Genomic DNA, 207,278 nt, shown 5'->3' on the forward strand with positions numbered 1-207,278 from the left:
AATGAAGGAAACACATTGAAAGCACTCCCTATACTACAAAACATTTCTCGGTGTTAATTATTTCGTGGGTCACACAGCTCTTGGCTACTAGGGAAGTTGGAACTAGGGCATGGTCTTCCAAGCCCAGAGGGTCCCGTGTAGCTCCTGAAGCCAGAGGTCCTTCACATCCTCTGTAAAGCCACATCCCCTTTCAGAGCTGAGGTTGCAAATGACACTGGCAAGTCTCACCCCCAAGTTGCTGGAGAGAAGCTGCTTCCACTGGAAGAAAAAGATGGAGAATAGAATCGACAGTGTTCCTTGTTGTCATTGTTGTTATGAACAGTCTTCATTGTTATTTTATTGTTTTTTCCACGGAGTGATTTTGGCTGCTTAGAGTTGTACCCACTTGGTGATCAAGACTGGGACGCTGTCTTGCTAAAGTTGGAGAAGACAGCTATGATTCTGTCCGAACGATTTCCTAGTGGTGTGACCTTGAGTAACCCAACCTCTCTGGGCTTTCCTTCCTTTATTTGCAGGAGGGACGGGTTATTGGACAAGCCTCATAGCTCACACTCTGCTGAAGAAACAAAGGTCTCATGCATAGGGGGCGCACAGCAAGTCTGGAGTCAGGAGGGTGACAGCGGCTGCTGTTTGCAGAGCCTCTGCCCCATGCGTGGCACCGTGCCTGTCCACGTCTCAGCAGGCTCATGAACGTGTTTGTATCAGCGTTTTACAGGGAGGTTGAGTGACTTTGCCCAGGTCTCCTAAAGTGTGGCTGCTCTCCACCTGTTGAGTGTGACCCCGGCTTTTTGGGTTTGGTCTGGCAACTTAAGAGTTCAAAAATGACAGTTTCCACAAAACCTAAGCAGAATGCAGCAGCATGCTGGTATTCCGTAGCTGATCTCATTGGGATGGCTTAAATTCTCCCTGGCTTCGCAACAGCATAATTTTGCTGTCTGGTCACCTGAGATACCCTTTGAGTCCCCGCTCTTCCTTGGGAGGCCAGGAAAGCAAAGCAGGTGTGTACCGTGCATCTAAGGAGGTTTTGATCTAACCATCAAGGTAAAACATGACTCAGGTAACTTCTAAGGAAGGTCAGGAAACTAGAGATGAAGGACTGGTCTAAAGAGATGGCCTGAAGAGAGAGAGAAGTCATTTCTGGCTGAGGGGATCGGAAATGACTTTGTCCAGAAGGGTGAGTCCCAGCTGAAATTCGGAGGAGGACAGGCAGTGGTGGGGGTGGGGCGGAACATGCATTTAGAAAACCCAGGCCTGTGGTTCTCTGTGTGTGTGTGTGTTGGGGGTGGGGTGGGTGTGGATCCGAAGGCTTAGACCAAATGCCCGCACTCCCATGGGCCAGATTCTGTCTCACGTCCCTCCGCGTCCTCCCTGTTCCTGTGCCACAGAAACATTTCCGGTTCCTTCCAACATGCCCCGCCCTTTTCCATGTGCCTGTGCATTCACACATTTTCCTTAGAAAGGTAGAAAGTCTACCCTTTTTTAAAAAAAACATTTTATCTATTTATTTGACAGAGAGAAATCCCAAGTAGGCAGAAAGGCAGGCAGAGAGAGAGAGAGAGAGAGAAAGAAAGGAAAGCAGGCTCTCAGAGAGCCCCATGCAGGACTCGATCCTAGGACCCTGGGATCACGACCTGAGCCAAAGGCAGCGGCTTAACCCACTGAGCCACCCAGGCGCCCCAAAAGTCTACCCTTCTACCTGGCTGAAATTCTCTTCGGCCTTCTTAGGTCCCCTCCCCGGGGAAGCCAGGCCCTCCCCCACCTCACCCACAGGGCCGCCTCTCCCAACTGCACTTGTCGCTCGGTGATGTCATTGTGTCCTCAGGGAGCCTAGTCAGCCTTCTGAATCATCAAGGGAGCTTTTGAAAAGCACAGATTTCGGGGTAGGAGGTCCTGATTCAGCAGGTCTAAGGGTGACGGGCCTGGTGGGGGAAGCCGCCCACGTCCTTAAGGATGAAGCTAGGACTTGGCTTCTGTTTTTTGTGGTTTTTTTTTCAATTGAACTATAGTTGACATACAGTGTTAAAATAGTTTCAAGTGGACAACGTGGCCATTCCACTAGTTTGTCCGTTATTCAGGCCCGACCACAGCAAGTGGGGTCACTGTCTGTCACCATACAGCGTGTCACAGTGTTACTGACTGTATTCCCTATGCTGTACTTTGCACACTCATGCCTTTTTTTTTTTTTTTTTTTAATATTTGTATTTATTTGACAGAGACACAGCAAGAGAGGGAACAGAAGCAGGGGGAGTGGGAAAGAAAGAAGCAGGCTTCCTGCCAAGCAGGGAGCCCGATGTGGGGCTTGATCCCAGGACCCCAGGATCAGGACCTGAGCTCAAGGCAGACACTTAATGCCTGAGCCCCCAGGTGCCCGGACTTACTTATTTTATAACTGCTAGTGTATACCTCTTAATCCCCTTCACCTGAGTCTTCCTGGGCCTCACCCACATTGGCTTATGACACATAGTAGACGTTTGCTAAGTGACATACATACGTAACAAAGTATCGAGTATAATACCCATCAGGTAAACTAGTCTGAAACAAATTTAAAAATTAGACCAGTTTTGCCTGTTTTTTTTTTTGTTGTTGTTGTTTTGAAGATTTTATTTATTTATTTGACAGACAGAGATCATACATAGGCAGAGAGAGAGGAGGAAGCAGGCTCCCTGCTGAGCAGAGAGCTCGATGTGGGGCTCGATCCCAGGACCCTGAGATCATGACCTGAGCCGAAGGCAAAGGCTTATCCCCAAATAGTAGGATTTGGGGAGTGTGTGTGTGTATATTGATATTATCTGGTGATATCTCCAGAGGTTAGACATTCTAAGTGCTAGTAATGTGAAACAAGTATGATCGTTAAAAGATCATTGTCATTTGATCCACAGGTACCTCAGGGTTGGTCCTCATGGGCCCCTGGCACCAGCCCTGTACACGGCCTCATAAACTGGTACACTGAGTCATCTCTGCTGTTTGTGGTCGAGTAGCACGTAGAGACAGACAGATGGACTCCAGCTTGATTTCAGTGGGAGGTGTCATTTTCATTGCCCCTCCACGTGGTGTAGGGGTGATCCAGACAGAGCCTGTTGGTGGCCCCAAATCAGGGATTCTTGGCCAGGGGGGCGATTTTGCCCTATGGAGGTGTTTGGCAGTGCCTGGAGACCTCTTTGTCCCAAGCTGGGGGCTGCTGCTGGCGTCTGGTGGGTAGAGACGGATGCTGTCAGCTTTCTGCCATGCCCAGGACGGCCACCACAGCACAGAATGAATGGTCCGGAGTGGCCATTGTGCCAGGGTTGGGGAGGCCAGCTCTGGATCATGAGGTCGGACAGAGATGCTGATTATTTCTTCACTGTGAGGCCCTGAGCCTTGTCCATTTTGCTGCCTCTCCCCTGAGTCCATGACCCTTAATCTCTAGCACCCGTACGATTGTCCCCGGCACGTGGTCATTGCTCAGGGATGATTCGTGGGACATCATTGATGGCAGCCCTCCCCTTTGGTGGGTGCTTTGCTACTGCAGACCGTGCTGTCTTGAACCCCCAAGACCTATTTGCTTTGTACCTGTTTTGTACCTATGCTTTGTACCTGTCTTCTTGATGGCATCCTAGAAGTGGATGGAGTTGCTACATCAAAAAAGCATGTGCATTAAAAAATATTATTTTAAGGTTTATTTATTCATTTTATTATTTTTTATTTTTTTTAAGATTTTATTTATTTATTTGACAGACAGAGATCACAAGTAGGCAGAGAGGCAGGCAGAGAGGAAGGGAAGCAGGCTCCCTCCCAAGCAGAGAGCCGGATGCGGGGCTTGTTCCCAGGACCCTGGAATCATGACCTGAGCCAAAGGCAGAGGCTTTAACCCACTGAGCCACCCAGGCGCCCCTATGTATTCATTTTAGAGAAAGGGAGCACACAAGTGGGAAGAGGGGCAGAGGGAAAGGGAGGGAGACTGAAACAGACTCTCTGCTGAGCGTGGAACCCAGTGTGGGGCTCAATCCCACAACCCTGCGATCACAACCAGCGCTGAAATCAAGTGTCAGATGCTCAACCAACAGAGCCACCTAGGCGCCCCCTAAGATTTTGTTAGATGTTAAGAAGTTGTTGAAGGTAAGCACCCCACTCCTAGGTATGTGTCCTGGAGAAACTCACACGTATGCACACACATCTATGAAGGTTCTGAGCACAGCACAAGAGCACAAGGTTGGAGACACTTGTCCATCAGCAGGAGAGCTACACACCTCAATGTGGGTGAATTTCATCCGCCGGATCAGGGAGTAAAAAACCTGAAAAAGCCCCACCAATTTGCAGGAGAGGATACTCACTTATATGAAGTTTAAAACATGTCAAAACTGAACTGCATACTTTTATTATATATAATAAAAAATGCATGAGAGGGGTACCTGGGTGGCTCAGTCAGTTGAGTCTGACTCTTGGTTTCAGCTCAGGTCATGATCTCGAGGTCCTGGGACCGAGCTCCGTGCTCAGCCGGGAGCCTGCCTGAGATTTTTCCCTCTGCCCCTCCCCGCTGCGCATGCTCATTCTCTCCCTCTCTTTCTCAAATAGATAAATCTTTAAAAAAAAATCCATGAGAACGATCAGTAAACTTTCAGGCTAGGGTGAAAAAGGAAGAGACCACGCAGATTAGGAGAAAGCAGAGAACTTTCCCGGTAAGGGTGATGCCCCATGCCTTGAGGCAGGTAGGAACCTGTGTTTCATTGCTTTTTATGGCTTTTTTTTGTTTCTAGAATTTCATTAACTTTTCAAGAAAGTGAGCCTATGTATTGAATTGAGTTCAGTTTAGAGTACTAGGAATTCCAAGTCAACACCAATGTGATAAAACCATAAAAAAGGATATTTCTTATTGGGTCATGAAGTCAATTTAGTGGATTATGATTAGTATTTTTTCAAAAATGATATGGAATAGATACTATCAGAAGGCATTTATGTACAAATGGTAAATAGTTTTGTGAATTTTAATTTATGTTTGCGTATGTTTCCGTGTGCACATGTGTAAAGCTTATCACTGGCCTGTCCAGAAAGCTTGAGAAAAACCATGGTAAACAGTATGGGTACATTAAAAAGATTTTATAACAATATAACAATATAAATATAAATATAAAAATTTATAATTTTTAGAAACAATTTCAATAATACATTTAAGATGAGAGCAGATTTGTAGAAATGTTGATAAGCATAATGCTTTTTTCTCCTTCTGTATTCAAGCAACTGGAAGCCATTTGTGTCAAGGTCACATCTGCAGAAATGAAAGATCAGGAAAGGCCAGTGCCCCCACTGGCCACCATCCAGCCCAAGCCAGCCCTGAGCCAGCTGCCCGCCAGGACTTCCAGGGTGCTGGGGCCCCGGCCGCAGCCCCTCCTGAGCACCGGGCCCCGGCCGCGCTTCCTGAGCAGCTCACTTCCCGTTCAGCTGTTGGCGCAGGGGCCTCTGCCGGCCCTCCAGCCCCTGGCTGCCAATGGACGGGGTGCCACACCGGCCCCTTCGCCGGCCCCTGACACACCGGCGCTCGCGTCTGTGTCACCCAGCCCAGCGAATTTCTTTCTTTCCGGCTTGCACACAAAACACACCGAGAAACTCAAAAAGTCCTTAAAAGTGAAAACACGTTCTGGGCGGATATCTCGACCTCCCAAGTATAAAGCTAAAGATTATAAATTCATAAAAACGGAGGATTTGGCCGACGGGCACCCGTCCGATTCTGACGACTATTCCGAACTGAGTGTGGAAGACGACGACGAGCAGAGGGAAAAGCAGGTGCTCTTCGACTTGTCCGGCTGCTCCCTGAGGCCCAAGACTTTCAAGTGTCAGACGTGTGAGAAGTCCTACATCGGAAAGGGGGGCCTGGCCCGGCATCTTAAACTGAACCCAAGCCACGGCCGGTTGGAGCCTGAGGTGTTGATGTCTGAAAAAGCCAATGGGAGCGTGACTCGAGGCAGGACCGCTGGCCTGATGTCACCGGAGCTGTCCACACCAGCCCTTCGAAGCGAGGAAGGGGCCCAGTCGCCAGGGGCTGGCCCGCAGGTGATGTCTGTCTGCTGACAGTGGCCTTCCTGCCAATCCTGAAGTTTACCTCTGTGGTATCTGATGGGGTTTCGGGGGAAGGCTCAGGTAGAACCAAGATCCCCAGAGCAGGGCATCTGACAGTCCCCTGCCCTTGTCCCCACTGCCACCAACAAGCCAAGAGATGGGTGTCCTGTGTGTGGCATGTGGCGCAGAGTTTGCTGAGCGTGTTCCATGGGAACAGAGCGGCTAGTTCCTTAGATCTGGGGGTAGAACTAATCGCAGAGCCCTCTGGGCTGATGCTGACACAAAAGCAGGCCTTGGGAAGGGTCTGAGTTGGGGGGCAACAGCCCACAGGGGCGCTTCCTGGAGGGTCAGCAGGAACATGCTGCTTTCGCAGGTGTCCCTTCGGACACTCACGGTCAGACAAGGCAGACAGCAGTCACCCTGAGTGTGTGTCACCACGTCCCAATTTACTGACAGCTGTTTCACATTCCTAAATGTGTGGTGTGTGTTCCTCTGCCGTGTGCAAGAGGTCACCCTCCCCCCCCCCCCGTTGCTAGAACCTTCCTTCTTCCTTTCTGTTTGACTGGCAGTGGCTGTCGTTTCTGGCTGTGCTTGCGGCTGGGTGATTGTATTTGGAGATCCTGAAATGTTCGAGAAACCAGCATTGGTGGTTGCTCAGTGGGAGTTTGTGATTTTAGTGACTTGATGTTGAAAGAGAGTGCCTGTCTGCACTGGGCGCCTCAGTCCCTGCTGTGGGACAGGGTCCCTGAGGGAGGGGTGAGGCTGGCAGGGGCTCTGGCTTACAGATCAGCTCCTTGGGGCTGGAGCAGGTGTTGTGTGGGCCCAGCACATCCTTCCTGGGTTCTAGCGCTGGAACCACGGGACGACCCTGTGCTAGGATTCAAAAGTACTACCTCCCCCGTCGCATTCGCTTCAGTCACAGTACTCTTGGTTGCACGTCCCCTTTGGGCAGGAGTGTTTTCAATCTTCCAGGACCCTGCCAGGTGGGAATTAGACTTACAGGCTCTGCACTCAGCAGGGAGTCTGCTTGTCTCTCTCTCTCTGCTCCTTCCCCTGCCTGCACTCTCTCTCTCTCTCCAATAAATACATAAAAGTCTTTTTAAAAAGATAATGAAATCCTACACCACAGCAGAAGGAACCTGTAGTTGCTTGACTTCCTGAATACAGGCACTTGGCCCTGGATGGGGCGGCTGTCCAGATCGCCTGTGAGGAGTGCCTGGGGCTGCTGGAGTGGGGAGGGATGTGCAGGCCTGTGTCTGTCCTGTCCTCTCCCCGGAGCAGACTCTGGCAACTAAAAGCACAGACAGACCTGGCATCCATCCCGGAGTGCCACTGTGATGAAGATTTAGAGGGAAAATTCTTTAAGAGTTAAGAGGACACACTTGATGCTAGCTGCCACGTGAAGTGTGTTCCTTGTATTGATTTATCATCCCATCAGTCCTGGGAGGGATTACTCCTGTTTTCAGAGGGGGGTGGGCACGGAGTGAGGAAGTAGCTAGACAGTGTCAGGCCCGGGGACTCTTCAAAAGCCACGAACACAGTAGCTTCATGGCTCTTGGGGCCTGGGGACAGGGAAGAATGAATGATGCCAGTGGGTACAGGGGTCCTTGTGGAGCAGAGGCTGGGGGAGACGTACATGTTTTGGTGACGCCTACACGTCCTTCTCAGTGTACAAAAGGCTGAACTATATATTTTTAAGGTATGAAATTTATGGTGTTTGAAAAATATCCAATAAGAGGTGACTTTTTTTTTTTTTTAAGATTTTGTTTATTTATTTATTAGACAGAGATCACAAGCAGGCAGAGAGGCAGGCAGAGAGAGAGGAGGAAGCAGGCTCTCCGCCGAGCAGAGAGCCCGACGCGGGGCTCGATCCCAGGACTCTGGGATCATGACCTGAGCCGAAGGCAGAGGCTTTAACTTACCAAGCCACCCAGGCGCCCCAAGAGGTGACTTTTTAAAGTCATAGGTAGGGGTGCCTGAGTGGCTAAGTTGGTTGAAACTCTGCCTTTGGCTCAGGTCATGATTCCCGGGGTCCTGGGATCGAGCCCCGCATCGGGTTCTCTGCTCAGTGGGGAGCTTGCTCCACCCCCCGCCTGCTTCTCTGCCTACTTGTGACCTCCGTCTGTCAAATAAATAAATTTTTTTAAAAATTAAAAAAAAATAAAGTCATGGGTAATTATGAATGACCAAATTTCAGTTTAATTTGTAAGATGACAGTGCTGTCACAGAAGTTACTTATTTCATTTTGGGGAACACCCAGGGTTATGGTTTGTCAGCTCACTCAAACTCACTGGGTGTCTTAAAGGGGGACTTTGTGGGGAAAGTTTAAGATGCGTTGATTATAGTTAACGCATCTTGATGATGCAAAGAAGATCTAATTCAGCAAGCTCCTTGCTTTTGACTTGACTTTTTTTTGCCCTAAGGTCATCATTATGGTGTATAAAACTTTATTTTGTTTTTGTTTTGGGTGCACAATGCTATCTAGAATAGCCAGTCTCTAGAAGTTGAAGAGGCCTTGGTGTCTGAACCAGAAAACGGAAGTTACTCAGCCCTTTTGGGATCCGAGAGACACCTAGACCCCAGAAGTGACTTGTCCGTGGCCCTGACGGAGGCCAGCACAGCCGTCGTCGGGCGAAGCAGAGCAGCTCACCTAGCCAGGGGTGCCCGTGCAGCAGGGGTACAGAGCGCTTCAAGAACCCGAGCTGGGCTCAAGGAGGTGCGTGGCTCCAAGACCCTATTCTTGAAACCCGTGTCTTTGGCCTAGTGTATGACAATTCACTATTAGGGTTCTGAATTAGAAGTGAAATACCCAGATCAACTAATCAGTCACCTGAAACGTAGTTGGATGGAGGTGCATGAGCTCAGGGACAGTATTACCTGAAGCGACTCTGAGCTTCCCCGTCTGAAATGACCAGAGGGCTTTGGGGATAGCAAGAGCTGCTCGCCTTTGCAAGTTTTGGAATGATCATAACCTTTTCATAACGTTTTCATAGAAGCATTTAGAAAACAACAGAAATGGTTTCTGTTTTACTGCGAAGAGTTTTAAGGCATAAATATGTTTCAGGTTCTCAACCCTGGACTCTCTATCCCAGTCCCTTGAGAGTAGACTTAGTGAATGTAATGGGGTTGATTTAGAAAAGTGAAACCCTAAACGGAGCCAGATCGCCTTTGGCTAGGATGTGTTTAGCTGCCGGTAATGGCCAGGTGAGTATCTTAAGGAAAAGAAGGGACACACAGCTGATCTTCAGGTTTTAAAAATATCTGTTGATAGATGAATTTAAACATGTGAATTACCTGAATTTAAATTGAAAAAAGGAAAGAAGTGAAGGGTAGCAGGCAGCGCAAGGTGGCGGGTTAGTGAGACGCGGGGTCAGGGTGCCCGTCGGAACCGGGGCCTCCACACTCACCCACAAGGGGAAGCGAGAGGCTTTCAGAGAGGAAGCGGGTTTCTTAGAAATCATCATGAGCTTGCATGCTTTAGCGGGAAACCTAAGCCCTGGTGAATTTGCTTTTCTCTCATTGGGCTGGTGAATTAATCCTGGGCGACTAATACTTGGGAGTAGGAGGTAAGGTAGTCCTTGACATCCAAATTCCCATCTGCTGAGCGCCCCGTGCGGTCCAGCGCAGCCGCCCGGCCCTTGCCGGCCCCTGGTTTCCCTCCTTCACTCTCTGCTTAACAGATGAGGAAGCCGACGGGTTCGCGAGCTCCCGAGCCCCTTCACGGCTCCGGTCTCTGCGATTGCTCCCTTCTCTCCCACGCCACTGTTCCCCTGGGTGCCCTCGGCCCCCTGCGGACACCCACGTCCTGCCGCTTCGCCCCGTTCACGTCTCCTGAGCCCCGATTTCAGACGGCGCCGCCGGGGCGTCTGTCCACCGCTTCACCTTCCACTTCCCACCCCCACCTTGTCCAGGGTCGGCCTGGGCTCCAGCTGGGAACCCGGACTCATTCCCGACTCCCCTTCCCCCTTCCCTGGCTCCTCCCCTATCTTGAGGACCTTGCCCTTCCCGCCTCCCCCCTCCCCGCCACCCCTGCGTTCAGCTGGGTCCTCCTCTTCCCCCGTGGCCTGTCCCTTGGTGGTGGTCTCCAGACCGCAGGCTGCCCGGGACTTGCTTGCTCTGGAGTGTCCCGGGAGAGTAGGGAGCACCCTTCCTGACGCAGGGCCTGGCACTCACTGTGCCTGGGGAGTCACGGGGTGTCGGACGTGCACCGCAGAGGGGGTCATAGCCTTGTTTGGGGGCAAACAAGTGAGATCCTCAGCACACGGAACACTTACGGTTAAGAGTTGCTTCATCGCTGAGATTTGGGGAAACTTTACATCTCTTCTGTTCTTTGTTGCACCGGCTTGTCGGCCACTGGGACATTCAGAGCTGTCAAATGCTTCCTTCCGGTAGTTTCTGCACCAGTGTGACCGGGACGCGCTGGTACAGTTGGCGCTGCCTCAGCTGGCCCAGGCCGTGAGCGTGTACGAGTTTCTGCTGATGAAGGTGAGTCGCTCGGCAATTCCAAACGATGAAGGGTGATTTGAAGTTCTTTAGAAAGACATCCGTCACATTTATTTTAGAAAAAGCCAGACCATTTGGAATCCTTTCCGTTCCCCAGGACAGGGCCGGAGCAACTGCCCGCTGCTGCCCGCTGCCCCCCCCCCCACTTCTGGCAGACACCTGCCTGGGGCCGTGCCTCCCCTGCCTGTTTTAACTTGGTGTGCGAGGCCAGAAACCGGTGGCGGCAAACTGTGTCCAGCCCAGGGCCCTTGTCCCCTTTCTCCCTTGCCCTCACCCGCCTGGTCCATGAGGCTCTCCTCCCTGGGGATCCTGTTCTGACAATGCAGGAGGCCCAGCAGAGCTGCCTGAGGACTGAGGACCTGGTGCTCCTCCCGCCTGTCCCCAGGACCTTTCTAGTCCCTTGGTGATCCCTGGCCATGCCTCCTCTGGAGCTCTGGCCCACCGTCCTCTGGGGCCATCACCCAGGCGGTGGTTTGCTCTCTGGCCTGTCCTGGAGTCCCCACTGAGCACAGTGCTGGGCACACAGGGACTGTCACTGGGAAGTGGAGGAGAAGACAGGCCAGTGACAGCCTGAGGAGCTTGTCTCCTTCCCTCCTTGAAGCAGCTTTCTGTTCTGGCCGTTTTGTCGCCTCTGGTTTAAACCTTTCTTATCATCTTTATCTTCACCAAGGTTGAAACAGGTCATCTAGCAAAACCTTTGTTCCCAGCTGTGTATAAGGAATTTGAAGAGTTGCATAAAATGGTTAAGAAGATGTGTCAAGACTACCTCAGTGGTGCTGGTCTGTGTTCCCGGGAGCCTCTGGAAATAAGCAACAGTAAGGTAACAGGCTCACAGAGGAGGAAGTTTTGCTTTTACATTTGCCAAAAGAGGGATATCCATTTGAAGAAAAGAATGGTTTTGTTTTTAGTTATTATTTCAAGTAATCTCGACACCCACCATGGGGCTCGAACTCACGACCTTGAGATCAGACATCGCACATTCCACCGACAGAGCCGGCCAGGCGCCCCAGAGGAGCATGTTTTCAGTAGGGACAGAACCAACTTCTTTTCAGCTCTCTCCCATCATGTAACATTTCTTAACTATAAAAGCAAATGGCGCTTGTCTGAGGAAACTCAGGAATGCGGAGAAGCTGACGGCAACTGGACAGCCCCATTGTCTTCCCTCCCACTGCTGATGTCGGGGACAGTGTGGTCGGTAGGCGTGTGGCTTCCATTCACCGTGGGCTGGGGAGGTGACCGGGTCACAGACACGGACTGTGGTGGCTCTGACAGAAGCCTCCTTTCTCTGTCCTTGTCGTCATGCAGCGCAGCCTCTGGCTCTGTTGGGTTCTGGATAAAAATACGTTTAGAACGGCTGTGGTTTTACTTGTTTTGGATGAAACCTTTGCTGGGCACCACATGCCCTGTGTGGTCTGGTCATTTGGGGGTCCCCGCCGGGCGGGCCCCCTCGCCCCCACCTTGAGGCGGAGCGCTGAGCAATGCCGTGGCTGTTTACTCAGGAACTTGCGCACACAGCTGTAGCCGGCACGCGGGGTCCCAGCCCACCGGGCTCGGCCGCTCGCCGCGGACAAAATCCACAGGCAGAGAGGCAAGTGGTGGGCACACAAGAAAGGACTTCGTGTCAGTGAGTGACACCAGGATGACCACGAAATAGTGTCTCAGAGTCTCCCAAGCCCTAAAGATCCTCCCAGGTCTGTCTAAGGAGAATGTGGGCCGAAGAGGGTGGCGCGTGCAGGGGGCAGCGAAGGTCTGGTGTCGCTGTCGTGGGCCGGTCAGGAGGGGTCTTCCTGGCTCCGGCCGTCCTTGTCGCTTGAGGGGGTAGTTTCGGTTCCCCTCACGGGATGCTTTGTCCTCAGGGTCTTGTGCTTGAGCCAAGAGGCAGCTGGAAAGAAGAAGCCGACTAGCAAGTTTGAGGTCCAGGGGAGCAGCCGCTGTCCTCGTTCACAGCCATAAGGAATACTTGGGCCGTGTTGCCCTGAGCTCTGTTGGCGGGTCCATTGGCCTGGTGACGGGTCCCCACCCGCTCCTGGCGTTAGTGTCCCAGAGAGTATGTTAGTTCCAGAGCGAGCGGTCTTGAAGCGTGCTGAACACGGCCCATGGTTTTTTTGGGTTTTGGTTTGGGGGCTGTTTTGGTTATTAGTTTTATACAAATTCAATATTTAACATTACCTAATAATTTTTTTTATTTTGTCTTCTTGAACTACTTATTATAGAAATATAATGCTTTTTTTAAATTTTTTTAAAAGATTTATTTATTTGAGGAGGGAGGGAGAAGCAGATTCCCCACTGAGCAAGGAGTCCAACTTGGGGCTCAGTCCCAGGACCCCGAGATCATGACCTGAACTGAAGGCAGACGCTTCACCGACTGAGCCATCCAGGCGCCCGTAATGGGTTTTTTCTAAGTCTCATACAGATGCCTTGGTGGGCAGGAATCACATATGTGGGCTTTTTTAGTTTTTGTTTTTAAACATTTTAGAATGTTTAGGGTAGGGGATGGGGAAGGGGGAAAGGAGAGAGAATCCCAAGCAGACTCTGTGCAGCCCAGCTCGGGGCTCGATCCCGTGACCCAGAGATCATGACCTGAGCCAAAATCAAGCATTGGACGCTCAGCTCACTGCACCACCCAGGTGCCCCTCAACTTACATGCTTCTTAAACTATGAGCTCAACAGGTGTGTCATCCTGCCACAGGGCGGACTGGACATGCGCTGCTGTGCATGCCCCTGGGGACCCAGCTTTGCAGGCAGCTCAGGCTGAGCCACAGCCTCCTGGGAGCACAGACAGTGGCAGGTTGGGACACAGGCTGGTTGGGAGGCACTGAACTTGAGGGGCAGTTTTCTCCCCAGACTCTGATCTGCTGTCGCTCCTTCCCTGCCCCTGCCCCTCCTGCTCCGCGGTGTTCCCGTCCTGCGTCCGTGCATCAGTGACAGTTGTCACTTGTCTCCTTTATCGGATCTTCACAGACTCCCCCGGGCAGCTGCAGTCCCCCTGACAGGATCAGGAAGGTCCCCTTGGCTGGGAGCAGGGAAGCCGGGGCCCAGCTCGGCCCCCAGGGCCCCCACACCCTCATCCTTGGCACTGCCTGGAAGAGGAGGCCTTGTTCTGGAATGGGTAGGAAGGTAGCCATGAGCATTCGGAACAGGAGAGGAGTCAGGGGCGAGAACTCATGTCTGACTGACGCTGAAGAGAGCAGAGTGAATTTTTTAAAAAATTTCTCAGTGTCTGCTTCTGCGCTGGGCGAGCACAGAACCTTCCAGTGCTGGTAAGGACCCACCTTCTCCCCAGCTGTTCCGTCGAACCCCACATGCACCTTTGTGTCCATCAGTGTTTAGGGGCTCGCCGCCTGGTGGGGCCTCCCCGGCCCACTCGGTCCTGTACCTCGGGTTGACGTGTGTCCTTCCGCCTCAGGTGGCCGAGTCTTTGGGACTCACTGAGTTCCTGAGGAAACAGGAGGCACACGTGCAGTGCGGGGAGCCGGGCCTGGCCGAAGCGGAGGACGGCCACCAGCAGAAGCGGGGACACGAGGTGGGCACGCATGGCGGGGGCGCTGGGTGACCCGCCGAGCCCCCTGTGCTTTGACTTCCGCCGCTGGCGCTAGGCTCCAGAAAGGAGAAGCGCGAGCTTGCTTGCTTCTTCCTCATCTGAGCTGGTTGCCTCTCCCCTTCCCAGACTGCAGAGGAGGGACTGGCCTGGGCGAAGAGGACCAGAAGAGAAGCCCCAGCCCCGGCCCCAGCCAGCCCAGAGCCTCCTGCCGACCGCGGAGGCCCGCAGAAGCCTCCCGCCTGCGCCCCGGCCTCCAGCGAGGGTAAAGCGTTCGTGGCCCTGGGTTCTGACCTAAGAGAGCCTGGTTTCTCAAGTTTTGTCCCAGCCTGCCCGTGTTCTGTCATCCCCTCGGGTTCCCCGTGGGTCTTGAGGTCTGGGAGGCTTCCTCGGATCTCTTACCTAAATGAAGAGTCCCAAGTGCTGGTGAGCAGATCGCTCTCGGAGGGTCGCGGGGACACAGCTTGCGTGTGGCTTGGCTCTCTGAGGCTGGGCTCCAAGGGCAGTTGGGATTTAACGTGGGAAACAAGACCCACTCTGGTTTTCATCCTGCTCCAGCCAACCTGTCAACTAGACATTGGACACACGGCCCCGAGAGTAACTGTGCCATTTTCCAAGTCGCCTGATACCCTGCTTGATGCTAAGGTCTCCAGCGCCAAGAGGCATCCTCCGTTTTAGAACTCCCTACTGAATTCTGCGGAAGGGGAGGGCAGATGGGTTCTGGGGGAGCAGGGACACCCCTGGCCCCTGTTTGGTACCCGGCCCCCCTCACCTAACGAATCCATGTCGCCTCTTGCAGCCTCCTCCATACTTGGAAGCTACCAGTACCGAGGGCAAGGAGAGTCTAGGTTTCTATTTGTTTTGCCAGAAAATTCGTTTGGATTAGCCTGTTTGGGACAGAGAGTGCAGTGAACAGGCCGTGCCACAGTACACGTATGCTTACCTGTTTTTCTGAACTGTTTAGGTTGTGCCCCTCACGTAAGTGGAAGCGGCTCTTACGACTCAGCAGAAAGCCACACGACGCTGGTTTCCAAGAGTGACAGAAGCGTGTTGCCTGCAGACCAGCAGCTCAAAGCCCTTGCTGACTTAGAGGCCAACAGTGGGTCCACAGCTCCTGTTCTCTCGTATCAGCACGTCGGCGGGCCGAGTCTTTGTCCTCCGTTAGAAGAGCCCAGGACTCAGACGCAGGGACAGGTGGCAGCATTCTCTGAGGAGAATGTTCCGGAACACTGTCTAGCCTGGAAGGTGGGGGACAGCCTCAGGCCCCGGGCTCTCTGCAGCACCTTGACGTCCACTGGAGGAGCAGACTCCCTGCCGCCTTCTGGGTCTGGAAGCCTCGAGATGCAGGACTCCCCCCAAAGAGGCCAGCGGTCCAGCCCTAGCCACGTCCTGCTTATGGAAGACACAGGCCCTCCACCGGCGAAGGTTCTGTCTGTGGACACGGTGCCGGCTGACTGTGCCCACAGGACTGTGCGGGAGTGGGGGCTGGGCCAGGCGGGGTCACCGTCCTCTGACGGGGGTCAGGGAAGTCAGGCAGGGGATTCACACCCCTTCCCCTGTGGGCCCGAGGCCTGTGCTGAGCAGGGAGGACTGGAGAGTATTATTGCTGTGGGTGAAGCTGTGGCTTTTGAAATTACCCACGGGTGCCATGAGTTGTTGTCTCAGGGACAAGAACCGCTATTTATTCAGAGCTCCGATGGGCTGATCTTGTCCCATCCGGGTTCCCTAGTGTCTGGGGAGGAGGACCTCGTCCTGGTGGCTGGTGCGGATGGGCCTGCCCTGCACACGGGCCCCCGGGAAGGGGCCCCCCCAGAAGGCACAGAGGCAGAAGCCACACAGTGAAGTCGGACCGCGGTCCGGACGTGTGGGTATTTTAGCTGGAGAAGGTCTACTTGAAGTAATGTATATTTTTCTATGGTGAATACGGATGCAAATGAAAGTCTTATTTATAAAGATAATGTCTTTCTACTTGACTGTCTCCCTTCTTCTTCTGCGTCTACCGGCCTGGGTTCCTCTGAGGAGCGAGTCCCTGGAGGCTTCTGACGACTGCCACTGGTAAAGCCACCGCCTCCTTCCTCGCCAGCCCTGCTCCCCCCAGAATGGTGTCCCCTTCCCTCCTGGGCGATCTGCTGCTTTTCTACCATGTCTGGGTTTAGGAACTACATAACCAAGGGGCCATTCTGGGCAGCACTGGGAGGGGAAAGAAAGTCATTTCTGCTCGCGTGTCATGGGTGCAGGAAGCGGGACCCGTGGTGTCCGCAGCGAGGTGCTGCCAAGCTCAGCCCCGGTCCTCGCGTGTCTCCCCTGCTGCCACCTGGCCACGGCTCTTTGTTGACCGTCCCCCTGGGCTTTGTCATGGGGAAGGAAGGACAGGGAAGGCCCTCTGTCCCTCTTCAAGACAGCACAGGCGTCCTCTGCCCGCACTTGCAGGGGCAGTGCTGGGATCACAGCTGCACCCCCTCATGCCGCGCTCCTTCTGGGGCCTGCTGTGGAGGCGCAGGCTCTAGTCTCGGGCATTTTCCTGTCCTCTCGCTTGGTCTCAAAGCTGGATCCACAGAACAGAAGGGCGGTGTCCTAGGACCTAGTGGCTATAGCAGAGAGCTAGCCGCGGTGCCCCACGAGTGTCAGGCTCCCAGGAGGAGGCGGTGGTACCCGCTGTGGACTCAGGGACACTTCTCAGGAGCCTAGAGTGAGTCGCGTCCTGGGATCCTGGAGTGAGGACAGAGCCTCCCGACTGGGGATCGTTCACGACCCTCATCAGGCGAGTCATGCAACAAACCAAGTCAGGTCTGGACCCCCACTCCGGGGTCTGGACCCAGGCCCTGTCAAATACAAGTTTGTTTTCTATTTACAGGACATTCCCAAACCCCCCAATACAGCTTAATGTCACCACGGTGGGTGTGCTGTTACAAACAGATGGTGGAGTAAAATCTCCTTGTCCCACGAAGCAGGAGGCGCTGGCTGTGCGCCCGTGAATGTGACCTGTGCCCGTGGAGGGACAGCAGCTGCCTGGACTGACGGAGATGCCTCTGTGCTGGACACCTGTGCTGTACCGGCCAGGGCAGCATTTACAGGGTCCCTAGACAGATTTATAACATAGCTTCTACCCTGCAGTGCTGCGCGAGCAGACACACCTTATTCCATACGTGGCAAATGAAGAAAACTTCCTTTTTTTTAAATAAAGATTTTATTTATTTATTTGACAGACAGAGATCACAAGTAGGCAGAGAGGCAGGCAGAGAGAGAGGAGGAAGCAGGCTCCCCGCTGAGCAGAGAGCCCGATGCGGGGCTCGATCCCAGGACCCTGAGATCATGACCTGAGCCAAAGGCAGAGGCTTGTATATATACAATATATATAGGCATGTATATATACATGAGGCATGTATATATACAATATATACAATGTATATATATATATACAATAAATATTGTATATATATACACAATATACTCAATGTATATATACAATGCAGAGGCATGTATATATACTATATATATATATATGTATATATATATGTATATATTTTTTTAAAGGTTCTGTTTCTCTACTTGTCACAGGGAGAGAGAGCACAAGCAGGGGCAGAGGCAGAGGCAGAAGCAGGCTTCCTGCTGAGCAGGGAGCCCGATGAGGGACTCAATCCCGGGACCCTGGGATCATGACCTGAGCTGAAAGCAAACTCTTAACCGACAGCCACCCGGGTGCCCCATACATAGTTCTTATAATTTGAGATACTCAAATTAGGGGCAGGAGTGAAGAGGCATCAGGTCACAGACCCGGGGACACATACCACCCAAGCGACTCCCACGGGGTGACTGGTGTGGACTCCAGTTTCCAGCATTTGTCATCTGTCCTGGCACCAGGTCCCTGTTCAACTACTGTCATTCCTAAGTGCAATGAAAGAAAGCCCTCTATTTGTGTGTTCTCCGGAAAGCGCTGGGCCCTGCAGCTGCCCCGCCAGGCTCATCTACCTTGGCCTCCCCAGGGGTCACGGGAGTGGGGAGAGCTGAACCGGAAGAGAGCCTGCGGGGAGCCGGTCTTTAATGTCCTCTGAGGCCTACATGTTAAAGAGTAATGTCTGTTTCCAGCTAGAGGATAATAACTATGTCTTGTGAAATGCCCAAAGCTACCAGAAGTGCTGCCAAGCACAGCCGGCCCGACTTCAGCCCTCCACCCCTAGGCCAAGGTGAGCACTTTCTCCTTTTGGTGATTTACCTCCATGTGTCCAAGTTATGTCTCTCTCAAAGCTGTCTTGACTTATTCGTGTTCGATGGCTTCGTGGGACACGGGACATGGCTCGCACACCTCCCCGCTCCACCTGCGGGTGTCTCTGTATCACAGGGGGCATTAGGTCAGGATTTAATGCTCACGTGAACTATAAATACGGCTCATTGCTGAGTCTGCTGGTGTGCTTGGATGACTCTGACTTCCAGAAGCTTTCATTTTTCCTAGAGAGAACTGCCTTTTTTCATTTGCTTCATATCTTGCTTGCTTTTCTGCCATTTGTTGTTGTTTAAATTCTATTTATTTATTCATGAGAGACAGACAGAGAGAGGGGGGTCAGTGGGACGTGGGACTCAATCCCAGGACCTCAGGATCATGACCCAAGCCGAAGGCAGATCCCCAACCGACTGAGCCACCCAGAGCCCCTATGCCCTTTGTTTTTAAGCATAATTATATGTGCATATAGTTTAACGGGCCAGTTCTCTGAGACTTATGTTTTAAAAGAGAGCAGCCCCTCCCCTTCCTCATCTCTTGATCTCCTCTTCATATGGCACCAGGATCTCCACCGATGTGTCAGCTAACGCTTTCATCACACCACGTAACTATTACGTCATTTCCTCCAACCTCTTCGCATGGTAGCCACCTCCAGCTCTGGTAGCTGTGTCTTTGGCAGTTCAGCCCGCATCACTGTGTAACAGGCTAAAACTGTCACTTCGTGATTGCCTGGCTCCCGGAGGCCGAATGCACCCATGCTATCCCCGCCACCATCACCGCCACCCACGCGCACACTTGCCAGCCTTCCCCTTGGCAGGGGATCCGCTGGCTGCTTCTACAGAGGTAGTGGGGGTAAGCGACTTGAAGGAGCTGGCATTTTATTTCTCCCTCATCTTCGTCCGTTCAAGTGGCTCTAAGGGAGTCACAGACTGAGACTCCCAGAATCAGCAGGGGCTCGCTGCTCAGTCACGGAGGCTGGAGATACGAGGGCACCGGCATGGCTGGGGGAGGGCTGTGTCCCAGCCGGCGCCTTCTCGCCGTGTCTTCACACACTGGAGGGGCCCCGGGGAACCCTCTGGAGCCTCTTTCATAAGAGCGTGGATCCCACGCATGGGGCTACCCCACCCTGTTGTTAACCATCTCTGCTGGGGGTTACGATTTTGACATAGGAGTCCGGCGGGGACATGTGGAGACGATAGCACCTCCAAGTGAACACGTGAAGGCACTCTGGAACTTGAGTGGCTTTGCTGCAGAGGTGGCCCAGGCCCAGGGCCCAGGGGGCTTCCTCACTCCTTGGAGGGATGAGGGGGTTCATCACCTTCATGTCTGCTCCATCCCCCAAGATGTGAGGGGCAGAAGGGGCACACACGACTTGAGAACCAAATGCACGTCTCAGTCATGTGGCCACAGCTGGTGACAAAGAAGGTTCTGGAACCTATTAAGCTGGTAGCCGTGTGCTAGCTAAAACCCAGATGAAGCAAAAAATATGGAAGGACTACATGGTCTCTGCCGAACCCCATCTCCCAGGACGGTTAGAACATTTGTGGGTCGGTCTGGAGAGGTGGGAGTAACAGCTGTGGAACCTCGCCAGCTTCAAACAATGGAGGTATGTGTCTCCTTGTGCAGCGTGTCCCTCATAGGCCGGGGGACAGCACTGCCTCAGCACAGCTGGGTCAGGAACCCAGCGGGGCAGCCACATCTCAAACTCTGCCAATGGCCAACTCAGACAGAGGAAACCAAAGGGAGGGCTGCCCTCCCGTGGCCAGAACCTGCCCTGTGGTCACCCCCAATGGCAAGGGAACCAGAAGGACCAGCTCTCGTGGGTCACAAAGGCAGGACTCCAGGAATACTTGGTGACCAACGCAGACGGCTGACCCACTGTCAGGTCACGTTATTTAGGATGAGAAAGTGTGGTATGTTGTGACCACTTCGATGCTTTCATATAAGCCTTTGGGTTTCCTGGAAGCTGGTTTTTTTCTTTTTTTCCTTTTAATGAAATGTACTTACCATGAACTGCCCCCAGAACCCTTCCTCAGGCCTGTTTCTGTGGACTTGCCCTTTGCAGGCTCCTTGGCTGTCTACTTTGGCAAGATACCTGGAGGCACAGAACCATGTCAACAGCCTCCATGGTTTAAATTTTTTTTTTTAGACTTTTAAAAATTTATTTGACAGACAGAGATCACAAGTAGGCAGAGAGGCAGGCAGAGAGAGAGAGAGGAAGGGAAGCAGGCTCCCCACTGAGCAGAGAGCCCGATGTGGGGCTTGATCCCAGAACCCTGGGATCATGACCTGAGCGGAAGGCAGAACATGGTTTAGAAGCCTGTCAGCTCTCTGGAGACTTCACTGTTGTGTAGTGAGTGCAGAACTCAGCAAATTCAACCACCAGAGGGGTTTTCCTTTAATTTGATGCCTCTTCCATTTCGTGAGGCATCTCTGGACCAATGCCACTGGATAATTTGTCCCTTAGCTCTTCCGTGTCTGCTTGTCCTTTGCAATGTCAACCCTTTTCATGGCCTCCCCTGGACCACTTGGGGGTCTGAGGATAAAGTGTCAAGAACCCATGGAATGTTCTAGAAAGGCCTGCTCACAGTATCAAGTCCTTCACTGCCTTTTTTTTTTTTTTTAAGTAAGCTGAACTCCCAGCATGGGGCCTGAACTCACAACCCCAAGATCAAGAGTCGCACACTCCACAGACTGAGCCAGCCAGGTGGCCTGAAGAGCATTTATTTTTTTAAGTATGCCCGAAGCATAAAACTGCCAATGGATCTGGGGGCCCAGTCCTGCCCACCCGCCTCTGGGGCTCCTGACAACAGCCTGCCGGGCAGGGCAGCCTGGAGCAGAGCACCCTTCCCACTGCATGCTAACCGCGGCTTCCTGGCTGTGAGATGTGTGAGGGCAGCCTTTACAGTAGTGAGCCATCAGCGAGTGCCCCAGGGGCAGAGGAAGGAGACGCTAGGAAGTACTGCCTTTCAGTACTTTCTGACGTATCACTTTGCACAGCGAGGGAGGCTCACTTTCTCCCAAACGAAATCCCTGTCGTGTAGGGTCTTTACTGGAGCATTTGCTTCTTTGCCTGTTGCTGGGACACTGCAGCCTCCATGAGAGGAGGGCCACATCCTGGGTCACGTACCCCATCCGTGCTGTAGCACCAAGTTCCTCACGGTTCTGCGGGAAGCCAATGGTAGACTCGAGCCCCCAGGGTTGGGCTGCGGATGTTGTCAGACCCTAGCGCTTGTGCCTGGAAGAATCCCGTGGCCTGCCTCATCCTGTCTGCAAACACAGGCGACTGCTGGAGGTAGTTTTCACGAGCCGGTCTCTCTCACTCAGTTAGCTCTATGTACTCATCAGCTGTAATTACAAAACCTACGTTTATTTGTAGAGAAATTTAATAACGGATAGATACAAAGTAAAAAATACTGGGGGCGCCTGGGTGGCTCAGTGGGTTAAGCCGCTGCCTTCGCCTCAGGTCATGATCTCAGGGTTCTGGGATCGAGCCCCGCATCGGGCTCTCTGCTCAGCGGGGAGCCTGCTTCCTCCTCTCCCTCTGCCTGCCTCTCTGTCTGCTTGTGATCTCTCTCTGTCAAATAAGTAAATAAAATATTTAAAAAAAAAAAAAAAATACTGAACCAGGGGTTTTCTATATAAATACGGCTAATTGACAAAAATGAGGTGACACAGTCATCCTGGTAGGGAACTCCTTTATTTCACGTGAGGTCCCCTTGGGTGACAGGTTCACAACAGGCGTGGCCAACATGGCAGGGAGCACGGCTCCCAGCAGTCTAGTGTTGGGACAGGCCACGGGGAGCCACTAAAGTGATCCAGTCCGGAAGACACTAAGGCCGGAGGGCGGCCGCGTCACAGCACTGGGTCTTACGTGAAAGACCGTCCATCACGGGAGCCACAGAAGCATCCAGCGGTCCAGAGCCTGGGGGCTCAGGCCTGGCTATGCCGGGACGTCACAGGGCCCGGTGCCCTGTTTCCAGCAGCATGCTTTCCAGAAGCATCGTGCTGTTGGTCTCCACATAGGGCTGGTGCAGCCACATTGACAGGTAGCTCAGGGTGAGGTCGTGGTCTGCGGCGTGTGCAAGCTCTTCCGTGATCATGCGCTTCAGGAGAAGCTCCTTCTGGTACATGTCGCACAGCTTGCGGGAGACCTCGTCTGAAACCAATGTCTCTCTTTAGAGGCAACAAAGTCACAGAACTGTTCCTGCCTGGGGGTGGGTCCCACTCTGGAAAGCTTGTTGAGAACTAGACTCGGCGACAGTGCAGGGGTGAAGGAGGACCGGGCGGGTCCGGGTCACTCGGGCTCGTACCCATCAGTAGGGTCACTCGGGCTCGTACCCATCAGTAGGGTCACTCGGGCTCGTACCCATCAGTAGGGTCACTCGGGCTCGTACCCATCAGTAGGGTCACTCGGGCTCGTACCCATCAGTAGGGTCACTCGGGCTCGTACCCATCAGTAGGGTCACTCGGGCTCGTACCCATCAGTAGGGTCACCCGGGCTCGTACCCTTCAGTAGGGTCTCGGGCTCATACCCATCAGTAGGGTCACTCGGGCTCGTACCCATCAGTAGGGTCACCCGGGCTCGTACCCTTCAGTAGGGTCTCGGGCTCATACCCATCAGTAGGGTCACTCGGGCTTGTACCCATCAGTAGGGTTAGTGGCATGATAAGGGCCATGAAGTTAATGAGTAAGTCTAGCCTCTGCTCAACTCTTGGGTCCCGCGATGATTATAAACAGTAGGTTCACCTCAGACAGACAGTATTCCAATAACACATTACATCAAATGGTTTTACCCTTTTCTTCCTTACTTAAAAGTAAGGTCTCAGGGTGCCTGGGTGGCTCAGTGGGTTAAAGCCTCTGCCTTCAGCTCGGGTCATGATCTCAGGGTCCTGGGGTAGAGCCCTACGTCAGGCTCTCTGCTCAGCAAGGAGCCTGCTTCCTCCTCTCTCTATGCCTGCCTCTCTGCCTGTTTGTGATCTCTGTCTGTCAAATAAATAAATAAAATCTTAAAAAAAAAAAAGCGAGGTCTCAAATTGGCAACAAATAATGAGGCCCTTCTTTTGAACTAACAAAGCTAATGGTAACTCTGAGGGGCGCCGAGGTGGCTCAGTCAGCTGAACATCCAACTCTTGATTTTGGCTCAGGTCACAATCTCAGGGTCATGGGATCAAGCCCCATGTCAGGCTCTGGACTCAGCAGGGAGTCTGCTTCTCTCTCTCTCCCTCAGCCCCTTCCTCTGCTTTCATGTGCACACTCACTTTCTCTCTAAAATAAATAAATCTTAAAAAAAAAAAAAAAAAGTAATCCTGATCTTGTAGAACTTAAGAAATGAATTCCATGTTCCAGAACATTCTATGTTCTTCTTTTGGGGGTTCAACTGACCTCAGTTTATCTTTTTTTTTTTTTCCTTCAGTGCTGGGCTTGAATTCATGATCCTGAGATCAAGACCTGAGCTGAAATCAAGAGTTGGAGGCTTAAGTGATTGAACCACCCAGGTGCCCCAAAACCTATCTTTCTAAAAAAGAAAAAAAAAAAAATTTGTCTCCGCAGAGGCAGTAGAATTTGTTCTACCCTTTTTTTTTTTTTAAGGTTATGTACTTGCTTTTTTAAGTAATCTCTGTGCCCAACATGGGGCTTGAACTCATGACCCCAAGATCGAAAGTCATAGGCTCTGTGGACTGAGCCAGCTGGGTGCCTTGACCACTTGGTTTTAAAGGGCTAATAAGGGGGCGCCTGGGTGGCTCAGTAGGGTAAGCCTCTGCCTTTGGCTCAGGTCATGGTCCCAGGGTCCCAGGGTCCCAGGGTCCCAGGGTCCTGGGATCGGGCCCCGCATTGGGCTCTCTGCTCAGCAGGGAGCCTGCTTTCCTCCCCCTGTTCTCTGCTTGCATCTCTGCCTACTTATGATCCCTGTCTGTCAAATAAATAAAATCCTTTTAAAAAAATAATAAAGGGCTAAATGTGTCTCTAAAACGCTTCATGTGTCTCTAATTACATTTAATATTCTTTGCTGATTATTAGAGGCAAGAAGAAAGGCCCATTTTAAGATGCCCCCAATCTCCTTTCCTTCCAATGGATCCTCTCGAATTGAACTTCAGACTCTGTTAGGTTCTTCAAGTACCACGTCTCAAGAACACAAATGCTCTCATAATTTCTACTCCTGAGAATCAGTAAAAAGAGAACTACTTACAGAAATGGGCTGTGGGCCATGTGTGAAATAGGGGGGGGCGGGGCCTCCCATCCCGGTAATGGTAGTTCTCTAGCTCACAAACCCCCTTGGTGGTCGAGGACAGCTTTTCCATTTTCATCTGTATTTTGGCCTGAAAAGATATTAATTGGGAATATGAGAACCTTATTTGAAATCTACTGCAGTCTCAGATTCAGTAACTGTGAGCTTTCGAAGCTCAGAGGCAGAAGTCCGTTGAGACCCAAAGTCCAATAACTCAACACTGTTCACTCCACGCGCTGCACATTTCCAGGCAGCTGGAGGCAGATGGTGGCTACGATTTCTTTAACTCGGATTGCTTCAGAAAAAAGCCCTGGCTTTCCGGGCTGGAGAAAGAAAGCTTGCGGAGTCCCACTTCCCTAAGATTTCTGAAGGCGCTAATGTTTTAGCCCCAAGACGTGGAGGAATCAAAAGGCAGGCTCTGCCTTGATGGGGTGACAGGGGGAAGGGTGTTAGATGAGTTCATTTCTGACTTTTATGAACTGCCTCTGAGTTTACTGAAACCTCAACGCCTGGTTTCCTTATCTGTAAAACGGTGGTCAGGAAAGGCAGCCCCACACCCTTGACACAGGAAGTGAGGAAAGCGGACACTGACGCGCCTCGGGGTGGGGTGGCCTTTGCAGGAAGCCCGGCCACCGCAGGGGACATGGACACCATCCCTGCTGCACAGACAAGCCAGCACAGTCCGCTCTGACAAACTGCCTACACGGCAGCGAGAAGGACGAGGTACTTGTGAAGAACCCGTTGGCGCTATGGAAGGATTTGTTACGTACAGGGACCATGTAACTAAGACTTCAGATGTCAGCAGCACAGACCCACTAAAACCACATTTCTGACCCCTGTGTATACTTCACCCCATGTGCACAGGCGTGAATGCACAGAGATCTAGAAATTGTCAAAATCTGAATTCCTTACACTTGGCCCTTTGGCCACTCTCCAATTACGCCGGATGTGGTGTGCACTAAGTTCAGCTAACATTGATTTTTTTTTTTTATTTTTTAAATTTTTCTGACATGGACTGTCAGCTCAAGCTGTAGGCCCCAGGAGAACACAGAGTCTTCCTGGGGAGGGACATGCGCTTGGTCCTGTACCCTCAGGCAATGCCTGGGCCTTCACAGCAAAAGACCCAGGAGTAAGGCTGAGGGAGCCGCTAACATTGAATTTTTTTTTTTTAAGATTTTATTTATTTATTTGACAGAGAGAGATCACAAGTAGGCAGAGAGGCAGACAGAGAGAGGGGGAAGCAGGCTCCCCACTGAGCAGAGAGCCCGATGCGGGACTCGATCCCAGGACCCTGAGATCATGACCTGAGCTGAAGGCAGCGGCTTAACCACTGAGCCACCCAGGCGCCCGCTAACATTGATTTTTTTTTTTTTTTAAAGATTTTGTTTATTTATTTATTTGACAGACAGAGATCACAAGTAGGCAGAGAGGCGGGCAGAGAGAGAGGAGGAAGCAAGCTCTCTGCCAAGCAGAGAGCCCGATGTGGGGCTCGATCCCAGGACTCCGGGATCATGACCTGAGCCGAAGGCAGAGGCTTTAACCCACTGAGCCACCCAGGCGCCCCGCTAACATTGATTTTTAAGGCACTATGCTCCTTTCCCAATCTTTTTAGGTTTGATCTTTCATGTGGCCCCACCCCAAAAGAGAGGACTCAGCATTTCTGCATTATAGCTGACACAATTCTCAGGGCTGCTGAGCTAGGGAAGGTCAAAGCCAGCACCCCTGCACCATGCTTCCTGACCCACGTCTCTTGGCCAACCCACGTTCTCTGCATCCTGCCACCTAATTCAAAGAAAAGCTTGTAAATAATCGGGAGAGCAAGGAAAATCCTGGAGCCTGACCCTGGCCGGCAGTGCCGTGCAGAGCTTGGTCATCAACAGAGAAAAAGACCACACGAGGTGGGCAGCCCTGAGCCGGCAAGGCACACACGGAGGTGCCCACTCCCAGGGCAACCTCAGAACACCTCCTCCCACAGAACAAACTGTAAAACGTTTGTCCACGTTAGGGAAATGGTGCCTCAAAGCCCCCTGCCACAGTCAAATTCATTAAAGACACTTAAAGCCAAGTCTGGAAAATCATTCTCTCCAAAAGCTAGAGAACAAGACAAATAATATGAAAAGCCTTATTCCATTAACTTCTGGTTTTGAACACAGAATGAGAACTTCTTTCCAAACCACTTCAAAATAGAATAAATTCCCTAGAGCAGAGCATTCCAGGGCCTGACAGCTGGCACCCAGACCTGGGTTTCTAAAACCATCCTCCAATCAGAGAAACGAGGGCTCCTTGGGGAAATGGCTGATCAGAGGCAGGGAATACACCAGATGCGCCTAGAATGTCTTGAAACGCTAGGAAGTAAGGAAGTGTTCAAAAAAACCCAAACCAAAAACTCACAATGATGGAAGCATGTTAAGAGGAACAGGAGCCAATGGAACTCCTACGGGCCAAAGCAGGGACAGTCTGAGGACAAAATAAAGCAGTATTCTCTGACAGCCCAAGGTGGAGAACAAGTAACCACAAGTCCCCACTGCTAGAAATAAATGGTCCAGTAACTCACAGGCAGTGGGGGAGAGACACGATTTACGTACATGTTCTGCCCTCGAGGAGGAGGGGCAGAACTTCCCACTCCCCCAGTGTGGGCTGTGTGGACAGTGCGAAAGGAGCTCCTTTTACAGAGAAACCTGACAGTCACGCGGTCAAGGTCAACACCCAGAGTGATGGGTGTGGTCACACTCCCTGTCCTCGATGGGATGATGAGACTTCGTCTCCGTCTCCGCAGTCTCCCTCGAAAAACCCATGACCCTGGCCAAATCATGAGAAGGTCATCAGACAGACCCCAAGTGAGGGGCAGCTGCGAAATGCCTGACCTATTGTCCTCAAAACTGTCACTGCTAGAAAAAACAAGCGAAGTCCATGAGACTGGGGTGGCCACAAGGAGCCGGAGCCGACGTGGTGACTACATTCACTGTGGCGTCCGGGGTGCAGAGAGGGCAGTAGGGAAAAAGGAAAGAAATATGACTCGACTGCAGCTTCAGTACTGCCTCATGAATTACGACGGACGTGGCGTTCCAATTTGTGATTCATAGGATGGGCACGTCTGAAAAGAGCTGCAGGCTGGGGGTAATTTACGTAAACTCTCTGTCCTAAAAAAATCAGGTGTCCCCAAAAAACATAGAGAATAAATCCACGGAAGCAGGACACCGTGGCCTGGGAGACTGTAGAGACCAGGGTATCTGCCTCTTCCCAAAGCCACCAGGCCTTAGCATCAGCAACCCCGCAGCACGCAGTACAGCCTGTCTTCCCACTGGGCTACTAGCCTCGGGCCTGTGTGCGTCTCCCTCCTGCTCCAGAGGTCCCTTTGAAAGAAAGAAAACTTCCCTTCTTAGGATAAAGGGAGTCAGCCCCAGGCTCAAAGACTTCGGCAGGGAAGCAATACCCAGGTAACAGTGTGTATAATGTGATTTTACACTTGATCTTAGCCAAAAGACCGAGAGGTGATTATATAATGTGATTTTCAACTGTATTATAGAAAAACGTTAGTGAACAGGATGGGATTAATATGAATTGTGAAGCAGGCCCAAGAGTGAGGCGTGCGTGTGCTGGTGCGGTTCCGCCCAGGAGCAAGCATCGTCCAGCCCTCTGGGCACACATTTCCCACCTTGGGCCACACCAGCTCCGCGGGAGCCCCTTCCAGCTCCGGACAGGACTTGCCACATTGTTCCCTGGTGGGAGCCAAAGCTTCTGCCAGTACCAGGTTCTCCTTTGTCCCCTGAGAGGCCTCAGAAAACCAGTGGACCCTTTTCGGTTCTTGGATAGCCTTTTGGCTGTGATGGCAGCTGTTTTGTCTGCTGATTCCCCCTTTCCTGGGCTACAACTCCAATCCCTCCAATAGCTTCTCCCTGATAATGCCTGCCCCCCTGAGACCCCGCTCCAAACACGCACCATGCTGTCTCTGTCTGCACTGATGGCTGGGCCCATCATTTTGTTGGCTGTCAGGGACACAGCCCGGCCTTTATCTGAAGGTCCTGGGAACTCGGCTGACCACAAGCAGGTGGCCACCTACAACCCAGCGGCTACTTTCCCCTGGCCTGCCTCACCCTGGGCCTGTGCTGCAGGTCAGAGGGACCAAGGGCACGTGCCCCGCCTTTCCTCTGCTGCTGCTCAGTTCACCGAGCCTGCTGGCTGGGTTTTTCGGACCTTGACTCTCCCCACTAACGTCTTACCACGCTGTCCCTCCTCAATGCAGGTCAGTGGGGCAGAGAACAGAGTCCCAGGGCAACAGCCCAGCACTGGAGGGTGAGTGAGCCTAGGACAGACAGACAAAGCCAATCCCTCCTGGCGTGCCTGAAATGAAAGGCACCCCCGCTCTTCCCCATCGGCCGCCCCTTTGAAACTTCTTCCTGCGGGGCCTACGTCTAAGTGACAGATGAGAGCGTGTGCTCGAACCAGAGCCAAGTGGCTCTTGAAAACAAAATCCTTTCAGATTTTTTTACATTTTGTAAAAGTCACATCAGTATGTGTTGAAAATGTTTCTCGTTCCAACACAGCTTTGAGCTTCTGTGACAGGCTGTCTCCTGGAAGGGGACGAGGGATGGAGAGGCTCTGGCGGGAGGCAGTGAGCGGTCGGGGCCGGAGGGCAGCTGACTGAGCAGCACATGTGCTCGGCTTCTGGGCTCTTCACATTATTTTAAGACTGGAACTCAGCTACCTGGTTTCTTTTAGGAACAATACATGCACCTGCTTTTTGTTCAAACAAAAGTATGTATTTTTTTTAAAGATGTTATTTATTTGACAGAGATTACAAGCAGGTAGAGAGGCAGGCAGAGAGAGAGAGAGGAGGAAGCAGGCTCCCCGCTGAGCAGAGAGCCTGATGCGGGGCTCGATCCCAGGACCCTGGGATCATGACCTGAGCTGAAGGCAGAGGCTTTAACCCACTGAGCCACCCAGGCGCCCCCAAAAGTATGTATTTTTAAAAGATCTATTTATTAGAGAGAAAGGGAGAGGCAGAGAGAGAAGGGGAGAGCGTGCATGGGGAGAGGGGGAGAGAGAGAGAGAGAGCGCGCACGAGAATCTCAAGCAGACCCGGCACTGAGTGAGAAGCGTGACATGGGGCTCCATCCCACGACCCTCAGATCACGACTTGAGCCGAAACCAAGAATCGGAGGCTTAACCCAGTGTGCCACCCAGGCGGCCCAAACACAAATACTTGCCATGATCAAACGGGTTCATTTGGGAAAAAGAAAACAAAACAAGTGGGCAGTTTTCCCCAACTTAGAACTTTGTCCCTTTCAATCGCGTATTTGGCCTGTGTCCGCTCCCCACTGGCCAGGAGCTCCATGTCCGGACCTCACTCGCCAGGGACACAAACAAAGACAGTGGACCTCACGTAGCCCACACTCTTAATTCTCTTGCCTTCCTGAGTGGGGGCCTAGACACGGAGTCGATGACGCCTGTCTCATTACCTGCTCAGACAGCCTGCGGAGGGCAAGTGCTTGTCATCCCAGCACAAGCCCGGGGCGAGGGAAGGCAGAACAGGAGGATGACAGAAACCTGATCATCTACTTGGAGAAAACTGTTTGCTATTTAGCCCCATAAGAATCTTAAATATCCCAAAGACACTACTGATTTCGATCATAAAAGGCCAAATTACCAAAATGTCCTCAAACATTTATTTTCTCATTTTAGTGTTCCTGAAACTATAATGCATCTTACAGTTGATGTGTCTAAAAGGGTAGTGTTGGGGCGCCTGGCGGCTCAGTTGGTTAAGTGTCTGACTTTTGATCTCAACTCAGATCTTGATCTCGGGGTTGTGAGTTCAGGCCCCACATTGGACTCCATGCTCAGTGTGGAGCCTACTTTAAAAAAAAAGAAAAAAGGTAGTCTTTCTTTCCTAAAAAGTCTTCTATTTATTTATTTTTAAAGATTTTATTTATTTATTTGACACAGAGAGAGCACAAGCAGGGAGAGCAGCAGGCAGAGGGAGACGCGGAAACAGACGACCCGCCGAGTAGGGAGAATGTCTCGAGACTCGATCCCAGAACCCTGGGATCATGACCTGAGCCAAAGGCAGACACTCAACTGACTGAGCCACCCAGGTGCGCCTCCTGAAAAACTCCTTTAAACCGACAGCTTTGGAACAGTTGGAATCCTAAATCTGAACAAGTAGTATCTTTAAGAAATACAATCACACTCCACATAATTACATTCCACATATTCTGTTTCACAGGCAAGAAGTCATGTCAAAGATCAGAAACATTTCCATCAAAGATTAAAAGATAAAGATTCTTCCATGTTCAGGGGTAAGTTCTAGTTACCCAAGTTCGAGTCTGTGCCCAGCGAGGAGATGCGGAGTTAAGTCTATGTTTGGTGGCAGGTGCGGTGGGTACTGGTAATGGAACCCGTCATTAGTTCGTTACACACTGAGAACATCTCTCGTGGGCCAGACCAGGGCCCAGACCGAAGCCAGCCCACACACTACTTTAGTATGGCCCAAGAGCTCAGAATGGGTTTTATATTCTGAAATGCTTCAGAGAACCGTGTAAAAAGAATATTCTACAACACATCAAAATTACATGATATTAAAATTTCAGTGTCCATGAATAAAGTTTTATTGGAACACAGCCACACGGACAGAAACCTGAACTACGCCCATTTGGACATCCTATGACAGGAACCAAAACTACCCCCTCAAGCAACAACAACTGCCCAGAGCCAGCAAGACCCCGTGCGACCCTGCCCCCCAACCCGGCAATCACGATCAACGTTTTACCGCCCACCTGCACGTACCCACCAACCTTTGTCCCACATCTCCTTACATAAACCTGCAAGTCTTTCCAGCACTTTCCAGAGGGTCATTGAGACGCTAGTCTGCTGCCCTCCCAGTGTCGGCCTCACCGAAGCAAAGTCCTTTCTTGTGCCCCCACCACTCGCTTCTCTGCCTGTGAGTTTTGTCAGTGGGGAGTGGCCGAGCCTGGTCTATTTGGGACCCTGGAGGCTGGTGCTCACGCGCCCCTGCGCGCCAGCTAGGCCGTCATTCACTTCTGTACCACCTGTGGGCGCTACATGGGGAGCCCAGTGATGATGAGACATGGTAGGGCCCACAAATCCCGAAATATTTACCATGTGGAGCCTTCAGAAGTGGGTGAGATGGGCGCCTGGGTGGCCCAGTGGGTTAAAGCCGCTGCCTTCAGCTCAGGTCATGGTCTCAGGGTCCTGGGATCGAGTCCCACATCGGGCTCTCTGCTCAGCGGGGAGCCTGCTTCCTCCTCTCTCTCTCTCTCTCTGCCTGCCTCTCCATCTACTTGTGATCTCTCTCTGTCAAATAAATAAATAAAATCTTTAAAAAAAGAAAAAAAAAGAAGTGGGTGAGATGGACCCAGACAGCACATGGGGCGGAAAGAACAAAGGTCTAGGACAGCGTCCTGGGGGGCACTGAGATTTAGGAGGCAAGTGCAGGAGGCTGAGGACAGTGTCTGGGGGACAGCGTCTCCCACCATGTGCACACCTGCCGAGCGCCGAGAAAGTCCCAAGTCCACCTCCCCCACCCCCCCACCGAGGTGCCAGGGGCTCTGGATCTCACCAAAGCCTCCAAGGTGGTCTGCAGCTCCTCACACAGCGCCTCGAGCTCCTTGCTATATTCTGGAAGCGTCTTTTCCGCAGAAGCTGGGCTGCTGCCCTGTAACTCTGTCTTATCTTCACTCCTGGACAGAAGGGAAAAGAGTGGAAACTAAGCACACCCTGAAAGGCACCTCGCTTCCTTACGGCAGAGCCCAGAAACTGCGATCTCCACGTAAGGGTGTCAGGCGCCTATTTGGCCCAGGTGTACTTCATGTGGATGCGATACAGGATTCCTTATTACTTATTATTCATTATCATTCCTTATTACTTCTGAGCCCAAGGAAGACGCCCAGCCGCTCTGCGCTGGAGGGAGTCGGCTGAAGGCCGTCCCGTGGTGCCTTTGGCCTAGGGCTCCGTGCTCGGTGTACGAACAGGAACGCGACGTGCCCATTTCCCTGAGTTCACCGTCTGGGGACTGTTTGGTAAACCGAAGGCTGCGGCCTGTGGGGCATGAAATTAACCTAGTGGGGTCACAACACTTAGGAAAACGAAGCACGAACAGAACAGTCTCAGCTCCGCGTGCAGGAGGGCGAGTGAGCAAGGGCCGGCCGCGTGAGACCTGCGGCGGGAACTGGCCAGAGCCCGGGGCCAGTAGTCCCCTTACAGACAAGGACATAGGAACGCGGACCTATAACTTTGAGATAAGAAATGACACGTGCAGGACGTGCAAAGAATAACGAGGCCGACCCCCACCGGAACTGGCCGCCGCCGACAGTTTCCTCAGGACTCCTTCGTCTCTTTATGTTTTTATTTTCAATTTTATTTTATTTTTTCAGTGTTCCGAGATTCACTGTTTATGTACCACACCCAGTGCTCCATGAAGTACATACATTTTGGCGGGTGGCGGGGGGGGGGGGCGGCTGGGTGGCTTAGTGGGTTGAGTGTCTGTCTTTGACTCAGGTCACTGTCCTGGGGTCCTGGGATTGAGCCCTGCGTAGGGCTCTCTGCTCAGCAGGGAGTCTGCTTCTCCCTCTCCCTCTGTCCCTCCCCCTGCTCAATCTCTCTCTCTCAAATAAACAAATAACTAAAACATCTAAAAAATAAGAAATTATGGGGCGCCTGGGTGGCTCAGTTGCTAAGCGTCTGCCCTCGCTCAGGTCATGATCCGGGGGTCCTGCGATCAAGCCCCGAGTTCGGTTTCCTCCTCAGCAGGAAGCCTGCTTCTCCCTCTCCCACTCCCCCTGCTTGTGTTCCGTCTCCGGCTGCCTCTCTGTGTCAAATAAACAAATAAAAAATCATACTTTAAAAAAGACCACTTGGTCTTAAGTGAAGAATGATTTAATAAAAACACACACAGAAGGAAAGAAATTGCTAAGGAAGAGAACACTCCTAGCCCCCTCTGCTCTCCGTCCCCCCGACTGCCGACACCCGCCCACCAAAGGCAGGGAGTGAGTTTCTCCACGCCAGGGGCCCTCACAGCCCGCAGACATTCTCGCAGTGTCCGCGCAGAAACTCCCTACGGGAGACGGTCCGATCCCACACGCCAGGGCTCGGCCCCGCGACACTGGCCCCGCTCAACTCCAGACACCAACGGCAACTCCAAGGTGTTAGCTGTGTTTCTGACTATAATGCGCCGTGCGTAAGAGGTTCCCCCAAGCCGCCCCCTTGGATCTGAAGGATTTGCTGGAGCGGCTCACAGAACTCCGGAAAATGGTTTCCTTACTGGATCGCTGCTTGGTGACAAAGGATATTAAGGGACACGAAAGAACAGCCCGATGAAGAGGAACACTTAGGATTGTCCGGGAGGGTCCTGAGCACAGGGGTTTGGTCCCTGTGGAGTCTGGGGGCCACCCTTCCAGCAGGGAGAGGTATTAACTATTTCCCAGAGCAAAAGCTCTCCCGACCCCATCTTTTTGGGGTCTTACGGAGGCTTTGTTAGGTAGGCACAATTGACTAAATCACTGGCCCCTGGGGACTCCTCTCCCCTCCCTGGGAGGTGGGGTGAAGGGGAGGGGCTGAAAATTCTCGCTCTCTAATCCCCTGCTCGTTCCTCGGGGCTGGCCGGAAGTCACCTCCCTAGCCTGAACTCAGGACACTCCTTTCACCTGGGTCATTCTGGGGACAAAAGACCAGATATTACAGAGGATGCTCCTAGTGCCCTTATCCATGGGGAAGTCGGAGGGGTTTTCGGACCTGTATGCCAGGAACCGGGAGGGAGACCAAAGAGAAGGAGCGCCCGTACTGTCCATCACAACGTCACAGAAACGAAGTACAAGGTCGTGAAGTCCAACCCTGCTGACCTCCCACCCAGCACCCACCCGTTGGGAAGGGGCCGAGTTTCTCGACCGGGCCCGTCCTTCCAATCCATTTCTATAATTTTATATACAGACATAACCGCAAACAGTAGGTAGCACCATTCTGTTTAAAATGGACATGCACAGTTGACGGGTGCGCACACCACTTGCTCCTCTTCTCAACGTGAGGTCATCCGCTCATGCTGACGCGGACTGCCATTCCCGCCCTCAGAGACCCCCGGCAGACTCTGCCCGATCAGTAAGGGCGCGGAGCTTAGAGCACGAGGACCTCCACACACACTCACCGCACCCGGGTCTTCAGGTTGGCAATGCTGTTTGCAGTAGCAAAGCCCGCGTCGTTGAGGGTTTCCCATTTCAGGATTAAATTATGCCAATCAGCTGCATTGTCCTTAATTTTTCTTGCGCTGACAGATAAGACAGGTTTTCTGGGTGTTGCACTTCCAGGAGTGTTTGCTGACAGGGAGTAAGAGAAACACAATGATTACAAATTTGTGAAATAAAAAAAAGGAACCTCATTTCGGAGGGAGGCAGGGAGCCGTGAAAGGGCGGCTCTCACACACACGTGACTTGCTGTGGCCTGCACAGCCCGCAGAAAGGAGGGGGAGAGGAGTTATCACGACAAGGGAGGCCACTCTTCACGTAGGAATTTCATTTCCTGCTTTGAAGGAAAAGAAGGCGCCTTCCCCCACCCCAGCTCCAGCAAGGGCTCACCCACCAACCACCCCTTGTAGCCGATGAGAAACCACTGCAAACCTCGAACTCTTGTTCTCCACGGAACTTGGGTTCAACCCTCCCCCACTTCCCCCTAAAACCTAATTAAAGCTGACCTTCCCCTGTCTCCTCCGACTCGCCTACGATTCGTCACAGGGAATTGTCCTGAACTGCAATTTCTTTGCAATTCCTGAATCAACTCTTTTTTTTTTTTTTTTCCACTTAGAGATGTTCTTTGCTCTGTTTAAAGTTTCTATTACTTGGCAGTTAGAGTGGGATCCGAAGGAGAAGACCCCACGGGACCAGGCGTCTGCATGGAGGCCTCGTACTCACCCCTTTGGAGAAGGGGTGTTTCAGATTCCGCGCCCGACTTTATTCAGGATCTGTTTGAAGCACTCACTTTCGCACCCCAGATTTTGAGTAATGGGATTTTGATTCTCCACACTCTCTACGGGGGGTCCTCTTTTTGGGACCCCATCAGGTTTTAGGTTTAAAAGCTATGGTCTTAGGGCCCCTGGATGGCGCAGTTGTTAAGCGTCTGCCTTCAGCTCAGGTCATGATCCCAGCGTCCTGGGCTCGAGCCCCACATGGGGCTCCCTGCTCAGCAGGAAGCCTGCTCCTCCCTCTCTTGCTCCCCCTGCTTGTGTTCCCTCTCTCGATGTGTCTCTCTCTGTCAAATAAATAAATAAAATCTTTAAAAAAAAAAGATACAGTCCCTCCTTGTCTGCTTTACTATTATTTATGTACTCGTTGATTTGCATTTGAGTATATTAGCACAGTGCTGTACTGGTTTCGTGTGTTCCACCTAGTGATTCAGCACCTCCATACCGACCTAGGACTCAGCACAAGTGTGCTCCCTAATCCCCATCACCTGTTCCCCCATCTCCCCAGCCCCTCCCCCTCCCTCCGGTACCCATCAATGTGTTCTCTGTTGTTACAAGTCTTTTTTGTTCCTTTTTTCTGTTTGCTTTGTTTCTTAAATTCCACACATGCACGAAGTCACATTGTATTTATTTTTCTCTGGTGGACTTATAAAGAAAGGACACAACTCAACACCAAAAAAACAATAATCCAATTTAAAAATGGACAGAGGACACGAATACACACTTTTCCAAAGAAGACGTACGGACGGCCGACAGACACATGAAGAGATGCTCAGCATCACCCAGCATCAGGGAACTGCAAATCAGAATGGACGTGGGAAACGGAGGCAAAAGAAACGTTATTAAATTTCCTTACTACTTACAGCCCATGGGTAAGTGCTTAAAACAGGCCGAGTGACATTCCTCTAGGAAACCAGCTGCCTTGAAGCTAATCCCTTGCTAAAGGCATAAGACAGTCTTCCCCTGACTCCCCTCTCCCCCAGGATCCTGTAAGTCTTAAATAAAAATTCCTTTAGAAATTTCCTTTTTCTCTAACCCCGAGATAGATGTTGGTAATCACCCCTCCAAGCATATGGCCCACTGTTATACATCTGAAGGGTCTCATGGATAAGGTGACCTTTTCCCAACAACAGCTATCCCCCTCAAGGTCCTGGAAACCTTGCTTCCAAAATTCCTTAAAGACTTACACTGTCCCTGACCTCTGCTCAACTTGAGAGTATATAATGGGCCATTCCTCATGACCCCAGTGCGGCTCTTTCTGCCCATAGGTCCTGTCCCTGTGCTTTAATAAAACCACCTTTTTGGACCAAGAATGCTCCAAAGACCAAGATGTCTCAAGAATTCTTTCTTGGCCATTGGCTTCGAACCCTAACATCTTTCCTACATCCAAACCCACGATGAGATATCACCTCACACCTGTCAGGATGGCTGTCATGGAAACGACAAGAGGGGCACTGAGTTGGCTCTGTCAGTTAGGTGTCTGCCTTGGCTCAGGTCACCATCCTGGGGTCCGGGGATTGAATCCCACATCAGGCTCTCCGCCCAGCAGGAGTCTGCTTCTCCCTCTACCTCTGCCCCTCCCCTTGCTCATGCTTGCTCTCTTTTTCTCTCAAATAAATAAAAATTTTAAAAAAGAAAAGACAAGAAACAGCAGGTGTTGATGAGGATGTGGAGAAAAAGGAGCCCTCGTGAAGTGCTGGTGGGAAAGCATTTTGACTAAATGTACCAACTTCCCCAAAGATGAGTTCAAACTTCAACGGCCACTATGGGGAACGCTCGACCTCACCCCCCCAACTTTTCTCAGAACCTAATTAGAAAGCTCTGACTCTACAATTAAACAGACTGCATGGGATGCCGATTTAATGGGTACCTGGAGGCTTCTAACAGAATTTCAGGACTCTCAAGTCGCCTCTTCACAAAATACGATTCCAAATTAACCAAACAACAAACAATTAAAGGAAGACAAAAGTCATCTGAGGTCCCTTGCTCCCCGCCTGTCCTCTTGGTCTCAGGGCACACAGCTCACCTTCGCAGGCTCACGGCCACCCTCCCCGTCCCCCTGCACGGCCGCTCCTCTATGCCCTTGCACTTCCTCATTCCTCTGTCTGGACATCCTTCCGTCCCTCTCCCAAACCTATGAAAACCTGCCCCATTAAATTCAGACCCTCTGAGGGTCCACATGCGAACCCCCCGATTTCTCGTGTGACCTGGACTGCAGGCGAATTAGGAGCTACAGTCAAAGACTTCCCCAAAGTGAGATTTGGGACGCTCCGAGTTGCTGACGGTCCCCACAGATCCTCCCAGACTGGCTGAGACGGCGACACATCAGCTGGGTTTCTCAGATTCAGATCCGCGATTCCACAGGCCTGCTGTCCGGGACCCGTCCCATCACTCGATGAGCTCGCCACGCTGGTAATCCTGGGGAGGGAGGATGTCCCTTCCGACCTCGGTCAGTACTTCTACATGACTAAGTTCTTCTTTTCAGCTTATCTCTTAACTCCGTAACTCTGGAAAAGAGCCAGCTGGCAGAGCAGCCCGTGAGGGGAACCGAGACTACCCCCTCAAGCGAGAAGGATGGCCGGAGCCAGGAAGACCCCTCCTGACCGGCCCACGACAGCGACACCAGACCTTCGCTGCCCCCTGCACGCGCCACCCATCTTTGTCCCACATTCTCCTTAGACAGACCTGAGAGGATCTTCAGGGCTTGGGAGACTCTGAGACACTAGTCCAGGGTCCTCCCGGTGTCACTCACTGACATGAAGTCCTTTCTTGTGTGCCACCACTCGCCTCTCTGCCTGTGGATTTTGTCCGCGGTCAGTGGCCGAGCCCGATGTGTTGAGGTGCCGGGGCCAGCTGCTCCACGGAGGGATCTGTAGAACCACAGATGGGGTCCTACCCACACTTTGCTATATGATTGAGCTCCTGCAGGCACTAAATGCTTTTAGCAGCAATTCCTAGGGCTTTCCCAATCCCTGCCAAACACACTTGCTTCAGGCTTGTACTCAAAAACCCAATGAACCCACGCACGATGATCATAGTTGTCTCCGAGTTACTGTGGGGATTTTTTTGTTTTTTTGTTTAAAGAGAAAATCTTGGGCAGGCTCCACGCTCAGCATGAACCTGATGCAGGGCTTGATCTCATGACTCTGAGATCATGACCAGAGCCAAAATCAAGAGTTGGATGCTCAACCAAATAAGCCACCCACGTGTCCCTCCAAATGGTTTTTAAAGAAAATTCTGATCTTCCTTTAAACACCAATTCGACTTGGGTAGCCTGAACTCTGTGTTCATTACTGGGCAGGTCTTTCAGTTCATTACTGGGGTGACCTTCTAGTTAGGAGGACCAGGATGAAGGACGCCTGGGCAGCTCAGTGGGGTAAGCCTCTGCCTTCGGCTCAGGTCATGATCTCGGGGTCCTGGGATGAAGCCCCACAGTGGCTCCTTGATCAGCAGGGAGCCTGCTTCTCCCCTTCTCTCTACCCCTCCTCCTGATGGTCCTCACGCGTGCATTCTCTCTCTCTCTCTCTCATGCTCACTCTCCCTCTCTCTCCCTCAAATAAATAAATAAAATCTTAAAAAAAAAAAAAGAAAGCTTAATAAATTCCCCTGTCCTTGGCCATCCCAGTGATCAACTGCCTTTTTATACATGAATAGGAAGGGAATTCCTTGGGGTTACTCACCCCAAACACAAGGATCCCCATCGACCCCACAGGGCATTACGGCCAACAGCATGCCACGTGGCACCAGTCACCTTGCCTCAGAGCCATTCCTGCCAACACCCTTTTGGCTAAGAGCAGCCAGGAGACAGTCCCGGGACCCCCGCAGCCATCCCCATGCCCTACACAGTAGAGGCCCCCCTCTCTGCCACCACCCCCCAGCCAGTCGTCCCCCTCCTGTGAAATCCTCTCCTAAACCACTCCTCCCAGAACTCCTCGCTGCGGTCACCTCCCTGCTCGTGCCTGACTGACGCATCACCTCCTGACTCCCTCCCGTGACGACTGACGTCCTTTGGAGGACACTGACTTCTCATGGTTCCCTGATGGTTTTCATCTGAGAGGCAGATATGGCGAATGTTGTGCTGGATATGCACTTGCAAACGCCTCTGAAGGAACTGAGTGACACCATTACCTTTGGCCACTTCACTGCAACAAGCCGAGCCGTACACCCTCCCATGGCGGGCGTGCTTGCCAAGGGCACAGCTGCCCACATTTACGCTGACAGCAAATATGCTTTAGGAGTGGCTCACAATTTTGTAATGTCATGGAAACAGGCTGGCTTCCTATTTTTAGCAGGGAGAAAATTTTAAGTGGGTCTTACGTCCAGAATATATTAGGTGCTATATTCCTCACAGCTGCTCTGGCCATCATCATCATCATCATCATCATCATCATCAGAGAAAGGGCATGAAGGGGCCCGCATTGGGTTCCATGCTGGATGTGGAGCCTGCTTGAGATTCTCTCCTCCCTCCCCTGCTGCTTGTGTGCACGCGCACATTCTCTCTCTAAAAAAGACGAAGGAGGAGGAGGAAGAGGAAGAAGAAGAAGAAAAAGAAAGAGGGGGCGGAATTAGAGTTTCTGGCATGACAGGACTCCTGCAGGGCTCAATCTCACAACCCTGAGATCACGACCAGAGCCAAAACCAAGAGGTGGATGCCCAACCGACTGAGCCACCCAGATGCCCCTCGCCCTCTCTTGAAAGACAGTGCCCTAATCACATTTCCCAATCCCCCACAAAAGGAGGAAAGCTTTCTGACTATTGCACCTGTCACCAGAAGCTCTGACCTGTTCACAATGTCAGACACCTATAACCTATATCCAATTTCTTTGTAGTCCCCAAATGCCATGGTAGATGACACCTGCAAGCCAACAGATGTCACCCACTGCTACTCTGACCGGCACTCTCGCACTTGTTTCAGCCTTTCCCCAGTCATGACTGTACTAACTCAGTTAAATCCCTGCATTTTTGCCATCGGTCAATCCCACATTCTTTTCCTTACGTAAGTGTGATCTCTCTCCCTGCACCCAAGGGAAATACAAATACGTTTATGCCTCTTTGCAAAGTTCCTATAAAAGACCCCTTCATGAAGGGATAGCCTCTCGCGGAATATCATCTCAACTCTTCTGATCCCTGGCTTGAAAAGGCTAATCAGGAAATTCCAGCTAATAAATCACACTCTAGACCTTAGCTGGGGTCCCCGCACACCACATGGTTTCATTTTTGTTTATAGGAACAGCATTTCCCAAGTCATATGAATGCTTAGTTGGCAACTTGGAAGTCAATGTTTATTGTTTATTGTTAACTTTCATAACAAACCAGAGGCCTCCGCTGCCCTGCCTCATTAGGCTCCATGGCGCTCTTAACCAGGAACTTCTGGGGGCATATATCACTCCTGGTGTGGCTCTGTAGAGAGGCTTTTCCCTTTGGGTCAGAGTAGTGCCAATGAACACATGATCCGAAATCTCTCTCTACATTAGGAGAGGTAGCTGATTCCACAGCCAAAGCAAGAGTAGCCCAACGGTGATCATGGGACTTGTTGGCCGAAGGAGTTTGGGACGAGGTGCCCAGGTGGCTCAGTCGGTTAAGCCTCTGCCTTTGGCTCAGGTCATGATCCCAGGATCCTGGGATTGAGCTCTGCATCAGGCTCCCTCAGTCTGCTTCTCCCTCTATCTCTGCCCACCCTCCTGCTCTGCTCTCTCTCTCAAATAAATAAATAAAATCGAAAAAAAAATTTTTTTTTAAAGGGGACGCCTGCGTGGTTCAGTGTGTTAAGCCTCTGCCTTGGGCTCAGGTCATGGTGTCAGGGTCCTGGGATCGAGCCCCGCATCAGGCTCTCTGCTTAGTGGGGAGCCTGCTTCCCCCTCTCTCTCTGCCTGCTGCTCTGCCCTACTTGTGATCTCTCTCTCTCTCTGTCAAATAAATAAATAAAATCTTTAAAAAATAAATAAAAATAAAGGCATTTTGGACAATCTACTTGCTGAATAAGGAGGCATTTGTGCAGAAATACCACCAGCTATATCTAGGCAAACACCTCTGGAGAAACAGAAACCCACTTATACAAGATCAGGGAACAAGAGCACTGATTACAACGAATTACCCCAATGACCCCCGGTCTTCTGATCTATTTAGCTGGTTACCTTCAGGTTTGAGCTCCTGGTTTAGAACTATCAAGCTGGATTTGTTATATTATTTTTAATTCTGCCCTTTTTAAAAAAGATCTTATTTATTTACTTATTTACTTATTTGACACAGAGAGAGAGAGCTCAGAGGGGAAGGGGAGTGGCAGAGGGAGAGGGAGAAGCAGACTCCCGTGCTGAGCAGGGAGCCTGATGTGGGACTTGATTCCAAGACCTCAGGATCATGACCTAAGCCGAAGGCAGATGCTTAACTCACTGAGGCACCCAGGTGCCCCAAGGTAGAGATTTTAGATGGGAAGGACTGAGGTCTCCCTCCTACCCTTTTTTGTCACTCACATGTGGCCTCAATGGCTTCCAGTCATTATGCACTTTCCCTCTGACACAGGATGGGACAACCAGGAAAGTGGACAAAACCACTAAATGCAGGCAGGAAAGCTGACTCTTGATAAAGTCATTTTTTTTTTTTAAGCAAATTGCTCAAAAGAGGGAAATGTGAAAATACAGGAAACCTCATTTAAAATGGAGTCCGAAGCCCCGGAGAGGCACGTGTTCACGCACACACTACTTGCTGTAGCCTCCACAACCAGCAGGAGGAAGGCAGGCAAGAATGACTTCAACAAGTGAGGACATACTTCACAAAGGAATTTTATCTCCTGCGTTTAAGAAAAGGAAGGAAGAGCCCCCGCCACTCGCCCCGGCAATAAATGTACTAACCACCATCTCTCACTGTCTCACTGCAGCCAGTGCAGAAACCACACTGCAGAAACCACGACAACCTTGAACTCTTGTTCTTCTCGAATACATTTTTATTTATGATAACTCTCCAGTTTCCCCCTAAAAACTGAAGGAAAGCTGACCTTCCCTTTGTCTCTTCCAACTTGCCAGAACTCATCATAGCTTGCCTGTCCCATATTTGCTGTTTAAAGTCAGCAAATTTATGGTGTTAGTTGCAGAACACACAGACACACACACACATATATGTGTTATATATGTCCTCACATATAACATATATGTGTTATATATGTGTGTGTGTGTTCTGCAACTAAGTATATATATGTGTATATATATATATGTATATATATATACATATACGTATATGTATATATATATACGTATATGTATATATACATATACGTATATGTATATATATGTATTTTTCCCCCTCCTATTAGAAAGAGCCAGATAGGGGCACCTGGGTGGCTCAGTGGGTTAAAGCCTCTGCCTTCGGCTCAGGTCATGATCCCAGGGTCCTGGGATCAAGCCCCACATCGGGCTCTCTGCTCAGCAGGGAGCCTGCTTTCTCCTTTCTCTCTGCCTGTCTCTCTGCCTACTTGTGATCTCTGTCTGTCAAATAAATAAATAAAATATTTAAAAAAAAAAAAAAAAAGAAAAAAGAAAGAGCCAGATAGAAGAGATGTACAGAGCAGGGTTTGTGGAAAGGGGTATGGAGTCTCTGAGCACACCACTCTCCTCAGATCTCCATGTGTTCACCAACCTGGCACTCCCCAAATCCCATCTTTGTGGGCTTTTACAGAGGCTTCATTGCACAGGCATGGTTGATTAAATCTTCGGGCATTGCTCATTGATTCAATCTGAACCCCTCTCCCCTGGGGCCATGGGGGAAGTAGGTGGGACTGAAAGATCCAACCCTTTATTGATTGATTGATTGATTTTTAAAGATTTTATTTATTTATTCGACAAAAAGAGAGAGACAGTGAGAGATGGAATACAAGCAGGGGGAGTGGGAGAAGGAGAAGCAGGTTTCCTGCCAAGCAGGGAGCCCAACTCGGGCTCAATCACAGGACCCTGGGATCATAACCCGAGCCAAAGGCAGACGCTTAATGACTGAGCCACCCAGGCGCCCCAGTTCCAACCCTTTAATCATGTGACTGGGGGGTGCGTATGTGTGTGTTTGCGCATGGGAACCAGCGCCCATCCAAAGGCTTCCCAAAAATTACTTCATCAGTATAACAAAAGACAACTTGCTCATTCTCACACGAAGGAAATACCAAGGGTTTTACCTCTCTGCCAAAAACAGGACAAAGACCAAATATTTACTTGTTAGTATAAACCGCAATCACACCTGTTATGGAAGTCCTGCCAACCAGGCAGGACTTCTCCAGCTTCTCACGGCTTGCTCTCTATGCCTTAGGGCTAGCCCTGTGCAAGCTCTGACTTTGACCTAGAGTGTACCTGCTGGCCGTGTATGACCCACTCACTTGGCTAACTCCTAGAGTCCTTTAAGGCTCTGCTTATTTAAACATCCCTTCAGTCTTTATATGACTCATCAACAACATGCCAGACACAGGGGATGAAGAGACTGACTGAGGTGTACCAGGGCCGTTTTCATGGAACTTTGCAAAGAGAAGGTGGATAATGGACAACCAGATAACCATGATTGATTCAGATTGTGGTAAGTGCTACACAGAAAAGAAAAAGGGGTCTTGTATTACAGTGAACCCCTGAAGTGATGTCATTTAGGCTAGAACCTGAATGATGAGAGGTCAGCAGTAGGTCCTAATGTGAGAATGAGCACTGTGAGTCTGAAAAATTAAGCAAGACCAGCGTGTTTATGACGAGGGATAGAAAGCAGAAAAATGTATAACTTTAGCCTGGAAGGCTGACCTTTAGCCTACATAGTTCCAACAAAGATCAGATATGTGCTGGTTGCTTCACTCTTTTTTTTCCCCTAAGATTTTATTTTTTCATTTGCGTGAGAGAGGGAAAGAAAAGCACAAGCAGAGGGAGGGGCACAGGGTGAGGGACAAGCAGTCTCCCTGCTGAGCAGGGAGCCACACAAGTGTCCGGTGCAGGAACCTGGGATCATGACCTGTGCCAAAGGCAGCAGCTTATACTGAGCCACCCAGGTGCCCCAGTTGCTGCATTCTTAAAAGGTCTCATGACTGCTTATAAATCTCACCAACAGTTAATATTGAACTGAATGATAAGCACCAGAGAAATCTTGCTAAAGTAGTTTTATCAGTAAAAATTCAAAGAAAAATTTATAATACTCCCAGCATGTCCCCTCCCTCTTGACCACTAAGCAAAAATGCGGCCTTTCTGCCCATGGATCCTGCCCCATGCTACCTAAATAAACTTGCTAAGTTGCACCATGCAACATCCCAATAATTCTTTCTTGACGTTTGTACTGGATGATCCCACATCATCTAGAATAGAATGGTGGTGGGAGGGGGGATGGTGGAGGGGACAGTCAAGCAACTGGAACCTTAAAGACCAAGACAAAGAGTTTAGATTTATTTCAAGTCAGTGGAAAGGAAGCAATAAGCTCTGAGTAGGAAAGTGACATGATCTGATTTAGGTTTTCAGAAATCACTCCTTCCACAAGGACATCTTCCTGGACCTCCCAGGTTGGGTTAGGACTCATTGCCCTGGATATCTGAAACAACCTCTTGGGCTATCACTGACACTCACCAGCGTGGTATATTTGCTGGTGTAATGTTTATATTCCCCGCTGACCGTAAGCCCACCTGGGCACTGACTATGTCTTGCTCCCTCTCCTAACCTCAGCACACAATAAGTGGTGAATAAAATGTGTTAAATGGAGAAATAGTCCTTATCACCTGCCCTATAAATTCTAAGGGGGTGAAGACCCCGTCCGATTCATCATCTGTCTGCTCCATTCCCCGCACGTACTTAGGAACCCAAAACACAGTTCTGAGTTCAAGAAACTGGGGCCAGTCGGGAAAGATACCAGTAATGGGAGTCACAGAACAGAGCAGAGTGAGGTTAGCGGCCCTTCCGAGCCGCGGCTCCCAATCCGTTCACATCGCACACGGGATCCCTGCGGGGCTCTATCGCGCTGACCCACGTAAAGCACTTGGGACTCTACTTGGTGCTCGCTGCGACAGCTCTGCGGCGGGTAATGCGGAGGGGCATTCAGGGGAAGGTTTGGGAGGAGCTGGGCATGCAAGGCTTGGCACGCAGTGTCCTCCGCTAATGCTGGCTGACAGTGACAGTCACGCTCTGAGCGCCGGGATGGGCAGACCCGCCTGTCCATACCAGTAGCTTCTACACGAGAAAGGAACCGAGGCTCAGCCAGACTGACTGGCTCCCGGGCGGACCGCCGAGCCTGCGCGAGGCCGGCGGATGGGCTGGGCCAAGGCAGGGACCCCCGCACACTCCCTCAGGCCTCGGCCCCCGGCCCCCGGCCCACGTCGCAGGCCCAGCGGGGACGCGCACACCCTCCCGGTCCCCCGGACCCGGCCCGTTGCACGCACCTGCCATGCGTCCGCAGATATCCCGGGCAGGAGCCCGGAGCCCCGCCCACGGCCGCCGGAAGCGCGCTGACGTCCTTCCGGCGCGCGCCGCTGGCTCGCCGCCGCTTGTGGCTCGGCTGCTCCAGCCTCCGGCCGTCGCTGCGCGCAGCCGGCCCCGTTGCCCGGGGAACGGGCTCCCGGCAGCCCCCGCGGCCCGGAGTCCGTCCCCGCCTCCTCCGGCCGGGCCGGGCCAGCGAGTCCTGAGGGGCCGCCGCGGGAGGTGAGTCCGGCGTCGCCGCTGTTGGCCCCGCTGCCCCCGCCGGCCAGCGCGCGCCCCCTCCTCCGTCTCCCCGCCGCCGCTCACGCCTCCCCCAGGCCGCGCTTCCCTGGCCTCGGCGCCTCAGGGTCGCACGGCCCGTCTCGCCCCCGTTCCCAGCCCCCGCGTCGCCCGCGCCGGGTGGCCGAGCCCGAGTGCCATAGCACTGGAGGCGCCCGGCAAAAGCCCGCGGTCCGCGGTGGTCCACGCGTCGTCCGCCCCGCCGGCCCGCCGGCACCATCCCCGGCCCTCGCTCCTCCCACTCGGCGCCTTCGCTCGCGTCGGCCGCACCCTGGTCCCTCATCCCTCCGCCGTCGTCCCCCGAGCCCCGTCCCCTGCCCGCCGGCCCGCGGCTCCCACCGCCGGCGTCTCATGGCTGACTTTGCGTTCAGTCCCCCGACCCGGCCGGTCCGGTCCCTCCGCCGCGCACCGCCGCGGCCGGCACACACCTTGGCACGTACCCAGTAGGTGCTCAGGAGGTGGTCGTTAAATGGGTAAACGGAGGACGCCTGGTCAGTGCTCCGTTGGGGCGTGGGAGGCCGAATAGGTGCGGAGGCTTCATGAATGGGGTACCCTGGAGTCAGACCCGCGTTCGGGTCACAGCACTTGCCCCTTCCTAGCTGTGCGCTCGGGGCGAGTGGTACCGCCTCGCTGCGCTGCTGTTTCCTCGTCGGTCGAAGGAGATGGTAACGGTTTCTGCCCCTGGGTTGGTGGGAGGAGCAAGTGGGTCAGTGCCTGTAAGTGCTGAGGGGCACAGCGCCTGGCACCTGACACACTTGAGTAAGGCGCGGCCCCGCTGCAGTTCCCCCCAGGCCCTACTAACACTTCTCTTCCCCGCTCTTTGTTCTCCCTCACTTTCTTGCCGAGACTCAGGAATCTTACTCTGTTCTGTCCCTTCTGTTCCGTCTGTTGGCAGAATGTGGGGGTCCCAGCCTGGGCCCGCGCACCCAGCATGAGCAGAATCTGGGAGCGAAGCCCCTCTATCTTGTGTGGTCACCATTGTCTCCTGGTCTCCTAAGCTTTTTGCACTCTTCCACACCCAGCAGAGTGCACCTTGATAAGCTTCTGACCTTGTGGGTTTTTGATAGCCCGGCTTACATCCCATGTTTGTTCACTCACCAGGTATTGTTTGGGGTCCGTTGTATGTCAGCAACGTTCGGGGTTCTAGGGATGCTGGAGTCCCAGTCCCTGCCCGCAGGGAGTTTTCTAACCTGAGAACCAGCCTGTGCAGGTATAGGGGTTGCTTTACCTCCGTCTTCAGGACTGGCTTTGAGACTGTGGTGGGGAAGATGGGATAAGGTAGTCTTCCTGAAGGGGTGGCCCGTAAGTAGCCTTCTTAGGTTTAAGTTACTTTGTAGCCATCTTGTCTTTTCCAATAGAATATGGGCCTCTACTGGACTTGTTTTCCAGTCCTCTCCTAGAAGGGTAACCCTTCTGAGTCTGAGGAAGTCCATTTTATATTGGCTTCTGTATGGTGTGGACCGGAGGGCTACTGGAACTGGGGGAAAGGAAGGACACGGCGTCAGACGAGCTCTGTTGACTGAGCTTGGGAACGTGAAGGAAAGATCAGCTAACAGTTATGCGTATAATGAAAACAAGCTTTGGTTCAAGCGTGGAGAGATTTCTAGATACTGCAAAGCACAAGGAGCTTGGTAGAATCGGGAGGGAGTAGTTAACAGTTCCGCGACTGCTGAGGTGGAAGTGAGCCATGGTTCAAAGTGTGTGTTCAGTTGAAACAGATGGGCCTGGGCTTAAGAGACCAGTGAACTTTTGCAAAATGGTGGCTGCAACTGAGGAAGCGTGGTCTTGTATTTTGGGTTGTCATCCTTGGGGAATCCTGGCATAGTGTTCTGAGAGCTCAGTTGAACAAACAGTGGTTGAGGGCTGGTTGTACCAGACACTGGTGGTCTTTGGAAGCTCTGCAAAGCATACAGACGAGAAGGCCATGGGTGAAGACTATTACGAGTCCATTAGAGAAGCTGGAAAACAAACGATGGGCTGCTGTGTGATGATGAGGTGCGGAATGTTCTCTGAGAGCCGAGAAGGACCAATGAAGTGTCAGAGGCAGTCTGTGAAGGTCTCCTAGGGGAGAACTAGCTCTTACAGTGTGTGTGTTGGAGGGAGCGGGAAAGGAGGACCGGGTCTTTGCAAAGGCCTACGGGTCTTGGCGTGTTCAGGGACTGTGGCAGGAAGCCCTTTGCAGCTGCACTGTGGAGTGTGTGGAAGGAAGAGTGGCCTGGCATCAAGCTAGACACAGACCGTTCGTTTTTCTAAGGCTTTATTTATTTGAGAAGAGAGAGAGTGTGGGGGAGGGGCAGAGGAGAGAGTCGCAAGTAGACACCTCACTGAGCCCAGACCCTAGATCATGACCTGAGCTGCAGTCAAGAGTCGGATACTTAACTGACCACCCCCCAGTGCCCCCAGACCATTTTTAAAAATGTTCTCCTCCCATGCTTTTGTCTGGCTAGCCAGTGACAGATGTGGCAGCAGGGAAATAACAAAATTTAATCTGGAGGGTAAATGACTGCTTCAGTCTCATTACGCTCAGCCGTGAAATTTTAACACTTGAAAGAATGATAGATGTTGTGGCCAGACTTTAAGAATAGACTATACAACAGGGACATTATTGTCTTCCTAGAGACTTGGGAGATAGTCCTTAAACCATTTGAGTAGTAGAGTGCTCGGGAAACTCATGGTTCCTGCAGTACTAAGTGAATGATTTAGACTATGTACTGATAGCCTTGCTCCAGTTTTGAAGATCTGCCCACCGAGGTGGCATTAGGGTGCTGTCAGTCAGCATGAAGATCCACTGACCCCCTTGCAGGTATAGGGGGTTGATGGTAGGTACCCCTGGGAGAGGGAAGCATCCTGACTAGAAGAAGAATGTTGCAGAGTGGTGTCTTGTCATTTTAATGGAAATATTTGTGACCAAGGAAGCACTATTGATTTTAAAGATTGGATGGGGAATATTCTTTTGCTGTAAGACCTGAAGTTAACATTGTATTATTCATTCAGCAAGTCTTTTTTTTTTTTTTTTTTTTTTAAGATTTTATTTATTTATTTGACAGACAGAGATCACAAGTAGGCGGAGAGGCAGGCAGAGAGAGAGGAGGAAGCAGGCTCCCTGCTGAGCAGAGAGCCCGATGCGGGGCTCGATCCCAGGACACCGAGATCATGACCTGAGCCGAAGGCAGCGGCTTAACCACTGAGCCACCCAGGCGCCCCTCATTCAGCAAGTCTTTATTGAGTATCTACTCTGTGCCAAAGCTATTGTTAGGTTATCAGGGTTTACATTTGTTGCTTATATTTTCAGGAGTGATGATCATTAACCTGCTTAGCAAATAAAGGGAGTGAAGCTTGTGATGAGAGTATGAAGGATGTACACACAGTGACGTGACAGAGAGGAGGGGCCGAAGCACTGCACGCTGTGCTCGGGGAGGCCTTTGTGAAGGCAGGTTTGGAAGTGAGGAAAGATCACTGGAGTAAAGGGAATAGAGGCCTGAGTAGGGAGAGAGTGGGTCAGTGCCGCAGGAGCTTGGCAGACAGGTTGGGAGGGACAGGTATGTGAGGGACGGGCCAGGAAGGCTGGCCACGCAGAGCCTTATGTAGGCCACTGAAAGGCATTGGGTTTTTCTGGGAGCACTGGGGAACCCCTGAGGAATTTTGAATCAGATGGTAGTATGAGACCTACCTCTTTCTCTTTGGAAGAACTCTTATTAAAAAAAAAAAAAGACTTTCTTCAAAGCAGTTTTAGGTTCACAGGAAAGTTGAAGAGAAGGTGCGGATTTCTCGTATATCCCTGCACATGCTTGGTCTCCCCCAGTATCAACATTGGAACATCTTTTACAATTGACGAACCTACACTGACACATCATAATCAACCAGAGTCCGTCATTTAATTATGGGCTAACTTTTGGTGGCGCACATCCTGTGGGTTTGGATGAATGTGTAATGACATGTGTCTGTCATTATGGTATCAGTATTTCGCTGCCCTAAAAGTCTGTGCTTTTTAAATTTAGTTTATTCATCCCTTCCCCTCCCCGCACAGCCCCTGACGGCCATTGATCTACTGCCTCCATAGTTTTCCCTTCTCCAGAGCGCTGCATTGTTGTAATAATACAGGATGTAGCCTTTTCAGATTGGCTTCTTTCGCTTAGTAATATGCATTTAAGGTTCCTCTCTCTCTTTTCATGGCTTATAGTCCATGTCTTTTTAATACTGAGTGATAGTCCATCATCTGAATATACCGTTGTTTATTTATACATTCACCTACCAAAGGGTATCTTAGTTGCTTTCAAGTTTTAACAATTATGAATAAAGCTGGTATAAATATCTGGGTGAAGGTTTGTATATGAACATAAGTTTGCAACTCTTTTGGATAAATACCAAGGAATGTAATTGCTGGATGATATAATAAGATTATGTTTAGATTAGTTTTTTTTTTTTTTTTAAAGTAGGTTCAGTGCCCAGTATGGGGCTCAGACTCACGACCCCAAGATCAAGAGTTGCATGCTCTACAGACTGTGTCAGCTAGACACCCCAGATTGTTTAGTTTTGTAAAAACAAAACAAAAAAAAACATTGTCTTCCAAAGTGACTGTACCATTTCACATACCCACCAGCAACGAATGAGAGTCCCTGTTGCACCACATCCTCACCAGCATTTGGTGTTTTCAGTGTTGGAGATTCTGGCTGTTCTAATAGGCATATAACTCATTTTAATTTTCATTTCCCTGATGACATATGGTGTAGAACACCTTTTCATATGCTTGTTTGCCATCTGTATATCTTTTCTGGTGAGGTGTCTATTAGGTCTTTGGCCCATTTTTAAATTGGGTTGTTTTCTTATTGTTGAGTTTTAAGAGTTCTTTGTATATTGTGGGTAGCAGGCCTTTGTCAGATAAATCTTTTGCAAATATTTTCTCCCAGTCTGGCTTGTCTTCTCATTCCCTTGAGATTGTCTTTTGCAGAGCTTTTTAGTTTTAATGAAGTCTAGCTTATCAATTATTTCTTTCATGGATCATGCCTTTGGTGTTGCATCTAAAATGTCATCACCATACTCAAAGTCATCCATGTTTTCTCTTGTGTATTTTTTAAAGATTTCATTTATTTATTTGAGAGAGAGAGTGAGAGAGAGAACAAGCAAGAGAGCACAAACAGGGGCAGCAGCAGAGGGAAAGGGAGAAGCAGGCTCTCCGTTGAGCAGGGAGCCGGACATGGGACTCAATCCCAGGACCCCCAAGATCACTACTGAAGTCAGACATTTAACCAACTGAGCCACCCAGACACCCCTCTCCTATGTTTTCTTGTAGGAGCTTTATAGTTTTGTGCTTTACATTTAAGCCTGTGATCCATTTTGAGTTAAATTTTGTGAAGAGTATAAGTTCTGTGTCTAGAATCTTTTTTTTTTTTTTTTTTTTTGGTATGTGGATGTCCGCTGTTTCAGTATCATTTGCTGAAAAGACTGTCTCTACTCCATTTATTGCCTTTGCTGCTTTGTCAAGAATCAGTTAACTATATTTGTGCCAGTCTATTTCTGGGCTCTCTCTTTTGTTCTGTTGGTGTATTTGTTCTTTTGCCAATACCACACTATCTTGATTACTATAGCTTTATTGTATGTTTGGTAGTCGGGTAGTATCAGTCTTCTAGCTTTGTTCTTCTCCTTCTACTATGTTGGCTATTTTGGTTCTTTGCCTCTCTATATAAACTTCAGAATAGTTTTGTTGATACCCACAAAATAATTTGCCTGAGATTTTGATTGGGATTGCATCAGATTTGTAGAGCAAATTGGGAAGATTTCACATCTGGACAATATTGAATCTTCCTGTCCATGAGCATGGGATATCTTTCCATTTATTTAGTTCTCTGATTTTTGTTCATGGGAGTTTTGTAGTTTTCCTCATATTGATCTTATAGATATTATGTTAGATTTATATTTAAGTATCTCAATTGGGCAGTGCTAATGTAAATAGAATTGTTTTTAATTTCAAATTTCATTTGTCATAGGTGGGTGGTATATAGGAAAGCAGTTGGCTTTTGTATGTTAAGTTGTAGTATAATCTTGATACAATTGCTTATTAGTGTCAGGAGTGTTTTGTTGATTCTTCAAGACTTTCTACATAGATGCTCATGTCATTTGCAAGCAAAGAGAGTTTTATTTCTTCCTTCCTAAACTGTATACTTTTTATTTCTTTTTCTTGTCTTATTGCATTAGCTGGAACTCCAGTATAATGTTCGAAAGGAGTGGTGACATGAGGTCTTTCCCTTGTACCTGATCTTTATGGGGAAGCTTTGAGTGTCTTATTAAGAATGATGTTAACTGTTGCTTTTTTAAACTATTCCTTGACAGCTTGAGGAAATTCCTCTCTATTCCTGTTTACAGAAGTTTTTAGGATGAATGGGTGTTGGACAGCTGTTTCTTCTCCTTCTCCTCCCTTTTTTTAAAGAGATATAGTTTACATACCATAAAATTTACCCATTTAAAGTGTACAATTCAGTGGTTTTTAGTATATTCCAGAGATATGAAACCATCACTACAATCAATTTTTTAAATTTTAAATATTTTTAAATAATTTTTTATTTTCTAATGAACATATATGTATTATTAGCCCCAGGAGTACAGGTCTGTGAATCTCCAAGTTTACGCACTTCACAGCACTCACCATAGCACATAACTTTCCCAGTGTCCATAAAGAACTTTGTCATTACTCTCAAAAGAAACCCCATACCATTTAGCAGTCACCCCACTCCCATCCTAGGCAGTCACTGATTTACTTTTTGTTTGTATAGGTTTGCTTATTCTGAGCATTTCATATAAATGGAATCAATATGTGGTTTTGTGTGTCTGTCTTCTTTCACTTAGTGCCATGTTTTCAAAGTTCATCATGTTGTAGCATATATCAGAACTTCACTCCTCTGATTCATATTCCATTGTATGGATATACTGTTATTTTGATGGATAATTGGTATTTTTAAACATTTTTACTTTTTAAAAAAAAAAAAAAGATTTTATTTATTTGACAGAGATCACAACTAGGCAGAGAGGCGGCAGAGAGAGAGGGGGAACCAGGCTCCCTGTTGAGCAGAGAGCCCGATACAAGGCTCGATCCCAGGACCCTGAGACCATTACCTGAGCTGAAGGCCAAGGCTTAACCCACTGAGCCACCCAGGCACCCCTTAAACATTTTTACTTTTTTTTTTTTTTAATTTTTAAAGATTTATTTATTTGACAGGCAGAGATCACAAGCAGGCAGAGAGGCGGGCAGAGAGAGAGGAAAGGAAACAGGCTCCCTGCTGAGCAGAGAGCAGATGTGGGGCTTGTTCCCAGAACCCTGGGATCATTACCCAAGCTGAAGGCAGAGGCTTTAACCCACTGAGCCACCCAGGTGCCCCAATATTTTTACTTTTAATATTATTACCTTCATAATATTTTTGTGTAGATGTATGTCTGTATGTGTTATTGTGTTTGTATTGCTGGGTTATGTGGTAACTCTGCTTTAACTGCTAGGCTTTTTCATAGTGGCTGCCTTATCATTTTATTTTCTACCGGCAGTGTATGAGGAGTTCAGTTTCTTTACATTCTTGCTAATATATATTATGTCTTTTTTTTATTATTATTACTATAACTATCTTAGTATTTAAAGTGATAGCTCATTGTCCTTTTGTTTTGCATCTCCCTGATGATTAATGATGGTGAGCATCTTTACTGTGCTTATTGGCCATTTTTATGTCTTCTTTGGAGAAATGTGTACTCAGATCCTTTGCCCATTTAAGAATTGTTTCTTTATTATTGAGGTTTAAGAGATTTTTTTTTTTTATAGAGAGGCAGGCAGAGGGAGAAGCAGGCTCCCTGCCGAGCAAGGAGCCCGATGCGGGACTCGATCCCAGGACCCTGGGATCATGACCTGAGCCGAAGGCAGCTGCTTAACCAACTGAGCCACCCAGGCGTCCCCAGAAGGTTTTGATTTTGATGAAGTCACAGAGTTCATTCTGACTGCTTTGTAAGAGCACAGGTCCTAGAGATCAGGTGTGGAAGCAGGAGAGCCTTCAGAAGAATGCTATAGAGGTTCAGATGCGATGTGTGATGGCTTCATCTTGGGTGTGGCCACAGAGATGGTGAGAAAGGGACAGGTGTGACATAGGTTAGGAAATAGAGTGAATGGAGTGAGGTGAGGAGTTGTTGTAGGGGTGAAGGAGAGGGAGAAGGAGAAGTCAGGGCTGAGCGCTAGGATTTGAGCTCGAAAAACTGATTCAGAATTTGATTATACAGCCCATTATCTGCCACAGATTTGTGATCATTTTTTTAAAAAGATTTTATTTATTTACTTGAGAGAGAATGAGTGAGAGAGAGCATGAGAGAGGAGAAGGTCAGAGGGAGAAGCCGACTCCCCAAGGAGCTGGGAGCCCGATGCGGGACTCGATCCTGGAAGTCCGGGATCATGACCTGAGCCGAAGGCAGTTGCTCAACCAACTGAGCCATCCAGGTGCCCTGTGATCATTTTTAATCTCTGCTGAGACCTGGTAAGTGAGGGAGGGATCCTTATACATTTTTGCAGCTGATAGAATTATTATTGATTGTGCCAAAGAGATGATTCCAGGGACTCTGACCTTCTATATTATCCATTAGTACCTACTAAGCCACCACAAACAAACATGCAATCCAAGTTAGAACAGCGTGCCTGCTCTGCAGCTGAGTTTCAGGATGAGTCCTCTGGCCCTCTTCGAACCAGACCTCAGTCTGAAATCCCCTTGCAGAGATTATGGAGCTGTCAGTTAATAGTATCACATCAAGTGAATTAATTTTTAAAATATAAATGTCATATTTTGACAAAGCTACTTTGTGGAAAATGCCTTTTAAAGGAGGAAAATTGTACCAGCTGACATTTGTGAACTGCTTAGTATTTCCACTTGCTTCCTAGGAGGCCTTGCCTCCTAAAGTAGAAAGTAAAACATTTTGGTTGGGAAATTTTTGGTTTATGTATACAGTGTGTCCTCTGCAGTTTTTCTATAGAGTCTTGAAAAATCACGTCCTAGGGGAGAATTTAATGACAGGGCAAGTGCTTGTGATTTATTGAGTGTGTGCCTGCGTGTCTGTAGCCATCTGTATACATAGCGCATCTCTGTAGGGGGGTGGTTATGAGTGGCATTTATTTAGTTCCTTGTAATTTTCCATATTCCAGTTTTTTTAACAGTAAACATTTATGACTGTTATAAAAGAAGATTTCATTTTAAAAACATTATGTAAATTATGCAAACTTATCAGTGTGTTTGCATGCACAGACTCATTGAGGTAACAAAGCCTTTTTTTTTTTTTTTAATTTTTATTTATTTGACAGAGAGAGATCACAAGTAGACAGAGAGGCAGACAAAGAGAGAGGAGGAAGCAGGCTCCCAGCTGAGCAGAGAGCCTGCTGCAGGGCTCGATCCCAGGACTCTGGGATCATGACCTGAGCCGAAGGCAGAGGCTTTAACCAACTGAGCCACCCAGGCGCCCAACAAAGCCTTTTCTGCTCCTATTCTTCTCTGATACTTGAAGATGGAAAGAAGATTGTTGAAATGGGAGCAGTTTCCTCATCTCAGAAATGGAGGCAACAGTGGTCCTGAGCTCCTAGGATATGTTGTGAGGATGTCATGAGTTAGTGTGCTAAGGATCGTTTCTGTGATGTGACATCAGTAGCTATTACCGTTATTGCTGCTGCTGTTGGTGTTTTGGAGTTAGTGTCCCATGTCCTTGAATGACCTACCTCCTTTCCCTCGGTATCTGTCAGCAACTGTTCTCACGTGAGTTTGCCTAAAAGCCGTTTCATTTCCATTTGATTTCTGCATCATGTGAACCTTGCCCACCTTTCTGGAATACTTGCATAAACCAAAGATTGGTCTTGCTCTTAAAAAGTTCTAAGTTTATGAGCTGTGCTGCCGTATGAGCAGAACCAACATTCTCATCCAGATGCCTGTTGCACTAGGCATTTAAAGCTATGGGAGCTTGGGCACATTTCTGAACCTCCCAGAGCTTCAGTCTCTGCTACAAAAGGGTATATTAAGTAAGTTTTCTTAAACATCACAGAGGGATATGATTCTTTTTGTTACCTTTAGGAGGGCTCTCATAAATCACCCTGCTTGCTTTACTGTATTGACTGTTGTGATTATCAAACAGAATAGGAGTCTGAGAATGTTTGCAACACTGGATATGCCATACACATCCAGGGGTTATTATTCCAACATTGAAGTGGGGCCGTAGTGGCGAAAAGATATTTTGCTGGTCTTCCATTCTTGTCACTCATTCCTTCCTTGCAAATCTTCCTTTTATATAACTCATTCAGCTATTCAGTAAATACTTACTGAGTGCCTCTGTTATGCCTGATCCTTTTCTAGGTGCTGGGGACTATAGGGTGAGTGAAGCAGATGTGATCCTATTCCTGTGAGCCTTACGGACCAGTGATGGTAGGGGGGTCAGGCAGAGATGGCCAGTCAACAGCAAAGAAAAAGGAGATGTGAGAAGGCAAAGCAAGGAGAGGCGAATAGACAGTACTCGGTGGTGGTAGGAAGCCCACTTTAGGGGGTGGGCAGGTGGGGTCTTGTGGAGAAGGGGACATTTTAGCAGAGACCTACATGCCGAGAAGAAGCAAAATCTGAGTCACATCTGGAGAAAGAGCATTCCAGTAGAAGGAACAGCCAATGCAAGGGCTCCTGGGTGAAAATGAATTGGGTGGGAGTTCCATTATAAGAGAACTTGGAAGTTGGTTGGTCAACTCTATAGGAATAGAAAACCCACAGTTCCAAATCCAGCACCCCAACAAGTTTTTACTAGAGGGGCTTAGTCTCCATGGAACTGAAGGAGTGAAATACGCTTCCAGCTTGTATCAGGGACAAGACACCCATCTGTAAGCTGCTACTTGTCTGTTAGAACGGTGACTCTGGGATTGGAAGGGCCCAGGACTTGGAGGGAGAAGACCTAGATTCAGGTCTTGGCTGTGTGGTCTTAGGCAAGTCTTGTGACCTTTGTGTCCTTAATACCTTCCTCTCAAAGTTGGGGCCGACACCACTGATCTTACAGGTAGGTAAGGATTCAACGAGTGATTAAGCACATCATAAATTACACTGCGCTATGTGAGGACTGAGTATCCTTATTGAGGAAGTTTGAATTTAGAGCGCCAAGAGGTATTGGTCTCATGGTGGAACTGTTGTATTAACTGAGTCTCTGGATGTCAAGGAGGCTGCAGACATCCAGCTGGGGGACACGTTTCTCTGCTGTCTCAGCAGTGAGTGTGTTTCTCCATAAGGACTGGTTCATTGTTCTGGTACAGTGTCTTTCCTGTTGCTCTTTTCCATGTTCCGTTCCTCTTGGTGGGCTTCATAGTTCAGGATGTTTCCAGTGAAGCCTTTTCCACATTGCTCCGTTCCTCTTCTCATCAAGACCCACAGATTAGCACTAACCACATGAGGTTTTGTGTATCTTCACTGTTTCTTTTGCCCGTCTGGCTATATCATAAACTGCTTGAGAATAAGAACTGTTTTTAATGTTCTTCCCATTCCTCCACAGTACTTAGCACAATGTGAATTGCAGGGGCCCATATGCATTGAGGTGCCTGTTGAATTAAAATGCTCAAAAGTGATCTTAATGAAACCAGGTACTTTGTCCATTCAGTTGAGCTCCATGTACAATTTTACCCACCCTCAAGTTCCTTCATCCCACTGCTATACATGACTTCTTTTTGGCATGACTAGAGGTTGAAAGAATTATAATTCCTTGTTCTTTAGCCCCCAGGTTTCCCCAAATGCCAAGTAAACATTCCTTTTCCTGCCTGAAGATCATCTGTGACAACCTTGGCCATGGCATCAGTATCAGAGCCCATTACATTCAGAGAGTTCTGCCCCTTGTACTATCTCCTCAATGCCATTCCCACAAAGGTCCAGAAGGGCTTCCGCTCTATTGTGGTCTACCTCACAGCTCTCGATACCAATGGGGACTACATCGCTGTGGGCAGCAGCATCGGCATGCTCTACCTGTACTGCAGACACTTCAACCAGATGAGAAAGTACAACTTTGAGGTGAGTCTTGCTTTTCTTTACTCCTTAGCATGCAGTCACCATGGCTAACATTTAACATGCTCATGTGTTCTAGCATGGGATAATTTACTTCTAATTTGGTCTTAGTGTCTCACCCAAACAATACTTTAAAACCATCTTTAATTGAAGTGGACTGTAACTAAAAACACTTTTTTAACCTGCCTCCAAAAATCTAGCATCACTTTAAAAGAGAACATTTTAGTGTTCAACGTGTAATAGAAAACTTTGGAAGAAGGTATTTTCTTTTTGAAGTACATTGATTGACTCAGTTAAATAATCTCTAGTTTTTCTGCTGAAATTATTATAAAAAAGGGATTAGTGGGGCGCCTGGGTGGCTCAGTGGGTTAAAGCCTCTGCCTTCGGCTCAGGTCATGATCTCAAGGTCCTGGGATCGAGCCCCACGTCGGGCTCTCTGCCCATCTCTCTCTGCCTGCCTCTCTGTGTACTTGTGATCTCTCTCTCTCTCTCTCTCTCTGTCAAATAAATAAATAAATAATCTTTAAAAAATAATAAAAAATAAAAAAGGGATCGATATCAATATTGGCCAGCTCCTAGAACAGATGCGTCTTAAATAAGATCACTTCTGTAGAACACTGCCGTTGGGATCTCAACTGACCTCTGTTCTTCATTGGCTGACTTCAGGCATGGCGTGTCCATGCGTTGTAAGTGCTGGTAGGCAACACCTGTTGACGGATCAGCATTGAGTTCACCCACTGAGCCAGTAGCTGGCGTTTATTGAGTATGTGGCTTTTGTGAGAAACTCAAAGGTGACCGACTTGTGGCTCCTTCCTCATGGCCTTGTGGGGCTCTATTCTGTGGTTAGTAGGCTTTTCTGGACTAAGACAAGGCTTTTGTGTTTAAGTGAAATGCTTACAAACATTTGTCTTTTAATAAATATTCAACTTATTAAAGTTTTATCTCAAAAAGTTAGTTTTTCTTGGGACACCTGGCTGGCTTAGTTGGTTAAGTGTCTGACTCCTGACTTCAGCTCAGGTCATGATCCTAGGGTCGTGAGATCAAGCCCCCACATAGGGCTCTATGCCAGGTGTGGGACTGCTTAAGATTCCCTCTCCTGCCCCTCTGTCCTACTCGTACATTTGCATGTCCACACATTCTCTCTCTCTTTCTTACAAAGAGTTTTTCTTAAGCCTTTATACTCAATTTAAAATAACAAAAATTTCTGGCATGCGTATAACACTTACTATATGCCAGGGATTATACTAAACCTTTTTGTATATTAACTCATTCATTCTTGTAAAAACTGTATGAGCCAGATACTGTTTCATTGTCCTCACTTTACCAGGGCAACAACTCAAGCATAGAGAATTAAGTAATTTTTTTTTTTTTTTTTTTAATTTGACAGACAGAGATCACAAGTAGACAGAGAGGTGGAAGGGGGCGGGGAAGCACACTCCCTACTGAGCAGAGAGCCCAATGCAGGGCTCAATCCCAGGACCCTGTGATCATGATTAAGCTGAAGTCATAGGCTTTAACCCACTCAGCCAACCAGGTGCCCCGAGAATTAAGTAATTTACCCAAGTCAGGCATTCAGTAAGTGATAGCACCATTGTCTGAAGTTGGGCAGATTGGCTCTAGAGTTTATATTAATGTTCTTGTATAAAAACTGTTGCTCTTGCTTTTGTTTAGTTTGGTTAATAGCGCATGACTGATTAAATTCCCCAAACATTTAAGACCTTTTCATAGTTAATCTTTGAAAATATAGTTATGCATTAATATATCTAAAATTTCTCCACTACTTCAAACAGTTAAGAAGGAAGACTTATGAATCTGTCAGCAAACTTGTAACAGCATAAACCAAAGAAAACCCTACCCAGATACCTCATAAATTGTTAAAAACAAAGAGAAATATTGAAAGTAGCTATGGAAAAATGACATATTACTTATAGACAACAGTGATTTGAATGACTGCAGATTTCTCCTCAGAAAGCATGGAGGCTAAAAGACAGTGGTATAACATTTTTAAAGTTCTGAAAGAAAAGACTTGTCAATTTAGAATTCTTTACCTTGTGAAAATATCTATCAGGAAAGGAGGTGAAATAAAAGTATTCTCAGCTGGAGGAAAACTAATGGGGTTTACCCTTTTACCAGGGGTCTGGTCTGAAGTAATTCCTTGTGTCAGAAAGTCTTTTAGCCAAAAGAGAAATGATACCAGAAGGAGACTTGGAGGTTAGTAATGAAGGAAGAGGAAGAGTAACTCTCTAAGTAAATAGAACAGGCTCTTTCTCTTCTCTTGCATTCTCTGAAATAATTTGACAGCAAAAATTATAAAATTGTCTGTACTATAAGGGAACTCTATAGTGATAAGTTTTCTACATTCTACCTGAAGAGGTGAAATGTTGAGTCTAAATAAATTTTGGAAAGTTAAATACATAAAATTGTAATCCCACCACTAGAAAACATGGTATAGTAAAAATTACTATAAACCAAAATGGAATTTTTTTAAATGTTCATGGAAAATTTTTCATGGAAAATGATAGACCTAATTAAACCTAATTAAAACACATCAATAGTTATATTAAATGGAAATGATCTGTAAATATCAGTTAAAAGAAATGACTGGATGGGACAACTGGGTGGGTCAGTTGGTTAAGCGGCTGCCTTCGGTTCAGGTCATGATCCCAGGGTCCTGGGATCAATCAAGTCCCACATCAGGCTCCTTGCTTGGCAGGGAGCCTGCTTCTCCCTCTGCCTCTGCCTGCCACTCTGTCTGCTTGTGCTCTCTCTCTCTCTCTCTCTGACAAATAAATAAATAAAATCTTAAAAAAAAAAATGACTGGAATAGAGGAAAAAATCATGAACAAACTATATGTTTTCCATAAGAAACTCAATTCAAACTTAACAATATAGGTAGGTAAAAATTAAAAGGATGAAAAGATATCATGTAAATACTAATTAAAAGGTCAGAATGACTATATTAATGTCAAAGTTTTTTTTTTAAAAGATCTTATTTTTCTGACGGAGAGATCACAAGTAGGCAGAACGGTAGGCAGAGAGAGGGAGAAGCAGGCTCCCTGCTGAGCAGGAGTCCAACATGGGGCTTGATCCTAGGACCCTGGGACCATGACCTGAGCTGAAGGCAGACACTTAACCAGCTGAGCCACCCAGGCACCCCACTGTCAAAATATTTTGAGCAAAGAAATAACCAGGGATAAAGAGAGCTGTTACATAATGGTAAAAGGCCCAGTTGACCGAGAAGCACAGCAGTCTTAAATGTGTATGTACCTTAACAACAGGGCTCCACGATATACAAAGCAAAAGTTGTCATACCTGAAAGGAAAAACAGAGGAATCCACGAGTCTAGTTGGAGACTTTAACACTCCTCTTTCAGTGGTAGAAGGATTTGACAGAAAACCAACAAGAATATAGAAGAACTGAGCAGTGTCATCAACAGACACTGTCTAGTTGACATTTAGAGAATGTTCCACTCAGCAGCAGCTGATGATGCATTCCTCGTCGGTGAACCTGGAACATTCACTGAGACCATATTCTGGGGCATAAAACACATCTCAACAAATTCAAATTAGAGCAGACCTCTCAGGTTTTCTCTGTTTTACTTTGTTTTCTCAACTTTTTAATTGAAGTGCAATTTACATAAATACACAAATCTCAGATATACAGCTTGATGAATCAGTGTATGTATTCATCTGTGTAATCACCTAGATCAGGATATAGAACATTTTCAACAGTCCAGTAGACTCCATGGTTTGGCTCCCAATCAGTGCTCTTCTGACCACTAACACTATAGAGTAGTTTTGCTAGCCCCTTAGGGGTTTTTTTCCTCCCCAAGATTTTATTTATTTATTGGAGTGAAAGAGAGAGAGAGAAAGCGCATACAAGCAGGGGGAGGGGCAAAGGGAGAAGCAGACTCCCCGCTGAGTGTGGAGTGTGGATCCTGATGTGGGGCTCACGTCCAAGACCCCAGGATTGTGACCTGAGCTGAAGATAGATGCTTAACTGACTGAGCCACCCAGGCATCCCAGCCCCTTAGGTTTTAATTCACTATTAGGTAATCTTTGGCATTAAGGTTCAGTGTTGGAGTGAGTGTGTGTGTGTGTTCCAGAAAGTATATTTGATGGAACTGGAATACAGAGCAGGACACGGAGTGCTGTGAGTTAAGGCCAGACAGGCAGACAGAGTTTCCCACATGAAACTGTAGGCTGGAGTCTGCTCCTTGGGCAGGGTCAGCTCCAGGACCCTTGTGGGCTTCCACCACGTGGAAGGTACTAGGGTTCCTTGCTCAGGTTGCATTACAACCCAGTTCTATTTTGTCTCATTGATCACCAGTTTATTGTCGTTTTTTTTTTAAATATAACTATATAACTATTTTTTAAATTTCAGCCTCCACACTCAAAAAAACTTAAGGGAACAAGTTTAGTGTTCCCTAGAATGAAACTACAATTACACCTAATTGTCTATTTTATAGTTTTACCTAGAATTAGCATCCTGTTTATCATATGATGAGCCCTATGAGCTTTGAAGGAAAATGATGTACTAGATAACCTTTGCAGGGATGACCAGAATTTGAGAGAATCTAGTACAAATTCTTGGAACCAGCAGACAAAGAGGGCACTCCAGGAAAAATCCTATATATATATATATGTGTGTGTGTGTATATATATATATATATTTTTTTTTAAAGCTCTTTTTCTGTTACTGAGGAATCAGAAAAAAAATGTACTTTACTGGGGCCAAAATCCATTCTTGAGCAGCCCTGACTATCAAAAGTGTTTTTCAAGCATCCATTTGGTATAGAATACAAACCTAGAATTGTGGAAGATCACAAAAGGAAGTACAAAATAAAAATTGTTTTGGAAAGAACACAGAATTTGGAGTTAGATTATTAGGGTATGAAAGGAAAGCTAAGTATCTGTATATAGAACACACAGGGAAAGATCTGGAAGAGTATCCCTGAGTATCCATTGATGTGATACTCTCAGTCTCTGCGGGAAATGATAATGGGATAAGCTAAGGGAGGGAATATGAAGAGGTATCTTTTTGTTTTCTTTAAATACTGTGGAATTATTGGAATTTTTTGTTAATGTTTTCATTTATTACTTGTGTAAACACAACACAAAGATCTGTTCTGAGCTTTGGCTATCAGTCATTAGCTACGTGATCTAGAGATGGATTAACTAAGTTGTTGTTCTTGTCATTTTGTCTTCAGAGCTGGCTGGGTTTTTTTTGTTGTTGTTGTTGTTGTTGTTTTTTAAAGATTTTATTTATTTGAGAGACAGAGATCACAAGTAGGCAGAGAGGCAGGCAGAGAGAGAGGGGGAAGCAGGCTCCCTGCTGAGCAGAGAGCCTGATTCGGGGCTTGATCCCAGGATGCTGGGATCACGACCTGAGCCGAAGGCCCAGAGGCTTTAACCCACTGAGCCACCCAGGCGCCTCTAGAGCTGGCTGGGTCTTAAAATAATGTGGTACCATTGCCATGTATTTCAGATAAAGAAATGGTAAGATTCCTGCTCTAGGCCACATAGCTGCTAGCCTAACCATTAGGCTCACTTCCTGTGAGAGAAGGCAGGGCTTCCATAGAAGTCTGGATTCAGAAGACAATAGAAACCAGAATCAGGGTCTCTGGAATTTCCAAGTAAAAACTGAGAGAGGTATCAACTAGTTTTGTTTAGTGGAAATCTAAGATTTTATGGGAAGGTAAGTAAAAATAAGTCAGTTTACCCTATAATAAACCTGAGGATGGCATGGATGAAGGATCATGTTTTTAACTGAGGTTATGTTTCTGAAGAAGAAAGCAGACCTTATATATGCTAAATATAGCCTGTCATGTGTTTTCAAGAATAATGCTTTTAGAAACCTTTTTTTCTAACAGTTAGTGGGAGAGGGCAGATGGAGACATAAAAAGTTCTTCTAGCTTGTGCCAAAAGCACTAAGGAAATGTGAGGAGCTAATAGCAAGTACAAAAATGTTATAAACTTGTTAAATATATGATGTGACATACATAATAGACCAGAAAGATAACTTGACCTGAGCTTCTCATTTTCTGTTTTGAAAGTAATTGCATGATCTTTATTCTTAGCATTCAACAAGTTGTGGAAATTTCATGGATTTGCCCTCAGAACCTTTGCACTACCTATAGCCATGCTAGCTCTCATTTCTGCATCTTATCCACACTTGCTGTGTCTGTAAATTCATTCAGTTTTTCTCCAGTTCTTACTATGTACTAGCGCCATTTTAGGTCCGGGAGAAGCAATACAGACTATGGCAGGCAAGGTCCCTGCCTTCAGGGACCTTAGAGTCTAATAATGAGGAGGAGACATCAACACACAGACAGACAAGAAGGGAGAAGCCTGGGGGGTGGTGAGGAGCACCAGCAGGAGTGGTTGCATTTTATTTTATTTATTTATTTATTTTTAAAGATTTTATTTATTTATTTGACAGAGAGAGATGGCAAGTAGGCAGAGAGGCAGACAGAGAGAGAGAGAGGAGGAAGCAGACTCCCCGCTGAGCAGAGAGCCCGATGTGGGACTCGATCCCAGGACACGAGATCATGACCTGAGCCGAAGGCAGCGGCTCAACCCACTGAGCCACCCAGGTGCCCCCGGAGTGGTTGCATTTTAAATAGGACATTCAAGGAAGGGCTCACTGAGCAGGTGGCAGCTGAGCAGAGGCTTGAAGACAGTGCGCAGCTGTGCTAATAGCATCTGGGGTAAAGTACTCCAGGGGGAAGGAAGGAGCGGCCTGAGCATGGGAAATTGTCTGCAGTGTTTTCCAGTTGGAAAACTCATGCTTCAGAATGGTATGAATATTTCATTGACTTTTACCTGGTATATATATATATTTTTTAAAGATTTTATTTATTTACTTGAGAGAGAGACAGTGAGAGAGAGCATTAACGAGGAGAAGGTCAGAGAGAGAAGCAGACTCCCCATGGAGCTGGGAGCCCGATGCGGGACTCGATCCCGGGACTCCAGGATCATGACCTGAGCTGAAGGCAGTCGTCCAACCAACTGAGCCACCCAGGCGCCCCTTACCTGGTATATTTTTTAAAGTGATGCAGAAATGAGAGTTTTGGTCTCACCACATCAGCCAAAAGTGCATTTGACTCATGGTTTCCCTTGTCATTCCCTATGGAACCCATGATGTAAATTCTGGCATGTCTTTGGCATTACAGTATAGGGCCTCATGGGTCTACTTCTTAGGACAGATTGCTTCAGTTGATTGGCTAATGGTAATTTATTAAAATTGTATTTGCAACTGTAATGAGTCAAGAAGAGTGAAGATACTAGTGGAAAAAGAGCAAGATGGGAGACGTTGCTCTACCAGGTTAACAAGACTTACAGACCTTCTGTAATTAAGCCAAGTGTGGTTATTAGCACAGGAATAGATAAGGAGGTCAGTGGGACAGAATAGAGAAGCCAGAAAATCCACATATATATAACTCATAAACACTTGAGTTTTTGCAAAGGTGATATTAGAGTTTTTTAGTAAATGGTATGGGACATTTTGATGTGAGCATTTGGGGAGAAGTGAAACTTGATCCCTACCTCACTTCGTATGCTTCTTTCATCTTGGCACTTTAACTGTATTGTACCATCTCTCAGCTGCTGAGAGGCTTCTGCTGGCTAATTGATTCCTTTATAGGTAATCCCTCCCTCCCCCCGTTTTAGATCTTCTCTAGTGGTAGAGTCCCAGGCCCTAGGGACCTCCTGCAAGTCCAGTGGATGTTTCTTACTCCAGTTTGTCCTATGGAGTAAAGGAAATTATTCTAGAAAAGCAGTGTTTTTGTTTAACTTGTAGATCATTCAACAGTTACCTAATTATTTAAACTTTAAACCATGGTTCTTTGTTAGTAAAAGAGGGATAAAAGTGAAACAATTCTTAGAAATTTAATGAATTCATATCTTATTTGAGTCTTTTTAAATATTTCTAAGTATTTCACATCTGTTAGTTATTTGATATGCTAGCGGCTTCAACTGGAGGTTAAGCTGTGGCATATCAAAAGAAGCTCATGATGAAGCCTTGTCAGACTCCACAGTTGCCAGGAGCTTACTCTCAAGGAGCACTTCCCCTCCATGCGGTTGTGTCTCATGTCTAGGAAGGGGAAATGGCCTGCCAAGGAGCCCGAGGAGCTTGGCTGGATGCTGTCCTAATGGTGATGTGTTTGTCCAGAAAATCGTTACTGGTGTCTTTCAAATCAGTCTTTTTTTTTTTCCTTAAATTTTTAAACTAGATTTCCATTTGAGGAGATTAAGTCGCTACAGGGCAACAAGAAGTGCTCCCTAGCAACTTGGGAATGAGGAAAATGTTAGCACTAAACACACACTAGCTGAGATCTGAGATGGACAGAGTCTCCTTAAAGAGACAGAGGAGGCGCGCCTGGGTGGCTCAGTGGGTTAAAGCCTCTGCCTTTGGCTCAGGTCATGGTCCCAGGGTCCTGGGATCGAGCCCCGCATTGGGCTCTCTGCTCAGTGGGGAGCCTGCTTCCTCCTCTCTCTCTCTGCCTATGTGTGATCTCTTTCTGTCAAATAAATAAATAAAATCTTAAAAAAAAAAAAAAAAAAGAAAGAGAGACAGAGGAGTGGCCCCCAGCCCAGAATGAAACTGAATTGTCCCCATATCAAAAGGAAAGAGGAAGGCACCTGGGTGGCTCAGTGGGTTAAGCCTCTGCCTTTGGCTCAGGTCATGATCTCAGGATCCTGGGATTGAGCCCCACATTGGGCTCTCTGCTCAGCACAGAGCCTGCTTCCATGCCCTGCCCCCCCCCGCCCCCGCCTGCTGGTGATCTCTGTCTCTCTCTGTCAAATAAATAAAAATCTTTTTAAAAAAATTTTTAAAAAAGGAAAGAGGATATGACTGAAGGAAGAGAGTGTATGGTTTGCTGTGCAACGTGGGAAAAATCAGATTGAGCTACCTATGCGGTAGGGCAGTGGGGGGTCCCTTTGAGAGCTGTGATCTCTTTGGAATGGCTGCCCTCATGCTTGCAGTGGCTTGATCAGAAACGGCTCCGTGCTATCCGGACACCTTTTCACTGAAACTTGCTGCACTCCCATGTACGTCAGCCAGTGGGGGAAGAATGTACAGGTCATACCGACGTGACTGGTTTGTATGACTGTTAATTCATTATAAAATGATGAATTGACTTTTTGGCTTCAACTCTAACTTCTTGTGCATCAGGTGATCACAAGACACCCTCCCTGGGCACTAGACATGGGACCAGGACACTGAAGAAATCTGGGTCAGGGAGGTCAAGGGCCATTCATGTTTCTCCAGTTTGAATTTCTAGGTTGGGCACATCTGCGCACTGTGGTGCATGAGGACACTTGTGCACCTGCAGTACAGGGGTGAAAGGCAAGGGCATAATTAGCCCCAATGTCAGCGTAGTGGTTCTGGTGACAGGAGGGCTTGCAGTCAGGGAGAAGGGTCCAGTGGCTTCGAAGGTGTGCTTTTTTTTTTTTTTTTTTTTTTTTTAAAGATTTTATTTATTGGGGCACCTGGGTGGCTCAGTGGGTTAAAGCCTCTGCCTTCGGCTCAGGTCATGATCCCAGGGTCCTGGGATCGAGCCCCGCATCGGGCTCCCTGCCCAGCAGGGAGCCTGCTTCCCCCTCTCTCTGCCTGCCTCTCTGCCTACTTGTGGTCTCTGTCTGCCAAATAAATACACAATCTTTAAAAAAATAAATAAGTAAAATAAAAAGATTTTATTTATTAATTTGACAGACACCTGTCCGAGCTGACCGCATTCTACCTCTGAGCCCCCTGCACATGTGTGCTTGGCTCATGGATTTGGTGATGAGTCTTTTCCGTATCCTGGACCATGAGAGCCCCTGGAGGTAGCCCATCATTTGTGTCCTTCACAACAAGCACCATGAGGCCATAAGTAGACCCTAGATTGCTCAGTCTCTGTGCAGGTCATTTTAAACTAGCAATGCTTAAGTAGGGTACTCGATGTTATTAAGGCCTGCCTCTGTTTGCAGACTTAAGAGAAAAACAGTGCTAGATCAGTATTTTAATGAAGCCAGTGTGGTAAGAAGAAAATTCCATTTTTAAATAATGTCTTACATTATTTATCTGTGCTTTTATATCCAAAGTGCATTTCTTTTCTTTTTCTTTTTTTTTTTTTAAGATTTATTTGACAAAGGGAGAGAGGGTACACAAGCAGGGGGTGTGGGAGAGGGAGAAACAGGCTCCCTACTGAGCAGGGAGCCTGATGTGGGGCTTGATCCCAGGACCCTGGGATCATGACCTGAGCCGAAGGCAGACACTTAACCAACTGAGCCACCCAGATGCCCCCAAAGTGCATTTCTTGAAAATAACATAAGGTCAGGTCTTACTTTTCTTTCTTTTTTTTTTTTTTTTTTAAAGATTTTATTTATTTATTTGACAGAGAGAAACCACAAGTAGTCGGAGAGGCAGGCAGAGAGAGAGAGGGAAGCAGGCTCCCCGCTGAGCAGAGAGCCCGATGCGGGACTCGATCCCAGGACCCTGAGATCACGACCTGAGCCGAAGGCAGCGGCTTAACCCACTGAGCCACCCAGGCGCCCAGGTCTTACTTTTCTATTCAGTTTGACAATCTGCCTTTTTTTTTTTTTTTTTAAAGTAAGCTGTACACCCAGTGGGGGCTTGAACTCATGACCCCAAGATCAAGAGTTGCATGTTCCACCAACTGAGCCAGCGAGACACCCCAACAATCTCTACCTTCTGTTATACCAAATTTAGGCCACTTATGTTGAATATGATTATTAGTATGGTTGGGTTTAGGTTCCATTTCCTCAACCTGACACCACTGACTTTGTGGTCTGGTGGTGCTGTCCTGTGTATTGTAGGATGTCAAGCAGCACCCCTGCTTTCTCCCTACTAGATGGCAATAGTATCAACCAAGTTGCAGCAGCCTCCAGACATTATCAAATGTCCCATGGCAGGGTGGAAAACAGGATTATGCCCAGTTAAGAAGCATTAGTTAAGTCTACCATCTTGATAATTGTTTTCTGCATATCCTACCTATTCTTAAATCTTACTGATTTTTCTTTTCCTATTGTCTTCTAGACTAATTATTTTTTCATGGTTCTATTCTATGTCCTTTATGGCTTATTCGGTCCTATCTGTTTGATTTCTTAGTTATTTTTTTAGGATTTACAACATTTGTCCATCTATTCTCAAATAATATTATACCACTTTACAAATGATATAAGAACAGTACAACAATTTATTTTCCTTTCCTTTCAGATTTTTTTGTTGCTGGCCTATAGAAATACAATTGATTTATGTACATTTATAGATTTCTTCATACATTTATAGATTTCTTGGGGTTTTCTACATAGGTAGTCATTGCTGCCTGTGAAGAAAGTGTTTTACTTCATCATTTCTGATGTGTATGCCTTTCAGTTTTTTACTTGATTTATCAACTCTATTTGCTAGGACCTCCAGGGTAATGTCCACAGAACAGATGTCTTTACCTCAGTGTGTACACTCATTAGGGTTAGAGTCCTCATAGATCTTTTTTATTTCTACTTATTTCTATTCCTAATTTTCTGAGTGTTATGGTCATGAATGAGTATTGAAGTTTGTCAGATCTTCTTTCTGAATCTGTTAAGAGAACATGATTTTCGGGACGCCTGGGTGGCTCAGTTGGTTGGACGACTGCCTTCGGCTCAGGTCATGATCCTGGAGTCCCAGGATCGAGTCCTGCATCAGGCTCCCAGCTCCACGGGGAGTCTGCTTCTTCCTCTGACCTTCTCCTCGTTCATGCTCTCTCTCACTGTCTCTCTCTCAAGTAAATAAATAAAAAAAAAAGAGAGAACATGATTTTCTTCTTCTGTTAATATGGCGTATGTATTGAGTTTGATTATTAATTCAGCTGTGCATTACTTATATAAACCCCACTCTGTCATGATGTAGTATCTTTTTTAAAATTGTGCTGTAGTCCTCTCAGTAATAGTTTATTATAGTCATTTGGTATCTGTATTTATGAAGGATAAAGGATATTGGTCTATAGTTTTCTTTTTTTTTTAAGATTTTATTTATTTATTTGACAGACAGAGATCACAAGTAGGCAGAGGCAGGCAGAGAGAGAGGGGGAAGCAGGCTCCCCGCCAAGCAGAGAGCCCGATGCGGGGCTCGATCCCAGGACCCTGGGATCATGACCTGAGCCGAAGGCAGAGGCTTTAACCCACTGAGCCACCCAGGCGCCTCTGGTCTATAGTTTTCTATGATGTCTGTCTGGTCTTTCTCATCATACATATTAAGTGTCTTGTACGGTTGACTTTTTGCCTGAATGTCTTTATGTCTATGAGTTTAGACAGGCATACATTCAAAGCTAATGGTTTTTCTCTGTCAGCATTTTGAAGATGATCTTCCATTGTCTCCTGGACTCCATCGTTTCTGTTACGAAGTTTTGTTCAGTTTTGTGAAAGACTTTATCTTTAATCTCTGCACCCAGGGTGGGGCTCAAACTCACAACCCTGAGATCAAGAGTTATGTGCTTTACCAACTGAGCCAGCCAGGTGCCCTGAGAAGTTTTTTTTTTTTTTTTTTTTTTTTTTTTTTTCATGGTTTGTTTTCTTGTTTTTTGTTCATTGTATTTTTTTTAATTTTTAATTTTTTATAAACATATATTTTTATCCCCAGGGGTACAGGTCTGTGAATCACCAGGTTTACACACTTCACAGCACTCACCAAAGCACATACCCTCTCCAATGTCCATAATCCCACCCCCTTCTCCCAAACCCCCTCCCCCCAGCAACCCTCAGTTTGTTTTGTGAGATTAAGAGTCACTTATGGTTTGTCTCCCTCCCAATCCCATCTTGTTTCATTTATTCTTCTCCTACCCACTTAAGCCCCCATGTTGCATCACCACTTCCTCATATCAGGGAGATCATATGATAGTTGTCTTTCTCTGCTTGACTTATTTTGCTAAGCATGATACGCTCTAGTTCCATCCATGTTGTCGCAAATGGCAAGATTTCATTTCTTTTGATGGCTGCATAGTATTCCATTGTGTATATATACCACATCTTCTTGATCCATTAATACTTGTTTGTATCTGGTCATTTGCCTTTCGTCTGACACGGTACAGTCATCTCCTCGTCTTTAATGTGTTGCTGTGTCACCACACAGTGTGTTCAGTGTATTTCTTTCCTTTAATCTTTGTCAGGGCTTGTGCTCCTGAGGACACAGGCCTTTCATCAGTTCTGGGCAACTAATGGTCCTTGTCTCTGAACATGTTGCCTCCTGTTTATCCCCTTTCCTTCTGGCGTCCCGATTAGATATAGGTTGGACCTTTATATCTGTCCTCTAGGACTCTGCTCTTATTTTTTATCTTTTCCTCTGTCTTTCTTACATAGGTCTGTCATTTAGTTCAATAATTTTCTTTGAGCTCTGCTATTTAAGCACCACTAAGGTTTTAAATTCTTTTGATTCTTTTTCATTTCTTTTTTTTTTTTTTTAAGATTTTATTTATTTGACAGATCACAAGTAGGCAGAGAGGCAGGCAGAGAGAGGGGAAAGCAGGCTCCCCGCCAAGCAGAGAGCCCGATGTGAGGTTCGATCCTAGGACCCCGGGATCATGACCCGAGCCGAAGGCAGAGACCCCAACCCACTGAGCCACCCAGGCGCCCCAATTCTTTTTCATTTCTTATAGTAACTTACTGTTCTGTTTTGAATTCCCTTTTATGTTTTTTTAAAATTTTAAGCATATTTCTTTTATGTTCTGGGTCTCTTCAATCTAAATGCAGTACTTGAGTGGGGGCAAAGGGTTGTCCAATTCTATTACTGCTTTTTTTTTTTTAAAGATTTTATTCATTTATTTGACTCGCAGAGATCACAAGCAGGCAGAGAGGCAGGCAGAGAGAGAGGAGGAAGCAGGCTCCTCGCTGAGCAGAGAGCCCAACACGGGGCTCGATCCAAGGCCCCAAGATCATGACCTGAGCCGAAGGCAGAGGCTTTAACCCACTGAGCCACCCAGGTGCCCCTATTACTGCTCTTTTTAGTTGATTCTTCTTCATGGGGCCTTTTTCCCTGTGGTGGTTTCTAATTAGGAGCTCTGTGGCTGGTCCCAATACTCGTGAAGGCTGAGGAACGGGGGTCAGGACTGTGTCACACAGATGGGGTTTGTACTTACTGTGCCAGGCCCCTTGGACTGCTGCTCACATCCAAGCCCTTCAGATCGACTGCCTGTGGGAAGGAAAAAAAATACATTCAAACTCGAATGCTGAACATGGCAGGCTTGGGATGACAGATTCTTGAGGAACGTTCTTCTTTTTTATTTATTGCAGTCAACGTCTGAGAGAAGACAGAGTTCCTTGTCAGCTCTGTCTGCCAGCAAATGGATTTTTCACTGTTTACACTTTGAGGGTTAGAGTTTCAGGGATTCTTGCCGGGCTTTTGCAGGGGACATCAGTCCCCACTTGTCTGGCCTGAAGCCTCATCCTCGTTAGCCCCACTCAGCTCAGGACACCGAAGCTCTGGGTGTTGGCGAGGCAGTCCTGGGGTGGCCCGTAGCTTCAGGGTTTGACAGTATTTTGACAATATTCTTTTGGGGTTTGGACCTCTAGAATTACTTTCTAGAGGTATGCAGTTAAAAGGATATTTTATAGGGGGTCCTGGTGGCTCACTTAGTTAAGTGTCCAGCTCTTGGTTTTGGCTCAGGTCATGATCTTGGGATTCTGGGATCGAGTCCCACGGGCTCTGTGCTCAGTGCGGCGTCTGCTTGGGATTCTCTCTCTCCCTCTTCCCCTTCCTCCAGCTCATACGTGTGTGTGCACACACATACATTCTCCCTCAAATAAATAAATAAAATGTCTTTTTTTAAAAAACGTTATTTTATGTATCTTACTCAGCACTTTGAGGTGTTTGGAGGGGAATGTTCTTCAGAATAGCTTGACTTATACTGTAGGCAATTGAACCTAATTTTTTTGCTTCTATAAGCTAAGTATTGATAATCTGATTCTTGGGATGTTTTGGTTCTTAAGTCAAGAACCGTAACGTTTATTAATGATTATATTAAATAACATTAACTCAAAATGTTGACATATTAAAAAGCGTGTGTACAAGCGCCACACACAGATTTTCAGGCTTTTGGCCCATGTGAGTGGTGGTTTTTATTTTGAAGCCTTTCATTCAGAAAACGGACACAGCCGTTTGGAATTTATCTCACGACCTGGCTCAGTGTCCGGTAAGGGATTTTAATTCCTGTTGTGGCAGCAATTCCTGTAAGTACACCTTCCCAGGATGCTGTTCTCCAGACGGGGGCCGCCCTGCCAGGACTACCTGCGTGTGAAGTGGGTTCTGTCCCAGTCGTCCCTCGGAGTGGCACCAGTGGGTCCCGCTCATGGACCCGCCACTCGTGTTGGCCGCAGTGCGGATGACGATGTCCTTCCTTCCCCTTCCTGTGCTCGCGCCTCCCAGCTGTCCCTCTGCGGGGCAGCCAGGGAGGGCCAGGATCCCTTTGAGTCCTCCAGCCGTGTGTCCTTAGGCAAACGGGGCGACCCCAGCCCACCCCGTGCTGCTGCCTGAAGAGTTAGGAACATGCCGCATGAGAGGGCGGACCAGCGTGGCTGGCGCCTGGAACGTTCCGGGAAGGGGGTGGCTGTGCCGTTCTCCTGCAGTCCTCGTGCCGACCAGGTCCTGACAGTCTCTTTCCTCATCAGCCTTTGTGCTCGCTCATTTGCCGCTTCTCCAGACGAGGCCCGTGGTGCCTCTGGCCTGAGCCGCCACAGGAGGTTCCCACCGGGCTTCGCACCTGCACACTCTGCTCATCATCCTCGTGCTGTGCCGCGCCTGGTCGAGCTGACCAGAAACCCATGGGATGGACACAGGGCAAAGGCAGGAATCTTCCAGGGCTCCCCTTTGCCTTCCTCTAGCTTAAGATCCAAGTCCCTTACCTCCGTCAGGCTCTCACCAGGCATCTTTATAGCCCAGGAGAGCGCCCCGAGAGCTGCGGGGCTGGACGGAAGTGTGTGTGGTCACCGCTGTCATCGCCGCCCCTGCGGGCTGTACATGCTCACCGCCACCAGCTGCGTGAGCCTGCGACCTACTTTACTTTCTGTCACCGCAGCAGCTGACTCAGTCTCCTGAGTGTGGAGGGTGTGCTTCTGCCCTTGACAGACCGCTTACCATCTAAGTTACTGCAGCAGAATGTGGTGATCACGGTAGTTCAGTGCAGATCTCGCCGTCTGTCTCAGCAAGGCCAAGTGGTGGTGTGGTTTTTCTGAATGACCAGTTTCACTCAATGGTCTGGAAGCCTGAGTTTCTGTGTGCCATGCTTGTGCATGTGCTTTTTCTCTTCTCTTCTTTCTTTTCTTTTTTTTTTTTTTTATGATTTTATTTATTAGAGAGAGAGAGCGCGCGCGCATGAGCAGGAGGCAGGGAGAGGGAGAAGCAAGCCCCTTGCTGAGCAGGGAGCCTGACTTGGAGCTGATCGCAGGACCCTGAGACCATGACCTGAGCCAAAGGCAGATGCCCAACTGACTAAGTCCCCCAGGCACCGCAGTACATGTGCTTTTTATTTTTTAATAGGCCAGTGGGGCTCCTGGGTGGCTCATTGGGTTAAGCCTCTGTCTTCAGCTCAGGTCATGATCTCAGGGTCCTGGGATCGAGCCCCGCATCGGGCTCTCTGCTCAGCGGGGAGCCTGCTTCCCCCTCTCTCTGCCTGCCTCTCTGCCTACTTATGATCTCTGTCAAATAAATAAATAAAATCTTTTAAAAAATAACAATCTTTATTTTTTAATAGGCCAATGTATGAAGCTTGGGTTGGTGTTATTTGATTACTGATCTAAGAACAAACCCATTTACAAAGTGCTTTCAGATGCATCATCTCCTTGTCCTCGTGGCATGCGTGGGTGGCACAGAGACCGCGGACTGCGATGTTGGAGTGGCATGTCCAAGTTGAGAGAGAAGAAAGAGAGTTGGGGTCTGGGGGAGCTCTTCTTACTCCAGACTCCCGTTCTGGACGAGCTCTCCAAGCGTCTTAGCATGCTCGCCTTGATAGCTTAGAATATTCTCACTTGATTGATGAGCATTTCCTTTATTAGAAATGGTTTTTTATTTCATCATTTCAAGATGAGAGACCTAGAAAGAAAAAAGAGGGTCTAACAGATGTAATTATTTTCCTGGATTGCATGCATTTTCAGTCAGGGCTTTGCAGAGGCCGCAGCCTGATGCCGGGCTTCCGCCTCCAGGGGTAATGTTTCCCCTCTGGAAGCTGGCCTTGTCTTGAATGTTTGCTCTTTTAGGGGAAAACGGAACCCATCACGGTGGTGAAGCTGTTGAGCTGCTTCGATGACCTCGTGGCTGCAGGCACCGCCTCTGGGAGGGTTGCTGTCTTTCAGCTTGTGTCCTCGCTGCCAGGGAGAAACAAACAAGTAAGTGGTAGTCTCCCCGGCATGTCTTACCTTCTTGGCACATTCCTTGCGGATTTTCACAGGAGAAAGCCTCACCCGCTCAGAAGATACATGCTCAGAAAAATTTCACCCTATGCTCTTTTTTTTTTAATAATTTTTTTTATGATTTTATTTATTTATTTGAGAGAGAGAGAGAGAGCAAGCATGAGAGGAGAGAGATCAGCAGGAGAAGCAGAGTCCCTGCTGAGAAGGGAGTCCGATGTGGGACTTGATCCCAGGACTCTAGGATCATGACCTGAGCCGAAGGCAGTCGCTTAACCCACTGAGCCACCCAGGCGCCCCACCCTATGCTCTTAATACTCAATAATATTTTGGTTCTTGGGAGGACACTTGGCAGAAAGCACGTTTGGGTAATTTAGATTGTGCCTAACGTTCTCCGGCTGCCCTCTGTCCGCTTTCAAGGTAACTAACCAGAGGGTTCCTTGTGCAGGGTTTTGCCTGGAAAACCAGGTTGGGGAGACCAGCTCCTCCAGGAGCAGGAGGGACTCTGTACCCCTGTGCCCACAGACCGTATCTCACAGTGCCCACCCCTTTCTCTCCCTGTGCGCGTGTCTGTCGCTCGTTCCCAGCTTCGGAGATTTGATGTCACCGGTATTCACAGAAATAGCATCACCGCGCTGGCTTGGAGCCCCAATGGAATGAAATTGTTCTCTGGTGATGACAAAGGGAAAATTGTCTATTCTTCTCTGGATCTAGACCAGGTATGATTATTTCCAGAAATATTTTTGGCCTTCTTCTATTTGGGGAAATTATATCCATAATCATCTTGTAGCCAGTCCGTTTGTATTCCCAATCATTTGTCCCTTTATAATCTCATTATTGTTTGTAACAGTTTCCCTCAAGGACTTCTCTAACGTTTTCTAAGCTGCTTCTGCTGTGACTAAAGGGTTGGCCCCTGCTTGCACTGGCCCCTTCCCTCATGGTGTCCATTCTCCTGTTGTCTCCTGCTGCTCCTTCGAACGGAAGCCGCTGTCACTCTTCTCTCGTTGAAGGGTTTGTAGGAGCCATGCGAAGCCTTTCATAATCATAACTGTGGACAGAGGTCAGTGCGTTCAGGGGGCGGAGAGCTGGCCCCCACCAAGCCTTCTCTCGTGTGGGAGGGAGTGGGCCGAGGACGAGGAGGCTTGGTGGCAGTCCAGTGCCCAGCCACCATCCTCATGTTTGTTGTCCTGCTTAATCCTCACAACGCTGCCCTGAGCTGCGTGTGCACTTCCCTGTCAGTAGATGAAGAACCCAAGGTTCGGTGACCCTGTCACTAGCCCGGGGTCACAGGCCAACACCTGGTAGAGCTCAGCTTCAAACAGGTTCTGCTCTGAAGCCTGCATCTTTTCCACCGCTCGTGTGCCTCTGTGCAGGCCTGTGCTTCGCTGGGTCACATGTCTGCCCAGCTGCACTGAACACCTTGGTACCAGCCTTTCCTTTCCTGACGCGTAGCCTTCATTCCTTATGCATAGCAGGAATTCAGGAATTACTAGCCAAGTTGCTTTTTTTTTTTTTTTTTTTTTTTTTTAAGATTTTATTTATTTATTTATTTGACAAAGACAACAAGAGAGGGAACACAAGCAGGGGGAGTGGGAGAGGGAGAAGCAGGCTTCCTGCTGAGCAGGGAGCCCAATGTGGGGCTCAATCCCAGGACCCTGAAATCATGACCTGAGCCCAAGGCAAACGCTTAACAACTAAGCCACCCAGGCGCCCCTGAGTAGCTTTTAGTCCCTCCGATCCACGACTGTCCTATTATAAGTTATGTCTAGCGGAAGTTCTCAAAGTGTTTGGTCTCAGGAGGCCCCTACACTCTTTTTTTTTTTTTTTAAGATTTTATTCATTTATTTGACAGAGAGAGATCAGAAGTAGGCAGAGAGGCAGGCAGAGAGAGAGGAAGGGAAGCAGGCCTCCCAATGAGCAGAGAGGCTGACACGGGGCTAGATCCCAGGGCCCTGAGGTCATGACTTGAGCCGAAGGCAGACGCTTTAACCCACTGAGCCACCCAGGCGCCCTTATTAATTTTATTTTGAAAAAATAAACCTATCACTAGAAATAACTTTTATGAAAATAACTATTTCAAAACAAGTGATAAGAAAGACAGTACTTTACATTTTTGCAAATCTCTCTAACGGCCGGCTTGGTGGAGGACAGCTGCATTTGCAATACATTGTTTTGGTTGGAGCGTATGAAGAAGATCTGGCCTCTCACAGACCTGTAGTTAGAAACAGGACAGTATTGTACGAGCCTTTTTAGAGAATTGTGGATATTCTTAGTGAATCTTATCCCCAACTGATGGATGGTGGTTTCCCTAAGGTCAGTTGTAACTGGGAAGCTGAAACTGTGTGGATGGATTTTTTTTGTCCTCTTACAGCGAAATCCAGCAGCCTGCCTGGCACTTTGAGTGGCTCTTTGATCCCTGTGTGATTTTGTAATATCATGTGTTGGTCACTTGGAAAATATTGATCTTACTGAATGATGCAGATCTTTCCAAATGTTGAAATTTAATTATATAATATCAAAGAATGTGTTTTTGTCAATAATACCATCATTCTGATCAGAAAAGGCTATAGAACTGCCCAAGTTCACAAGGGTTGTTACAAGCTTTCAATTCTAAGCCTAATTTGAGAACTTGAAATTTATTATCAGCAACAAACACAATTGTTTTCACTAAAGTGACAAGGCCACTTTGTTCCATCAGAGAAAATGTCTGCCAAATACCCATGTTTGAGTAATTATAGTATGTCAAGAAAAATGGCATTCTGGGGCGGGGGTTGGTGGGGAAGGCAGCTGGTTGCGCTCCCAGCTCTAACAGTCAAGTGCTTTTCCTTGAGAACCAGAGTACCTCAGTGTGCAGCAGCAGGACTGGGCGTGCCTGCCCCATTTTATCACACAAGATTCTAAACTGTGTCTCCCCAAGAGCCAGGATTTAATGAAATTATAAATGTTCTGCGTCAAAGACCATCTTCAGTGAAATGCACATTTTTTCCCATGAGTGGTGGCAGAGGACACAGTGACGATTAGTGGCATTCAGTGCCCTGCTCTCCCCTCCATGGCTTTTGTGTCATTGCCAATGTCAGCTCAGTGAAAAAGGCAGATGCAATCTAGTATTATAACGAAAATAGTCTGGGCCTTGCAGACCCTGTGGAAAGGACTGCGGAGCCCGCTTGGAGAACCACTGTTGTGCAGGAAAGCATTGAGGTTATTAGGAGCCCCTGTGTTGTTCCTTCCTTCTGCTCGGGCCTGCAGGCAGCGCCAGGCCCGCACCGCTCCCAAGCCTGCATTTCACAAAACGGAGAGAAAGCCACATGTAGAAAACAATGTCCTTAGCGTGCTGGGAACTTACTTCCCACCTTTATTGAGGTTCTGATAGTTGTTGTTGTTTTAAATACAAGTATAAAGAGATTTGCAAAAAAAAATAAATAAATAAAAAAGATATGGGAGGTTGAGTGTTTTTGCAAAATTCATAGAATAAATTTAGTTCATTATAAGCTAAGTCTAAAACTGAAAAGCTACAGTTTACATAACTACAAACGTGGGAGGAAAATCTGCTTTAAAAGTACTTGATGTTTGGGGGTAAAGAGAATTTCTCTATCTTCACTGTGTTGGTGATTGTATAACTGTATGCATTTTTCAAAATCCATACAACCATCTATCTAAAAAGGGTCAGTTTTACTGTATGTAAATTTTACCAGTAAATCTGATTGCTGCTCTTCCTCCTACCCCCAAGAGGTTTGTGACAGAGCATCAGGATTTCTTAAACAACTGAAGAAACAGGTTTGGGAGAAGAGTAACTTGTAGAAGCAGATTTTTGACACCAAGAAATAGAGTTTGTGCCGGCAGTAAAATGCCTTCTGGAGTTTACCTTTGTTCTTCAATATATTTAAAGCTGTTTGAATTTCTTTCTTGTTTTTTTCTGACCCTTTCAGTTGGCATGGATATAATGTCCCCAAAATTGCCTTGAACTCTTTGTGGGGGAAGGGTGTAATGTGACCTTAGGTGATAGTTGCCACAATAATTTTATAGAAAGTCCCATTGTGTTTGATTAGAATAAATAATAGTGATGGTGTAACATATTTCCACTCAGATCCCTATGGACTCTTCTTTGAACTGCCTCCCGAGAATGTTTTAAAAGAAATTACATAATATTCTTCATGTTTCCTGCCAAACTTGATATAGGCTGAGAAAGGTTGTTAATGTTGTTTTCTCATTAGTAAGAACTTTTCCAAACAATTTTATCACAGTGGGTTGACACTGAATCTGTTGAGAATTAGCCACATACGTTTTAAGGTATAAACTGACCTGAATACAAACAACAGAAGGATGTTTCCCGTCACAGAGGAAGTCGGGTTGCTTGAACTCTGCACTGAGTTGGCTTTAACCGGACTCTCTCACAGGGCGTGTGTAACTCGCATCTGGTGTTGGAGGAGCCGTCTTCCATCGTGCAGCTGGATTATAGCCAGAAAGTGCTGCTCGTGTCTACACTACAAAGAAGCCTGCTTTTTCACATGGAAGAAAAGTCTGTCAAGCAGATTGGAACACAACCAAGGAAAAGGTGGGCATCGCAAGTGCCCCAGCCTGGTGGTTACAGAGGGGCTTTAAGTTTTCCTAGGTTTCCTGTTTGCCATCTGCAAGCCCACAGCTGCTCTAAGCCTGGGGTGCCCAGTGGGTCCCTAACCAGCCTAGGGCACCTTGTCCCAGCATCAAACAGGAACAACACATCCCTCTTGTTCTTCTGGGAGAACGTGCAGGCGTGGCCTTCCTGCCTTGAGTGCCAGGATCTGGGGGAGTCTCCAATGTGGTCTGCTTTGGGTCCACTCCTGTGCAGGTGCCCCCCTCCCACAGTCCCAGTCAAGGGTCAAGGCCCCGCTGCACCGTGTGGGCTGGGCCAGGCTTCGGGATAAGAGGCAGACAAGGTAGATAGGAGCCCACCATCATGAAAACTTAATAAACTCAGCAGGAAAGTTAATTGTTGTGTTACGTGCTGTGGAGCAGTGTGCGGGGTGCTGTGAAACTTCTCCCCAGCCTGGAGCGGCAGGCGGACTCCCTGAAGGAGTGGGCAGGGGAGCAGTGGAACTGGACAAGAAGAGTGGGAGGCTTCCCGGCTGAGAGATTGTCCCCCGGTGACCTGCCACCCGGAAGGACAGCAAGAGAAGGGGTAGGCCAAGTCCAGTCGCCTCTCCGCCATGCGGGAAGAGGCAGCAGGAGTGCATGGGGGGTCTCCCTGCCAGAAACACGTGTAGAGCCCTGGGGCCCAGTTTACCTGGGGGTGGGGCCAGTGAGGAGGGGCTGGGTAGAGTGGTGAGGCCACTCCCTCATCCTGAGAGAGAGGGGCAAGAGCCACGTGGGGGCAGGAAGAGCCGATGGGCGCCGGCAGTTTGTGGATTGGCAGCGGGATTTGGAGAAGTTCCTGGTAAAAGGGCACTGTTGCCTGGAGAGGATCAGAGGGGCTGGTGGCAGGTGGGCTGGGGAGTGGGGTGAACAGGCTGACAGTGGGATGCGCGTTGGCTGCGCGAGGGAGGGAGGGCCCATGGAAGCTGGTGGTGACAGCCAGGCGGGTGATGGATGGCCCGGAGACGGGGAGGTCACATGGGCGGAGTGTGGCAGCCCTTAGCTATTAAAAGACCTGGTCAAGCTTCCCTTTGGCTTCTGTTTTCCATGCTGAATACCCCCTCAATCCATCAACAATTTAGCCTTTTTATAGCAGTAGTCTCCCGGTTGGCCCCTGGAAAACACAGTGGAATTTGGAGTTCTGGCTTAGGGGTTCTGCACATCTTCATCTTGTCTTTCCCTCTGCCGCTGTCTCCCTCTTCTGCCTGATGCTTTGTTCTGACTTGGCGTCAGTGTCTCACTACACTCTTTTTGGAAGGGTAGTGCAGGATAGAGAGGTAGGAAAACCAGTTCCTTTTCACGGGGAGCAGCCAATAGTTCTTCTCTTAAAACCTAGTCTTCCAGCCTCCAGTGTGGAAACCTAAGCAAGTTTCCAGAAGCCCCTCCTGGTGCACATGTGTGATCGAGTCTTTTGGCCTATGCTGGGCACTGTTCCAGGCTGCGGATGCAAACAAATGTCTCCCCTTTCTTCCTGGGAGGTCTGTTTCACTGAGCCCTAGAGGAGTGGGGCTAACACAGAATAAATGTGTCTTAAAGATTGTTTTTCTGTTGCATGTATTTGAGCTTGTGGTTCAGAAGGGGCATCTGGCGAGTCTGCCCCCTGGAAGCCGTGTGTCATCCAGCACGTGTGGGGCAGTAGTATGCGGTGGGCAGGTGGGCAAGGGACAGGGCTCTGCCCCCAAGCAGAATAGCTGTGTAGGCGGCAGTGTGTGCTGCAGAGAAGGCAGTTGGGGTGAAGCCTGGCGGGGGGGGGGGGGGAGCGGGCACGCTCTCTTAGAATAGACTGGAAAGACTTCTGTGGGGAAGTGATATTTGAGCAGAAGCCTCAGGCATGGGAAGAGCTGCTGGAGGAGAATTCTGGTCTCAGGAAACAGCGAATGCCAAGGCAGCGGATTCAGCCAGGGCTTCAGCATTCGGGGAGCCAGAGGGGGCCGGGTGACCAGGGAGCAGTGGGTTGGGTGCACTGGTAGAAAATGAGGTTGGAGGGGTGCCTGGGTGCCTCAGTCGGTTAAGCGTCTGCCTTCAGCTCAGGTCATGATCCCAGGGTCCTGAGATCGAGTCCCACATCGGGCTGCCTGCTCAGTGGGAAGTCTGCTTCTCCCTCTGTCCCTGCCCCTGCTCGTGTTCTCTTTCTCACTGTGTCTCTCTCTGTTAAATAAATAAATAAAATCTTTAAAAAAAAAAATAAAGAGAGAAAGAAGAGATTGGAAAGGAGGGCCGGAGCCAGCTTAGGGGCAGGGCTAGAGCACCACGCTGGCTGGCTGTTGCCCAGCTTATCCTAGGCATAACCAAAGGCTCTTAAGTGCTGTAGGCAGGAGAATGGCCACGTGAGCGCTGTTTCAGAGCTCACCCAGTTCTGTGTGGAGACTCAACTGGAGATGGGCAGGAGCGGGAGAGGAGGGTGCTGTGGGAGTCCTGGGAGCGGGCGTGGGGGCTGGCTCTGGCGGTGGCCGTCAGGAGACCGGGCGATGCAGGGAGCTGCAATTAGGATAATGCAGGATAAAGCAGGATAATGCTTTCCCTGGGGCAGGGTAACGGATTGGATGTGGGCGAGGGGAAGGAAAGAAGAGAAGGTTTCGTGCCAGTGGCTGCGGCAGCTGCTGTGGTGGAAACACAGGGCGAGCCCGGGTTTGAGGTCTGGACAGCCATTCGGTTGGGGGCATTATTGAGCTGGAGGTGCCTGTTAGGTAGTAGTCAAGCAGGAGTCATCGTGAGGACTGACATCTCCAGGCCCGCAGGTCGTTAGATGCAGGCGACACTGAGACCCTGACATCGGGGAACAGTGTTTTTCACGTGACATTGAAAAAGCCTCATCGAGTCTCTGCTGTGTTCTGGGCACCCTTCTTCATCTGAGGTGATAGCTGTGACCTGGGAAGACCTCTCATCTCGGGAGGCTCATATTCCTGACGGGGGAAACCAACATTAAATAAATATGTTCTAGAATGTTCGGGAGTAATCAGGATATGGACTACAGAGGAGGGAGCAGGGGACATGGGTGCATGCTCTAGATAGGCAGGGAGGGACAGCTCTTTCGCAGGAGGGACCAGAGCAGATTCCTGAAGGAAGGGCAGAAAGAGCCAGGACTTTGAAGAGAAGCTCTTGAGGCAGAAGCAGTGTGTGCCAAGCGTTTGAGTGTTTGCAGAGCAGCAAGGCCACGTGGGCCTTGGTAGGGTAGGGCCAGGGTAGGACCCCGTCGCGTAGGCTTTGTGAGCCTTACGCGGGGCTGCTTTATTCTAGCACGCCAGCAGTCATGAGAGGCTTTGACCAGGGCAGGTCACGTGACCCTTGCTGCTCTTGGGAGGGGACAAGAGTGGCAGCTCAGGGGGCCAGCCGGGGGCTCAGGCCAGGGTAGGGTGGTAGGAATGCTTGGAGGGCAGAGCTGCATGTTTGCTCTGGCGGGTGAGGGAGGGAGATGAGTCAGAGGCCGTGGCTGAGCTCTCGGGTGGGGGGTGGCGGCGCTCTGGCCTCCAGAAGTCTGGCGGAGAGGACAGAGGGGCTGTTGCGGACAGGTGGCATAGTCTTCCTCCAGGGGGCAGCCAAAGGGGCAGGGGCAGCAGGTGTGCATCTCAGGAAGCAGGTGCGGCCAGAGCCTGTAGCACGTGGACGGTCTGGACAAGCTCTGGGACGATGAGCTCGCCGCGGGTGTGAGCATGGTTTGGGGGCGCGGTTGTCTCTGTTCTGGGCATCAGCAGAGACTGGGATGTGAGGAGGGGTCAGAGGAGTGAGAAGTCGGAGGCCACATGGAGGAAGTGTCACAGGGCCAGCCACTGTGTCAGAGCTGCTGACTACCCGGAGAGATGGCCTGAGATAGACATTTGGATACAGCGACCTGGTGGCTACACACGGTCTTGCTCAAGGAGAGGGGCCGAGGGTGAAAGGGCTGGAGGGGACAGGATCACCGTGCTTGGGGATAGCTTTGCAGGAGGCTGGTTTTGTAGAAGGGAACGCAGGAGGGGGCGCTTTGCAGGGAGCGCGTCTGCTGAGAGCTTTGTGAGATGGCTGGCGCTGGCTGGCACGGAGCACGAGATGGCGTTGCCTGTCGTGACCTCCCTGGAGTCTGCTGGTGGGTGACAGAGTGGCCTGAATAGGGCGGGAGCGTTCTCAGCGGGCAGCAGAGCGTGGGCACCCCGAGCCTGCATCTGCAGGCAGGGGACCGCAGTGTGGGGGATGGGGTCGTCCTTTTCGGATGGAGTTTGTGAGCCTCCTCAGACCGGACCAGATAATGCATGTTACTCCCAGAAGACGTCAGAGCCCCCAGCTGTCCCCAAATGTGTTGTATCTTTGCTCTCCTCGGGCTCTGTGTTGCACTATCTCATGTGGGAACCCTCTCCCTACCTATTAGGTGTCCCGTGGCCCTGTCCTCAGGGCCCCTGCGCAAGGCCATCCGTGCATGTGGATGTGGGGAGTCTACCCCCGAGCAGAGCCAGCACCAGGTTCTGGAACAGGGCCACTGCTGCCGTGCCTGTGTGGTAGTCTGTGGGCAGTTGGCTGCTGAGCCTTTTGTCACCCATCATAGACTTTCATTCTCTTGCCTCAGGCTCTCTGTCCATGCTCAGCATTTCAGGTCTGGGGTACCAGCGGATTATACAGCTCGTTAGAAAACACTCCTTCCAGGGCTCCCAGCTGGCTCAGCAGTACAGCATGAGACTCTTGATCTTAGGGTTGTGAGTTTGAGCCCTACACTGGGGGTAGAGAGTGCTTAAAAATAAAATTGTTTAGGGGCACCTGGGTGGCTCAGTGGCTTAAGCGTCTGCCTTCGGCTCAGGTCATGATCTCAGGGTCCTGGGATTGAGCCCTGCATTGGGCTCTGTGCTCAGCGGGGAGCCTGCTTCCACCTCTCTTCCCTCTGCCTGCCTCTCTACCTGCTTGTGATCTCTCTCTCTCTCTCTCTCTGTGTCAAATAAATAAATAAAATCTTTAAAAAGAAATAAAATCGTTTTAAAGTCTCAAAACAAAAAACTACAACTTTCATGTTAATGTGACTTATAAAGGGAATTAACGTATTTTTTTAAAGTCATCAGTGATTTTTCTGCAAGTCACCTCCATCAAATTAAGAAAGTGGGTTGATGAAGTTATGATTTTAGAGTCCTGCAGTGCCTGGGCCTTGAAAGTTGGGGTCTGAGGGTCCGCTTCAGAACGACTGCAGCAGGTGCTGCACCATCGTGCTGCCGGCGGGTGGCGCTGCACCTGCCCTAGCTAGTTATCCCCGGCTTAGCCGCCTCCCCCCCAGTCTCCCTCCCCCACCACCAACCACACACCACATGTTCCAGCAGTTCCGGAGAGCCAGCTGCCCGCCAGGACCCTCTTGCATGCTCCTTCCCCCACAGTGCCCCTTCCGTCCTCAGCCGGGAATAGTCCCTGGTCTAGTCCTCTCCTGCCCCAGTCAGATGCCTCCCGTCTGGACCACTCATGGGGCCCTTTGAGCCTCAGATGGTCTTGCACTGGTTCTTACCCACGCACACGTCTGCCTGCGCCTGTTCTCAGCCAGGGCCAGGCTCTCGTGTCGTTTCTCTTTCACGTTGCCCATGGCACTGGGTCTCACACGGGGCAGGACTCCCTCGGTGTTTGTTCAAGTGAGTGCTGCAGTTATCCAAGGTGAGCGGATCAAAGTGGAAGGGACAGGAGGTTTTTAAGAGGACCTATAAATAGAAGGAAAACATTTAACAAGTGGGTCACCAAACAGAAATCGATTGGACAGGAAGGGCAAGGGGAAGAGGTTACGGACTGCCCTGTGATAATTCCTTTGGGTCTATTTAGAGAATCTTTCCAGAAAAAATCCACCAAAGGCAGTAATCAAACCCAAGGCCGATTATAGAGTTGTCCGGGAATGATCGACAGTGTTAGAACAGTCTTGGTTCATCTAACAGTCTTCATCTCCAAGCTGAATCTGATATTCAGTACTTTCCTTGGGCCTCATCCAGAGGGATTTAGTTACTCTGCACCCAGAGGGACCTAGAGAGAGACTGACTGGCAGAGAACGTCCAGATAACTCTGTGTCACCATGTGAGATGGGCTCTGGAGACAGCCTTCAGGAGGACCCATGTGCTGCTGTGTGCAGGGAGGGTGAGGAGAGAGGCACAGGGCTGTGTGTGGGACGAGCGCCCATCCCAGCTGGGAGCACCTGGAGCCCGGTCCGGGGGGTTACCACGTCAGCAGCAGCACTTCTGTGCCCTCCTAGACCGGCTCACTTAAGCTTCACTTTAACCTTTGAGATGGGAAGGATTACCCCAGAAGGAAACTGAGCTCCAGAAAGTTCACATAGTAAATATTTCTATTTATTATTTCTACTGCTTCAAGTCCCAGAAGCATTTTGAACTCTTGAACTCTGAGCTCTGGTAGGAGCCCGAGATTAGACAAAGGTGTGGGACCATGAGAACTCAGGAGAACCCCTCCGCCGGCTCAGCTGGGGAAGCATGCAACTCTTGATCGTGGGGTGTGAGTTCAAGCCCCACATTGGGTGTAGAGATGGCTTAAAAATCCCTTTGGGGGAATAAAAGAATTCAGACTGCTGGTGGGAGCAAAGGTTGGATTAATCATATTGAAAAAAGTTTGAAATTATCTTTCAAACCTGAATGTAGTCAACTCAGCAACCCAGCAACTACCCGACAGCGCAGCAGTTCCATCTCCAGGAGACCCGGGCAGACTCTGACACACCCATGTGCTAGGAGGAAATGCTCGTGGTATTGTTGTTTAAAATAGCAAAGTAGAAATAATTCAAATGCCCATCAACAAGGGAGTGAGTGAAAAAAAATGCGGCATGCTATGTAGCAGTGAGAATGAATGAGCTATAGCTGTTTTGTCGGTAAAGGTAAATCTTTAATCAATATTAAAAGCAAGTGGCAAAAGTATACAAATAGCATCATTACTTTTTTTATGCAAATGGAAGATGATACTAAGATATGTAGCGTTTAGGGATATATAGGTATGTGGCTAAGCTATCAGTAGTAGAAGCAAGGGAATAGCAAACGCAAAATTCAGTCTGGTGATCACACCTGGGGAACGGAGGGGCAGGGACATTAGGAGTGTGGGAGAACACCACCTGCGTCACTGATGATTTATTTCCAAAGTTGAGGGATGGGCTCCTGGGTGTGCATTTCATTTGTTAGGCTTCATAATTTTACATGCCTTTAAGCATGTGTGTGTGCACCTGTGTGTATATATGGTATAAAATGATATGTGTTATTTATATAAAACATACATTTTGTGTTAGGTATTTCATAATTTTAAAAATAGAAAAAATGACACCCCCGTGGACTGGACGGGAAGCTGGTCCCTGTGACGGGTTTAGACTCGGTCATAGGCGTGACGCTCATTCAGTGGGATGCTGGAGTGAGTACAGCAGTCAGGGTTAGGATGAACAGAACTTCCAAGCAGGGAGAGGATGGTTGGACCTGGATTGTCTGCTTCCACCTCCATTTCCTCTTCTCTGACCCGGGAGCTGTACCGTTTGCCTCGTGGCACTGCTGCGAGGATTGAGCCAGAGGGTGGAGACGAAGCCCAGGGCACAGCATCATGACGGTTGCCAGGAGCCGGGCTGCCTTGCCCGCTCAGGGGCACATGCTTCCGAGGGGCTACAGGGAGGAGGAGGCACAGAGATGACCATGTCGTTGTAGTAACAACAGAGCAAACCATAGAAGAGGGTTTGAAAAAACATCAATCTTATTTAGGCTTATCCAAAAAATTCTTGTTAGAGTTGATGTCAAGGGCTGACAGCTATCACTTTAAATCAGTTTGTATCTGTTTCTTCTTCTTCTTCTTCTTCTTTTTTTTTTTTTTTTTGTAATTTCAGCACTGGGAAATTTGGAGCTTGTTTTATACCAGGACTTTGTAAGCAGAGTGATCTGACCTTGTACGCGTCACGGCCTGGGCTCCGACTGTGGAAGGCGGACATCCATGGGACTGTTCAAGCCACGTTTATCTTAAAAGATGTCTTTGCTGGAGGAGTCAAGCCTTTTGAACTGTACCCACGTCTGGAATCCTCCAACAGGGGAAGTTGCAGCTTACCTGAGAAACACCTGGGGCTTGTTTCATGTTTCTTTCAAGAAGGCTGGGTGTTGAGTTGGAATGAATATAGTATTTACCTTCTAGACACAATCAACCAGGTAAGTTGCGTGATCGCACCGCGCCTTTGGGGTCTTTATATGTTTATCTACGGACGGTCTCTCATAATGGTAGAAGAAACAGCATTAATTCTAATGCTTTACTTTTTCCTTTGCAAGGAAATCAGGTAAGGGTCTAATTATGTTATAGATTTGGTTTTGGTAGAACCTTCTAGCTGTTCTGCCTCTAAGCTGAAGTGTCGTCTGCCTGGCATGGCTTCCTCACCTGGAACCTGAGGGTAGGGCAAGGGGGACTGGGGCCACCAAGCTGCTGTTTAACCCTGAGTTGGTTTCTCTTCTGAAGGAACACTTCGAAAGGCATCTCTGTATTCTTCACTTATAGACAACTTAAGTTTTCTTCTTTCTCTGGGTACTCTTTGAACTTGATGCACACTTAGTAGTGAGTGGGGTTGAGAGGTTTGGTGACTTTGTATCAGTTCCTTTCTTCTGAGCCCTTACCCCAGTGCTTTCTGCGACAGGTGGCATTAACTTCACGAGACAAAGGGGCTGTCCACATGCAGATGTTGTGGCTTCCATCAGAGTGTACACAGCACCATGATGGGCAGCTTTCAGACTAATGGCATGCTTCTAGATGTTCATCAGGATTATTAACTTCTCTCTCTGCCTACTTGTGATCTTTGTCTGTCAAATAAATAAATAAGATCTTTAAAAAAAATAAATTTTTAAAAAAGATTTTATTCATTTATTTGACAGAGATCACAAGCAGGCAGAGAGGCAGGCAGAGAGGGGGAAGCAGGCTCCCTGCTGAGCAGAGAGCCCGATGCGGGGCTCAATCCCAGGACCCTAAGATCATAACCTGAGCCGAAGGCAGAGACTTTAACCCACTGAGCCACCCCGGCACCCCTCGCATTTGTCACTTCTAAGCTGGTTCAGAAAGAGCCTGGCAGAGCACAGGTGTCATCGGACTCTTCCGGGCTCCTGCACCTTTGTGACCGCTTTCAGCCGTTAATATTGCCTGGTTGTGTGATTTTCTTTTTCTTTTCTTTTTTTTGGACAGGCCACAATTGCTGGTTTGGAAGGATCAGGTGACATCGTGTCTGTTTCCTGCACAGAAAATGAAATATTTTTCTTAAAGGGAGATAGGAACATTATAAGAATTTCAAGCCGACCTGAAGGATTAGCATCAATAGGTTTGTATTTGTTATAAAATGTGCTGTGTATACGTAATTGTAGTTTATAACTGATAAAGCTTATTAGCATTACTTTGTTAAACAACTGTAGCTTTATCTGAACAAGGAAGTATTTGGAGGGTTTCCTATGATTCTTTTTTTTTTAAGATTTTTTTGTTTTGTTTTGTTTTAGAGAGAGAGTGTGTAAGAGCAAGGGGAGGGGCAAAGGGAGAGGGCGAGAATCTTAAGCAGACCACACACTGAGTGCGGAGCATCACTCCAGGCCTCAATCTCACGACCCTGAGCTCATGACCTGAGCTGAAACCAAGAGTCAGATGCTTAACCCACTGAGCTGCCCAGGCCTCCCTCCTGTGATTCTTAAAATATGGTTTACAGTGCTCTTCTTGAAGCTTATCTACTTTAAGGCTCACATCAGACAGCCTCGCATTTGGTGAAGTGGTTCCATGGGTCTGGAAGGTGGGGGCTGGACGAGTAGTGAGGAGAACTCAGCACCCACGTGACTGGCCACTGGCACCCTGAGACTGCCTGTGGGGTTGATACTTCAAAGCACAGATTTGCCAAGATTTTAGGACATTGAAATCTGTTCTCTGGAACATGTCCTTTACCCTCCACGCAATTCTTCCGTATGACACTGATCATTCTCCGCGCTTCTGTCTTCTTGTTCTAAGTCCCACAGCCCCGGTTCTGGCGAGCATGTTCCCGTGCACACATCATGATACTTGGTGTATTTGGGGCTTGTCAGTGAACTTGTCCCCATCGTGACAGCAGCCATGTGGGGAGCCCCTCCTCCTCTCTGTCCCTCGCTTTGTTCTCACTGTGTTCCAGACACTCCAGAGCACTTAACAATCATGACCTCATAAAATCCTGAACACAGCCCTGCATGGAAGGTACTGATTCTCCAGATGAGCCTGGGGCTGTGGAAATTGCAGCGGGTCCCGAAGACACCACTGCTGGGGGGATGTGAGCCGCACGCGGGGGACATCTGTGTGGCCCCCGAGGCCCCGCACATGTGTAGCCTCGAGTTCACGGAGCAATTTCACAGGCATCTTGTTTGATGCTCAGGACAAGCCTGCCGGAAACATGAGGCAGGTGGCCCTGCCCCGGCCTTTCCCCAGCCAGTCCCCCTTCTCCCCGGGGCTGGGAACGGCCTCGTGCCTTCCTCGCTCACTGCTCCGGTTGCCACCATGTCCCAGGTGGTGTGCAGGGCACCCCCACCCCAGCTGAGCGCTCCAGGTTCCTGCCACCACCCCCGTCCCCAGCACCCCAGGCGGGTCTGAGTGCTGGCTGTGTGCCCTCCCTGACGTGGCCTGCTTTAGCCGGGGCTGCCCTCTGCTCTCAGTTCAGGTCTTCCTGTATCTTTGACACTTTCCCTGAGTGCTTCAGTTAAGTCGGCCTCCCAGTCTTCGCTGGAGTTCCCGGGGCCTTTCCTCCTACCGCTGTTGCAGCCGGGGGGGCTGTTTCATGTCTTTCCCTCACCAAGTAGTAAACCTTTTGGTTGCGAGGATCTTGTAGCTCAGCTTTGTGGCCCCAGATAGCATATGGCACACAGAAGCCCCGAGTGAGTGTTTCTTAATCCGCGGTGTCCCGTTTCAGATTAGAAAACCAAGGACTGGGGGGGTGGGTAAATGACAAGCCCCAAATCCATGAGCCCCGCCTTCCGACTGCTGCTGCAGCCGACGCTTCTGCTTCTCCTGCCTGGCTACGTTGGTCAGAAGTGTGGACCTTTTGTCAGAGCGACGGGCTTAGGGTATCTTGACCCTGGAGGCATCCTTGCTCTGCCTTCTGCTCTCACCAGCACTAGCTGGTGTCTGAGTCACTGCAGGAGAGGGAGGAGAGGGAGTAGAAGGCCTGGACCCAAGTGGGTGGGCCAGTTGCAAACCCAGGGCCTTCTAGAGCGGGAAGCAAGGCAGGAGCAAGGCAAGGGAAGGGCCTCCAGGCGGCAAGCCCCTGCGCCCCCAGGCGTTACTAAGGCCTTTGTCCTTTTGTAATGTTAGAATACAAAGTCTGGTTAGTAGGAAAAGATCCCAAAGAGCCTCTCAGACCCAGATATTTAGGACTTGAAAAGATGAAAATGTCCTAAGGGGTACCTTGGCCCCCACTTTACTGCCTCTTACAAGATGGCGGGGCGGGCGTGGGGTGGGAGTGAGATATGTCTTGGGTCAGAGGGTCGGTCAGGGTAGCTGTCACCCCAGGCCGCAATCTCTGTGGAACAGGACTAAGCTCTGAGTCTTAGTTTGCGGAGCTGGCATCTGCATGGTGTGGTCAAGGGCGGGCGGCTCGCGGGAGGGAAGTGCGGGGGGGCTGCTCTGTGTCCGCGCCGTCCCCAGTGGCTGCCGAGCGCTTGCAGTGTGGGGAGCGCAGCTGCGTTTACGTTGTGCTCGACTTTGAGTTTAAATAGCTGCACATGGCAGTGACTGCTGTATTGCACAGGACAGCTCTAGACCGAGACCTGCCATCGGCTCATGTGGTCTTTAACAAGTCACTTCCCTGGCCAGGCTTCGCTCCGTGCAGAGCCCTGCGTGTCCGTCCCCAGCTCGCACAGAGAAGCCCCTAGTTTGCCCCGGGGCCACCCCCATTAGAGGACAGGAGTTCCTGTCTGACTGGTGGTCCCCGAACAGTGCCGGGCCCGTAGTGGGTACGTGCTATCGGGATGGCTGAGTGGGGGTGAAGTCGTCCATAGTCCTGTGTACGGGGTCCTGTGGCTGGAGCCCTGGTGGCCATGGCGACTTGTGCTATTGTGTTGAGAAGGACAAGTCCGTGAAGGTGAGAAACTCGCTGGCTCTTGGTCGTGGGTACAGAGCAGGGTGCCTTGAGCCTCTGCTGCCACATCCTCACGCCGCACTTCTCTGTCCTGCGTTTGTTCTCATGGAAAATGCCCTTTCTCTTCTTAAATTTCAAGAAATATAGGTATGCATATATTTTTCAAGTGCCTTTTGAGCTCTTTTATGTTTAAGGTGTGATCTAAGTAGGGGCTATCACTAAGCTCTCTTCTTAGAAACAGGTCATTTGTCTTCTTCAGGAATTATTTCTGAATTGGTGTAAGAAATGCTGTATGCTTAGTAGTGTTCCATTCCTATGAGCTATTTATAGAAAATCGCCGTGACGAGTCATTTTCCTGATTGTGTGAGCTCCCCGGAGCACAGAGCCGTTGTGGACTGTTATGTGCGACCTTCCCGCTTCAGCAGTCTCTCTATGCCTAGCGGGCGGGGATTTAGGGTTAGCAGACTGAATGAGAGCTTGTCGACTTCCTTAGACAGCCAGCAGTGACCCCCACTCTCTTTCTCAGCGCGAGATGGTCTGGAGACACCGGGATGCGCAGAGCAGGCCCCTGGGCAACGTGGGGAGAAGCCGTTGGGGGCCCCGGTTTCGGAGACAAGGCTCAGGGGCTCTTCCGTGGCCAGCTCTGTGGCCAGTGAGCCCAGGAGCAGGAGCAGCTCGCTCAACTCCACCGACAGTGGCTCTGGGCTCCAGGCAGCTCCAGAGCTGGGGAGGGGAGGCCAGTCGGCCTCGCAGAGATTCAGCGTGATCAGCTCCGAAGACTTCGACCAGGAGCTTGTCGTGAAGCCTCTGAAAGTGAAAAAGAAGAGGAAGAAGCGATCAGGTACCGTCCTTCACAAAATGCACACTGACTCCTTACGCAGGGTCGTTCTCGCACAGTTTTGGGGAGTGCTCCTTGCCCTGCGTGAACATTTGCCCATTTGGTGAGAAGCAGAGAAGGCTTCAGAAGACATGGGTGCTCTTTCCTCGGAGGAGTTTTACCGTGAAGTATTTCATATGTTAAGAAAGAGTACCACACACACCGAAAGCACCTTCGTGGGGTGTGAGTGATACAATAACACACACCTGTGTACTTACCACCCTGCTTGATGGGTCTGGGGCTGTAGTTAAGTAAAATTTTAGATGTATCCATGTAAAGCACGTATTAGACAAGAGACACTATGAGCCTGGATGGAAAGGCTCAGAAATAGAAGATTATGCTGGTGTCTAGATGGGTCGTTTTACGTTTGGTGTTGGATAGATTACCGACCATGGGATTTAACATAGAAATGGTTTAACTTTTTACTCCTTCATTCCTGTTAGGCCTCTCGAGCTACACATACGTACCAGATATTATTAATATTAACATGCTAAGCTTGTTAATAATTTTAAATAACTGGTCTACTGTCCATCCTTTCCTTTGTTTTCCAACATTAACATTTCTTGAGAGAGACCTAGAGCCCATCACTGTCTCTGATGTTTGCATCCATTTAAGACATCTCTGCATGGGATAATCCGTACTTGAGGGATGCATTCCTCACCACTTAAATATCCTTCATTTGAAATGTACTTTTTTCCTTGAGCCAAAATTGTGTTTTTTAGTCTCTTACTATTTATATGGAGTCATACCCCGTTTTAAACATTCTTATTTTAAATTTTAAATTAGAAGGTGCAAGCAGGAACACCTGCCACAGTTCCCTTGAATCAACTCCCTGCTATGAGTTTCCGGGTGACAGTCCCCAGTCCTTGAACACGGACCTGCTGTCTATGACCTCAAGTTTGGGCAGCATCGTGGATCGGTTGAGCACAGAGTCTCCTGACCAGGAGAGTAACCTCAGCGGTGAGGTGAATGGTGTCCTGCAGGAAAATATTGACCCCGAAGCGTTCAGTGTCCTGGAGGTGCCTGAGCCCGCCACTGCCATCCTGCATGAAGGGAATGGCGACAGACCTGGACTCCCACGATGTGACTGTGCAGAAGACACAGGGCCGCACAGTGGAGCGTGGACTTCACTCCTGGAGCTGAGGGAAGCTGTGGAAGGTAGTGATGTTACAGAACTCAGAGAGGAACCTTGTCCCACAGATGATGGACTGAATAGCAGACAGTCGCCCTGTGGAGAAAAGGACAGCTCTGCAGAGGCCCGGGAAGCAGGGGATGTGGAGCTTGATGACCCCCAAAGCACTTTTTCTGAAGCCCCTTTCCTGGACTCCCCCCCGGTGCCTTCCAGCCTCAGCTGGGCCCCCTGTGCCGAGCCGCAGCTGCCAGGGACCGGAGCTGACGAAGGCTGTGCCGAGGAGCCCAGCAAGGAGCAGGGCTTCCTCACACGCATGGGGGGCCCCAGCCACCTCGGCTCACATCCCTGGCACACTGTCACCGACAGTGACACGGGCCTGAAGGAAATGGTTGCCTCGGGATGTGACTTGGGGAGTGTGAGAGGGCGGCTGACACCCCCAGTCTCTGCCTTGGCGGCTCACACCCATGAGCCTTGGCTCGAGCAGCCTTCACGGGACCCAGTGTTGACATCCAGTGACGAGGAGGACATCTATGCCCAGGGGTTGCCTTCCTCTTCCTCGGAGACGAGTGTGACAGAGCTCGGTGGTAGTCGCTCCCTGCAGGACTTGAGCCAGCCTGGCGCGGAGGACACCGGGCTCCTAAAGTCAGATCAGGTATGTGGGTTTGGGGTGGTCGGTGTCCTGGGGTCCACCCAACCCACGTAGTCAATGATGATAATTCCTGATCATTTACATAACAGATTGTTTTCAAAATGCTTACTTTTCTTAGCAAGTCATTATTTTTCAGTGTATTTGGTTTCGAGACTAATCAGGTCTTATAACTTGTCCTGCTAAGTAATTGTGGGGTGTGGATTAGGAGTGTGAACGTGTGTGTGCTTCCCCTAAACGGACCACTAGATTCTCCCAGCGCTAACGACACACGTTGTTCGGGAAGCTCTTGCCGCTTGCCAGGCACCACGCTAAGCACTTTGTAAGTTCAACTCATTTCCTTCTCCAAGAACAAAACAAAAGTAGGTAAAGAAGTAGGTGCTGCCGTGGTCCCCATTTTACAGCGGAGGGAAGGAGTCGTAGGGAAACGGCTCACACAGGTCACATAGTGAGTGAAGGGCACAGCTGCCCAGGACCCCACTCCCCGCCTCTGTGCTGTCCTGTATCGGCAGACATGTCCTGCTTACTTGTTCTGAGACAAATGCCGGAAGGTGAGACCTTCCACTCCGTCTCGCCTGTGCTCAGCATTTCTTGAGTGCCTTCGGCTGCCAGGCTCTGTGTTTGGTGTTGGCTGCTGCGGGCGCAGATAGCCAGTCTGGATCCCAGAATCTCCAGGGAGACCCAGACGTGCCTGCCGATCGTCTCAGCTGAGCACGACTCTTGGCCGATGCTGGCCAGCCAAGTCAGGGCTGTGGGAGGCCTGATGGGCGGGCTGACAACGTCTCGTGCAGGCTGTTGAGATTGGGGGCGAGAACTTTAGAAAAGCCCTCCCCTAGGTGAGAGGGGACCTGGTGCTTGGAGGACTGCTTCCTCCCTTCATGGTCCTCCCCCCTCCCCATCCAGTAGCTGGAAAACCAAGAGATTTTGTGGCATTTGCCAGGGGCGTGGGGCACTCGTCATGGGGAGCAGGGCTGGATTGAGAAGGGGCGGGTGCCATTCTCTGTGAAGCAGCGAACTTCCATATTTGGGTGATGGTGCAAGCACTTTGATTCCTTCTGCAGTTTAGAAAACTGTTAAGCTGCAAAGACTTCATTTAGCTCTTTTTTAAAGAATCATGGCAACAAACCATCAGTCTATAGAATTCAGCCAGACTCAGTATCTTGGCCAGATTTCCATTAGCCGCATGATGGGTCCATGCTTAAAACCCAAGGGCGAGGGCACAGAGCCGGTGGCAGGGCTGCTCATCTGCGCGCCTCGGCAAGGATCCGAAGCACAGAACGTGGGTTTGCATGCGCGTTGTGTGTTGTGCAAGAACTAGGTTGTTTTAACGTCAGGACCGCATTAGGAAGGGTGTTCTGACTTGACGGGGAGCTACCCAGGCGGGCTCTCCCGGGGGACAGTAGCCCCCATTGCAGAACGCTTCTCTCAGTACAGTCCAAAGACAGCAGGTCCCCTCTTGGCTTCTCAGAGACCCTCCGCCCTGTGACTTATGGACAACCGCCCAACAGCGCGGCTCAGCACTCTGCTACGGAACTCACCAACTCTGTCCTTGTTAGTTTGCAGAAAGCTGGATGGGATACTCCGGTCCCGGCTACGGCATACTCAGCTTGGCGGTCTCCGAGAAGTACATTTGGTGCCTGGACTACAAAGGCGGCCTGTTCTGCAGCGCACTGCCGGGCGGGGGGCTCCGCTGGCAGAAGTTTGAGGACGCCGTCCAGCAGGTGGCGGTCTCCCCCTCAGGTTGGCCTCCCCGGCTCCCACCTCCCTGCTCCTGCCGGTGTAGTGGCCCAGTAGTGGCCCAGCGCACGGTGGGCACAGGGCAGGCACACGGGGGGGGGGGGGCTGCCGCAGCGCCATCCGTGCAGCATGTGACCAGTGCATGCACGTCTGAGGGTTTTCTCCAAAGAACAGGGGTCGCTTCATTTGACATTGATTAATAAACATCCAGTAAATGGATGTTCAGCTTGAATCTTGGTTCGGTTTTTTTTATTAATTACAATGTTAACACATTAACATGTTTTTATAAGCTATGCAAACTGCTTGAATTTTGAGGGATTTTTTTTGAGAGAGATTAACATATGAATACCTTATAAAAATGTGTCCCTATTTCTTTTATGGAAGGGGAGGGGCAGAGGGAGAAGGAGAGAGAGGATCTTTTTTTTTTTTTAAAGATTTTATTTATTTATATGGCAGACAGAGATCACAAGCAGACAGAGAGGCAGGCAGAGAGAGAGGGGGAAACAGGCTCCCCGCGGATCAAAGAGCCCGACGCGGTGCTCGATCCCAGGACCCCAGGATTGTGACCTGGGCTGAAGGCAGAGGCTTTAACCCACTGAGCCACCTAGGCGCCCGAGAGAGAGGATCTTAAGCAGGCTCTACACCCAGCACGAAGCCTAACACGGGGCTCAGTGTCACAACCCTGACATCATGACCTGAGCCAAAATCAAAAGCTGGACGCTTTACTGACCAAGCCACACAGGCGCCCGTGTTCCTGTTTTCTTGTGTTGTTTTAAAGCAACTGAACCAATGGAGATAGACTTACGTGGATATAGATTATTGGGGTTCCTTTCTAGAAATTTTTTCTTTAATGAACGATGTGTATGCTTTGGCCAGATCATCTCCCTGAATGTAAAAGAAAAATGCGTTCATTCGTGCAAGCCATGGTCTGGCTAACCATTTTTAGTGAACCGGAGCGGACATTTCCTGAATGATGCTCTGCTAGGCTTTGAGCCTGTACCTCCCTTCCCTGTCCAGAATCATTTGCGCATCTGTTTGTCATAATGTTGGCCACTTCACCTGCTGGGGGGGTGCATAGGTAGAATAGAAGTATTCCTGTGTATTTGCCTCTTAGTAACTCCCCCCCCCCTTTTGTAGAGATTTTATTTTTATTTGACAGAGGGAGACATAGCGAGACAGGGAACAGAGCAGGGCGAGTGGGAGAGGGGAAGCAGGCTTTCCTGCTGAGCAGGGAGCCTGATGTTGGGCTTGAACCCAGGACCCTGAGACCATGACCTGAGCCGAAGACAGACACTCAACCACTGAGCCACCCAGGCACCCCGCATAGTATCTTCTTATTGTTAAGACACGAGCAGAAGTCAGACAAAATGTACTCTGTGACTTTAGACTTATCCCCGTAATTTTACTGTGTTTCTGATGGATTTCCTTGAATTCTTCCTGGTCTTTGTCACTATTTAAAATAGCAGTTTGTTCAAGGTTGTTTTATCTTTTTGCTTATTTGAAAAATAATTTTCCTTTAGCGAGTGGCTGAGATCACAGTCTAGTCTTTAACTCTCGTTCCGTGATTGTGCGCTTTAATTCTTTCTCTGCCGTTTACTTCTGTTCACCTTCCCAGCCGCTTAGAAGCCTTGGTTCTGTCCTGATTCTGTTGATGACTTTGTGTTTCCAAAACCTGTTGGCCCTCGCAATCTCATAGGAATTCTGTCCTCACCAGATCGGTGTTCTTGACTGAGTCGCCCTGCAGTGTCCGCGTCTTCAGGGGCACCAGCGCCCCACTGTGTTCAGGGTGTGCTTTGAGCTTAGCCGTCTGGCTTTTCTCCCCTTACCTTGGCTCTCCCCATCAGACCCTCTAGTCCAGCCTGTGGTCTTGGTGATACTCAGGTGGCTGCTTACATGCGGCCGCCCGGCCTGCGTCCCCCCCACGTACACAGCACGCCGTCCTCCTTCCTCCCCTTCATCTGCTTGTCACAGTCCCTTTCTGAGTAAAAAAGGACAGCCCTGCTCACGTGCCTCCTGTCTGTGCCTCGTAACCCTCAGTTGGTCCAGAAGTGACCCGTCTGAACCCCCAAGGACTTTTCAACTTCTCATGGGGGACGAGTTGTGCCTCCTGACGTGTCCACGTCAGGAGTGCCTGAGGTCTGTCCGGCTCGGTGTGCCATGTCACCGATCTGTTCTCGCCTCCAGTTTCCCTAGCAGCCCTGTAGGTACAGAGGAAGAAGTCCAGCATGGAGAGACAGTAGGTGACTTGACACCTGAAGCCACACAGCTGGTGGGAGGTGACAAGGAACCAAACCTTGGCTCTGTGGGCTCTTTCCCCAGTTGGGGTGGAAGCAAAAGGGGGAGAGAGGTTGTAGAAATCTCTCTCCCCCACAGCAACCGGGATGAAGTGCTTTGTGTAAGTAATTCTCTGCGGTTATTGGATGGGGAACAGAATTTTTATTTCTACAGGAGCCCTTCTCTGGAAGATTGAGCAGAAATCAAACCGAGCTTTTGCTTGTGGAAAAGTGACCATCAAGGGGAAGCGGCACTGGTACGAAGCCCTGCCCCAGGCAGTGTTTGTGGCCCTGAGCGATGACACGGCCTGGATCATCAGGACCAATGGAGATCTTTACCTGCAGACAGGTAACGGGGGTGGTCCTCCAGCTCCTGTGGGGTGGGGGGGTAATTGCTTCCTACTGTCCCTCACTTTGTTAGGGGCACACTTAGAGCCATCACAATGACGAAGGGGCTAAAAATCAATTGAAGACAGTCTGCCTTTGGAATATATTAGCAGTTTCCTGCTACTGACTCACATCCAACCCGGACAAGTTTAGGGCAAGACTTAATAGAGTTATTCAGTGAGATACAGAAACAGACTCTTACTCTCCTTATGGCTAACCATTGCCTGTCACTTGTGCCGCAATATCAGATCTTAAGGGGAAAGAATAACGGGGAAGTGACATTAGAATCATTTTTTCCTTTAGGTTATGGCTGGACTTTTTTCAGCCAGGTCATCGTCCTGTCCCCGTATACTTATTTACATGTGGGTCAGGAAGAAACAACAAGAAAAATCATTTGATCTAAGTAGCAGTTCATTTCGTCCTAATAAACTGCCCTGAGGGGAACCTTCAGCTGCCAGAGGAGACTCAGTGGGACTTGTTTATTAAAAATAAACTGTAATGAGCGTGAGTGTTTATGTCAGCAAAATAGGATATAACTTTCCAAAGGCGACGTGATTTCTCGGCGTATGGAAAGGGGGTGAGGTGGGAGCTCTCTTCTGGCTGTCAAGAGGTTGTACTGGATTTATGTAAAGATCAATCTTCTCACCATCTAATATTGCTGATTTGTGGAGACTGTTTTAATCTCTGTTACGAGCTGTCAGCCGGGGTGATGCTCTGAGACCAAAAGTCTCTGCACCCCTGGCTCTTCCTCACACGTGGGAGGGCCAGCATCTCCTAGAAGCCGCTGCTTGAGCCCTGGTGGTCAGCCTTGCCAGCACCTGGCCGCGTGCAAATTCTGGTCTCTCCCTTCAAGTGGTAATAGCTCTGGAAAGGCAGATGCATATCCCGTTTCCAGGAGCACTTGAGTTTTGTTCCTGGTGAGGAGACAGAGTGCCTCTGGCCTGGGGTTGAGGAACGGGCACCCTCTTAACCAGTAGTAGCAGACCAGCCGTGTTCGGCTCCAGGGCTGGCCTGACGGTGTGTAGTGTAAGCAGCCCAGCAGGTGACTCCCCCTGGTTGAAGGTGAGGGAGACAGCTGAGAACGTGGGACCACGGGGCTTCTGCGAGGAGTCGGGGAGCACGCTGGGGCACTGAGAACTGAGTGCACGCTGATGCCGCAGAGTATGGGGTTTGAGTTAGCAGCTGTCCCAGCAACTCCGGGCTGCAGACAGGCTCCAAAGAGGTGGGGGGCAGGAGTCCTGGATGGGGCGTCAGCGACTCTGAGCTCTGGCCCTGCCATAGCCTTGCTGGGTGAGGGACATCGCCTTTCATGTGGGGAACCAACCCCCCAACCAGTTCCAGAGCAGGAGAGGGTGGCTGCTTCGTTGGAGCTGCTCTGCAGAGGGCGGGGGGCTCAGATCCTTGCCATCCACAGCTGCCCCAGCTCTGCTCTCCCCGAGGCTCTGAGGGCACAGCCACAGAGCATGTGTTGCTCTTGGCCTGGCTGCTCTTGGCTCAGGGTCTGGCTGCTCTGCCCTGGGCTTTCTTGTTCTTCGGGAACATCTTAAGCCACTTTGGGATACCCGCAGATTCTGAATTGTCATTCTTCAGTTTTCAGAGAGCATTTGAAAACACTTCAAATACATGCCCTATTTAAGCACAACCTAACTATTTTTTGTTAACTAGACCTTAAAAAGACAGAATGCTTGCTACACAAGAATATAGCAGAATACCAAAAGAAGAAGAAGAAGAAGAAGGAAACAGCAGAATACAAATGAGGTGCAAAGTCCTGACTGTGTGTCTTGGGGGCTTCCTGTCTGTCTCCCTGGCAGGTCTCAGTGTGGATCGCCCTTGTGCCAGAGCCGTAAAGGTCGACTGTCCATACCCACTGTCCCAGGTCACAGCCCGAAACAGCGTGGTGTGGGCGCTGACAGAGCAGAGAGCCCTCCTGTACAGGGAGGGCGTAAGCAGCTTCTGCCCCGAGGGGGAGCAGTGGAAATGTGACATCGTCAGGTACCGGCAGGAGCAGGCGCGTCCTCCCCATCTCGCTTGTCCCACCCTTGGTTCTTTGTCACCCTGACTCCCCTTAACGCGCCCCTGGGAGGCTGCCCCTGGCAGAGCTGCTTCTCTGAAGCTCTCCATGGGGATAGTGTTGTCTGGAGTCGGTGGAGCCGATGGCCGCAGCCTGACCGCGGGTTGCCCTGTGCCTGCCTGTGACCGGCAGACTGGGCGCTGGGTCAGGGCAAAGCTTTTTAAAATGCCGCCACCCTCTCGTGTGACCTCAGGCATCACACGATCACGGGTCTTACGACAGTTTCCATTGAGCACTGCCAGGCCCTGTCAGGTGGTTTCTGTGTAGAATCTCAGTGATTTCAGGCCAGACGTTTTTCCTTCATTATCATCAGTGGTAATTTATCTCTAGTAATTTCTTTGGTGACTTAAACCACTCAAAATTTTAATTATAGAATTACCATCAAATCATTTTGCTAATTAGAAAAATTAGACTAGGATCTTTTTGGTTTGAACCTAGCACCCAGTCAGCTTGAGCGAGTGGCTCCCATGAGCCACAGCAGGGCTGGGCTGGGTGTGCGACCAGGCTGGCCCCAGCCCTGCTCTCCCCCAGTGCCGGTCAGCGAGGACCTTCCCGTGCCAGAGCAGAGCTGAGCAGGGGCTTTTCCCGAGGGGCGGGAGGGGGGAGGGCACCGTGTGCGGAGAGGCAGCGTCCGCCCAGCTGCTGCTGCCCGACACAGCCTGGCACACGGGGCCCCTCCGCTGGCTCAGTTGTGTGAGAGGAGCAGGGAGGCCGAGGCGCCCTGGTTGTCCACGCTCTCTCTCGCTCTCTCTCATAGGCTCTTTCCTCCCAGGGGTTTCAGTGTGTCTTTCAGAAGCTGCCACACATTTAAACAACAACGTAACTTGAAACTCGAGCTTCCATCCATGGAACTTGGGGGTGGGGTCTAAACCCACCCGGGAGACACTTGAAGCCCACGTTCCCAGTCAGGCTGGGCACTTGGAGTGTGGGCGCTGACTCTCCCTTCTCTTCCCTGTTTCCAGTGAAAGGCAGGCTTTGGAACCCGTCTGTATAACTCTCGGGGACCAGCAGACTCTGTGGGCCCTGGACATCCAAGGGAACCTGTGGTTCCGAACTGGTATCGTTTCCAAGAAGCCCCAGGGAGATGACGACCACTGGTGGCAAGTAGGTGCTCAGCTCGGGGGGTGCTGGCCAGGATTCCTCTGCTCTGCTCCTCCTTTTACAGCCCTTCTTCTCCTTGAAGAGATTGAGGAGGTTGGATTAAATGAACAACATTTACTTTCACTCTTCGATGAGTTAGTCTTCACTATTTGAACGCGTTAGAAGTATCCGGGGTTTTCATTGTAGGAAGTAACTTGTAGAACTCTCTTTGCTTAAATGTCCAGGCTCTTGTTTATTACTTCTTTTTCCATTTCGGTATTATTTAGAAATTTATCCTTACGTGCTAAATAAGCCCAGTGATATCCTTTTGCAGACCTGGGTAGTAATGACGTTGAATTCTGAACTCATGGGCTGAGAAGAGCTAGTCCGCAGGTTTGGAAACCTGGCCTATAATTAAAATTCATCTCTGCCCGCTGGTTCCAAAGTCCTCTAAGCAAGTGGCATTTCAACAAAGAAAGGAGAATGTTCCCACACACTCCCAGAAAAGGAAACACTCTGTGTAATAGGAGGGTGTAAGCAAGCTCACTTCTCATGACTTGGTCCCAGCCAGGGTGGCCTAGAATGTGTTTTTCAAGGGGTTGTTCCTGCCCCTCTTTGGTACGGTTCAGTGTAGCTGTCACTCCCCCAGCTTCCCGCAGCGGCCGGCGAGGTGGTTCTGGCCCTCAGCTGCTGGAAACGAGGCAGCGTCTCTGCAGTGTTTGTCTCCAGTAGCTCAGGCCCTGTCGCTGCCTCAGACTTGCCACGCAAGGGCAGGTCGGTCATTAGCTGCCCTTGGTCTGTCGGATGAGAATGTGCAAAAGAAGTTGTATTTGTCCTTTGATGAGTAAGTATATGTGTACAAAGGTCTCTGATATGTCTGATGCTCCGAAAAGTTGTACAAGTGATTTTCAAATACCTTCTCCACGCTGGTAAGCATACTTGGGTTTACACACGCATGCGTGTACTCACACACTCTCTCTCAAATGTGTATATGTACCACGTTCCATTTTTAAGTAGCCTAAAGAAAGTTGGATACCATTTTATCATCATATTCAGAACGTTATCTTTAGAGAAATTTGACAGAATCTTCTTTGAGGTATTTGGAAGCAGAGTTATTTTAATTACTCCTAAGACTGATTTCTCTGTAGCGCCAGAGCCAGCTTTATGTTTGGCTGCTAAACCTTTTTTTTTTTTTTTTTTAATTTGCATCCTGCTTATCTGCAAGTGTTGGGCACTGAGACAGCCTGTCACAGGCTTTCTGTGTGGCCTTGGCATGTGCACTCTCCGAGGAGGCCCAGCAGCACACGTGGTGAGCCCCAGGGCTCCCTGCCTGGCGTTCTGTGGGCTGTGACGAGACCATGCAGCCAGGCTGTTGGATAGCAGGAAAGGGGGCCATGGGGTCCGGACATTGTAAAGCAATTCACTGCATTCTCAGTTAGGACAGTGCAGGTCCTTTCGTGGGTGAAAAAGTGCAGATTTGTACATTTAAGCACTGATTTTTATAGTAATTTACTTTTTGTTTTTGCTTATTAGAATTAAGTTCCCTGTAGTAAGTGATGTCCCTTTCACTCAGCATTTTATTGTGCAGGACCTGGGAACACAGCCTGTGAAAGGGTGTCCTAGGAGTTAGGGAGCAACATTCTCTGTGACCAAACCCAGCAGGGCACAGGTATACATGAAAGTCACGTGGAGGCAGATTTTCACCAACTTAGAACTTTCTGACAACCGGAGCTGCCAACAAGAGAGAGATTAACGGGCCGCCGTTAAGTGTCTGCCTTTGGCTCAGGTCATGATCCTGGGGTCCTGGGATTGAGCCCCGTGTTGGGCTCCCTGCTCGGCGGGAAGCCTGCTTCTCCCTCTCCCTCTCCCCCTGCTTGTGTTCCGTCTCTCACTGTGTTTCTGTCAAATGAATAAACAAAATCTTTAAAAGAGAGAGAGAAAGAGAGAGATTTTCCTCAGAGTTACCCCAAAGAAATGTCTTTCAGGAATGTTAGAGGAGCGGTTTGCACACCGGAGCCAGGCTGTGCCGATCGTGTCCAGGGTGGGGCCCGGTTTGCGCTGTTGAACTGACATATTTATCGACAGTCCTGGTCTAGATCATCAAGTACCTCCACCACCCTACTTATAGTACCTTTTTTAACCCATATTACGATTCTAAGGATTGCATGCTCTTGTCCATTGGAAATATCTAAATTTAAAAGCAAAATGATCCTTTCTTATTGATTAGAATAAAAGGCTTCATGGGTCTAAGGAGGGATCATAGATAATCACAAAAATAATACCTGCCATTGTGACAGACCCACGGTGGATAAAAATGTATAAAACAGAAGGTGAACAATTTCTTCTGTCCCTCTAAATCTGACCCTCAGAATTACAATTAGTGGTTTGATAGTGCCTTGCTGGACTTTTTTGGTCTTACACAAATGCGTGCGTGCCCATGAGTGCTAGGTATTTGCCGGTTACGGACCCAGTCTTAGCTCCGGGTGGCGCGCATACAGAAGGCACTCATAGGGGCGCCTGGGTGGCTCAGTGGGTTAAGCCTCTGCCTTCCGCTCAGGTCATGATCTCAGGGTTCTGGGATCGAGCCCCGCATCAGGCTCTCTGCTCAGCAGGGAGCCTGCTTCCTCCTCTCTCTCTCCCTGCCTGTCTACTTGTGATCTCTGTCTGTCAAATAAATAAAAAGAAAAGTCTTTAAAAAAAAGAAAAAGAAAAAGAAAGCACTCATCGCTGCAGTGAGAGAAGGTATCTTTCCGTGCCCCCCTCTAGGTGAGCATCACCGACTACGTGGTGTTCGACCAGTGCAGCTTATTCCAGACCATAATCCATGCCACGCACTCCGTGGCCACGGCAGCCCAAGTGCCCGTGGAGAAGGTGGCGGATAAGCTGCGCATGGCGTTTTGGTCTCAGCAGCTGCAGTGCCAGCCAAGCCTCCTCGGGGTCCACAACAGCGGCGTCTGGATCTCCTCGGGCAAGAACGAGTTCCATGTCGCTAAAGGAAATCTCATCGGTGGGTGAATCCATTTTCTTTTCGCATTGACTCAATCCGCAGCTTCATTTTAAAGCCAGCACTGAAAGAAGAGCTTTAAGACTCGACTGCAGAAGAGAATTTGGTGCCAGTGTGTCAAGTGTTTGTGACGGAGGCATTCTGCACGCTTTGTGTCAGTTTCCTTTTGTCACTCTGTCAGTCCTACAACTTGGGTACCAGCGTTTGGATGGCATGTGATCAGTTTCTCCTGGGAATCTGTGACCATGCAGGAAGGGCAGATGGAGCTCTTTTGTATGTTCATAATTCACCTTTAAGTGAAAAGACCCACCCAAATGTAGAGGATGTCGTAAGAGGGACTAGTCCATTTCCTGAAGGAAAAGTTCTTGCTCTGTGGAGAATGCCAGTCTCTGGCAAGATCTGTGACGGGTGGTATAATCCGCATGTTCCCATGCGGGCTTCATTTCTGTGAGGGAGGCCCTGCTTTGTGAATTTCTCCAGCTGTCCTCCCTCTGCATGACCACCCCCCTCCCCCCCGACCCCGGCCACAACCCTGGGTAAGACTGTGGCTCTGCTTGCCCACGTAGGAGGACGAACAAGGGACTGGCCTCACAGCCCTGGCTGGCGTGGACCTCTTACTTTAAGGACATTCTAGAATTAGCTGTAAGAGGTTTTGAAGACCAGTTGTAGTCTAGAACTAAAGCTCTGGAGTGTGTGTGTTCTCTTCTTCCTTCTTTAACACGCTTCCTTTGGTTCCTTCTAGGCACTTACTGGAATCATGTTGTTCCCCGTGGGACAGCTTCTGCAACGAAGTGGGCCTTTGTGCTGGCTTCTGCTGCTCCCTCAAAGGAAGGTTGGTTGAGAAGTATAGTGCGTGGGTTGGCAGTTGAAAAGTGAAAACCATGGTCTGACCATGACCTAGTTGAGGTGGGGCATGGCCGTGTGGACCTCAGAGACAATGCAGTGGCTTCCCAGATAAGCAGCCCTTGTTGGCTGAGCCAAGGCCCCCGAAGCTGGGTAGGCCTGAGCGGGAGAGAAGGCTCTGGCGTGGGGATGTTGAATGAATCTAAAAGCAGGTTATCATTCCGAAGGAGAGGAACATTCTGTGTCCCACTAGGGCCAGCCCCCAGAGACTTCGGTGACATGTCACAGGGCCACAGCACTGCAGCCAGTGGACACCAGCCTTCACGGGATGCCTTCCCATTTCCCCTTGTGAGGTCTTCTGTCACCTCCCTGCAGCCTCTTTCAGTCTGGTTTACAGCTTCTGGCTAGTCTAAGTCCCACAGTTGTGCCCTGTTAGTACAGGGGCAGACCTCCTGGTGACCAGTCGGAGCTCCCTCCCCTTCCGGAACATGGGGATTGGAGCCAGGAGAGGCAGTGCTGCAGCCAGTGAGCCGGGAGCCTGGGCAGTCAGGCAAAGTGACCAAAGGCCCCTCCTAGGATCGCCCATGGCCCATGGGAAGACGCCATGAAGCCTTTGGTTCAGAGGATGCAGCTGGTTAATTTGAGCAGTTAGTCCCAACAAATTTGGCCCACTTGTCAGTACAGGAAAAGGTTTTCTGACCAGAATTCTGAAATCTGTAAGCTCTGAAAACTGTAGGCTATATCCAGAGATTGGCACAAAAATCTTTGGCAGCAAAACCTAGCCCGAACTGCTGTGGGGCCACTTGCTGACCCATCGATCACGAACACACACATTTTGTGGCTGGAACATTATTACATTTCATTGCTGCTTGGCTTCCCGAGGCTGCTGTTAGATATGTGGCATACTTGTGACCTTATGTTTTCAAAATCCTCAGAAGTTGTGAATTCTAAAACTATCTGCCGCAAGTTTTAGATGATCTATCTTATGATGGAAACTTGAAGTTTCCCAGAGACTGTCTGCATTTTAAACTCGTTCTGTTAAGTCTAAGGGACTGTATAAAAATGGTGGCGAGGAGGCGAGGGTGGATTTTGAGAAGAAGTTGGGGAGAGAATGCTTTCCGGCTTTCCGAGCCTCCCCAGCAGCCTCCCTCGATCTGCCCACCCACACCGCCCCCACCAAGACCAGAACAGGGGAACTGTGGATCCATCCTTCCGAGGGATTGCTGACCTCACTCCCTCCAGAGCCCCAGTCACACTGGGTTAGACTCCCCAGCCCTTATGAAACGTCCAAGGTGAGAGCTACTGAGCTGACGTAGTAGCCTTCCCCGAATCTCCTGAGCCCTGCTTTCTTTCCTCCCTTTAGAACATCTCAGGCTTCTGTGTTAACTGGCTGGCCATGGGGTGCGCCTCCAGCTTCTGACTTCAGGTCCGTCGAGCACGTGCACAGTGGCGGCCTGGGAGCCAGGAGCAGTGGCATCAGCCGCCCAAAGGCCAGGGCTCCCTGCTGCATCTTGTCAGTGACGAACCCGAACCTTTTCTGCAGGAAGCTCCTTGTGGCTGTGCCAGAGCAGCAAGGATCTGTGCAGCGTCAGCGCCCAGGATGCGCAGTCCCGCCCCTCCACGGTGCAGCTGCCTCCCGACGCCGAGATGAGGGCGTACGCCGCCTGCCAGGACGCTCTGTGGGCCCTGGACAGCCTCGGGCAGGTGTTCATCAGGACACTGTCCAAGAGCTGCCCCACGGGTATGCACTGGACGCGGCTGGACCTCTCCCAGCTAGGTACGGCCCTCGCGTTCAGCTCGTGTGGGTTCTCACGGGACGCTGTGTGGGTTGCTGGATTTCAGGACGTGGATGGGCCACTCTTGCAGGTTAAGCGGGCTGCTTCTTTGTGTCGGGAGCCGTGCTTCCCCACCGTGTCAGCTTGGAGGGCGTGCAGAACCCCGGAGGAGTGCAGGCTCAGAGGAAGCTGCCGCTAGAACGGCCTGAGGAGCTGCCTCTGCCCATCCAACTCAGCATGGCGTATCGCTCTGTGCCCTCTGAGCCTGGACGGACAGGCGTGTCCTGCATCAGTCTCTGCAGCCCTTCTCCTGGCCCTCTGCAGCTAGAACCCTGCCCAGCGAGCGTCCATTCTCACTCGAGCGGCCCAAGGAGTTGCTGTGCATCTCTGGGTGGCAGCTCTTCCCGGAGCCTCCCCTCAAAGGCTACGGAGCCACCCGAGGGGCGCGACCCATGCACAGTCATCCATTGGTAGTGCGGGAAGCCGGATAGTAGAGGCAGCCCACGGCGTGAGGTTATGCTGCAAGCGGGTTCTTGATCTAGGGCAGCTTATGTGTGGCTAGTCTGATAGCAGAGACTTGTCTGAAGGCAGAGGCTGCTCCTGGCAGCTCCAGAAGGTCCACATTAGCCGTAGGAACACTCCCCTGCCACACAGGGTCCCATTTTGATAAATGGACAACCCGTGTTTTTTGTGTGGTTGGTGGTAAAGTTGAATTGTATGAGCATTTAGTGTTTGAGAATTCAACCCCGTGTACTCGTTAGAGAGAAGGGGGAGAGGCACCTGGCTGGCTCAGTCGGTAGTACACGTGACTCTTAATCTCTGACTCATAAGTTTGAGCCCCACATTGGGCTTAGGGTTTACTTCAGATGTGTACATACATAGGGGCGCCTTAAGTGTCTGCCTTTGGCTCCGGTCCTGATCTCATGGTTCTCGGGTCAGCCGTGTATCGGGCTCCCTGTTCAGTGGGGAGTTAGCTGCTCCCTCTGCCTCTGTCCCTCCCGCCCCCAATTTGTACTCTTTCTCACACACATGCTCTCTCTGTTTCAAATAAATAAGTAAACTTAAAAAATACACACACATACACACACATACACACGTGTGCGCGTGCCTCTCCAGCAGCCCCTGGCTGCGTCTCCGGCTGCCAGGGGCCTCTCCCCATCCCATGAAGCAGGCCGGGCTCTGCTGCTGTCAGCTTGTGTGGCCCCTGTAAGGCACCGTATAGGAGGATCGTCGTTCTTTTGTCTGGCAAGGCCCCGGATAGAATCCAGCTTAAATGGGGGGAGGTTGGCACTCAGCTGCAGAAGCAAACTGTCCCAAGCTGGGGATAGTCTAGGGTCGTGCCCAGTTCAGCAGCACAAATACTAAAAATAGGAGTTTCCTGGGGACATTTGGATGACCTCATCCCTTGTCCTTTGAGCCTAATCCCAGCCCTGGGGCCATCACTTTCCAGCTTTTGAGGGTTTACCAGCCACCATTACTGACAGTGACAGACCAGACAAAGCTGTGGCTGCTCATGGCCCTGGGTGCAGTGATGGGGGGCCCTCCTGCCTGTCCCAGGAAGCCTTGCCACCATCCAGAGATCTACTGGCCAGGGCCTTTCTCTCGCAGCCCCAACCAGACCCGTTTGGAAGATGTTGCCGGTTCCTTCTGTAGGTCCGAAGGCCGGGGCACATGTGCTCTCCCACCACTGAATCTTGAGGCATGTGGGAGGCCCTGCTCTTCTGCACAGTCTGGGTGAGAGGTACAGCTGCGTCCGTGCAGCGTCTCCTCCCCGTGTGTCAGAGGACATCATGTGCTACAGTGGGCACAGAGTGGGCGGCATCCTGACAGGCCCCACGGAGCAGGAACCAGCTCTGCCTGGGCCTGCAGGCACTGGGCCCACAGCTCACGGCTCCTTTCTGGCTCAGTCCGGTCCTCCCAGCACAGGCTAGCTGCCTCGATTCCTGCAGGTCTCTGAGTGCCCATTTGGGCTTCACTGGGCTGGTGGCCATTCTTTCCAGGGGAGAAACTCAGCTTTGGTGGGACAAAGCCTCAGTATCAGAGACCTGATCCTGAGCAGGCTCCAGGATCCTGGGCAAGCTGCTAGCCTCCCTTATTTAAACCTCAGCTTCTCCCCTTCCTGATGGGAGGAGCAGCCCCCGCCGCAGAGAGACGATGCAAAGAAGCATCCGGGGTCAACATGAGCTTCTTGGGCAGGTATCCCATGCGGGGTCCCTGTCGAGCCCACATGAGCTGCATCGCTCCCCAAGCCGGCGGGGGCCAACTAACCACGTGCCTGGTGGGGTGATGGTGGGAAGCACAGTCGTAAATTGTTCATTTATCTGGGTCGCTAGCAGACACTGAAATGATAGAGAAAGAATCCTTTCACCGTTTTCTAAACGTAGGAAGATGCAGCATGTCCTGAGTTGGTGGGGTTCTCGTTGGGCAGAGGAGGTGGGAAAGTGCCAGCCTCCTGCTGTGCCGGGGGTGGGGGGGCAGGAAGAGGCAGGCGAGGACCTCTGGGTGTTGTGTTACTGGGCGCTTTCCGGGGATGGTCTTTGTGGCCCGTGGGACAAACCAGTGAATCCAGTGCTTTAGTAAATTATTATTTAAATGAGGGGATGAAAATTTTAAGTTCAGCTGTGTGCTCGCTGCCCGGACCCCCACGTGGGAGCGCCCTTGGGGGGCTGGCATAAGGCAGCAGGCATCGAACAGTGAGTGGAGAGTGCGGTGACGGAGGCAGCGTTCCTGCTGCCGTGCGTTCCTCATCTGGGTTAACTGAGATGCTTCGTTGTTCTTTAGAAATTGGCCGTGGGAGTGCTCACGGCACCGAAAGGAAGCGCGGCCTTTCAGGGCTATGACTGCCACCGAGGGTTTGTTCAGTAAGAGACTTCTCTTTCCCAGACCTCCTCTTCCCAATATCACCCTTCTCCCACCAGATTCTCCCGGAAAGGGCAGAACACCCGGTGGCTGTTTGAGGCCGGCGCCTCCCTGGCGTGTCTTCCATCTGCCCCGGGGGTCTCCGAGGCTCTCGCCCTCGCTGCCCTCTCTCCACGGCCATCGTGTGCGCCCCTCCCCGCCACGGTTGCCAGAGCTGCCTTCCTAAGACAGCTGGGGGGGGGGGGGGCAAACCCTCATCACAAGAGAGCGCCATGGTGCGCCCGCTTTGGGGAGGCCCCCGAGGCCGTCACAGCCTGGCCCAGTCTTCGCCGGGCCCGGAGCTATGGGACCGCCAGCCCCCAGCCTTGGCTCTTCCCTGAGTGCCAGGCCCCCTTGGGCCCGGGGCACGCTGGCTTTGCCATGGCCTGGAGTGTTCGCCGCTCTCTGTCCTTCCCCTGGCTCTTCTTCCTTCAGGCCTCTGCCGAGACTGTCCCCACCCCATCCCGGCTTCCTTCAGGGCCCTTGCCCCCCACATGCCGAGAGCCCTGCACCTACTCTGTCGCAGCCTTTGCAGCCTTTTCCGGCTGACCCCATGCTATGACTGCACACACGGGGGGTCCACGTCCATGCCCAGAGGGAAAGTGGTTATTACTGGTAGCTCCTACTTCTAAGTAATTCTGGGACATGAGGGGTTTTGGTTTTGGTTTGGTTTTGGTTGGTTTGTTTTAAGGATTTTATTTGTCAGAGAGAGAGCTCAAGCAGGGGGAGCAGCAGGCAGAAGGAGAAGCAGGTTCCCCCCAACCAAGGAGCCCGACACGGGATTTAATCCCAGGACCCTGGGATCATGACCTGAGCCAAAGTCAGCCATGTAACCAACTGAGCCATACAGGCCCCCTGGGATACGAGTTTTGATCCTGTCTTTGGCCTTGATACTGATAATCACTAATAAAACTGCCTAACAGGCAGGTACAGGAGCCATAATTGGTTAGTCCACCTCCAAGTTGCCACCATCTTGTTCAGGGATGTGATTTCTCTGTGCTGTTCTCTGCAGTCCTGGCCTCCTCTTCACAAGCATCCCGACCCCACCGACATGAAACACGAAAGCCCATCTTCCTGGTGCTGACAGTGAGGTGGGGGGTGCGGCCCACCTCATGCCGGCCATGCCAGGTTCTTGTAAAGTCTGGAATGTCACCAGCTTTTACATTGCAAGCAGAAATTTCAGTTTTAGGGCGTCTGGGTGGCCCAGTCAGTTAAGCTCAGGTTGTGATCTCCAGGTCCTGGGATCCAGCCCCGCATTGGGCTCCCTGCAGGGAGCCTGCTTCTCCCTCTCCCTCTGCGCCCCCACTACCACTCATTCTCTCGGAAAATAAATAAATAAATAAATAAAAACTTTTAAAAAGAAAGAAAAGAAATTTCAGTTTCAGGGATGACTTTTGCAAAGTATCAAGTTATGAATGTGATTTCTGCTCATTTCCTGCTTAAGACCTAACATTGCTCTTTTCTGCCCCTAGTCAAATAAGCAAGTCAGTTGCTGCTTTGAGATTAAATTAAGAGAATTCTTAAATATCTGGCTACTAAACCCAGCTTTAGAGATTGAATATAGAATTTTGTGATCTATTGCATTCCTAGTTTTTGGAAGAAAATTTGCATCATTTAGCAGGTATTTAAGATGCTGGTAACATTTCATTTCCCAGTATACATAAACATGCATTCTGTTAGATGTTGGAATGTTTAACAAACTAATGCAATTTGTAATTTAATTTATCTGGTCACAGCATTTAATGAGGAAATATTTAGCATCAGTTTTTGCCTTCAGGTAACAAATAGAATTATATTAGGCAGTAATTTATGCAGAAAAGTGTTTTATAAATAGTAAAACACCAAATAAATGTTATTTGTTGTCCTAAAATATATGTTGAAAAGTAATTCGAAAGGGAAAATGTCTCCTCTGTTGAATAAAGTAATTAAAACTTTTTTTTTTTTAAATAGAAAAAAACATCAGGGAAAGGCAAGAAAATTGTAGTGTGTCCGTGTTCATCAAGCTGATAGCATAGTAACGGTCCGGAAATATAATGTTGCTTCTCTGCTGCCATGAACTTGGTTCTGACCTTTGGCTGCAGTCTCCTAGAACTGTGTCCCTTGGGTGGCAGCTTGCTGGTCCTGTGGCAAAGCTCCGTGGCTTCCCTGTGCTGGTCACCACAGTGGGGACAGCTGACAGGCTCCTTGTCAGCTCCCTTATGCCTCAGTTCACGAGTGGCAGGCAGATCGCTTCTGCCCACAGCCATCATCTAGACTGGAGACAGGGCCCACCTAACTCGCAGGGACCGCAGGACGGCGTGGAGCATTTGGGGAGGGCAGGAGTCTCTGGCTCTGTCCTGACCATCGCGGCAGAGCAGTGTCTGGAGAGCTCTGTGTTCAGACGGCCCGGGGGGCCCTCTGTGAGCTGGAAACCGCCGCCTGCAGTTACCCGTGTTCTTTGATCTGTCTCTTCAGTTCAGAATAAGCTGTTGTCTGTCCTGACATGTATGTTCCAGTCATCTTGACTTTCGTCCTGAAAGGTTATTTCTGTAATACAAACGCGTGTTCTGGTAGCGGTGGTGTTAGTCACTGCTGACAGGGCTGCGTGCCCCGTGTGTCTTTGTCACCACGTAGCTGTTCTCACCGTCCGCTCTAGTAGGGCAGATTGAAGACTCCAGCATAAAATTAATTTTCATTAAACATTTTAAAATCAGTATTTGTTTCTCAGCTATTTCTGAAATTTGCTGCTGAAGGTACTGTATTTTGATCGGTACTCGTCTTCCACTGTGGAATGTCAGAGCTCTGGGAAGTCTGCTCGAACTCCCTGCTAAGATATTCTGTAATAGAGTAAGGAAGGAAAAACCCCAGTCAACTTCAGTGCGTGCACAAAGGAATACCGAGAATGGTTTGTGTCGTGGTCAGTTAATACTTTCCAGCTGGTGTCCTAACTGAAGGCACCTGGCGAGATCGTCACGTAGCAGGATCCGTGCCTGGGCTTCAGGGCAGATCCGTGGGCTGCTGTCCGCTCCCAGTGACAACTGGCCGACAGGAGCGCGGCCATGGGACGTAGCTGTGCGACCCTCTCCCCCGCTTTAAAGTCAGAATGGCCCATCCCAATTACAGCCTCAGCAAAAAACAGTCAAGAAAATGAAAAGGCAAGCCACGACTGAGAGAAAAGAGGCACAAAGTGTATCTGACTAAAGACTTGTATCCAGAATATGCAAAGAAAGCCTCGAACTCAGTCACCAAAAGATAGACCATTCGATTTGAAAAATGGGCAAAAGACTTGATTAAGCACTTCACAAAAGAAGATAAGATAATTATGCACGTTATGCCCCATAAGCACATTACCAGATTCTCAGCATCATTAGTTACCAGGGAAATGCAAGTTAAGACCATGACACGATACCTCCTCGCGCCTACTGGAATTGGCGACGTGCGAAAGACGGCAAGACCAGGAGCTGGTGAGGGTGTGGGCCGCGGCACGCACAGCCAGTGGGCGTGCAGAATGGCATGTGTGCACCCCTCCCTGCCCCATGGCCCTGCACGTCCACTCCTAGGTACCACTCGGGCCAAACAACACACACTCGCAAGTCTTGTACAGGAATGACTGTCGCAGGGAGCAGACGTGGCGCAGATGTCCCTCGCCGAGGGCTGGTAGGGTGCCGCGCTGGCGGGCCGTGGGGTGGTGCTCACAACACAAAGAAGCGGCACTGGGGACGGATCCTGCGCACGGTCCACGACTGACCGAAGCCTCGAGAGCGCACCTGTGGTTGTCTCTGTGGACCCCTAGACCGGACTGAACTAACCCCTGGCGGTAGAAATCAGAAGGGTGGCGGGTGCCTCAGAACCGAGGGGATTGACTAGGGGCTCCAAGGGAACTTCCCGGGGCGATGAAAGTGTTCTGTAACTTGACAGGACATGTGTTCCCTGGGTCTGTTCACATGTCAAAACTGACTGGGCTGAACATCCGATCCGCGCATTCGCTGGCGTCCCAGAGGCCACATGGCTGGTGTGGGGGAGTCGGGCTGGCCTGACTTGAGACCTTTGCCTCCTGGCTCAGCTGCGTCCTCACCCTGGGACCTTGGGCAGGTCTCTTCGTGTCTGAGTCCCGATGATGACCTTGTGTGTGACCTGAGATAATAGTCCCCGCGGCGTCACTGTGGCGGGGCTCCAGGTGAGGGTGAGGCCAACCCCTCCGCCCCACAGCAGTCGCTGGGTCACCACCTGCTGTGCTTCTTGCCAGGCAGACTATTAATCAGGTGTGATTTGCCTTTAAAGCCTCCGCCCATTTCCTTTTCTCTTAAAATTGGTTTCAGGGGCACCTGGGTAGCTCAGTGGGTTAAGCCTCTGCCTTCGGCTCGGGTCATGATCTCAGGGTCCTGGGATTGAGCCCCGCATCGGGCTCTCTGCTCAGTGGGGAGCCTGCTTCCTCCTCTCTCTCTGCCTGCCTCTGCCTACTTGTGATCTCTCTCTGTCAAATAAATAAAATCTTAAAAAAAAAAAAAAAATGGTTTCAGCCCCCAGATGTGTGAACAGAAACATGGAGGTTCTAAGAGACTTAGTGACTTTGAGTGAATTCTCCCCCGGATGAGTGTTTCCGATAAAGAGGAGTGCCCTTCCCGCAGATGCAGAATTTGCTGGTGGTCTGCGCAGACGTGTGGAAGCCACGGACGAGGCCCCCACACCTGCTAAGCCGGCGCTCCTTGGCTCGGGGCCCAGTGCCCACAACGTCCCGACGGCTTCGCCCGTGGGGCAGGCGAGCCACCACAGGGTGCCGCAGGTGGCGGGACAGCCGGAGGCCTCGCTGAGCCCAGACGGCAGGAGCCACGGCAGAGGCAGCCTCACCCTCTTTCTTTGAAGGATAAAATCAAAGTCCATAGATTAAGTGAAGGATTCGTCATTTTACAAAAGTCGTTAGTGTGTGGCCTTTTCCTTTACTTGTCTACAGGAGCTGTAAAACTGACGAGCTTGGCGTGTGGCAATCAGCACATCTGGGCGTGTGACTCTAGGGGTGGCGTGTACTTCCGAGTGGGGACCCAGCCTCTCAACCCCAGTCTGATGCTTCCGGCCTGGATAATGATTGAGCCGCCAGTCCAGGTAAGCAAAACCGCGCTGACCACAGGCTGCTCCTCCGGGAGACAGAGGCCGCCACAGCGCAGTTCCTGGAAGCGGGGCCACACCCACTTGCGTAGGCAGGTGGGGGCAGAGGCAGGAGTCCCTGGAAGGGCAGCCCCCCGCGGGTGCTCACTCATTGGCATCCCAGTTGTGGAACTGCGAACTGAACACCTCCTTAAAGGTGATCTAAGTCAGCACTTAAGAGACTTTTCCTCTCAGAATAAAAATAGTTTAACTTCTTACAAAACCAAAATCGTTTTTTAAAGAAATAAAATTGGGGGTACCTGGCTTGTTCAGTCAGTGGAGCATATGACTCTTGATCTTGGGGTCATGAGTTCAAGCCCCATGCTGGGCATAGAGCTTACTTAAAAATAAATAACTAAGTAAATAAAATTAAAATCAAACAGTACCCAAAAGTATAGCAAAGAAATTAAGAGTCACTTAAAATCTTGTTATGGAGACCGTCTATTATTAGCATTTTGTGAGTGCCTTTCCTGTTTCCCAACCCCTCTGCCCTGGCCCCTCCCCAACCCCTACCGTATTTCAGCTTACTGTGTGTCCTACATGATTTTCCTCTTCTCTTGACTGTTCCACCACTCATGTTAGAAGCACAAGCCTGATTTTAGGGCACTATTTAATTACTGTTTAGATCCTTTATAAAGATCTAACGGGACTGGTCGCTATACTAGGTATATTTCTGTTAAAATTTATAATCAGGACCTTGTGATTTCATAAGAATTATCTGCTCCAACTCCTGCTAGTCCCTACTTTGTGACTTGGAAAAAACGAAGTTGCAGAGGTGCCTGGGTGGTTCCGTCCCTTAAGCATCTGCCTTCAGCTCAGGTGATCCCAGCATCCTGGGATCAAGTCCCTCATTGGGTTCCTTGCTTAGCAGGGAGCCTGCAAAAAAAAAAAAAAAAAACAGAAAAAGAGTTCTAATTCACGTTTTTCATATTGTATAAATCAGGGGGCTTTATTCACAGAGTTGAGCAACAGTCAGTGTCCAGTTTCAGAACTTTCTCATCACCCCAAAATGAAAATCCATACTCATAAGTGGTTAGCTCCTTTTCTCCTGGAACCTCCCCATTCCCTCAGCCATAAATCTCCCCTCTGTGGCTATGCCTTTGCCTGTTCTGGATTTGTCTATTTTCTCTACATAGAATCATACAGTATGTGGCTACCTTTGTTGTCTTTCATTTAGCGTCATGGTGAGAAGTGCTGTGGCATGTGGTAGCGTGTGTGAGTACATTGTTCCTTTTATAACAGAAGAATGCTCCATCCGTGGAGGGACATGGTGCTTAGCCGTTTGTCAGGCGATGGACATTTGGGTTGTGCCCAAATGTGAATGTGCTGTGAACGTTCGCGGATGAGTATTTGTGTGGAGTTGTGTCTTCAGTTCTGTTGGGTAGAGACCTTTAAAGGGGATTGCAGGATCTGATGGTGAATGTATGTTTTAAATGTTTAAGGACCTGGGCGGCTGTCCAGCTCAGCTGATGGGGCATGTGACTCTGGATCTCCAGGTTGTGGATTTGAGCCCCAAGTTGAGTGTAGAGATTACTTAAAAATAAAATCAAACAAATAAATGAATGGTTTTCTGCACAGACAGTGGCTGCATCATTTTATATCCCATCAGTAAAGTATGAGGGTTCTAATTTCTCCACATCCTCACCAAAAACTTTACTTGCCCATTGTTTTTATTCTAGCCATGCTAATAGTTGTAAAAATGATATCTTACGCATTTCCCGAATGATTAATGATGTTGAAGATTTTTCCATGTGCTCTTGGTCATCCGTGTATCTTCTTGGGAGAACAATACATTCAGATCCTTTGCTTATTTTTCAACTGGATTATTTGTCTTTTAATTATTGAATTTTAAGAGTTCTTGGGTGCCTGGGTGGCTCAGTGGGTTAATAAGCTTCTGCCTTTAGCTCCGGTCATGATCTCAGAGTCCTGGGATCAAGCCCCACATCGGGCTCTCTGCTCAGCGGGGAGCCTGCTTCCCCCTTTTCTCTGCCTGCCTCTCTGCCTACTTGTGATCTCTCTGTCAAATAAATAAATAAAATCTTTAAAAAAAAAAAAGTTTAAAAAACAAAAAAAGAGTTCTTTAGGTATTCTAGATACTAGACCCTTATCAGATATGTGCTTTACGTAAGACTTTGCTGATGTATGTACAACTGTTGCCTATTCCAGGGTCATGAAGATTTGCATCTGTATTTTCTTTTAGACATCTTATATCTCTGGGGGCACTGGGTGGCTCAGTCATTAAGGGTCTGCTTTTCAGCTCAGGTCAGGATCTCAGGGTCCTGGAATCGAGCCCCACATTGGGCTCCCTGCTTAACAGAAAGCCTGCTTCTCCCTCTCCCACTCCCCCTGCTTGTGTTCCCTCTCTCACTGTTATCTCTCTGTCAAATAAATAAAGTAAAATAAAATAAGTAAAATAAATAAGTAAAAAAAAAAAAAAAGAGAGAGAAAAGTAGTCTTATATTTCCAGGCCTTATATTTATTTTTTTAAGATATTATTTATTTGAGAAAGAGGACGCAAGCAGGAGGGCAGGGAGAGTGGGAGAGGGAGAAACTGGGACTTGAACCCAGAACCCTGGGATCACGACCTGGGCTGAAGGCAGATGCTTAACTGACTGAGCCACCTAGGCGCCCTCTAGCCCTAATATTTAGGTATTTGATTTATTTTCAATTAATTTTTATATGTGGTATGAGATAGATGTCCAAATTCATTCTTTTACACATTGATATCCAATTATACCAGCACCGTTTATTGAAAAGACTTACTTTTACCCATTACATTCTCTTGGAGGTCTGTCAAAATTAATGCATCATAAATTTTTTTAAAGCACCAAAAATTAAGGTTTTTCACTTTTGTTCCATTTCAGTGACCTGTGTATCTATCATTATGCCAGTACCCATATTGTCCTGATTATTTAGCTTTGTTGTAAATTTCAAAACCAGGAAGTGATTTTCCTTCTTCAGGATTATTTTGGTTACTCTGGATCCTTTCCATATGCATATGAATTGTAGGATCAGTTTGTCAATTTCTTTTTTTTTTTTTTTTATCTATTTATTTATTTGACAGACAGATATCACAAGTAGGCAGAGAGGCAGGCAGAGAGAGAGGGAAGCAGGCTTCCCACCAAGCAGAGAGCCCAATGCGGGGCTCGATCCCAGGACCCCGAGATCATGACCTGAGCCGAAGGCAGAGGCTCAACCCACTGAGCCACCCAGGTGCCCCCCAGTTTGTCAATTTCTGCAAAAAGAAGTGCCCGCTGGGATTTTTATAGGAATTGTGTGAATCTGTAGATCACTTGGGGGAAGTTTTGCCATTGTCATAGAATTAAATCTTCCAATCCATGAACATGAGCTTCTTTGCACTTACTCAGATCTTCTTTAATTTCCTCTAGCAGTTGTGTGGTTTTCAGAGTATGTGGTTTTTTTCTACCTTTGTTAAATGCACTTCTGGGTCATTTATTCTTTTTGATGCTATTGTGAATGGGATTGTCTTCTCAGTTCCATTTCGGTTTGTTCATTGCTAGGATAAGTTTCTGTATATTGATCATGTATCTGGAAAACTGGGTAGACATTTCTTCTAATAACTCTCTTGTGGATTGCTTAGGATTTCTTCTATACAAAATCATGTCATTTACAAATAGGGATAATTTTACTTCTTCCTTTCCTATCTGGATGCCTTTTAATTCTTTTTCTTTTTTACTTACCCTGGCTGGAGCCTCCTGTACGATGTTGAGAAGTGTCGAGAGCTCGTTTTGTTCCTGATCTTAGGAGGAAAACATCCTTTCTTTCACCATTAAATAATGATATTAGCTGCGCATTTTTTATAGATGCCCTTTTCAGACTGAAGAAGCCCCCTTCTATTCCTAGTTTGTTGAATTTTTTTTTTTCCACGAAAAAACTTTGGATTATGTCAAGTGCTTTTTCTGCATCTACTGAGATGATCATGTGGGTTTTTTTCCTTTATTAATGTGAAGTATTGTAGGGATTGACTTTTGTATGTTGAACCACTTTTGGTTTCTGGGGTAAATCCTGCTTGGCTATGCTGTATAATCTTTTATATATACGTTGCTGGATTTGGTCTCCTGGTATTTTGTCACGGATTTCTGTGTCCACAAGGGAGATTGGTCTTTGATTTTCTTTTCTTGTCATGTGTTTGTCTGGTTTTGCTCTCAAGGTGATGCTGACCTCTTAGGATGAGTCGAGAAGTGTTTCTTCCTCCTGTTTTTTGGAAGAGTTTCTGAAAGATGGGTGTTAATTTTTCTTTAAGCATTTTTACAGCTCCTCAGTGTAAGCCTGGACTTTTCTTAGTGAGATGGGTATTGATTCCTGATTCAGTCTCTTCGCTTGTTCGGGTCCATTTAGAGTTTTCTGTTTCTTCTTGATTGAGTTTGAGTAGTTTGCCTTTCCAGCGATTTGTTCACTTCGCCGCCTTTACATAACTCATCAGTACCCACGTGTTCGTAGTATCCCCTGTACTCCTTTTTCTGTGAGGTTGATAGTTCCGCTCCCTCTCTCATTTCTGATTTTAGTGGTTTGAGCCTTCTCTCTTTTTTCCTTAGTCAGTAGAGCTAAAAGTTGTCAATTTTATTGATCTTTTCAAAGAACGTCTTTTGGTTTTGTTGACTTTTTTCTATTGTTTTTTCTATTCCTGAGTTCATCTGTTTTCACTGTAATCCTTGTTCTTCTACAGCTTGTTGTGCACAGAGTTCTGCTTGCTAGTGGTGTTCCTCTGAGAGTTCCCAGCAGTATTTGTCACATTATCACATGCTATAGAAGACGTAGAATGACCAGAAAGGTGTGCAGAATCCCAGCACGGGGCCATGCGAAGATCAGTGGAGGGCTGCTGAGGGCGAGAGTGAGGTCTGCAGGGTGGGAGACCCGGCTGGTGGTTATGGGGGGGTGAGGGGTGGTCAGACAGCGAATGCTACCGGTGGTGGGCTCCAGCCAGCCTTGCCTCTCTCGGGGCCTTCTCTGCGTCCGTGGGCCGCTCGGGTTACATCAGAGACTCTGGACCTGCAAATTGCTCTTGTTTTCTCTGTTTAGATTCTAGAATAGCCTCTAGGAAGTGGAGCTCGAATTGGGGAGAGAAAGCCTTACTTGGAGTGCTCGATGGACTGTAGCATCAACAGCTTTGCCCAGGAAAATGGCCAGTAGAGCAAATTCATATGAAAGGGCCTCAGCTGTGCTCTGGATATAGTAACGATTGCTAGATGGGCTGTTAAACACTATCTATTCCAGGAGTCCACTGACTGGAGCCACGTTTTATGACTCAGTTAGCTTTTAGTGCACTGGAGAAGACATTCACTTTCTGTGGACTTTGAAGATTCAAAATGCTTTTCAAATTGGTTCCTGTGGGGAAAAAAACCAGGCTTTGCATTTGCCCAGGCTTTTATACCATGCTTTTTCCGCCCTGAGCTGCCGTAGTCCTGAATTTACCACAGGACATACGAGTCAGGAGTGGCTCTCCCCACTTGGCGGAGGAAGCATGTGACTTGGGACAAACGAGTGACCGGGTGGAAGCACCACTCTTGTGAGTGACCAAGCTGAGACCCGGCCCCGGGCCTGCTGTGCTCTGCCAATCGGCGAGGCCTGCCTCTCCGCAACGGCTGGCACCCACCGCACAGCTGCAGAGGGCCTGATGAGAGGAGTGTGGCAGTGGGGAAATGCCGCTTCCCCTGGAGGGTTTAGAAGGTCAGGGTCGTGTGGCTGGATCCGAGCATTAGAGTTTAATGCAGTCATGATCAGCCTTGCCCCGCTTCATCTTACTCGTTCTTCCGCGTGGGCTCCGGGCCAGCGTGTGGAATGTGTTCGCGGTGGACTCAGAGGGAGGCGGGTCGCAGGTGCCGACAGGCACAGTGGGGTGAAGCACCAGAAACCCGTCACAGCTAGCAGTGCCGACTCTATTTCTGTTTCTTTTCTCATCCCCGGGGAAAACCTCCCCCCTAGAGTAGTTTTGGGGTGAAGTTTTCACGAAGTACTCAAAACAAATGACTCAGTTTTCAGACTTACTAACATATGGAAGGATTTGGAGAAAATATTTATAGTTGTGTTTAGGATTTTTTTTTCTTTTTTGGCATTTTTGCTTTAGTGAGAGAATGTTCTGTCCGCATTAGAGGGTAGTGCAAGAGCAAGGTCGGTTGGCGATGTGACATCTTGCCTGACTGTGGGCACCGAGGGCCCCAGGACAAGATGAGGAGCGTCTTGGGTAGGTTTGGCCTACCTCTTCTTTCGCCGTCCACTCGCTGCCCTCCACCTCCTGGTCCCCTCTCAGGACTCCCGAGCAGACTCTGCTCTTTGCTGAACCTGGCACGGCGCCTCACGTAGAGGGAGGCTGCAGCCCACCCCTCCTGCGTGGGCCACTTACCCATTCTCTGAGGCTCATCTACTCTGCCTGCGCTATGGCCATGTCTGGCAAATGGTCCAACTAATATTTTAAAAATCATTTAAATTCAGTTGCTTTAGGTATTTTTAGCTATATGAACAACAAAACAATGAAATAAGTGTATAAGTATGATAGTAGATGACCCCCGTGGGAGTGCCGTGCTCCAGATCTGCCGGTAGGGATCTGTTGCATGATGTGACTTTACGCATGAGATCTTTGGAAGAGTTCACACCTAACCACAGGAGAACTGTCGCCCGACAAGGGCTCGCATTAAGAGGAGACCCCCCACCTGAACTGGGCCGCCCATCGATTCCTCAAGATGAACGTCACGTCACTGCAGGACAGCAGAGCAGAGAGCAGGCCGAGGAGGTTTCCCTCTCCTTACCCCCAGTCGGAGGCACAGCTGAGCACCCCCGATGACACTCTCACTCGTACCCTCTGGTGGCACCCACGAACCTGGCATAGGTCACTCTCAACAGGGGACAGAAGGTGGAAGGAGGGGGCACTCCCAACCCAAAGCCAAGTTCGTGGGTACAGCTGAGAATTTGGGGGGTGTTCTGATGGATGACTAGTGTTCTGTCCTGAAATACAAATGCTAGTAGGCCCTCGGGTGAGGAAACCAGGTCCCTATTGCCTCACTGGGGAGGCCATGGGTTAGATCCTTCTCTTGCGAAGGCATGACACTGTACAGCAAGTCAACCTCGTGCCTCACTGGACTTTCCCCAGCACAGCTCGTCCTCCTTGGGCGGCGGGAGGGGTTTTTCTCTGGGACCGGGGCCCCGAGCTTCACACGCCAGAGCAGCAGACAGAATCCCATTTGAGAGTCCTGGCTTTGAAGAAAAGAAAGAAAAAGACATTGCTAGTTCCGTGTTTAGCAGCTAGGAGGGCTCTGCCCTGGAGGAGAGGTGTTACAGGGATTTGCCCGGAAGGAGCCGAGTTAAGCTGTGAAGTGTTCATTCAGGGAAATCCCCAAAACTCACCTGTAGGACTCCACAGAGGACTTTCTGTTCCCCTGGAGAAGCAGCACATTGTGGAGTAAAAACGTCAGTTACAAAACATGTTCAGTGATTCTGTTTTCATTGAAAAAAATGACGTATACGCTGAAAACTCTGTATCCACAGCGGGTGATAATGGGTGTGTCCAGGTGGTGCTGTTGTGGCTGATTTTTTTTCTTCCTTTTGTTTACTGCTGTTTTCCAAAAATCTGGCAGTGAACTTACATTGTTTATGGAATAAGTAGTTCATGACTCTGAATGATCTGAACAAGACTCAGTGTTAGGGAATAATCAAATATGTTCTCAAAGCTGTTTGTTGCCAGTTGGTAGCAGGGTGAACTTGACTCTTCTGCTGGTGCCGTGAGGCTGTGTGTGGTAAGGGAAGCAGGGGCAACACGGGGTTCTGCTTAGCACATCAGTGCAGTGGCCGTGGTTATAAATAATTAAGGATGTACTCTGAAAAGCCATTTAAAATCGTGTCCTGGCCAGGGGTGCCTGGTTGCTGCAATTGGTTGAGCACCTGACTCTTGGTTTTGGCTCAGGTCATAATCGCAGGGTTGTGGGATCGAACCCTGCGTCCAGCTCTGCATTCAGTGGGGCGTCTGCTTGGGATTTTCTCCCTCTCTCCCTCTATCCCTCCTGCTCTGTCTCCCTCCCTGTCTCTCTCTCTCTCTCAAATAGTAAATAAATAAAATCCGTTCTTATTTAAGAATTTTATTTTAAGGATTTTATTTATTTATTTATTTATTTTTTGTTTTATTTATTTATTTGCCAGAGAGAGAGAGAGCAAGCAGGTAGAGTGGCATGGCAGGCAGAGGCAGAGGGAGAAGCAGGCTCCCTGCCGAGCAAGGAGTCCAATGTGGGACTCGATCCCAGGACTCCAGGATCACGACCTAAACTGAAGGCAGTGCCTTAACCAACTGAGCCACCCAGGCGCCCCAGTAAATAAATACATCTTTTTTTAAAAAATCATGTCCTGGGGCGCCTGGGTGGCTCAGTGGGTTAAGCCACTGCCTTCGGCTCAGGTCATGATCTCAGGGTCCTGGGATCGAGTCCCGCATCGGGCTCTCTGCTCAGCGGGGAGCCTGCTTCCCTCTCTCTCTCTCTCTGCCTGCCTCTCCATCTACTTGTGATTTCTCTCTGTCAAATAAATAAATAAAATCTTTAAAAAAAAAAAAAAATCATGTCCTGCTGAGTATTGATAAAGAGATTTGTTCCCAGTGGAGTGGTGGCCCTAGCGGCTTTGGAGCTGGCCTTTGCCAGCTAGCAGAGGTGACAGCTTGCCCACAACAACTACAGTTTGTGAGGCTTCCTTATCGTTCCAGTTACAGGAAACTCTAGAGCAGGTCAAACTGAACGGGTCTTGGTGGCGGAAATCAGAACCATGGTTGCCTGGGGGGACACGGGGCGGGGAGGGGGGTGATTGGCAGCGGGCTTGAGGCTGCTTCCCCAGGTGGTGACCATTGTCGACACTCAGGGACTGGTGTGCCTGGTGTCCGTACACTTACTGCATGTAGCCTCCACCTCAAGAGAGAACTGTGAACTGACATTTACTGTAGTTGGTGATTTGCATGTCGAAGGTTTTGGGAGAAACTCTGCTGATGTCTGCCACGCTCCTTGAGGCCCCTTCAGAAGCGGGGCGGACTCGGCGGACAGACGGACAGGCGGGTCCATGAGAAGGCATGCGCGGGGAGGCGTGGTCGGTAGTGAGTGTACGGGTGTTTCCGTAGAATTCTCTCAGGTCTTTTGTATGTTCCAAAATTGTCATAATAAAGCTCGGGTGAGGGCAGGTGGGTATTCCGTCATGTGTGTAAAGTCACCGGCGGAAACGTTAATTCACCTCCTTTACTTTCCAGCAGAGTCAGGAGAACAAAAAAGCCTAAAATATTCCCTCAAAAATACTTTCCATCTGTGTAGAGCAAATACTTGCCTCCAAGAGTGGGGACGCAGGGGCCCAACTGATCTGGGCACCGTGATGAGTAATGCTGCCTCCCTCTGCCATCCCCGTTTTGTCCCAGGCTCCCTCGGTGTCCCCCCACATGTGTGCTCACGCTGCCGCAGGTACCTGCTGCCTAGCACGTGCTCTGCGGTCTGTGAACGCGGCGTGAGCTCTAGAACGTTGTCTTCCAAATGCCCTTCTTCTAGGGAGACTGATAGCTGACATTCATAGGTAGCTCTCTCTCAAGTTAAAATACATGACGCACAGACAAAATACCTTGCACAACCCATGTACACAGGAGGGATCATCACTCGAACATGAAATCTGAAGCTTTCGGCCAGTCAAATAAACTTCTGCTTCCAGCCAGTACAGAGTAACAGGATCCAGATTTACCCTCCTGCCTGAAGTAGCTAAAATCCGGACAGATTGCGTGAAACTGTGGTTTTCAAGACTTTGGATGTCCAACAACGAAGGACAGTGACCTCCTGGGAAATAGAAAACAAATGAGGTGAACCCTATAGCTTTCAGGCTGTTGCAGTGGGAGGGGGACCCTAGGTAGGGGCTGGCCGAGCCCAGCCTGCTCCTTAAGTTGAGGACATAGCACTGGGACCATGGGAAGTGCAGGCAGCAGGACCTTGGGCACAGACTGCGGAGCTGCAGAGGCCCAAAGGGCTTCAGCCCAGGAACTGACCAGGGCCAGAGAACCACCTGGAAGCGGTAGAAGGAGCATGCCTGGGAGCTCAGGCAGAGCCAGGAGTGGTTCCTGATCTCCCCATCCAGAGTAGGAAGCCTACGTCCTAACCATCCAGGATTGGGTTACTCAAGAGCATTTGGCTTCGGTGATGAGGCAAAAATCAGCCCCATGGTCAATGCAACTCTGCTACTGGTGACCAGAGCTTGAAATAAGCAAGAGCTGGAAGGATCAAACTATTTCTGAGTAACTTAGTGGCATCCTAGAACAAAACTCAAGAATATTTATAAATTCTGAAAATACCCAGTACCGACAAGATAAAATTCACATTGTCTTTTTTTTTTTTTTTAATTGTGTTTATTTGAGAGAGAGAGAGAGAGAGCATGAGAGGAGAGAGATCAGCAGGAGAAGCAGACGAGCAGGGAGCCCGATGTGGGACTCGATCCCGGGACTCCAGGATCATGACCTAAGCCTCAGGCAGTTGCTTAACCAACTGAGCCACCCAGGCACCCAAATTCACATTGTCTTACATCTGATCAGGACTCTTCAGGCAAGCAGAGAAACAGAAAAATATCCCCTACAGCGAAAGGAGGGAAATCCATCAACAGAAACTGACCCAGAAATGACCCAGATGATAAAACCCATAGGGTATTAAAACAGTTGTTATAACTTTACCCTTTTCGTTCTAGATACTTGGGGAAAGACTGCATACATTAAGCAGGAAACCGGGGTATATAAAAAAGACCTAGATCACACTTGCAGGGATAAAAATTACAATGTCTGAGATGGAAAATCCTCTACGAGATCGATGACTATGTAGACGTTTCAGGAGTAAAGGTCAGGGAACTCAAAGATGCAGCAGTGAAGCCATTCAGGCTAGAACAGAGAAAGCAAAAAAAAAAAGGCTGGAAGAAGCTGAGAGCAGCAGTTAGCAGGGTAACCTCACAAGGCCTAGTTCACACGCAGCCCTCCCCAGGAGGAGGAGCAGGGGTGACTTGCAGAAATACTGCCAAAAGGTTTCCAAATTTGATGCAGTAATTATGTTGAGTGAAGAAGCGAGACAGAAAGGCATACGTATTGTGTGATCAAGTTATAGAAAGTGTAGAGAATGCTCGCTGCTGTGTGTTACAGAGAGCAGTGGTTGCCGAGGGACCGGTGGGCGGGCGGGTGGGTTTATAGAGGAGCGACACAGGGATGATGTCTTGAGTCCATACGTATGTCAAAACTTCATGAGTCGCACACGTTGGATGTGTACATCGTGTGTATGTCAGTGACACCTCCGAGAGCTGGTGAGCACCTGGGTCAAGCAGTGAACAAAAGTCAGGGAGGAGAACCGCCCACACTATGTCGCGCTGGGGATGCAGAGGGAACAGAAATGCACGAAGCTGCCTCCAGACGTGAGATAAGGGATCATTGACTCAAAGAAGAGGGTACGGTACGTTATGCTCACAACCACGGAAAACGCACTGATCGCCCCCAGTGGCCATCCCTGGCTTCTGTGGGCCACATAATATCTGAACTGGACCCTATAGACACGGGCATTTCCAGTGACCAGCAAGCCACGGGTTTGGCCTGGTGTTTCTGAGTAGGGAAAAGTGCTGCCCCTTTGGACAGGACAGTCGGTGGCTGGGGACCATCCTGAGCACTGGGGGGCCTTAGTCGCCTGTACCTTTCGGCACTGAATACGGTAGCCCCCGAATGAGAACTGGGACTGTAGGGTGCAGAGAACGTATTGCATGAAGGAAAGATTCAAGGTGTCCTTTGACCCACATCGGTGCAGAAGCTGAATGAGGAAGGTTTGCAGGGAGCCTGGAAATTCTCTGGCCTGGTTCCATGGGTCTGTTTGCACATCTGAGAGACAAGGCTGAGTTGGAATGGAAGTGGGAACCCTGAGGTAGAACACTTTTGCGTGAAGAAAGCCGACCCGTGCTGGAATCCAGCCTTCTCTCGGGGACTGGACCAGTCCCCCTGCGTGTGCCTGCTGGCTCTTTGGGTGGCCCCGCTCAGGTCCTGTGGAGCCAGTGGGGCCCGAGTCCATGGTGCAGCTCCATGGTGCTGCAGGAGGCTGCCCTCCCAGCCAGTCTGCACACGCATGCATGCACAGACCCGGCGGGACGCGGGTGCACAGTCTCCTGCCCGGCCACCTGCAGTGGCCTCCGCTCTTGGGGCTAGGGTGCGTTGCTCTGGGAAGCTGTGACCTCCAGCCGGGACTGTCCCCACCTCTTTTTCCATGAGACCAAGAGATCTTGGGAAAGTTGCCCAAACTTCCCGGCCCTTCATTTCCTGACCAGTAGAGTGGAGAATCAGAGCCACGTGAGGCCCACCTGAGGCATGTTTTCAGAGGTCCTGGCATAGGTCCCTCTCCTGGAGATAAGCTTAGCAGGCTGCATCAGGCTCCGCGGTGCCTCAGTTGGCTAGTTTTAGTCCAGGTCACCCTCATCAGGACGGAGGTTAACGTATCACCTAGAAGAAGCTCTAGGAAACAGGCCTCCCCACCTGTTTCCCCCTCCCTGGAAAGCTACTTCCCTTTAACTTTCTATCCCTGAATGACCGCTTAGGGAGCAATATCTCGTTCCTTCTAGCTCTAAGTGTTTTCAGGTGAGGTCCTCTCTATCCTGGACCCCAGTCTTCCTCTTCCTTTCTTTTGGTGAGCTCTGTCCTCCAGTTGGTTCCTGAGAATGGCTCATGGTAAGTAACTTGAAAGTCTTCTGCCCACATTCACCCTTGGCCTTGGCTGGGTAGAGTAATCTGGCTTGGAAATCGTTTTCCTTTATAATTTTGAAGGGTTTCCTCTGTCATCTGGTGTCCAGCGTTGCTGTTGAGAAGTCTGAGCCATTCTGATCCTTGATCCTCGCTCTCCAACCTGCTTCTGTCTCTGGTAGTTTGTAAGGTCTCCCTGTTCCCAGTGTTTCCAGAAGAGACCGTGACAAGCCCTGAGGAGGGCCTGTTTTAGCCCCTGTGCGGACAGGTCTCCCAGCCTGGAGTTTGTGTCCTGCCGCCCCCCGGCGGTCGGCTTCCCGCCCCTGCCCTCCTGTTTCTCCGTTTGCCCTGCTTCTGTCCTGAGGACCTCCTAACCGGCAGCCTCCACTGTGCTTCCCTCCCGTTTGCTCCTCTGGCTCTTGTCCTACTTCCTGAAGGACCCTCTCAGCCTCGTCCTGCGCTCCGTCGTTGGATGACTTTGTGGGCCTCTTTTAGTTCCCGTAAGCCCCTGTTGCTCTCCCACTGTCCAGCCCCCTTGTGTCCCCACCCTACTCCAGGGTGTGTCTGAAGTTTCTTCTCCCGTGCGGTCTCCGTGCTTGTTCTCTGCGTCTGTCTCATCTTCTCCGTGGCAGATGCTGGCCTCAGGCATGGGCAGTCTCGGTTCTGAGAGCGGGGCACACCGCTGGGAGGAGCTTCGCCCGGGGCTCCCTGCGTGGTGGCTGGCTGGGCTGCGTTGCTGGGCTCCCTGCATACGGTCGGTTGCTTTCAGCCTTCTGGCCCCACTAGGGCCTTTCCTGCTCCCCAACGCCTTGCCACTTCCTCAGGTGGCCACTTCCTCAGGTGGCCGCCTGCTCCTCTCGCTCTCCCAGCGCGGAGGAGGTTGGAGCCTGTGTGAGCTCCTGTTCACTCTGCGTGTCTTCTCACTAGAAGGGAGGTGTAAGAAGGGAGCTCCCTCCCTAGAAGGGAGCTGTTCACACTGTGTGTCTTCTCACTGGAAGGGAGGTGTGAGCTCCTGTTCTCACTGTGTGTCGCGGAGGGAGTGAGAAGGGAGGTGTGCGTTCACTCTGCTGTCCTGGCCCAGGAGGCTGTGGGGCTTAAGGCTCCGCAGCTGATCTGAGCCCCTTGTGCTGAGAACCTGGGTGGAGGCCACCTTGTTTCAACTTCACACTCTGCGGTCAGGCGCTCGGGGGATGCCCACGGCCCCTTGACACGCTCCTTCAGCCCTCAGAAATCGGGGTGGTGGTTAGGGTGGGCACAGCAGCCGGCCAGTGGGACCGCAGTGTGAGCGGCTGCCGGGAGGTCAGCTGTCAGACGCCCAGAGGCCGGTGCCGCCGGGTAGTGCCTGCGGGCTCCCAGCATCCTTGCAGCACGGAGCCCCAGTGCGGACCCCGGCCCAGGTGTCAGGCTGGCGTGGGGCAGGGTCTCCAGCAGTGGACAGAGGAGTGGCCGCAGTTGGCTTCGCCAGCCTCGCCTGAGGAGGAGAGAACACAACAGCTGCCTAGGAAAGCTGCCCCTGTGCGTGCTGTTCGACACTTCGCCTGCTCTCAGCAGATCAACTCGCCGGCTTCCCCGTCACACTTGAGACCAGATGCGGAACTGTCCGAGATCGCTGGGGCCAGTGCGGGAGTGGCGGGGACAGGGTGTCCGGCTTTGCCGTCGGCTGACCAGGGAACAGAAGCAGGGGAGCCTTTCTCCTGTGCAGAACCGCAGACCCGGCCTCTGGTAGCTCTGCTCCGCTGGGCCAGCAGTTTGCAAACATTCTTCACAGCCGAGCTCGCTCTTCAGGTAACAGCTCACCCTTCAGCCTGATGCGTTCAACATGTCCCATCAGAGCTGTCTGGCAGCGCTGGCCAGGAGGCCGTCACCGCAGCCATGGGGCGGCTCACAGGGCCAGCACTCCATGGGCCTCCGGTGGAAGACCTGCCCTTGGTCTCCGGCAGCGAGGCCAGAGCACACGGCCTGGCAGTCAGAGTCGGCTGCAACCTGGCATCAGAACACGAAAACCCAGAGTCAGGAGCCTGGCGGGTCATCTGACTCACGCTCGGAACAGGGACATGGAGCCCGAGGGGGACGGCATCTGCCTGGGGCCACATGCTGAGTGGGAAGAAAAGACAGCAGGGTCCGTGTGTCGGAGCCTCGGCGCTCATTCCCCTGACAGTCTGCTGGCGCCTTAAGTGCAGGCCTGTTAATACCCAAGTCTGATTCTCAAGCTTCAGAGATTCGAAGGAAGAGACCAGAAGCAGGAAGGGGATCCGCAACGAGGGAGACACAGAAAACCTAAAGGGACCACACAGAAGTCCGAGCATACAAGAACCGTGGGGCCACGGACAGAGGGCCAGCAAACCGCGCGCCGGAGGACCTCACGGCGGCAGCTTCCGCAGTCCCTGCACACCGAGGAAAAGTGATGTCACACGGTGTGTCACAAGTGCGAGGTGGATTGACGAGTCAGTAAATGAGAGATACCAGGAGGGAGACTCCTGGGGGCGATGGGGAAGAGTCCGGAAGGTGGTGGCCGTAGGGCTGGTCCCTGGCCCTGCCCGGTGCCTCCCGTGGTGACATGGGTGCATGTGCCACCACTTTGCTGCCTCTCTGTGTTCCTGAAATATTCCCACTGAATTTTGTCGAGGTTCACATGAGACCCGTACCTAAACGATCTGTCCAGACAGACACTTCCTTTGGCCATAAAATTTTCAATATTTTTTTCCTTTTGTCCTCGGTGTATTCACATTCTGGCTAGGGGGTCTGTGCTCACACCTGTGTGAGTGTGTGTGTACATATGTGCATGCACTTCTTAGGGTAAAAACTTCACCTGCTAGAAGTTGGAAGAACTCTGATCTGAGCCCCCAGAGCCCTGAGCTCCAGGCTTAGCTCTAATGCGGGCCCTCCCCGTCAGCGCCAGAGTCATCACTCTCCTCACCTGGAATTTGAGGGAGTCAGTTTAGCTGGTCTGCTGGGTCCCTTCCAGCCCAAAATCATTTGAGCAAGCCTTTAAAACAGGAAAGTCAGAGATTTTGTTAGTAAGAAGTGCTGTTTCCATGGAACCTGGAGTCAGCTGTACTGCTCTCCCTCTCACTGGGGGCAACCTTCATCACCATCTGGTTCCAGAACATGTTCGTTGGGTTTCAAGAAATCGCTCTGCCCATAGCGGCCACCCCCCCAGCCCCCTTCCCCAGGCCCCTAGCAACCACGAATCTGCTTTTTCTCTGTACCCATCGTCCTCTTGCGGACATTTCCTATAAAGGGACTGCTATGCTAGGTGGCCTTCTGTGATGGGCTCCTTCTCAGAGCATTGGGTGTTCAAGGTGTGTTTGTGTTTTTCTATATTAGTTCTTCCGCTGAATGGTACCCCCTGTGGACAGACCACGTGTCACTCAGCCACTCGACAGCTGATGGGCCACTTGGGCTGCTTCGACCTTCTGACTGTTGTGAAGACTGTTGCTGTGAACACTCGTGTGGGTGCTGTTTGAACATCCGACCCAGCTCTTCAGGCTTTATCTAGGAGTGGGATTTCGGGGTCATGCGGTCATTCTGTGTCTAACCTTTTGAGGTTAAACTGCCTGTTTCCCACGGTGGCTGCAGCACGTCAAGTAGGAGGGTTCCCATGTCTCCACATCCTCTCCACTTGTTATTTCCCATTTTCCTTTTTCTAGTCCTCCTAGTCGGTACAAAACGTACTGCGTGGCTTGACTAACGATGTCGACCATCTTTTCATGGTGGTGTTGGCCATTCGGATGTCTTCTTTAGATAAATGTCTGTTCAAGTCCTTTGCCTGTTTTTTAAATGGTTCGTTTATGTTTTTGTTGGTTCTAAGAGTTCTTTATTTATTTTGGACACTAGACCCTTATTAGATATGTGGCGTGCAGATGTTTTCTCACATCATGTGGGCTGTCTTTACAGTGTTCTTTGATACGCAGAAGTTCTTCATTTTGGTGAAGTCCAGTTTATCTCTCCTCTTTATCGCTCACGCCTTTCGTATCATATCTAAGACACCTTTGCCAGATTTAGCTCTCTCATTTATTTTTGATTCATTTCCAGATGATTTTGTATATGGTGTGAGGTAAGGGTCTGACCTCCCTCTCTCACACATCTGCTCTCCAACTGTGCCAGCACCACTTATCGAAAACACTGCTCTTTTCCCACTGAATGATCTTGGCAGTCACTTGACTGTGTGGATTTTTTTCTTAACTCTCAGCTCCATCCCATGGACTTCTGTGTCTGTCCGTGGGCCAGTACCACACTGTTTGAACACTGTAGCTTCATAATAGTGTTGAAATCAGGAAGCGTGAGTCTTCTAAATTTTTCTTTTTTAAGATTGTTTTAGCTACTCAGGGTCCCTTGCAATTCCACATGAATTTTAGGATTTACCTTTCCATTTCTGTTGAACTGAGTTGGGATTTTGACAGAGCTTCCTATACACTGCTTTGGAAGTATCACCTTGCCTACTTCTTGACAGAAGGGCAGAGCAGTTTCTCAAAAGGTAACCCACAGAGGGGCGCCTGGGTGGCTCAGGTGGTTGACCAACTCACTGTTGATTTTGGCTCAGCTCATGATCCTCAAGGTCATGAGATTGAGTCCTACATCCGGCTCCTTCTCCCTCTCCCTCTGCTCTTCCCCCTCCATGCTTTTCTCTCAAATAAATAAATAAAATCTTTACCAAAAAAAGAGGGGGAGGTAACCCACAGGTAATCGGAACAGAATTGCCTGAGCTGTTTGTTTTATGAACAGGTCATGTCTGGGCCCTAGCCCCGGAGTCTGATGCAGAAAGGCTGACTCAAGCCCAGGAATGTGCCATTTGTTCATTCATTCATTCATTCATTCATTCTGTAATATAGTTCTACTTAAGTTCCGGTCCATTACCGTACAGTGTTCTCTTAGTCTGAGGTGTGCACTGGGCCGATTCGGCCCTCCCACACGTGTCCCGGCGCTGCTCCCACGGGTGCTCCTTAAGCCCCATTCCCCGCCTCCCCTCGGTCTGTTCTGTTGTAGTTACGGTCTGTTTCTGGGTTCCTCTCTTTTTTTTTTCCATGTGCTCACACATGAGTGAAGTCATCCGACATTTGTCTTTCTCTGACAGACGGATTTCACTTAGTATAGTGCCCTCTGGCTCCCTCCTCAAATGGCAAGATTTCATTCCTTTTTTTTTTAATGGCTAAATAATAAGGAATGTGCCATTTTAATAAGTTCCCCACACAGATCCTGGGGACTTAAGGTTTAGGAACCACTGGACCCGCTCTCACTCACCTTCCCTCTGGAGGGGCTTGAGTTCAGCAAAAACAAGCTTCCTGCTTTGAAAACGGCCCATGGGATGCGTCTTCTTCACAGCCTGCTCCCTCTTCACCCCCACCTCGGCGTTTGCTTTTCCACGTGTCGGGACTTCTCCCGTCGCCATTTGGGAAACCCTGTGTCTTGGACCATGTTCGAGAGCCCTCAGAGTGGTGGCAGAGGGCGAGTGACATTGATGGAACCTTTGCTGCCTTGTCTCCCCCAGGAGGTGCCTGTCTTTTCCATACGGCCTCCAACTTGACCCTTTTCTCTCAGAGACCAAGGCGCCATGCCCTCAAGTCAGCCGAGAAGTCTTTTGTATGTGGCATCTTGTTTCTTACCATCTGCCCTCAGGGACCTCCTCCAAGCTCTCCTTCTCCGAACACCTTCAGCCTCAGAGCCCTGGGCCCCAGCGAACCTTCCCGTCCTGTATGAGGAGGCAGGCCTTGTGCAGTGCCGCCCCGCCCTTCCCACTCCAGCCGCCTGGCGCGCGCGTCCTGCCGTCCTGGCCCCCGTCTGACGCACACCGTATGTCCTCAGAGCACCTCACACTGGCCTTCCCTGTTGGAGTCAGAATTCTCTTTCTTTGTGGGACTTCGCGATGAACGATGTATCTCTCACCAGACTTTATGCCAGCGGTCAGGAAGATTGAGTCCTAGCACCTCGCACCGGGCCTGGCCCATGGCAGGTGCTCAGGGGAAGCTCTGTTGGCTGGGTTGGTGACCTGGGAGTTGGTAGGAGTGTGGTGGAGGCACAAGGGGTAGGCAGGTGTGTGCTGACGGGGAGGTAGGTAGCTGGGTGGGTAGGCGGCAGAGGGCCCGGCTGAGAGGCTGGCAAGCGCCAGTCAGTGAGTTTCCAGAGCCTCCGTTCTCTCCGCTTCAGCAAACATTCCTCAGGGCCTGCTGTTTGGTTGTCTTTTGGGAAACGAAGGTCACTAAGACACAGTGTGTTGTCGGGACCACGACCCTGGTGTCCCAGAGACTGGTGGAGCTTGTGGGGCGGGTAGCGCTTGGTGCCTGATGGCTCTTCTGCGAGGCCTCCTCCCTCCCTGCGACAAGGCCCCTCCAGGGAAGAAGTCCTCCGCTCCTCCGGGCTAGGCCTGGGCTCCTCCGGGCTAGGCCTGGGCTCCTCCGGGCTAGGACTGGCCGCAGGCCCTGAGGCTGCCTCCACCCGGGCTTTGCCGCCTTCCCCTCCCGGTTTGCTGTTTTCTCGCTCTTAACCCTTCTCAGTCGGGTCCCAAGGCCCCAGGCCACTCCCGGTCTGCCCAGGTCTCCAGGGACGACTAGGGACCTCATTTTGTATTCCTCCTGACCTCTAAGTCACACTCAACACCCATGTCCAGCCCCTCCGCTTGCCACTGTTGTGTTCCTATCCCATCGGTTACAGATGCTTCCAATACTCTGCCTGAGAATGACGGCATCACACATGCCAGGGACTGGCCCTCCAGAGAGCACCTGATGCGGGGCCCAGGTCTGTCTTCCAGAAAGCCCTGAGTGACTGGGGAGGGCCCCTGTTGGAATCACAGCTGTGGCGGCCTGGGGAAGGGCTTTGGATATGGTGAACTGAGCCAAAAGCAGAACACAAAATGACATAAGCCAGATTTTTTTTTTAAATAAAGAGCTTGCCATAGGAAAAAAGCTAAAAATAAATCAAAGTATTAACAGTCAATGTCCCCAAAATCACTTTTTACAATTCCTTCTGATTTCGTTGTTGATGTTTCTCTAACGAGCCTGTGGGAGTATAAGGCCCAGGGGCTGTGATTTTGTGGTGTTCACTAGCAGGCGGCTGGGACCCTGAGTCATGCCTACTCTTTCCAGAAGCCTCTGGTATGCTCGGTTTGACCTGCTCAGGCTCACTTAGCCCCAGACTATGGTGTCCCTCTCTCGCAGCCACGCAGCCAGTAGACCTGAGGGCCCCGTGCTCAGCCAGGAGCTCTCGGGTGCCCTCCAGGAGGTCCAGGGAGAGAGACAGCCTTAGGGGTGGGTGACTAGGTGAGGGCGATTGAGAGGCACAGACTTCCATTTGTGAAATAAGGAAGTCCCGGATGTGGGAAGTACAGCACGGCGGATGGGGTCAGCGGCACCGTCAGGACGCTGCTTGATGACAGGTGGCGACCCACTTCCTGCGGGAGCCCTGGGGGAACGTGCAGAGTGGTTGAGCCGCTGTGTCGTGCGCCTGAAACGGATACAGCACCGTATGGTGACTCTCCTGCAGTTTAAAAAGTTGAAACAGTAGTCTACGGACAAAAGAACAAATCCAAAGTGACCATTACCAAAGAAAATCTAAGTTCACCAAATAAATCCTGCAAAGGTCCAGGGAGGCGGCTGCTGAACTCGGGGACAAGCCCTTGCTGTGAGTGAGCGCGTGGCGGGGCCTACTGTGGCTCATGGTGCGCGGGCTCCCGCCGGGAGTCACCCTGACACCTCTTAGCACCTTCTGCTCCAGGGAAGCAGGAAGTCCGTTGCTTTTAGCTGTGGCGGTTTTCCCGGTTCCTGGCCCTAGGACGTGTCCAGCCCCACCGGTCTGGCCGGCCCTCAGGTGCTCACTCGCGACTCTGCGGGGTGCCCGAGCCCCGCGGCTGACGGGCCGTGTCCGCTGCCACCTCCCGGCTGCCGGCGTTGTGGCCATTCGTTTCCTCCTTCTGGGAAGGGCATGAGTGTATCTCGCTGGAGGCCTCTCTCTGTCTTCGCACTCTGACTCAGCAGCCACTCTGCTCACGTGTCTGTTTATCAACCCGCCTGTGCAGGGGAAGGATCCAGATAAGCAGCAGCCCTGCCCGGAGTGACGTGGCTGGCACCTTGCATGCCTGCCCAGAGATGGTCCACTGCCACCCCTGGGCTGGGCCATCTCTTGTCTCGCCAGGATTCCGAGCGGGCCTCTCCGAGGTGTGTCCTCCCAACGTCCAGGATTATATCGCGTTACCCCTGTTTTCACAACCGTCTAGTGGCGTCTCACCTCACTCAGCACGAAATCCACTTCCTCCCTCCGCCAGTGGCCCGCCCTCATGCCCTCTGACCTCTCTCCACTCTGTCTCTGGTCACTGGGCTCTAACCACCCTGTGTCCTTCCTGCTTCCAAACCTGCACCTGTCTGTGGGTTCTGCCATCACTGAGCCTGTCCAGCATACCTTCCCGGCGTGGCCAGGTCAGGCGACCCCCCCGCCCGGCCATCCACCCCTCCTGCACCAAGGCTCTCCTAGCACCCCCTCACCCAGCCCTCCCAGTAGACTGAAAGCCCCCGGGGGCTGGGGTGTGTGGTTTGTTTGCACTGAGGTCTCCCCAGTGCCTGGCACAGGGCCCAGTGCACTGCAGGTGCTCCTCGTCCAGCAGGCAATTGCGGGCCCCCCGATGGACGTGTTCAGGAGGCAGTGGTTCCGAGAGCTCCGGCAGCATGAGCCCCCCACCATGGGGCTGGCATGGGGTTCCGTGGGACCCAGTCTGGGAGTTGCTGCAAGATGATCCCCTTCATAAGGACGTTCTGCTCTTCCTCTTCCAGTGCACAGTTACTCCCTGTGCGCTTTCATTTGGACCATCTGTGCTCCTCTGTCCTCTGAGACTGGGCCTGCGGCCCTCCCTCTCCCCGCGGTCTCCCCTGGGCTGTCCTGGGGCAGGCCTCCAGCTGCTGGGGAGGGCCGTTACCCGTTTCAGAGGCCTCTGTGCCGCGGCCTCGGAGTGAGGTTCGCGTCCTGTGTGGGGTGTGGAGAGCAGGCAGGGTGGTAACTGGGTGCACAGCCAGGCTCCTGTTCAGATTCCAGATCTGTGCTCAGAGTGTGAAAACCCAGCAAACTATACACTTAGGATTCGTGTGCTTTTTTGGATGCATGTGAACCTTCGATAAAAAGTGAGTGGGGTGGGGCTCCTGGGTGGCTCGGTGGGTTGAAGCCTCTGCCTTCGGCTCGGGTCATGGTCCTGGGGTCCTGGGATGGAGCCCCGCGTCGGGCTCTCTGCTCAGCGGGAGCCTGTTTCCTCCTCTCTCTCTGCCTGCCTCTCTGCCTACTTGTGATCTCTCTCTGTCAAATAAATAAATAAAATCTTTAAAAAAAAAAAAAAAAAAAGAGTGGGGTAAGCAGGTTTCCAGACGCCTTGGATTCTGGTACACCTAGCAGCCCTCAGAGCTAGAGCAGGGCCAGGTGCTCTGTAGCTTTGTGTGTGGTCCCACGGGATCCAGCCCCAGGCCCACAGTCCTGGCTGCCCAGCGGACAGGGGAGATGGCGGGTGCTCCCTCGGAGCTCACCTGTGCATCTGCAGCCTGGTGCTGGGGAGTGACTCGAGGTTTTGCGTGCTACTCTGGTTTTATATTGGTGGCCGTTGTCCGGGTTGGTGCCAAGCCTCAGTGACATCTCAGCGGCCTGATCCTCCACAGGGACTGGTTTGGTAGCACGGTCACGAAAAGCTTGTAGGACCAATCGCACAACCCGTCCCCCCATACACGTGCTCCCCACTGAGCCTCCCTTGCGGGCCCTTCATCCCCCAGCTGCTGTGTGTCCCTCAGGCTGCCTCCTCTCTGGATAGCTACTGTCACAGGGCTGTCACCCGTCACGGCGCTCCTTTTATTTCTTGATAGCCCCTGTCCTCCCCCTGAAACCAGCCTTCAAAAACCTTACGATTCTTGCCTGACCGATCCGTGCCCCGCACAGGCAGCCCAGTCTGCCCAACTGTCCCAGGCTCCCCGGGCCTCGGGTCTGCAGGCCTGATGCACTGAGCCAGGGTACCCTCGCCTGTGGCCGTAGGACTCGGGACAGATGCCGGTTCTCTCTCGAAACGCCACAGATGGACAGATGGCCTCTGCTGTGAGGCTGGGAGCGCGTGGCCACTCGTGTGCCCGTGAGCTCCATATAAGGGAGAAATTTGGAGCAGCCAGAGACGGGCCCAGGTCGGGAGAGGAGGTGGGAAGCTCCCGGCGTCCGGAAGCATGCTGGCAGCAGCTTCAGGGCTCCCCCCGCTCTGAAAGCACAGGAGGCTATTTTGAGGGCCGTGCAGCAGGCAAGGCAGAGATGCCAGGCGCCCAGTGGTGAGTGACAACGCAGTGCGAGGAACCTCTGTCTGGACGGTGGCTGCTGTCCTCCGTGTGCCCTGGTCTCCCATCGGCTGAGCCGCTGGGCACCTGCTGGCCCCCCTGCTCAGAGGCTGGCTCATCCGTTCATGAATCAAGCGGGTGGGAAGCCCCTGCCCCGAGTGGCCGGTAGTGAGACCCGGACCGGAGCCCCTGGCCCCCTTAGTGGGGCGGAGGGAACACGAAGAGCCCCTCTGCCCACATCCCTTGAGGGGGTCTGGTGGCTGGCTTGGAGGTTATGTGATGTCGGCGTGACAACAGGAAGCCCCTCGTGCGGCTATGTCTTGAGCGTGAGGCATGGAGAGGGACCGCGTCCACCACAGCCCGGGGGAAGAAGCGCGGAGTCGCGCGTCAGCGCCAAGCGCCCGCCGGGGGCTGCTTTGGGTCCAGTTGAAGCAGCCCGGGAAGGCAGGGCCCACCGAGGTCCGGGAAAATGCACAGTGTCGGTCAGTAGGGGGAGGACAGTCAGACCCCGGGCTCGGTGATCACCAGCACTGCCGGTGACAGGGCCGGGACTGTACAGATGGCTCTGTCCTCACGGGCAGGGAAGCGTCCGGCTAAGGGGTGGGCAGCCCTGGATGAACCAGAACAGGTCAGTAGGTGGCAAACACGACACTGAAGCGGCTTCCCCTTGTCCTATGAAAAGTGGACAAGGGACCAGGAGCTATGGAACATGGGAACGTGGCCCCAGGCTGACCGGGGAGTAGGGCAGGGCAGCTGGCATTGTGCCCTCTTGGGGACGGGAAGCCAACCCAGCGGGGGATGTCACTGCCCAAGGGGACATGCTGGAGGGCAGCTCAAGCCCAGAGGTGTCCTCCCGTTGGGTGGCAGCACCCAGGCCAGGTGGGTGGCTCCAGATGGGCCCTTTACAAGCATGGTGCCTAAAGAAGAGACAGTGGGAGTTAAATGATGCCCTGGTTCTTAGCTGACATTGGTCATGAGGCCACCAAGGGCCAGGCCTGTGCCTGGTGGGCAGAGTCACTGGCCTTCTGGCCTGCCAGTCCCCACTTCCTGCTGTGCACACAGAGGCTCTCTCATGGTCAGCCTTGCCCTCGCCCTGTCCCACCTGAATGAAAAGCAGCGTGGAAGGTAGGGCTCAGAGTGCGTGGGGCGGCCCGCCGCGACACCAACCTCGCCCCTCCCCAGGCCACCCCGCCCCCCCCCCCATGGAGTTCCCGGGGGCGGGCCGAAGCCTCCTTCCGTGCACCTCTGTCGCCGTCCCACGACAGCAATAGCATATCTTGGTGGGTTTTATTTGTATAGTTTTTTTTTAACATTTACTTACTTATTTTAGAGGGGGGGGGGGGAGCCACGGGGAGTCGGGGAAGCAGAGGGAGAGGCAGTCCTAAGCAGACTGCACTGAGCACAGAGCCTGATGCGGGGCTCAATCTCACAACCCTGAGGTTATGACCTGACCCAGAATCAAGAGTCAGGTGTTCAAGCAACTGCACCACCCAGGCACCCCATTTCTATACTTTTTTAAACTAAACTTTTTATCTTGAAAAAACTTCAGGCCAACAGAAATCCTGCAGGTATATTTCAACAAAGTCCCGTAGACCCTTCGTCCAGATTCAGCCACTAGTAATGCCCTGCTGGGTTTGCTTTCTCTCCGCACAGAGCTCTGGGCCTGGGGCCGTGTGCTTATGCGTGCGGGGACCTCCGAGGCCCGGGTTTCCCCAGAGCCCGCCTTCCCTCGTGGGGCCTCACCTGCCGTCAGGCAGAGGCATGGACAGTGGCCACACCAGCCTCTTCTGTTGCTGCCCATGGCCACCACCTGCCCGTCCCAGTGCAGGACCCTATGTGCACCTCTGGCGTCCTCCTGCTCTCTGGCCTGTCCCTGCCTCTCTGTCCCTCAGGACACGCTGCTGCTGACGCGCTGGGTGGTTGCTCCATCTGGGTTCGCCTGACGCAGCAGGGATGGCGTCTGTCCATGTGAGGTCCTCTCCGCCTCCCCTCCAAACCCCTCTGTCCCTGCTGTCTCCAAAAACGACATGCCCCGCCACCTCCTTTCTTAAGGAAAGTCTCTTCCCGCTCGCAGCCCGCGGGGGTCACATTGGTCAGCGTCCACTGCAGTCCCAACGACCAGATGTTGTGGGCGCTCGACAGCAGGTGGAACGTGCACGTCCGGGCCGGCATCACCGAAGAGATGCCCGTGGGGACCGACTGGGAGCACGTGCCAGGTGGGAACTCAAGCTGCCCCCTCCCGCGGGCACCTGCTCTGTCCAGCGGCCCGGCCTCCATGGCAGGCCCAGCCTTTGCACTCGGGGTTTCTTTTCCTTTCTGCTGTCCCACTGAGGCAGGTGACAGCAAGGACCTAACCGAACACCCTTTGTCGGAGGGCGTAACCCTGTTCCCTTGGAGTTTTGTGTGGGCTGATTGCTTCCAGACCTCCTGGGCCCTGGTGTGCCCTGGCCTTGGGCTCTTGGCAGCTTTGCTAGCTCTGCCCGGTGGGTGGGGCATCCTTTCCCTCGGCCACCATTCCGAACCCTGCAGTGCAGGGCACTGTCCGCACAGAGCCCCCTGGTCAGCAGGACCCAGTGGTGGGAGGGAGCAGACTCATGGAAGAGGGCGGTCTGGCCTGTCCTAGCTGGGGGCTCAGGACAGACGGCACCTTGTTGGCGTGCAGGGCTGCAGGCCTGCCAGCTGGCACTAAGCACCAGAACCGTGTGGGCCCGCTGCCCCAACGGTGACCTTGCCCGACGGTACGGCATCACCGACAAGAACCCCGCGGGAGACTACTGGAAGAAAATTCCTGGCAACGTGACCTGTTTCACAGGCAAGTGCTCGGCTCCGTGGGTTTGGGGCTCCCGTGGACGAGGTCAGTGGGGGCTCCACAAGAGGCTGCTCCCACGGGGCTCGCTCTCCCAAGAGCCGAGGGTCACACCTGAGGGAGGGCACCCAGCACCCTGCTGGCCAGAGTTGGCCGGAACTGGGCCATCCACTTTAGAGCTGAGGGAACTGAGGCACAGATTGGGGGTGGAGTGTCTGGGGACACCAGCTAGAAAGTGCCACGGCAGGACGGGGAGCCGGCCAACTGCACCTGTGCCCGCCGCCCCGGCAGGTGACTCACGAGCGTGCATCTGCCTCTCGTCCCTGCAGTGACCTCGTCAGATGAGCTGTGGGCCGTGGGCCCCCCCGGCTACCTCCTCCAGCGGCTGACGAGGACTTTCAGCCACTCGCATGGTGCCGCGAGCAGCCATGCCACCACCCCCCACCCCGAGGACCTGGAGGACGAGTGGGAGGTCATCTGACAGAGCCTCGGGCCAGACGCTCAGGAGTGAGGAGGCCGAGATGGGGGGTGGACATGGTGGTTTTGGAGTCACGGGCTCTTGGCCACACCTCATCGGCTCCTGTCCAGACATGTCGGGCCGACTTAGACCGCCCACACTTGCTTTCATCCATGTTTGTTTCCGTCTTGTTCCAGAACCCACAGCCTCAGCCAAGCAATCCGGAGCCCTTGCTGGCGCGGCCGTGCCTCTGAGCTCCTGCCGAGGCCGCCTCTGAGCGCGGCAACGCCGGCCTCCTCCCGGCCTTGCCAGGGCCCCCGCAGGCATGAGCCAGGCAGCCGGAGGTCAGCGTGCTCCCACCGCTGAGAGGGTCCTGCTCAGCTTCACGGTCGCCACAGGGACTTGAGTTCTAGCACATTCCACGCTGGACACCCCGGCTGGGAAACCCAGCCCACGTCAGAGAGGTGGGGCACTGGTCTGTGCCAGCACACAGTGTACGCACGCACACACACACACACACACACACACACACCCGGCCCGTGCCCTCCCGGCCCGCTCACAGGGCACCGCACGCTCACTTCCTGGAGAACACACTTTAGCCAAAACAATACTGGTCGGTGGAGGACACGGAATAGAAATGGTACACGTGTTTCCAAGGCAGCCGTGGCCCCGGGAGGCGCAGCGGGCCGTGGGGGAGCCCAGCCGGGGTTGCTCACTGAGCGTGCTCGTCGCAGTGCTGTGCAGTGCTGCTGGCGGCCGTCCTGGAGCCCAGAAGCGTTCTCCCAGGATGCGTCTACTAATTATTGCCTTTTTTGTTTGTTGTATTACAAACCTGCATAAAATACCTCATTCGAAATCAGCTCTTATAAATTTAGAGGAGAAATCTATTCCCTGAAACCAGCGGAAGGCCTTTCGTTCCTCCGCGTGGTTTGCCCTGCGCCTGCCCAGTCCTCCGCCGCAGCTTCCCCGAGCTCGGGCACCCCTTGTGGGACCGTCGTGGGACCTGCCGGCTGGCTCCGAGCGGGAGCAGCACCGTCGCAGGGCTTGCGTGGACGCCTCCAGGGAGTTCCCGATGGGGCCTGCAGTGGCCTCGCCAGACCTCAGTTCTTGGGGTCCTCGTGGGCATCTGGGCCATGGGCTCAGCAGCCCCACCATGGGTCCACCCCGGGGTCAGCGCCCCCCATCCCGCAGGTGGCTCCCAAGCAGGACTCCAGCCTCGCCGCTTTTTTAGTCTGCCTTTGGCCCGGGGCCCAGTTACTCGACGCCTGTTTTCTCCTAAGCAAGTGTGTCCGGGAGCCCCCAGGCCACAGCTAAAGAGCGATCAGATGGGTTCGCTGACGGAACCCAGCCGGCCGCAAAGATGGGGGTGTTCCCGGTCTAAACAAGGACAAGAGTCTGAAATCCCAGATCCTACTTCACACTCCACTTTTGTAGAATCCTTGTTTTCGGAGTTCGGTGACGGCAGAGGCCAGCCCAGGCTGGCTGCGGCCCCTCTCTTGTATGTTGTGCCTTGCCCGGCCCCCCTCAGACAGCAGAGTTCCCCTAAACCCACGGGACTTTAGTGCAATTAAACCTAAGTCTAGTTGGATACTTTTAAACTACTTTTAGCTTCAGTGCTTTGTATGGTTTTTCCTTCTGGTTTTAATTTTTAGTTGTGCTTTGAGACAGTGCAATAAACTAGACTTTTTCCAAACCTGGTCGAGTCTGGTGTTTGGGCTGTGAGAAAGGGCCCCCAGCAGGCACTCATGAGGCTGGCCTGCCCACCTATGCTGGAAGAATCTGCCAATGGCGTCGGCCAGCCCAGCCCCACAGCCAGGAGAGCGTGGCGGACGTGATGTTTAAATATTCACCAGCGTCCCCAGAGCGGCCGTCCAGAGGTAGATGTGCCCCCAGTCGCCCCTGGGAAGGACGCTGTCAGGGGAGGCGGAGCACAGACCTGTCTCCACTTGGAGGCCCGCCAAGGCCGGGCTGCCACGGGCAGGCTTCGGGCAGGCTTCGGAAGGGTTCGAGCCCCTGGGCCTAAGACTCCAACCAAGAAACAAACCCAAGTGTCGGCCACGCCCTGCTGGAAACCAGCATGTGGGAGAGGATCCCATTCATAGCAGCAGGACATGCTGATGCCACAGAAGACCTGAACGAGGCGTGTCCGGCTCCTGTCAGGGACTGTCACACTCCACAGAAGACGGCGGAGAAAGTTTGAATTCAGAAGACATGTCTGATGTCCCTGATGAAAGACCAACGAAACTGTAGACATCCACCCTCCCCAAAGCATTTAACTCAGTTTGTCAGAACGCTTGGTGGAATGGGGCGCCTGGGTGGCTCGGTGGGTTGAGCCTCTGCCTTTGGCTCAGGTCATGGTCTCAGGGTCCTGGGATCGAGCCCCGCATCGGGCTCTCTGCTCAGCAGGGAGCCTGCCTCCCCCTCTCTCTGCCTGCCTCTCTGCCTACTTGTTGTCTCTCTCTGTCAAATAAATAAAATCTTTAAAAACAAAAAAAACCTCTCGGTGGCTGGGGGCCGGGTGGCTCAGTCGGTGAGGCGTCTGCCTTCGGCTCGGGTTGTGATCTCAGGGTCCTGGGATGGAGCTCTGCGTCGGGCTGTCTGCTCTGTGGGGAGTCTGCTTCTCTGTCCCCCTACTCTTATGCTCTCGCTTGCTCTTGTTTCTTTTTCTCCCTCCCTCTCAAATAAATAAATCTTAAAGAACCCTCTCTGGGACGTTTTGTCAGGGGAGGCAGGGAAGAAGTCCCAGAATAATGTTCGTGCCCACAAGTGCCCCGAATGCCAGACATGTGCCTGGGGCTCCTGCACAGCTCCGTGTCCCCCTAGAGCCCCCTGAGGGAAATCTTGTCAGCCTTGGTGACAGGGAGGTTCAGTAACTTGCTGGAGGTCACACAGGGGCCACTGGGAGTGGAGCCCAGTTCTGTGGAACTCCAGACCTGGGAAGACACAGGTGGGAATTACCAAGAGTGCTGACAGCCGCGGGCGACGCAAGCATGGCGTGGGCGGGCTGGGGACGACAGGCGGCCTGACCGGCCCAGCGGGGAACTAGCGTGATGAAGACACATCTAGGGGAGGGGACAGGCAGGGGAGGTCACAATTGATGTGCCCCACCCCTTCATTATGTGGACAAAATAACTATTAAATGGATTAAAGAATCTAAATCGGGCGCCTGGATGGTTCAGCCAGTGAAGCCTCCGACTCTTGATCTCAGCTCAGATCTTGATCTCAGGGTCGAGTTCAAGCCCCACATTGGGCTCCATGCTGGGTGTGGAACCCACTTTAAAACTAGGGGAGTAGTATCTGATTTCTGGAGGACAAGGGCTTTCCCACAGAGGAAATTAAATATATAGTTTGATTTCCTCAAAATAGTAAAATACTACAAATTTAAAACCCCACTTAAAGGGGGGAAGTTGCGACATCACCGATGGCGAATATATACCTTAAGAACGTGTCCATACCAGTCAGAGGCACACCTAAGGCCTCTGTATGGACACGGATAAAAGGTGTTGCTCAGCAAACGCCTGGCACGCAGGCGGGGTGCGGACGGAGCAAGGGGAGCGGACTTAAAACCTGCAACCCACCAAGTCTGCCTCTGGGACCCTGTCCTCAAGAACAGATCCTAAGTCAGGGGCAGACGTATGACGCAGGCCGTCCTGTGACCCCAGCGCCTAGGAGTGGCCTGACGAGTTCGGGCGCTGCCGTCACAGGGCAGGTGTCCTGGGGAAACAGGCCACGGCGTGGCTACGTCCACGCTGTTGGCCGTGCGTAGGGACGTGGCTGGGCCAAAGACCGTGCAGAGGGGATGAGAGAGAGAGATTGAGAACCGTTTAACTGCTGGTGGGTTCACTACACAGCCAGTGGGTTCACTACACGGCTGGTCACAGTGGTTGCCTGTGGTCTAGACCTTTTTGTATCTTTTGAATTTCAAGCCATGTAAATGTATTATTTCAAAAGAAATAAAATTCACATTTTAGAATCAGTCCTAACATTGACTCCTTACGCCATCAACACTAGTGAGTCAAATGTCACAAAGCAAACACCAAAGACCTCTGAGAAATCCCACTTACACAAAGCATTTTACAATATAGGAAAATGCTTATAGTAAGTTTGAAGTTGGCCCCTTTATTTGGCGGCCTCGTGGGGGGCGGGGAGAGCAGGACGCCCCTGCCCTGTGAAGCCCAGCCACGCCCTGCCCTGGTTTCTCCCTGCAGTTCCAGTGGTCCACCTGGAATTCTAGAAGCAGAAATTCATTTTACAAGTCACTGAAGACAGAAGTCTCTGTCTTGACTGGGGTGGTTACATGTGTGTAGACATTTGTCAGAACTCCTCATGACACAGGTGAGGTCTGTGATTTTCAGGGCACCCAGCTGGCTCGGTGGGGACAGCATATGGTTCTTGATCTTAGGGTCTCGAGTTCAAGCCCCACGCTGGATGTAAAGCCTATTATAAAAAGTCTTAAAAAGGCCTCTTCCCATCGTTTATTCTATATATTCCATCTATATATATCCCAAAATATATGAAATGTGCCTGTCATAGGTCGATCATGCCTCCATTTAAAAATGCAGCCGGTGGGACGCCTGGGTGGCTCAGTGGGTTAAGCAGCTGCCTTCGGCTCAGGTCATGATCCCAGCGTCCTGGGATCGAGTCCCACATCGGGCTCCTTGCTCCGCAGGGAGCCTGCTTCTCCCTCTGACTCTGCCTTCCACTCTGTCTGCCTGTGCTCGCTCTCGCTCGCTCTCTCTCTCTCTCTCTGACAAAAATAAAAATGCAGCCGGACTGAACCACAGGGGAGCCACGGCAGCAGCCTCTCGCTTCTGGAACAGGGGCAGACCCTGCACAGCTTCCCCTGACCGCGCCCAGGAAGCATCCTTGTTCTGAACAGGACGGGCCGTCATTTAGGAAATTGCTCTCAGCCCAGTAGTTGAAGCTGGTGAAACAGAAGGGAAATCAGAGTAATTCGCATCGAGGTGGTGCAGTCTGAAGTCCGAGTGCGGCCCTCACTCCCCTGCCCTCACGGCCACCTCCCCCAGGCCACCCCAATAGCTTGGGCCATCCCGTGATGGCCATTCCCTGCCTGAGATCACGGTCGACCGCTCTGTGGGGGAGTGGCCTCGCCTTCCCTGTCCCCCTGCGGGGGAACGCGATTCTGGCCCCCGAGCTCTAGCAGGCTGGGGTTCCTGGGCTGCCAGGTGGGCGCGGGGATGGCAGTCCTGGGCGCTATCAGGTTTTCCATAGGAAGACTGGAGTTGGTGAACCCAAGGTGCAAACCAAGGTGCCTCACTCCGGAGAAAAGGCGGCCTCGTTGTGGGCAGAGAGACCGGTTGCCTCTGAGAAGCCACCAAGGCCACCTGCCAATGACTGAGAGCTAAGTCACCGGCTACCCTTTCTGGGGCCGCAGGGCCCCAGGTTCTGATAAGCCCAATGCTAGGTACTTCCTGCCCAGCCTCCTGCCCTCCCTCTGGCCAGCAGTGGCCACCAGATAACCCTGGCGTTCCACTTATCACCCTGCACCATTTCCCTAGGTCCTCTGCGCTCACAGACGCCTGCAGTGCCCTGAGCCAGGCGGCCCCCCGGGAGTCTCCGCGGGAGCTTTGGCAGGAATCGGGCCCCACTCTGCAGCCATCGGGCAGTGACGCCGGCCAGGCCTTGGTTTCTGTGTCCCTCGGTGCAGCTCCAAGCAGAGTGAACGCCACTACCTTCCCGGACCCCATCCCACTCGCCCACAGTGAGGAGGACATCAGGGGCCAGTGCCCCGGGAACCCCTCCTCCTGCCCTCTCAGCCCTCCAAGGCCCAGAGGCCCCAAAGTCACCCAGCCAATGACGGAGCAGTCCCCACAGCTTCTGCTTCCCGGCCACCCTCCAACCAAACCACCCCGTTTGGGCCCCTGAACTTTCCCTGAACATGTGCTCAGGCTGGGTCCCCAGGCAGCAGTGCCCAGAACGATCCCGCCCAGGTCCTGCCTCCTGTTTGCCTGACAACGGGTTCTGTGGGGCGCCCTTCCACAGCCTCCCAGGGAGGCCCGAGGCCGGGCACCTCCCCCAACTCTGCATCACCCCAGTCCCAGCCCGGGGCCCTCAAAGGAGCAGCTGTAGGTGTAGAGTGGAGGGGAAGAGGGGCCCAGGAGGGTTAACCCACTGAGGACAGAGCTGGGCCTGGGGAGACAGGACAGGAAGTCTGCAGGCCCAGGCAGAGACTGCTGGTGGCTCCAGGCACCAAGGTCCCCCACAGGCCCACGGCCCAGGAGCCACCCATTACTCTGAGCCACTCTGTCTCCATCTCCATCCACCCCAAAGGCAACAAGCCCTCCCCCCAACAGCATTGCTGATCTGAAGACCCGGGACTGCCTAGATGAGCTGGGGCTCCTGATGCCCCAAGTTGTGAGCTAGGAGAGAGGTTAGCATCCATTTGCCCCCAGTGTCAGTGTTCAGAGAAGCTCCTTAACTGACCCACAGGACACACAGCAGGAGGGAGGAGCCCTTACTCCCACCTGCAGTCTCAGGCCCTGGGCCTCCTACTCCTCCATTCTCCCTTCCTCCCCACCACTGGGCCGACCTTCAGGCTGCGGCTCCCGGCAGGACATGGCGGCCCTCCAGCCTGGGCTGGCACAGGTTGAATTTCATGGCCTGTGGAATTCCCCGGGCAGGGCCGCCTGGCCGCCCTCCCTGGGCTCCAGGCTCCTCGGGGCACAGAGCATGCTTCTGAGGAGCAGTGGCACATCTGTTAACAGGTCATCTGCAGAACCTTCTGGCAGAAGGCAACTCCAGGGGCTAAGAGCCCTTGGCCACCAGGAGCTACAACTGCCCCGTCAGCCACAAGCACTGCCGAACACCCACCGGGGGCTGAGCCGGGGGACACAGGGAAGCCCATACCCAGGGCTGGAGGGTGGTCAGGCCTGGAGAAGAAACATCCAACCCACCTGAAGACGGGCGGGAGCCAGGGGCCAGGGGCTCCACAGTGGAGGTGAGAGAAGCAGGGGCCCCAGGACTAGATGACTGCTACGTGCCAGGGAAGAGCAGAAGGGACAGGGACAAGTCCAGTCGCTGTTACAAGGATACCCAAGGCCCGGCAGGGGGCCAGTGTGGGAAGGGGGAGAAGCCTTCTGCCCTTCTCTCCCCCCAAGGGGAGTTTACAAGGCTGAACGTGCCTAACGCAGAGGAACTCCTAGGATTTCACAAGACCTGCTCTCAGCTTCTGCACAAGCTGTCCCCGCCTGTCCCCACCACGTGCCACTGTCCAACTCCTTTGCTCAGCTGTTGTTGCTCCCTCTAGGACACCTAGTCCTAGAAGCTCTAGATCAAGACAGGCCACTGGTCCTCACCGCCCTTGGTGGCTAGCCAGCGAGTGGAGGGTTGGGCCTGGCTCTAGAGAGTCACATGACCTCTGAATCCTTGCAAAAAGTTGGGGAGCGGAGTGCAGTGGGGAGGTGAGCTCAGCCAGCCCCAGGAAACCTGCAGCTGGGGGCCCACCTGCCCGGCCCGGCCCAGCCCACAACGCACACAACATACGAAGCAGAGATTCTCCCATACAGAGACCAATATATGTAAAGTGCTGGGTACATCGCTCTGAAAAATAGATTTTCCAAAAATCCAGCGCCCAGGGGGTGTCTCCCCCCAACCCCCGGCAAGGTCTACCCCTTGCCCGTGAGGTCCAGCGGCTGCAGGAAGGGCGGCAGGGGCAGCTCGTCCAGGGCCTCGGGGAAGCGTCCGGGCGAGATGGCGGTGACCAGCACCTGCATGGCGCGCACGAAGAGCGAGGGCGGCGCCAGGCCCGCCAGCCACTGGAACTTGTCCTCGCCCAGCAGCCGCTGCCAGCGCGGCCGGTCGCCCAGCAGCTCCCGGCGGGCGGGCGCGGCGGCGCCGGCGGGTGCATACAGCGCCAGCAGGTCGAGCAGCAGCAGGCGGCGCTGGCGCGCCTCCCCGGGCGCGGTGGGCACCCCGGAGGCGGCGGCGGCGGCGGCAGCATTGGTGGCCCCGGCGTCGCCGCCCAGCTGGCGCAGCAGCAGCTCCAGCGGCGTCAGGCCGCCGCCGTCCCGCAGGCCGGGCGACGCGCCGTGGCCGAGCAGCAGGAAGAGACACTCGGGGCGCGCCAGCTCGCAGGCCACGTGCAGCGCCGTGCCGCCGCCCTCCACGCGGCCGCAGCCCCGCCGGTCCAGCAGGCGCGCGCGCTCCTCGGGCGGGAAGTCGCGCACGGCGCGCAGGATGCGGCGCAGGATGCCCACGCGGTTGTAGCGCACGGCCAGCGCCACGTGCGGCCCGGGCGCGGCGCAGCAGCGGAAGCCGGCGCTGGGCGGCGCGAGCGCGCGGCACGGGAACGTGGCCAGCAGGTAGTGCGCGTACGCCTGGTGGTCGTGCACGAGCGCGTAGAGCAGCGCCTCGGAGGGCGAGTAGGCGGCGGCGCGGCCGCGCTCGTCCCAGTGGAAGGCCTCGCTGGCCCGCATGTCCTCGAGCAGCCACACCGGCAGCAGGTCGCGGACGGCCTGGTAGAAGGCGAACGACGACTTGCGACACTGCTTCTGCGCCCGGGAGCGCGCCGCGCCTGCGCCCTCCGGCCCACCATCCGCACCGCCGCCGGGCCGTGCGTCCCAAGGCATGCTGGTGGCGGCCTCACGGCATGGGCCCGGCGACTGACCACCTGCGGGGAGGGCACGGCGGTAAGACTCCCACACCCCCACCCGCCCCGGAAGCTCCAGCTACTCTTCACAGCTCCCCTCTCTCCTGGACCCATAATCACCTCCCTACGTCCTTGATCAAGCTACACCTGATCTCCCAGTCTTTTTGTGTCTCGTTCTCTGGCACTTCTGCTAGAGATGCCCTTCCCTGCCCCCTACCCTCACAACCCCACCCATAGTCAAGGACACCCTAAAAACTCACCAATACCCCTCCTCCAGCCCAGGGACCCCCTGACCTGGTTGACCAGGTACATCCAACCCGAAACAGAAAAGACCAGGTAGGGGGGTAAATATTGTAATCCACAACTCCACCTGGGCCAAGCCCCACCTAACCATCACCCTATCCCTCTGAACCCTGACCACAGATGGGGGCTCCTAGACCCTCCCCCCATGGGGCCAGGCAGGGTCAGAGCTCTAGACCCAGACCTACCTGGTTCCTGGGGATCACAGGACGTGAGTGTATCACTTTCCTTCTCTGAGCCTCAACTTCCTCATCTGTAAGAAAAGGGTGGGAGGAATAAACACTGAGCCCCAGCAGGACGAGGTGGGGTGGAGCCTTCCAGCCCAACCTGGTGTTTGCTGGATATCAGCAACCCTAGCTGCTGGGAGGAGGAGGGAGGACAGCCTAGAGCCGTGAGCACAACTCTTCACAGCAGATCGCCTCCAGATCTGCTACTTCTCTTGAGCCTCCCAACTACTAGATGAACCAGGTACTGTCATCCCATTTTCCAGCAAGGGGCAAGCTTGTCCAAGGTCAGGCAGCAATCATGGTACAGCCAGGCCTAGAACACAGATTCTGTCCCTCCCGATTTGGGCTCGTTCCAGAAGTGGGGGGACGCCCAACCCACAGGGTGCCCAGCTTGATCCCTGCCTGGCCTTGCCCTCTGAGCCCCCAGCCCCAACCTGAGCCCTAGCCTCTGACCCTGGTCCAAGCTCCCCACTGCCTTCCCTCAAGGATAAGTCCTTGGTTGCAAGGGGGCTGGGTCTGCAGACAGGCCGCGTCCACACACACTGGGTAACTAAGTTACAGAGACGGGCGCGGTCGGGGTGGGCTGCAGCCAGAGTGCTCTTCCGGGGGGCCCCATGACCGGAGCAACGCCCCAAGCCCGGCACTCTGCGCCCCAGGTGTATGTACCCCGTGTGGATACCCGTGGGGCGCCAGGCGGGTTACGTAAAGTTGGACAGCCCCACGTCACCGGGCAGCGAGTCACCGCCGCGGCTCCGTGAATGGGGGGTTGGGCCACCGAGGGCTGGGCAGTGCGCCCGGGGCAGCCCGCCAGCTCCTCCCCGTCCCCTCCCGGCGGCCGCGGGTCGCGGGGGGCGAGGCCAGGGTGTTTGCCGACCGGCGGCCAGCGCAGTGAGGGCTGCACCTGCGTGTGCATGTGCCCAGCGAACACGAGGGGGCGGCGGCCGGGGCGGGGGCTGCGCGCCGAGCGGGCCGGGGGAAGCGGGGACTCACCGTGGGGGGGCGGCGGGGCCGGGGGCCTGACGTCCCGGTCCCGGCGGAGGGCCGGAGCGCGCACCGATCCCCCGCGGGTAGGCGCGCAGGCGAAGGTCCCAGGACGGGCGGGCCGCCGCCGCCCGCGCCCGCCGCAGCCGCGGTCTGAGCCACCGCGGCCCGATAGCTGGGCGGCGGCGCCGGCGGCGGGCGGGCGAGCGGGCGGCGGGCGGCGCAGTGCGGCCCCGGCCCGGCAGGACCGCGGGACCGTCCGCCGCCGCCATTGGCCCGCTCTGCTGGGCCCCGTCGCCGCTCATTGGTCGCTACGCTGCACCATTGTTGCGTCACCAGCTGGTGGGCGGGGCGCCCGGCAGGACCCGCGGAAAAGTTGGGAGAAACTTGAGGGCGCGCGGGGGGCGGGGTTGGCTCGGCCGGCACGGGGCGGGGCTCCTGGAAACCCGAGCGGCCGGCGAGGACGGGATCCCCGTGGCTCCCCAGCCGGCGGCCGGGGCCCTGCCGGATCGCGGGGCCCCACGCTTAATGCGAGTCTCCGCGGACAGTGCCTGCCTCGTCACCCCAGGAGTCGTATTCCACCTCCCCTCTGCACTGGCCCTTTATGACCTTGAGGGAGAGCTCCGGGACTGTTTTCCCGACTGGCCATGGAGGGGGTCAGGAGGCAGAGCTGTGACGCCTAAGGGCCCCCCACTGCGTTCTACCCGGCCAGGATCCGGTACCGGGAGCCCCTGCTCTAGGCTGACGTTCCCGGGAGCCGGCGGACGGACGGCCGTGAACGAGCGCGTCCTCTGTGCCACTCTCTGTGCTGAACAATTGATTTCATTCTCACAACCGGGAGCGGGGGCAGTTATGACCCCCAGTTCACAGGCCAGGGGATGGAGGCTCGCGGGGAGGTGGCCTCCAAGTGAGGAGCAGCCCCAAGGGAAACCAGGTGCTCCCCCTGCTTTTCTTCAGACGTTCTTGGGGGGGATCGGACCCCAAACTCTCCACAAAGGGTCCCAAGGTTGGGGGTGCCACACATGCAGGCGCCCAAGGTCATGCTGAGACCCCCACGAAGCCTGCCCCACCTAGGCGGGGTGTGGTCTCATAGGCCCCGCCCTGAAGCTTTCAGGGGGTCCAGGGTCATCACCAGATTTAAAGGTCATTTAGAGGTCATTGTCCCAGGAATCTGGGATCCACCTACCTCACCTCAGCTCTTCCCTGCTGACCTCTCTGGTCCCCAGTTGCCCTGCATTTTGTCCTAGCTTTCCCATTCTGGCATTTCTGAGTATGATGGGGGGGAGGGGGACACTGTATGGAGAGCCTGGGGTTGACAATTGGCCTTTTGGAGCACCGCCCCCCGACCCCAGGCCCTGGGAGACAAACTAGGGAAGTGGTGCCCCAGGTCAACTATCTGGAGCTCAAGGAACCTCCTGGCTTCCTCGTCCTCACTTCTAGGGCTGGAGTTTCCTCTCCATGACTACTGATGGACTGAGGATGCCAGGGCATGGGCGGCGGTTGCCAGTGTGTGCAAAGGGCCTCACCGCCGGTCTCTCTCTACCTCTCCCCGCCGCCTTGCCTCACCCTTCAACTTGCCCTCCTCACGGGGACTTCTAAAGGCATCTTGCTAGAACTCATGTTGGATCCCACTTCTCCACCACTTAGAAGCTTCCTGTCCCTGTGGATTAACCAGAAAGACCAGGTGGGGCAGAGGAAAGGCATTCCTGGCTGAGGCACAGCTGGAGCAAAGGTCTAGGAGCGGCAGAGGGAGGCTTCAGAGGTCAGCTGGGAGAGGCCAGGCCTTGGACACTGGGGCAAGGAGCCCGGGTTTGTCCTGAGGATCTGGAAGTGAAGGCAGAAGGGGTTTGGAAGTCAGTTGGTTAGTGAAATATTTCAGGCATACAAAAATAATCACAATGAATGCGTGGGAGTCATGGTCCAGTTTCAGAAATAACAGGTGGGTAAAACTGAAGGCCCGTGTGACTGTCCTTCCCCCAGCCCAGCTCTGGGTCTTTCCCGTGGTGGTGGCTAACATTGTAACTCTGTCCATCATGCCACCAATCAGCCCTCCCTTTCAGTGGCTTGCTCTCTTCTCCCAAGATTGTTTTCAGACTCATCTTCAGGGGTACTTGCCGCTCTGGGCTGGTCTGGGTTGCTGAGGCATCTTCTGCTGGTGGGAGCTGTTACTCTGTGCCTGAGCACATGTGAGGCCCCCAGCACTGCTAGCCTGTGCCTACTTGGGGGCCACACTGGGGCCCAGACCCAGGGAGGAGGTGCCAGGGTAGGTTTGACCTCCTACAGCCCCTTCTTAATGCCAGACTGCTTCAGGAACAGTGTGATCAGGGTGCAAAGGGGCAGCTTCCCTCAGGAAGGGAGGATGGACTTGGGGGGTGAAGGGTGGCTGGGGCAGAAGGGAGTGAGGGGGGCTGCCTTCTTGGTATGGGGTTTGACTTTTGACCCTGTTATGTTCCCTCTGGAACCCAACCCAAGTCCATTCCCCTCTCTCCTGGGAGAGCTTGTCCCACAGGGCACCTGGGTATGCCCAGGCAGGAAGTAGAATCAGGGCCCAGTTCAAGGTGTGTGTAACAGGTAGAGGGAGGAGCGGAGGGAGCTTCCTGGGGGAGGAGGCTGGTGCCAAACATGCTGGGATCTAATCAGCTACTCACCAGCTGTGGGGACTTAGGCTCAGTAACTCCACCTGTCTTCAGTCTCTTATCTGTAAAATGCATCAGGTAGATTTTCAGATCTCAAAAGGAAGAGTAGGATTGGCAAGGCCAGATGCAAAATGGCCAGGACCAGGAAAGAGGATGGGGTACCCCCTGCCCCCACCTCACCTGGGTCCTGAACTTCACCTGGCTGTGCTAGGCCAAAGCCCCCTTGGCCTCCAAGGGTCCGTTCCACAGGTGCTCTCTCCTCCCCTTCCAGCTTCTCTCCTTGGATGGCCAGGCTTGCCTCCCCCCCATGCACTCAGGTTCAAGCTGCCCCACAGAACTTTTCACATCATCCAGTTGGTCTTTTGAGGCTCAGCTTGAGATGCCAACACAGACTAAAGATAGGATAAAACCAAGGGGAGACAAGTGATACCCTGGGAATCAGAGTCCAGCATGCAAAGTGAAGGGCTCACAGTCAGAAGAGGTGAGCATCTCCGGTGATCCAGTGAGAAGCACCAACCCAGGAGGGAAACGGGGGAAGGGCACGAACAGGCAACTCCCGCAGTGGACAGTAAACACACGACGGTCTTCAGCTTGGTAAGAAATCAGTAAACATTTGAGAGGGTGAAGAATTAGACCCTCACTCTCAGGCAGACGAGGGGAGGGCACCTCCAGGCACTGACCCCTGCGTTGAGCAGGGGAGATGCTATGCACTTGGGTCCAGCAATTCTGGTGGGGGAGGCATCTCATCCCACAGAAGCACTGGCCACACGCCAACAGGTTCCGTGTCCAACAGTCACTACTGGGGTTCTTATCCTCTTGCTTACTCCTTTAGAATTTTAAGAAAGAAGTTAGACGTTACTTCATACCTCTATCTACTTCAGAGTTCAGCCTTTGAGGAGAACACAGGTGACTACAAGCAACAAGGAGGTAGTGTGCCTGCTGTGTTTAATAGTGACAACCTTGACACCATGTAGGTGACCGGCCAAAGGGGAAGGTCTAACATAATCATAATTCACCCTTCCCAGCTCTGATTTTTGCCAAACAGCAGCTGGTCCCTGCTCCTCTCCTGGGCTTGTAGAGAGGGCTGTGGGCGCCTGAAGCCTAGGGACCAACTCCCTCGTATGGCCGAGACTCCACTCTTGCCCCTCACCCCCAGCAAGTTCCCCTGGCATCCCTGGGTCCCTGTAGGGTCTTTGGATCGGGCCATGCTGCATCTTGGGCTTTCTCATTGAATGAGCTGGTGGATTCTCATTTTGGCGTAGGGCCCCTGGAGGCAGGGCCCATCCCTGGAGAAACCTGACTTGTGCAAGTATTTACCTGGGACAGTGCCGGCCATGCTGGAATAAATGTGACAGTGTCCCCTTCCCTCTCAATGGGTCCTGGTTTAGAAGGTGAGTCATATGGCTGCCTTCTGCCCAACACGCACACCAGTATTACGGGGCCACAGGCAAGAACAGAGAGCCTGAGCTGCCCCTTCGTCGTGGGGAAAGGAAGGACCTCTGCCACAGAGAGCCGTCCTGAGGAGACACCACGCTCTCACAGGACACACTTATGCCTGGCACAGAGCTAGCCTCAACAACTCGGCATTTTTACATATTCTAACCTAAAAATGGGAAAAGAAAAGGCATACATGGGGCACCTGGGTGGCTCAGTGGGTTCAAGCCTCTGCCTTCGGCTCGGGTCATGATCTCAGGGTCCTGGGATCGAGCCCCGCATCGGGCTCTCTGCTCAGTGGGGAGCCTGCTTCCTCCTCTCTCTCTCTCTGCCTGCCTCTCTACCTACTTGTGATCTCTCTCTGTCAAATGAATAAATAAAATCTTAAAAAAAAAAAAAAAGGCATACATGTTGTTTGAAAAATGCTGGGAGCCACACATGGATCTATCGCCAGCAGAGCCTCCTGGGGAGAGAATCGGCAAAAAGGAGAAAGGGACCCTTTCTCTTTTTATTCTCTGTACCTTCTTGGTGGTTTGAATCTTTCACAATCTTTCACAAGAGTATGTACAAGGGTACATACCTAGATATTACTTTTGTAGTTAAGGTAATTTTTTTTTTTTAAGTAAATTCTACCCCCAACATGGGGCTTGAACTCATGACCCTGAGGTCAAGAGTTAGATGCTTGATTGACTGAGCCACAGGGCGCCCCAAGATCAGTGTTTTAAGAGGTAGTTCCCATTGGCAAAATGTGATCTTGTGGCCATCACTTCACTGACTTGCCCATAAAGTAAGTTGGACTGTCAGCCCGCTTTACAGGTAGGGAAGCTGAGGCTCAGGGGACAGGGCTTTGCCCACAGAGGTCGAGCTAATAAGCTTCATCTGGACCCAAGAAGGGAAGGCTTTGGTTTCGTGAGTTCCAAGGCGCCTTGGGGTTTCAGACTTCTTTGCGAGAGCTGATGAGAGCTGTGGCCCGTCCTCCTAGAAGTCTCTCTCCCTCACAGAAGGGAGGCCTCAGACCCAAGTTGGGGTGTGGGTCAGGGCCCCTCCATCCGGGGCCCGGGGTGTCTGGCAGCCAGCGAGCATTTCTAAGCAGCTTCACTCAGTAACCTTTCCAACGAACAGGCCCTTCGAGGACTAGAGGTGAGTGGGCACGAGAGACTTCCAGGAGGAGGTTACCTGAGATGAGGGGAAGTCACACGCAGCCCTTGTGTCATCCGTCAGGTCCCTTGGGCTCTGTGTCCACACACTGACCCCACGAGTCTGCACTGCTCCATCCCACCTCCCGGGCCCAGTCTGCCCCCCAACTCCTGTGGAGCCATTTTCAGCCCCAGCCTCCTCCAGCCCAAGAGGGATCCTGTCAAAGCCACAACAGGTGGGGCCCTCTTCTGCTCAGAGCCTCTCTGCTTGACGATGCTGCCCATCTCAGACTAAGACCCCTGCTCTGCCTCAAGGCCAGACCGTCTCATGTTCCACCCGGAGCCTTGGCCAGGCCTGCTCAGGTCGCCAGGCCCTTGCTTGTGCTGTTCCCTCGGGGCTGGACGGCCAGTCCCCAGAAGTCTGCATGGCTTCATTTTAGGTGTCACCTGACTAAAGGAGCTCCCCCAGCCTCTCTGGGTCCCTACCGTACTGTCCTGCACCTCTGGGGGGTTCTTCTCTGTCAGACCATAGGGAGAGGGGCCGGCCTGCCCCTGCGGGAGGATAGTGGGTGCCACATAAATGCTGATGACTTAGTGGAGAAGGAGTGAGGTGGGTGCATGGGGTCAGGGCACCCCGGGGGTGGGGGGAGCAGGCAGGGGCGGGAGCCTAGCAGGCCTGGCTGGTTGTGGGGAGTGTGGGCAGGTCCTCATGCCTGAGGTGCCCCAAAGGGTAGGGAGCAGGAAGTACAGGGTTCATCCAGGCCCCAGAGCCCTTGCACTAGGAAGCCCCAAGCACAAGGCCAAGACTTCAGCAGAGGCCCAGCACCAGAGCAGAGCAGGGGACACAGAGCTGGCTGCTCAGGTGGAGGCCAGTGCAGCTGCCTTGGGGACAGAGGTGGCAGGAGGGGAGCTGGCCAGCAAGGACAGCAGGGGGCACGGCCAGAAGGCTGAGCTTGCTTCCTCCCCCAGCACCCCCACCGAGGGCACAGTACAGCCCCCTGGCTCCATGACCTTGAGAGTGTCGGTGCCCCCTAAGGGCCAAGAGGTACCTGACTAAGCCCTCCGAACTGGGGCAGCAGCTCCTCACTGGGCTGAACCAGGGCCATGAGGACAAGCACGTCTCCCGTTGTCTGAGCCTTCCGCCTTACTTTCCACTAACCGGTCATCGGTAGAGAGCTCTGGCCTGCAGTGAAGTGAGCCAGAGGGGGACGCTGAGGCCGTAGGGCCAGGCCTGGCACAGGTCGCACAGCTCACTCTTAGTAACAGCGACCCTTGTGTGCCTGCTGAGTGTGGGAACACTCCCAAGGCCCCCCAGCCGTGGGCGTCGGGATCCCCGCTTCTGAAGAAACCCTTTCTCTGTAGTGACTACAGAGGCAAACAAGTTTGGGGAGGCGGCGCCACTCGGCAAGGGGCCAAAGCAGGTGCATGGAGGGGCCCGGACGTTGACTTGGCTTGTGGCACCCATTGGGTGCAGGGCTTGGGAAGTTGGGTCCCTGCCCCGCGACCCTGGGGAGGGGGCCGTCACTAGCCGGAGCCAGTGTGGGTTAGGCGAAGTTGCCCTATGGGCACGAGGGACCAGAGCAGGCAGGGGGGTGGGCCCGCCCTACCAGTGCCCAGAGCGGGCCGACACCGTCCCCTGGCGGCCGCGCGCGTCTTCGCAGCCTGCAGCCGGTCCCGGGCCCAGCGAGCCTGTGGAGCCAGGTCGCCCGGGGGCAAGGACATCTGCGTGCCCTTGCCCGGGCTTGGGTCTCCGCCCCCGACACCTCACCCCGCTCGCCACTCGCTACGTGGCCCCCGCCAGCCTCTGGGTCTCAGGCTCCGCTGTCAAATAGCCACGATCCTGCCCACTTTACCCCTGCGGCCCTCTGCTGCCCCGGCACCGGGTTCGCCCGTCCGCCGGGTCGGCCCGCCCCGCCCCGCCCCTTCCCCCGCAACCTGCAGCAGCCCCTCCCCGGAGGCGGGGCTCGGGCCCGCCGCTGCCCTGACCCGCCAATCGGAAGTCCCGGGGCGTAGGGAGCGGAGCGGGTTGTTCCGCGAGGAGGGGCGAGAAGCCGCGGGCGGGGGGAACCGGGTTTCCTCTCCCCGCGCCTCCCGGGCTCGGGAGCCCTCGGACCCCGCTTGGGCGCCGCGTGGAGAGGGCGGCTCTCCCGGAGCGGAAGAGGCCGAGGGGCGCTTCGATTTCCGGACCTGGGAAGTGAGGCCGAGCGCTGCTCCAGCCCCCACCGAGAGTCAGCCTCAAGGCCGCCAGCCCGGCTTCTGCACCCTCCTGGCCTGCAGGCCGCAGTGACCCCGGGCACAGCCTCCGCTGCCCAACCTTAGCATTAGCTGTTCCTCCCCCAGGAATATTGCCCACCCAGCCAGTGGCCACACACACACACACACACCCGCCCGCCCGGGGGCTTCCCTGACCCACAACACCAGCCCCTTCCCTCACTCTCGCCAGGTGCATTTTTGTGATCCTCTTGAGAGCCAGCCCGGTGGCCAGAGGATGCACAGCTGGGACGTGGCCGGCCGGGACCCCAGCCATCCCTGTAACCCACTGCTGGGCCACCTCTCGTCTTACTGTGTTCCAAGACTGTCCTTTGCTTCCACTGCAGGGACCCCCCTCCCCCCAGGACACGCCTTAGGGATCCTACTGAGGGTCTAGTGCTATCTGCTTGGGGAGATGAGGGAGCCCCAGGAAGCCTCCCCTTGCCCAGTGGGGAGCTGTGGTCCTTGAGGGTAAGGAAGGCCTTGCCAAGTGTCACTGAAGTCCTGGACTTTTCTTACGTCCACTGTGGAGGGAGAACAGGACAGGTCAGTAAGGCCTGGGAGGGCCTGGGAGGGTGAATTGGGTGAGTTGCCCACCTTCAAGAGGGATGGGCAGGGGTGAGGAGCGGGAACACTGAGTCGCAAAGGACCGCCACGGGTGTATCAGCTGTCTGCTGCTGTGTAACAAACAACCCCACAGCAGGGGCGTGCGACAGCAGTGAGTCCGTATTTCTCACAATTCTCTGCACGGACTAGTGGGTTCTTTTGCTTTCTGTGACATCGGCTGAGCTCATGTATACACCTGCGATGAGCCGGCTGCGGCGAAACACCCTCAGTGCTCTCATGGGCGGCTGGTGTGGGCTGTCCACCAGGAGCTCGGCGGGCGGCCAGCTCCGGCTGTCATCCCAGATCCTTTGGCTCTCTTCTCCGGGGCCTCTGCAGGCCTAACTGGACCTTCCTCGCAGCACGTGCATGGGCTTCACCGAGAACAAGCCCATGTGCCAGAGCTTATCAGACCTCTACCTCCATCACAGTTGCTCGCATCTCACTGGCCCAAACAAGGGACATGGCCGAGCCCAGAGTCAGTGTGGAACGAGACTTTCCCAGCGCCCAGGACTATCAGGAAGCGTGGTCCCTCGGGCGCCCCCGATGTCACAGGTTGCCGCAGCGGGAAAGAACTGAAGACGGAGACGGTGAACTTCGAGGGCTGGAAAAACCAGGGAGGGCTCCCGGAGGAGGAGGGCCTTGACCAAAGAGGGGCAGGTGCTCTGTTCTCCTCCCTGCTCCTGTCCTGTGGCCCACGGAGGATAACCAACCGCTCTGTAAAGATATGAACTGGGAAATTTTCGGATTAAAGGTGGCGTTCTGTGGACAGTGAAAGTAGGGCGATGCGATGTGTCTTGGGACATGGTGATGGGGCAGCTGCTTTAGATGGGGCGGCCGGGGACCACCTCCAAGAAGGGGACACTGAGGCTGAGCTCTGATGGACAGGTGTCAGACCTGAGGAATGCAGAGGGAATTCGAGTCCAGGCAGAGGGAACCATTAGAGCCAAGGCCCTGATTTGGGAGTGAGCTTGGCACACCTGAGGACCGGAGAGAAGGCCTGACAGGCAGGACGGGGTGGGCAAGGGGGCAGGGTGTGCAGGGCCGGATCGTGTCAGGCCTGTAGGCCTTGATCACGCAGCTGGACTTTTCTCCCCAAAGCGATGGAACAATATGACTGAACCCAACAGATAGCTGCTGAGCCCTTACTCGATGCCAGACACTGTCCTGGGCCCTGGGGACTCATCACTGACCAAAACAGAGAAACATCCCTGCCCTCATGGGTTATGATTTGATTTAAGAATTAAAAAAAAAAAAAAAGAAAGAAAGAAAGAAAGAAAAAAAACAGGGGCGCCAGAGTGGCTCAGTCCGTTCAAGGTCAGACTCTTGCTCTCAGCTCAGGTCTCAATCTCAGGGTTGAGAATTCAAGCCCCGCAGTGGGCTCCATGCTCGCAGTTAAACAGTTAAACAAAATAAAACAAAACAGAAACACTGCTAAAGGGGGACAAAAGTGGGGAAAGAGGGGGACAAAACTGGGGTGTCTGAGTGGGAAAAGAAAAAGCTGAGGAAGTAGAACTGTCAGGCCTAGGAACTGGGAGGGGGGTGAGGGAAAATAAAGTAAATTCAAGAAGGAGCTTGGGAGATAATCTTCATGACTTTGGCATTAGACAAAGAGGTCTTAGATATTTTTTTTTTCTGATTTTGATAAAATGGACTTTATAAAAATTAAAAACATTTGCACTTCAAAAGATACCTTTGGGGCGCCTGGGTGGCTCAGTGGGTTGAAACCTCTGCCTTCGGCTCAGGTCGGGATCCCAGGGTCCTGGGATCAAGCCCCACATCCGGCTCCCCACTTGGCAGGGGGCCTGCTTCCCCCTCTTCCTCCACCTGTTCCACCAATTTGGGCTGTCTCTCCGAAATAAATAAATCTTTAAAAAAAAAAAAAAGGAAATGCAAGTTAAAGCAAAATGAGACACCAGTACACACCTGCTGGAACGTCTAACCATAGACTGAGCACACCCACTGTTGACAAGGTTGTGGAGGACCAGAACGCTCGCCCCGTGCAGGTGGGAATGTAAATAGTGTGTGTGGCTGCTTCAGAAAACAGGCAGTTCCTCACCTGTACTGTATGACACAGCAACCTTACTGCTCTGTATCTGCCCGAGAGAAATGCAAAGTGAGACCCACACACAGATCTGCACGCGGACATCGCTGCTGAGAGCAACGGATGGAAGCCCGCGCTCACACAGAATGGATCAAGAAGACGTAGTGCACCCGCACCACGGAAAACTGCCAGCCGCAGAAGGGGATGAAAACACCTGATGCATGCCACGGAGTAAACCTCGAACACATGATAAGGGCAAAAAGCTGAACACGCCGTAGAGCCCACGAATGTGCTGTATACTGCAAATTGTGTTAAGAGGGTGGTGGTGTCACAATAAAAGATTCTTAAAAAGTAAGAAACCAAACACAAATATTACACATTGTGAGGTTCTGACCTTCAAGTGTAGGGAAGGGGCGAAGCCAGTGAGAGGTTGCCTGGGGCTGGAGCGCGGAGCAGGGGCTACACCTGGATTGTGCTGAGGACTGAGGACCGCATACACTTCCTGGAAGGCTCTGACCTGCCCTTAAAGCCAGGGGATGTCATAGTGTATAAGTTATGCATCAATAGGGGCTTCGTTGGGGGGCGCCTGGGTGGCTCAGTGGGTTAAGCTGCTGCCTTCAACTCAGGTCATGATCCCAGGGTCCTGGGATCGAGTCCGTATCGGGCTCTCTGCTCAGCAGGGAGCCTGCTTCCTCCTCTCTCTGCCTGCCTCTCTGCCTACTTGTGATCTCTGTCTGTCAAATAAATAAGTAAGATCTTTAAAAAAAAAAAAATCGGGGCTTCGTTGGTTAAGTGTCCAGGCCTAGATCTGAGCTCAGGTCTTGATATTAGCATGGTGAGTTCAAGCCCCAGGCTGGGCTCCACGCTGGGTGTGGAGCCTGCTAAAAATAATAATTATTATAATATACATACACATATTTCTTAAAAAGAGAAAGGATGCAGGCCTAGGCCCAGGGAGTGGCCTGCGGCTCAGCTGAGAGCCAGCCCGCACCCACCCACCCCCCGCGCTGGGGGCAGCCCCAACCTTCCAGGTCTGCCCAAACCCTTGGGGCCTGGGGATTTTGCAGGGTGCCACCTGCTGTCCCTTAGGTCAGGAGCCCCTGCTGGGTGGGAGGGGTGCCCTCTGAGCTGTTTACAGCAAACCTTCCTTGAGGGAATGAGGCCTGTCTTGAATGATAGATGCTCCAAACCACAATCCCCCCAGTCTGCATTCTCCCAAACAGGGGAAATCTGTTTCCTTCCAATAACAAGCTCAGGGCCCAGGGGAGGCCCCGCCCAGGTGCGCAGGTGAAGCGTGCAATTAGTCCCGAACAATTAGAGACGCTCCTCTGTCAGGGCGGGGCCCAGCCCCTGCTAACACTTAAGGGAGGAAGGATCCCCAGGGAGAAGTCTTGACAGCGAGACAGCACAGCGTTCCAGGCTACCAGGCCGTGAGGCAGAAACAGCCTCCCCCACCCCAGCCCCGCAGGGGGACAGGGTATGGCTCTCTTGAGCCTGGAGCCCAAGGGCAGGGGTACCCTCAGATCCCTGTGCGCTGCCACTCACTGAAGAGTCAGTGCAGAGACCTAGACCCCAAAGAGGACAACCTAGGACTTGAGGTCAGGTCAAAAAAAGCACAGGAGCTGAAGTTCTCACGGTGGGGGCCCCCCGAGTGAGAAAAGGGGCGCTGGCAGGCGGGCACAAGAGTGCGTTGCCCAGGAGAAGAGCAGTGTCTGGGGAGACCCTGGAACACCCCCTCAAAACACACCCCCTCTCCTATCCCTACACCAACCAACTCCCCAGGCGCCAAGACTCAGGTGTCTTGTTAGAAAGGGCACCTGGGAGGCTCAGCCCAGATACACGAATGCTCCCCCAACCACCCTTGGTCATGGTCAAGCTTGGTCATGAAGCTTGACCTTCATCCTCCTGGGGACCTCAAGGTCCCCCCTACCGGCAGCCCCCGTCACACCGCCAGGGGACGTCAGGTGCACAGGAACAGGCCCCGCGGCTGATTGGACCAGGCATGGACGCCTGACCAGGGGCAGCCCATATGGACTGCCCAGTGACCTGTCAGGAACGGCCTGAGGAGAGCAGAGCCAATCTGATGCCTCCCCGGGACCCGAGTCAAAACAGAACCAGACGGACCTGTGGGGTAGGGACGGCTTCTGGCCGTCATGGGTCCCTTAGGCCGGGGAGGGCGGTCGGGGGGAGGGTCACCAGCAGGGTTGAGGCCAAGGACCCTCGCAGAGGGAGAGGCCGGGAGAGAAGCCTGCGGTAGGCGTCCCCTTGACCCACCTCAGACTTCTCCAACCCAAGCCGTACCCAGGCCCATGCGGCCTTTCGCCATCACCTTGAACTCAACCTTGAATGTCTGTCCGTGAATCACCCGAATGGCTTCAGATGCCCACGGCCCCTCACGGCCACGCGCAGTGAAACTGTGGCTCCAGTATGCGGTAGCGTGAAGTCGCCACCACCAAGATGATGCTCCTGGTCCGCGCACCCATGTCCGTGGCAGCGCCACACGCACTCGGTGGCAGATGGGAGACCCAGGTGTCCGTCAGCAGGTGACTGGAGTGGGGCGCCTGGTGGCTTGGTCCGTTAAGTGTCCTTCACCTCAGGTCATGATCTCAGGATCATGAGATTGCCCGACTGGGGCTCCTGCACCGGGTGTGGAGCTTAAAATTAAGGTACTCGGGGCGCCTGGGTGGCTCAGTCGTCACGCATCTGCCTTCACTCAGCTCCTGACCCAGGGTCCTGGGATGGAGCTCCCAGCTCAGCGGGGAGTCTGCGTCTCCCTCTCCCTCTGCCTCCCTCCACTCATGCTCTCCGTGTCTCAAATACCTAAAAAAAATTTTTTTTAATTAAGATTCTCTCTCTCCCTCTCTCTCCCAGCTTCTCTCTCTCTCAAATAAATTTAAAAAAACTTAAAAATTAGGGGCGCCTGGGTGGCTCAGTGGGTTGGGCTGCTGCCTTCAGCTCGGGTCATGATCTCAGGGTCCTGGGATCGAGCCCCGCATCGGGCTCTCTGCTCTGCAGGGAGCCTGCTTCTCTCTCTCTCTCTCTCTCTCTCTCTCTGCCTGCCTCTCTGCCTACTTGTGATCTCTGTCTGTCAATTAAATAAATAAAATATTTTTTTAAAAAATTAAAAAAAAAAGAAAAGAAAAGTAAAACATTAAAAAATAAAATTAAAAAAAAACTTAACAATTAAAAAAAAAAAAAAAAACAACAGTTGAGGGGCGCTTGGGTCTGCCTTCAGCTCAGGCCATTGATCCCAGAGGTCTTGGCATCCAGCGCTGCCTGGGGCTCCTTGATGGGGGGAAAGCCTGCTTCTCCCTCTCCCTTGCTTGTGGTCTCTGCCTCTCTCTCTCTCTGTCAAGTAGATAAATAAAATATTTAAAAATAACAAATTAATAAATTAAAAATTAAAAAACCCAGATGAATGATAAACAAAATGCAGTCTAGCTGTACAATGAAGTATCACTCAGTCGTAAACAGATGGAAATGCTGACCCGGGCTGCGGCACAGCTGAATGTGGGGGGCACGATGCTGAGGGACACAGACCAGTCGCAGAAGCACGAATCCCGCATGATTCCACTCAGATGAGATACACAGAGTCGTGAAATTCAGAGGCAGAAAGTAGGTTTCGGGGAGCCAGGGACTGAGGGGAGTGGGGGAGTTCTTCCTGAACTCGGCCCTGGGTCCTGAGCAGCAGGCTGAGGAGCCTGGACGTTTGGGCAGCAGGATGTGGGGAGGGAGGGGACCTGGCCCCGGGAGAAGTCTCCCAATGGCTTCCTGGAGGCTCAGAGAGGGTAAGTGACCTGCCCAGGGTCACACAGCTGACAACATGGGGGCCACAAATGGAAACCAGTCACTCTGACCACAGAACTCACGCCTTCCTGCAACGTTGTTTCTCAACGAGGAGTTCGATGGGGGAGAATCGCCACAGGGCAGACATGGATCTGCTTCCAGAGCATCGGGCTGACTCAGACATTTCGGGTTGGAGGCGGGGAAGCAAGTGAAGGCGTAAAAACTCCCTTCTTCATTACCTCAACATCATTGCTTCGTTCCCCTGTTAGAAGGGCAGACTGCCACCCCCACAGGGATTCTTCAGTCAACCGAGGGCTTTCGTGCTGGCAGCAGGTCCCATCTTCTGAGTTCATGGGCCTCCACAATTTAGGAAGCATGGTGGGGAAGTTCGAGAAGGTTATGTTCCATCTGCTGCTTCAGGGAGAAAGGACCAGCCTGCCTTGTGACAAGCTTCAGGGAGACTCACCAAATGAAAGGGTCAGTCCCCTGCAACAGGAACAGGTCAGCAAGGGAGCCCTAGGTGGCTGCCCTCCCAAACCCCACAGGTCGGCCAGAGGAACGCCAGCCTCCTGCTCCAGGGTCCTACTTGTTATCTCTGAGCCACAGCAGTGTGGGAGGGAGGCAGACAAGGCCGAAAGGCAGACTGAAGCCAGAGAGGCCAGGGGCCTGGAGAGCACAGAAAGGTCGAGGAAGGGGGAGGGAGAGGACACTGACAGGGACCCCAGAAGACCGGTTTCCTCCTCCTCTATGCTTCCTAGGACCTGCACCCCTACTTCACATACCCGCTACAAAACAGACAATGTATGTCTTCCTTAAAAAGGTCAAGGACTTAGCGACTTCTTTGGAATTTTCCAGCAGGACAGATAACATCTAAGGAGTGACCCGCTGGGTCATCCTTTCCAAGACCACTGACTCACCAAGTCCCCTGGCTCCAGGGCATAACCGACTTTGGGAGGACACCCAAACACTTGTCTTTCTGCCTGGATGCCTGAAAAGATGTGTGCATGGGACCACGATCCTCATGAATACCCTGGACCCCAAGCAAAGACCAGACATCCCTCTGCTTTCCACGTCTCCCAGACACTCTGTCTCTACCTGCTCTATGTGCCTTCGATAAATTCTGCTCTCGCCTCTGCTGGCTCGCATTTGATTTCCCTCCTGTAAGAAGCCAAGAACCCTCTTGGCTGTCCTGTGTGACGCCCCCTCCACCCCCCAGGTCCTCAGACCCAACCAGTCTGCATCAAGGAGGCCTGGTGAGGGGACTGTGGCCCTAGGCCCTCGTGGTCCTCTGGGTTTGACCATGATTCCAGCTTTCCAGCCATCACCAGGCAGTGTCCTGGAGAGAGGACACCTGCTGCTTCTCTCACTTGCCCCAAGGGCCTGGAGAGGGGTGCAGCTACTCCTTAAGCCCTGGGGCCCAGGGTGCCCTGGGGATGACAGAGACTCCTAAGACAGTGAGAAGAGCATTGGACTGAGTCAAACAGATGCAGAAGAAACCCCCAAATGATGGCTTAGACAGGATGAAAGTTTAGTTTTCTTTCTCACTCAAGATGTTTATAGGTGGGGACGCCGGGGTGGCTCAGTCGGTGAAGTGTCTGCCTTCGGCTCAGGTCACAGTCCCAGGGTCCTGGGATCGAGTTCCGCCTCTGGACTCCCTGCTCAGTCTTCCTCTGTGCTGTCTCTTGTATGTATGTATGTATATCTCTCTCAAATAAATAAATAGAAGTCTTGGGAAAAAAAAAAAAAAAAAGAAAGATGTTTGTAGGTGGCCAGGGATTCTATGTCAAGCAGTATCATGGTGCCAGGAGCCTGGGCTCCGTCTATAGTGTGGCTGTGCCATGCAGAGTTTTCATTTCCAAGATCATTTCACAGTCCAAAATGGCTGCCGAGGCTCCTGCCATTAGATCTGTATTATAGGCAACAGCAGAAGGAAGGGGAGGAGGGTGTGCCCTGCCCTTTAAGAATGCTTCCTAATGTCAAAAACTGTATTTACATCCAGGCCAAAGTTCAGTCACATGACCACACCTAAGCCTAATGGAGACTGGGAACTAACTTAATTTTTTTTTTTTTTTTTTTTAAGCAAGGTCTTCTTTCTTTCTTTCCTCCTTTTTTTTTTTTTTTTAAAGATATTATTTATTTGACAGACAGAGATCACAAGTAGGCAGAGAGGCAGGCAGAGAGAGAGAGGAGGAAGCAGGCTCCCTGCTGAGCAGAGAGCCTGATGCGGGGCTCGATCCCAGGACCCTGAGATCATGACCCGAGCCGAAGGCAGCGGCTTAACCCACTGAGCCACCCAGGCGCCCCCTTTAATTCGTTTTTAAATAAAGATTTATTTATTTCTTTATTTGAGAGAGAATGGGGGCAGGGGATGGGGGGCAGCGGGAGAGGGACAAGCAGACGCTGGGCTGAGTGCAGAGCCGGACTGGGGCTCTAGCTCATGACTCTGAGATGATGACCTGAGCTGAAATCAAGAGTTGGAGACTTAACCCACTGAGCCACCCAGGTGCCCACAAACTGCTTCTTCTTCTCCTCCTCCTCCTTCTTTTTAATTTAAATTCAGGGGCGCCTGGGTGGCTCAGTGGGTTAAGCTGCTGCCTTCGGCTCGGGTCATGATCTCAGGGTCCTGGGATCGAGCCCCGCATCGGGCTCTCTGCTCAGCAGGGAGCCTGCTTCCTACTCTCTCTCTGCCTCTCTCTCTGCCTGCCTCTCTGCCTACTTGTGATCTCTGTCAAATAAATAAATAAAATCTTAAAAAAAAATTCAGTTTAGCTAGCATATACTATATTTATTAGTTTCCGAGGTAGAGGTCAACGATTCATCAGTTGCGTGTGACACCCAGGGCTCATGCCATGCGGGTCCTCCTTCATGCCCGTCACCCAGTCACCCCATCCCCCATCCCCGCCCCTCCAGGACCTCAGTTTGTCCCTAGAGTTAAGAGTCTCTTAGGATTTGTCTCCCTCTCTGTCTTCAGCGTGGGGTGACCCCAGCTGTCAGGTAGCCGGGAAGGGTGTCCCTGTCACAGCCGATTTCTTAATCATTTTCCAGGCCTGAGGAAGCACCCAGGAGCACCTGGGTCCACTGAGGGACAGAGTCAGGCGCCCAGGGAAGCAGGAAGGACATTCTCCCGATTTCGAGATGGGTCTCAAGCTGTTTCATACAAAAGTCCTGTGACCTTAGTGATTAAGAACAGGGTTCTGGGCCGGATAACCTTTGTTCAGATCCTGAACATACACGCGTGAGCCGGGCAGCCGCCGCCGTCACGGAGCCTCTCTCCGTCTCCTATTCTTCATCTGCAAACCAGGAGCCAGTGAGGTTAAGTGAGATCCTTTCTTTTTTTTTTACTTATTCTCCCCTCCCCCACCCCGCCCCCGAGGAGAGGGGTGGGGCACCCAGAGGAGGACCCGGATCCCATACCCCTCAGCTACTGTGGAGTAAGCAAGGGAACCCCTCAGGGCGCTGGCTGGGGCCCGAGCATCTTGGAGGCCCAACACAGGCCGCCCCTCAGGGCGCAAGGCAGGGGACCGCTGTCCAATCCTGCCGTCAGTCAGGCCCCTAGACTAAGACCCTCGGGGGCCTCCATGGTCTCAGTGGGCCCAGGCCCAGGCCCAACCTGCTCTTTTGGTATCTGAACCCCTCTCTCATGGGTTCCTGACATGAACAACTTCCTTCCTCAGGCAGGAGAGGAAGCAGGACCAGCTCACCCTCCTCTCATGGGGACCTGGCGCTTCTCTGTTCCTCTGTCAGCCTGGCTGTGAGGGCCACAGGGTCTCCCCCTGCATCTTGTCAGGGCCCCTGACAAGATGCAGGGGGAGGCCCAGTGCCCAAGACCCACTGACCCCGCTTCAAATCAAGTCTGCCATTTCAGGGCTGTGTGGCTTTAGGCAAGTCACTTAACTCTCTGGGCTCACTTCATTGGTAAAATGAGGATAACGTGGGATTCTTGTGAGGCCGCAAATGGCATCTGTTGACTGGTGTGTTTCTGTACATTCACACTTTCTGGCTTTCCACAAGCGCTTGCCGGGAGGCCCTTGGGGACAGCTCCTCCCTGACAGAGGGAGGGCAGTGAGGGGCGCAGAGGGGCTGCCCTCAGGGGAGTACCTAGCTGGGGCGGGTAGAGGAGAAGCAAAGGCAGGAGCTGTGAATATTTAGGAGTGGCAGACCCGCAGAATGACTGAGCAGTGTGAAGGACCTGGCCTTAGGGGGACAGTAGGGGTCTGTGCGGGGAGGGAGGTGCTTTCTGCAGAGATGGGCTGTGGGGGCGGGGGGGGGGGGGCGCTGGCCCAGGAGGTCAGGCGGGGGCAAGGGTGACTTTGGGCGCCCAGGATACCTATGGAGAAACAGGCCACGGGCAGAACCGGTACCTGAGCCCTGCTACAGCCTTCCAGCAGGCCCAGCCTCCCACCACTGTAGGTGGGCGGGCCAGGTCCCCAAGCCCCGCCCCACAGTGGACCTGGATTTTGTAGAAGGTTCCAGATGTTTAGGGGCCTGCCTAGCTCCACCCCTTTGAAGTTCTTGGCTCCAGCCAAGTTCTCTGTTCCACCATCCCAAGGCCACCCGGTTCATGCAGGGAAGCAGGGCCCAGCAGGCCGTGTGCCAGGCTGGCTCTTCCCTGCTGGGAGTGGGTCCTTGAGATGGAGTTGTTCCCATTCCCCAGGCTGGAGACTGAGCCCCGGTGACCTGTGAAACGCTGGGGCTTTGCTCCGTCCCCCAGAATCTTATGTAGCGTAGACCATCAAGCCCCAGAGTGGGACTCTGCCAGGTGGCCAGCTGGCTGGGCCCACCCCTGAGGGCTCAGATCCCCGCCTCTGGGCCTGGAGCCAGCCCCAGGGTCCAGCTGGGGGGGGGGGGGGTCCAGGATCCAATGAGAGTATCACTTCACGCTCTAGTTAAGGAAGCTCCTCCCTGGCCTGGGATGGGCCCTGGGCATTGCCACACGCCCATGACCATGACTGTCCTGAGGCCCAGCATGTACCCGTTCCCCAGCGCCCCAAGCAGGGGTGGCCAGAGTGCCTGGCCTGGCTTTTCACATAGCCGCAGAGGGTAGGAGTGGGGAGGTCCCCTTCCATGGCCTCCCCTTCCACAGCCCAGCGGCCACCGAGCCTCAGAGGGTGGGAACTGCAGACACGGGGATCCCAGGTCCTGGGCTGTGAAGTCCAGGGTTTTGCAACCCCTCTGCGACCTGGAGAGAAGGTAAAGGTAGTAGCTTTGGGGACAGCCTCCTGAATGCAGTAGACCCCAGTGCCCAGGGGCTCCAGAGGCAGCCGGCAGGCAGGGAGCCAGAAGCCCCTCATTTTATGGCGGTGGAGACGGAGGCCCAGGCCTTGGAGATGGCCAGGGATCTGTACCAGAGCTCCTCTGGGCCCTGGAGGCTGGCGAGGGGTACACTAGGAGCAGCACACCAGGGCCAAGACGACCCCCGCCCCTCCTCCACCCGGGCTTTGCCGGCCTCCTAGGGAGAGGGCGTGGCCTCTCCCAGCTGGGAGGCTGGAGGCCCTTTCTGGGGAGCCTGAGGCGCTCGGCTGGCTCCCTCCCCGCGGCTGGCTCTCCCCCCCGCCCCAGCCGGCGCTTCCCACCCCCATCCGGCTCCTCCTCCACCGTCTGGCTCCTGCGAGAACGCCCACGGCCCGCCAGGCCTGGCAGGGAGGCGCCCACGCCCGACCCCACCCCCAGCCTCCACGGTGCCTCTTGGTTCCGGGCCTGTCTTTCTGGAAGAAACTGAGGCCCGGAGGCGGTCAGCGCCCCCCGCCCCCAGCCTCTGAGGGCCCACAGGAGTTTCCCCGACACACTTTGGAGGACGCTGCACCTCAGCGAGGTCTCCTGGCCACCTTCTCTGCAGCGCGTACCCTGAAGGGAGGCAGCTGGGGTGGTCGGGGGGCAGGGGTCACCCCCATCCATAGCGGGATTCTCCCCGCAGGCTGGGAGGGAGCTGGGCCCAGAGGCGAGCAGGGCTGCCCAGGAGGCCTCTCCACCGCGCGCTCCCAGGCTGCCCTGAGTGGAGGGTCTTGATGGCACTGTGGGCTGGAGGGGGCAGGCCAAGCCCATCTCTTACCAAGGACAGGCTCTGCCTCTCTGGCTTTGTCCCAGGCTGTACAGGCGGGCAGCGTCTGTAAGAGATTGAGATCGGAGGAAGCCAGATGGGAGGGGGCTGGAGAATTCCGTCCCCTGCTCTGCGTCTCTGCACAGGTTGCCTGTGTGTCCCCGTGCAGTGTCTAAGCGAATGCCTGCGTGTCTCGTGGAGTGTGCTAGGTGACAGTCACTGGGGGCGTATTCGTGTGTAAGTGGCACTGTTCCCCCAGGTAATAAATCTCAGTATTGGGATACATACCTAGGAAAGACTTCCTGCACCCAACACTCCCCTGGGCCTTTCATCAGGCTGTCGAACTCCTCCGAGCATCTTCTGGGTAGAGCAATACATTCCCTGAGAGAGACTGGCCGTCCAAGCCTGGAGAGCAGGTCCTTGGATGCAGCCCCTCGTCCACCACCGAACCCCTCTAACAGCAGCTTCCTTGCCTGGAAGGCAGGTGAGCGACGCGTCCCCAGGTCACAGAGAAGCACTGAGGCAGGAAAGTGCCCAGCGGCCTGCCCCAGGTGACTGGGCTGTTGACAGGATTTGGGAAGGCCTTGTCCCTTGTCCTGCTCCGCTCCTAACCTGGGAGGCTCGACCTACCACAGAGAACTCCCCGGGTCTCTGTTTCACCAACTGAGAGTGAGGAAAAAGGTTTCTTCAGCCAGATCTCTCTTTTTCAAAGGTTTCCTTGTATGACTGACTCATTTGGCTCGGTGACCCCTACTTTCCTTCTACCCCCTTAAAAAAAAAAATATTTATTTATTTATTTGACAAGCAGAGATCACAAGTAGGCAGAGAGGCAGGCAGAGGGAGAGGGGGAAGCAGGCTCCCTGCTGAGCAGAGGCTCGATCCCAGGACCCTAAGACCATGCCCCAAGCTGAAGGCAAAGGCTTAACCCACTGAGCCACCCAAGCACCCCTCCTTCTGCTCCTTTTAATCCTTTTAAGCTGCTCCTGAGGCCTGGACCTTGCCGGCCTCCATTATGCTGTGGGTCAAGTGCAGAATGACAATCAGAGATCCCCACTGGACAGTGGATGGAGGAATCGGGAGCCCAGCACCCAGCCTGCATGGCTCCCTAATGCTCGCTGGGAGTATATGACCACACTCCCTGCAGAGGCCAGCAGACGGAGACTCAGCATATGAAAACCTTGCTCAGGGCCCAGCCCCAGTCCCAGGCTGCATTTAACTTTCATACACCCATGACACTTTACCTGCTGAGGCTCCTGCCTCCATTAAAAATATGAAAGTTTTATTATTATATTAATTTTTTTTAGAGCAGTAGAGCATTGGGAGGGGCAGAGAGAGGGAGAGAGAATCTCAAGGAATTTCCACGCCCAACACAGACTCTGACGTGGGGCTTGATCTCACAACCCTGGCGCCCCTCAAAGTTTTATCTTGTGACTGCATTGGTGTAGAGATGAATAAAACATTTTCTTCACCCTAAAAGCTTTTTTCTTTCTTCCTTCCTTCCTTTCTTTCTTCTTGCTTTCTGATTTGAAACAAAATGGAAGCATTTCATGGGCCTCTAAAAGTAGGGTGGCCCCTTGGGGTGCCTGGGTGGCTCAGTCTGCCTTCGGTTCAGGTCATGGTCCCAGGGTCCTGGGATTGAGCCCCGCATTGCGCTCCCTGGTCAGCGGGAAGCCTGCTTCTCTTTCCTCCAGTCCCCCTGCTTGTGTTCCCTCTCTCTGGCAAAGAAATAAATAAAATCTTTAAAAAAAAAAAAAAAAGAAAAAGAAAAAAGGTAGGGTGGCCCCAGGCAGTGTCTACTGTGTCTGAGGAGGGAGAATTGGCCTGGCAGAGCCCTTTCATTGGAGATTCAGCTGATGGGCAGGACGTTGAATCCAGGCTCAACCTGCACCTTCCCCTTCTCTCCCTACACTGCGTGCCCCTCTAGGGAAGGGTCCAGTGAATTTTTGCTGGTTTTTGACATTTTTTTCTTTTTTTTTTAATTTAAAAATTTTTAAAGATTTATTTATTTGACAGAGAGAGGGACAGCAAGAGAGGGAACACAAGCAGGGTGAGGGGGAGAAGCAGACTCTTCCCCCCACCCACCGCTGCCCTGCAGAGCAGGGAGCCCAACTTGGGGCTCTATCCCAGGATTCTGGGATCACAACCGGAGCAAGCAGAAGGCAGACACTTAACTGACTGAGCCACCCAGGTGCCCCTAATTTAAATTTTTAAAATATTTTATTTATGTATTTGAGAGAGAGAGCTGGAGCAGGGGGCAGGGAGAGGGAGAAGCAGGCTCCCCGCTGAACAGGGAGCCTGACTCCAGGGCCAATTCCAGGACCCGGAGATCAGGACCTGAACCGAAGGCATGCACTTAACCTACTGAGCCACCCAGGTGCCCCAGTTTCTGGAATTTCTTAATAGCTATCCTATGGCTTTGAGCATCTTGTTTCAGAGTGTTTATAACAACAACGATAATAAATAATAATAAGGGCGATGGCAGTCTTTCACAAAGCCTTCCTCTCTCTGATCCCGCCAACAACCCAGGGAGGCGCAAGGACAGCCATTGCTGCTGCCTTTTGGTCACTGAGGCCAGTAGGACGGGGAGGACTAAGAAGCCCTCTGACGGGTAGAGGCGAGCCCCAGGGAGCCCCAGGGAGCCCCAGGCTCTGTGCTTCTCCTCTGTGTGCAGTCGGGGTGAGCAAGGAGCCATCAAGGATTCTTGGGGAAAGGAACCGGAGGCGGGAGCACTGGGTGAGGAGGGCAGGCTGGAGTTCCAGGGGCAGGAGGGGCTCAGCCGAGGGGAGGGGCAGGGAGGCTTAAAGGGGAAGGGGCTGGAGGAGACCCCTTCTGGCTGCCCAGCAACGGCAGGAAGAACTCACTTCGGCTGGGGTTCTTCCCCAACGCCCTGAATTGGGAAAGGAGCCGGGTGGGGGGGTGGGGGGGGTGGAGAGCTCCTAGGAAGGAGGAAAGGGACCCAGGAGATTATCTAGGAGGCACAGCCACTGAGACTTGGGGATTGATGGGATCCAGAGGCAAAAGGGGGTGGGGGTGGGGGTGGGGGTTGGCAGAGATGGGGAGCTCAGGGCATGGCTATGGGCTCCCCCCAGAACAAGACAGCAAGAGAGAGAGCCCCCCAGACACAAGTCTGTCTTTTTATGACCTAATCTCACAAGGGACAACCCCCTCACTAGACCCCGGCTTCACTTCCCACCCACACTCAGTGGGCAAGGGTTACAGCAGGACCGGAACAGGGGAGCTGGGCGGTGGGGGGCCTTCTTGGGGGCCACAATCTCCGGGGACAGCCACAGTCTCCGGGGACAGCCGGGCTGGGCGGGGGAAGGAAAGTGTCCTCTCCTTAGAATCAAACGCACTCGGAGCTGAACGCTGACTCCGCGCCTGGCACCGTTCCAAGAACTTATACCGACTCCTCAGTACCACGCTAGGAGGTGGGCACTATTATTATCCGCATTTTATGGGGCACATGGAGGGAAGTAGTTTGTTCTCAAATCCCACAGCGTAAGAGCTGGAGCTGGCTGCGATTCAGATCCACGTGGTTTGAGCCCAAGGAGGAAGCTGGGTTGGGCATCTGGGTTGGGCATGGTATGTCACAGGAGCCTTGCAAGAGGTGGGCAGGAAGCCTCCCGACCCCGCCGGCTGTGGGGGCCGAAGTTCGGGAAGCAGAGGGGTCCGAACTGGGCGCTCCGGGTCCCCTTAGCCGGGCCGTGCTGGGGGGGCTGATGACTCCCGGGGAGCAGAGCTCACCTCCAGGAAGAGTGGGTGCAGACGGGACAGAAGAGGGCTCTGTGGCCAAGGGTGGCCGGGGAGGGCTGAGGACGCGGCCACCGTGGCCTCTGCCTCGTTAGGGGCTGAGAAGGGCGGGCGGGGGGCGGAGTGAAGACGACGGAGCGGGGGACACCGCTGGGGAGCAGCTGGCTGTGGAAAGGCAGAGGGACAGGACAGCCGGTGGCCGGGTTTGACAAAGGCTGGGGACCGCGTTAAGTTCCTGTTTCTGATGGCGGGGTAGGGGGTGGGGGTAGGGGGTGGGGGTAGGGGGTGGGACCCCCCCCGGATCTGGCCACGCCCCTTGCCCTCTCCGCCGGGCCGGCGCCTCCCCCACGCCCCGCCCAGGCTGACGCCCCGGATGTGGCCTCCCAGGTCACCAGCCCCGAGGCAGCGAGTCGGGAGCGTGGCGAGCTCGCCCCACCCAAAGGCTGTACCCCCTCCTCAGCCGGTCCAACCCGTTTGCCAGGCGCCCTGCTGACGGTCCCAAGCCCTCAGCCCCCGCGGTCCGCCCCTCCGCGAGCAGCCCACCCCCTCAGCCCCGACGGTTACGCCGCCTCCGCGGGCGGCCCGCCTGGCCTTCCCGCCATTCCCAGGCCTTGAGGGCGCAGACGAGGGTTTGTGTAGGTAGAGCAGCAAGAATCCAGCCCCTCCGCCCCCCATCAAAGCGCAGATATTTGCTTTCTTCCCAGAACCGACTTCCCAGCCCTCACTCGGTGCCACAGAGCCTGCAAGGCCTGGCCGCCTCCCCGGGGGAGCCCTCCTAGCGCCTCCCAGCCGGCCTCGACAGCTCTCCAGCAGACGCTGGACAACCTCCTCACTGCTCCCCTGGGTTCCGTCTGACCGTCCAGCACCCCCGATGCTCCCCTGGGTTCCGTCTGACCGTCCAGCACCCCCGATGCTCCCCTGGGTTCCGTCTGACCGTCCAGCACCCCCGATGCTCCCCTGGGTTCCGTCTGACCGTCCAGCACCCCCGATGCTCCCCTGGGTTCCGTCTGACCGTCCAGCACCCCCGATGCGCCCCTGGGTTCCGTCTGACCGTCCAGCACCCCCGATGCTCCCCGATGCTTCCGTCTGACCGTCCAGCACCCCGATGCTCCGCGCAGCCAACACTGACCCTCGGGCAGATGGACGTGTTTGCCGGGTTCCCGCCCTCCGGCCGGACCCTGCTCACTGCCCGTCCGGCCCCACCCTGCACCCCGGCCCACCTCCCTGCCTTGCCCAAGTCTTTCCGCCGCCTACCAAGCAGCCGCCCCCTTCCAGACGTCCGGATCTCCCATCTTTCAAGGCTCGGCTCAAAGTCCGCTTGCTGAGCTCGACAAGGCAGCCTAACCTCTCTGGGCCTCAGCTTCGCTGGGGGTAACGGGAAGCGTCTCTGTGCTCCTCGCGGGGACTGGGAGGAGGGCAGAGGCGCGGCCTGTAGGGGGGCCCCCTGAGCCTCGAGGCCCTCCTGGCCGGTCTGCCTGGCCCGCTGCCCCCTTCATCCCGGCTCGGGGGTGCTCGCCTAGCCTTGCCGGGTGCTTACCGCGCCGCGGGCGGCTCATTCCGGCCTCTCCACCCCCCACCCGAGAACCAGCCAGGGACCCCTGAAAGTCGGCCCGGAAGGCCCCGCACGAGGATGCCTTTGCGGAGCTGCGGGAGCTGGGCGGGAGGAAATCCGAAGCTGCCGGGGGCCCTCCGGGGGTCCCCATCCGGCAGCCGGCGCACTGACAGGTGGGCGCAGCGCGTGTCCCGCGCGTGTCCCCTCGGGAGGTGCCGGCCCCGCCCCCGCCGTGAGCCTCCCGCGCGGCTGAGACCGACGGACCGCAGCGCCTCCCCGCGTGTCCCGGTCGCCCCCCTGGCGAGGGCGTTCTGTGGTCCGATTCAACAGCTGCGCGGTCGCAGGGTAAAACTCAGACAACGCAACAAAACGAAACAAAACCCAAAAGATTGCTGTGCCCTGGACTGCACCCCCAGAGCCATTTGGGTGGGCGGGTCGGGGGCAGCAGGTGTCATCATTCCCGGGCTCCTGGAGGGCAGGGCGGCTCCGGGCGGCACAGCGGCCCCCAGGATCTCAGAGCCCAGACCCCGGGGTCCTCGGTCGGCTCCCCGCCCCAGCAAGGAGTTTTCCTGGGTAGGAACGCGCCGCCATCACTCCACCTGCCTCAGCCTGGCCTCGGGGACAGTATCACGTGCCCCGCACAGCGAGGGACCGGGCAGCCTGTTTCGAACCTCTCCCCCCACCCCGTCTGCAGACTTGGGGCTCCGTGCCTCCCGGGACCCCCGGGCGTGCAGGGGTGGGGGGCGGGGGGTGGGGGCAGCCCACCGAGCATGCGCCCCTCCTCCTCCCACCCCAGGAGATTAAGTGGGAACTTTGAACTCTGTCCGGGAACCCTGATGGGAAGGATTAATCCGATTGCTTTTCAAACCCTGGCCTTGCCTGCAGACTCCTCCCGCAGCCGGGCTGCCTCCGACCCCTCCCAGCCTGACCTCCGTCTCTTCCTTCCAACTGCCCCTGGCCTCGTGCGGAGGAAGACTGTTGGCCCATTCCACAGGCGGCAAACGCGGTCTGGCGGGGCCATGACCAGGAACCTGATTCGTGGTGCTGTTTCATGTGCAAACGGTCCTACCTCATCCCGCCCCACCCCCACCCCCAACACGCACACCCTTGGGAGTCCCAGGTCCTGAGGCCCCCTTATCCCCGAAGCCTCCTCTCCACTCAGTGACTCACCATCTAGCCTGGAGTGGGTCCTTTGCTCAGTGCCCTGGGCGCATGGTGGGGAGGGCGTACCGTGATGGCTTCTTGCTCCAGCTCCCCACCGTGCTGCCTGGGCTGGTTTCTCCAGGGGTCTAGAGCAAGGCCAGGAGGCACCCTTGATTCCTTCACCTGCACATAGGCCCTAGGCTCAGTGACACAGGGGCGCCCTGGCAGGGCTGGACCTCCTGGGCCTGAGGGCTGTTCCCATCCCCTGGGTTCACCCTAGAGGGTCCTTCTGCCACCTGCACCCTTCTTCAGATAAGAGCCCCCTGGTTTTCCAGGGGACTCCCACCCCAGCCGCCCTGCAGGCATGATTTGGTGAGTGGCACATTAGTCTCCCAGCTCTGAGCCTGGCAATCAGCCCATTCCCTACTGGTTTGGGGGAAGCACCCAGCCCACCGGTGGGGGGAGGGGTGCTAGTGACTTGGCATTGCTAGGGCCACCTCTGTGGTGGATCTCATCCAAGAGGGTGGGCAAGGGAGGGCAGGTGGCAGAGCACGGTCCTGGTGTCACAGGCCCCTGGACAGGTCTGAGGCTGGGTCCCTATCGGACTTTGGCTGTTCAGGGTCTTCGTCTTCAACTGACTTGGTTTATCTATTTACCCTAAACCTGTTCCATTTTCCAGATTCCCTCATTCATTCAGTGTGGGCAGAGCCCTGCCCCCCACCGCCCCAACGGGCCTGGGACACACTGAAGAGACAGTCTGCTTCCCAGAGCTAAGAGGCGGGGCACATCACCTGGACTGACCTGAGATTCCCTGACGGGGAGCCCCTGAGAAGCCGGCAAGGTGACAGGATCTGTGAAGGGGCGGGGCGGGGGGGGAGGGAAGGAAAAGTGCTCCCGAGCAGTTAGCCAGGAGAGTGAGGGACTCCGGTCCCTTGGAGGAAAAATGACACGGGGGCAGGGAGCGAGGAGGGGGCAGGGAGCAGAGATCCGGTCCCTCAGAGCCTCAGGGGCAACAGAGGTGTTTGGATATTAGCCCAGCGGCCGTGAGTAGCCATGAATGGGTTTTAAGCTGGGGTGTAGTGTAGCCATTAGGATGTTAGTGGATCTGTCTGGCCTCGATGCCTTGGTGGTGGTGGTGGTGGGGGGGGGGTTGTCCAACTTGGGAAGAAAAGCACTCCTTGCTTTATCATGCAACACAAAAGTGAGGATGCCTTCTCTCCCTGCTGTGGCTTTGGGGAGGTTAGGGGAAACTGGGGAGGGGGCCTGGTGCCACACCCATTTGCAGAAGTCTGTAGACTGCAGTGAGATCCTGGCTGTGATGGCCTGAATGGGCCAACTCTGTCTGTACCACTTACAGAGTGGGAGTGGGTTACAGACTGCAGGGGAGTAGGAATCACCAGGGGCACATGCCAGGAGGCAGGGCTGGGGCTGGAGGGGTTTCAGAGAGACAGAGAGAGGGAACAGCATTGCAAAGGCCCCACCAGGAGAGAGCACAGGGGACCTGGGATACCCCTGACTCAGAACTTGAGTATCAAGAATTTGAAGTCCGCCTGCCCATCTGTCACTGTCCCTCTCTGGGGCTGCTAAGGTGCAGGCGAGAAGCAGAGAGGGGCCCCTGGGTTTGGGCGTACAGGGTGTTTGCAGGAGGTGGGTGGTGGAGGAGGGGCAGGGAAGGCCACATCAAAGCTCAGGCTGTCGGGTGGGGGGGGGGGTTAGCGGTGGGGGGGGGGGACCTAGCAGAGAGGTTGAAAATGGAGACTAAACATTGTGCTCATCTCTGCTTCCTCTGGAAACTTCATTACAATGATGGCAAAGAATTTAAAAGAGGCATACACAAGAGAAGAGATGATCACGGATGAGTGGTGGAAAACATTTTTGGAGACAGAAACTGGCAGGACTCAGCAGAGGAGAGGAAGGAGCCATGACGGGCTCCCCCAGGTGCCTGAGCAAAGTGCCCATGTGCTGGCAGAAACTGACGGCGCCCGGGCTGGACACTGTGGGAGGTCAGGTAGGGTCAGAAGACAGCCCAGTGATTTCCTGCTCCCTGATGTTCACACACACACACACACACACACACACACTCACACACACCTGTGAATCCCTTCCCCTGCGTATAGGCAGGCCCTGTGACTTCCCTCCGACCAGTACAATACAGCACAGGTGTTGGGATGTCACACTTCCGTTTAAGACAGGAGTGAGAGATTCCAGGGCCCTCTGTCACAGGGCCACAAGGACATACATCTTGCCCCAGCAACGAAATGAGGTTGAAAGCAGGTTTTTTCCCCCAGCTGACCCTCTGGATGAGTGTGTGATGACCCCCTGATTGCAGCCATGTGAAGCCCCAAATAGAGGACCAGCTCAGTGGGACTTGGAACCTCCAGGAATGGGGAAATGATAAAAGTGTGCTATTTTTAGCTGTCTCATTTGGGGTGATTTGTTATACAGCCTAGAAAACCCATACACTCACGAGTCCCTCGGCTGCTCAGCTGGACAGGTTTGTCCACGTCCTGTTTCTACGTATTCTCCTGCAGGAGATGGATGGTCTTTAAAGAGAGATTGCAGAATCAGGGTATCAGGTTTGGCAGAGGCAGTGTGGGGCTGGAAAAGGTGCTTGAGTGACCCACCTCTTCCCCGCCTTCCTTCTGGAATGCCGAGAGAGAATTACGCATGCGTTCCCAAGCTGAGGACTAGAGGGGTCTTGTATGGAGACCCAATAGGACCATGCCTGGAAGATTCCTGATGAGTCATCGCCCCTGGGTGTAAAGGCCAGGTAACTTCCTTCAGTGAATGAAAATAGAGTGGAAGTGACATGTGGCCCTCCTTTTGCTCTTTCCCCTCTGCCTCAGAAAGAACGTCCTGGATGGAGGCAGGTCCTCCAGCCCAGGTCCCAGAAGGACAATGACATGGGGCAGAGCTGGAGAGGCCTGCAGATGCCATAGAACATGAGGGAAAAGAAACCTTTGCTGTTGTATGCCCCTGAGATTCGGAGGTCCTTTGTTACTAAGTTATTGCAAAGTAATTTAACAAAACTGACTGGTACACCCCTCAGAAAACCTGCCAGGATGCCTGATAGTCCAGCAAGGAATTTTTCCACACCCAGAAATTTCATGCCCCACTCTAGTGTTCCCGGCAGCTGAGGCGCACCAGGATTTAGAGAAAAACCTCCAATGGGAAGGGCAGAAACCGAAACAAAGAAAGAGAGAGGTGGAATGAAAAGAGATGGTTCTAGAAGCAGACGGAAATGTCACATCAACTCCAGGTCCTCAGAGAAGACATTAAAACAGAATGATGTTTGTTTTAATGGAGCAAAGAGCTTGTGGAGTTGAAAAGATGGCAGTAAAAATAAAGGGTGGGAGGGGGAAAGGGAAGTCCCCTGGAGAGTAGACTTCAGTGATAAAGAGAAGATAAGAAAAGAAGAACCAAGCAGGGTAGAAGATGAGCTCAGGAGTGCCATAGCGCAAGCTCAGGGGTCCTGGAAGGACAGGCATGAAGGGCCTTGCACAACCTGAAATTCTATACCCGCCGAAGCCGTCGCCAAACAGGAGGTTGGAGGAGGACCTTTTCAGGTCTGCAAAGATTATACTAATCAATCTCCCATGCACCTTTCTCAGGAAGCTGCTGGAGGGTATTCCCCAGCAAAGTGAAGGAGGAAACCAAGAAAGAGAAAGACATGGGATCCAGGATCCAGGATCCAATGGAGCAGAGAGGCAGAGGAGAGACCCAGATCCTCGGGAGCTGTACTGTGGGCCCAGGGAGGAGTCAGCATGGGTTGCTACAGGAGGGGCTCCTGGGAAGGAAGTTGGGGGATAGATTTCAGGATGAGTGGTGGATAGTACTAAGAGATTGCTGGACTGCTGGAGAGCTTAGAGACGGATACGAAGAAAGCTATTAGATATCGACTGCTTCATAAGGAATGGCCACAAATTTATTTTGTGGTTTGCATGGGTCCGGAGTCTGGGTGTGACTTATCTGGGTCCTCTGCTTAGGATCCCACCAGGCTGTGCTCGAGGCACCTGCTGGGAGTGCAGTCTTATCTGAGGCTCGACTGGGGAAGGAAATACGTCCAAGCTCACTAAAGCTGTTGCCGGAATTCAGTTCCCTGCTGGTTGGGACTGAGGGCTTCAATTTCTTGAGACTACTGACCAGGGGTTGCCCCAGGTCCTGGGGACCACATGTCCTCCTTTGATGCAGGCCTCTCCAAGGAGGCCACCCACAACAGGGCTAGAGAGAGGGCGTGAGCACACAGCGGTGGGGATCCTTGGGAGCCATTTTTGAAGCAACCAAACAAAGCTAATTATTCACTTGGTGAAAAACTTGACAAAAAACAGAAAGGAAACATAACCACAGTGTGTTATTTGGCTCAGCAGCAAGCAATGTTTATATAATCATTATATGACACAACAGAATATCGGTTCAGCCGAAAATCGTTACATATTGGTAATGAGAGGGGTCACAAGGCGAGCCCGCTGCGTGGGTGCCTTGCAGGGAGAGGTGTGAGAAAGCCAAGCCTTATCTTCTGCGAAAGGAATTCAGTAGATGATGGCTCAAACTGGGAAATCGAGTAACAGCCACACAAGCGTGTTATTTATAAACATGGAGATAAAATCCAGAAAAAGCCAGAAGAGTTGCATTTGCTTATTCCGGGAGGAGGACTGAAGGTGGGGGGGGAGTTCGGGGGGGGGGCCCTGCTGATCCTCATTATGGGCCCGTTTATTTTTTCAAGGTCTGTGCATGTCATGTGCATTTACTTCAAACTACTGTATAACTTGAAAAAAAAAACCACATTAATTAGTTAATAGAGAAAGAGATAAAGGTGGAAGGAAAAAGTCCCCCAAGACTGAACAGTAAAGTCCCCAGGGATTCTGGGCGCTCAGGAGCTTCTCCCTGCCCTGGGGGAAGGGGCTTGAGGGATCCAGAGACCACCCCTCACTGATGGGCTCAGGAGGGAAAATGGTAACCTGATCGTCCGAGGGGAAAACACGGACCCACCTGGGGACTGGGCGGCCCAGAGCCAGAGGGGCTGGGAAGATTGGGGAAGACCATGGTGGTGGTGGTGTTGGAGGAGGGGTGGGGAAGGAACCACAGACCCCTGAGAGATGCGCGACACCCTAAGGAGTGCCCCTCTCCATAGACATCGCTTGGAGAAACTCTGGAGGCTTCAGTGAGGCTTGGCTTTGTTTTTAATTGGGGAGATTTTGTTTGTCGTGGTTATTTTTTTTTTAAGATTTTGTTTATTTGTTTACTTATTTATTTTAGAGAGAGAGATTGAGAGAGCGTGCAGCTGTAAGCAGGGGGAATGGGCAGAGGGAAAGGGAGAAGCAGGCTTCCCACTGGACCCCGAGATCATGACCAGAGCTGAAACCAAGAGTCAGACACTTAACGGACTGAGCCACCCAGGTGCCCTGAATTCGGGAGATATTTTGTAATTTGTTATAACATAAGTATATAAATGCTTTTGGTAAACACATCAAGAGGGGAGATGTCTTGGGAAAGCACCACCCAACACTGGCAAGCCTTGCCAGGCTGTCTGGTTTCTCCAGCGCCCTGTCTTGTCCTTCTAGGTCCTGCTGAGGTCAACCCCTGCCCCTGCCCCCAGGCTCTCTCACACACCGGGTCTCCCACTCCAGGTCCGTGGGCTGCCGCCTGCCCCGTACCGAGGCATCCGTCTGGGTGCTCTTTCCACCAGCAAGACCCCTAGAGAGAGCGGTCTTACTCCTTTCTGGACCCCAGTGTCCAGGCAGTCCCATCGGTGCACCCCGTCCCCAGTGGGACTGTGTGGAGGGCACATGTCTGTCTGCGCGCCCTGCCAGGCTTTCTCATGTCCCCTCTTAGGGGGAACCTGCCCTGGGAGCCTGGGTCCAGCTCGGAACACCAGTCGCAGGCTGGAGTCCCAGGTCCAGCGGCAGCATCGGGGCAGGGCGTCGGGGCTCCTCCGAGGTGAGCGGCGGGCGTGGCGCGGAGGGGTGGGGTTGGAAAGGAAGTCTGGGGCTGCTGCAGCGGGCATAGGCTGAGACGCTCTGTACGGAGCCCAGAGGCTGGAGGCTGACTCTTGTTTGATCATTTCCTCCCCGCGCAGACTGGAGAGACCCCGCAGCTTGTGCAACCTCCCTGGGCCTGTTTCCTCATCTATAATGTGGGGCTGACAACGGCAGGACACCTGTCCCGGGGAGGGGTAGGAGACAGCTGGCCAGGAAGGGCAGAGACAGCAGTTGGGGCCTCTCCTGGAGGAGGGGTAGCTACACCCGGCCAGGGAGGGGAGTCTGTAGCAATGGAACCGGAAGGGGCGTGTGGCCAAATTTGGGTCTGAGCAGCCTACCCCGTGGCTTCAGGTCCTCCCATGCCAGGGCCTGGCCTCCAAGCCTGATTCCCCAACCAGATCATAGGCACAGTGAGCCCCACTTTGGAGGGAACTGGTGCTTTCCTAGTGACTTGACTCCTTCCTGTCTTGCACGGCTGGGAGCTTCATCAGCCCTGGGAGGGGCCCAAGCCATGGGCCCCACTGCCTCTTCCTGGGGGTGGTTCAGCCAGTCTCATCTACTGTTCTCTTGGAGAGCCAGGATTTGGCATGGGTATGTCTCTGGGGACGACAGAAAGTGAATCAGGGGTTGCCTGGGGCTGGAGACCGGCAGGGAGGAGCCACGGAGGAACATTCTGGAGGGATGGAAGCGTTGTGTATTATGATCCGTGAGCACGCTGGTCAAAATGCACAAACGTTGTATATTATGATCGGTGCGCACGTTGGTCAAAACGTACAGAGCCAGATACTTTAAATGGGCGCATCGCACTGGGGGATAATTTTGCATAAAAGGAAGAAAATGCTGGTTGTTCCAAAAATTGATTGCATGACCTACTTGACAAATCGGTGGCCGGCCCTCTATTCAGACTGCACTAACATCTGTGGAGGGGAGGGGCAGGGAAATACAGATGTGGGCAAAGGGGACCCCACCACCACAGCTTTGCCAAAGGAAGTTTGAGGGGGAGCATGGCAGGAGTTTAACAAAAGCCGGAAGCAGGCCGGAGCATTGCAGGAGCTGAGGGAGCAGCGGGGAGGGTCAGGAGCGCTCAGGGGGACCCGGGGGGCCGTGTGGCCCGAGTGTGTCTGGAGAAGGTCTCTTTGGCCATCCGTCCTGTTCTGTGATGTAGCTCTGTGCCTGATGCTGGTAGATTTCAGTGAGTGAGTGAATGAATGAATGAATGAATGGGAGAAGAATGAATGGAGGGCAGAGAGGGCGGTGTCAGGCGAGGCTGTGAAGGGGGCTCTGCTGGCTTTATCCCTGAGTGCTGGGAAAGTGCCCCACAGCAAGCCTGGAAGGAACAGACCCTCCCGGGAGAGCACCGTACACCCCTGTCACTCCTGATCACAGCACCATGCTCAGAAATGCTTCACGCGGATCGGCCAAGCCTCATTTGCTGTTCTCTTGGAAAGCCGATTTTGGCGCAGGTATGTCTCCAGAGACAAGGAGTGTTTAGGGCCCATCCTGGAGCTGCGGTCACTCCCCCCGCCGTCTCTGCCACTGTCTCCTCCTGCCCCATGCCCCCTTGAGTGGAGTGGACACTGTGAGGTCTTTCACATGCAGAAAGCAGAGTGAAGCAAATAAAACTCGGGCGCCTGGCTTTGAAAAGCCAGTGCAGCCTGTGTGACCCCAGCAGCTCCCAGGCCGGTTAGCCCTAAACTCCCAGTTTGGCTTTCTGGTTCTGTAAGAGGGACCTCTGCTGTTGTACCCACTGTTCTGCCGCTGGCTTGGGCAGCTCCGCCACTGGCTTGGGCCTCAGCCGTTCCCCAGCAGCTTTGCCGGTTAGACCCTGGAGGAGGAGGGGTTAGGGGGATGTTTGCAGGTATCCCCAGTTTTGAAAACTGGGTGTCCATGTGGACCTGACAGCGAGCTCCCAGTACAGACACTGTGCTAGGTAAACGTGGAGGAGGTCCTTCTGATGAGGGACCTGCCCCTGAGCCACTTCTTGCTTCTTTCCCGGTGTCCCAGCTGGACAAGGGCCACGGCTCCTCTTCCGCAAAGGCCGCTCTCCAGAGCTAACAATGGTGACGATGGCACCGTGCGGACGCTTAGCCCCAGTCCTGGGCACACGAACTCATCTAATCCCCCAAAGTAGCAAGTTCTGGCGGAGCCATCCCCCTGCACATCTGAACACATGCGGTACTGAGCGGTGGCTCCCCAGTCCCAAGCCAGCGCGCGGCAGGCCCGGACTCGCCGCCAGACTTGTGTCCCCACTCCGTGCTCCAGCTCTGGGCGGTCAGGCTTGCACCGTCCATTTGCCACCCAGCCGGTGAGGGTCTCGACTGCCCCGTCCAACCCCAGCACTATCGGCTGCAAACCCTTTGTTGGTTAGAAATGCCATATGAGGGGCGCCTGGGTGGCTCAGTGGGTTAAAGCCTCTGCTTTCGGCTCAGGTCGTGATCCCAGGGTCCTGGGATCGAGCCCCACATCGGGCTCTCTGCTCAGTAGGGAACCTGCTTCTTCCTCCCCTCTCTCTCTGCCTGCCTCTCTGCCTACTTGTGATCTCTGTCTGTCAAATAAATAAATAAAATCTTTCATAAAAAAAAGAAATGCCATATGATCCAGAAATTCCACTTCTAGATAGACGCTCCAAAGAATGGAAAGCAGGGACACAAAGAGATATCTGCACACTCATGTTCATAGCAGCACTGTACACAACAGCCAAAAGGTGGGCAGGACATCTCCACGGACAGAGGAATGGATCACCATCCCTACAGTGGCATATACCCAGTCTCAAAAGAGGAAATCCTGGCAGATGGTACCGCGCGGATGGCCCTTATGGACATTATGCCAAGTGAACCAAGCAGTCACGAAAGGACAAACTAGGTATGATCCCTTTTATGGGAGGTCCTTGCTGTAGTCAGATGCTTTGAGACAGAGCGGTGGGTCCGGGGGGCTGCATGGGGGCTGCACAGGGGCTGGGAAGCTAGTGAAGAGAACAGAGCATCAGTTTCGCAGGATAAAAAGAGTCCGGGGAAGGACAGTGGCAATTGTCACTCAACAATGTGTATGTCTTAATGTCACTGAACTGCACCTTTTTAAAATGGTAAATTTTATGTGTTTTATTTTTTTAAGATTTTATTTATTTATTTGACAGACAAAGATCACAAGTAGGCTGAGAGGCAGGCGGAGAGAGAGGGGGAAGCCGGCTCCCTGATAAGCAGAGAGCCCGATGTGGGGCTCGATCCCAGGACCCTGGGATCATGACCTGAGCTGAAGGCAGAGGCTTAACCCACTGAACCACCCAGGCGCCCCTATTTTATGTGTATTTTTAACACAATCAAAAGAGAAGCAGCACACCGTCCCTTGGATCTGCATCACCTCCAGGACAGGACCAGCTACAGAATTTGCGGGGCCCAGCGTAACACGAATCGGCAGGGCCCCTTGTTCAAAAATTAGGAAGTTCTAGTTGGCAACAGCTGAGCATTAAGCAGGGCTCCTCAGGGCAGAGGAGCTGATAGGAGGGCGGGGGGGTGGGCAGCCTCTCCCAGCTTGGGGCCAGGCTGTGGGGAGCCAGGGAGGGACAGGGATGATCTCTCTCTCTTGGCTTGGCCCTGCTTCCAGCACCTGCCACAACCCACAGGCCCCGGGCAGGACCAGGAGATAATGTCATGGTGACAGAAGCCCAGCTCCCTCCACTCCCCGCCTGGCGAGTCGGAAAGGCCTTGCCTGGCCACACAGCTCCTTCCCAAGAGCCCAGCTCATCTGCAGTCACAGGCTGGGGGACACCGTCATCCCCTACCACAAGAGCAGCCTCAGTTTCCCCATCTGTAAAAGAAGATGAACAGAGGTTTAGACTCCAGCCCTAGGATCCCCAAAACATGGTTCCAGTCACTATCTGCGCTGTGCCTCGGGCCCTGAAGAAGGTCTGTGGGTAGTACGTGCTCTCCTGCATGCCTGGCCCCACTGGGCTAGACTCGAAGCCAATGGCCAGGCCACAGTGAGGGGTGGGACCTCAGAAGCCACAGTCCCGGAACCAAGGAAAGGAAGCCAGCTACAGGATCAACAGGCCCCTCAGTTCCTGGCCTTGACTTTCTCACCTGATGCTCTGGGTGACCCCAGTTCCTCCCAGTGTGCTTGTCAACAAGTTAAAGCACAGCCGGCACGTGCTGTACATGTGGAAGGGCAGGGCTGTTGGGGGACAGGAGGGCCCTGCCATATCCTCCAGCCAACCCCCTCCCCAGGTTCAGAGGGTCTTAGCCCCATCTAGGGATGGGGGTTCCCTTGCCCTTGGGTGCAGCCCGGGGCACCCAGGCCCCAGGCACGAGCTGGCTGCCCAGGCCCAGGCTGATATCCCCACATGCTCTGGTCCCAGTTGTGAAGACAAAGACCCCACTTTGGCATCGTTGTGGGGCTCAGAGAACACCCATCGCATGGCCTGTCCACCGTGCTCACACTGTGAGGGAGGGCCCAACCCAATCACTTGGGTCGTGGCCATCAGCGTGGCTCTGTGGTGGAGAGTGGCCTCCAGCTGAGCATAAAGCCTCAGCCAAGACAGAAGAAGGAGAGGGAAGGACCTTTAGGCAGGGCATAGCCCCAGCGAAGGCGGCACAGCCCCAGCGAAGGTGGCACAGCCCCAGCAAAGGTGCCTCGGCCTCTGGCCAGGGAGATGGGCCTGCCTGAGACAGACGGCATTGTTGGCGCTGGGGCTGCTGGACTCAGCAGGACAACAGCAGGAGAGGCGGGGACTCTCCAGCAACCCCATTCCTGCTCAGCCATACCGTCCCAGAATTTGTACACAGGGCCCAAATATGTGCTGGGTTTTCCTTACCCGTGACCTGTGATTTATACCACTCAGCAATTACCAGCAACCTACAGAAAGTCAGAAACGCTCAACTCATAACAATGAGAATAGATAATGTTGCAGAATCAGGCTGTGAGGGAGACCTGCGTTTACCCAATTCCCAGGCACTAAGGATCGGTAATTGTGCATCAAAAGTAGCTGTGAGTTTCCTGGTGGGCAAGGTGTAATGGGAGAAGGAGATGTAGAAACTTCATCTGACCAAGAGGAGTATGTTAGGCAATCAGGAGACCCATACTTATTCCCAGAAAGAAGTGCTCTAATGAGTTTATATTTTCAACCCCAGGCAGCAGAGGCTTTCCGCGGAAGGGCCGCTGGGAACAGATGAGAAACAGCTGCCCGGGCACCTGCGAGGTCCTGTGAGCTGTGTGGTCCCAGGCTGACCACTTGGGGCCTCTGGGCCCAGACTACCGCAGCTGTCTCCAGTCTCAGGAGCAATTGAGATCAGATTCCTCTTTCAGGAGCCCCAGGCACACCGGTGGTGGGAGAAGCTGCCAGGGACCAGACCGTGCAGGGTCTCCCGCACCAGGCTGAGGAAGTGGCTGGGAGTTGATGGAAGTTGCGAGTGGAGGTGAACCATGGTCCCATAACTCGGGGGCTGGACTGGGGGGCCTGCTGGCAGGTGCACGCGGGGTTGTCGGGCTGATGCAGGACCGCGCAGAGCAGCCCCTTGGTGAATGAATGAGTGCGTGAATGGCAGAAGGAGCCTGTGTTCTGCGGGCTGCTGAGGAGGTGAGGAGCCCCTGTCCCGGGCGTGCTGCGGCCGCAGTGGGAGTGGGGTGGCTCTGGGTGCTTGGCCCCCTGGGAATTCGGCGGGTTCTGTGGTGGCTGCAAGCAGCTGCCAGGGGCCACAGCTGTCCTCTGGGGTGTGAGGCGCAGAGGGGGCTGCCCGCACACTTGCTCAGGAGCTCTCTCAGAGCACCAGAGACCCACCAAGGGAAGACTGAGGCCAGTGATGAGCTGCGGGGTCCCGGCCAGCACTTCCTCTTTCTGACTTGTATCACACAGCACTGGCTGGGATAGGAGATTGTAACAAACAGGCTCAGAATCTTTGTTTTTAATTATCACCTACAGATTTTTTTAATTTAACAGTTTTATTGAGATATGCTTTACCTACCATAAAATTCACCTGCTGAAACTGTACGATCCAGGGGTTGTGCTACCATTATTATTCTAGAACATTCTGTCATCAGAAACAAACCCTGGACTCATTAGAAATCAGTCTCTACCAGTTTCCCTACTCCCCCAGCTCCGGCAACCACTAGTCCTCCTGCGTCTATAGATTTGTCTATTCTGGACATTTCCTATAAATGGAGTTCATTATATGTGGGTTTTTGTGCCTAATTTCTTTCACCAAGTTGACTTTCTTCAAGGCTTATCCACGTGGTGGCCTGAGTCAGTGCGTCCTCTCTCTTCCAGTGGTCAAACGATGCGCTGTCATACGGATAGACCACGTTTTGTTCATCCATTCGTCTGGTGAGGGACGTTAAGTTATTTCTACTTTTTTAGCCATTATGAATAATGCTGTTATGACTACTGGGGTACAAGTTTTTATGTGAACATATATTATCATTTCTCTCTCTCTTTTTAAAATATTTTATTTATTTACTTGACAGAGAGATCACAAGCAGGGGAGCAGCAGGCCGAGGGAGAAGCAGGCTCCCCGCTGAGCAGGGAATCCAAAGTGGGTCTCAATCCCAGGTCCCTGAGATCATGACCTGAGCTGAGGGCAGAGGCTTCACCAACTGAGCCACCCAGGCGCCCCTGTTTTCATGTCTCTTGAGTGTATTCCTAGAAGGAGGATTTCTGGGTCTCATGGTAACTCTATGTTTAACATCTTTTTAATTCTTTTTAAAAAGTTTTTCTTTATTTATTTGACAGAGAGAGACACAGCAAGAGAGGGAACACAAGCAGGGGGAGCAGGAGAGGGAGAAACAGACTCCCGCTGAGCAGGGAGCCCGATGCAGGGCTCCATCCCAGGACTCTGGGACCATGACTGAGCTAAAAGGAGATGTTTAGCCAGCTGAGCCACCCAGGTGCCCCTAGATTTTTATTTTTATTTATTTATTTTTTAAAAACGACTTTATTTTATTTATTTGAGAGAGTGTGTGTGTGTGAGAGAGAGAGAGAACATGAGAAGAGGAAGGGGCAGAGGGAGAAGCAGGCTCCCCGCCAAGCAGGGAGCCCAATGTGGGACGTGATCCTGGGACTCCAGGATCAAGACCTGAGCCGAAGGCAGTCGCTTAACACGCTGAGCCACCCAGGCGTCCCTAGATTTTTATTTTTAATCCATCTCGACACCCAACATGGTGATCTCACAACCCCAAGATCAAGGGTGGTGTGCTCTACCAACTGAGCCAGCCAGGTGGCCTCCCGCCAATCCTTTTTTTAAAGCAGGCTCCGTGCTCAGTGTGGAGCCTGGTGCGCGGCTTTAACTCACAACCCTGAGACCTGAACTGAGATCAAGAGTCAGAAGCTTAATTGAGCCCCCGGGTTCACCTCCCACACATTTTTTAAAAAGATTTTATTTATTTATTTTGAGAGGGAGCATGTGTGTAGGAGCGGGTGAGGGGCAGAGGTAGAGGGAGCGAGAGAATCTGAAGTAGACCCCACACTGAGTGTGGACCCTGACTTGGGCTCGATCCCACAGCTGTCTGATCTCTACCTAAGACAAAACCGAGTCGTTCACTCAACCGACTGAGCCACCCAGGTGGCCCACCGCCACCTTTTTTTTTTGTATTAAGATATAATGTCTTATTTGCTTCAGGGGTACAGATACTCCAACCATTTTCTAATGGTGAGACAACAAGGGTCATTTTGTTGCTCTTGCTTCGTGTCCATTACGGCTGGGTGTCTGCTCCTCTCAGTCCAAGGTGCAGGCTGATGGAGCTTCCCTCCATCGTTGTGCAGAGGAAGGGTCCAGTCACCCACTGGCTCTTAGAGCTTCTTCCCAGAGATAATACATGTCACTTCCATTCACATTTCAGTGGCAAAGGGAGTCTCCCAGCCATGTCTAACTCCAAGGAGATGTGCGAGCCTCGTATGCCAGGAAGGAGTGGACATGCTTAACGACTCACGGGAGTGAAATAAAATTCTTTCCTACAGGACTTCTCAGGGTCTTTACTAGGCTATCATTCACTGGCCCCCCGCGGGAGGGAGCGGGATGCAGCAGGCCAAGCAGCCCAGGCTTACTCAACTGCGAACTCTTTCCTCTTAGAGCATCTCACAGGCTGAGTGTTCCCTGGAATCTCCTTTGGGAACCACTGGCTGGGCTGGTGGCCACTTCTCAGAGGAGGGTGGGCAAAGTTTTTGAAAAGCATCTCAGAATGGATACGTCGGGGTTTGTGAGCCACATAGACAGGTTACTCAATGCTGCTGTTTTAATGCAAAGACGGTCACATGTAACATGTAAACACGTCATAACAGGTTATGTGTAGATACTGAAACTTGAATTTCGTGGAATTTTCTTGTGTCACAAAATAGTCTTCTTTTATTGATTTTTTTTCAACCATTTAAAAATGGTTGAGGGGCACCTGGGTGGCTTAGTGGGTTAAAGCCTCTGCCTTTGGCTCAGGTCCTGATCCCAGGATCCTGGGATCAAGCCCTTGTCGGGCTCTCTGCTCAGCAGGGAGCCTGCTTCCTCCTCTCTCTCTGCCTGCCTCTCTACCTACTTGTGATCTCTGTCAAATAAATAAATAAAATCTAAAAAAATAAAATAAGAATAAAAATGGTTGAAAGGGGCACCTGGGTGGCTCAGTCGGTGAAGCGTCTGCTGTTGGCTCAGGTCATGATCCCAGGGTCCTGGGATCGAGCCCCATTTAGGAGCTCCCTGCTCAGCGGGAAGCCTGCTTCTCCCTCTGCTCCTCTCCCTCCCCCTGCTTGTGTGCATGCTCTCTCTCAAATATACAAAATCTTTTAAAAAAATGAAAAAATACGTAGAACTGTTCTCAGCTCACAGTTGTACAAAAACAGGTGGTGGGCTGGGTTGGCAGTGGTTTGCTCACCCCTGTCCATGAGGCTGAAGCCCGGCCTGACACTGTCACCTGGGATTCCAGCTCCTTCACATTCCTGGGCTCTGGCTGCTCCCACACCTCCACACAGAGCCCAAGAGTGGGCCATGGTGGACCTTTTCCCAGGAACATCTCATTCTTTCACTCTCAGGAGGCCTTTGCACAGGCTGTTCCTCTTACTGGGAATGTCCTTCCAGGGATCTAGATTTGGGAAACCAGAGGGGTCTTTGACTGGGTAGTGCTGAGGCGGGACGGGTTTGGAATGCTGGAGGTTCTTGAAGACGAGTCTGTGCAACTGGGTTGGAGGGTGACACATGTGGGGTTTTAGGGCGATACTAGGAGAGGTTGGTTTGATGTAGTCCAACAGTAGGGGGCCTTGGGGGGTTCTTGAGCAGGGGAGGGGCTTAATGATACTGCTGTTTGGGGTTAGGTACAGCTTTCAAGGGCCCATCCTGGCCCTCCTTGGAGGTATCCCCATGAGAGTCCTGAATGAGCTATTGGAAGGCCCAGGTTCAAGTTCTGGTGCTGCCATTCAACTGTCTGTGGGGTCCTGAGCAAGTCACTTTTCCTCCTGGGACTTCCATTTCCACGTCTGTGAAATGCGAGCAAGAATCCTGGCAGTGGAGTCCTCCTGGGATTGCTCTAAAGGTTCCAAGAGGCTGTGAGGAGCAGACCCACTGGCCTCTCTTTAGTGGGTATTAATGCATGCGGGCACGTGGGGGTGCTGACGGCCGGGAGGGGGAAGCACAGAGCTTGCAGAGAGCTGGCCTGTCCCTGTGTCCCTGGCCCTCACGCAGCACGGGCTCCCTAGGTGTGCGGCCCTGGGTGAAGAGTGCAGGGTAGGGGCACGTGCCTGGCTCAGTCGGTTGGGCGTCTGCCTTTGGCTTGGGTCATGGTCCCAGGTTCTGGGGTCGAGCCCCTGGATGCTGTCAGGCTCCCTGATCCACAGGGAGTCTGTTTGTCCCTCTGCCCCTCCCCCCTCTCGTGCTCTCTCTGTCTCCAGATAAATGAAAAGTAAAATCTTTCAAAAGAAGCGCAGGAGGCCTGAGCTGGGTCTGGATGAAAGGGGCTCCGGTCGCTGCAAGGTTGTCCTGAGAGACCCGCACGGAACCACAGCCTGTCCGCACACACCGTGCTCCCCCCGCCGCCCCCGTTCTCTAGGAACTGGGCATTGGCTTCCTGTGGCAGATAACATTTGGACCTGACCCTGAGCCGAAGGTCCCTTCATTTTACAAATGAGGAAACTGAGGCCAGCAAGTGTCAGGGACGGGCTCGGGGGCTCTCAGGCAGTCAGAGGTGAGCCAGTTTTGGCCTAGGCTCGGGGCCCCACTGGACTCTCCCTGGAGGGTCCTGCCTGGACCTCCCCCGCTGCACCCCAGAAGCTTGGCGGCCGTGCCCTGTCCCTGGGAGACACAGATGCCAGGATGTTCGGGGAGTCAGTGCCGCTAATTTTTGGCATCTCACACAGCCTCGGGGAACTGGAGAACGTCATTGTCAAAGTATTTTTGAATATTTGCCTTCTCAGCAAGAAGATGCCGTGAGAACACTCTGTCTTCCGTCCGGATGGGACCAACGAAATAACAAGCACCACCAGCAAGAAGGGTCTGGGAGCTGGGGAGGGAGGCCCGGGGAGACCTACTGCTGCCGGTCGCAGCTGGGACACTCTGCCCTCTGGGCCTCATGTCCTGCCATAAGATGGCTCATTCATTTCTCGGATATTTGTGGAAAGCCATTGTGGGCCATGGACTCCTCTAGGCTCTGGAGAAATGACTGCGAGCAAGACAGACAGGAATCCCTGCCCTCGAGGGGCTGCCTTCCTGAAGGGGAGCCAGACGGCACAAATCAGTAAGCTCCAGTAGCTGGTGGCATGTACAAAGGAGAAACCGAAGTGTGTTGGTGGGGGAGGGGTGGCCTTCTTTAAGAGAGTGCTCAGGGATGACTCATGGGGAAGGTAAGGTCTGAGTCAGAGTCTGAAGGAGATGAGGAGGGAGCCCAGGAGAGCTCTGGAGAAAAGTATTCATAGCACAGAGAACAGCACGTGCAAAGGCCCTGAGGTCTGGGGATGCTTGGTTTGTCTGAGGATCAGCAGGAAGGCCCGTGGTGCTGGAGCCAGGAGCTAGAGCTGGGTGGTGACACAGAGAAGGTGAGATGACAGTGCTTGATAGGTCCCAGGGGCCTGCCATGGAAGGCCGCGTAAGCCACTGGACAGCCTTTGTTTTCGTTTTCGTTTTTTTTTTTTTTTTTTTTAAAGATTTTATTTATTTATTTGACAGAGAGAAATCACAAGTAGATGGAGAGGCAGGCAGAGAGAGAGAGAGGAGGAAGCAGGCTCCCTGCCAAGCAGAGAGCCCGATGCGGGACTCGATCCCAGGACCCTGAGATCATGACCTGAGCCGAAGGCAGCGGCTTAACCCACTGAGCCACCCAGGCGCCCCTTTTTTTAAATATTTTATTTATTTATTTGACAGACAGAGATCACAAGTAGGCAGAGAGGCAGGCAGAGAGAGAGGGGGAAGCAGGCTCCCTGCTGAGCAGAGAGAGCCCAATGTGGGGCTTGATCCCAGGACCCTGAGATCATGACCTGAGCCGAAGACAGAGGCTTTAACCCACTGAGCCACCCAGGTGCCCCTCTTTGTTTTATTTTGTTTTTGTTTTTGTTTTTTTTTTGGTGCAAAAATGTGGTTTCATTAAAGCACAGGGACAGGACCCGTGGGTAGAAAGAGCTGCCGAAAGCCTTTGTTTTCATTCTGAATAAGCTGGGAGCCACGGGGAGGTTTAGAGCAGAGGCATGACGTGCTATGTTTTCTGCGTTAACGCTCTTCCTCTGGTGCTCCTCGGTCAATGGCAGAGGCAGACGGTCCAGGTGAGAGGTGACGGGGCCGTACCAGGGCGCGAGCGGTGGGGGAAGGAGAAGGGCTGGATTCCACATGTGTCTGGAGGCGGAGTCAAGGCTGGATGTTTAGTCTGAGAGGGAGGAGACAAGATGCCTCCCAGGTTTTGACATGAGCATGTGGGAGAAGAGGGGACACACCCCTGAGCTGGGACCCAGGTGGGCTCAGAGTTGAGACATGTGTGGTGCCCTTTGGTCAGCGCTGGCCTGACTGGAGCAGGTGGCTGGACTCGAGGCCAGGTCCCGGCTGGAGACACAGATTTGGGAGTTATTGGAATAGAGGTGCTATTTAAAGCAAGGAGCCCGGGGCACCTGGGTGGCTCAGTGGGTTAAAGCGAGGAGCCCACCTGAAGTTCCTGAGAGGCGACAAGACCAGAGCCCTGGGGCCTAGACAATAAAAGCAGCGTCTCTGTTTCCGTATAGGGCAGCACCTGGGGGGTGCTCTGCCCAAACGGTTATTGCACCATCACCACACAAGCAGTGCTGGGGCTCAGGTCCCTTCGGCACAGACCACTGCCTCCTCCAGGACCTGGGGTCACAGCCCAAGAATCCAGGGTTCGTCCTTTAGGCAGGAGGGAACACGGAGGGACCAAGTGCAGGGAGCACGGTTGTGTCTAGACCCAGTGTTGCCCTGAGCCACCCATTACCGCCCAGCATCCTGGTGCAGTGGGTCTGTGCTGAGCAGGCAGGCTGGTCTCCAGCTCCGGTCCCTCGGTTCTTTGTGCGTATTTGAAATGCACAGGACAAAGCCCGTCTGTTTCCCCATTCTGAAATGTACAAGGCCGTGGCATTAAGGACGCTCACAGCCTCGTGCTGTCATATCTGTTATCTGGGTGTAGGACTTCTTCCTCACCCGGAAGGAAGAAAGCGTATACCCACTAAACAGTCCCTCCTATCCCCCCCGCCCGTCCCTGAGAGCCTGACAACCACAAAGTTACCTTCTGTCTCTGCGGATTTGCCTGTCCTGGACATTTCCTATAAGTGCAGTCAAACACGCTGTGACCTTCTGGGGCTGGTTTCTTTCCCTTGGTGCAATGCTGTTGTAGCTTGTGTCTGTGTGTAGTTGGTTTCTTTCTTTATTTTTTTTTCCCCTTAAGGTTTTATTTATTTATTTATTTGAGAGAGAGAGCAAGAGAGAGAGCACAAGTGGGGGGTGAGGAGGGGCCCAGGGGAAGGCAGCAGCAAACTTCCCGCTGAGCAGGGAGCTGGACTCGGGTCTCCTTCCCAGGACCCTGCGATCAGGACCTGAGCTGACGGCAGATGCTTCACGACTGAGCCACCCAGGTGCCCTGTGCACAGTTGATTTCTTCAGAGGGCTGGGTCCCCCATTCTTGGCCAGGTCTGTGACCTCCAGGTAGACAGTCCCCAGCCTACTTCAGCTGCCACGAGGACGGTTATGTGCACTGGGAAGAAGTGAGTCCCTGGGCCGGGCCACGGAGGGGCAGGGCTGGCACCCACGGGGCAGACAGGAGTGGTGAGAGGGACGTGTGGTTGCGTTGGAGGCGGTCAGTGGTCACCCCTCCGCTTGCTCCCAGCTGTTCAAAACCATCTGGGCTCTCGGGGTTTATTGTTGGTGTCTGTCCTTCCGTTGTCTTTGTCCCTTTGTTCTCGCTCTGGTCGGCTGGGACCAGAGGTGAATGAATGGGCCCCACTGCCATCTTTCCTTTCCTTCTAAGAATTTCCGAGATTTCCGAAGCCTAGGGCGGGCTTCACCCCCTCTTCAGAGGGGAAGCAAGGACGGGAAGTCCTCTCGGAGGAGAGGGCCATGGCGGGGGGACCAAGGGGTGCTGGCCCAGGTCTGTGTGGTCCCCGCCGCCGGCTCTGAAAATGCTGGGCGTTTAGTGAAGGAGACCCAGTGTCATTCATGTAGTCCCCCGCTAAAAGGATGCCGCCCTCCTGGACCCCCTTCCAGAAGCCCCCTCTCCTGAGGCCCCCTATGTGCCAGGCCAGCCGGGGCAGGCGCCAGGGAGCCAGCCATGAGGGCAGGCAGGGAAGGGGGCGATGTGCTGGGAGGCCTCCTGGGCCGTGACAGAGCTCCCTGCACAAGTGGCCCCGGTGGCCTTCCCCAAGCCTCACCTCCACCTGCATCAGCCCCATCAGCCTCCCCGGAACCCCCGGGGCAGCACCATGAGGAGACCTAGCTGTAGTCTCTGCTAGGCCAGGCCCTGGCGGGGGGATGAGCAGGACAGATCTGGACAGACAGACAGGCCCCTGCGCCTGAGGGAGTCTAGGGAGAGAGTGATAACAGGAACAAAGAGTGTGCCCTAACTGCCAGGGAGATCAGGCTGAGACAGGCCTCAGCAAGGAGGAGCAGGGGTGGTGGGGGCGCCGGAGGTGGGGCGCTGGGCCTGGTCTCTGAGGACGTCCCTGCTGAATAAGGCAGAGGCAGCCTGTGAAGACCCAGGCTGAGCAACAGCCCCAGGCCTGTGCAGAGCCCTGGAGGCAGGAGAGGAGGGAGAGGCAGGGATTGGTGGTCACGGAGGCCGGGAGACTGGCCACGTCCTGGGGGGAGGGCAGCAGGAAGCCCCCGGAAGGGCAGAGGGCTGAGACCCAGTCTGTGTTTCCAAGATCTTCTCTGGCTTTCTGATGACGAGGGAGTGCAGCCCTGCGCTGGGGGGAGCAGCCTGGCGCCCGCGGAAGGCTCTGCATGGCTCTCCCTGGCCTGGCCCCAGTGGCAGTGGCCTGTTCCCAGGACTGTATGTTCACAGACCTCTCAGCATGCCCACCCACCCCTCCACCCGCCAGAGCCACCAGTCTCTGCTGGAACTCTCCGGGGAATTTAGTGGGTCCGCCTTCTTTCATCCAGTGTCCTGTGGGGGAAGGGGGGGCTGTCACTCCCGCTGTCACTGGTGGATAAGGGGTGGGTCCTCAGAATGGAAACCGCATGCTGGAAGGCAGTTTTCTCTCTGAGAAAAGGAACACTCCTCTCTCTGAGGGTCTCAATGCCCGGGGGCGGCGGGGGGCGGCCAGAAGACAGCCTAAGAGCTGGCCTCTGCCAGCCACGGGGCTGCATGGGAAGCTGGAGCTCAGCGTTTCCTTCCCGGCCATATGCTTATGCTCTGGCGCGGTTTTGTTCAGGTGTCCCAGGCTGACCCCACGACCAAGTCAGCAGCCACTGCGGCGTGCAAGGCTCCTTGCTGAGCTGGGATCCCAGACACACAGGTGTACAGATGAGACCTCGTGGGACTTATCTTTCAGGGGGAGAGAAAGATAGGTAACACCACCCATAGGTCCTTATGGTCAGGATTGGTGCCGGGTGGGCTGGGACAGTGGCCCGAGGTGGTCACAGAGGTCAGAAGAGCTCCCAGAGGAGGTGACCTGTGAGCTGAGCATGAAGGACAAGCGGACAGTTTGGGCTACATAAGCTGGTAAAAGGAGCATCCTCAGGGAAGCTAGAGGTCCCCCAAATAGGGGACTCTTGAGGCAGACCAGAGCTAGGAGACTGCGGCCTCCAGTGTAGAGACTTGCCGTGGCCACCTCTGAGGCCTGGGGCGGGGGTCTGTCTCTGCCGGTCCTCCCGTGTGTCTGTGGCCCCTTGAGGGAGTCACCCTGGAAGGCCTCACCCTCACAGGCCAGCACCTGTGTCCCAAACCCTCTGGGGAGCTTCTCAGGCCAAGAGTACAGCATCCCGGATGGCATTTCAATGAAGAGTGCGGTGGCCTGGGCCAGAAAGGGCCTTGCTGTCTTTCCCTTCCCACACCCTGCCCTGTTTGGGTCTCCCCTCCGTGACTGCACAGCGGGGACCTGGCCCGACAGGGGTCTGTGGGACCAGAAGCCTCGGGGTGGCCCTCCTGTGGTCACCTAACCAAGTCAGCAGTTCCTGAGGATGCTGGTGTGGAGCCAGACGGGAAAATCTCCAGGCCCTGCAGGGAGGCTCTCCATCCTCCCCCTGCAAGTGAGGGAGGCACACCAAACCAAACGTACAGGAATGCCAGGCTCCGTGTCATGTAGCCTGGGTCTCCTTCCTCCTGATTCTTCTTAATCCTCTCTACTTAACCAGCTTTACTGGGATGGAGTTTACGTACCCACTTAAACTGTACAATTCAATCGTGCTCGGAATAGTCACAGAGTTGCACAACCATCCCCACGATCATTTTTAGAACATTTCATCACCTTAGAAAGAAACCCCGTACTCAGTAGCACTCACTTCCTCTCGTCCTACCCCTCCAGGCCCCTGGCAACCGGTAAGCTACTTTCTGTCTCTTGGCATTTGCCTGTTCTGGACATTTCCTATCAATACACCATGGGGTCTCACGCGACCGTCTTCTTTCACTTAGTGTAAAGTGTTCAGTTCATCCATGAACTGTGTCGGCCTTGTTAGCACTTCTTTCCCGTTACGAGTAATATCCCATCATATGGAGAGATCACATGGTGTCTATCCACTCGTCAGCTGATGGACTTTCTTTCAAAGATTTATTTGCGAGAGAGAGGAGGAGAGAGCGTGCGCACGGGTGGGAGCACACGCGTGAGCAGGGGAGGGAGCAGAAGGAGAGGGAGAGAATCTCAAGCAGATTCCATGCCTGGCGCCTGAGCCTAGTGTGAGGCTCAATCCCACGACCCTGGGCTCATGACCCGAGCCGAAACCAAGAGCTGGATGCTTAACTAACTGAGCCACCCAGGTGCCCCATTCTTTTTATTTTCTGAAAAGGTTTCATTGCATCAGGAACTTGCTCATCTCATCTGTTGTCCTCTTGGCACAGATGTGTGTCCCCATACTTTTTGTTTACCTTGAGGGCCCGCTTGTCCTTGGAGACCTTGAGCAGTGTCACGGCGCTGCGCTCACATGCAGTGAAGCCACATGTCTCTTGGATCATGTCCTGCACATACCTGTGTGTTGGGCGAGGCATCCGCTGTGGTGGCTGTGTTTCTGCTGGCTTGTGTCCTTGGTCACCTTGTGGCCCTTGTTGAGGCCCACGGCTGCAGGGGAGCGCAGAGCCACGGCTGCTGCCCCTCTGTGGCTGCCAAGCCAGAGGGGCTGGACACTGCTTCTTTTCAGCTCCTGTAATAAGACTATGAACATTCATGTACGAGTGCTTACACCGACATACATCTTTGATTCTTTGGGTTAGACATCTGAGAGTGGGATTGCTGGGTCATATAGTAACTCTATATTCAACTTTTTTTCCTTCTATTTTTTTCTATATTTAACTTTTTTTTTAAAAAAGATTTTATTTATTTGACAGAGAGAGATCACAAGCAGACAGAGAGAGAGGAGGAAGCAGGCTCCCTGCTGAGCAGAGAGTCCGATGCGGGACTCCATCCCAGGACTCTGAGATCATGACCTGGGCCGAAGGCAGCGGCTTGACCCTCTGAGCCACCCAGGCACTCCTCTATATTTAACTTTTGAGGAACCGCCAGACTGTTTTCCAAAGTAGCTTCCCCGATTTACCTTCCCAGCAGGGGGGTATGAAGGTTCTGATTTCTCCACATCCTCCGGAACGCTGGTTACTATCTCTTCTCTTTTTTTATTCTAGTTGTGCTCGGGAGTCTGAAGTGGTATCTCATTGTAGTTCTGACTTGCATTTCCCTGATGGCTGATGTTGACCAGGCGCTTACTGGACACTTGCAGATCTTCTCTGGAGACACGTCTATTCAAACCCTGCACCCGTTTTGAAATGGGATCGTTCATCTTTTTCTTATTGAGTTGTGAGTGTTCCTTCTAGATTCCAGATAAAGTCTCTTACCAGGCATTGTTTGCAGTGTGGTTTCCCATTGTGCGGGACTGTCTTTCCCCTTTTTTGGTGGGTATCGTTTGCAACACAGAAATCCTGGATTTTGATGAAATCCAATTTATCGGCTTCTTTGTTTTGTTACTTGTGCTTTGGGAATGCGTTTGAGAAGCCTTCTTCTGACTTGAGGTTGCCAAGACTTACTCCTGGCTTTTCTCCGACAAGGCTTATAGTTTCAGCAGTTTTACAGTTAGGTCTGTGATAGATTTTGAGTTATTTGTTGAGTTATTAACACATGGAGCGACAAGCCCTGGCAGTGGGTCGAATATCTCTGTGATTCTGGAGATGAGTGTATGTGCTATTGTGAGATCTTTCCAACAATTGCAGTGTGATGAGACCGTATCATGAATTCTATGACTGACAGAGTCGCAGCCATTGCTAATACCGCCTACATTCATAATTGAAGAAAATCCTGGATTTCAGTGAAAGGTTCATAAAGCTGTAATTACTTCATGGTCCTCCTGAATTCAATCCACAGACTGCAGGTTAAGAACTCCTAGGATGGCTAAAAGTCCTGCCTAAAGTCTCAGTTTCTGAATAGTCTTGGGGGTTTGAACCCTCCCAGGACCGGCTTCTGGGCTGTTTCCTGTCACTCCAGCCCCTGCTCCCTCCGCCCTGTGCCCGGCTGCGGACTTGGGGAAGCTATTCCTTGCCCAGCAGAATTTTCTTTCTTTCTTTCTTTTTTTTTTTTTTTTAATTTTATTTGACAGACAGAGATCACAAGTAGTCAGAGAGACAAGCACAGAGAGAGAGAGAGAGGAGGAAGCAGGCTCCCTGCTGAGCAAAGAGAGCCGGATGTGGGTCTCGATCCCAGGACCCTGGGATCATGTCCTGAGACGAAGACAGAGGCTTTAACCCACTGAGCCACCCAGGTGCCCCCCAGCAGAATTTTCTAACAACTCGAGGCTGCAGAGCTGTGTGGCTGAGACAGGCAGGCCCCTCCACTGGCCAGATCATTTCATTCTCCAGGTGCCTCTTTGCTTACTTACCTGGGAGGCATGGGTGAGCCGTCAAACCTGTGTTCACCCCATGGGATTATTGGGCTGATTCTGTCAGTTCAGGATTTCAAGGCTGAGAGCAGAATGGGGCCCACATGTATACCCAGAAGTTACCAGCTCTTTTCTTTTCTTTTTACATATTTTTATGTATTTATTTGGCAGAGAGAGAGAGAGAGAGAGAGAGCATAAACAGAGGGAAGGAGTGGGGTGGGGGCAGGGAGAGAGAAGCAGATACCCTGGCTGAGCAGGGAGCCCGACATGGGGCTGGATCCCAGGACCCAGGGATCATGACCTCAGCTGAAGGCAGACGCTTCACCGACTGAGCCACCCAGGCGCCCCAGCTATTTTCACGAAGCCTTTTACAGGAGAGGGGAGGGTGTTAGTTCCTCTGCCTACACATTCTTTCCCTTGTTCTGCACCAGGTTAATGCCTAATTATTTGTAGCGGCCAGGAGCCTTAGCCTTTGAGTTCTTTTTAAGATTTCATTTATTTGAGGGGTGCCTGGGTGGCTCAGGGGGTTAAAGCCTCTGCCTTCGGCTCAGGTCATGATCCTAGGGTCCTGGGATCGAGCCCCACATCAGGCTCTCTGCTCAGCAGGGAGCCTGCTTCCTCCTATCTCTCTGCCTGCCTCTCTGCCTGCTTGTGATCTCTGCCTGTCAAATAAATAAATAAAATCTTAAAAAATTTTTTTTTTTTTTAAAGATTTTATTTATTTATTTGTAAGAGAGAGAGAGAGAGTGAGAGCAAGCACAGGCAGACAGAGTGGAAGGCAGAGTCAGAGGGAGAAGCAGGCTCCCTGCGGAGCAAGGAGCCCGATGTGGGACTCGATCCCAGGACGCCGGGATCATGACCTGAGCCGAAGGCAGCTGCTTAACCAACTGAGCCACCCAGGCGTCCCAAAATTTTTAATTTATTTGAGAGAGAGAGAGAGAGCACTCGAGTGGTAGGCAGGAGCAAGAGAGGGACAAGCATACTTCCCACTGAGCAGGGGGCCCACTTTAGGGGCTGAATCCTAGGACCCCAGGGTCATAACCTGAGCCAAAGGCGGACACTTAACCGCTTAACCAACTGAGCCACCCAGGCTACCCGGGAGTCTTTGCGTTCTAACAGAAACTCAAATTGATCCTTTCAAAAGGCCAGGATTTCAGGCCTGTTTATAGAGTGTGGAGAGGAGGAACATTCCCACCATCCCATCAGGCCTCAGCCCTCCTCTTTCTGCAGGCTGGTCAGGTGGGGGTGCTCCCTTGAACAGGGCCTGGACAGTGAGGACCCCTCTCTCAGGTGCTTGGACCATGGACCAGACCACATGGAGCCTGAGCACAAGCCCCAAGTGCCTGGCCCTGACTTGGAGGCCCCAGGCCTTCCTGGTCCTCAGAGAGAGACTCTTTCCTAAGAGTTTCCCAAAAAGTTCCAGAAAGGGCCTTGATTGACCTGGCTAGGTCATGTGCCAATGCTTGAGCCAGTCACTGCAGCCAGGGGGCTGTGGGCTCTGATTAGCTAGGAAGGTCACTTGCTTGTCAGGCCCCAAGCCAAACTCCTGAAGGAGGATGGTGGGGCGGGGCTTCTTCTGGGGTGATGCTGGGCTGACGAAATTCAAAGATTTCCCCCTCTTGCAGGGCATGGATCAAGTCTTGGTCAGACCTTGCTTGTTTCAGGAATCTTCCTCTCCCTGGAATTGGCTCCCAGCCTGTATCCCCTACCAGGCAGCTCTCAGGCAACAGTGATTTAGTGAGCACCTACTATGCACTGGGTTGAAGAGAGCGGGATGAAGGCTGTAAATGGGACAGGGAAGGAGTGGTCTGTGAGGTAAGAGAAGCTGGCATCCTGAGGTCTAGAAACCTCAGGGAGTTTCCAGAAGGCAGAGTGGTGGCCTCAGGGGCTGCGAGGAGCTAAGTGAAGCTATTAACTGACCACTGGATTGGGATGCCTGGAGGTTGTGGATGACCTTAGCAAGAATTGAGAGTGGGGACACAGCCTTGCGAGGGTGGCATGAGAAAAGACTAGGAAGGAAGGAAGAGAGTGGAGAAGGCAGGTAGAGACACATCTGTGCAGGTTTCTGGGGGGGCTAGAGAGAGGGAGGGAAGGTGGAGGGGGCTTGGGAGCAAGGGAGGGTTTTCTTCTTGCTTTGGAAAATGCTGACCCAGGGGAAGGAGAGAGGTTGATGGCACAGGAGATCAGCCAAGGGAGGGCAGTGGGAGGCAGGTGCCTGAGATCAAGATCAGAGTGGAGAGCCTGAAGAGGAGGGGAGTGGGTGCCAGCCCGGGGCATGTGTCCCTACAGGGCCTGGGAGTTCAGGGGGATCCCGTTTGATGGCTTCAGCTTTTCTCACCCAAGAATGAGAAGGTCACCCAAGGTCATTGGCTGGGAGTGAGGGCAGAAGGGACTGTGGGAGGTGTGAAGAAAGGAGAGAAGGTGGGCTATCTTCGTCTCAGAGTGGGAGAGAGTGTCACTGGAAAACGTGGAAGGGCTGCTGACTCTGCCGAGAGCCTGTTTGAAGTCTGAGGTCACAGATTCCCAATCAGAAGTGTTGTGTGTGAACACCCCAGCAGCCCTCCGCTGTCCCAAGCAAAAGGAGGTGGAAGAGGGGGGGATTTTCCTAAGGTTGAAGGGTTCCCTATGGTGGGCGAAGATTCGGGCTGGGGAGATGGACTATAAAAATTCACTAGGCCAGGAAATGGTTGTTGTCTGTGTTTTACGGATGAGGAAGCCGGGAAGGTCAAGGCCAGAATGGCATCCATGTGGCTTTGGGGTCAAACTAGAAAGGGGCCTCACACATGCCAAAGTAACTTAGGTGTTAATATTTGCTGAAAAAAGTGAATGGTTGGATAGCCCAATGATGTAACCGCAGTCAGAACCCAGTCAGGAAGTAGCCCCAACCCAGGGGTTCGGTGGGTGTTCCTGACCCTGTGTCATGCTATCCCTGCTGCCCTAAAAATTACTCTGTAGCACCTTCCTGCTGTCCTAGGCTAATCATCCCAGGGTCTGGTGGTGGAATTTCACAGACACCCAGTGAGCATCTGGCTAAGCCCCAGAATACCAACTGTTTCCTTACCCTGGCTTTGCTGTCTGCTCCCTACCTAGGCCAGCTGGTGGTGGTGGTGGGGGGGGGGGTTCCCAAGGGTACACACCTGCACGGCGTGGGGCTCTCCAACAAGAGGGATGTCTTTTTAAGGGGAGGTCAGAAGATGCGACCCTGAACTTGGTGGTGGGGGCAGGGGTCCTCCACCGGGAGGGCTCCTCCACCCGGAGGGCTCCCAGCCCTGTTACTTAAAGGCCATTTAGGCAGAAGTGAATGTGGTTACTTCACTGAAGTTCATAATGATGGTTCACGCTGCATAAAATGTGGAAGAGAACACTCTGCTTATTTATTCAGGTTTTAAAAACATAAAACTCCAGATTTCTCCCTGTAACTATTTATAGATAGAGCCGGTGTAAACTGCCCCCCTATAAAGCTCAGGTTTGAAGTAACTTAAAAGAAAAATGTCATCCGTTGATTAAAAAAAAAAAAAAAGTCATTTATAGATCTTCTCTTGCCTCCTAATTATGCAGGATCAGCGCGCCGTTTTGGGGGGAGGGCTGGTGGAGGTGGGGCTGAGGCGGACCTCCAGGGGAGTCCTCAACCCTCCTAGCCCCCACCCCCCGCCCCACTCCTCAGCCCCGCGGTCCAGCAGCCCCGAGCCGGCTGGTGACCACACTCCGGGCGGGGAGGTCTCGGGCTGGGTCGTGCCCTCCCTTGCCGGGTGCCCGGTGGGGACTGGGGGAGGCAGGGCAGGCAGCAGATCCGGAAAAGTGGCTCTTGCCTGGGAGGAAGTTGACCCTCCTCCCCTACCAAGGGCTTGGGATGAAAATAGCTTCTTCCTCTTTACCCTTCCTGGCCCCAGCCCATTTCTCTAAGTCCTCCTCCCCATTTCTGCAAGTGTCCCCTCCCGCAGGGACAGTTCGGCCCCCCTCACTGGCTCCTAAACGGCCATCGGGGCTGGCAGGGGACCCCGGCGCCCGGACTCCGCGCCGGGCAGGGGCCGCTCGGGACCCTCCCTCCGGCCCCCGCGGACCTGGCGCGCCCGCAACTCCGGCAATTG

At 52.4% G+C, this 207,278-nt stretch overlaps 5 protein-coding genes, 1 long non-coding RNA gene and 1 other non-coding gene across 14 annotated transcripts in view; 2 read left to right on the forward strand and 5 right to left on the reverse strand.

Moving 5' to 3' along the window:
- ZNF839 (zinc finger protein 839) overlaps positions 1–16,039 on the forward strand; it is a 16,954-nt gene extending 915 nt beyond the window's left edge. Inside the window, exons 1-8 of one of the 4 annotated variants that reach the window (XM_059183182.1) lie at positions 427–998; positions 5,212–6,024; positions 8,516–8,746; positions 10,423–10,515; positions 11,204–11,353; positions 13,940–14,056; positions 14,201–14,336; positions 15,036–16,039. In XM_059183182.1, coding sequence (XP_059039165.1) covers positions 5,251–6,024; positions 8,516–8,746; positions 10,423–10,515; positions 11,204–11,353; positions 13,940–14,056; positions 14,201–14,336; positions 15,036–15,913 — 2,379 coding nt within the window. In that variant the 5' untranslated portion in view covers positions 427–998; positions 5,212–5,250 and the 3' untranslated portion in view covers positions 15,914–16,039. Of the gene's footprint in view, positions 1–426; positions 999–1,141; positions 1,175–5,211; positions 6,025–8,515; positions 8,747–10,422; positions 10,516–11,203; positions 12,225–13,939; positions 14,057–14,200; positions 14,337–15,035 lie in introns of those variants that run through there. The other 3 variants (XM_059183180.1, XM_059183179.1, XR_009355913.1) reach the window with 3 other exon arrangements.
- Positions 16,040–21,968: 5,929 nt separating this feature from the next.
- On the reverse strand, positions 21,969–45,976 carry CINP (cyclin dependent kinase 2 interacting protein). Its single transcript, XM_059183187.1, has 5 exons — positions 45,852–45,976; positions 34,670–34,838; positions 32,093–32,213; positions 24,478–24,607; positions 21,969–22,446 (listed from the first exon to the last, which is right to left on the reverse strand). The coding sequence occupies exons 1-5, from the start codon at positions 45,856–45,858 to the stop codon at positions 22,244–22,246; spliced, it is 630 nt and encodes a 209-aa protein (XP_059039170.1). The 5' UTR covers positions 45,859–45,976; the 3' UTR covers positions 21,969–22,243.
- On the reverse strand, positions 25,531–25,660 carry LOC131837792 (small nucleolar RNA SNORA49). The gene has a single exon (XR_009356375.1). It is a non-coding gene; the product is annotated as a small nucleolar RNA SNORA49 (small nucleolar RNA).
- A 17-nt stretch (positions 45,977–45,993) lies between the features above and the next one.
- Positions 45,994–143,963, forward strand: TECPR2 (tectonin beta-propeller repeat containing 2). Of its 4 annotated transcripts, XM_059183184.1 has the most exons (21): positions 45,994–46,110; positions 57,903–58,193; positions 75,416–75,544; positions 76,153–76,284; positions 79,960–80,117; positions 87,963–88,275; positions 89,291–89,423; positions 92,710–93,024; positions 93,847–94,844; positions 96,395–96,578; positions 99,024–99,197; positions 101,047–101,227; positions 102,269–102,410; positions 105,153–105,393; positions 106,133–106,222; positions 107,777–108,010; positions 115,837–115,985; positions 141,082–141,223; positions 141,670–141,819; positions 142,143–142,320; positions 142,468–143,963. In XM_059183184.1, the coding sequence occupies exons 2-20, from the start codon at positions 57,975–57,977 to the stop codon at positions 142,292–142,294; spliced, it is 4,236 nt and encodes a 1,411-aa protein (XP_059039167.1). In that variant the 5' UTR covers positions 45,994–46,110; positions 57,903–57,974; the 3' UTR covers positions 142,295–142,320; positions 142,468–143,963. The 4 variants fall into 4 exon arrangements, with proteins under 4 accessions (XP_059039167.1, XP_059039166.1, XP_059039168.1 ...); XM_059183183.1 differs by having other exon boundaries at positions 142,143–143,963; XM_059183185.1 differs by lacking the exons at positions 75,416–75,544; positions 76,153–76,284 and having other exon boundaries at positions 142,143–143,963.
- A 5,820-nt stretch (positions 143,964–149,783) lies between these two features.
- On the reverse strand, positions 149,784–152,594 carry ANKRD9 (ankyrin repeat domain 9). Its single transcript, XM_059183188.1, has 3 exons — positions 152,396–152,594; positions 151,367–151,431; positions 149,784–150,899 (listed from the first exon to the last, which is right to left on the reverse strand). The coding sequence occupies exon 3, from the start codon at positions 150,856–150,858 to the stop codon at positions 149,896–149,898; it is 963 nt and encodes a 320-aa protein (XP_059039171.1). The 5' UTR covers positions 150,859–150,899; positions 151,367–151,431; positions 152,396–152,594; the 3' UTR covers positions 149,784–149,895.
- On the reverse strand, positions 150,872–158,698 carry LOC131837269 (proline-rich protein HaeIII subfamily 1-like). The gene is made up of 5 exons (XM_059183446.1): positions 158,642–158,698; positions 158,079–158,144; positions 152,396–152,887; positions 152,128–152,306; positions 150,872–150,899 (listed from the first exon to the last, which is right to left on the reverse strand). Exons 1-5 carry the CDS (start codon positions 158,696–158,698, stop codon positions 150,872–150,874), a joined length of 822 nt encoding a protein of 273 aa, XP_059039429.1.
- A 10,429-nt stretch (positions 158,699–169,127) lies between these two features.
- LOC131837012 (uncharacterized) lies at positions 169,128–177,507 on the reverse strand. 2 transcript variants are annotated; one of them, XR_009355915.1, is made up of 4 exons: positions 177,317–177,507; positions 172,601–172,785; positions 172,325–172,379; positions 169,128–169,565 (listed from the first exon to the last, which is right to left on the reverse strand). It is a non-coding gene; the product is annotated as an uncharacterized LOC131837012 (long non-coding RNA). The 2 variants fall into 2 exon arrangements; XR_009355914.1 differs by lacking the exon at positions 177,317–177,507 and having other exon boundaries at positions 172,601–173,162.
- Positions 177,508–207,278: the final 29,771 nt, after the last annotated feature.

The sequence above is a fragment of the Mustela lutreola genome, chromosome 7 (assembly GCF_030435805.1).
Source record: "Mustela lutreola isolate mMusLut2 chromosome 7, mMusLut2.pri, whole genome shotgun sequence".
NCBI classification, from domain to species: Eukaryota; Metazoa; Chordata; class Mammalia; order Carnivora; family Mustelidae; genus Mustela; species Mustela lutreola.

Coding starts and splice junctions, on each gene's coding strand:
- CINP (XM_059183187.1), bottom strand. Junction 32,214..34,669: donor AACCTGAAGACCCGGGTGCG/GTGAGTGTGTGT, acceptor CCTTCTGTCCAG/GAGTGAAGATAAGACAGAGT. Junction 24,608..32,092: donor AGACCACCTTGGAGGCTTTG/GTGAGATCCAGA, acceptor ATATCTTTTCAG/GCCAAAATACAGATGAAAAT.
- TECPR2 (XM_059183183.1), top strand. CDS start 57,975: ATGGCATCAGTATCAGAGCCCATTACATTCAGAGAGTTCTGCCCCTTG. Junction 94,845..96,394: donor GGCTCCTAAAGTCAGATCAG/GTATGTGGGTTT, acceptor TGTCCTTGTTAG/TTTGCAGAAAGCTGGATGGG. Junction 115,986..141,081: donor TGATTGAGCCGCCAGTCCAG/GTAAGCAAAACC, acceptor TCCCGCTCGCAG/CCCGCGGGGGTCACATTGGT.
- ANKRD9 (XM_059183188.1), bottom strand. CDS start 150,858: ATGCCTTGGGACGCACGGCCCGGCGGCGGTGCGGATGGTGGGCCGGAG.
- LOC131837269 (XM_059183446.1), bottom strand. CDS start 158,698: ATGGCCCTGGTTCAGCCCAGTGAGGAGCTGCTGCCCCAGTTCGGAGGG. Junction 158,145..158,641: donor AGTTCGGAGGGCTTAGTCAG/GTACCTCTTGGC, acceptor ATCCTCCCGCAG/GGGCAGGCCGGCCCCTCTCC. Junction 152,888..158,078: donor CAGAGGTGCAGGACAGTACG/GTAGGGACCCAG, acceptor GCGATCCGGCAG/GGCCCCGGCCGCCGGCTGGG.